The sequence below is a fragment of the Pan paniscus genome, chromosome 11, assembly GCF_029289425.2.
Source record: "Pan paniscus chromosome 11, NHGRI_mPanPan1-v2.0_pri, whole genome shotgun sequence".
NCBI classification, from domain to species: Eukaryota; Metazoa; Chordata; class Mammalia; order Primates; family Hominidae; genus Pan; species Pan paniscus.
The window spans coordinates 73,863,163-74,147,654 of NC_073260.2; the positions used below are offsets into that span (position 1 = coordinate 73,863,163).

Genomic DNA, 284,492 nt, shown 5'->3' on the forward strand with positions numbered 1-284,492 from the left:
CCTTCTTGCAGCCAGGTAAAAATATTTAACCAGGAGGATGAAGAAGGGAATTAAGAATTCCTTTACAGCTCCAAGTGGCAGCAGAAGAGACTCACCAAATGGCAGGACAAGTTCTACCCGAGCTGTGAGCCATACTGAGCTACCACCTGGTATCATCTAGACATCTAGACTGTTAACAACTTCCTCCTCTGTACTTTCCATCCTCACCACATGTTACAAGCCTAAAGTCCTGCAGTCTTCAAACATGCTTGGCTTTAATGCCATTTGGATTTTCCCCCTTTGGAAAGATTAAACATTATTTTAAGGTGGGATGGGTTGGAAGTAGGCGAGTGGAGAGAGAAGAGTCAGGAAAGACTTTCCCAAAATAAACTCTCACGCCCCTCAGTCACCGGAAACTTTTTCTTCTCAAACCACACATCCACATCATTGGCTAGAGAATTCTTGTTCATTACACCTCAAAATTCCCTGCACACATAGTAGACAATCTAAAAACGTGACATACACAGAAACTTGATTTTTTTTGTCTTGTGCTTAAAGCCATTAAGCCCTAAAATGTTTCTAGTCTTGAAGAAAAAAGTCATAAAAATGTTTGCTATTAAAATAATCCCTTGGCACAGATCTTAATTCTACATTGTCCAACTAAAAGAAAATCTTCACCTTTATTGATTTTTTTAATCAAACTACTTTTTTTCAGGATAACAGGGAGGGGGCTCTAAGTTTTCTCTATTTAAATTTACCTTTTGAAAATACCATTCCCCCCTGAAGTTAGGATTTTAAATTCTAAAAGTAATTTTAATCTAAACTTGTGGAGACCTCAATTCTCAGATGGCTTAATGACCATCTGAGAGTATTTTGGGGAAAATACTAATTTATTCCTTAGTAAAATTTAAATCTCTTTTTTACATAGATTCAAGGTAGCAGTTAAATTGCTCTTTCTAATTCACATTCCAGAAAAAAGAATTCCAGATGTTTATAGTTTCATCCAGCTTCCACTTTGTACCTTGCTCACACATTGCCCCCCAACCCTGGCAAGAACAAATGCCTGCCCGATTGCTCTCAATAAACTGCACAGGAAAATACTCTTCAAAAACAGACTTTTCAAAGAAAGAGCCCAGACATTTGATCAATGCAACCAGTAAGTTTTTTTCACATTAGTTTTCCACATAGATTGTATCAGCTATTTTTCTGCTTGTCCCCAAAGATTAGGAATAACAATTTTTCAAAGGCAATGTACATTACACTTGATCACAATGCCTTGCCTTGTAGCAAAAAGAATTTGAGACGTAAATCAGAAAACAGATCTCATGTCTCAGGTCCCAGAATCATGTCTATTTCCTTCATGCATTCAACAAATGTTGAGTGCTTACTCTGTGCTAAGTACTATACCAGATTCTAAGGATGAAAGGATGGTTAACATGGTTCCCATCTTTAAGTTTTTCACAATGTAGCAAAGCAAGCAGACCAGCAAAAAAAAAAAAAAAAAAAAAAAAAAAAATGCCATGACACATTTAGAAAGAGGTATTTGAAGAGAGAATTCTGGGAACTGCAAAGAAGTACCAGTCTGGTCAACATGGCAAAACCCCATGTCTACTAAAAATACAAAAATTAGCCAGGCGTGGTGGTGCACATCTGTAATCCCAGCTGCTCAGGAGGCTGAGCCACGAGAATCACTTGAACCCAGGAGGCAGAGGTTGCAGTGAGCTGAGATCATGCCACTACACTCCAGCCTCGGCGACAGAGCAAGACTTCGAAAAAAAAAGAGAGAGAGAGAAGAAGAAGAGGAAGAGGAAGAAGAAGAAGAAGAAGAAGAAGTGAAGCAGTGAGTAAAACTATAGGGGAGAATGACAAAACAGAGAAAAGGTGCCATTTGAACTGAGCCCTGAAGGATACCAAGATGTTTGTCACAACATATAGTGAAAGAAGCACGTTGAGACAGAGAGAAAGGTCTAGAATGTAGAATAACTGGCAGCTGCATTCTAAATATTGCCCCCAGACATGTTTTGTTAGGCTTATACCTAATTAGAAAATTTTGTATCAAATCAAAATTTCTAGATTATTTTGTAAAAACCAGAAGATACAGCAACATGGTTCCCACATTCCCACATGCAAAAATTGATGAGAGCCCAGTCAAGGCTGTTCCCTTTAGACAGGACACATTTTCTCTGGTTTTGTTCTTGTAAGAATTTGCTACCTGCCTGGCTCCATAGGCAGTTGAGTACATGGTGAGCAATGATGGAGGGAGAATGGAGGAGGAAGGTCAGAAGTAGGCTGGTCACAGAGGCTCAGTATACCTACCTAGGAAGCTTATTTTTAGCCCAGTGTTTCTACCACTATGCCCTCACCAAACTGGTCATCCACAAGCTAGATAAATCATTGATTGTTCTCCCTTATAATTTTTTTTTTAAAACATTGGGACTGGATGCCACTCATCTATATTGGTAAACCAGGAAAAAATATCTGTTACTTAAAATCACAACTACCTGCTCAGAAAGACAATTTCCATTAAACATAAAATGCTCCGTTCTGTTGAGACTGTATGGCTTTGTACTTACAAGTTTTAGAGAATAATTCAGTTTCCAAGGCTCTTCAAGAGAGAAGAAGTGCATAAAGAAACCAGGAAAGGAGACACCAAGAAAAGACTCAATGAGATCATGCAACTTGGGCACTGATGAACCAACAGGTCAATGAGAAACTCTTGGTGGCAGAAAGGCCCAGAGGATTTTAAGAACAGGGATGGCTAATGTATGGTTTTTAAGTTGTTTGCTGCTCATTGAACAATGTCATTCCCATGCACTTTCAATTTTTTTGTAAAAACTCCAAAATGATTTCTGTGATGCTGAGGATTTAAATACCCAGAAATCTTGAGAAGAGGTTTAGCTGTCCATGGGCAAGGAATTGTGTGTTGAAGCTAGAGCTCATAAAATAAGAAAGCCTTGGCTAATATTAAGTTTATGCTAGAATTTAACCACCAATGAAATAAATTTGAAAACCAAAATATTTATTAAATTATTTTATGGCTAATAGTAATATTTGATAATGAGGTATTATTTTCCTGTAAGGAGCATGTGACTCCTAGGAGCTCTGACACCTGAACACATCTGATGACCACAAAGCAGAAGAAGACATTCTGATGTTCTTTATTTGGGAAATGGCTCATGGAACTCAACCTAGGAGAAACCACAGGGAATATTTTCTAAGTCTCCACTTACCTTGTGGAAAGATATTTCCCTTGTAGGCAAAGACCCTGGCAAAGTCTATGCCAGCTTGCCTGATTGCCCTTTGTTAATGAATGCAGTTCTACCTGCTTTGGAATTGAATTGCAAAGTCTCACCAGCTGGTGAAACAGCTTTAGCCTATAATTCACCTTCTGGCTCCTGGTCCTTGTGCCTGATGGATACAAATCCCCAAGCTTCCCATTTCATTCCGAATATAAATCCCTATAGTAAACGTTGGGTCTCACAGTAAATCATCAACTCATAATCCTGCCTTCAGCTGGAATGAAATGTGTTCTTCAAATTTCCCAGCCTGGAGACTCTTGCCAAGTCAACAAAGGCCTGCCAGGTGGTTGGAGCTCAAGCATGCATCTGCTCAGCTTCGTGTTTGACCAAAATGACCACTGGGAAGCATGTATTTCACAGATGTGTTGTCAGCATCAACAGTAAAAACAAGCCCCAAAATCTGCCTTTAAAAAAAGGCTTTCTGTTGTAATTCATCTGTAAGTAAATAATTCCTGCATACCTAACGCATCCCTGGGCACAGGATCACATATTCCTTTTTAAAAGGACATAGATCATTGAAAAAGGAAATATGCTGTTAAGCTGGCCAAGTTAGGTATCAAATTGAATTAACATATACTGATTGAGCACTTACTATAATAACAATGAATAACCACTGCAGAGTTCTTTATATCTTATGACATCTTTCACATATATTTTTATCTGAACACCACAACAGCCCATTATGAGAAAAACAAGTATTACAGGAGATTAGTATTTGTAAACAGTACTTCCAAAATTCAGCTATGAAGTACAATTTCCCACCATAAAAAGAAGTACAAATGAGAAATATAAAGAAGACCTTCAGATCTTTCTATTACTAGAAATTTAAGATTAAGATCATTTATAAAGTTATTAAAATAAATTCTACCATTAAATAAATGATACATCACATTGCATTATTATTGTGGTAATATCACCCTCTTTATTGTCTGCATATGCTGAAAAGAAAGAAAAATGATTCCTAAAAGCTATAAACTAAACTTCCCACATAACAAATTTAGGTTGAAATAAATGTTATGTAAGAATTGATTAAAGAAGAAGAGCCTACAGTTTTATTAATAGCCTCCAAAAAGACATACTTAATAAAAAAAAACTCTGACTAATATATGAATAGAAGGAAACCATGTATACCTGACAAAAAGAATTATATAATTGGAATAAGTATCAGAATAAAAGAAAAAATCATCTTTGTGTTATAAGCAATATTATTGTGTATCTACAAAACACAAAAAGACTATTTTCCAACAATCTATTCAAAGTAAAAAGATAATTTTTTTAGATAGTGGCATTGATGATACATATGCAAAAATCTACATTTTAAAGTACTATATCAGCAAGAAATGAAATGAAGAAAACTCACTGACTACAGTAATAAATACTGTAACATACAAAATCTCATATGATCACACTTACAAACTTATTGTAAGGCAGTAAAAAAAATTAAAATACATGGAGAAGCATACTACATTCCTGGAAAAAAGAGAAACAATAGCATAATGAACAGGAAAACATACAATAAAATGACACAAAATAAATTTATACACACTAATTTGTAACAGATGTGTCAATTTCCCTTTATAGAGTTTTATAGTAATGCAAAGAATGAAAAAAAAATTAAACAGAAAGAATATATAGAATCACAAATCGGGTTGTTTTTTTTTAAATCTAAATATGTAATATTTTAAAAGAGAACCTCAAGGGAGAAGGCAGAGCAAGACAGTCTAAGAGAGCCCTCCAGTGATTGCCTCCCTGCAGGAACACCAAATTGAACAACTCTTCATGCAAAAAGCACTTTCATAGGTCCCAAAAAATAAGGTGAGCAATCACAGTACCTAATTTGAATATAGTATCACGGAAAGAGTCATTGAAGAGGATAGGAAGAACAACCTTGAATTTCCTGCTCCACCCATCTCCCAACCCCAGACAGGGCAGCACAGAGAGAAAATCCATGTGCTTGGGGGAGGGAGAGTGAAGTGAGTGTGGAACTTTACATTGAAACTTAGTGTTTCCCTATCACAGAAGAATACAGCACAGGGAAGAGTTCTGCAGGTGCTCACTGGAGAAGCATTTTAGCCTGGAGGATAATTCCCTGCCCTGGGGAGGAACTCAGTCCTAGCTGGCTTCACCACTAGCTACAGACCAGTATCTCTGGTGAACATAGATGCAGAAATCCTCAACAATATACTATCAAAACAAATTCAACAACATATTGAGAAGATCATTCATCATGATCAAGTAGAATTCACCCCAGGGATGCAAGGATGGTTCAACATAGGCAAATCAAGAATTGTAATACATCATATCAACGGAATGAACAACACAAAAACCATATGATCATTACAAAAGATGCCAAAAAGGCACTCAGTAAAATTCAACTTCACTTCATGATAAAAACCCTTAAAAAACTGGGTATAGAAGGAACATACCTCAACTTGATAAAAGCTATATATGACAAGCCCACATCTGGTATCATACTGAATGGGAAAAACTGAAAGTCTTTCCTCTAAGATTTGGAACAAGACAAGGATGCCCACTTTCACCACTGTTATTGAACACAGTACAGTGTGCAGGCAGAGCAATTAGAACAAGAGAAAGAAATAAAGGACATCCACACTGGAAAAGCGAAAGTCAAATTATCCTTGATTGAAGATTATATGATCTATATTTTGGAAAAAAAACTAAAGACTCCACAAAAACCTATTAAAACTGATAAATTCAGTAAAGTTTCAGGATACAAAATCAACATACAAAAAATCAGTAACATTTCTGTATGCCAACAGTGAACAATCTGAAAAATAAACCAAGAAACTAATTCCACTAACAATAGCTACAAATAAAATAAAATACCTAAGAATTAACCAAAGCTATAAAAGATCTCTACAATGAAAACTATAAAATCCTGAAAGTATCTTTTTCATATCATGACTTCTTTTCCTCTGGGTAGATACCTAATAGGGGATTGCTGAATCAAATGGTAGTTCTACTTTTAGTTCTTTAAGGAATCACCACACTGTTTTCCATAGTGGCTGTACTAGTTTACATTCCCACCAACAGTGTAAAAGTGTTCCCTTTTCACTGCATCCATGCCAACATCTATTATTTTTTGATTTTTTGATTATGGCCATTCTTGCAGAAGTGAGGTGGTAGCACATTGTGGTTTTAATTTGCATTTCCCTGATAATTAGTAATGATGTTGAGCATTTTTCCATATACAGCATTTGACCATCTGTATATCTTGAGATGGAGTCTCTCTCTGTCACCCAGGCTGGAGTGCAGTGGTGTGATCTAGGCTCACGGGCTCAAGCAATTCATGTGCCTCAGCCTCCTGAGTAGGTGGGATTACAGGTGTGCACCACCACACTATGAAAAACAGACGTGAAAAAGATACCTGCACATGCATGTTTATAGCAGCACAATTTGCAGTTACAAAAATATGGAACCAGCTCCAATCCTGTCAATCAACAAGTGGATAAGGAAAATGTGACATATATATATATATGTGGCATATATATACACACAATGGAATACTACTTAGGAATAAAAAGGAACAAAATAATGGCTTTTGCAGCAACCTGGATAGAATTGGAGACTATTATTCTGAGTGAAGTAACTCAGGAATGGAAAACTAAACATCATATGTTATCACTCATATGTGGGAGTTAAGCTATGAGTATGCAAAGCCGTAAGAATGATACATTGGACTTTGGGGACTTGAAGGAAAGGGTGGGGGTGGCAAGGGATAAAAGACTACACATTCAGTACAGTGTACACTGCTCAGGTGATGAATGCACCAAAATCTCAGAAATCACCACTGAAGAACTTATTCATGTAACCAAACACCACCTGTTCCCCAAAACCCTATTGAAATAAAAAAATTTAAAAATTTTTAAAATGTTTATACTATCAAAAGCAATCTGCAGATTAAGTGCAATCCCTATCAATGACATGCTTCACAGAAATAGAAAAGAAAATCCAAAAATTTATATGGAACCACAAAAGACCTAGGATAGCCAAAACAATACTGAGCAAAAAGAACAAAGCTGGAAGCTACCTGACTTCATATTATACTACAAAGCTATAGTAGTCGAAACAGTATGGTATTGGCATAAAAACAGACACATAGATCAACAGAACAGAATAGAGAACACAGAAATAAATCCATGTATTTAAAGCCAAATCATTTTTGACAGAGGTACCAAGAACATACATTAGAGAAAGAACAGTCTCTTCAGTGAATGGTGCTCAGAAAACTGGACATCCAAACACAGAAGAATGAAACTAGATGCCTATCTCTTGTCATATATAAAAATCAAATCAAAATGGATTAAAGACTTAAGTCTAAAACCTGAAACTAAAAACATTTCTTGAGAAGAAAACATTGCAGAAACACTTCAGGACATTGGTCTGAGTAAAGATTTCTTGAGTAAGACTTCAAAAGCACAGGCACCAGAAGCAAAAATGGATGAATGGGATCATGTCAAGCTGAAAAGCTTCTGCACAGCAAGGGAAACAATTGACAAAGTGAAGACACAACCCACAGAATGGAGGAAAACATTGCAAGCTACTTATCTGACAAGGGATTAATAACCAGACTATATAATATATCAGTAGTTCAAACAACTCAATAGCAAAAAAATAATAATCTGATTTTAAAATGGGCAAAAGATTTGAATAGACATTTGTCAAAAGAAGACATACAGGCCAGGCACAGTGGCTCGCACTTTAATCCCAGTACTTTGGGAGGCCAAGATAGGGGGGATCATTTGAGGTCAGGAGTTCAAGACCAGCCCGGCTAAGATGGTGAAGCCCAGGCTCTACTAAACATACAAAAATTAGCTGGGTGTGGTGGCAGGCGCCTGAAATCCCAGCTACTCAGGAGGCTGAGGCACAAGAAACACTTGAACCTGGGAGGCGGAGGTTGCAGTGAGCCAAGATCGCATCACTGCACTCCAGCTGCTTAGGCGACAGAGCAAAACTCTTGTCTCAAATAAAAAAAAAAGACATACAAGCAATTAACACGTATGGAAAAAATGCTCAATATCACTAATAATCAGGGAAATGCAAATTAAAACTACAATTAGATATAATCTTACTCCAGTTAAAATGACTTCTCCTAAAGACAACAATATATCAAATAGATATCTAGGCCAGGCACAGTGGCTCAAGCCTATAATTCCAGCACTTTGGGAGGCCGAGGTGGGCGGATCACTTGAGACCAAAAGTTCGAGGCCAGTCTAGCCAACATGGTTAAACCCCGTCTCCACTAAAAATACAAAAAGTTAGCCTGGGCCGTGGTAGCACGTCCCTGTAGTCTCAGCTGCTCAAAAAGCTGAGGCATGAGAATCACTTGAATCCAGGAGGCGGAGGTTGCAGTGAGCCAAGATTGCACCAGTGCGCTCCAGCCTGGGCAACAGAGTGAGATTCTGTTTCAAAATAAAAAAAATTAAAAAAAAAAGAAATATCTAGACAGCCACATCACCATATTTATAGCAGCACTATTCAAGATAACCAAGATATGGAATCAATCTAAGGGCCCATCAGTTGATAAGTGGATAAAGAAAATGTGGTACATATGCATGATGAAATATTATTTAGTCATAAAAAAGAATGAAATCCTGTCATTTGCAACAACACAGATAGAACTGAAGGATATTATGTTAAATGAAATAAGCCAGGCACAAAAAGACAAATATTGCTTGTTCTCACTAATATACAGGAGCTGGAAAAAAAATGAAGATAGAGAGTAGAATAATGGTTACTAGAAGCTAGGAAGGGTAGTGGGGATGGGGCGATAAGAAGGGATGGTTATTGGGTACAAAAATACAGTTAGGGAGAAGGAATAAGGTCTAGTGTTCAGTAGCACAATACAGCAACTATAGTTAACAATAATTTATGGTATACTTCAAAATAACTAAAGGAGTGAAATGGAATGCTCCTAATTCAAAGAAATAAATATTTGAGGTGCTGGATACCCCAATTACCCTGATTTTATCATTATGCATTGTATGTTTGTGTCAAAATATTACATGCACCCATAAATATGTATAACTATTATGTATCCATAATAATCAAAAATTAAATATTGGAAAAAATATCCCATAGGTTTCCATCAATGGAAAAAACCTCTTCAAATATCTAACTGGTATTTGTGTTGACACTCATAATTGAGAGAAATTAATGGAAAATTGTCTATGACTAGACAAATGCCAGCAAAAAGATTTTTTTAGTACGTACAAATAGTAATCAGACAAAAAAATCAAGAAAATTATAGTTTGGATTATTTAGCATTTCAAAAAGTTAAATTCACCTACAGTCATTTTTTTTTTTTTTTTTCGAGACAAGGTCTCACTCTGTTGCCCAGGCTGGAGTGCAGTGATGCAATCATGGTTCACTGAAGCCTCAACCTCCCATGCTCAGATGACCCTCCCACCTTAGCCTACTGAGTAGCTGGAACTACAGATGCACACCATCATGCCCAGCTCTTTTTTTTTTTTTTTTTTTTGTAGAGACGAGGTTTTGCCATGTTGACTAGACTGGTCTTGAACTCCTGGGCTCAAGTGATCCACCCACCTCAGCCTCCCAAAGTCCTGGGATTACAGGTGTGAGCCACTGTGCCTGATCATCATCTACTTTTGCTGAGTACCTAAATGTAGTTTTGAAATATATAAAGCAAAATCTATTTGAGTTCCAAGGGGAAATTGAAAAACCCACGAAGAACAAAAATCACACAGTTCTCAGATCCTAGATCAAACAGGTTTTTAAAATAAAATTTAGAAAATATTTTAATAACAGTTAACAAGTTTGATCTACTACATAAAAATATTTAACTCTGTACCCAATAAACAAAAAAATTGACATTATTTTCTTTTTTAAGGCCCTGGGAAAAATGCACATTATTTTCAAACACATGGAACATTCATAAAAATTTACTTTGTATTGAGTCACGAAAAGACTCAATAAATTCCAAAAGCATGAAATTACCATAATGGAAAAATCAGAAGTTAAACAAGAAAATAAAGACCCCATCACCACCACCAACAACAACAAAAATCAAAGCACCTAGAAATTTAAGAATACATTTCTAAGTAATTCTTGGATTAAAGGAGAAATCAAATTATAAATGATTTAGAAATGAAAATAATGTGAGCTCTAAATACCAATATTTATGGGATGTAACCAAGTGGAACTTAGTGGAACACATACCTATGTTTATACAGTTTAGAAAGCAATATTTAAACTGAACTCAGCTTTCAGCTCAAGAAGTTAAAATAAACACAAATAAAATTGAAAAAGAAAAATAATATAAAGAGAAGAAATTAATCCAAACTGTGTAGAATTGATCAATAAAACAAAAAGTTGACTCTTTGAAAAAGCTATAAAAGAAACTTCCGACAGATCAGATTATTGGGTGCAGTGGGGGAGAGCTACAAACAGACATCACCAATCAGTATGAGAATTTAATTACATATACATCTGTGCTATTGATTTTATCAGTTTCTTCCTCTTAGGCTTCTAAGCAGCACAGCTTTTAAAATATTTTTTTTTTAAAAACTCCCAACAACTAAGTCTGCTTGAACCCTGTTTGCTGACTCAGAGAGGAGCATCTATGGGATCAAGCACTATCTTTGACAGGTAAGCATGAACTCTTCTTGCTGCTGATCCCGTGTTTCCATCTGCCAGGATCCCTAGGCTTTAATGCCCCCCGTCTACTGAAAGTTGGGGCCCTCTGTTGCTGTCTCTCTCCTTGCCCCCAACCACAAGACTGCAGTCTACCACGTCTCAGGAGTGACCACTGATCTGACTGTCTAGCCATGGATGCACCCCTTGCAACTGCAAAAATGTCAACCCCTGATTAACAAAAGAAACCAACAAACAAAAAAAAAGAGATAAACCTGAGAAGCACTTAGGGAATGCAAAGAAAAGAATGAACGGATAAAAATGATTTGAGAAAATAATAACTGGATACAAAGAACAAGTCAGAGAGATCTAGCCAATTAAGGAAGAAAACAGAAAAAAATTGGAATAGGAGGAATAATTGAGGCTAAATCAAAAAAGATGTTTCAGATTGAGAAGGGTCATTGTGCTTCAGGACATTTACTGAAAAAAAAAAGCATGCCTAATTAAATGCAGTAAATATTTACATGGTAAAATGAGGAATCTTCAGGAATCCACTCTATCAGCAAATCCTGATTGTTCTTTCTTTAAAATATACCAGATCCACTGTAATCCAAGCTACTCGGGAGGCTGAGACCGGAGAATCGCTTGAACCTGGGGGGTGGAGGTTGTAGTGAGCCAAGATTGTGCCACTACACTCCAGCCTGGGTGACAGAAGATATTCCATCTCAAAAAAATTTTTTTAAAGTGTATATATATTCCATAAATATATTCCAGATCCAGTATCCACCCACTTCTCCCATCTTTTGTCCCATGTCAGCTCTGGGACATTATAAATTATAGTTATTACTATAAATAATTGTTACTTTGACTGATTTCTATATTTTTGTTTTCTATTTTATTCTACATAGTTGTCTTTGGGTCCTATTAATCCTAAGTCATAATATGTTAGCTAGAGATTCTCTTATTTTAGCTTATGTCTTTATCCGGTGTTTTTAGATGTCTTTCATAGATATTTGATCTGAATTATAGCTAGATATTCTTTTAAATATTTTATGAGTGGTTACAGCAAACCTTTGTTTTCTTTAAGAATATGCTTAAGCCTATATTCATGTAATCATCAATTTCAAAGTCAAAACAATTATTTTTTATTTTTTATTTTAAGCCATGTGTTTAGTATCTTTGCTTAAAAGATGAGTTACTCTACTTCCTTTGTCTTTATCATCTTTCTCTTGGGTTTTGCAGCATATCATTTGGAACAAAAATTTTTTTAGCATTCAGTTTTGTAAATAATAAGTGAGGTAATAATTTAGAATCACCAATATTAATTTCTGTGATTATGTTTAAAGTCTTATTAGAGGCAGCATAGTGTAAGGGTTAAGAGTGCCAATTTTGAAGCCCAAAATGCTGAGGTTCAAATCCTGGCCCCACCTTTTATTGGATGGATGGGTTTGAGCAAGAAAGTGAACTTCTTTATGCCTCAGCTTCCTCACTGGAAATAGGGAATAATAATAGTAGCTACCTCTCATTGGTTTGCACAAGAATAATTAAATTAATTAATGTATGTACCCAGAAGAGTGCCTAGCACATAGCAAGCACTGTTAATTATTATTATTATTTCCTCCTTTCTTTGCGTTTGATTCATCTTTCAGTGGTCTGACAAATGTCTTTGAAAATAGTCTTTTTTTTCATTATCTAGGAAGACCATGTAGTTACTATTCTTTTGCCATCTTGCTTATTTGGATTTTTTTTGCATTTTCACACAGTAACAAGAAATTGGTGGAGTATAGGATTCTTGGATAATAAATTTTAACTTTTTCCCTGAAAGCTGGTAAATGGCATTTTATTGTCTTCTAACACTTATTGTTGCAAAAGTCAATGAAATTTTTGTCTCTGGATGGGGAAATGTTTTATCTTCTTGGATTAATTAATCAATTCAATAAATATTTATGGTGCTGATTCTTTGTATAAGACAGCCTAAGCCCGTCTATGGAGTAGGTGTATATGTGTGTTATATGTGTAAGTTTCCATGAACGTGTGTGTCTGCAATCTGTAAGTTTCTATGAACGTGTGTGTCTGCAATCTGTATCAGGACTTGGCAGGTGCCTTCCACATCAGTGCTATACGACAACTTGCAAAAGAACCCTGCCTTTTAATGAGTTTACCATTAAAAAAAAAATTGGGACACTGCCTGGTTCCACAGTGTTAAATGAAAATAACATTCAGAATTGAGTTAATCTGATTGCATGGGATCTCTTTTCCCCCTTACTGCAAATCAGAGCAGTTTTCAGCTGACAAGAATGGGTGCCCTACTTGAATGGGCAGCAGGCACTGCTGCTAGTCAGAGCGGCACTTAGCATGGCATTGCCATCATTACATCCCCAGGTTCGCAGCAATGAAACTCCAGGAGTGGCAAAGTCAAATCAGTTCAATTGTCTGATTGTTCATACTCATAAAGTGGGGAAGCTGGCAGGGGTCCGGCATAAAACTTGGAGTTCTGCAGTGCAGCTCCTTTAAGGTAATTCATTGCCCTCTGCAGTAGCTTAAATCAGAGGGGCCAGCATGGTCACAGTAAATGCAGCTCCCCATACTGCTTGAGAGCAATATCGCAGATAGCCGGCTGCTATGCCAGATGTCAAAGGTGCACTAAAAGCACTTGGTTTTGATCTACCCCATTCCCGAGAAGTACAATGGATGGGCCTTTAAGCGCTGCCATAAAAAAAGATTGTGATTAATGAAGCAGCACAACTTAATAAACCAAGTTGACTCCCGCTTCCTTCTCCTAGGCATTTTCACTGTCCACAAAGCAGTTCTTTTACTTAGCAGCAGGGACATGTAAAATGTTAATCATCAATCTGTGGGCCATTAAAGAAGTTGCTTTCCCTTTCTCAAGTTGAAAACCAAGGGGGAAAGATAATAGGTTTGGTTAACAGAGCTGTTCACATAATGGAGATGTGCACAGAAAAGCTTTGATGAAGTCAGCGTGGGAGCCCTTGAGCACTAATCCATTCTGCTCTCGGGACCATGAGTTCAAATCCTAGCTGGGGCTGGGAGGCTCAGGATGGAGGCTGGGGTGAGTGTCTTGATCACAGCTGGACCAGCAGGACGTTACTGTACCTGAGTGAGGCCAAACACAAGATGAGAAGGCACAGAAGCTTCTGTGTCAGCAGACAGGGCAAGAGCTTGCTGGTACTGCCTTAACCTTACATAGCCTTCTTCCTCCCAAAGAATGCCAAAGCATTCCTCCCAGGTAGGCAAGTGACCACGAGCAGAGCCCTGGGCAGTTACATCCTCCATCACCCAGAGAACAGTGCAGAGTTTCTGGCTAATTCACCAAAGCCTATTGAAATATTTTCTCTGGGGACTCAAAAGTACATCAGTCGGAGATACACAATTTTATAATCTACTCATAATTTAGGAATTGCTTTGAGCAAGGTCAGGGATCAGAGACCTGAGGAAATTCCACTTCCCTGCTTAGAACTTTTAATATTTAGTTGTCTTTCCTTACTCCAAAAAGTATATGGGGCAAGGCCATTTTCTGTCTTTTAAAATCATGCACACCTGAAGGCCATTGTTTGTTTGTTTGTTTGTTTGTTTGTTTTTGAGACACAGTTTCCCTCTGTCAACCAGGCTGGAGTGCAGTGGTGCGATTTTGGCTCACTGCAGCCTCCGCCTCCCAAGCTTGACTGATTCTCGTGCCTCAGCCTCCTGAGTAGCTGGGATTACAGGCATGCACCACCACAACCAGCTAATTTTTGTATTTTTAGTAGAGATGGGGTTTCACCATGTTGGCCAGGCTGGTCTCGAACTCCTTGACCTCAAGTGATCTGCCCACCTCGGCCTCTCAAAGTGCTGGGATTACAGCCGTGAGCCACCACATGTGGTCCTGCAGTCCTTTTTACGTGTTTTTTTTTTTCTCAGCATGCTTCTCCTGAATGCCCAGGTTCAGACCCTATGGTCCAATGAAAACCTGTCACTAATCCGGGCGGTTCATTAAGTCCAAGGGAAACCAAGCAAAGTCAAATATGTGACACTCAAAATCTCAGAAAAGACACAGGTCATATAAGAGTTGCCAACAATCTTAAAAAGTAGACTATGGCAGAAGAAATGTTTGGTAGTTTATACTAGGGCCATGATTTTCATTGTTTTATGAGATTTTTTGAAGCAAGAATATGAACTTATGGGAGAGCTTTGTTGAGTCAATAAGAGTGTTTCCTTTCTCCCTCTTACATCTCACTTGAATTCTCTGGATGGCCATAAAGGAAGAGATGTTGGTCAAATGAGCCTGAGCACTATCTTTAAAACCTTGTATTTATTAAGATGACCACATCATTCTCCAACTCTCAGGCTCTAATCTCTCCTCCATGAAGCAAACAAAACAGTTGTTCCGAAACACTTGATGCTCCAGTCAAAGCAAACCACTCCTTTTTCCAGACATACCTTCCGCTCAAAATGTGCTTTTCCTGTCTTCTTCCACAATATCTTCTCCAGGAAGCCTCCACATGCCACTACCCCCAACCCTGGCTGCACATACTACGTGCCTACAGAATGGCTTCTGATGTACCTTGTCTCTCTCTCTGCACTTACCACCTTGTGCCAGAACAATTAATTTGGAGCTGTGTATCTCTCAGTGCACACATAGTTATAGCAACTTGTCTCAGAGTACAGTAAAACCTGTCACTGTTGGCTACTCTAGGCTTCCTTTACGGGACAGGTGTGAGGAGGGGACAATCAGATTGAAAGGGTGGATGAGGGATTTTTTTCTTGCTTGTACATGAAGCACATTGTTTTCACACAGGGTTTACATTATAAATCAATAAGATAGCAGTATTTTCAAAAACGCACTTGACAAAGATTGAGGAAACTTCCGTCAGCCACATAAAAGTTAATAATGAGATTAATGGTGAAATGAAATGAATTTGGAAGAGGTTGATGACATGAGCAATTAATCCTCTTCCCAAAAAACCTTAGAACCATCTCTACTGGTTGTAATCATTCACCAAACTATAAGCCCCCATAGGCAGAGTCCACATCTTATTCACTATTACACTTCTAAGGCCAAGTAGTTTGCACTCAGTGGATGATTCATAAATGTTTGCAGAAGTAATTAATTAGTAAATTGACCTAGAATTAATTATGCTTAAAACATTTGCTAATTTCTCTAACCTGCATGATAAAACTTAACTCCTTATAATTATATAAAAGGCTTTTAACACATTTACCCATTCTTTCCACCTTCATCTTTTGCTATCTTCTCTACCTTATCCCAATGTATGCCCTATGAACTAGCAACACAATTATTCACCATTGCCTAAACATCTACCCCAGATGTTGTTTCCTCTACCAGGTAAACTGCTTGTCATTCTTTGTGAAGCCCTCCCTTCCCACTCGAAAAAGAAAGTCTCTCCTTAGCTAAACTCCAATAGCATTTTGCAAATGCCTCAACTGTAGCTCTTGGTGCAAGAAGATTATTTTATGTCTGTCTTCTCATGAACCTATGAGTGCCCACCTTACTAATCGGGGCAGAGTGCCTTGCAAATACTAGGCATGAAATTGATCTTAGTTAAATCATAAGTCAATGATTGAACAAATAAAAACCAAGCAGCCACCAGGGAGTTATGAAAAGATCACATGCTCTGTCTTAGCTATGTTCTGTCATCTGTGGTTCTTGGGGATTAAAAAAAACGTAGATCATGAATTTTCACAGTAGTACTCTAGAAATGTCTTCAATTTTAAAATTCGATGAATTATAACATTTCGTTACAAGATTTCAATTCCCCAACCATTGTCCTTCAAGAAATGATCTAAGCTTAAAAATCATTTTCAAGCTATAAATACAACCTTTAAAGTTGGAGCACTCTTTAAAGTCCTCTACTGTGTGGAAAAGGTACATGATAATTAACTCTCTTTGGCAGGGTGTGATGGCTTACACCTGTAATCCCAGCACTTTGAGAGGACGAGGTGGGCAGATCACCTGAGGTCAGGAGTTCAAGACCAGCCTGGCCAACATGGTGAAACCCCATCTCTACTAAAAATACAAAAATTAGCTGGGTATGGTGGTGCATACCTGTGATTCCAGCTACTTGGGAGGCTGAGGCAGGAGGATCACTTGAACCCAGGAAACAGAGGTTGAAGTGAGCTGAAATGACACCACTGCACTCCAGCCTGGGCAACAGAGTGAGACTCCATTTCAAAAAAACCCCAAAAAACAAAAAGGCTCTCTTTATAAAATTTAGTCAATTCCCATCTCTTATGTATATCCAAGCTTTCCATTTCCATATTAGGTCTTGACATGGTGAAAATTTACAGTGATCATGGCCATTCAATATAGGAAATGAATTAACATTCTCCATGGGACCCTCATTTGTATGGTATATTAATAGGATCCTCATGTAAATTTCTGCTTTTACCTCACTGCCTATTTGCCTGCTAGCTGGTTGTATGCAATTTAGAAAGGCGGACAAGAAATATTTGATTTCACATGATGTTGCTTAGAGGGATGGGGAGGCAGAGGGAACAGATAGGGGTCAAGCAGCAACAGGAGAGTTACAATGGGAATATTTTATAGCTGTCAAAAACCAACAGTGCTCAATAAAGCCATTCTCATTACAATTAGATTTTACTTCCTGGATGCAACAGATTTGGCCATTATAAATGAATTATGAGAAAATAAAAGGGAATATGTCTGATGAGATTTTGAAGATGCCTGGTGCAAGAAGACATGGAGAGCTAGTCGAAAAGGTACCATGTTCTAAATAAGAAAAACTCTGTATTAGGTACTTCTGTATAAAGAAAAAACCCACTTGGAAAAGCCATACCAAAGAACACTCCAACTTCCAGAGCCACACACAATTAAATGAAGAATTAGACCAAGATAGATAATCCTTAATTTGACAGAGATTTCTAACTGTTCATTAAAATTACTTTTCTCTTTTTCTTGGACATACTGCTAGACCGCATTTTTTGTGGGTGGACATGGCCTTCTGATTGAGTTCTAGCCAGTGGTATGTGAACGAAAGGATGTGTACCACTTCTAGGGCTGGCCCCGAAAATTTCCGTGTGTGTTCCTCCATGTTCTTTTCCTCTTCAGATGACTGGGCTGAGAAACCCCAGGGCTACTTTGAGATCCATCTGTTGAAGATGACAGAACCCTGTCAGCCTGGATCCCAGAAAGACTGTGTGAAGCAGAGAACCCAGTGACTTGCCACTGCCCTGGACTTTTCAGTAGGCAAGAAATAACTATTCACTGTGTTAAGTCTTCACATTTCGGTGCCTATTTATTATTGTTGCCTAGCCCACATCATAGAGAACAATTTCAATACTGACATTCTAATATCTATGTCATGAGCTATTTAGTCTTTGAAAAAAAGAAGCAGCTCCAGCTTTACCAATCTTGGATTTGAGATAGCTTTGGTGATTAAAAAAATAAATAATAATTCATAATTTGGAAATAAAATTATTCATTATGACATTTTAATAATTTCCCATCATGCCTATTTGTGTGCCAGACACTGTACCAAGTACCTTATGTACATCACCCCTAATTCTAGCAATAATCCTGCTTGTTAGACATTAGGTTACAGAGATGAATTTGCTTTATAACACTCAGTCACAAGAAATGGCACACTACCTTATTTTTCTAAATCTAGACATATGTCCCCTCTCTAAATGGTGAGAGAGTTACTGCCAGTCAAATTTGGGTATTCGAAAATATGTGAGGACAAAGGTAATTCACAGGAGGCCTGAAAGATATGGGAGGGCTTCTCACCTTTAAGTCATCAGGCCCACTGTTCAGGGCCCTGTAGTTGATTCCCAGGCAAGTGACTCCAACTGCTCCATGATTGGCATGGACATTATTGCTTCCTATGACTTCTTAGGCTATAGCTATAGTCAGTCCTCCTGATATCTATGAACTAGCCTATACTTCTCACCAAGAACATCACCATCTTCCCTATCCCCATAAATGAATCTCTCTTCTCTTTCCCACAGGAAGGCACCTTCTGCCTCAGCAACTCCAATAACAGCTCCCATCCATTTCCAGAAGTCTTGGAGGGAGGTTGTCATACTGGGACCTTGCCACCTCTGTGGTATGCCATTAACGTCCTAAGGCATGACCATCCACCTACCTTGTTGGGATAGAAAACAGCAAGAAGGAATAAGAGTTCGGTATATTTACAGATTTTCCGGCCATGTTCAGATAACAGATTGAGGTTCAGAGAGGTCAAATGAGTTGCCCAAGACCACAAACTACTCAGCAGCAGAGCTTCATTTCAAACCCAAATCCATCTGGCTCCAAGGCCTAGAGAATTTTCTATAATCCCAGTTTTTCCCAGAAAAACCCAAGGCACCACAGGCCTAAGAGGTTTTTTTTAATGACAATGGAAAATAATTATAAATGATTTAAATGAGATGAAATATTTGAAATCCAAATCTTACAGGGTTTTTTTCACTTGAAAAATCACCCAAATAGCTTACCTTTTATTTACACACACACACACACACACACATACACAGAGAGAGAGACACAGATGCACATACAAATAAGTGAAGACAATTGGTAAAAATCATTAATTTGTAATATCATTTTGCAACTAGAGTTCTGAAATCACGTATCTAATGAATTATCTTCATTAAAACACATAGACAATTAAAATCTCACTTGGCCCATCTTAATGACAGTCTTATAAAGATTTCCAAGTTTAAAATTTAACTGCATACATATCTGAATATTTTTCAGGAAAACAAAAATTTTAACACAAGAGAAAATTATTTGCTTTAACATACAAATGAGGCCATTATTAGACTAAATAAGGGTGACTTAGGAGGCCTGACTTATAGTCTCTCTTCTAACAATAGTTATACAAATTAACTTCGGGTGAAGCACAATTTCTTTGGATTTAATCGTTCTTATTTATCTTTTTAGCTCTCACATTTTCTAATTTTACATTTCTCAGAAAATTGGTATCTCTTAAAATCAGTGATGTTTAGTGATCCACATTTGTAGCCAATGTAGTGTAAAAAGAGGTAACACAAAGAGGGCATCAGAGAAAGAAAAAAGGAATAAAGAAGGAAGGAGGAGAAAGAGACAAAAAAGAGAGAAAGAGCGAGAAAGAGGGAGAAAGGTGAGAGAGGGTAGAAGAAGAGAAAATAAATATTTTCTCATCATGGTCCATGTTTCTCAAGGCTGGTCTAAGAGTTGCTTGAAATTCTGTTGCATCCTTTGGAATCAGTCTGAAGCATTTCAAACTTAGAGTATTCCACTCCCACTGGCAGGCCCGTCCCTCCAGAGAAGATGAGATGAAACAGGATGTCTTAGCCTGACACCATTAAAAATTTGATTTATCTACCTCTCTTTGTTCTGATTCCATGCACTTCAAGCAACCTCTTGATTATAATCCAGCTTCCATGGCCTCCAGGGACACCGTGTGATGGTCAGGCTGATAAAAGTTTTGTAACTTGCATAGGTTCTATTTCTCACTATAAATTGATATGCTGCAGGTCACTAAATGCTTTCAAATGGTAAGTATTGTGTGTTGACCAACAAATTGTCTAAGTAGCAAAAAAAGGAGGGGAGGGGCAGACATGCAAATGGAGGCACAAAAATTCACCGGCTGACAGTGCCAGACTCAAAAGAACCCACCCATTCCCTCATGACATGCCAAGAGGAGCTGGCTTTCCCATGGACTCACGGGGTCCACAGATGGCCATTAACTGTGCAAGAAAGATTTTCCTGACATGACAGGAGCAGAGAAGACATCGGGGAACATTCTATAGACTTCATTTTAGTTTTTCTCTTCTGATGGCCTAAGTTAGGTCCCGATTTTCAAATCTATCTTTCAAACCATCATAGGGATTCATGTTCTAGTACTTTTAAGTGTGCTGGCTAGCATTGCATAGAATTCTACATCATCAGTTTGATCTAGCTTCAAATCCCAGCTCTCTCTTTGGTAGCTGATTTAGTCAAGTTACTTAATTCATAAGCAGTATTTTAAAATATTTATAATGGGAATAATAGACCTAGCCCATTAAGTCATTATTCAGATTAAATGAAATTATGCACAATGCTTAAGACATAATGACTGCTCGATACATATTACCTACAATCATAACAAGTTATCATTATAATGATCATGGCTGAGCAATGCTGAATCAGCATATTGTAAACTCCTTATTTGTTTTAGAGATCCTTAAAGACAGAAATGGATCTTATTTAATAAATTTAATCTTAGTGTCAGTGCATAACATGTGGTAATGCTCTAAAAATATGTCTTAAGTAGGATATACAGTGAACAGCTGCACAAAACTAAGGACCCAACCGCAAGTTTCTTTCCACTCTACCTTCTAAGACATCCCCAGAAGCCCTTTCGTGGTAGGCAAACATCCAATCCCATGAAGCCCAGCCCATATTTGTTTTCATCTGCAAGATACATGTGATCCTCCAGAACACACCACTCCCTACTTTCTCAGTAAAATAATTCACCAATCCTGCCACCAATCCTGAGGTTACATTCTGTAACCTCACCCATAGCAGACACACACATCTAATGATCGTTTCTCCTCCTCCTCTCCATTGTTTTTACCAGCACCTCTGCTCTCCAAGTCCTTATCAACAAAATTTCCAGGGTGACTAGGGAATTCTAAAACATGGCAACATACCAAGGGTTTCTTTTTGTTACCAAAGCATCCTGAAGTCCTGTGACCTGTTGGGGGGTGACCATTAGGATACAGAACAAAAGATTTATTCAAAGCCAAAGTGCAGTCACGTGACATCATTGGTGATTTCCCCAAATCCCTCCAACCAAAGGCAATTGTTATGTCCATATTGGGATAGCCATTAGCAAAAGAGTCTCCACCATAATATTTGGAAGAACTTTGTGATTAATTTAGCAGATGGAATTTTTTAAAGTTACAATAAAAAAATTCACTATAAGATGGAAATCCTAAAGAAAGTCAGTTGCTAAAAGCAGATGCTGGCAAGTTATAGGCCAGAATTTTCTTATTCCTAAACAGCCCAATACTGACAAAATTTAAATCATCATTAATTAAATGGTTTTTTTTTTTTTAAGACAGAGTCTCACTCTGTCGCCCAGGCTGGAGTCCATTGGTCCAATCTTGGCTCACTGCAACCTCTGCCTCCTGGGTTCAAGCAATTCTCCTGCCTCAGCCTCCCAAGTAGCTGGGATTACAGGTGCCCGCCACCACACCCAGCTAATTTTTGTATTTTTGGTGGAGACCGGGTTTCACCACGTTGGCCAGGATGGTCTCAATCTCCTGATCTCGTGATCTGACCGCCTCGGCCTCCCAAAGTGGCGTGTGCCACCACACCCAGCCAAATTTTTTTAAACCTTCAAGTTTTATAAGTATCAAGATTCTAAATCTACTCTCCTTTCATGCCTTAAAATGCCACCAATGATGGTGCCAGCTTGGCGCTTTACTTTTTCTCCTGGAACCCTTTCTTTGGGCAAAGGATGGCAAAATAAATTAGCTGAGTAAACCCAAATCCATCAAAAAGCAAAATAAATAAGACATACTGTGAAATAGTGAGTTTTCTCATCTTGAACTATTTAATTAAGTTTTAAAACAAAAAGGCAGCAATGAGCTCTTTCCCCTTGGAAAGGAAGAAATAGCAGAAATCACTTGTGTTCATGCTGAAACAGGTCCACTGAGCATCCTCTGTAAACATTAAATAACTATCACATAATATCAAAAATGAAAACCCCTTATTATTTATTTATTCAACTGAATTCCATGCTCACAAGAAGCCTTTTATATGAGTCTCAGAGAACTTCATAAATAATCTCTCATTATCACTCACCTTCATTTGAAAAGGTATTTTCATCCCCATTTCAGCATTAGGGGTTAACAGAAAGGTTAAATGAATTATATAAAGTTATATTAAGTGCCTGCGAACAATAGAGACCAAGCTTTATTATCCCTTGAGAACTAAAAGTCTTTCTTAGAAAAATTAAGCAACTTATCTAATTATTTTTAGGAGGGTGTTTCACAAAAATACGGTATTTTATGTCTACATCATGGTCTATAAAGAAAAGTCACAAAATAATAACCATGCTAAATAAAACATCAGTGTAGTTTCCAGAATCCTTTCTGTTCTGTGTACCCACCCATGTGGCTGGAGATTCGAAATGCTATTTAAGTCTCATTTTCCTTCAGAAGCTAACCTCTGTGGAATAAAATGCTGTTAAGGGGGAAAAATCTTTTCTGTCATTTGACTTTAACTTATGATAAATTAGCTTCAACTAGTTTCTTAGAAAATTGCCCAAGAAATGACTACAGAAAATTAAAATACCGAGACTTCAAAGAGGCAAACACACAGCCTTCAAATTCCGACCTTAGAGAATAATCCTCCCTTTCTCATGCTTTAGAGAGATGTGAGTAAAGAAATCGTACTAGGGCATGGTAATGAACCATCTTTCGAATGACTTTTCTATCAATCTTCTTTTCAAAGGGTAATAAAGTGATGATTATTTCTACGCAGTTTCTGGGAAGTTATCATCTCATTTCAATAGTCACCAGTGAAGGACTGCACTCTGGTATTCTCACCAAGGGTGATAAGGGCAAGAAGTGGGTGAGAATTCAATAGACAAGGTATAGGTTGTTAAAAGCTATTTCTTAGAAAATTAAAACAGAGAAAGATCAAAAGAATTGTGTTGGGTCTTAAGGAATTGGTAATTATTTCCTTCTAGATTAAAAGTTCAAATCTGATTTATTACCTAGCGAATGAAATCCACTATTATGTGAAGATTTTTTTCTTTCAACAAATATTGTTGAAAGCATATTATGTGCCTTCCTTTGTGTCAGATGTTGGTGACTAATTGAGAAGGACAACGAGAGACAACAAGGGAATCTGTGTCATGATTTCTAGAACCAGAGCAATAGGTCTCATCTAAAACAACAGTAACAAACAACAACAACTCAAAAAAATTCTTTGAAAGCATTGACTAAATGGTTGCTGGGAATTCTTAGTCACCCGGTGTTTGTTTTGCAAAACTGCAGAAAATAACAACAAGGCAAAAATATCCAAAATTGTATCTGATTCCATTCCCCAGAGCTCTAAGAAGCTTTAAGATAGCATAGGGCAGGAGTCACTCCAGGACCATATGGCCTTGAGCAAAGAAAATCCTATGCACTGGATGCCTTCAGGAGAGGTCTCTCTGGAATGTGGCTGCTTCTCTGGTTGCCAAAGTCAAATTCAGATCCTGTCTGTGATATGGTCTTTGTGCTCAGACAAGGATTATGCGGTCTGCTTTTCCTCAGTAGATCCTAAAACCAGCCCCAGCCATGGCTTCTTATTTGTCCTAATTCTCTTACCCAGTCCAATCCTACTGCCCACTGGCAGATAGGATATGAAACACATTTCTGAATTTGACATTTGGCCAGAAGTTAAATTTCTTTAGCATTAGCTAGAAATCCAAACGTGGAACAAAACAAACAAACAAAAAGAAACATGAGACAAAGCTTTCTGAGGGCAAAAACATGCCATGTGCACCACTACATCCTCATCACTAAGGCAGTTCAGAGAAGGCACTTAATATCTGTTGAATAAAATCAACCGACTGAATGAACACTCCACCCTTTTGTGGTCATGGATCACTCAAAGTCAAGACTGCCACACTGGTATTTGCATGCAAGTATTCCCACAACGACTTTTGCTCAGCAGTTCATCTTTTTAAAATGTTATTCTGTTGATTTTTCTTAAAACAAACAAAAGAAAAGGCACACCACAGAAATTTGAAATCCAAATGTATTTGCTTTCAAGTTCCATTCCAGGTAACAAATATTTGACCAATGAACTGATGCCTTTAGTTTGGCCATTGGGCAAGCAAACTCTGCCTCTTTCCATAGTTGAGTGCAGCACTGAGGTGAGTACCAATTGTTCCTTTACTGATTTGTAGAATAGGATAAAGTTGTTAAGTCCCCAAAAAAGTATTAACATTTTATCCTCATTGCCAATCAACAAATCACCCAAATTTCCCGCTTTCCACGACCCCAAAACCCAAGTAAAAGGGGAATAAATTAGCCCTTGTGGAACTCAAACTTACAAGAATCAGAGGCAATCATTGGCAAACTAAATTCTTGGTTTTCCACCTTCCTATTCAACATTTCCCCTGTATGCCTAAGAATGCAAGAGTGTAGATTTTTAAAGCAAGCTCACTAGCAAGTCAGCTAATGTCAGGATTAAAGATAAAAATAAGTTGGAATTTTTCAAACCCAGGAGGTTTGCTGCCTGTGAACTGGAACACCTTATAATAAGAAAGGAGATGTAATAGGATGGGGAGAGGACTCCCAGCCCCACATCTCTCCTTGTGTGAAAAGCTGGTGCTTGTTCGAGGTAGGGCAACCAGGCCCAGCATACAAGAGGGATGACTGATCCCTCAAATACACTACACAGTGTGGCTGCCAGGAGTGCTTCACCTTAGGCCTCACAAACCAATGACATGTTCTCAGCCATATTTCAAAATATATATACATTCTTTATGCCAGGGGAATAGGGAACTCTGCTCTGGAAGGAAGCAAACACCTGTGAAACATGTTTTCAGTCTGAAACCGTATCTTTCTTCATAGGACCTGACATAAAGTAATTTAACCTGCAATATTATATATACAACTTTGGAAGGAGGAGTGGTGTTTTACAGGTTGAGTTAGTCAACTCCTAACTAATAGTACCCCTGAGCTTTAAGGAAGGGAAACCCTTTCTTAATGATTTCCAGTTCTTCATATTCTTGTTCTCTTGTTTAAAAAAAAAAAAAAAAGGCCAGGCGCAGTGGCTCACGCCTGTAATCCCAGCACTTTGGGAAGCCAAGGCGGGTGGATCATCTGAGGTCAGGAGTTTGAGACCAGCCTGGCCAACATGGTGAAACCCCATCTCTACTAAAAATACAAAATTAGCCAGGCATAGTGGTGCACACCTGTAGTCCCAGCTACCCGGAAGACAGACACAAGAATCGCTCAAGCCCGGGAGGCAGAGGTTGCAGTGAGATCGCATCATTGCACTCCAGCCTGGGTAAAAAGAGTGAAACTCCATCTCAAAAATAAAAAAATTATATATATAAAATATATATATTCCATATGTATTTTATATATATAATATATATATTCCATATATTATATATAAAAATATATATATAATATACATATTCCATATATATTATATATGGAAGGGTATTTGTTTTAGGTTTCCCTTTCTTTTACAGAAACCTGAAATATCCAGGCATCATATGATTCACTGACAATATCTGAAACCCATCGAGATTTCACCAGTATACTTGGTAGTTTGTGCAGGAATGTGCTCCAATCTGTGCAAACCCACCCTTGTTCCATTGTTTTTCCTATCATTGCTATTCAAAGTCCTATGTTGTGGAAAAGACAGAGGAGGAAATCACATAACTTTTTATGAACATATATATAGACATAAATACAATCTGTGGGTGAGGTGACAAATAGTAGTAGGGGGTCCAGTCTGCATACATAGTGAGAAAATAAAATAAATGTATCCCCCCCAACCCCATCCTTTAATGTGCAGGATTCTGCTCCAAAGTTCCAAGTGACCAGCTAAAGCAATGAGGTACACAAGAACAATATTCCCAGCTGACTCATCCAAGCATCTTCGTGTGGAACTTGAAGATGGAGCTGCAAAGTGCCCTGGACAGAGGTCAGTGTCTAGGAGAACCCATTGATCATATACCAATGAGGCCTTTGAACAGAAGGAGATGTGAGGCTCAGAAGGCGTGTCCCAAGGAGACGCTGATGTAATCAACATCACGTTGATCAATCTATGTTATCACAGAGTTCCTGGCAGGCAGGGCAAGCACTGGGATCTTCTTGCTCCTCCCTTTTTATAGTTGCATATCATCTTCTGGGGAATTTCTACCCGTCTCCCTTGCTGGAGGCTCCTCAGCTGATTCTATTTTTATCTCAAGTCCAAAGGTGGAATTTATCCTTTCAGGGGAATAGTCATTTCTTTTTAAATCTGCAAGGAGGACAAGTAAAAAGGTTATAGTGGATCCCCAAGAACCTACTGTTCATGAAGACAAATGGGACTTTAGGCTTTGCCAAGTGTTCAGAGAGATCTCCTCTTCCTCAGACCATAGCTATGTGGAACTCAAACCCTCAACCATGTCTAGATTAAGCCTCCTTTCCCACCCCAATACCCCCTCTCCCTTCCCTATGCTGTTTGGGTGCTGTTTATGGGAGCAGGGAAGAAAGACTTGGTTGCTTGCTTCAATACACAGTGCCCTATAAGGCATAATCTGGCCAGAGTTAAGTAAGACCAAATGGGAAATGGGGCATTTTACTACTGAATGACAGGCAGAGGCAGAGAGGTCAGCCAAGAAGGCTGACTCCTCATCTCAGTGGTCAGTTTTCTGTGACAAAAGCTCCACCTCAGGTTTGGTACAGCCAATAAAAGCTCCATCCAGTTATCAGATCCTATGCTTCCTAAGCCCTCCTTCCATTTGAAAAGAAAAAAGTTAAAAGAAAATATTAATAGGCATAACCTTTGTAAGACACGTATGGAGGAAAATGGAGTTAAAATGTTTGTGACCTTTTTGTGCTGTACTTATTGTATTTGCTAGCCTAGAACATGTATTTCTTATTTTTTTAATGTTAAATGATGATTATGTGGAAATAAAACTAATACATATTATATATTAATAATAAAACAATCAACATTTATTGAACATGTAAATTGATATGGTTTGGCTGTGTCCCCACCCCAAATTTCATCTTGAATTGTAACTCCCACAATTCCCACGTGTCATGGGGGGAATCCAGTGGGAGGTGACTGAATTATGGGGGTGGATCTTTCTTGCACTGTTCTTGTGATAGTGAATGAGTCTCACAAGATCTGATAGTTTTAAAAACGAGAGTTTCCCTACACAAGCTCTCTCTTTGCCTGCTGCCATCCAGGTAAGACGTGACTTGCTCCTCCTTGCCTTCTGCCATGATTGTGAGGCCTCCCCAGCCATGTGGAACTGTAAGCTCATTAAACCTCTTTTTTAAATAAATTGCCCAGTCTCAGGTATTTTCTTTATCAGCAGCATGAAAACAGACTAATACATATACTACCTAATTCAATCTTCACACAGACTTTATGAAACAGGTGCTATTATGCCTGGTTTACAGACAAGGAAACTGAAGCCCAAGGTCATATAGCTGGTAAAAAGCAGAATTAAAATGTTTGAGTTCAGCCTCTCTGGCTACAGAGCCTATGCCCTTTATACTATCCTAAACTGCCTCTCATATAAAAAAATATGAAGGGAAACGTAGTCAAACAAAAATGAAAAATCACCTCTAATCCTATTTTCCAGACAAAACTCTCTTTTTATTTAGATTACCAAATGTCTGAATAAACAAGGATATTTCTTATTTCCACTTAAATGTTGGTCAAAAACTAAGGTTTTGAAAGAAAACATGAATTAGGACTAGATGTGGTGGAATTATTGAATTACTCAAAACCTACCAGTGTATCACACCTGTAATCCCAGCACTTTGGGAGACCAAGGCAGGTGGATAACCTGAGGTCAAGAGTTCGAGACCAGGCTGGCTGATGTGGTGAAACCCCATCTCTACTAAAAATACAAAAATTAGCTGGGCGTGGTGGCGGGCGCCTGTAATCCCAGCTATTAGGGAGGCTGAGGCAGGAGAATCACTTGAACCCGGGAGACAGAGGTTGCAGTGAGCCGAGATTGCCCCACTACACTCCAGCCTGGATGACAAGAGCAAAACTCTGTCTCAAAAAAACAAACAAATAAACAAAAAACACCTACCAGTGTAGTATAAAAAAATTATCTCAACCTTAATCATACAGGACCACTAACTGAGCTCAAGGATTGGAAGTAGTGAGTTCTGTCTCAAGTCTCCCTGTGTCCTGGCTCCTTAGATGTAGTACTTGTGTCTTCGAGAATGCAGGCTGCCCTTCCAGGGTAGGAATGAATCAGACCTGGGAAAAGGACAGTATCGGAGGATGTTGAGTGAATGAGCCGGACTCCAGCCTGCCATCATGGAATGACTCTGATCGTTCTCAGCTCCTGCCTTCCAGAGGGCCCTTATACCTGGAGGTCCTGATGACTCACAGTCCAGTCTCAGCCCCTTCCTGAGCAACTTTTGACCAGAGAAGCCAGTGGGCAGCTTGGCTGTGCACTAATCTCTTTGCTCACATCAGGTATGTGATTTGTGAGAGTGAGTCCTGGCCAGTTGTGAGAGTTATGGCCCTCTGCTCTCTGACTGCTGCATTTTGATCTCCCCACCCCTGGCTGACCACTATATTCCCAGTGGAACTGGAAGCCTGCTCCAACTCTGTCTTTCTATGCCTTCACCACAAGAGCTCCCCCTACCTCTAACTCCAACCTGTAATCCCAGCACTTTGGGGAGGCCGAGGTGGGCGGATCATGAGGTCAGGAGATCAAGACCATCCTGGCCAACATGGTGAAACCCTGTCTCTACAAAAAACACAAAAAATTAGCTGGGCATGGTGGTGAGCACTTGTAATCCCAGCTACTCAGGAGGCTGAGGCAGGAGAATCGCTTGAACCCGGTAGGCGGAGGTTGTAGTGAGCCGAAATTGCGCCACTGTGCTCCAGCCTGGGCGACAGAGTGAGACTCCGTCTCAAAAAAAAAAAAAGAAAAAAAAAGAAATCTCCTTCGTTTGTTATAAATTTACACCTGTCCCATCCCAGGTTACGATGGATGGTGCTCTTTTACTGACTTCAAATTCGGGGTATGATCATTTATTATAAGGCAAGAAGAGCTACTCAGCTTAAGATACATGAAATCCCACTGTAAGGACAAGTCCGGTGTGACCAAAAGTAGTGGGCAAGCTGAGGCACACATGATGCTTCCCTTCTGGGACAAAAGAAAGGAATGAAACAGAGCCAGGACTGCCCATTTGGAGGGCACAGGCCTCCAGCTGCTTGCTTTTATAGTAGGAATTTTTAAGTATGTCATATTATCAAATCAGATTTAAAAAAATATATGTTGCAATGTGTGTTCAAAGTAGCAGATTTTTACAGTGAAAAGCACTACTTTAATTGAGGGTGTCATTTCCCTCCATACCACACCCTCCCAAGTACCCAATGGCAAAATTAGAATAGAATAGAAATGCTGTGGCCAACACCCTGTGGCCATCGGCAGCTGGCAGGACCCAAATGTGGGGGGTGGGGCGGGGGCAAAGACCTGCCACGGTCAGATTTCATCCCATTTAAGTTGGTGGAACTTTTCTTTTGGAGTGACTGTGACAAGTATTAGGCCCCAAGTTGTTTTATCACATTTTGGCAGAACCTAAAGTAAATCCCTGTCCTTTTAATCCCTTTAGAGACTTGAAAATTTTGCAGTCAGAAAGTCAGGCTCTGCGAATGACGGTGAATGAGATAAAAATGTGATTACGATTTTCTACTTTATCCCAGGTTACAAAGGATGTTGTTCTATGAGAGATTTACTTAGAGAAAAATAGAACTGTTAGTGGCATACCCGGGAGTTTGAGCTTCCGGCAGCAGGAGTTACAACGATGTTTTGCAATGAAGTTTCTAATTGCATCTTCCCCCAAATTGGCCGGTCCAAACACCATTCCTCTTGATCTAGAGGAAATATCAGAATATCAATTAGATCACAGCTAAGAAAAAGGAGCTCAACTAGGATTCTCCGAGATACCGAACAGTATCCCATAGTAACCCAGTAAACTTGAAGGAGCCAACAAAAAACAGAGCACTTTGGGGAAACAACAATGTTAGGTTTGCAAATTTAAAATTCAAATGCACTTAAATCTTTGTTCCCAACTCCAAGACCTACTGTGAAACGCATTTCAACGGCATTTCAACGCTAATCTGATAGAAGAGTGAATTTTCTATGTACCATATTAAAACAAAATACAGCGAAATCCTTTTTAATGCATATGGGATGAAAGAGTGACATTCATTACCAAATGTTCTACTAGAATACCCCAAAGGTAAGATATAAAGTAAAATACATTTGCTTTTGGGACACGCCTTCTAAAACGATGCATAGACATTGTTTCAAACCCAAATACTTTTCTGAAAATAACCGTCCTCAAAAACAAATTCCTGACTAAACCCTAGATCCTTACTCATGGCTCTTTCAAAGCCACTTGCTCTCCTGCAAACTGCTAGAGCTGGGCTTTTTGTGGAAAGACAAGACTATGACACAATGTGTTGGTGGAAGTAAAGTACATATGCTCGATGTAGGTGACAGAGTTACAAATAGAATCAGTATATATAAGGCACCTTTTGAATACTCTATAATCATAACAAATCCCTAGCAGATTCTAAGATCAGTGTTCATCCGTTATCATATCAAAGGCGACCATCATTCTTTGGATTTTGACACTGCACACCACAGAGCAGAGCACACCAGAAACATTTCCCAAGAAACTTTATGAAAGCTAATATTTTATTTTAATGACATGCAGAGTGGAAACAGCACATTTTAAAATCTGAACTCAATTACCGCTCTTAAATACCACGTCTTAAGAAAAAAGAAAAGCAAACTATCACAAAAGGAAACAATAAACTTCGCTTCTAAGGAATGCGGTTTTTCAAAAGGGACGTGGTGTAAAAATGGACTTTTTTCCATCCAAGGATTGAAACATTTATCTCAATTTCCACTTCCTTTTGGCAGAATAACAGTAGCTGCTCTGAAGATGTGCCAAGCTCAGAATGAGGGCTGATGTCAGTTTGATCTCAGATTGCCTCTTTGCTCCGAGGCGAGTAGGTGGAGGAAATCTCTTGGGAAGACAAAGTGAACAGACACCCAGGATTAACTTTCCTGGTCACTCAATCGCTCTTACAGAGTACAGCTCTGGGGGTATTTACCCGGCTGCATAAGCTGCCTCTTGTTAACTATTCCTCTCTCTCTGTCCATCTGGTAAGGAACCACTTCAATAAGGTGAAACTGAAGGTGGCAAAAAAAGTCGAAGCACTCAGCATTTAGACCAGGATTCTACGATGCCAATAAAGTGAAACACAGTGTTTATTTTAGTCGTTTAAATTGAAGAATGCCTTTTCATAGTCTCTCCAACATGACCCTGTTAGAATATTTCACTCATTTGCTTTCCATACCTGCCATTTCTTCCTCCCAGTAAAACATAAAAACCCCCAACTTAGAGATGCAACACTGAATCTCAGATAAAACCTGTAAGTTAAATGATTTCCCTCTATGAGCTTTGGGAAAGTTAAGACAAAAGAATCAAAATTAATACCAAATGCATATAGCAGGAGTTCGACCACTCCCAGTGTAGGGAGAATGAAGGAGAGTTGTAAGGAAATTCATTTGCATCTACCCCCTACAGCACGCCTAGAGCCTTGCAGTCTTAGATAACCAGGTTTTAAAAAAAATACAAGTAGCTGTTTTCCAGATTTTTCACAACACAGGAAAAGCAGGTGGTAGCTTGGTTCCACATGCGAGGAAACGCTAATTAGTGCCATCTATACATAGATTTACTAAAGAACATCTCATCATCGTTTCATACTTGTCAAATGCCCAAAACTATCAAAGCAGCAAGCTAAAAAACTGTAATCCCAAATGACCAATAACCAAGGCAGAAGGTTAGGGAAAGTTAAGAGACAATAAGCATTAGAAACAATATGAGAATTTATACCACAAGAATATCTTCTCTTTTGGTAGAGGGTTATCCTTTCATTGACCCCTTCTCCTCATAGGAACGTTACCATCTTCACTGAGCCTAAGTTTTCTCATTTTTGAACTGGGATTGAAAATGCTTCCTTTCATTGTTGTTGCAAAGGCTAAAATAAATAACCCGTGAAAGCACTTGCTTAAATCAGTGCTTCCCAAACTTTAATTTACACCGGATCACCTGAGGATCTTGTGGAAATTCAGATTTTGGTTCAGTATTTCTGGGGAGGGTCCTGAGATTTTGCATGTCTAACCATCTTCCCGGTGATGCTGACCTTGTTGGTCCATGTCCCATGCTTCGTGTAGCAAGTGCTTCAGACACGTAAGGCATTCGAAATGTGAGCCCCATTGAACTAATCAGACGTAATTCCCCATGATCATGGGAAAATAGTGCTTCTTGTTATCTTGACCATGAAGGCCAATTGCATCCAAAATTGGGTAACCCCACAAAACCAGGAAGGCCACAATGAAGCCATCCTATCAGTTTCCAGAGTTCCTATCCTTAAGTCATAAGAAAATAAAGTTGTCCTAAGACAGAGTTTCTCAACCCTGGTTGCCCATAGAATCACATGAGAAACTTTAAAAAAATACAGATATCAGGGCCCTATCTTCAGAGATCCAAATTTGATGCCAATCCTTGGCTTTTGTTTTTAAGTTCCCTAGGTGACTTTAATAGAAATTGAGGCCCACTGGCCTACAGCATGCAATTAAATACCTACCTGTCAAGTGGGATAATATAATCTTAGAATTCTAAATGATAGAATATTCAGGTCATATTAAGTGACATATGCCAAGATCAAAATTTAATAAATGATAGATGGGGTATACATAAACTTGGTTCATTATATATGCAAAAAATTTCCACTGCAAAATTGTAAAGTACTTTTAGTACAAGATTCCTACTACTAACCCTTAGGCACACAGGACTACTGAAGAAATAATATTCTTAGCTAAAAACACTTTAGCAGAGCTAAAGTGAAACATAATAAAGTCTTTATGTATATAAGAGTGGTAACACGGTCTCCACAGTCAAATAAATAACATAGGGATTCGATGTGTATGTTCAATATGAATCACCTTTATTTTCTCTAGTTCACCTAGTCCAATTAAATATCTAATACACTTTTAGATGGGCCTCTTTGCATAGAAGCCTACATGTTTAGATTAAATCACTCAGTAAAATAACACAGCACTAAAGCAGTGAATATTTATGAGTTCTTGGGGAGGGAAAGTAAAAATTTCAGATTTTATTGATTGCCCACTTATGTAGTTATATATATAATATATATAATATATATATAAAACTACCACCCAGGGGTCAAGTATAGACAATTATGACAATTAAGAAGTAAAAATGTATGCTGGCAGTTCTCAAGAGTGGTCTCTGGACCAGCAGCATCATAATTCCCTGGGAACTTGTAAGAAATGCAGATTATTTGGCCCTACCCCAAACCTACTGAAGCAGAAACTCTGGGAGTGGGGCCCAGCAATCTGTGTTTTAACAGGCTCTCCTGGTGATTGTGATGTAAGCTCTTATTTGAGAACCATTGTTGCCAGCCATATTGATCAGTGTTTAACCCTCACTATCACTTCTTTCTACCCCACCTTTAATAGAAGAATACAACCTGAGATCCTTTACTGCCAAATCTTCCCAAAAACCTGCTTCTGGGATAAAATATCCATGGGAATTCAAGGGACAGGTTGATGAGTCATCTCTCTATAGAATTTAAACTTCAGCTCTTATTTAAGTCAGATAATCTGATGCTTCATATTTAAGCTCCATTGTTTTGTCCTCTCATAAGATTTGCTGTTACTAAATAGCACACTTTATGCCCCTAGCTTTCATTTTATAAGCATATGATGGAAGATGCTGCCCATGATAAGATGCAATGACTCCATTGTGAAGACAAAAAAGGAAACTGTGCTTCTCCTATGACACTGCTCTCATATCAAAGCCACAGAGGCTAAACTTACACATTGGGAACTCAGTCAAATTTGCATTAGTCCTTATAATTTCCATGTATGTGTACAAATCTAACTGCAGATTTAATATCATTTTACATATTTCCATATTTTCCCCCCATTTCCTAACCTATGCTTTTTTATAATCTTATTGTTTTTGGTCTATATACATAAGCTACCTAAAAACCTTTCTAGGATCTAGGCAGGGAACATATATGTTTGTAAATTATTTTTAAAACCATTTACTATGTGTTAAATGCAATTTTCTAAATGATAACACATAAATTAACTTACTGTTTGACTTCAGGTTTTATAACAGATGGATCTGTCAAATTTTCTCCAACACCTGAAAAGAAGAAACAAAATTCGTTTAGCAAATGGAGATTTCATTTTCTTAGAAATTCAAGAAAATAATAATTAAATTATAATTTCTTAATTTAAAACTCACAGTCACTCTGTAGTAAATTAAACGTCATGAGCCCATACTTCACCACTAAGCAATACTGGCAAGTAAAAAATCTGGCTGGGCGCGGTGGCTCACGCCTGTAATCCCAGCTCTTTGGGGGGTGGAGGTGGGCAGATGACCTGAGATTAAGAGTTCGAGACCAGCCTGGCCAACACGGTGAAATCCCATCTCTACTAAAAATACAAAAATTAGCCGGGTTTGGTGGTGCATGCCTGTAATCTCAGCTACTCGGGAGGCTGAGGCAGAAGAATCGTTTGAACCTGAGAGGCAGAGGTTGCAGTGAGCCGAGATCACGCCACTGCACTCAAGCCTGGGCAACAGAGCTTAACTCTATCTCAAAGAAAAAAAAAAAAGCACGTAAAAAAAATCTGTACTTGTACCCTCAAATATATGAAGATATATAAAAACTAAATATAAAAAAATTAAATATTTTAATTCTCAAAAAATCATGTAAATTAAATGCACTATAAAAATTGTTCAGAAATGTTTGAAAATTTTAGTTAATGCACTGTTTCCCACAAACCCTCTGTTATAATAAACTTCTAGGCCTCAAATGATTGTTTTAGTGGTGTGTTCACAGTTACTGATAGTGGCATCTGTCATTCATTTACCACTTGTATATAGCAGATATTCTAATTTTATTTTCTGTAATTCTCAGCAATTATAAAAGAAAAGTGTTATCCTCGTAGCCTCGTTTTACATTTTATCCTCATTTACATCAATGAGTACACTGATGTTCAAACCAATTATGTCATCTGTCAGAGTTTGCACAGTCCATACATGGTCAAAACAGGATTAATGCTGAGCCAAAGTTTGTGTTCCTACTAGCTGGACTACAGGCATGTGCCACCACGCCCGGCTAATTTTGCACTTTTAGTAGAGACCAGGTTTCTCCATGTTGGTCAGGCTGGTCTCCATCTCCCGACCTTAGATGATCTGCCCACCTCAGCCTCCCAAAGTGCTGGGATTACAGGCGTGAGCCACCATGCCCGGCCACATACTTATACTTTTATTCTACTTATAAACAGTAGAATAGAAACCACCAAATTCTTGATCTGGGTGATGGTTACACCTGTGTATTCAGTTGTGAAAATTCTTTGAGATGTATGCTTATGGTATGTGAATTTTCTAAACGTATATAAGTCTTCAATAAAATTTACCTTTGAAAAAAAGACGACACTAAAGCCTAAAAAGGTAACATAGGTGCAATGTAAAGCTAAAATTTATCAAAACAGGAATCAGCACCTAAAGTGAATCTCTTATAAAATACAAGTGGTGAGAAGGCTGATTTCCATTGGTGGAAATGTTCCAGGCCAGCCAGTAAGATTTGGGCACAATCCAGCGATTTCTGAGATCATTCTCTAATCAACCATGCTTCTGTTTGCTTGAAAGCAACTAACCTTGTGGGAAGATTATTTTAAAATTATATAAAATTTGTAAATTTTAGTGTATTTCTACTTGTTGAGAAAACTCATGTTTTCTAGCTGGTATGTTTTAAAAAGATTTTTGCTATCGTCTGTAGGTTTTACAATATGCTAAGCCTTTCATAAGAAAATGTAATCCTTATAGACTTTCACCCTATGAAACTGACTTCCTTAGAAAAATAACCTAGAGCTTGAAATTGGGTGACCTGGATACCTCCCTTAATCTCTTTGAACCTCAGTTTTATCATCTGAAATTGTGAATAATAATGGGCCTAATCTTACAGGGTTACTGGGAGGATTAAATTAACTACTGGACACAAACTGCTTAGCAAAGTGTCTGCCCCCTAGGAAGCTGAAAAAATGTTCACTATTACTTGTATTATTTTTCTCCTATCAAGAACTTCTTGTGAAGTGAAATTTTATTTCCTTATCACTAGTAAAATCATGTTTCTGATTGATTATCTCATTTCCCTAAAGTGCTATGTTCCCTAAGGAACAGAACTCCTTATAAGAATGAGGGTAAAGAGTATCCACAAAACTTTATACCCCTAAACCCAATCTGACAATCCAAAGATTAACTAATAAATACATATTTTGGGGCACACAAATGGCAGAAGGACCTTTCAGTGTGTGAAAATAGAGAATAGGCCAGGCATGGTGGCTCACACCTGTAATCCCAGCACTTTGGGAGGCCGAGGCAGGCGGATCTCTTGAGCCCAGGAGTTTGAGACTGGCCTGGCCAACATGGTGAAACCCCATCACTATCACTACAAACAAATACAAAAATTAGCCAGGTGTGGTGGCGTGTGCCTGTGGTCCCAGTTAACTCGGGAAGCTGAGGTAGGAGGATCGTTAGAGCCCAGGAGGTTGAGGCTGCAGTGAGCCATAACTGCCACTGCATTCCAGCCAGCCTTGGCTACACAGTGAGACCTTGTCTCAAAAAAAAAAACAAAAAAGAAAGAATTGGAGAGGAGAGGAGAGCAGAGGAGAGGGAAAAGAAAAGAAAAGGAGAAAAGAGCAGCCCCAAGTACCAATCTGACTTCAAGAGAGTAAATGCTCATGTCAGGTAATATGCAGCAACCCTTTATGAGGAACTCAAGATTCACATTCTGATCCCAACCATCATTGAGTACATCAATGAACTTGTACGTTGGTGGAAAGAAGCTATCAATTTATGTAGCTTGGTGGAAATTTTTTTATGTAGTAGCAGAATTGATGATGATGATGAGGTCGATGCCAATGCTGACATTCTGGAATCTGCTTTGTTGAATAAAAAAATTAATATCTCTAAAAATTAATATTAATATCTCCAAATTAATGTTGAAAAATACAATGAGCTAAAAAATGCTATAAACCACTGTAATTTGAAATATAATTGTTTTTAATTTCTGTTGCTGGGAACTAAAGGTTGGATTTTAATGATGATGATTCAGGCCCTCACATGTAGGATTTTTTAAGTGGAAAGAGAGCAAAAAACTTCAGCATAATTACAAGTGATTGGAAATTGGTCAGGTCTCTCCTTAGAGTACAGTTTCTGACCTGGTGTGGCAGCTTCTGGGGTTAGTTATTGGCACTCCCTTGGAAGAAAGCAAAGAGAAGAAGAAAAGAAACTGAAAGAATAAACTGCTCGAGTATTTCACACTTCTTCTTTCTCTCAAAGCGGTAGGGAACCACAGCACACTGAGCAGGGCCTTCTTCTATAGAAGCTGAAGCTGCAGTCTCTCTGCAGCACCAACAGGACCACACAGCTGAGGGCGGACTCCCTGCAACTGCAGATTAACCTCCATATTAAAGAGTCACACAGAGATTAATGCTTACAGCAACAATTACTAACATTTACTGAAGGCGGTGTATCAGGAACTTGTCTCAATTCTTGCCCTTAACAACTCTATGGCTTAAGTGCCTAATACTATTTTCCCCATTTACAAATGAGGGAAGTGGGACTCAAGGTGGTTGCTCCTCCGTGTTATGCAGCTAATTCACAGTGGAACCAGAAGTCAGACTCCGGCATTGCAACTCCAGAGCTCCTCCTCCTAACTGCTGCTGGTGAGCCTCTGTCTCCACTTCCACCACCCAGACAATGTGCATTATCTCTCCAAAGACTAGAAATACAAATAAATTAAATACAATATAAAACTGAACTAAAACCATTAAGAGATTTTAAAAATACATTCTATTTTCCCTTTCCAACATGGTTTGGATTAAATATAATAATGCACGTAAACCTTTAGCCAAGTGCCTGGCACAAACGTAGTAAATGTTAGCTAGTAGTAGTGGTGTAACTGTTCATAATTACTATTATAGGATTCACATTCTTCCATAAATCCAGGTCTAACCAACTGGCCAAAACTCTCTGATAAGTATCTCAAATTTCATAACATTCATTCTATGATGTCCACTCTTTCCTTCTTTGAAGGTCAATGTTTTGACATCGTTTATTTGGAGCGGCCTATTTCTGCAATTCACATAATTGCCCATTAAAAGAATAAAGTTAATTCTCTTTTTCCCTCAAGACTGTCAACGCAGCATTTGTTCTGTTTAATGTTACTTTGGATTACTAAGAGACATAAAAATCCCTAAACATAAACATCATTAAACAAAAACCTATTCAAGTGGAATACAAAACACACTGAAGAGTCATCATTAATTCCTTAAAGTTTTTCTTTCGTTGTTTTTTTTGTGTGTGTTTCTGTTTTTCCTTTTTAAACAACTCCACCCAAAACTCAAAGCACAAACAGTCAAATACAGATGAAAACAATCAACCTCTCTCCAATTTGAGCTACAAAAATAGATGCCTTGGGCATCAATGCTCTGGGTTTATAGGGATCAGGTACTTGCTGGTCTAAAAGCTGAATCAACTTGGTCATTTTAACTTTGTTTATATTGTTTCCTAAAATATTGGGTTTGAATTGAATTAGAAATATAATTCAACTCTGTGAGCAGCATAAATCTGAAAGGACAGAAGCACCTATATGTCATTTAAAAAATGCACTTATATGTAGTTTAAAAATTTGTGTCACATCCTTGAGCATGTGACACAAGTTTCAATCAAAGTGACTTTGCAGTCTTACCGGACATTGCTCACGATGCCCCAGGACTGTCTGCTTATCTCTACATTCTCCAACCTCCAAGCCTGGCTTTCAGCATAGAATCCCAGAACCAGAGAGCTGGGAAAGTCAGACCGGACAAGAAAAAGGCCCAAGTTGTTTAAACAAACCATAAGATGGTTACACCCTCTACATATGAAACTCTTAAAAGAAATAAAAGAACAGTGAAAAGAAAAGAACAGGAATGTCTTAAGAACAGCTTAAGTCTGCATCCTGGCTCCCCCTTAAGTAGCTGTGCAACTCTGGGCAAGTTATTAAACTTTCTGGGCCTAAATTCCTATAATATTTACCTCAAGGTGCTGCTTCTAGGATTAAATGAGGTAACTTCTATGAACTTCCTGGACTAAATCTCTTATTTAAAACCAAAGCCCTAGTCAGTGAGCCCAAGGACTAAACATTGACCTCAATACATATTTTGTTCTGTCCCTGCAAGGACAGCCTGCTGGAGATACTCTGTTTTGTGCCGCAGGATTATAAGTCACATGTGAGGTGTTGATAGCCAGGAGATGTGCTGACCAAAGGCTTCCATTAAATAAGAGTGTGCTGTGTTGCCTCTCTCAGTCTGTGTATTTTCATGAACTGTTGTAACAAGGGACACAGCAAAGAGAGCAAGCTAAATTATAAATTGCTAAAGCAATGAGCTCAAAATCATGAAAAACACGCAGAATTTAAATGTTCCTATGTGTATAAATGCATGCCTAAATATTAACATAAGGCTAAGTGAAGTCATAAAACTGAAAAATTTGTTACAAAAATCATTCCCCATTTTGCTCAAAAATTTAGATGTCTTTACATTTTAAATAGATAATCATCTGCCTACATTTTTCCCCCTACCTAAGTGGGAAATAACATAGCAGATTCCATGATTATCACTGTACAATGTCTCTGAAATAAATGTGCCCACCTCCCTTCAAAGCTAAATAGAGCAACTCCATATATTACCCATCCTGGTTCTTGCAAGATCTCTTTACACTTTGCCTCATGCTTGTTGTATCAAATCCTACATCATCAATCACCTTGCAAATCTAAAACCAGCAGCTCTCCCCGAGTGTACTCATAGGTCCAGTGAGAGAAAGCCAACATCAGCTCCTCCAGGGTGTTGGTGGGGGTGATTTCATCACCATTGTTGTTGTTGTACTTCCGGAACTCCCCTGTCATATACTTCTCAATGGTCAACCACTGGTTGGCTGAATGGCAGTAGATTAAGAAAACTTCCAGGAACCTGTTAGGGAAAAAGAGGCCATTGATCCCCCACAATACAGCAAAAGTGGGACTTACCTTACTGAGCAGTCATCAGCAGGGAAGATTACCTAACTCTGCTATGATGCAGCCTCAATGCACATGCCCTTGCCCTTTCTATGGAAGGGATAGGATGCAAATATTGGGAATTTTTCTTTCCATGCTTACCCACCTCCCTTTGCTTTGAGGTAACTTTCCAACTCTTTTATGAGTACCAGACCCAACTCTTCTTGCTGTGCTCTATAAAGTTCCTTGTAAATGAAAGAATGAAGCTTTACTCTGTCCAGCACCAAATTATGATCTGTGTCTCAATAAATGAATGCAAGTGTATGAAGACACTCAAGTGAAAGTAACAAGAGTTTATTCTTACAAAATTCCTACTTTCTATAAGATATTGGGGGAAGAGACCATGCTTACAATAAGAATAATTTTTCTACCATAATGCCCCTGGACATTAATAACACCCAAGATCTGTCTGTTTCCCATAACTGAAATCTTAGTTACAGCCTCTGAACCTCTTCTTTCCACTCATGTTTAAGTCCAGTGATTAACACCAAGGTATCTCTGGGGTCTCTAATTCTCCTTTTGCCAGTCTCCGAAATTATGGAAGGAAGAATCCAAAAATAAGATCATGGGGAATTTCCCCATGGATAAGATTTCTCATGAGTAATGGGCTGAGAAGACATGATAGAAATTCCTACTTGAAACAAAGGGCCAAGGTGCCAAGATTTTCTTACCTTGGTGTGTAGGGTATGGTTTGTGGTTTCACTTGGTTGAAGGTATAGATCAATTTTTGAGCAGCTCTTTGTTGTTGAATTTCCTACAAAATAGGGAGCACTGATAAAAATACTGATTTACTGTTGTACAGCTATGATCATGAAATTACTATAGGCTACCCCAATGTGATTTTTAGCCTTATTCAACTCCCACCACTGCCTGCCCCAAAAGCAAAAGTCCTACAAAGCAATACTACCTCTAAAAAATAATAGGCTCCCCTTTGGGTTGAGGATAATGGCCTTAGATAAGGATGTAGCCAGATCTCTTTTCTTTGACTTGTCCCTCTGGGCTATGGGTCTCTGAGTTTCAGACTTACCCTGAGGCAAAGATGAAGCACAGTGCTCTCCTGGAAGATTTTATGCCATGTCCGCACAACCTCAGGAAGAAAGGACTTGACAATGAAAACTTGTCCCGGCTTGAGAATGTCATCCTCAGACCAAGTGCTGACGACTCTCATAGCTTTACGGAGGCCCCCATCCATCTCCTCTCGGGACAATACCTGGATCATTGCCGCTCTCCCACGCTGAGACCAAGAGGACATGCTTTTATCAAGGTTTAAAGGGGAACTCTCCTCCAACCTGTAGACAGTTATTTCTTCTCCTGCTGCAAAGAGAAGTGAAGGCTAGGAATTCAATAAGATTGCCATGTCTGTGACACGGATAGTATCCTAAATATCAATGCAGAATCAGTTCAGTTACCCAAATGACCAGAGGAGAATGGGACTAGCAGGGAACAGAACAGAATAAGGACATGTATCAGGCTGGCCATGTTTCCATGTTATTTATTGTCTAGTAGATGTGGGGAAGGGGAGAAGGGACAAATATCAGAGGATACAAAAGAATTAAGCTGTTCTTACTGTAAACTATAACTGGACAAAAACAAAGTGGTAAGGATATGCTTCTTTTGTTAAAGACAAATACTTCTAAAGAGACGGTTTAACCTGATGGTGTTGCTTATTATCATCCTCCTAAGGAGCCTAATTAGACATTCTTTTCTAATTGTTCTTCTCACGACCTATTAATACAGGTTGCATATCCCTTATCCAAAATGCTTAGGACCAGAAGTGTTTCAAATTTTAGATTTTTTCAGATTTTTGGAATATGTGCATATACATAATGACATATCTTGGGGATGGGACCCAAGCGCAAACACAAAATTCATCTTTTTCATATACACCTTATACATATAGCCTCATAGTAATTGTATACAATATTTTTAATAATCTTGTGCACAAAACAAAGTTTTGACAGTGTCTTGACTCTGACCTGTCACATAAGGTCAGTTGTGGGAGATTTCCACTTGTGGCATCACATTAGCACTCAAAAAGTTTCAGCCTTTGGAGCATTTTGGATTTCAGGTGGATTTCAGCTTGAATTTAATACAAGCTCAACTTGTATTAAAAATATTCTGTATATCTGTTTATGTGTACTCTGTAGATCTGTGCTTTATATCATAAAAAAACTTATTTTTTTCTAGGGGTGATATTACTTCATTGAAAATGCATGGTTTAACTCAGCTGGAGTCAAACAGTACCAATGTCATATCCCAGAGCCTCTCCTTCCTTCCCTTGTGTCTTTGGACAAGTTACTTAAAGCCTCAATTTCCCCATCAGAAAAATGGGGATGAAAATACTGTTCTCATTGGGCTGTTGTAAAGGTTAAACAGGCTAACATGTCTAAAGTGAATTACAACCTCAGATACAAACTCAATCCCACTTAAAGGATTTTAGACACAAAATACTACTTAACTGCTACATAGATTCCACTTTTAGGCTGTTGAAGAGGGAAAAATTCCTGTTGAAGCTAAACGCTACCAAGTCAGTGTTTAATGTTTCTTAACAGAGCAACATAATCTATATACAACTTCTGTCCAGCCCCAGCTGGTGTTTCATTTCCCCCTTACACCTTTGCTTCTATATATATATAGAAGCATATATATATATATATGAACACGGTACTGGTTTACCAAGAAAGGAATCCATTCTCTCCCTCTTGCATCTAATTCCTCACCAATAAACACATCTAGGTAATGCTCAGTAACAACTTTTCAAACCTTTCAAATATTTATTCTTGGTGCCCAGATAAATGCCACTGAAGATCTCTTTGGAGTTCTAAATCCCTAGAGGCTTTAGAGCAGAGCTATTGATTTGCAAAGCCAGCCATGGGGCCAAATGGAAGGGGAAGGCATCTGCATTAACAATCAGAAGCCAGGCCGGTGCGGTGATTCTGTAATCCCAGCACTTTGGGAGTCTGGGGCGGGTAGATCACCTGAGGTTAGGAGTTTGAGACCAGCCTTAGTAACATGGTGAAACCCCATCTCTACTAAAAATACAAAAATTAGCTGGGCGTGGTGGTGCACGCCTCTAATCCCAGCTGCATGAGAGGCTGAGGCAGGAGAATCACTTGAACCCAGGAGGCAGAGGTTAGAGTGAGCCAAGATCCCGCCATTGCACTCCAGCCTGGGCAACAAGAGTGAAACTCCATCTCAAAAAAACATAAAAAGTAAATAAATAAAAACAATCAGAAGCCAACCTGGTCTGCCCCCATGTGAACAGTGTGAGAAGAATCAAGATCAAGGACACTTTGGGGACCCTTGCTATATTGTCAACTTGCTCATGCCTTATCCTGCCAGACAGAGAAATTTTGGTAGCTTTAGCCAGGGTGAGATTGTTTTTCTTTACTACTCCAGACTTTTAAAATGACATTTGCAGTCTGAGGTAAGAGCAATTAGTGTACACAAAACAAAATAAACAAAAAACAATACACAAAGCATTTCTCTTCAGATGCCTGTTGGCTTTCACCATATTGACATTTATCGCTTTCTCCTGTGCTTATTATAAATGGTTGGTTTGTTCTTTTCTTTCCTACTTACTTCCAGCCTTGAGTCAGTGAATGCCAGGTGCAATATTATTGCTTTCTTCCCAACTGCTGCTCATTATAGGTCTTATTCCCATAGTATTAGCTTTTGTCACTGAATGCTGGCCATGACAGTTAACAAGAATTTCCATTTTAGGAAATGAATCTCACTAAACTACAACTATCAACAAAACAAAATTTTCAACTAAAATAATGCAATGTGGTTTCTCCTTTGATTCACTCAGATTTTATGCCTCTGTCCTGGCATAAACTCAAGAAGGTAGAAATGCTACTCACCAAACAGTTGGACTGGTGTAAATGGTATGGTCTGAGAAAGCCTCATTAAATTATTCCTTTCAATGGCTGCAAACAAAAACAGATTTTCTATTTTAAGTATGCATCAGTGGCTGAATTTACAGAAAGCCTCTCCACATCAATATATTCATATAATGCTATTTAATTTCAAAGACCTCTTATTTTTGCCATTATCAAAAATATAATCTATAATACAGTCTTAAAAATAAACTATGCCTTAAACAGGAAAGAAATCCCAATTTTAGAGGCATTTAATATGAGATTATGTCACATGGTCTGAGGTACGACTATCACCTCCACTCTCCTGAATACCAAATCACATACTAATCCATACATATGTGGAACTTTCTTTTAAATGGCATTTTAATCCGTGGACTTTGGTTTTCCTTTCCGAAGCAAATCCAAAGCACAGTGGGCTGTGGGGACACCTACTGTTCACTTTGCACAGTTCATCTTCTTTTTCCAGAGAGAGCTGAAGACCGATTTTAATTAGAAGCGAGTGATCTGCATTTTCCTGTTAAGAGCTATAGCCTAACAGATCAGAGTCAATATGAGTTACAGTATTTCTCACTAGAGACTTTCTTAAGTTGACAGCTGGAGTCAAAATAATAGATTACTGCCGAGCTGAAAGACTCAGTTGTAAGAGCCTGGGTTGAGGAGTCTGGAATCCACTGCAACTCTATTCACTACAAAGGAGAATTCAGGATAAGGCAATCTATTACTAGACCCTGAACAAACAACCTCATATAATTATAACAGTAATTATCGCACCAATAAGCTCTTACTCATGTATTGAGCTTTAGATTTGTAAAAGGCTTGCCCATGTATTATCTCATCCAATGCTGAGAGCAATGACTCCCAAGAAACCATCCAATGGCACAAGTCCAGTTGGTTTTTATATTGCTTTGTATTTCAAAGTGTTTTCCTCTTAATTCTCAACTAGCCCTTTGGCAGACTGTTCCTCAGGAAGGGCAAGTACAATTATTCCCACTTTGAAAGAAAGACAACTGAAGCACTGTGAAGTGATGTTGCTTAAGAGAGTCAAGACCCTTGACATTTTTGTTTAATAACATCTTTGTTGAACTCACTTTGTGGGGTTGGCCTTCATTCAGTGATCATACTCACTGAGGCCCCATTGAGGGTACAAAACCCTCCCTCAAGGAACTACTTTCAGGTCTGCCTTTTCCCCAGTCCAAAACATTGAGATCTCTGGCTTGGGGCTGCTTTGAGCGTGCAAAGAATTTTTAGATCTCAAGGTCATCTTTGTACTTTGCAATCTGGAACTTGAGAATGCAAACATTTTGCAAAAATGCAAATTCTCTTAAATTCTGAAAACTTGTTTTCCCAAGTCAATGGCAAAGTTAGAAATTGGAATGTTCTTCCCATCAAAGTGAACAATAACTTTTCAAGTCGCGAGCCATGTCAGTAACACAGAATTTGTCAATGTTTCTGTTTACAAATGCAGAAGCACAGACATTTAGCTCAGCTGACATGTCTATGTGCATATGCATCCTACCTGAATAATGATGGTGAGGCTCTTGAGGGCTTTTTAAGGAGGCTGAGATCTCTGAAATTAGAGAGGAGATTGGCATTTTAATTACGTGGCTGGAGATAAATACATGTTTATGAATATATTGCCTTCAAAGTTATTATTGAACAGGTTAATCAGAATGGCTTCTCAGTATTTGAAAAAGCTTGCCTAATATTTTTTAACCACAGTATTGCGCATGGTATCCTGACAGCTTCCAATCATCAATGTAATATCTCCAAACATATTTATATAGGGAATTGAAGAAAGGCAGGTAATATTAGCCTCAAAGATGTATTTCCTCTGAATCAATTACACCTCTGGGTTGCAGAAGGCACTCAGCTGCCCATCATACTTCACGACATCCCAGAAGCATGATTCTCTGAGCTCCCTACCAAGATGCAGTACCCGTAAAAAGACAGTATTAATACCAAGTTATTAACAGACTACTTCACTGACCTAAAATAACAACAAAATGCTGAAAATACATTAAAAGCTATATACTGGAAACAAAGAAGAGGGTGGATAATATAGCACCAAGAGATTTGTTTGGTTATACAAGGACTATGTGTTGGGAACACCTCTTCCAAGTTTAACTCATTCTCTTCTGTCTGCTCCAGTCCTAAATTACAAGGCTCTACAGAAATCCCTTGCAACAGTTTTGCTATTTCATAAAATCAAAATTAAAGTGGAGGACTTTGGTCTCATGATGGCAACTGTTTTATACCTCGCAGAGTAAGCAGCATAATGAGCCCAATTTCGCAGATCTCTCTGGGTTTTTGTTGCTGGATAAGGAAAGGAACGAGAATCACTTCCTTTAGGGAGTGTTGGCAAAAAGTAAGATCAGCAGAAAAGACTGTTTCTTTCTGAAGTCATCAATAAAAACAAAAAGTATTCCTCTCCCACTATGGATCATACTAGGCATGAGAGATATGGGTAAGGTGTGGTTCCCACCCTACCGAAAAGCAAATGTATTAGGAGAGAGAGACAGGTAACTATAATCACAATACAGTTAAAGTAATATACATAATAAAGGTATATACAGAGGTTTATGGAACACATTAATTCCACCTGGAAGGTAGGGCCTTCATAAACAGTGTGAAATGCTTAAAGTGTATGGGCATCTGAGTCTGATAAAACTGAGTTTCAGTCCTGGCTTCACTGCTTAAGGAGCTGTGAGACCACATTCGTATTTATTCAATATACATTTATTGAGTACCTACTATGTGCCAGGCACTGGTCTATGCTCAAGAGGAAGAGCAGTAATCAAAACAGATAAAGTCTCTAGTTACATTCTAGTAAAAGGAAATAGAAAATAAATATATAGTGCATATAGTATAGTGTGTGTGTGTGTGTGTGTGTGTGTGTGTGTATGCATCAACTTAAGAGAGTTAGAAAGCATGGGGAAAGGAAAGTTGCTGTTTTATATAGGGTGGTTAGGCAAAGCCTCTCTCATAAGGTGAAATTTGAGCACAGAGTTGAAGGAAGAGAGGGGCGGCAATATGAATAAATGAAGAGTATTCCAGTGATAAGTAACAGCAAGTGCGAATGCCCTGGGGCAGGTCCATGCTTGTCATGTTTAAGGAGAGTGTAGCCACAGTGAAATGCACTGACAGAAATGAGGTTGAGGGGTGGCTGGAAAGCAGAACAGAGTATTGTAGACTCTGTTTGGACTTTGCTTTTGCAAAGTGAGGAGGAATGCCATTTGAGCAAGAGTGACTCAGTTCAACTTTCAGTTTAAAAGGATTATTCTGGCTGTTTCTGGAAAAAAGACTACTAGAGAACAATAGTTTGGAGGCCATACTATAATCCAAGGAAGAGATTACGATTGCTTAAAAATGGTGTTATGGCCAGGTGCGGGGGCCCACGCCGGTAATCCCAGCACTTTGGGAGCCCGAGGCGAGCGGATCACGAGGTCAGAAGATTGAGACCATCCTGGCTAACACGGTGAAACCCCATCTCCACTAAAGATACAAAAAATTAGCCGGGCGTCGTGGGTGCCTGTAGTCCCAGCTACTTGGGAGGCTGAGGCAGGAGAATGGCATGAACCCAGGAGGCAGAGCTTGCAGTGAGCTGAGATCACGCCACTGCACTGCAGCCTGGGCGACAAAGTGAGACTCCATCTCAAAAAAAAAAAAATGGTGTTATGTGGAAATGGCAAAACATTATCAGAGTCTTGTTATATTTTGAAAGATTTACTGATAGATGGGATGTAGGGATGTGAAAAAATGGAAGACAAGTATTGCAAGACTTTGGCCTCAGGAACTGGGAGGATAGAGTTGCCATTTCCTGAGATGAGAGAGGACAGTGCTGGAACATTTTGTTTGAGACACCTTTTAGACCTCCACATGGAGGTGTTACTATGTGGTCAGTCATATTCTGCAAGGCAGAAATAATGAATGAAAGGGATCATGCCTATGGGCCTGGAAATTTGAATTGAGATCCAGCTTTCAAGAGCATTGAGGAAAAACTCAGGGGTTTGCAGTCTACCTTTGGGTAACAGGGAGCCATTGAAAGCTTCTACCTGAGTGATGATTTAGCATTCATAAAGATAATTCTGATAGAAACATAGGAAAGTTTAAAAGGAGACAAACCAATCAGACTGCTAAGACAAACTCAAGGGCAAATGAAAGTATACACTTTTGTTTTGGAAAATAAATAATGGTGGCTTTAAGGCAGGAGCAGTAGGGTAGACCAAACAGATCACTCTGAAGATGAGGGGGTGGGGAGTGGCGGGGGAGGGACGGAGTTAGAAGGCAAGGTTAATAGCTAAGAGTAATGGGGTGGGAAGGAGATTGTAAAAGACTTAAGATTTCCAGCTTGCATGAAGGAACAAGAGGCTCTCAGAAAGACCAAAATAAGTCGACAAAGAAGTAGAACAGCCAAAGAAGAAGAGCCTCAAGGAAACATAGAAAAGAGAGGGTGCCATGAAGGAAAAATGGCCAATATCAAATGCCATGAGTTCAACAAGAACTGAGAAGAGTCATGTGAGTTAGCAGTTGTAGTGGAGTTTCAGAAAAGTGATGGGGCACACACCATGGGCTAAAGATCAAATGTTAATTGCTCTTTCAATGAATTTGGAGGTGAAGGGTTGGAGTGGCAGCTTGAAAGCTAGGTAAATCAAGAAAAAGACTATTTGTTTCCTTTGTATAGAAACAACCTAAATTTGTTGGTAGGCTGAGGAGAAGGAATCAACTGCAAAGGAGGTGGGGGAGTACTGGAAACCCAAGAAAGTGTGATGGAACAAGAACACAGAAGATGAAGGTGCCTTTACATCAAGGAGTCAAGAATATGGAAAGGAGTTTGTAAATTGTAGTCAAGTTTGAGAGTAATTATAGTGGCTTTACCAGGGAGCTGTCTCACATGACCTAATCCTATTTAGCCATTTGGGGCCCCAGATCTTACTAAAACCCTACAGGAAAAGGCACCCATATAACAATCTTATAAATGGCTCTTAATGAGTAATGTGTGAAAAAACAAAAGGACAGTAAGAGTTGGTGAGCAAAATGAGTTCAGTGGTTATACTCTCATTCACACAGAAAATGGAGAAATAACAGTCAGAAACAGTCATTCAAAAAGTTTTAAACCAGACATCAATCCCAATTTGTCTGAAGAAAGATATTCAACTTTCTACTTTTCTACTGAACTTTCTACATTGCATGATGGACAAAAGTCATAAATACAATTTCAAGAATGACAAAAATATCAGCAGGACAGTGAACCTCAGCATTAAAAAGATGAAAAAATAAAAAATAAAATGTTTAAATAGAAAAACTTACTGTCAACTCCAATTGAACTTTTCAGCCTGTTTGAAAAAAAAATGAAGTTGTTTAGATAATGCTGCCTTAAATCTTACAGTTATCAAAAAAAAGGAAACAGCACATGGAACAGTAACAACACAAAGTATATATTTTATATACATGTGAAATACATATACAGTCATGCACTGCCTAATGATGTTTTGGTCAACGACAGACAGCATATATTACAATGGTCCCATAGATTATAACAGAGCTGAAAAATTCCCAACACCTAGTGATGTCTTAGCCATCATAATGTCACAGCGCAATGCATTACTTATGTGTTTGTAATTATGCTGGTGTAAGTAAGCCTACTGTGCTGCCAGTCATATAAAAATATAGTACATACAACTATGTACAGCACATAATACTTGATGATCATGATGGATGACTATGTTACGGGTTTATGTATTTATTATATTATGCTCTTTTTCATTCTTTTAGCATGTACTCCTTATATTTATGTTTTCTTTTTAAGTTAACTGTAAACAGCCTCTGGCAGGTCATTCAGGAGGTATCCAGAAGAAGGCATTGTTATCATAGGAGGTGACAGCTCCATGTGTGTTATTGCCCCTGAAGACCTTCCAGTGGGACAAGATGAGGAGGCAGGAGACAGTGATATTGATGATCCTGATCCTGTGTAGGTCTAGGCTAATGTGTGTATTTGTGTCTTCATATTTTTAAAAAGTTTAAGAAGTGAAAATAAATAAATAATTTAAAAACAGAAAATGGCTTCTAGAATAAGGATATAAAGAAAGAACATATTTTTGTACAACCATACAATGTATTTGTGTTTTAAGTGTTATTGTAAAAGAGTCAAAAAGATTTTTAAATGTTTTACAGTTTATCAAGTAAAAAAGTTACGGTAAAGCTAAGGTTAATTGGTTATTTAAAAAAGAAAAAAATTATAGAAATTTAGTGTAGCCTAAGTGTACACATAAAGTCTCCGGTTGTGTAGAGTAATGTCCTGGGCCTTCACATTCTTTCAGCACTCACTCATTCTGACACCCAGAGCAAGCTTCCAGTCCTGCAAGCTCCATTCATTGTAAGCATCCTATACAGGTGTACCATTTTTTATCTTTTATACTGTATTTTTACTGTACTTTTTTTGTGTTTAGTTACACAAATACCATAGCTTACAGTAGTCAGTACAGTAACATACTGTACAGGTTTGTAGCTTAGGAACAATAAGCTAAACCATATAGCCTAGGTGTGTAGTAGGTTAGACCATCTAGGTGTGTGTAAATGCACTCTACGATATTTGTACAACGATGAAATCACCTAATGACACATTTCTCAGAATGTATCCTGTCGTTAATTGATGCATGACTGTATATATATTTGAAAGAGAAGTATTAGTTACATCTAATCCCTATCGTATCAATAAAGAAGTAACTTTTCAGTGCTGCAAGTGTTTTTATAGAAAAATGAGCACCAGATATGTATGTAAGTCATTTACTGTGTACATCCTAAGCTAATTGAAAAGCAGTTGTTGTTTTTTAATTAGCTTTGTGATCACACAATATATATAAGATGTAACTGTGTTTGTGTTCTTCTGGATCAATTAAACTAAAGGATTCCTGAACTATGCAAAGCAGATGCCTACAAATGAGTCTGTGAATGTCTCTGGACAAGCCTACAAATCAGTTTCATTAGCCCACGTGGCTGCTAAATGTTCACAGGCTGAAATTAGTTCTCTTTAAACTGTTACTTGCCCTGCTCAAATGCACAAGTGGCCATAGGCGAGTCTGAATAAATACATTCAAATAATATCTTCAGCATTTAAGGTCCTTAAGAAAGAAAGTACAATTACGATTATTGTTCAATTTCATGCTGCAATAAACCCCTACTCTGCATGAGCACAAACTACTGAACCTTTGGGAGAAGAAAGTCATGTGTCCTTTAAGTCTGGAGGCAGGCTTGCACAGGGTCCATGATGGGAGCCCTAGAGAAAGACCATCTCTAAACAGAGCTGACTGCAAACTGAAAGTCACCTTCTACCTGCTGGGTATCAACTGGCACTTCCATAGAGTAGATGGTTTTGAATTCTACCTGTATGAATAGTTAATGTGATGATGCAACTAGGAAAGTCCAGAAAATACTAGAAATAAAATAGAATAATCTTTGCTTGGTTGATTTACAACTTTTATTTCTCTAGATATATACTAATAAAATTCCAGGAAGATACTCAAGTGAGTTCTCTATCTTCTTTCTCTCTCCAACCCGTCTTCCTCTCCCTCTCTGTCTCAATCTTTCTCAGAGTTATTGCTTTGATGATTAGCATGCTACTGAGAAACCAAAAACAAAAAAGATATGCCTTATAAACTAAAAGGAAAAAATAACTATTTTTAAAATTAAAGAATAAACGTAATCAGGTGTTCAGTCTAAGTCTGTTTCTTTAAGTAAGACAGACTTATTTCTACTCTTTTATGCAAATTCACAATCTTATCTATCCAAAAAGATATGATAATCATTATTCTATGTGTGTTTTGACACTGAAAAGGCAAATGTTTAATTTGTTGTAGGAGTATGTGTTTCGTTATATTCTTAAAAGGAACTCAGGTGAGATCTTGTTGCCACAAACAGGAAAACTTGGAGAAGAAATCATTTTCATTCTGCTAACAAGAGAAAAGTATTGTCATTTGACACACACTTCTTTTCTCTCCCTTTCTGACTAAATTAAACCTTTGTTCCTAACCAAGTTAAAAAAATAGAAGCCAAAGATTCTTAAACATAAACATTTAGAAATACTCACAGGGAGTTCCTATTGCGATTGGTGCTCCTGGAATTCCACAAAGAGTTTTTGCTGAGATCCTGAGCAGAAGGGAAAGGCCGTTACGTGTGTGCTCAACATAGTCCCACCCCAAGTTTCTAGGAATGATCTGCCAAACACACTCCTTGGAGAATCCTTCTTTTTTCTTCATCTACCTGAATATTCTTCTTTTAAAAACCATACTAAACCCAAGCTAGAAAGATGCATAATGTTAGAGCAATGTCAGAGTTACTCAGTGTGTTGATGGACTTTAACAGAATGAAATTACCTTTAAGGAGATATCAAACAGAAAATGTAATATATGAAATTTTTTACAGACTGAACATAGAAAATCAGGACTAAACATACACAATCAGTTAATCAGGACTGAACATACACAATCAGCTAATGACATGGAGAAAAATGAAAGTACAAGTTGACAGACAACACGGATCATCACATTGTTATGTCTTATGAAAAGATTCTCATCTCAGGTCATGATGATTATTTAAAATAACATTACCTTGGATTTACCTCATTTGATTTCCTACTCAAATTCAATTATTTCCTGAGACTTAGTATACTCCAGGCATTACTCTAGGTAGGCCTTTTCATAGTTGTTATTTTTGCTGTCCATTAGCAATAATCTTATAAGGATGGCATTAGTCCCACTTTAGAGATACAGGTAATGAAGCTCATAGGTTAACTGATGTACATAGCTTTGAAACGTAGAAAGTGGCAGAGCCAGAATTTGAACACAGGTCCCTGCTTCCAATCACCCTCAAGTAGTCTGACACTTTACTTTGAAAATCTTTCACAGATGCTATTCCTACAAGAATATCTGAGGTTGTTAGCCATAAAGGTCATGTCTCAACAGTTCTCAAGTTCAAACAGGTAATATTCAAACAAAGACTTAAAATTAGGTTTCTTGGGTTAAGCTAACTATTCACACTTCCCACGTGGCGGATGGCACAAAACAAGGCCCATATTTTTAGACAGCAAGAAAAACAGACTGCAAAACCAGAGAATCTCAGCATTGAAGAAACACTAAGGGTCTTTACCCTGCAAGGCTTGAATCCCCTCCATCATGCCTGCAAAGAGGTTTGTTCAGCCTATGCTTGACTGATCGCACTAGTGAGGGACTCACTACTTCCAGAAATAAATCATTCCATGCTTGGAAAGCTCCAATTGCTAAAAATTTCTCCTCAGATTGGGCTGAAATCTGTCTCCCAGTAGCTTCTATATGTTGATTCTAGATCTACCTCTTAAAAGTGTATAGAAAATAGCTTATTTTTCTTCCACATGACAACTTTCATATATTTGAAAACAGTTTTGAAAACTCCTGAATTCTTTCTCTCTCATGCTGAACATCCCCAGGATAAATTATTGAGTGGATAGGTAAATTGCATAAAGAAAATGTCAAAGAAAGAATAATGTGGAGGGGATTGAAAAAATAGAACAGAAATTCAACTGAGCATAGCTTCAAAACAAAGATTAAGCAGACTGTCAATAAAAAGTAGAAGCCAATTAAGGGACATAAAGGTAAAATGGGCGTAGTCAAGAGTAGCACTGCATGCTCGAATGCTTTTTTTTTTAACTCCTAAAATATTTTTACCTCTTGAGACTGCTTTAGGTAATCACTGATTTGTATAGCACATTGTCCAATTTCTTTAGTTTTCATTTTCTGATGTATGTAAGGTTCTACACCTTGTAAAGAGGAAGAGAAAGATTAGAAAATACATGAAAATGTGTTACATTCAAATCACAGTTCCCAAATAGAAAAATCTGAACACAGTACATTCATTTAAACTTGGATATAGTTTTCCCTTTCTGTTTTTAGCAAGTTTTACCAAGTTTCCTTTATCCTTTTTTTCTCAAGAGGTTGAAAACTATATATTCTATTTCTATTCTTCTATAGTTACTTTCACATTTATAACAACTTACACTTCTCTATTGAAGTCAAGAATTAAATGATCCATAAACTGTCCTCTTATAAGACAACACCTTTAGCAATTTTTTATATCTACCTTATCCTGCACACTATTGCACATGCTTTATTTAAAATATGTGAAATTTAATTCCATTCCTAGTCTAGTTAGGAATCCTTCCTTAGCAACTGCATCAAACATCATAGTAGGCTACTTAAAAAGAACAACAAAAGAATAATAGAGGCCAGGCGCCGTGGCTCACACCTGTAATCCCAACACTTTGGGAGGCCAAGGCGGGTGGATCACCTGAGGTCAGGAGTTCAAAACCAGCCTGACCAACATGGAGAAACCCTGTCTCTACTAAAAATATAAAAATGAACCAGGTGTGGTGGTGCATACCTGTAATCCCAGCTACTCAGGAGGCTGAGGCAAGAGAATCGCTTGAAACCCGAAGGCGGAGGTTGCAGTGAGCCAAGATTGTGCCACTGCACTCCAGCCTGAGCGACAGAGTGAGACTGTCTCAAAAAAAAAAAAAAAAAAGAAAGGAATGCCATCAAATAAATAGATTTAATTTTTAGCCTTTTATTAAAAAGGATGATGAGGTTCATTACTGTTATTCTTTTTGTAGCTGGTACCTACAGAGTTACTACATATAGTAGATGCATAATAAATATTTAGTGAATACTTGGTTGGATTAATTCTGAGAATAATACTTATTAGGAGTCCTGACTAAAAATAGGAGATAACGGTTGCATTTTTCCTAATGATTTTGTGCTGGAAAAAAAAAGTATACAAGAAGTATAAAAAATACTATTTGAAGGCCAAGTGGAGTAGCCGGCTCATGTCTGTAATCCTAGCACTTTAGGAAGCCAAGACAGGAGCATCACGTGAGGACAGGAGTTTGAGACCAGCCTGGGTAACATAGTGAGACCCCCATCTCTACAAAAAATAAACAAAATTAGCCAAGCATGGTGGCACATGCTATAGTCCCAGCTACTCGGGAGGCTGAGGTGGAAGGATCGCTTGAGCCCAGGAGGTCAAGGCTGCAGTGAGCTGTGATCACGTAACTATACTCCAGCTTGGGTGATGGAGCCAGACCCTGTCTTTAAAATAAAAACAGAGAGAGAGAATGCTACCTGATAGGGCATCTGCCTATTCACAGACTTTTATTTTTTAAATTCTTTTTCAATTAATTATTAACTCAGACACGTTTCAAAAAAACAAGCTTCTCAACTCTGGATGTGGTTCAAGAAAGACAGTGGGCCTCATTACTCACTCAGATTAGCCGGGCACTCGGATCAACCTATTTCCCTAGCTTTACCTCCCCCTCTGATCATCTGACTTAATGAGATTCTTTCCCAGAAACCTCCTGCCACTTGTATCTCTCGATGTTTGAAATTCATTGGAAAGAATTTAAATGATTTAAGAATGATATATAACATCCTAAACATAAATTATACTATTTATAAAAAATATAATACCTAATATATATAATATAAATATATGACATTTATAAATAAAATCAATCTATTTATAATTGGTCCTGGAGTCATGTCTTTAGGTGTGGGATTTAATTTATCCAAATTTATGGTCTCTAGTAAATGGTATGATTAAAGTCAAGGTAAATTAAGCTCTCACGCTATATTTATAAATTGAGGGGGTGCTGACTAATTTAATCTCTAAATGTCTCTTTCAGCTTAGAGACCACTTGATTCTCAGTGATTTAACAGACAACTGAGTATTTTTAAACACAAAATCAGGGTTTCTCCACCTTAGCAATGACATTTTGGGCTGGATAATTGTCATGAGGACCTATCTATCCCGTTCATTGTAAGATGTTTAACAGCATCCCTGGCCTCTACTCACTAGGTGGCAAGAGCATTCCCCCCACTTTAGTTATGACAACAAAAATATCTCCAGATATTCCCAAGTGTCCCATAGGGAAAGTGAAGGGAACGTGTAAAATCACCCCTTGGTTGAGAACCATTTACCATACGAACAAGCTGATTTTTAGAAAAGTCTGACAGCCTAAATTTCAATACAATGTCTACTTGTACCTTAAACTTAGTATTTTAAATATTTTTAAAACCTTATGACTACTTAATCACTTAGTCCTTTCTGTTTAAAAATTGGTAAATGTCTCTTATCTAATGCAAGAAGCCCAAAGTTCCTATCATTGCTATCTTTTCTGTTCACAATCTGCCCTCATCTTACCTGTCCAGACCTATTTCACCGTCCAGGCCTAGCTCATAGTATTCATTCCTAGCTGGTTGATCCATCTTCTCTCCTCTACAAACACCATTATTAAGCTTATTAAGAGATAATTGCCCACAGAATAAACACTAAATGTAGACAGTAGTAAATAACCAAATATAACTTAACCCACTGAATTCTGTGTAGCAGTCCATATCAGTGTCATGTGTACTTTAAGAATTTATAAAATTAGACAATCCCCTATCCATAAATCAGACTAAATGAATGCTGTCTCGATAAAACACTCTGAGTCAGGTTCAACAGCTTTGAATACAAGAGACTATCTAAATCTTAATTTTTCTTTTCTGGAGTCCTTTAGACAAACAAAATTTTGTCCCTTTCATAAAAATGAAAAACAGAAAAATGCTATTTTCCTTACAGAGTGTAGCCATCTTCTCTTTCCCTCATCTCCATGTGAAAGAACAGGAGGAACCGCCAATGGTCTAAAGACTGTACCCTGAGAAAACCCCACCAGGGTTTTTGGGATCCAAAATTGTAGATGTTACATACCTGTGTGACTAAATTTGGACACTGTGAACCAGTTCTTGCTGTACTCCTCTTCAGAGATGCTGTTTTCTCCTGGCTCTGGATTCAACTGGTCACTCTGAGAGCAGGCATTGACTGTTATGATCTGGAGAGAAAGACACTTGTTGGAACACAGTGACATTAATTCAAAAGCACTGTAAGTCACACTAACAGAAGCACCATGGTGAAGGGCAGTGTCTGTTAACACTGGCTGCATATGACAATTGCCTGGGAAGTGCTGACAAATCCCATCACTTAGGCTGGCAGGACACAAGCATCCATGTGATTTCTCTTTGCAGTCATGACTGAGAACCCCTGCTCCACACCTTGGTTCTTAATCTTGAGTGCACATCAGAATCACCAAGGGCTTGGGGGCTGGTTTAAGCCACAGGTCACTGGGTCCCACCTCTGGAATCTCTAATGCAGCAGGTCTGGAAGGAGGAAGAATTTGAATCTCTATTAAGTTCCCAGGTGATGCTCATGCTGCTAATAGGAGATCATATTTTGAGGAAATATTAGAATCCAAAGAATTTGTGTTGGAATTCTAGCCCTGTCATTTAGAAGCCATGTGAATTTGGGAAAATCACTTAATGTCTCTGAGCCCCTTTTCCTTCATTACTAAAATAATAGATAGCCAATAATATGACTGTCCTATATACTTCCGAGCTGCAGAACAAATGCGGTAAATTGGTAACTCAAAAGCAATAAATAAATAAATGCAAGCTTGAATTATTGAACTCAGTTGCAATTTCTAGTTGAACTCTGGACATTTGAACTATTCCAAAAATAAATCTACTTAAGTGCATATTTCTTGGGATTCCAGAAACTCATGGCATTTTTCCTGAAAGAACAGCCTTTCTTATCTCTCCCCTAAAAGGTTCTTTTACATAATTGTCTCAATACTAATTTCTTTGCTTCTGCTTCTCATTCTAAAAAAGGCTGAGGTATTTTTTTAATGCATCCAGATTATTATTTGGAAAAATAAGTGTAAACATTTTTTAAATAAGGCAGAGCATTAAGATCATGAAAGGTGAATTCTTACAGAATTGCTACTTGAGATCTAAAACTTCCAAACGAAATATAAAAAGACTCACTGAATGAAAATAAAAACAACACATCAAAATTTGTAGGAAAGAGCTAAAACAGTGGTTAGAGGGAATTTGATAGCACTAAATGACTACATTAGAAAAGAAGGCCAGGCACAGTGGTTCACACTTGTAATTCCAGCACTTTTGGGAGGCTGAGGCAGGTGAATAGCTTGAGCTTAGGAGTTTAAGAACCAGCCTGGACAACATGAAGAAACCCCGTCTCTACAAAAAAAAAAAAAAAAAAAAAAAAAATTAGCCAGGTGTGGTGGCACACCTGTGGTCCCAGGTACTCAAGGGGCTGAGGTGGGAGGATCACTTGAGACTGGGAGACAGAGGTTGCAATAAGCTGAGATGACAACTGCACTCCAGCCTGGGTGACAGAGTGAAACCCTGTCTCAAAAGAAAAAAAAAAAAATTAAGAAGGAAGTCTGAAATCAATGACCAAAGTTTCTACCTTAACAAACTAGAGGCTGGGCGTGGTGGTTCACACCTGTAATCTCAGTACTTTGGGAGGTGAGGTGGGCAGATCACCTGAGGTCAGGAGTTCAAGACTAGCCTGGCCAAAACTGAAAATACAAAAGTTAGCTGGGTGTGGTAGTGTATGCCTATAGTCCCAGCTACTTGGGAGGCTGAGGCAGGAGAATCACTTGAACCCGGGAGGCGGAGGATGCATGAGCCAACATGGTGCCACTGCACTCCAGCCTACACGACAGAGAAAGACTTTGTCTAAAAAAACAAACTAACTAACAAAAAAAAACCTAGAAAGAGAAGACCAGAGTTAAACCCAAAGTAAATAGAACAAAAGAAATAATAAAGATAGGAGCAAGCATGAATGAAACAGAAATCAGAGGCTGGGCATGGTGGCTCATGCCTGTAATCCCAGCACTTTGGGAGGCTGAGGCAGGCGGATCAATTGAGGCCAGCCTGGCCAACATGTCGAAAACCTGTCTCTACTAAAAATACAAAAATCAGCTGGGCGGGGTGGCACAGGCCTGTAATCCTAGCTACTCAGGAGGCTGAGGCAGGAGAATCACTTGACCCTGGGAAGTAGAGTTTGCAGTGAGCTGAGATTGCACCACTGCACTCCAGCCTGGGCGACAGAGACAGACCCTGTCAAAAAAAAAAAAAAAAAAAAAAGGAGAGGAGGGAAGGGGAAAACCCAAATTTAAAATGTTAGGAACAGGCCAGCCGGGCATGGTGGCTCACCCCTGTAATCCCAGCACTCGGGAAACCGAGGCGAGTGGGTCACCTGAGGTCAGGAGTTCGAGATCAGCCTGGTCAACATGGTCAAACTCCATCTCTATTAAAAATACAAAAGTTAGCCAGGCATGGTGGTGGGCACCTGTAATCCCAGCTACTTGGGAGGCTGAGGTGGGAGAATCGCTTGAACCTGGGAGGCAGAGGTTGCAGTGATCCAAGATCAAGCCACTGCACTCCAGCCTAGGCGACAGAGCAATACTCCATCTCAAAAATAAATAAATGAATAAATAAAATAAAATGTTAGGAACAAAAGAAGTGATGTCACTAACCACAGATCTCAAAGACAATAAATGAATAATAAGAGAAGATTATGAACATTATGCCAATAAATTAAACAACTTAAACAAAATGAATAAATTCTTTGACATACACAAAAAAACCTCATTCAAGAAGAATTACATAACCTAAATAGCTCTATATCTATTACAGAAATTGAATTTGTAGTTAAAAGCTTTCCCACAAAGATGGTTTCATTGGTTAATTCTACCGAATACTTCAGACTGAAATAATATCAATTCCTTACAAATTCACCCAGAAAACTGAAGAGGAGGGAATACTTCCCAACTCACTAAATAAACCAAGCATCATCCTGATACCAAAACCAGACAAAGATATTACAATAAAAGTGAACTAAAGACAACTATCCCTCAATAATTCTGATGCAAAAAAACTAATGAAAAGTTTAGCAAAATGAATACAATATGGAAAAAATACATCATGACCAAGTGGGGTTTATCCCAGTAAGGTAATTTAATATTCTAAGAATTCTAACATTATAAAATTAATGAATGAAATTCACTGTAAAATAACAAAATCAAAAGGAGAAATACTGATCACCTAAGTAGATACAGAAAAAGCATTTGACAAAGGCTAATATCCATGAATGATAAAAATTCTCTGAAAACTAAAAACAGAAGGAAAGTTTTCACCCTGATAAGGGGCATCTATAGAAAAACCTATAGCTAACCTCATTCTTAATGGTAAAGGATTAAATGCTTTTCCCCTAAGAACAGACACAGGAAAAGATATCTGCTTTTATCACTTCTAGTCAATATTATACCAGAGGTTCTGTTGAGTGTAATCAGGCAAGAAAAGGAAATACAACATGTCCAGATTGAAAGGAAGAAGTAAAACTATCTATGTTTGTAGATGACATGGTCATGTATACAGAAAATTCTTAAAAAGCTACACAATATCTACTCAAGTAAAGAAGTTTAGCAAGGTTGCAAAATATAGGACCAGTATTAAAAAATTTCTATATACCATAAACAAATAATCGGATATTAAAATTGTTAACTAATGGCAGTTATAATAAAATTCAAAAATATGAAATAGGGATGCATTTAACAAAATATGTGCAAGATCAGTACTCTAAAAGCTATAAAACATTACTTCAAGAAGTCAAAGAAGACCTAAATGGAGAAATACATCATGTTCGTGAATCAGAAGACTCATTATTGTTAAGATGTCAACTTTTCCCACATCGACATATAGATCTATGGCAATTCTATTCATAATCCCAGTCCACTTCTCTATAAAAATTGACAAGCTGATTCTAAATTTATATGGAAATGCAAAGAACACAAAATAGCCACACTTTTTGAAAAAGAAAGAAAATTGACCTTTAATATATGACTAAAAATTTATTATAAAGTGGTATTCAAGATAACATAATATTGGCATAGAGATAGAAATTGATCCATACATATTGTGACCTATATGGTCAATTAATTTTTGACAAAGATGTCAAGGCAACAACAGAAAAAAGACATCTTCTATTATTGTTAATATGGTCAAGAACAGAATTGAAAAAGATATCTTTTAACCAAAAAATGGTAGAAAATTTTGATATTCATATTCAAGAAAGAAAGAGAAGGGCAGAAGAAACTCAATTCTTAGCTATCTTCATATACAAAAATTACCTCAAAATGGATTATAGACCTACAAGCAAGAACTAAAACTATAAAATTCCTAGAAGAAAACATGAGAATAAGTCTTAGTGATCTTGGCAAAAATATTTTAAATGTGATACAAAAAATCATAGACTATAAAAGAAAAGAATCAAACACTTAATCAAAAAAATTATGGTTTCAAAGGACGTTTATGAAAATTAAAAGGCAAACCACTGAGACAAAATATTTGCAAAAATATCTACTCGAAAAAGGATTTATATCGAACATATATTTTTAAATGCTCACAACTTTATAATAAGACAACAACCCAATTTTTTAAATGGGCAAAGATCTGAACAAACATGTCACCAAAAATACCGTCATGCCCCACATAACAATATTTCAGTCAATGACAGACCACTAATACAACGGTGGTCCCATAAGATTATAATGCAACTGAAAAATGCCTGTCACCTAGTGACATTACAGCTGTGATAACATCGTAGCACATTTTGTTTTTTATAAATTTAGTGTAGCCTAAATGTACAGTGTTTATAAAGTCTACAGTAGTATACAGTAATGTCCTAGGCCTTTGCATTCACTCACCGCTCACTCACTGACACTCCTAGAACAACTTCCAAGTCCTGCAAGTAAGTGCCCTATATAGGTGTACCAATTTTTATCTTTTATACTGTACTTTTACTGACCCTTTCTATGTTTAGATATGCTTAGATACACAAATACCATTGTGTTACAATTACCTAAAGTGTTCAGTACAGTAACATGCTGTACAAGTTTATAGCCTAGGAGCAACAGGCTACATCATACAGACTAGGCATGTGGTAGGTTAGACCATCTAGGTTTGTGTAAGTACATTCCATGATGTTTGTGCCATGATGGAATCACCTAATGACACATTTCTCAGAAAGTATCCCCATCATTAAGCAATGCATGACTGTACAGAGGGCAAATAAACATATGAAAAGATGCCTAGTAGCATTAGTCACTATGGAAATACAAATGAAATTGTACCATGAGATACCACTACACATTCACTAATATGGCTAAAATTTAAAAGATTTGAGTATACTGAATTGGCGAGTGCTATGATTTGAATGTTTGTTCCTTCCAAAACTCATGTTAAAACTTAATTCCCAGTGTAATCATATTAAGAGATGGAGCCTTTAAGAGGTGAGTGGATCATGAGGGCTCTGGCTCATGAATAGATTAATTCGTTCATGAGTTAATGGACTAATGGATTATGGAGGGGATAGGTTATTTATCATGAGAGTGGATCTGTTATGAAAGCCTGTTTGGCTCTCTCAGGAGCCTCCCTTGCCATGTGATGCCCTGTGCCACCTAAGATTTTGCAGAGAGTGTCTACCAGCAAGAAGTCCCTACCAGATATGTTCCCTCCACCCTGGACTTCCCAGCCTCCAGAACTGTAAGAAATAAACTTCTTTTCTTTATTAATCACCCAGTCTTAGATTTCTATTATAGCAACACAAAACAAACTAAGACAGTGAGGATGTAGAACAGCTGAAATGCTCATAAATTACTGGTGGGCATGTAAAATGTTACGATTACCTTGGAAAGCAGTTTGGAAGTTTCTTCAAAAATTAAAAAACACTTACCATATGACTCTGACATTCCGTTCCTAAGTATTTACCAAGGAGAAATTAAAACATATGTCCACAAAAAGACTTGTACACAAATGTTCATAACAGCTTTTTTGGAATAGCCAAAAATTGAAAACAACCCAAATGTCCTTCAACATGTTAGCAGATAAGTAAATTGCAGTATATCCACTCTAATGACTCTTAAATTTATATCTGGGTGTGGTTGTGTATGCCTGTAGTCCCAGCTACTTGGGAGGCTGAGGTGGTAGGACTACATGTGCCCAGAGGTTCAAGGTCAGCCTGGACAACATAGCAAGACCTCATCTCTTAAAAAGAGGAACAAATTATATCTTCAATCCTTTCAACACAATGTTATTTTGTGTAGATGGCACTTTACAGTAAAGATAAATCAAACTAAGATAGGCCACTACCTTGACTGCTCAAAACCTAAAAGACAGAATAACAGTACACTTACTGGCACCTGGAGTCCTTGAGTATTCTTCTTTTTCTTTGACAGTCTCCTGTCTTTGGTTAGCATTTTTGCTTTGACCCATGCTCCCTGCCCTATTTCTGAAGAGCCTGAAAGATCTGCAAGGAAATGGTCTACATGAGAAAGTTGACAACAGTAAGTGGGGAACATTTTGTTTTACAGAAAAAGCTGAGAGAATGGGGAGAATGACAATGTGGTTAAGAGTCACAGATTTAAAAAACAAAACAAAACAAAACCAGTAGCAATGCAAAGGACTTAATGCTGATATTTTAAATGTTTATTCCTTACTTTTAATCTTACAGATCTTCATCAATTTCTCCTCCTTATGGAATCTAAAACTATGACTCCTAGCGAAGGGCCTGTATCTGCGGAGAGGATTGATCCAAAAGGATGTGTTTGGCTGAAGCCATGGTCCCACCTCTGAGCATTCACTACTCTGGGCCGATCTTGTTGAGTTATCAGATAGGGAGCTGTCCTGGGCCTGCTTCTGGTGCTGTTCACTCCGAGAGGAATCACTGTCACAAGTGGAGGGCAAGCAGGTTTGCCACTTTTTCTTGATGCTAAACACACCAGTTTCATCACCTTCTGAAAATGCCCAGTTTACATATCCACCTCCAGTTTGCATGATCTTGGCTTGGGAAAGAGGGGAGCTCATTGTCATGGGTTCAGGTGTGCAACTCAAAGTGGGTAGCACTTGCTCCGCCTTGTCTTGTCCATCCAGTAAGTGAGCAATAGGCTCGTGCTTTTCCTTGGGTTCATCCACTGATGCCCAGTCAGAGACAATTGGGGTCTGCCCAGTCAGATGAACAAGAACCTCAGTCTGGATGTCCTGTTCAGTTGCCAGCACATCTGGCACAGAGGGTCTGGACAGAGGCAAGACAGTTTCTGCTGAAAAAGGAACTCGCTTTAGATTAGAGGGGACCAGAAGAAACTGGCCATACTTTGAGTGTGCTTGCCTGTTAGGAGACACCCCAGAAACCACTATACTACTTTGTGTTTCTTGCCTTTCCTGGTCATTTCTTACATTTGTAGCCTCTCTTTTACTGTTTGTAATCTCAAGAAGCGCCCCCCTCTGCACTCTTGGGGGATGCCGGCCTCCAGCCAGGCTCCTCAGCAAAGAAGAGGGCATGCTATAATACTGGTATTTCTTCTCTCCAGCGATCTCCATGCTGCCTAGAACCTCTGCACAGATGACATTGCTCCAGCTGTGGGGAAGTTTTTTGCAAGTAGAATGCTTTCTCTTGGCCAGGAGAGCCTCATCCTCTTGCAAAGTGTCAACAGCAGAAAGGACTTTTAGGGTATCCACAGTCAGGGCAGAGAGATCCTGCAGGTGTCCCACCTGGCTGTCCAAAGACAGTAAGGAGTCCTTTATAAAAGACACCTTTTCATTCATTTCTTTCAGCTGGAAGTACATCTCTGTAACCCTAGTGGTGAAGGAAGGGAGAAAACCAACAAGCACATTAAGCCAGTGGGAATTTGCTCTCTTCCTACCTTACTTCCATCCTTAAATGGCTCCTGAGCCTCAGCTGCTTCCCTAGGTTAAGTCTGTCTTTTGCCTTCTTCTTTGCCCAATACATAACTCTCAACTCAGGTGATCTCATCCATTCCTATAATGCCCACTACTACCCACAGGAGAGGAAAAACTTACATATCTACATTTCCAGCCCTTATTTCTTTTTAATATTTCAGAACCACATTTCCAGTTCCAGCTAATGATTCCTTCAATTGTGTGATCAATCATCCCATTTTTACTCATTAATATATTTATTCATTTACATGACAAACACTTGAATACTTCCTAACAGCAAGCACCGTACAATTTTAATGCATGTAGGAGATCCTGAGGAAGAAATAAGAATGACAGAAACAGAATCAATAATCAAATATGTAATTAAGAAAAAGAAGAAAAACACAGATCTTTAAAATTTAAAAAAAAAAACTCTAATTCTACTGTTCAAACAGGCTTCCCAAGTTTCAAACAAAATCCATTTTAGAAGATTTATATTCAGAAAAAGCCTAATGCAAATTTTTAAAGTTGTTTTGAATACTTTAACCCAAGATTATGATGTTCAGTCATTGATTCATGTAAAAGCAACACAACACATGTTCACCTTTCAAATGTAAATGTAAGTTGCAAGTAAATTGAATTAAATGTAATAATTAGTCCAAGTGCAACGGCTCAGGCCTGTAATCCCAGCACTGTGGGAGGCAGGTGGATCACTTGAAGTCAAGAGTTTGTGACCAACCTGGCCAACATGGTGAAACCCCATCTCTACTAAAAAATACAAAAATTAGCTGGGCATGGTGGCAGGCACCTGTAATCCCTGCTACTCAGGAGACTGAGGCGGAAGTTGCAGTGAGCCAAGATCACGCCACTGCACTCCAGCCTGGGCGACAGAGTAAGACTCCATCTCAAAAAAAAAAAAAAAAAGTAAAAATTAATTTAATTGAGAGATGGTTACTATTTGTCTGTACATTTCTTTGTAATTATCTCTGTATGTGGATGAGGTTGGTTTTGTATCCCCCTAAAAGGATATGTTGAAGCCTTAACCCCAGAACCATAGAATGTGACCTGATTTGGAAATCAGATATTGATAGAGTAATCAAGTTAAAATGTGATCATCAGGCTGAATCCTAATCCAATATGACTGGTGTCCTTATAATGTGAAATCCTGATACACACACACAGAGGGAAGACGATATGAAGACACACAGGGACAAAATGGCCATTGACTAGAATGATGCATCTACAAGCCAAGGAACATCCACGGTTGCCAGCAAACACCAGAAGCTAGAAGAGGCAAGGAAGGATAGCAACATCGGAGAAAGCACGGCCCTGCCAACACCTTGATTTTGGACTTCTAGCTTCCAGAAGTCTGAGACAATAAAGTTCTGTTAGAAGACACATAGTTTTTGGTATTTTGCTGCAGCAGCCCTGGGAAACTAATGCAGCTATCTAAACTTCATGAGTGATGGAATAAATTACAACATGTATGAGTTGATTACATAAAAAGAAACTTGTATGCAAAAATAGAATACAAAGGTTTAAAACAAAAATAAATTGGAAAACTGTATTCTAATAAATTTGATGAGGCATTGATATCTCTTGATTAAGCAAAAACTTTCACAATTTATTGAGGAAAAAAAATTACAAAGACTCCCAAGGACATGAACAGATGAAAGGATACAATACAAAAGGTAAGGAAACCCAGTAAAATAGTCAACCTCATTAGGTAATCAGAGATGAAAATTAAGATAATAATGAGTTCATCTATATCATAACAGCATTTGTTTTAACCTAGCAAATTAAAAAAAGAAAAAGTGAAACAACTCAGTGGTAGCAAGGATGGAACATAGGGACACAATATTATAAAGGAAACATAATCTTACTATGCTAAAGCAGACAGATATGTTTGTTATATTGTGAGATAGAATATTATGCATCCATTAAAAATCATACATTGTTGATAATTATTTTCTTGGGCTATTTCTAGTGGTAGAGGCAGGGCTGGGGATGTCTATTATGTTCGGCATTATGTTTTCAAATTTGGTATAAAATTTTAAGTTCAGAAACAATAGTTAAAATATATTTACAAAGTATATGTAATTAATTGGAGAAAATATTTTTGATGTGTTAAGAGCAAAAAAAAAAAAAAAACAGGATACAAAATAGTATCATTTTAACTGGAAATATGTGGAAGACTAAATTTTAAAAAGCCAAAATTTTCACAGTGAACTCTGGCATATCACATTGTTTTTTCTTTCTTTTCTTCCCTTGTTTCGTTCTATTATTTGGGGGAGAGGAGGTATAGTTTCAGTTTCTCAATAATGAAAATCTTCAATAAACAAGATTAAAATAAAGAAACATCATGGGAAGGAACCTAACCAATTGTGTCATGGCTGACATGACCATTGCAGAAATGAAACATGATTCCCGCTCTTATCTGGGGGCAGGGAGAAGTCGTGATTATGCCATGAAGAGTTTAACACTCAGCTGTAACAAGCACTTCCCAAAATAGTGTTAGACTTCCCATCTTTAGAACACATCTCAAGTCACAGGGATTGAAAGAAAGATCTTCCACTTCCTCTTTCTGGGACCTTTGTAAATAGAAATTAAAGATAAAAAGAGTGGCACCTTCCATTTTTATTATATTCTATGTGAGTAGAACCCTCTCTTTCTTGCTTCTGCTATAGAATTCAACTTCTATAACTCAATAGAGGCTTAACAAATGCTTCCTGACCTTCTGGAATCTGCAAAATTAGAACTGGCAAGGATGATGTGGGAAACAGCACAAAATATATGTATACTCCCTTCCAAATATGCTTAATTAGAGCCTCTCCAACCAGTGAACTGTTTCATCTAATTCAAAAACAGTACAGTCTGAACACCAGTAATGGAGACTCATTAAGTTCCATTAGCAGCAGTCACATCGAATGGATACAATAGAAACCAGCAACTATTCACAGCCACAGGTAACATGCTACAATAGAAACCTGTTAGACAAACAACCTGGTCACCCTCAAATCAGGTCCCTTGCTTTTATAGACTTATTTTCTAAAACTTGATGTCCCATGAAACATATTTTAATTATATTGCTGGACCACCAACGACATTAATTTAGCCTTTCAGTCATTCTGACACATAAAATTTATAATTTTAGTTTCCTCCATGCAAGGTATGAGGATGGAAGAAAGATGAGAATGGTAATGGTTTTATTATGGGCCTTTAGGCAAGATGCCTTAAAATGAGATAACGGCAAGTATAATTACAATCATCATGAAAATCACCATATTCACTGAGTGCTCACTATGTGCCAAGCATTTTATAAAGGTTCTACCTGTACTGTTTTATTTAATCCATGTAACAACCCTATAAGGTAGGCATTACTATTATCCTTTCATAGAAAAGAGCCTGGGTCAGCCGGGCACAGTGGCTCATTCCTGTAATCCCAGCACTTTGGGAGGCTGAGGCAGGTGGATCATCTAAGGTCAGGAGATCAAGACCAGCAGGGCCGATATGGTGAAACTCCATCTCTACTAAAAAAAAAAATAGCCGGGCGTGGTGGCAGACACCTGTAATCCCAGCTACTGGGGAGGCTGAGGTAGGAGAATCACCTGAACCCAGGGAGCGGAGGTTGCAGTGAGCTGAGATCATGCCATTGCACTCCAGCCTAGGCAACAAGAGCGAAACTCCGTCTCAAAAAAAAAGAGAGGTTAGGTCACATAGCCAGAGTCACATGGCCCATGAAAATGTCAGGCATCAAACCTAGACAGGCCGACTCCATATTCAGTGGCATTGACCACTGCCTTCTGGTACCTCTCAGCAACTCACCTAGGATCTAGGCAATTTCTTTTGGGGGTTCCTAGAGTACCATGAAGTACTAAATGAACAACAATTCTCATGCTGGGAGGTGTCACAGATGTTCCTCAGTAAGGTTTCATGGTCAAATAGTGGTGGGACCTGCTTAAGCTATAACTGTACTGATGAATTACAATGCACATTATGTTAAATATTTTTTAAAACCACAGCATTTCCGAAATATAATGTACCAAACATGCTTAATGTGGAAAAACACCTAAAAGCATCTTACTCCACAGAACAGAGAAAGGGAAAAGCTGACTTACACTACTAGAATCAAAAAAGAAGTTAGAGTCCCAAATAGGGAAAGTAAGATTTAAAACAGCCTTGCTATGTTCTCTTTTTCCACTGTCACAACTCACTTGATTCGAGAAGGATATAGCAATCTCTTCTTCAGAAGTAGGCTAACATGCAAAATCCTCTGAATCTTTTTCCCTTCCCTCTTCAAACTATTGCTCAGTTACCTCAGGAAATATTCTCCCCTCTTTCCCATACCTCATTTATGAGGTCCCCATAAATGACCTCAACAAAGATGACAGTATAAGAACAGTGCCACTGAGATAGCTCCATCAAGAGGGAAAATAGATTCTATTTTGAAGTTTAATTAGAGCTGCAGGCTCAGATGCGGTAACTCACGCCTGTAATCCCAGCACTTTGGGAGACTGAGGCAGAAGGGTTGCTTGAGGCCAGGAGTTCAAGACCAGCCTGGGCAACATTAGCAAGACCCTGCCTCTATAAAAATGAAAAATTAAAAGTTAGCTCAGCATGGTAGCATGTGCCTGTAGTCCTAGCTACTTGTAAGGCTGAGGCAAGAGGATCGCTTGAGCCCAGGATTTCAAGGGTGCATGAGCTCTGATCACTCTATCTAAATAATAATAATAATAAATTAGAGCTTCATAACCAAATTCTAAATCTCTTGGAAGTACCCATAATTTTCAGACGGTACATATCCATTTAATTTCTAACCCTCTACTCAAATCCCAAGAAAAGAATCCAAGAGAAAGACAATGCTTTATGATGGTTAATGTTTTTAGGATTTTATCATTGAATTGTTTATAAATGTCTGCTTCTCAATTTTCACTCTATGTTCCCTTAGTTTATGATACTGCCTTCTTCTAGTTCTCTTTATACTCCTCTGAATGGTTATTTATGGTCTTCTCCATGAGTTTCTCTTTGCCCATTACAGGTGCTGGCACCTCCCAGGATTTAACTCTCAGCTCACTAGGTTCCCTCACTCTTGCTTCCTGGGCATAATCGCTTCCTCTGTCATACTTTTAGTTTCCTACAATAGGCAGATGACTCCTACAGTTGACTGTCCCAATAAGCAGATGAGCTCCTCCACCAGTTCAAATGCTCCCCAGGGGCTTCAGATGCACACATCCAAAGCCTCCTGAACATCTCTGGCTAAATATACTACAAGAATCTCAAGGTCAAGAAATCTAAAACTTATTGCTTTCTCCTCACACCTACTGTGCCTTCTTTATTTCGGTGGTGCCACCTTTCACCTGATTACCCCACTCTTTTCTGAAAGTCATGCTGGACTCTATGCTCTCCCTTAGCTCCACATCTGATCCTTAACATGCCTAATGAATTGTTCTTTCTAAATGTCATATTCACCCCTTCCTTTCAATCCCACCACCACCAACCTTGGCGAGGCTGTGGACACATCAGTGCACTGCACTATTCTCTCAAATGGTCTTCCTGGTTCTTATTCTGACCCCCTCAAATCCACACCATTACTGAAGGTAAATCTGTCCATATCTTTGTCCACCTAAAATCCTTCCTTAGTTTATAGTTTAGAGTAAACGGCTCTCCATAAACTTATCCCAGTTCATAATCTTGGGGAGGCAGGGAGGCTATCCTGTCCACATCTCATCTGTTCATCCCCCTTTCCTTAAGGGTTGGAGGGGAATTTGTATTTAAAAAGAAATTATACTAACAATTTTGAGGGGCCCATTTTTACTTAATAATAGATAACTTTCATTGTACTCTTACTATGAGTCAGCACTCTGCCACACAGTTCATCTATATTATCTCATTTAATCCTCACAGCATCTCTAAGAAGTAGGGCTATTTCTGGGGTTTGTTTGTTTGCTTGAGACGCAGTCTCATTCTCTTGCCCAGGCTGGAGTGCAGTGGTGCGATTTCAGCTCACTGCAACCTCTGCCTCCTGGGTTCATGTGATTCTTCTGCCTCAGCATCCAGTAGCTGGGACTACAGGCATGTGCCACCACTCCCAGCTAATTTTCTTTGTATTTTTAGTAGAGACGGGGTTTTGCCATGTTAGCCAGGCTAGTGTTGAGCTTCTGATGTCAAGTGATCCACTTGCCTCAGCCTCCAAAAGTGTTGGGATTACAGGAGTGAGCCACCTTGCCCGGCCTCCATGTCTATTTTACAAATAAGAAAACAGCCTGGCATGGTGGCTCACGCCTGTAATACCAGCACTGTGGGAGGTCGAGGGGGGCGGATCATGAGGTCAGGAGATCCAGAGCATCCTGGCTAACACGGTGAAACCCCGTCTCTACTAAAAATACAAAAAATTAGCCGGGTGTGGTGGCACACACCTGTAATCCCAGCTACTCGGGAGGCTGAGGCAGGAGAATTGCTTGAACCCGGGAGGCAGAAGTTGCAGTGAGCCGAGATCAAGCCGTGGCACTCCAGCCTGGTGACAGAGTGAGACTCCGTTGAAAGAAAGAAAGGAAGGAAGGAAGGAAGGAAGGAAGGAAGGAAGGAAGGAAGGAAGGAAGGAAGGAAGGGAGGAAGGGAGGAAGGAAGGAAACCAAGGAGGTTCAGTAAATTTGCCTGTGTCCATATAACTAGTAAGTGCCTGAAGCAGGACTTCATCCCAGCTCCGTAAGCTCCTAATACGAGTCTATGCTTCATACAAAACGGAGAACAAAGCTTGCCCGTCGGACTCAATGAGCATAGCTATAAAGGGGCGCAGAACGTGTAGAAGAAGGAAAGAGAAATTCATATAACTATGGACTAAAGATATTATGTAGGTGAAATCAATTTTTGTGGACTCAATCTTTGATATTCAATTTTTTCTCCATATTAAATTTAATCTGAAATTCAATCAGGCACAGAAACACAGATTTATATAAATATGGTACCAATAGAGAAGTCCAGATTTATATAAACATGACTTATGCCTATAGTGAACCATTTAGAAAGTTCTTCATGAGATTCAGTTTAAGTAAAGCCATATTTAAGGATTCACATCTCTCTATCTGATATTTGGACATCAGAAAAAAACATGCATAATTAGATATAATACATCATAGTCAGTTCCATGTATGTTCAAAAATAGAGGAACACATTTAACTTCTGTCAATTTGCTTCCATTTACAAGAACAATTCTACGTTTTAAAAAAATGCATTTCATCACATATAGCCTTCCATATTTTCACACGATGCCATGCACCCACAATTAGTAATAAATCCACAGTAACTCAGATCACATTATAGCTTCCTAATATGTTCAGTCTCTCCAATATGTCTCCTCCTCTTTCCTCAAACCTCTGAATGTCCCCCATACCGCCTGCCTCCCTCAAAATCCCACACACAGGCACACCCAGCCGACGACTCTGCCTCAAGACCTGGGTCCCCACCAACCTTGTCTGCCTTCCCGTCTACTCTGGCCATATCCTGTCCCGTTCCCCTGCTTCGGGGAAAAAGCCAGACCCTCCATTTTCCCAGCTTCTTAGGGACTTCTCTTCAGCAAATGGCCTCCTCCCTCCACTCCTGAGTTTCTCCCTTGCTGGTGGATCATTTTCAGGACCATGCTGTTTTATTTATTGCCACATTAAGCAAAATCCAACAAAAAAACCTTACCGTGTCCCCATACCAAGCTTCCCTGCACCGTAATACTTCTCCCAAAAGCCACCTGTAATTGCAGTCTCTGCTTCTCCTATTCTGTCTTCACCCACTTCAGTGAAGCAGCCGCCAACTCCACTGCACAACAACCGCCGGTCAGACGCCCTGAGAACCCCACTCCCCATCCAACCAGCACCCTCCATCTACCTCCTCCTCCCCTCTGGCTGCTGCCAGACACACCATGTGGCCTCAGGCGGCTGCGCTTGCTGTTCCTTCCGCCAGGGGCGCTATTCCACCAGACGCCCCTGCCTCGCCCACTGCCTCACTTCCTTCAGGCCTCCACTCAATGCCCTCAGAGCGACTTCTAGGACCAGACCATCTAAACAGTCCACTCAACCCCCAGCTCCGCTAGATTTCACGCCACCATCATTTCCTGTTCTCTCCAGCTACTTTATTTTTCTTCATAGCTCTTTTACTGCCTGATAATAAATTACAAATCTATTTTTGTGGTTCCTTACTTAGGTTTTGTTCTCCATCCACTTCATTTCTCTCACCACCTACACACATGCGCACACACACACACGCGCGCGCGCGCATGAATGTAAGTCCCATGAGGACAAGGATTCTTATGTCTTATTAACCACTTATTCCTAGTAACTAAAAGAGTGCCTGGAATATAGTAGATGCTTAATAAATATACTTTGATTACATGAATATTATATGTTATTAAATGTTTCAAATTATAAAGAACTCAAACCTCTGGGATTTGAAAGTAGATCTTTCTACACCTTTAGATATTCTAGCAGAATCACGTTGTGTTAGTGGTTTCAGAATGGAAAAGATTTATATCTTTTACCTTTCTGATGTCACTCGGATTCGTTCCTCACAACTACAATTCACATCTTCCATCTTCTCATGGAAGTATTTTTCCACGCACTGCTCCTCAAAATCATGAAGTTTTTTCAGATCCTCCTTACTGAGGTAGAGTTCTATAGAAATAAGTATGAAACACAGAAAGAATCATTATTCACCTCAGGGCATGAGTGGCTTTTCTTCCACTTGTATTGAAAATGAGAAACTATAGCCTGTTGTGATAAAAGTTTGTCACCTTGTCAAACTATTTCTAATATTAATGCAGAAACAGCACCAGTAAACAACTAGGAGCTGGGCGCAGTGGCTCACGCTTGTAATCCCAACACTTTTGGAGGCTGAGCAGGGGTGGATCGCTTGAGCTCAGGAATTAGAAACCAGCCTGGGCAACACAGGCAGACCCTCTCTCTACAAAAAAATTTCTATATTAGCTAGGCGCCTGTGGTCCCAGCTACGCAGGAAACTGAGGCAGAAGGATGGCTTGAGCCTGGGAGGTCAAGGCTGCAGGAGCTGTGATCACGCCACTACACTCCAGCATGGGCTAAAAAGCGAGACCCTGTCTCAAAAAAGGAAAAGAAAAGAAAGAACTGGAAACACCAGCCTGGGTCTCTCCTACTCATTCTTTGAAAATGACTCATATATAGAATTCTTTCTCTTCAATATTTTCACAGGTTAGAATGCTTTCACATTTAACAAAAATTCACTGCGTTTATATGAAAATGGGGAATCTGTCTTCTTTTCTCTCTGCCAACACTTTCTAAAATTAATTAAATTTTAATTGATTCATATTAGATGTACATATTTTTGAGATACATGTGATAATTTGATACATTCATATAATCACATCAGGGTAATTGGTGGCACGAGCCTGTAGTCACAGCTACTCAGGAGGCTGAGGCAGATCACCTTAAATATTTACCTGTCCTTTAAGATAGACACATTTGAATTATTCTCTTCTAGCTATTTTGAAATGTATAATCAATTAATTTTAACTGTAGTCAACCTACTGATGGCAGGGCATGGTGGCTCACACCTGTAATCCCAGCACTTTGGGAGGCCGAGGCAGGTGGATAACTTGAGATCAGGAGTTCAAGACCAGCCTGGCCAACATGGTGAAACCCCACCTCTAGTAAAAATACAAAAATTGGGGGTTTCCTCTCTCGGCTTTGGAGCCCCCCTCCCTCTATCTCTGTACCGGGGAGCTTCTTCCTTCTTATTTGCCTATTAAACTCTCAGCTCCTTAAAACAAACAAACAAACAAAATTAGCTGGGTGTGGTGGTCCATGCCTGTAATCCCAGCTACTCAGGAGGCTGAGGTGGGAGAAACATTTGAACCCAGGAGGCAGAGGCTACAGTGAGCCGAGATCGCTCCACTGCACTCCAGCCTGGGCAACAGAGCGAGACTCCATCTCAAACAACAACAACAACAACAACAACAACAAAAACCCTACCGATCTATTGAACACTAGGTCTTATTTCTTCTATCAAAGTGTATATTTGTGCTCATTAATCAACCTGTCTTCCAACTCTTTTAGCTATTACAATGACAGTAAATAACCAATAGGTTAAATGCAAGATTAGAAGAAGGCAGTCTATTGAAATTAATCCAGTAAGTATAAGAAAGTTTTACCTTGTTACGCAGAGTTTGTGCATACTAAATCCTTCTACTGAAGAATGAGATGTTATTATTACCATTCAATGGCCAGTCACAGCTGTATACCTTCTCTGACACAATTATAAATAACTCATTAAAAAGACACATCACTAAGTGATATTATAAGGCTAACACAATTCTTCATCAAACTCCAGCATTCACATTTGGTCTATTACCTTGGCTTTCACTGTTGCCTAATAGAATAATATACCATCTTTTAAGCAAGTTTATAATACTTAGAAAATATATAAATGAAGTGATGCTGCTAAAAGGATTAAATTGGAAAGTTCTCTTTCTTGAATGGTTTTGCTTACATTAGGAGAAAAAGAACTAATACGATTCTCCAGAATTTATTTAAAATGCAATTGTTACATTATTTTCTGTTAAAATTAATGACAAAAAATCTGAATTTTAAATTGAAAACATGGCTAAAAGTATTATTCAGCTGTAAAATGTATTCACAACTCAGGTATACAGTGCTTTCTGATTTAAATGGCAGGAAAAAAATTCTCAGACACTGAAAAGATTCGGTATCTCCCATCCCCTACCCAACTCTAATGTCTTCTTTCACTAAAGAATCTCCTATGAGCAAGAAACTTTACAGGTGTCATGATGTGAACCTTATGTGGATCCCTGAGAGCAAACAATCCAGAGTAATTCCAATGACAGGCGCAGCTTGCAGTATGTGGTGCTTTCCTGTAATTGTCCGCAAGGTGGCACTGCTGCCCCTTGTGTAAATGTCTTTATCCTCAATATAAAGGATCAGAAGCAATGTTATGAAAATTCAACAATGTTCCAGAAAGCTCAGGGTGAATTCATTTTAAACTTTACTTGAGTTTTATATGAATCATCCTATAAGCACAGACCAAGGTGAACCCAGGAAACGTTCTTTCATGTGGTACTAGGAAGTCTGGGCAAGTCCTAGTCAATTCCAGGATTTATCAAGCGATTCACATTCTGCTATTAGGTTGCAATGGTTCTGCAGCCAAAGCCTGGGACGTCTCTCTATTAGCAGCCTGAAATTTACAGTATAATTATAAGCCTTCAAGTTAACTTCAGGTATGCTTTGGCTTTCGTACAAAGGCTGAATCTCTTGGTCAGGGAGCAGGGTATGAAAAAGAAAAAAAAATCTTCAAAGTGACTTAGGAGGAGAAAAAATACTTCACAGAGTCACCTACCACCAGCAAAAGCATATCACCCTGTCAACCCCATAATATACTGCAGGGGATGACCTGTCCCCCTAAGGACCTACCTAAACACATAAATAGCCCGCTGTCCCCTTAGCTGAAACTCCTGGAGTCCAGAGTATTTTAGAATTCAGAACTGTTTTTTTCTAGTTTCAGAAAATTAATATAGTGAGTATGTCATAAATGAAGTGAAATCCCTAGTTAAGATTAAAGCAATCCCTAAAATCAAACATATTGCTATTTTCTGCAGCCAACATCAATGAATATTCATACTACAAGAAATAAAGAGAATAAATGGCTTCACATCAATTCTCATCAGCCTTTTTTGGCCAAATGAGTCTTTCCCCAATTTGTGAAGAAAAAAGGCTTTCAGTTTTCAGAGGTATTTTAGATTTAGGAATTGGGAAGAGGATTGTGCATTTATGCCCCCTGCTTCCTGTATTTCTGGGAACTATCTAGAAATGGGCCTGGTACCAATTGTGGAACTGCTTGACAGGAACTACAGAATAAAACCACCAAACGCAATGTTCTCTGACAACAATTAGTACGATAGTCATATCATGCAGTGAAGATCTGGCTAAACAAGATGAATTAGGAAAACCTCAAAATATATAAGCTTATGAAAAAACACAAGTGAGAACCCCTATTTCCGCATCCTGACTCACAGTGTTGCCCAGGCGGAAGTGGCTATTCACAGGCATGATCATGGTGCACCCCAGCTTTAAACTTCTGAGCTCAAGCAATTCTTGTGCCTCAACCTCCTGAGTAGCTAGGACTACAGGCATGCACTACCGCACCCAGTTTCTGAGTTGAGGTTCTTGAAAATAAGAAACATCCATTTCAGAATCATCTCCATGCTCAGTAGATTAGAGAACCAGAGGATCGTGACTCTGGTTAAAGCCCAGCTTTGCTTATCTTTTCTCTTAGACCCCAAGGCCTTCTGTAACTCCATTCTGTCTGAATTCCATCTTCCACAACAAGGAGAACAGTACACGTCACATGACCACACTCTAGGAGTTATTCTGATGAGTTCTCCGGTCAGCAGAGAAAAGACAAGTTTTCCATGTGACATAAAGCCTTTACACAATCAAGCAGAGATTCTCTTCCTACCTATCCCTTTCTAAGTATCCGTTCATCTTGGCAAAAGGCACTGCGACCTTATAATGAGGTCAATATATTTACTTAGACCCAGAGCATCAGCTGATAATCTATTGTCAGGGAACTCCCAGAGCCCCACAGTGCCCTGAACTTAATTTATAATACTCCAGTGCATCTTTGCCTTGAATCCTACTTTTTGCTCTCTTTCTCCTGCCTCACATAGAACAACTTACTTAATCCAACGTCACCCTCTTCTTGGTCGTGAGGAGCTCGATGACAGCACAGGCGGCGGAGGAGAAGGCCCACGTGGCTCAGCAGGATGAGAGGTGGGGGCAGCCAGGGCTTCTCGTGGTAGGTCATGATGTAGCGATAGCGGTTGTATTTCCACAGATTATTTGAAATGGATTCCATATCTAAGTAAACGTTGCTGTAAGATGAAGTAAGAGAGGGACAATGTTTTAATATGAAGTCTTGAAAGGTAACAGAGTCTATATTTTCCAACATTTATGATTGGCTCACCTGACATTACCGGCAGTTACCCAATACAAATACTATCCACGTGTTTACAATTCTTCTTCCACCAAACAAAATATATTAGCTACCTTCTACAGTGAAACATGCTAATCAGAATAACAAGCAGAAGGCAGACATTACAATCAGAGAAAAGAAAATGCCAACATTTTCAGTGTAATGAACAGAAAATCCATTCTGGAACTCAACACTATTCTCAAGTCACCATCTCTTCTCACATAAGAAGCTCTTTTTCAGTCCATAATTCATCGTTTATGGGAAACAGCTTTAATGTTCCTCTGTATCATCTACCTAATGTCAAATGTGAGAACTGCTAGAAAAATCCCAGTTAAAATATGCAAACAGAACAGTGTTAGTGAAGAAATGGAAGAAGAATCAATTCATCTTAAAAAGCAGAGCTTCTATTAAAATCCAGACAAATTATTTACATTAACTTTACAATAAAAGTAACTCCTTATTGGTAGGTCACTTTGTAGTTGTAACATGGAGATAGGATGGTGAATGTTGATATTATAGAACTTGCCATGGGGGTAATGATTGGAGGTACAGTTATTCTGAAACAATATACCATCCTTAACTACTTAACTTTAAGTATATAATATGATATAAGAGGAACAAAATAAGATGTCCATCTTAATATTTTGCATAGACTAACAAAATTTAGTTTCTTTTTAAAACAATTCTTCTTCTTGCAGTGTCAAAATTTTAGTTTATTTAGAGAAAGATAGCAGAGTAGAACTGGAGGAAGGCAGCCAAATTTAGCAAATAAAAACACAGATAACCCTAAACTTGAACAGTGATAAAGAAAAGGAACCAGGATTATCCTGGAGAAAGCCATCTTTGGGTAAGAATAGAAGTTTCTCAGAATCCATAAAGAAGGTGATTGAAACATTGATGACTGGGTTATATCAGGAGTTCTCAAGCATGTTTTCTGAACCAGCAGCAGCAGCATCACCTGAGAACATGTCAGAAATGCACATTTTTGGGGCCTGGTCAATGAGTGGGAAACTCTAGGGTTGCACATGCTATTAATAGCAGTTTCACTCCAACGTGACAACAGCCTTCCACCAGCAGGTGGCGACTTAACAGTGTATTTAAATTTTGGGGGTTGGTTGGTTTGTTTTTGTTTTTTTCAATTATTTTATAAAGAATTGTCTGTAACCGGCTCCTGGACAAGTAGTCAGATCTGGGTTTGGTCACTTTGTATGGTCTTCAGTGTGTTCATCTCTAACGTGAGAAATTTGTCCTGTGAGAGGATTTCTCAACTTCTTTTTTGACACTGGACATTTGTTGTTGTTGTTGGCCAGGAGGCTCACAAAGAGGCCTTTATTTATCTAGTTCAAAGTATACACTACCACAGTCTTGTTTGCTACTCCTTCTACTAAAATAGTTCAAATCAATGTTTCTACCACACTATCAAAAAGTTATATTTCTTTTTGTCTCCCCACATCAGAGTGGTTGAATAGAAGGTAGAAACAGGCCAAGAGTCCATAGGCTCCCAGCTCTAAACAGTGCCAGGGCAGGAAGGGGTGGCTCCAGGTCTCACTGTGGCACCTTCTACAGAAAATAGATGTAGCTGCCAGGCCCGGGGACAGAAACCAGACATCCCAGTATATCTCCAAAAAGCAGCACAAATACTTTCCCCCACAGTATGAAAAATAGACACCTCTAGCACTCTGCAGTCGTGCATTTAGTTTTCTTTAAGAACAAACAAATCAGTAGTTATGTATCCTGTTTCCTCAAGTTTCAAGAAAAAAAATGAAAGGTCACTCTTTTCTCTTTAAACACTGATGTGTAGCTAGCAACTTGGATAAAAAGGTGCCACCCTACAAAATGCGCTCAGCATATTCTGATGCCAGGATGGGCTTGGCCGCCTGGGCTGGGGCTAGAAAGGAGACCTCCAGCTGTCCCAGTGGAAACTGAAGCCGAGTGTCGGTGCTGCATTTGGCTTCAAGATCGAGAATCAGAGCCTTTGAAATGGAAAGGGGGCATCTGAAAGAGCACCCCCACCAGGGGCTTTTCAGAGCTAAGGCTCCAGAAGGAAGGGGTCGCCCTGCTAGTGACAGAGCTGGGAGTCACTCTGAGCTGCAGCCCCCGCAGGATCCCCCTGTGGGAGGCCCCATCTGACCCTCTCCAGCCCATGGCTCTCTGCAACTGCCACCTATACTCAGGTATATGGCTTTGCTGCTGCTGGCTTTTAAAATCAGCTATTATGTTTGAGATGTGACTGTCACCAACAGAATTCTGTCCTAAAAAGCCATCCCAGTGCCATGTTGGCTCAGGGGGCACCAGCTTTGTGCTGCCTCCGTAACAGGCAGGAGAGTTCTCAAAGCAATGTTCCACTGATCCCTGGATGCCACTGCAGCATTAGGGACAGGGTCAGTCCCCTGGAGGGGAAAGGTGGCTTCAAGGCTGTTCTCTGGGCCATTTGCAGGAGATCTGCAGGTACCAGGAGCCCGTACTTATCGCTTCTTTCAGTGGTGGCCAAGCCAACCAGACCCAAACATGATGCACACGGGCTCCCAGACTTGGCTCCCACTCAAAATTGACCCACACCCCTTGGGCTGCTCTACAGTTCTTTGGACTCCAAGACCCAGAAGGGCCTCTGCCCAGCTGCCTGCTTGGGCAAGACTCACTGGGTACCATGAGCAGCAGGTGTTCACCCAACCTCGAGTGTACACCCCTAGTGACTGGGAGTGCACCACCTCACCAGGCAACACTCCTTCCCAAAGAGTCCAAAGAGCCTCCTGGTGACACCCACAGCAGGAGCATCACGCCATCCCATCAACAGCCCCCACTTACCTTCCTGGGGCTAAGATGCGGGGTGTGAGCCTTTCCCCTGAGAGCAAACGGGCAGTGAGACACTGGACATTTTTAATAAACAAAAATCTCAGACTACCAGCCTGGGCAACATGGTGAAACCCTGTCTCTACCAAAAATACAAAATTTAGCTGGACATAGTGGCATGCACCTGTGGTCCCAGCTACTCGGGAGGTTGAGGTGGGAGGATTGCTTGAACCAGGGAGGCGGAGGTTGCAGTGAACTGAGATCACACCACTGCACCACTCCAGCCTGAGTGACAGAGTGAATCCCTATCTCTCCCCATGCCCCCACAAAAAACTCAGACCCTTTTATTATCTGATCTATAAAAATAGCTATTATAACTAAACACCAGCAAATATTCCAAGTTCCTAAAATGGTTGGGCTAAGAGAGATGATGACTATCATATAACAAGCAGGAAGGTATGTCTTCCCATGTTTAGGTAACAACACAGCAGTCACTTGTTTTTTTTAAAGAATTTTGATTTACTTTGCTGACTCTCAACCCCTGTCTTCCCTACTTTTGTTACTTGTTATATTTTCCTCTTCAGTAAGATAAGCAAGGAATCAAATACCTAGCACAGTGCCTGACAGTTAAGAGGCATCTAGAAAATATGAGTTTCTTCCCATTACTTCACTTGGTTTCTTTTGTCTAGGAAACAAATATGTGTCAGGCACTCTTTTCAGTGTTTGAGGTAAATTGCTTGCTTCTGAGCAAGACGAGAAGAGGTGAGGAAGTGGCCCATACTGGTAGCTGCAGGAAGAGCATTCTAGGCAGAGGGAATAGCAAGTGCAAAGGCACCTGTATGGTCTGAAAAACTGAGGGGCCAATGTGGCTGGAGAGGAATGGGTCAGGGGAAGACTAGTGTGATGCATGATTTAAGAAGTGACGGCTGGGCGCAGTGGCTCACACCTGTAATCCCAGCACTTTGGGAGGCCAAGGTGGGAGGATCACAAGGTCAGGAGTTCAAGACCAGCCTGGCCAATATGGTGAAACTCTGTCTCTACTAAAAATACAAAAATTAGCCGGGTGTGGTGGCATGCACCTGTAGTCCCAGCTACTTGGGAGGCTGAGGCAGAAGAATCACTTGAAACCGGAGGCAAAGGTTGCAGTGAGCCGAGATAACACCACTGCAGTCCAGCCTGGACAACAGAGAGAGACTCAAAAAAAAAAAAAAAAGTGACAGGGGCCAGGCATGGTGGCTCACACCTGTAATCCCAGCACTTTGGGAGGCCGAGGTGGGTGCAGGAATTTGAGACCAGCCTGGCCAACAGGGTGAAACCCTGTCTCTACTAGAAATACAAAAATTAGCCAGGTGCGTGGCACACACCTGCAATCCCAGCCACTTGGGAGGCTGAGGTAGGACACCTGCTTGAACCTGGGAGGCAGAGGTTGCAGTGAGCTGAGATCGTGCCATTGCACTCTAGCCTGGGTGACAAAAGTGAAACTCCGTCTCAAAAAAAAAAAAAAACGAAGTGACAGAAAAGCCAACTCACATGGGGCCATATAAGTCATTGTAGTGACTTAAACTTTTACCCAGAAGTAAAATGGGAGGCACTGAAGAGTTTGGAGCAGAAGAGTAATATCCTCTGATGTCTTCTTTTAAAGGGTCATTTGGACTACTGTGTTGAGAAAAGAATATAGGGAGTCAAAGACAGAAGCAGAGAGATAAATTAGAGGCTCTGTGGTAACAGTGGGGTAGTGAGAGGTCATTAAATCAGTTATCTATTTGAAGGTTGAGTTAACAGAAGTTCCTGAGAGTTTAGAGGTAGAGGTTCAAGAGACATTAAGAATGACTCCATGTACAGAATCATGGTGTAGAGCAGAGAAAAAGTAAGAAGGACTACTTAGTTTTTGGTGTAAACAACTGAAAAGCTGGAACATCAACAAAAACTCGTGTTCTTCCTCACAGATTTGGGAAAGACTACATTAAATATTATAAATAAAAGTATGTTGGGAAAGAGGGGAGATGAAGAGTTTGGGTATTTTAAATTTTAGAAATCTATTAAATTTCTAACTGGTGAAGGAAGGGGCCAGTTGGATCTCCATGGCTGGAGTTTAAGAAAGAGAACTGGGCTGGGGATATAAATTGGGTGTGCTCAGGATATACAGGAAACTGAAAGAGATCACAAAAAGCATAAATAAAGGAAGAGGCAGGTCCAGGCTCAGGGACATTCCAATGTTAAAAGGTTGGGGAGAAGATGATCCAGAAAAGAAGACTGAGAAGTAGTGAGAAGTGACAGAGAAGAAAACAGAGGGCCTGGTGCAGTGGCTCACTCCTATAATCCCAGCACTTAGGGAGGCAGAGGCAGGTGGATCACTTGAGGTCAGGAATTTGAGACCAGCCTGGTCAACATGGTGAAACCCCGTCTCTACTAAAAATACAAAAATTAGCCAGGCATGGTGGCAGGTGCCTGTAATCCCATCTACTTGGGAGGCTGAGGCAGGAGAATTGCTTGAACCCAGGAGGCAGAGGTTGCAGTGAGCTGGGGTCACACCAACTGCACTCCAGCCTGGGTAACAGAGCAAGACTCTATCTCAAAAAAAAAAAAAAGAAGAAGAAAAAGAAAGAAAGGAAAAGAAAAGAAAAGGAAACGAAAGGAGAGGAGAGGAGAGGAAAGGAGAGGAAGAAAGAGAGAGAGAGAAAGAGAGAAAACAGAGAAAAGGGGAAGCTGGGAGAAAGTGAAGAAAGCATATCAAGAACTCCTTAACCAACTTGCAATTCCATCACTTGCTATCCTTTCATAATTGGAACTTACTGCCTAATCACAACTCAAGATCTCCTTGCATTTTGATGTTGTTACATTGTACTTTCCCCCCACAGTCAGTTCTCCATATCTGCAGGTTCTACATCTGTGGATTCAAATAACCACAGATTGAAAATATTTGGGGAAAAGAAAAGGATGATTGTGTCTGTGCTGAACATGCAGAGACATTTTATCTTTGTCATTATTCCCTCAACAATACAGTATAGCAACCATTTACATCACATTAATACTATATTAGGTATTATAGAGAATTTAGAGATGCTTTAAAGTATACAGGAGGATGTGCCTAGGTTATATGAAATACTACACCATTTTCTATAAGGGACTGGAGCATCCATAGAGTTTGGTATCTGCAGGGGGTCCTAGAACAAGTCCTCCACAGATAACGATGGATGACTGCATTTATTATTTCACCGTTTCCCATGCTCCACGTCCTTCTTATCAGTAGTTTTATGTGCATATTTCAAAACAATAATAATAAACATAGAACACACAAAAATCAAAGGTTACATTCTCAAAGTACATGTGAATCTACTCAACATATCTGCCCACATTTGTTATTTAAATAATCATATTTAATTGAAATAACCTACTTGAAGAAAGCAATCAACAGGTTCACCATGATGATATATTGCACGAAGAGGTAGACAGCTTGCAAGAATGGAGTAAGAAAAGAACCAGGAGGGCAGGATGGCTGGCTTGAACAAACTACAAATAAAGAATTTTAAAAGAATGAAAGATAAGATGAATCACAGTCCTGCCACTCTAGACACACATTTAGCACATTAACTGCACAGAATACCATAAATTCAAACATTTTTAAGATTTAGATGATTGTTTTTCAGATTTATTTTACTCTTGTTAACTATGAAGGCACAATTTCTGCATGACGGTAAAATCCCATACACACCATCTATTTCTCCAGCATAGACTTCTCCGTATATCATCCAGTATGGCTCAAATACAATATCTCGAGCTAGACTCCAAGATGGTGGCTCCTTTGGCGAAAGGATGGCCTTGCGTGCCACTCCAAAGCTCAGCAGGACTATGGCCATGATGATCACAATATAGAACATGTTTGCTGTCTGCAAAAGAGCATAGTACAACCAGAATTTTACCACAGATTTGAAGTTCAAAAGAAACCAAACACCAGCAGCCATCATAACTATACCTGCAAATAATAAGATTGTCTAGTCATTGACTAAAACACCCTTGTGCAGGAACAGCTAGACTTTCTTTGGCTAAACTCTTGTTTTCTCACACAGTATGCATTTCAAGTCAACTTGGTCTATGGAATAATATAAATGTGCTGAGAGGAGAGAATCTGTGCTTCTTTGTTTAAGCAGTAATGAATTGTGAACACTTTTTGATTAGCTAATATCTAAGTTTGCCCCCAGTTGGACCATAGGTTAGGAAAATAAAAATAAAAATAATAGGGTATTGTTGAATTAGTCCAATGGCTCCTTATTCCCAGAATTGTCTTCAGGAATTGATTAGAGTCTAAGAAACTGATCAAGCCAGTTTAATTCCATCTACTAAATGTACATCAACTCAGTCCATTAGTTTACTGTAACAGACAGAGCACTCACCACAATTCCCATCATTATTTCAAGAGCTACTCTACATCTCTTAGCTTTCCTTCCATTAGGCTGGGGCTGTGAAACCTATTCAAGCCAGTGGGCTGTGGTTTGATGGTGACTTGGGCACTTCTTGTCCAGAGCAGTTAAAAGCCATTAGACTTTCTCCATCCCTCTCACTCCCTACCATAGACCTTAGGAGCTAAATGTTCACATAGCTATGTCACAAGACAAAGGGATCCCAGATTCCTGAGTCACTGCATAGAGGACAGCCCCCATGAGCACTCACCAAACCTTGCATTAGGGAGAAATACCCTTGTGCTAAGTCATTGAAATATATTGGTTATCTCGGCATAGCCTATCTCATAAAGACTAATGTCACCAAGACAAGAGAAAACATTTCTGGTCTAAGAGAAAAATGTCAAATAGGAAAAATCTTTGGAGTCCTGGAGGTTGTCTGTTTTCTGTCCTCTTTGTTTGTTTGTCTCAGCACTACCCTTCAATCTCCAGAACTTGCCCCTTCCCTGCCAGTAAGTATCCTAGAAGGAAAAGCCAAAGATGATCTTGAGACACTGTACTTATTAAAGCGTAGGTCTTAGGTCCTTGTGAACAGCCAGATGGAAAAAGCCGGCCGGGCTCAGTAGCTCACGCCTGTAATCCCAGCACTTTGGGAGGCCGAGGCGAGCGGATCACTTGAGGTCAAGAGTTTGAGACTAGCTTGGCCAACATGGTGAAACCCCGTCTCTACTAAAAAATAAAAAATTAGCCGGGCGTGGTGGCAAGCGCCTGTAGTCCCTATTATAGGCTACTCAGGAAGCTGAGGCAGGAGAATCGCTTGAACACAGGAAGTGGAGGTTGCAGTGAGCAGAGATTGCGCCACTGCACTCCAGCCTGGACAACAGAGCAAGATTCCATCTCAGAAAAAAAAAAGAAAGAAAGAAAAAGAAAAAAAGAAAAAGCTGACACAACTGTACGGCAAGCTCAGGTGACAGACTGGAGCTAGGTGGCCCAATTTTGAATCCTGGCTCCCCATATATTCCTTTGAGGAATTTGCTTAACCTCCATTTCCTTGTATGTAAATGTGTATAATAACACTACCTATCTCCTAAAGTTGTTACTAAGATTAAATGAGTTAATACATACTAATTACCTAGACCAGTGTGTGGCCTATAGTAAGCACGATTTAAGAGTGTGATGGTAGGGGAGAGTCAGTGAGTGATACAAGAATAAACGGATATTTTAGCAGAAAATACCATTGGTGGTAGCCTCACATGAATCTCGTCCTTGGGAATTACTGTGCTCAGAGACAGATTTGACTCAATCCCATACCATCTGGTCCTAATCAAAAGGGTAAGCTGAGTGTCCCAACCAACTAACTATGCAATATACTATCCAAGGTCATTTGCTAATACTAGTTTGTGGTTATATGGAAGGCAGTGGTGACATGATCTTGCTCGCTGTGCTTCTATAAATAATTCCAAGATAGTGAGGCACAATGGCTCATGCCTGTAATCCCAGCATTTTGGGAGGCTGAGGCAGGAGGATCATTTGAGCTCAGGAGTTTGAGACCAGCCTGGGCAACATAGTGGGACCCTGTCTATATAAATAATAAAAAATAATTAGCTTGGCATGATGGTGTGTGCCTGTGGTCCCAGTTACTCAGGTGGTTGAGGATTTCTTGAGCCTGGGAGGGTGAGGGTGCAGTGAGCCGTGATCGCACCACTGCACTCCAGCCTAGGTGACAGAGCGAGACCCTGTCTCACATAATGATGATGATAATAATAATAATTTCGAAAGTTAAACTATCGGATATAAACGATGAAGAACCATTAAAAAGAAGCCAGGCGTGATGGTGCATGCCTATAGTCCCAGCTACTCAGGACACTGAGATGGGAGGATCCCTTGAGCCCAACAGTCAAATCTAGCCTGCACAACATAGCATCTTTACAAAGAACACTAGAACAACAGGGTGACTATAGTTAATAATAATTAATTGTACATTTAAAAATAACTAAAAGAGTATAAGTGAGTTGTTTGTAACACAAAGGATTAATGCTCGAGGTGATGAATACCCCATTTACCCTGATGTGATTATTATGCATTGTATGCCTATATCAAAATATTCCATATACCCCGTAAATACATACACTTACTTATGTACCCACAAGAATTCTTTTAAAAACTTTTTTTTTTTTTTGAGATGGAGTCTCGCTCTGTCGCTCAGGCTGGAGTGCAGTGGCGCAATCTCGGCTCACTGCAAGCTCCACCTCCCGGGTTCGCGCTATTCTCCCACCTCAGCCTCCTGAGTAGCTGGGACTACAGGTGCCCACCACCATGCCCGGCTAATTTTTTGTATTTTTAGTAGAGACGGGGTTTCACCCTGTTAGCCAGGATGGTCTTGATCTCCTGACCTTGTGATCCGCCCGCCTTGGCCTCCCAAAGTGCTGGGATTACAGGTGTGAGCCACCACACCTGGCTAAAAATAATTTTAAAAAAGAATACCAGGATATAAAACTAGACTGTACTCACCATTTTTGCAATCATGGTCACATATGGACCTGCATGTTGATTCACAGCAAAGAAGTCCAGGAGCCGTGAGAACCAGAATATGATGTCTATGCAGTAGATCAGTCTTCCCGCTGTGTGAAAAGGAGGGTCACCCCATCGAAGGACGAAGCCAACTGAAAACAGGCCAATGGCCACAGTTTCTGTTAAGTTCCAGTACTCACTAATCCATACCTTCACCTTTTGAGTAAACTTCCCAGGTTCTGAAATACAGATCTAAAAGAAGGAAGAAGGAAACTTTAAAAAGGAGGTACAACCAAAGAATCCCATCAATATGATCTTCTTAAATACACAAACCATTCACTGAAAGAGTAATCTAAAACCTGCCAAACCTTAAATCACTTGCGGATTTCAGAGACTTAAGTTATCATCAGTAATGAATTATTTAAACAATGCTATACAGATATAATTTAAGTCATTTGATAATGCCAGATTGTCACTTGAAACTCCAACTAGAAGTCAAAAAAATAGAAAGCACTTTTTCTAGCTTTCAATAATCCTGAAATAGCATGAGAAAACACCAAGACATTTTAAAACTCAATACTGCAGGCTGGGCGCGGTGGCTCATGCCTGTAATCCCAGCACTTTGGGAGGCCGAGGCGGGTGGATCACGGAGGTCAGGAGATCAAGATCATCCTGGCTAAAACGGTGAAACCCCATCTCTACTAAAAATACAAAAAATTAGCCGGGCGTGGTTGCGGGTGCCTGTAGTCCCAGCTACTCGGGAGTCTGAGGCAGGAGAATGGCATGAACCCGGGAGGTGGAGCTTGCAGTGAGCTGAAATCGCACCACCGCACTCCAGCCTGGGTGACAGAGCGAGGCTCTGTCTCAAAATAAATAAATAAATAAATAAAACTCAATACTGCTGTGGATCTGTATAGCTACGATTTCATTTCAGGAGGCACAGCAGGGTGCAAAGAACACTGGATGGAGCAAGGAATCCTGTAATCCAGTCCGACTACTGCTATTTAGTGAGTTGTTGACAAACTACTAAGAATATGATATTGGGCCAGGTGCAGTGGCTCACGCCTGTAATCCCAACACTTTGGGAGGCCGAGGCAGGTGGATCACTTGAGGTCAGGAGTTCGAGACCAGCCTGGCCAACATGATGAAACCCCGTCTCTACTAAAAATACAAAAATTAGGCTGGGTGCAGTGGCTCACGCCTGTAATCCCGACACTTTGGGAGGCCGAGGCAGGTGGATCACTTGAGGTCAGGAGTTCAAGACCAGCCTGGCCAACATGGTGAAACCCTGTCTCTGCTAAAAATACAAAAATTAGCTGGGTGTGGTGGCAGGCACCTGTAATCCCAGCTACTCCGGAGGCTAAGGCAGGAGAACTGCTTGAACCTGGGAGGCAGAGGTTGCAGTGAGCCGAGATCTCACCACTGCACTCCAGCCTGGGTGACAGAGCAAGACTCTATCTCAAAAGAAAAAAAAAAAGAAAAAAAAAGAATGTGATATTGGAACTCACTAAGATAAGAAAATACCCCTGAAACACCGTGTCAGACAAACAGAAATGTAAAATAGTACATCGATTTTCCCTGAAGCATTAAAAAAAAGGGTACAATTCAGATAACTATCTGTTTCTCTCCTGATTTTCTATAATCTATAAACTCCACATAGGAATTAGCAGGCAACATAGGTATAATTACAAAGAAGTATATAATGTTGGTTATATTACCTCTAAGACAAAATAAATATAGGTAAATACACAGACACAGAGGCATACATTGACATCTAAAACAGTCTGAGTCACAAATATTTATGATTACAGTTATAACTGATAGGAATGCTAATTTTTGTTTTTGTTTTTGTTTTTGTTTGAGACGGAGTCTCGCTCTGTCACACAGGCTGGAGTGCAGTGGTGCGATCTTGGCTCACTGCAACCTCCACCTCCTGGATTCAAGCAATTCTTCTGCCTTAGCCTCCCAAGTAGCTGGGATTACAGGTGCATGCCACCATGCCCGGCTAATTTTTTGTATTTTTAGTAGAGACGGGGTTTCACCATGTTAGCCAAGATGGTCTCGATCTCCTGACCTCATGATCTGCCTGCCTCGGCCTCCCAAAGTGCTGGGATTACAAACATAAGCCACCACGCCTGGCCCCCTCCTTTTTTTTTTTTTAAAGTAACTCATTACGAACTAGAAATTTTTAAAAGTTTTGGTTTTTTGCTTCTTGGACTATTTGCCTCAGAGAGATTTCCAGCTTCAATTTTCAAAGTGTTTGGTAGGAGCTTTCAAAAACTATAAACATATTCCTTACATATTGCACAACTTCAGCCATTTATGCCACTCATTAGATGAAATTGATAATATGAAAATAATGCTAGGCAACAAAAATCAACCCCACCAAACAAAAACAAACAAACAAAAAAACTTGGGGAAATCAAATAGTTGGAGGGTTTAATACAATTCTATGGCATCATCTATCCTTTAGGATTGGTAAACACACCAAGATATCCACTTCAAAGATAACTGCTTCCAAAGTGCACCAACCAGCAGAAAGCAGCTGACAAGGATAAAGGGCTGGAATCAAGGATTCTCCCCCAAATAACCTTTATGCAGCATGTAAGTCAAGGTCAGTGTGTCCTGTCTTCCCCCACCCTTGACATGTCCATTTTCATCACCAGAGCCAAGGAGTCTTTCAGTGGACACCTACAGAAGCTGAGGACATATGCAGAAGATAAAGGTAGATGTCATAACTCACCTCCCTGACCACCTCAATAGCATTGGTGAAGATGTAAATGCTAACAAGCCACTCCTGCACGCTGGGCTGGGGCTGCATCTCCACCAACACGGTGTAAGTGAACAGCATGAGGAATGCCAAATACGCCATCTGTGAGGGGGACACACATTCCCCAGATGTGAGTGAGAGCAAGCATGGAGCATGCCAAGGAGACGCAGATGGAGCAGAAACCCAGGCATGAACTTCAACATGATAACACGAACACAGAACTAGGACCACCTTCGGGTTATTGATGACCTACTATCAAGGAAAGCACAACAATCCATGGTGTTCTAGTCTAGGATTTAGAGGCAGGAATGAAATCACTGTTCTCAGATGCATGGAAGGACACATTGTGTCTTTCTGCTGGCTCGTGACTGGCATTTCCAGGACCCTGCACATCCAACAAGGGCACTGGCAAGCTAACAGCAAGCCCAGGAGGAATCACAGGTCTTCCCCTCCATCTTAAACACAGAAAGAAAACGTGTGAAGCATGCCAGATCCGCAGTGGCAATAGATGCTTATTTTCAAATACAATGAACTGTGGCATTTACCACTGCTGGGAGTTCTATTTTATGTTGATTAAAATACTCTGTTTAATAGAAAAGTTGTGTCCAACTGTGAGCCCTTTTAATTAAGGACCGTTTGTCAATATTTATATCTTCAGCACTCAGCACTCAGCACTCTGCTTGACACATGATAGACATTCAATAAATGTTTGTCTAATTACTGTGTATATATATGTATGCCTAGATTTCCAAAGTCTTGAAAGAATTAAGACATAGTGATCACACATATAGGTACATAGTGATTAATAGCTTTGTAATCTTACCTAATATTCTTATCTTCTTAAGATATAGTCCCAGAAGCAGAATATCTGTCCATGCACATTGAAAACTGTGACAAATATTACTAAATTTTCTGACAGAAGGGCTTTACCAAATTACACTATTATCAACAATGTATGAGACTGCAGTCCTCTAAATAGCCTCAGAGACAACACCCAGTGCTCACTGATCAATACTTGCATTTAAAAACCTTGTATCGGCTGGATGCGGTGGCTCATGCCTATAATCCCAGCCCTTTGGGAGGCCAAGGCGGGTGGATCACCTGAGGTTAGGAGTTCGAGACCAGCCTGGCCAACATGGTGAAACCCCGTCTCTACTAAAAATACAAAAAATTAGCTGGGCATGGTGGTGTGCACCTGTAATCCCAGTTACTCAGGAGGCTGAGGCAAGAGCATCTCTTGAACCCAGAAGGCCGAGGTTGCAGTGAGCTGAGATCGCACTATTGCACTCCAGCCTGGGTGACAGAGCAAGACTCCATCTCAAAAAAAAAAAGAAAAAAAGAAAATCAGTTGAGAGAAAAATGTGTGTGTGTGTGTGTGTGTGTGTTCATTCCCACAAGTCATATTATTTTAACCTTGATTCCTATTTCTCATACATTTTTATCTACCTAAATGGATAAGTCTGCTTCTAACTTTAGTTCTGCACAGATAACATAGAGAATAGCTTAAACCATTTCTAACTATGTAAGAATGGTATTATTGGCAATAGGTGGTCTTTTAGGCAGTCATAATGGATATTAGTGCCTATGATTTAAGGAAGTGTAGAAGAGAAGCATATAAGAAAGTAAAGGTAAATTTCAATAATTCTATACTTCTCTTGGTCTATATCTCAAAGTCTGAGTTTTTTTGATGACTCCTTAGGGACACACTTTAAGTTAATTTGTTCTTTCAAGCAACTTAAAAGTTTTTTGTCATTGGTTTCAGCATAGTTAGACAATTTACTCCTTAACTTTTACTCTGAGGTTCAGACCTTAGCCCATTTGTCTGTATATATTTTATTATTTGTATTTTGTTATCTCCTTATACTGATTCCTTATACTGGACTCATTTACGTACATTAATGGTCTCCCCTACATAACTGTAAGCTGTTTGAGGTCAGTATTGATGTTTGGCAACGTCTTCTTCTCACCGCCCCTCTGCTGCCTAGTATACTATGTCTTAAAGACAGCAGTTAGGTCTCAGTAAAATCGAATTGAATGACCTGAATCTTAGGTTACCCTCAGCCATAACTTTCTTTCTATATAGTGTACAACTATACGAATCTGGAAGATTTATAAGCAAAAGACTACAAACATATTCGATAAGTAGATATTCAGACTGAGAAAGCAGCACAATTCCTCTACTTGAGAACAGGTTGGATTCCTAAAGGCTATGTTAAGTCCACTTACTCTTTAGTCCAAAGTGGCATCACATAAAGGCTACAGGCAACCAAAGTACTCACACCTAGGTAAAATTAAGCACTAAACACTCTGGACATTGGCAGTATTGCTTCTGACTCTTTTTGTTTCTTTCCAATTATTAAAAACACCATGGTGGGCAGATCTGGCTGGTTTTGTGCTATTGCTTAGCTTTGTTCCTGTTTCTTAAAGCTCCTGAGCTAGAAATTTCCAAGGGAAGAAATGCCTAAATACGCTTTTCCCAATGGTATGACTATGGTTAAAACTCTCCCAGCACTCCTGTCAGAGTCTTTCGTATATGTTGTTGCGCATTACAAAAATAGCAAAACCTCATTGTTTGAAAGCAGATGTGATTTTTGGAAACAGATAAAAATCATACACAGCTACGTACTTATTCAATAAGTATAGGAAATAAGTGTGTGGTTGGCCAGGTAAATATTTGGAAATACAACACATTTAGATAAATATCCTTTTATAGTCACACTTCAAATGTTTTAGATATACAAACTCTTGGCCATGAGCTATTTAAGTATAGATAAGCATTAGAAAAATAAATGCTATGGGAGCACATGTTCTCAGATCTCCTGAGGGCTGTGTTACGGAAAAAAATATTTAAAAAAAAAAGAAAAGAAAATTCTATGAAATAAATGTGAAAAGCACCAAACACATCTAAAGCACAGCTCATGCTTTCTCTGTAGCTCTACTATCCATAATAGATTTAGTATTTGTTCACACAGTTCAGCTTCTAACATTTTTCATTTTCTCTCTATATTTATAAACATATACTACTGAAGGCAAAAAAAAAAACAAACACTTGCATCATTTTCTACCTATATAACACATTCCTACAAACAAAAAGCTGATTCAATTGCTGATTTTATTTTTTTTGAGATGGGGTCTCGCTCTGTTGCCCAGGCTGGAGTGTAGCGGTGCGATCTCGGCTCACTGCAGGCTCCGCCCCCTGGGGTTCTCGCCATTCTCCTGCCTCAGCCTCCTGAGTAGCTGGGACTACAGGCGCCCGCCATCACGCCCAGCTACTTTTTTTGTATTTTTAGTAGAGACGGGGTTTCACCATGTTAGCCAGGATGGTCTCGATCTCCTGACCTTGTGATCCGCCCGCCTCAGCCTCCCAAAGTGCTGGAATTACAGGCGTGAGCCACCACGCCTGGCCTCAATTGCTGATTTTCTAAGAAGAATCCACCCACCTATTGCTTAATTCTACAAACACTGCTATTAATTTGGTTGCTCCACAAATCTTTGAATGCTGTCTCCCTTCAAATGGTGAGGTTTTACCACTTTTGTGGAATGTGCAACAACATATTTGAGGGACTCTGATAGGAGTGCCGAGAGAGTTTTAACCACAGTCACACTGTTAAGAAAAGAGTATTCCAGTGTTTCTTTCCGTGGAAATTTCTAGCTCAGGAGTTTTTAGAGACAGGAGCAAAGCTAAGCAATAGGGCAAAGCCAGCTAGATCTTCCCACAATAACAGTGCTAACTCTTAGCACTCAAAGAGAGAAGAAAATGCTTGTTCTCAAACTCCAAAAGGTAGGTGAGCTCCACCCTAACTTCTCCCTGCCTTCCTCCAGTCCTCTTTGTTACCTACTTTGTCATGCCCTCACTTTTTTTTAACTAGGTTTCTACATTTTTATTGCAAAGTGGCAAATCAGGCATATTATCAACATCATCACTAGCTATCAATCATCATTAATCCGACATATATTGTTGCAATGAGACCAACCGTATAAAACCAAAACTTGACAATTGGAGCACTGTAGAACTCATAGACTTTCCTGGTCCACGGAAGGTGTTGGTGCCCACTTTCCAAACCAAAATGCTGATTTTCATCCAGTTTCTCATCATGGCCCCTTTCCAAATCATACTCTTTCTATAAAATAAACAAATAATCATTTTCTTGTCAGCAGCTTAACTAAAATAGTGACAAGCATGAACATCCAAAAAATATCATAAATAATATATTAGAAATTAGTTGGCTGGGGGCGGTGGCTCACACCTGTAATCCCAGCACTTTGGGAGGCCAAGGTGGGCAGATCATCTGAGGTCAGGAGTTCGAGACTAGCCTGGCCAGCATGGAGAAACCCTGCCTCTACTAAAAATATAAAAATAAGTAGAGTGTGGTGGCACATATCTGCAATCCCAACTACTTGGGAGGCTGAGGCAAAAGAATCGCTTGAACCCGGGAGGCAGAGGTTACAGTGAGCCGATATCATGCCACCGCACTCCAGCCTGGGTGACAGAGTGAGACTCTGTCTCAAAAAATAATAATAATAATAATTGGGCACCCACATGCCAAATTATAATCTTACCTTTGAAGGGAGAGAAAACTGCATGTACTGTATAAATTATTGACCAGTTAAAACACATGAGGTATTTCTGAAATGCAAGCTGACTCTGTAGTAATCAAACCCAAAGTAAGAATAGTTCCAAGGATTTAAAAATTGGTCCCTGTTCCCAATATCCTTTTTTTTGAGATGAAGTCTTGCTCTTGTCGCCCAGGCTGGGGTGCAATGGCGTGGTCTCGGCTCCCTGCAACCAAACTCCGCCTCCCAGGTTCAAGAGATTCTCATACCTCAGCCTCCCAAGTAGCTGGGCTTACAGTCACCCGCCACCACACCTGGCTAATTTTTGTATGTTTTTAAATTTTGGAACCTAAGGATACTCCTAAAATCCCTGTGAAATAAGTAATGAACAATACAATTATTTCCTTAACACAGAAGAAATTGAGCATACATTGATGATGCATGGCCATTCCTTGTCATAGGAAATTCAGGCACTGCATTAGTTTTAGGATTCTGACCTTCGATAGCATCCCCACTGATTTATAGCAGAGGGTCTGTTTGCCTGCAGTTCATGTGCTCTCTGAGCTTCCAGAGTTCCTTGAACACCCTGCAACCATGTGCAAGTATTTGTGTTGTACATGCATTTTTCTGGGGAAAGAATCAGATTTTTCATCAACTACCAAAAAGGTATGTGTCAGTCCAAGGGAATTAACTCATGTAGAGAATTAGCAATGAGTATATGTAAGGCAGAGCAGGAGTTGCCTGAATGTGACTATACAAACACCCACGCAGCATGAGCTTTGAAAAGAGGAAGGAAAGGAAGAGAAAAGAAAAGAGAAAAAGGAAAAGAAAAGACAAGACAAGACAAGAAAAGAAGCATTTATAGCCTGGCTACCTTTAAGCAGCAGCAATGTAAGGGTAGCAAAAGGAAAGCAAAAGTGATATCACTCTACTGTGTAGATTTCTAGGTGGTTTTAGTTTTTTAATAGGAAACACATGTAATTTTTAATTTTTTAAAGTAATATTAAAAGAAAAGAATGTTCTCTGCTGCCTCTCAAACTAGTCCATTCTTGCAACGTAGCCACAAAAGTTATCTCTTTAATGTCAGACCTGCAAGATTAGCAAAATTTTTTAAGCCAAGGAATGAATCAAATTTTGCTTGAGTTGTCCATATAATTGCAGAAAAATGTGACTTTTAAGGCCTCGGGCATCTAGATGGGTTATCGTCCGTGCCTAATTAATTATTCAGTCATTTATTTCACTTTGGGCAGTGAGGTTAGGATTGACTTAGAAATGTAGGAATTGGCCCAGTTCCTAGCAGGTTTGAACCAGCCTAGAATTAAAATGGTATAAAACCAATTAGAAAAGTCATCATTTATGAGCTTTTAATGACATCAACACCACATCAGAAAGACCCCAGAAAGCAATTTAAGTAATGACTTTATTATTAAATAACTTCTCTTATTATTTTTCTAGGAGTGTTTCATTAGCTCTTAATTGCTCTTGACAGTTTGGAGTGGATTATAAAGTGCTGATCGGGCCTGTCTCTGAGTTGAATTCAAAGACACCAATTGCTATGATGAAGACAACCTGAGAACGTAAATTCAGATTTTTTTTTTTACTGAGAAGAAGGTAAAGACAAAAACATATGACTTGAATAACTTTTATTACATATATAGCTCCCTCACCCCCCACACCCCCTGACCACCCCACACTTTTTTTCTAATTGTAATCTGATACACAGATTAAAATTATGACTACAACAATAAGTCTTCCCCCCATATCTGTTTTGCAGTCATCTTTCCCACTTAATTATGCTCTGATAGAATAGATTTTGTTATACAACTTTCTTAGTATTATTTCACTGTGATTTATTGACCTGTGTAAGACCAAGCTCATCTTTCCCCTTCCGAACCCACTCCTTCTCCAGTTATCCTTGTGTCCCTTCAACACGGCCTTGTTTAAAAGACCCTCTTCCTCTCCATGTCCATTGCTACTGACTCTCGTTAAAGGACTTATTGTTTCTCACCTGGATGGCTACCCTGGCCTACCCTGCTTCCAGCCAGTCTTCTTGCTAAACCATCCTATGCCCTGGAGGCAGAATAATTTCTCTAATAGTCAGATCATCTCACTACTCTGGCATACACATTCACTGGCTGTCCGTAACCTACAGAATAAAAATCATACTCCTTCACAGGATATACAAGATTCTACATGATCTAGCCTCAATCTCCTTTCCAGCCATTCCTACAAGTACTCCCAGCTTGTCACATAACCTCATAACCTAGATTCCAGCCGAACCATACCACTTGCGATGCTTTACATATACCTTGCCACTTCCCAACTCCATGACCCTGTTGATAGTCTCCTTCTCACTGATATGCTCTTTTCCCTCACCACATCGTCAAGTCAAGCTCAAACACCAACCCAATCATAAAACTGTCACTAACCCCTAATCCTTACCTACTGACTCCTAATGGGAAGAGTCTTCTTCTGCTGTTGGTTAACCCATTCTGCCATCTTACTGTAATTTAGTCCTAAGAAAACTCAAGTCATCACAGGTCATGTTTTCAAGAGGTTATCAGCTAAAAAGATCTAAATTTCACATGGCAAAGTTATTCTGCCTGTAGAAATTTCAGTAAGGAGTTTTATAAAACCTCAGTGAGTAAATGCAGCATTTGATGCTACACAGCTTCAGCTCCAGAATAATGGCTTTCCTTCTCTAATTACCAGAAGTGCCTTCTTTATATTCATTATTACCCACTATTACCACAAGAAGACAACACAGTGACACTCTAAAGAGCATCTAAGTATCACCTGCCTTCAGTTTCCTGCCACAATACATAATGCAAATTATGTTCCTCAACTAATAAATTGCATTACTTAATCAGTGTTATGAAATCTTATCTACCCCATCAAAAGTGCTGCCTCCACCCCTTACACCATGCCTAGAAAATTCTAAAAACATAGCAGCTTATTAATAATTACTGCTTAAGTTAAATTCAAAGGCAAAAGAAAGATTGTTGTTATGATTGTAAGCCATTTATAGTGAACAGACTTGAAACACTTTTTCAATACCTGTTTTAATTGAACAATGGTGAGATATTGTGGATATTCTGTCTGATTATAAGCCCCACAGTTGAAAAGGCTGCATCTGCCTTAATTAATTCAGTGTCCACAGAACCTCTAGCACATGTAAAGTGGCCACAAATGAGTCATTGAATTAATAAATTGGTATATGGCTATGTCCAAACCACGTCTTTGATTTTGGCTTTGAAGTAGAAATAGAATATTTTGCTTAATTGTGTACAGGGCTTAATTAGGTCTATTGTACATAGTATACCTGACCATAGCATAATATGATTAAGATTAAGAGAACTAAATGCTTGATTGGTCAGAGGCATTTTAAAATAATGTATAACCCCAGGACCATATGTCATCACAGGCCTGAAATACAGGCAACATAACTTTTGTTTAATAGATGGCTATATAAGTAAACTTTAAGGATGTGTATATTTGCGTGCAGTCAATACAATGAAAATTCAGTTCATTATGATTTTGCACTAACCACAGAAGCACTTTCTTTGGAACTGCTGGCGTTCTGGTCACTGTAATACCACATAAATTGGAAGTCCTGGGACTGGGGAACATGTGACATCTCAGCTTTGCTTTTAAATTCCAGTGTCAAAATGGTGGGTGGTAAAATAATGCTTATAATAATCTGTAAAAGAAAAAAAAGCAAAACAAAGTAGTAGGGACTACAAAAGCACATACTAGACAAATAACAAAATTAAGAATTTCAGTGTATATAAAATGCCAGACCCATCCCAGTCAATTTTCATCGCGTTTCTATAAATAATTTTTTGACTCAGCAACTTCAGTTCTAGTGTTTCTCTCAGAAATACTCATGAGTACAAGCATTTGCAGATAAGAATCTTCATTGCAGGACTATTTGGAAAAGCAAAACACTGGTGTCAACCTAAATGTCTATCTAGAGAGGGACAGCTGGTCTAGAATAACCTAATAGTGGAATACTGTGCAACCATTAAAAAGACCAAGGCAATGTTGAATATAATGAAAACGTAGCCACGCTATATTGTTAAGTGAAAAGATTAAATTACAGTTACCTCTTGGTGTCCAAAGGGGATTGGAGCCAGGACACCCCTGACCCCCAACCCCAAGGATACCAAAATCTGAGGCTGTTCAAGTCCCTGACATAAAATGGTGTTGTATTTCCATATAACCTATGCACATCCTACCCTATACTTTAAAGCATCTCTAAATTACTTATAATACCTAATACAATGTAAATGCTATATAAATAGTTGTACTGTATTGATTTTTCATTTGTATAACTTTTATTGTATTGTTATTTATTTGGGGGTGTTTTTCCAAATATTTTTTATCTGAAGTTGATTAAATCTGCAGATGTGGAACCCATGGATATGAAGAGCCAACTGTATAGAAGAACATAGAGTGATCCCATTTTCATTAAAAAATAAAATTAAAAATCTTAGCTATTTATATGCATATAAATATGCATTTAAAAGTTTAAAAATATGTATACTACACTGTAATTATTTATCTCTAGGAGTAGCAGGACAGGGCAGTGACAGGTATTATTTTTCAATGAGCACACTGCTTTAATAATATTTTAAAGCCATTAAGTAGCTATGACCACATAAAACACATTAAAATTAGTTGATATTATAAAATCAAGAATCTAAAAGTATACCGTCACCTTCTGTTAGATCCATCTCCCATCCCACACGTATCTTTTCTCTACTAGTAAAACCCAAGGAGGGTATAGATCCAGACATCCACAAGTTTTTTTCATTATATTGCTATTATTCATTAATTACTAACAGTCTTTTCAAAAAAAAATTTTAAGTTCAACTTGTATGGCCTTCCAAGGTAAAGAGTTTAAAAGATTTACTAAATGCTCTGATATCAACTTGATGAACACTACTTCTTTCAAGCTAAAAGTAGGCCTTAGTATTCTAGTATTCAGTGATGAAAAAGAAGATTTAAATTGACTAGTTGGCATTCATTATTAAGTATGGTAAACCGAAGTCATATCCTTGTCAACCTTCTTTTTTTTTTTCATGATGAAATTATCTTTTGTCATCCTGTTTTAAAGCTTGATCTCCTATGAAGATTCTCTGGACTTTCTCCAGTTCTAATAGGATTTTATTTGTGTGTTTGTTTTTTGTCCAGATGTACAACCCAAAATACATGCAATCTTCTAGGTCTGGAAAAATCGCAGTTACCATGCCCAGTGGTAATACTGTACTAATTAATCTCTAGACAACTTCCTGAAGAGGCCCCACATTCTGTTGCCCTTGTGCATTGCAGAACAGCTGGCTTATGAAATAGTATTTGACAACATCAGTATCCCATCTCTAAGGGATTTGATGGAGCATTACAATGAGTTTTCCCATCCACATCTCTCTACATGGTTTTCCTACAGTATTCTTCTACTTGGAATTAGCCTAGCCAGGACATCTCACAATTATTTGCAAATGTGTTTCTAAAACTCACCAACCAAGCACTGATAAAGTAGCATCTAAACACTGGAGAAGAATGTTTACTGCAGCTTAGAGACTTTAAGTAGCTAACTCAGCCTTTTTTATTATTAACTCACTCTATGTTTTGGGGCAAAACATTTAGTCTTACTTCACAAGTCTCCTTTTTGGTATGAAGTATATGAAGAACAAGAATTCATTAAGTTCTCAGAAATAAGGATTTCTAGTAAACTAGAGTATATACAGGACAGAAACATAGGAAAATTATTTCTCAAACTACCAGCTATCTATATCTTATCTCACTCCCTGAACATTGAACTTATGTAGCTAGAGGTGAACCCATTCACATCTCTGATTCCTCAGTTCCAAGGGTGCAATCAAAGCAAATCATTGGAGAACTTCTGAAAACAATTATTGTTTCTGATATTTTCTTTAAAAGGATTTATGTTGAGATCCTTTTTGGTTGACATTTCTCTTATTTCTATAATTTCATCAGTGGAAAAATAGTCATGTTTGGGACACATCATATTTTTAAGAACTCTAGGAAAAATAAAATTAAAATATAAAATACAGACATGTAGTTCTTAATAGTCACTCTTTGTCTCCTTTTATTTATTTGGTTTCATAAGTATATGTACTCCTTAAGCTTGTCCATAACCTAAAGCCTTTAGACTTAGGTTTGATGTCAAAGATTAAATGTCCTTAGCAGTCAACTAAATTATTCTTGATAATTTAAGATAATAGATGAGGCTGAGAAATTTGAGATGGTTAGTCATATGAACAAATGTATTGGAGGGCAGCCTTATGAAACAGTCACTTATTCTCTCAAAGAAAAAAACACACACACACATACACACACACACACACATTGGGTGAGCAGAACAACAGAAGTTATTAATTCTATTTAGTTTATTATCTGTTAGTATTCTTACACTGAGAAAAAAATTCAGTAAAAAGTCTCATTGACTTTTGTTGTAATTATTGGAGGCAATAGCAACTAGTAATAATGAAATCTTGCATGTTTGTCTATGCTTTTAACGTGTAAGCACCCTCACCTTTGTGGTGGACAGGGCAGGTAAAATTATACCCATTTTTCAAAAGGAAACTGTGGCCATGGGAGATAAAAGTCATCTTCACAGATTCCTCTGGGAAGACCCCAGATCTTCTGTGAGAATCAAATACATTAACTGGGATGTGAGGGCGATCTGGCTGTGACATCTGTCACCCCATTGATCGCCAGGGTTGATTCAGCTGATCTGGCTGGCTAGGCAGGTGTCCCCTTCCTCCCTCACCACTCCATGTGCATCCCTCCCAAAGCTGCGTGCTCTGTCGCTCAGTCGCAGAAGACGACCATCCCCGATAGAGGAAGACCAATCTTCCGTCAAGGGTATACGAGTAGCTGCAGTCCCCTGCTAGAACCTCCAAATGAGCTCTCAAATATATTAACTGGTTTTCCTGAAGACACAATTCTGGAACAAAATGTAACTCGAGTACAGAATTTTATACAAGACTAACATTAAACTCCATAAGACAAGTAAAGTAAATTTACCTTTAACCAAGAGTTTTTCCTCATTTTCAGCCTCCCCATCCACATGTCTGTCAGTAGCATCTGGGTACAAGTATGTGAAACAAAGGGTCGTAATCCTCCCGACACGGCCAGTTTCAGGCAGGTCGAATTGCTCCAGTTCCTGAGTTCATACGTCAACAGCGTCATGGCCATGCGCTCATTCTGCTTGAATGCCTTCTCCAACAAGTCCAGAGCCAGCTGGCCAAACTGTCTGCCATGACGGTGGCCAATTAAGAAAACAAAGGCAGGTGAGAGAGCTGCATTATTAGAAACATTTTAGAACATTTAGAAACATTGTAAAAGATTGGATGTGAGGCTCAGAAAATATCAATTCATAAGGCTTCCTTAAAAAAAAAAAAAAAAAAGCCAACAACACCAAACAGCAACTTAATAATCTTAGTTTCCAGAAACTATTTGAAAGGAATTACAGCTCAGGAAAGGGATTTTTCTCCCTTTCCTGAAGGAACAGAACTAGGAGGTTTACACTGTAGCATACAGAATTTAATTTACACCTGAGCTATTCATAGGGAGTAGCCACTCCACACTATTGGACATAGCTTGGTTTGGGACTTATACATAGGCTTATACATAGCTTGGTTTGTATGGGACTCCCTGATAAAACCTAACAAAGTGTTTTTTGTTTTTTGTTTTTTTGACAAAAAAAACTATTCAGAACCCAACTAGCAAGTAAGGAAAGCTGTGGAGTCACTTGTTTTTTTAAGATTTTATAAAATATCTACATGACTTAAGAAAGCTATAGACCTAGACCTAGAGACACCCCCATGTGATTTTCGAGGAGAATGTTTCCTCTGAAAGGTAGACATTGTCATGCTCTGGAATTTGTCTTTTTGGTAGAGACAGGGTCTTGCTGTGTTGCCCAGGCTGGTCTTGAACTCCTGGCCTCAATCAATCCTCCCGCCTTGGTGTCCCAAAGTGCTGAGATTAAAGGTGTGAGCCACTGCACCCAGCCTGGGAATTTTTTTTTTTTTTTTTTTTTTTATTGACGGAGTCTCACTCTGTCGCCAGGCTGGAGTGCAGTGGCACGATCTCAGTTCACTGCAACCTCTGCCTCCAGCCTGGGAATTTTTACATCAAAATTATAAATTAGTTTCCATTGATTCTAGCTTTCATTCTTTCTTCATTACTATAACACTTTAGTAACTTCAAAACTAAAAGCATTTTTAACTTCTATTTTCCACCATTACTCTCTGGCTCTTTAAGACAATGCATTTATTTGTTTTCCCACCTGAGAGACACTTAATGAAAACAATGTCTTAATTTAATTTAGCATCAAAGACTTCTAGAGTTAGGGGGAGCTTTCAAAATCATTAATTGAACATTTCATAGTTAGGAAACTAAAGCCCCGAAATCTGGTCAACTGACTTGTCTAATTAGTCAACAGCTGGACTAGAACCCAAGTCCCCTGACTTGAAGGTCACCTCTCTTTTCTTTACTTCACAAAGCTCCTTAGAATACCTGAAGACCCTTTTAACAGGAGAGTCCATAAAATGCATGGCGGTAAGTCCATTTGTCCTACAAGTTTAAAGATGAGAGAGATAAAAGTGTCTAACCATTCTAAGAAGTGTTGATGTTTAGTATGAAGTGAAGAGAGAACACTTACTTTGAGTAATTCTTCAACTCTTCTGAGGCATCATCCACCATGTGACTCTCCTTAGCTTCATGGGCCATTGCCCGGTAGAGGATACACGCAATCACGGCTTTAACCGTGGCCTCCTCTCCATGCTGCCAGAAGAACATGGCCATCTTCTGCCTTTTCATCAGCACAGCCCAAACCAGCAGGTCATTGTAAGGGTAAAGAAAGCCAGTAGACTCAGGGTCATCTGATACATTTTGTTCTTTTGACTTCTTCCTTGATTTATGAAGGACTATAGACTTTTCCTGTTGGAAAATAAAATAGAAATGAGTTTTCAAATACTCAGATGTATGATGTTTTACCTAATTCAACACAGCAGGTGTCCTAGAGATTTTTTAATCACTACTAAAAAAGAGATGGAAATAATAATAAGATTTTACAAGCCAGCAAGCAAAATTTAGACCATAAAAGGTAATCTACTTCTTGTTGCATTTAACAGATCCAGAGTCCCTGAACTGATACATCTTAAGGTCATTTAGCATAACTTAAAGCAGTGCCTCTTTAGGATATACCCAGAGTGCTTAATTGAATTTGAAAAATGGGTGGGTAGGGGGAGATATAATAATGCCTGAGAAATGGTTCCATCTTCCTCAAAGTAATAACCACAGAGCAGTACGATGAGTGCTGAAATAGAGACTACATGACAACTTTTAGTTTCTCAAGGAAATGGGTCGAAATAGCGTATTGGATACATGGGAGTGATGTATTTTTAAAAAGCTCTAACCTCACTTAGCAAATAGATTCATTATCTTCCCTTTGGGAAAACATCCCTAGTGTAGCCAACATGTATCCAAATAGATTGATTTGAAGTTTCTTTTCCTTTATTCTGATTATATTTATCAGCAAAGGTAATAGGTGATCATGAAATACCATTCTCCACCTGATAAATCCCCATTCATCATGCCATTCTACCTCCTCACATAATCCTGTATCATCACTTTGTGTGTCTTTATCTCTGGGCTCATCATACTGCACTACGGTTATGACTTTGAGGAAGATGAGACCATTTCTCGGACACAATTATATCCTCCCCTCCCCACCCACCTTCCAAGTTCAACCAAGCACTCAGTATAATGCCTGGCAAATACTAAAGATTCAATAATTGCTCCTTTTAATTTGAGAGGTCTTAGCAAAAAATTATAATCCATTTCCTCTATTTCTATAAATAAAAGGAATTCATGTTCATTGATGATGACCAAGAGTAATTTTATAAAATACCTCTTTCATACCAGGAGCTATGGAAAGCAAACCTCTTTCAGCTAACATAATAACCATTTGCATGGAAATTCTTGAGCAAAAGCATTTATTCTCAGAGTAAAGTGGGACTGGAGGAGTATGAGACTAGGAGGAATAACAATGTTGTACACACAAACACACACACACACACTCATCATCATTGTCATACTGTAATATTAGATTCATAATAATTTCAAGAAAGCCTCAAAAAGGAAAAAAATTAAAAAAAAAAGATGCAAAAAGTCAATGCGACAGAGAAGCGAAGGAAAAGAAGGAAACAGACTTCACATCCAACTGGCCTTAGGGAACAGCACATAAGAGTATGGTGTTGGGTTAATGATCACATTTTTTAAGTACCATCCCATAGATCACCTGACTGAGTCACTGCCTAGACACAGCAGGGATAGCAGCAAGGAAGAGAGGCTAAAGTGCAAGTCCAGAGAATCACTGTGCCTTTGCTTACTGTTGTTACCAGACAGCTGTGTTATGCTTTTGACTTGCACCATCTGTTTATGGCACTTATAAATGGTCCCTCTATTTGCACCTCCCTTTCTTTGATGTAAATGAAGAAACAGTCTCGAGCTGCAAAAAACATTTTCCTTTCAAGTCGAAAAACAAGTAAATGGTACCTTGAATTTGTATGGCTGTGCAGTTCTAATGAACTGGGAGTGCAGCGTACTTTCTGCAGACTCATTTCTATTTCCTGAGGAGTGTCTCTGGTGCTGGGAAAGGTTTTGAACAAAGCTGGTCACTCTCTGGCACATGTTATTATTTTATTTTTAAAATAAAACAAAAGGAGGGGAGATTATAGTGGTAACAATATTTTATTTCTAGACAATAATGAAAACCAAATATAATGTTGTGTCCTACCAAATATCCATGCCTCTGTTTCTCATCCATGATTAGCACCCAACAAGAGCCTCTAATGATCTCATTGTGCATTTTGTTATTTCCTAACATCTTAGAGAACACACTCTTTTGTTCCCTATTATATATCTGCATACCTTCACTACGTGGAAATTCCATTAGAATGAATGGATGTTCTCTCCCTGGAATGAGTTCAAAATAGGCAATAAAGATTTACAGTTCTGATAAGAAAAAATTCCCATTCACAAGCAGTTCCAAGGTTAAGGTTAAGTCAGAAAGTTATGGAATTTCTCAGGTATTATATAATATCTCCACTGGAACTCCAGTGGCCAGGCCCAGTAACAACGCAACTCATTGCCATTAGCAGGAAGTTTTCATCAACGAGATACAAAAACAAAAAGAAGCATTCTTAAAGGGACTAACATAAAATATGATAAAAACCATAAGCTTGCCTGATCTCTATTTCTACAGAGATCCTGAAGAGATTGAAAAAGAAGAGCAGGCTGCTGCTGCAAACACGGTGACCAAGGAGGAATTTCAGGGTGAATGGACTGCTTCAGCTCCTGAGTTCACTGCTACTCAGCCTGAGGTTACAAACTGGTCTGAAGGCATGCAGGTGCCCTCTGTGACTATTCAGCAGTTCCCTACTGAAGACTGGAGCGCTCAGCCTGCCATGGAAGACCGGTCTGCAGCTCCCACTGCTCAGGCCACTGAATGGGTAGAAGCAACCACTGAATGGTCTTAAGCTGCCCTTGCACGGGCTCGTAAGCAACATGGAAATAAGCTTAATGTAAAATAAACATCAGTTTCTAAAAAAAGAAAAGTCCGAAGCACAAAAAATCCCAAAATATGCACATAGCAAATGAATGATTATAAATATTTATGGAAAATAAAGTTTAAAGAGGGAGAACTTTTTAATAGAAAAATAATAAAAATTTTGTTTGAAATGTCATCTTAAACAATTAAAGACTAATTAAAATTAGTTTAATTTTACATTAGCTGTAACAAAGGTTAAATGATCATTGCAACTGAGCACAACTCCTTCAAATGAGCAAAGACTGAATCAAGTAATTTTTCTAACATAATTGGATAAAATCTCCAATCCTAATTTGTGGTTAACTTTAGAGGCAAAACCATAAACAGGATGCTTTTGGCATGAATGTTTCCATTTTTCCTAAGGCCTCTCTTAGTTTTTGATACTTAAGTCATTCTCCTAGGAAGAAATACAGATTCATTTTCACCTTGCTATTGATTTGGAAGATCATCCGCAAACCTATGCTCCCTAATGCAATTTCTTAAAAAGGAATGTCTTCACTTGTTGAGGGAGAATGTTTACCACTAGATAATCTGCCCACACTAAGAGCCCACAGGTTCAGTAAAGAGTGGCTCTGGCCGCTAATCCCAGAAATTACTCCCTCATTACTGAGGAAACTTATAAAGAAAATAGAAACAATTTTCAGACAATGCTACTCCAGAACCAAATGAGGAGGCCATAGAACTGAGATGTTGCTTAAGTAATATGTCTCAGAATGTGACAAATACGTGCTATCTGTGAATGTGAATTTTTCACATTTTCACCTGGACGAAAATTTGAAAGTTGAAGTTTAAGATCATTGGTGTCCTTAAAGCAAACTATACCTGGGTGACTGTGGCAGGGATGCCCAGGAGCCCCAGGCAGGCATTAGGGTGGTATAATGACTTGGGGATGAGGAGGAGGTGAGGAGAGCCCTAGTTGGTTTTTCTTAAGTATCGAAAAGACGACTGGAAAAAAAAAAGTGCCTGCCTATTTTGAGGTTGGAAGTCTTAATACAGAAAACACAAAGAGTCAAATGCAAGCAAGCAGCAGTTAGACCAGTTCAGAAAAGCTGGAACTGCTTAAATTGAAACCCTCACAGCTGAATCAGAAAGCATTGTGAATGTTGATTGGATATTTCATTATATTAAGGAATTATTCATTGATTATATTAAGGAATTATTCATTTTTTATGTATGGTAATGGCATCATAATTACATTTTCCTAAGTACATTTCATTTAGAGATATTCACAAGAATTTATGAATGAAATGATATGATGTAAGATTTGATCTTAAATAATCTGGGGGCAGGAGGTTGGCCATTGTTGCTGTTATTGAAACTGAGTGATAGGTACATGTGGATTCATTATACTATTCTCTATTTTTGTATGTTTAAAATTTTCCATTAAAAAATACAACTGAGAAAAAAAAACCATAGGCTTTTTAAAAATTTATTGTATTTATTTATTTATTTATTTAGAGACTGGATCTCACCGTGTTGCCCAGGCTGGTCTCGAATTCCTGGGCTCAAGCAATCCTCCTGCCTTGGCCTCCCAAAGTCTTGGGATTACAGGCGTGAGCCACCATGCCCAGCCCAAACTACAGGCTTTGAACTGCTTTATTTAAGTTTCTGTTTTGTTGATAAAAATTGAACATAGAAATGATGAGGTGAAGACTTTTTAAAGGCAACACCCAAATTATTATTACTATTGTAATATAGAATTAATAGTGTCATTATAGTAATTATCATAATGACCATTATTACTAACGATGACTCTGCACCCTCTGTGTACCAGGAACATGGATTTTTCATATATTATTTAATCCTTCTGACAAATTTATAAAAGGGTCATTACTATTCCCATTTATAGATGAGGAAACATGCACAGAGAAGTTAAGCTTATTGTTCAAGATTACACAGCTACTAAAGAGCAAAATTGGAGGCAGTCCTAGCCAGATGTCTCTTGACTCCAAAATCATGTGCTTGTAACTACTACAGTCTAGTTTAATATGACACACAATAAACTCTGCACTCCACTGGAAGACAATCCAAGAAATGGGTGACTTCGTACTGGCAGGCCATTTAAAGAAAGGGCACTAAGGGAACTTCCCTAGCAAGCTCCACACTGGGCTGCACCAGCGCCACAGTCAGTCCTCCTACTTGTCACTGGGAACCTCACAGCAATGTCTGTTCTGTTTAAATGAAGTAGCTGATACCTCCTTAAGTGTATCCTTATGCCTTTGAAATCTTAATAAAGAACATTTTTCTGTGTCAGATTTGGCTTTCCTGTTTTGCTTTTTCATTTCTGAAAGCCAAGCTGGGCTTTCACGTCACTTGATTCTTTATAAAGGATCCCAAGTAGCTTGATATTCTAGGCTGTTTATGGAATCTTACCCCAAACTGCCTTTCCAGTCTCCTCCCTTAAAACCATATGACACTGATTCTCCAGCAACAAAGGTCTCCTTGTCACAGCAGAAACATACCTGAATATCCAAAGGCTGTGCCCTTTACTGCTCCTTCTCTTCTCTCAACAAAAATACACAAAACTACATTTTCTAATCCTCCCCTCATCTTCTAATAAGAATGAGTCTCCTCAGGTTGCTAATCCATAATGGCAATTTCAAGAAATAGGCAATGTTTCCTCTGCTAACTACTAACCAACAACTCTGATTTTACATTCCTAGATTCTCAAAACTATCATGGAAAATAAAATATGTATCACTTATGTTTTTAAGGATATTCTACACGCATCTTTCAATATAATCACTACATGCTTATACCAAGTTTGTTATCTCCAGACTATGGACTAGGATGAGTTTACATATCTAATCTGATTAAGCTTTTGATATCAGTATTTTCGGAAGAAAAAAAGAAAAGAAAAAAAAGAACTAGTCATCTCTCCCTCTAACCTGCCTCATCACATTACTTCTATGTCACTATAGCATGTATTATATACTGTTTTGTATTATGGCTAGTTACTCATAAATCTGTTTAAGAGTTTCTAAACTTCTGATCCTTACGCATCCCAAGCCAACACTGCAACACTTAGTACAGTATACTTCACATACAGCAGATAACAAATGTCCATAAATAAAATGACCATTTTAGGAGCTATTTTTGTCTGAACTTCCAAGGCCATTTTTCCAAAACAACAATTCCTAATCATTCTCAATTTTACTTGGGCACTTTTCAATTACTCTACCTTGTATTTTCTGTAGAGGTTGTTGTAGAGGGCTCTGAAATGTTTTCTAGTGTAGTTGCTGCGATATGCTCTACCAATGAGGTATTCTACTACTAATCCAATGTCAATCAAGGTTATTCGGTAGCCTGAAAGAAGGGTATGCTGCAACAAAAACATGCAACGACTTTTAACTTTTAGTTATCTTCTTTCATTTCTCTTGCCATGCCATTAGAACATAATCAAATTAATTGCAAGAAGGTAGACATACCTTTTAAATATCTTTACAAACTGATTAATTTAAGTGACCAGCCATTGATACAATCTGCTAGTTCAGAAGGAAAAATATCTTAGCCTTAATGTTTTCTCATTTCATAGACATTAAATGTGTGCTTCCATCTATGCGTGCTCTCTCTCTCTTACTCTTGCTCTCACTCTCCTTATGCACACAAACATATATACACACACGTTTGAGTAAAATACATTTAAATATTTTTTATTCCATATTGAGTTCCTAATTGGAAGAGAAAAATATTAAACAAGTAGAAAAACAAACAAATAAATATGTATATAGAGAGTTTTTTAACTAGAAATAATATAGCTACTCCAACAGAAGTAAAATCTTAAAGTCTACACTGAATGTGTGTGATCCAAAATTAACATTGGGTTAGCTTTTCAGCTATCTTTGTTGAAATGGATATAACACTTTGCACTGCGTTGACTACATCATATGTAAAACAAGAATATGGGAGGAAGTAGAACAAATGAAAACAAGGAATATAGAATGACAAAGTCAAATTCGATACCAAAACATGAGGCTTATGCAGCCATGTTCTTCCTTGAATTGAACTTAATCCAGTATAGACAGTATAGTGTTTTCTATATTTCAGGGCATATTTGGGGGTCTTTGTGTCTATAATCCACTTTCCCTATGGTCCAAAATCCCACAGGATATATTACAAGGGTATTGAAGTTGTCAGCTTGCATGTCTGTCTTCCTTTACAGACTGTGTGAAAGGGTCTGTCTTTGTCTACCCAGAGTTTAGCATATGCACTTGGCCAAGCTGAGTAACTATCTGAAACTCCATACAGGCATACCTTAGAGATATTGCGGGTTCAGTTCGAGACCACCACAATAAAGAGAATATTGCAGTAAAGCAAAACAAACAAACAAACAAACAAAACCATGAGGCTGTGCCAAGACAAGTGTTATGATTGGTTGGCAGGAGGGCTGAGTGGTAGATTTCCAAGTATGCGGGTCTTAGTCTAAATGAAAATTATTTTGACTACTTAAATTGCACCTTACTACCTCTTCATAACTGTTCACTTTTGAACTGCCCATTTATAGTAAATTTTTAAAGGCACACAGAGTGTTGAACAAGGTCTCTGAAATGAAGATTGTGACTAATATTCACAAAGCTTGGAACAAGAAATAAAGTTATATATGAATGAATGTAAATAATTTAATTTTTCTTTTTCACATGCATAATTTACTTTTTTCAAGGAATGCCAAAAGTAATGCTCTTATTGCTGCTAGTTAGAACATATTTAACCTAGTTCATCACTTTTTTTCAGTTTACTGTGGCACAGTTTAAAAAAATAAAATCATTTTTATATTGCATAAATCAATACAAACTAAATTTACATGAGCACGGACACTTTTGCTTACTGCTAATTTGCCAAGGAATAGGTGGAGCACGATGGCCCATGCCTGTAATCCCAGCACTTTGGGAGACCAAGGCGGGTGGATCACCTGAGGTCAGGAGTTCGAGACCAGCCTGGCCAACATGGTGAAACCCCATGTCTACCAAAAATACAGAAAAGTAGCCGGGTGTGGTGGCAGGCATCTGTAGTCCCAGCTATTCAGGAGGCTGAGGCAGGAGAATCGCTTGAACCAAGAGGCGGAGGTTGCAGTGAGTCAAGATCGCATCATTGCACTCCAGCCTGGGCAAGAGCAAAACTCCATCTCAAAAAAAAAAAAAAAAAAAAACAAGGATATGTCTTCCTTTCACTCTGGCTCTCTCTCCACGTCAACATAAACTGAAAGCTCACATTCCTTCTAACAAGATATCAGACTTTGGAAAAACAACAGAATTTTAAAAATGTGCCTTGGATTTTAACCATAGTGACAAATAAATAAAAAGTACTCCCAATTTTCAGGGGATGTGGATAAAAGTCACTGGTAATGGAAAGAGAAGAAACTGAGGTATAAAAGTTTGTTAAAGTTGGAAGGCTTTGGTAACTAATGGGAAATCAAATACTTTAAGTTTGACCTAACTCACAGTTCAGTGAGAACACCATGAGCAAAACATGACCAAGAGTATAGAACAGGGAGGGGAACCACCTGACTGCCTAGAACAATGCAGACTCACAAAAGCAGCAAGAGAGTGCCGGAACTATCACTGATATCAAAAACAATGGAAATCACATATTAGTCCTCCAATAAGGATAACACAACCACAAAGTTCTTTATTTCCAGCTGGTATCATCATCATAGGCACCACCATGGTATCAGGGTAAGCTGAAGTTCTGATTAGAAGCATTGCATGTCTATGATTCATGGCTTTTTATTAGCAAATAACACCTAACTGATGGATCAAGTCTTTTAAAACATAAAGTAAATTAAGGAAAAAAGTGTACAAATGTGGTTTGTTGATGAACTTGTTCAAATCAAGGTAAAGAAGATAGGTAATTAACAAAACAATCCAAATCTGCATTTTACAAAGCAAAATTCAGTGACTCCTCCAACACAAAGCTAAGGCAATACACAAAGACATGTTCACGCCTTCTTAATTAGGTTACCTGTTTCACATCTTGGACGAGATGATGCAGGAGTGTATTAGTAGGTCCTTGTTTCTGAAATAAAGAACAAAAGGAAGAATTATTCTCTTTAATTACCATGTGCTGGGGGATAAAACCTTTACTTCAGAATGCATAAGTAACTCAGAATACTGAAAATTGTGTTCAATATTTTTAGTAACAACGCTTAAGCCAATTAATTCTAAAGAAGGTGTTTTCCAAGAGAAGATGTATTTATATGAAATATTTTTCAAAGCAAGATGCAAATATGTAGATAATAAAGACTTTATGTGATAAGAGATAGAAATGAATCTTAGGTAATTTATTACTATCCTTTATCATACAATTACAAATCCTATCACACGAGCACATTCCAGCAACAAATATTTATTGAAAACTTACTATATTCAATCAGGGATTCAATGACAAATATAAGCACTATTTTCCTGGAGTGTTTATAATAATAGAAAAGAGTGGCTACTTACACTAAAAAATAACCAACAATATGTGTGGGCTCAAAAAGAGTTACAAATAATTGGTACTCTAGGAACAAATCACTGTGAACTAACTTCAGTAATCAAGAAGACAAGACTTGAATAAATCATTGAAGAAAGAATAAGATTTAAAGGACAAGGAAGGCTATTTCAAGAAGTGTCCATGGCTTGAGCAATTGGTGTTTTCACAGTGTGTAAGTCAGGCTAGTTTCAACAAAGGGTTTACATGGGAAAGGTATAGGAACAGTATTTTAATAGTGGCCTTAGGTTGAGATACTTCCAATAACTCAATAAAAGGTAATTTGTTCTTATTCACAATTTAGTCTTTAACTATGTTTTTACTAGGATAAAATAGAATTGGTAAGAATGTTTCTCCTTTGGTTGAAGAGTCTATCTATAAACTATCTTTGTACAAGAATATTCAAGGAGATAAATAAGTCTTAAGCTGATTAATAAATAATTACCAGGCAAGGTGTCAGACCCCGGCAATGGAAAGTGACTGGCTTGCAGGTAGTAAGAATAATTTACTGACAACAGTATAGGTTTTGAAAAAGGAACGTTTTATTAGAAGGAAAGAATGCTGGAGAAGAGTGCAGAAGGGAGCTTCAGCAAGAGAGAACTGAGCTTACAGCAGTGGATTTTCCTCAGGAGTATTTATGGACCTTAAAGTGGGAGCTTAAGGGTAATTTGAACCATGTTAGCCATGTAGGTCATGATAAATGATTGCATTTGTAGCCATTTTGGTGCCTTCATGTCAGGAAGGGTTGCACAATGAGTTTTAACATGTATGCATTTTGAAGATGTACAGAAATTCTAGTTACTTATAAATGTTGGGGAAAGAAGCCTGGAACTAGATCCAGCTTCAGATAATAGGGAAGTCCAGCTACTTCTAATTTCCTCAGATAAGGAGTTTTGCCTCTGCATGGGCTGCTTGATGATCTTTGCTCTTCTCGAATCTGGAGGGAAATGATTGATGAAATGTTCCATACTCACTGTATTGTAGAGCTCTTCCAGTCGAGGGATGGTAAGAAAGCGATGGAGGTTCACTCCATATTCTATTAAGAGCTTCACAAAATCCACCCGATCCATCACTAAAGCATCTGACATTGCTTGTTCCAGGGCATCAGGCTTCAGAAAGCACAAATAAGAAATGTAAAGACAATTAAGAAAGTAGAAATAACTAAAGAATTACATATTTTTGAACTCAAAATTACACAAACACAATAATTTTAAAATAAAATCCTGCCATCAGTGGGTACAGAAAAAAAAAAAAGGAAAAAATTTAAATACAGTCTTACTAGGCCAGGCTCAGTGGCGCACACCTGTCATCCTAGCACCCTTGGAGGCTGAGGCAGGTGGATTGCTTGAGTTTAGGTGTTCCAAACCAGCCTTGGCAACACAGCAAAACCCTGTCTCTACCAAAAATACAAAAATTAGCCAGGCATAGTGGCATGCACCTGTGGTCCCAGCTAATTGGGAGGCTGAGGTGGGAGGACCAATTGAGCCCAAGGGGTCAAGGCTGCAGTAAGCCATGAATGCATCACTACACTCCAGCCTGGGCAACAGGGCAAGACCCTGTCTTGAATGAATGAATGAATGAATAAATAGTCTTACTAAGAAATGTGCAGGACTTAAGTGAAGACATCTGGAATAAATCAAAGAACATTCCATGTACTTGGATGGGAAAACTGATTATTGTAAAGATCTCAAAGCTTCCCAAATGAATGAATGTACAGGCTTAATGCAATTCTGATAGACATTCAAGGTTTCTTCTTCTTCTTTTGTTTTTGTTACTTGTCATGTGTCCATTTAAACTCTACCTGGTTTCTAGGCACAAATGGCAAGTTGAACATGCTCATCTAATTTTTCTCCCACTCAAAACTTCATTAAAACTACAGTAAAGGGATTTTTGTTACAAAATAAATCTACAAGGACAAGGAGGACAAGAGTGGAGACAAGAATGCAACATTTTGGAAGCTGGAAAGCAGATGGTCAAGTCATAATTGACTGAGCAGTCACCAGAAAACCAAATAGTAGAAGTGGAAAATGTCAAGAGACAAACAGATTTATACTACAGAATTCCAACAGCAACAAAACACATGTATACATGCAGAATCCCTAATGTTGGGGTCTTTCCAGTCATCTTTCCCCTTTGAGTCCCATAACACTAGCAACAAGGTTTACACCTTCCAATCAGGGAACTAGAGGATTCTTTTCTGGTAATGTCACCAATACAAGAGAAAAGACATGAATATGTTGGTATCTGGGGGCCCCTGAACTAATGGCAGTCAGATCACCCTACTGTGAAACTCAAACCTATAGGCAACCTCCAACTACAGGCTCGGAATTTCCAAAGAGTTTTTTATCCCCTACACTTAAACAAAAAGACCAAAACAAACAGATCAAAAAACATCAACTAGCAGGAAGCAGACAATCCAAGAAGAAGAAAACTTCAAAAGAGCTCTCATTCATATCCTCAAAAAGGTAAAAGAAGATATTGTATTCTGGGCCGGGCACAGGGGCTCAAGCCTATAATCCCAGCACTTTGGGAGGCTGAGGCAGGCATATCACCTGCAGTCAGGAGTTCGAAACCAGCCTGGCCAACATGGTGAAACTCCATCTCTACTAAAAATACAAAAATTAGCCAGGTGTGGTGGCAGGAACCTGTAATCCCAGCTACTCGGGAAGCTGAGGCAGGAGAATTGCTTGAATCTGAGAGGTGGACATTGCAATAAGCCAAGATTGCACCACTGCACTCCAGCCTGGGCCACAGAGTGAGACTCCATCTCAAAGAAAAAGAAAATATTGGATTCTGGATGCTAATGAAAAACATAGGGGAGGGTGCAATCAGGGAGCAAGTTTGCTGTCACAAATTAATAGACTGCCAGGCATAGAAAGACAAATTTACATGTGCTCAATAATTCGTAGGAGCTGAAAATGAAAACATTTGAATCCATGGAGATGGAGAGCAGAAGGATGGTTACCAGAAGCTGGGAAGAGTACTGAGGGGGATAAGGGGGATAATTAATAGGTACCAAAAAATAGTTAGAAAGAATGAATAAGATCTAGTATTTGATAGCACAACAGAATGACTATAGTCAATAATAATTTAATTGTACATTTTAAAATAATTAAGGATTATAATTGGATTGTTTGTAACAAAGGATAAATGCTTGAGGGGATGGATACCTCATTTACTTTGATGTGATTATTATACATTGTACGCCTGTATCAAAATATCCCAGACACCCCATAAATATATACACCCACTGTGAGCACACAAAAATTAAAAACTAAAAAAAGAAGAAATTAATAGATTCATAGTATGCTACCAGAAAAGAAAAGCTTCATAGAAGGCTTGAAAATTAAAGTTGAGGCTCAGCCTATAATCCCAGCACTTTGGGAGGCTGAGGCAGGTGGATTGCTTGAGCCTAGGAGTTCGACCAGCTTAGCCAACATGGCAAACCCCTGTCTCTACTAAAAATACAAAAATTAGCCTGGCGTAGTGGCACACACCTGTGGTCCCAGCTACTCAGGAGGCTGAGGTGGGAGGATTGCTTGGTGTGGGAGATGGAGGTTGAAGTGAGCCGAGATCATGCAACTGCACTCCAGTATAGGTGACAGAGTGAGACCCTATCTCAAAAATAAATAAATTAGTTAATTGATTATTAAAATTAAAATAAAAAAATAAAGTCCAGCAAAGCTACCAAAGGAAAGATAGGGAACATGGGAGGAAAGAGATAAGAATATTAGAGGAGCAGTCCATAAGGTCCAATATTCAAATAATAGGAATTACAAAAGAGAACAAAGGTTGGGGGTGTTACGGAAGAGAACAGAATGGAATGCAATGAAAACATATGATTGCCAAGTTGAAATCATGTGCCCAACAAAATGGATACAGAGACTCACAACAACACACAGCATAACACTGGAAAAGAAAGATTTTTTTAACTTCCAGATAGGAAAAAAAAATGGTGACAAAGAATCTGAAAACAAAAAAGAAGTGTTTACTTCTCAATAGAAATTCTGGGTGCTGGAAACTAGGCATTCAAATTTCTGTAGGAAAAAATAGTTTAAATCATGAATTAAAATACACCCAAACATGTAAGTCCTCAAAATATGTATCTCTCATACTCCCTTTCTCAGGAACTTATTGAAACATGTATACCATCAAAATAAATGAGTAAACAAAGAGGAAGACAAGGGACATAGAAGACATGCCCTCTAACATGGGAAAGAGGCAAGGGAATCCCCAAGATGATGAGGGTGCATCCCGGGATAACAGCTGTGCACCAGGAGGAGAAGGAAACTGGTCCACATTGCAGCCGTGAGGCCCACAAGACAGAAGTGTTGAAAAATTTCTGAAACTAAATGAACCAAAATATAGCAATATGACATTATTTAGAAATATGGAGATTTATAAGTGTTAGAAAAATCAAAAACATCTTAAGTACTAGCTCTTGTGATTAGCGGGGCAGAGAACTACCATCTTTTAAAATTGCCTTTTAATATCATTTGATATTTTAAACAATGTGCATGTATTAGCTTGGCCCAAAAATAATATACCTGTAATACAGCCACAACTATAATCTTTTAAAATGAATGTTAATAGTGATTATCATTAGCATTATGGGTAATCTTTCTTCTTTTTTAAGTTTTCACTAATTTCTAATGTGAGCACTTACTACATTTTAAAGCAAAAAGTAAACTTTGAGTTTTAAATAACAAGATAGAAATCTACCCAAAAATAAATTAAAAATTGTATGCCAGGCACAGTGGCTCATGCCTGTAATTCTGGCACTTTGGGAGACCAAGGTAGCAAGATCATTTGAGGCCAGGAGTTCAAGACCAGCCTGGGCAATATAACAAGTCGTTGTCTCAAATAATAAAATAAAATACAATTTCCAAAGAAATTAGTTGGGCATGGTGGCATGCGCCTGTGGTCCCAGCTACTCAGGAGGCTAATGGGGGAGGATTACCTGACCCCAGGAGTTAAAGGTTACAGTGAGCTATGATCATACCATTGCATGACATCCTGGGCAACAGAGTGAGAACTTGTGTCTAAAAATAAAATAACATAAATATATTAAAATAAAAACCTTCCATTCTGTCTTTCACTCAACTTCCCTTTTCAGCTTCAGTTAGATTGCAGAGCCAGGGGGAAAAAAAAAAAAACAGACGGTTTTCAGGAAGGCAAAGTCGATGGGAAAAGTGTCTTAGCTATCCCAGCTACAGAGATGCTACCCCACACTTCTACCAAACCAATCAATATCTCCTCTCATTTTCTCTTTTGCCCCTTCCTAACAGACCATCACACAAAATATTTTTTCCGAATAACTTCATTTTCACTATACCTTCCAGTGTTGTTCATAAATTAGGATATGTTTCTTGGCAATGTCCACCCTGTCCCAAGCCATTGCCAGATTTAATTGCTCTGACGCTGATAAATTTGTGCCTAGGGTAAAAGAAAGGAACAATCATATATTCTTTTCAAGATATCTACGCAAGAAGCACAAAGTACTGTGGAACATGAGAAGCGTAAATGAGGAACAATTGCAACCCCATCCAGATACTCACCCTTCAGCAAAGCTGTTAGGATTGCTAAGTCCAGGTCTTGCTGCTCTTCAGAGTCAGCATCAAATACGGTAATCTACAACAGTGAAAAACAGAGAGCCATACATTTGGGGAACTACCAAATAAATGCTTTCAAAGAGTACCCACAGAATTCAGACTGGAGCTAATGAATTGAGGAAAACATTCTTCTTTAAAACCTTTTTTTACTTATAGGAGAGAAAACTTTTAAATAGGGTAACAAAGAATTATGGGCACTTGGGGGGAAAAAAACTAAAAATTCCACATATCCAGAGGAAACATTTATGAAGGAATGTTATTACATGAATTTACTATGTACATGCTACAACAAAAAGAACCTCAATGTTAATTTCTGATGTAAATAAAATCATGTCTCCTTTCAAAGAGACAACGAATGAAATCCTTCATTCACCTAGCCTTGGAAACTAAGACTTTTGCTTTTTTTTCTCTTTTCTTAATTTTTTGTAGAGACAAGGTCTCACTATATTGCCCAAGCTGGTCTTGAATTTCCTGGGCTCAGGCGATCCTCCGGTCTCAGCCTCCCAAAGTGCTGGGATTACAGGCAAGTCACCACGCCCAGCCAGACTTGCTTTTTTACGAGAAATGAATCCTCAAGGGTTTGTCATAAAATAACTGAGGTAATTACAGTGGACCCAATGAGCAAGTACCCTGGGCAACACAGACGGTCTTTGACTCTTTTAAAGACAAGTAAGTTCGTTACTTATGGTTCCAAAGGGTCACCTATGGGCCCTTGAGGCACTTGCTCACCCGTTCCCACCCTGTGGGGTGTGCTTTCATTTTCAATAAATCTCTGCTTTTGTTGCTTCAAAAAAAGGGGGGGGAGTCACCTGTTATTAATGACCGTATCTCAGTCTTTTTAAATTAAAATACATTTCATATAGTAGAAGGAGCTATTTTAATGAAAAAGCCAAGATTGGCAAGACCTAGTCCCAAGTATGCCACTAACAAGCTAGTCCTAGGTAAATATCTTGAGGCTGCTGCTGAATCTCAGGCTCCTCATCCATAAAATGAGAGGAACCTGTTGAATAATCTCTAAGGTATCATAAAGATAAAAAACTATGCTTCTATAACTTCACACATTGTTTCCTTTCACCTGACACGCCCTCTATGTGCATGAATAAAATCAGTCCTCAATTGTACAACCCAATTCCTATCACCTGCAAGCCCTTTGCTGCCTTCTGTTGACCCTCTTGGTCATTACATTGCTTATTAATTATTCTGCTTGATGGCAAGAAGAGGCAAACATAAGGGCAATCCCTTTACCTGTCCTTTTCTTAACTTACTGATTACTGTGGCAAATAGAAAGTGTAATAGACTAAGAAGATTTCAACTCTTCTGAAACTCACGTTTCAGATCTATCATTTCTTTTTTTTTTTTTTTTTTTTTTTTTTTTTGAGACAGGGTTTTGCTCTTGTTGCCCAGGCTGGAGTGCAATGGTGCGATTTCGGCTCACTGCAACCTCTGCCTCCTGGGTTCAAGCGATTCTCCTGCCTAAGCCTCCCAAGTAGCTGGGATTATAGGCACCCGCCACCATGCCTGGCTAATTTTTGCATTTTTGGTAGAGACAGGGTTTCACCATGTTGGCCAGGCTGGTCTCGAACTCCTGATCTCAGGTGATCCACCCACTTCGGCCTCCCAAAGTGCTGGGATTATAGGCGTGAGCCAACGTGTCTGAGCATATCTGTCATTTCTTAACTGCATGACTGCAGATCCCTTAAATTCTCTAGCCTTCTGCTTCATCATTTCCAAACTGGAAATAATCACTGCCATACTGAACTCACTCACAGGGCTATTTCAAATGAAAAGAATACATTTAGAAGCACGCTGCTAATTAGAAACATGGTTGCTATTATTGTTGTTATTGGGCCAACTAAAACCCCAAAGAGTTTTCCACATAGATTTCGTCATGCTTCCTCTAGCCAGAACATTTCAGTTGGTTTTTTTTTGAGGCCAGGTACTTAAATATTACCAAAATTCTTATACAATTTGGTCCAGCCTTCAGATTCTAGAAAGATCACCTTGAATCATGACATATCTGTATATTTACTGTAATTGTCAGCTTGATATCATCTGAGTCATTGATATGAATTGATAATTCGGCCGGGCACAGTGGCTTATGCCTGCAATCCCAGCACTTTGGGAGGCCGAGACAGGCAGATCGCTTGAGGCCAGGAGTTCGAGACCAGCTTGGCCAACATGGTGAAACCCCATCTCTACCAAAAAATACAAAAATTAGCCAGGCATGGTGGCATGCACCTGTAGTCCAAGCTACTCAGGAGGCTGAAGCATGAGAATCACTTGAGCCTAGGAGGTGGAGGTTGCAGCGAGCCAAGATCTCGCCACTGCACTCCAGCCTAGGTGACAGAGTGAGGCCCTGTCTCAAAAAAAAAAAAAAAAAAGAATTGATAATTCATATCATCCAAGTCATTTTGTTCATAGGCTGGCCATGGTGGCTCATGCCTATAATCCCAGCACTTTAGGAGACCAAGGCAAGAGGATCACTTGAGCCCAGAAATTCAAGGCTGCAGTGAGCTATGACTGCACCACTGCATTCCAGCCTGGGCAAAAGAGCAAGACCTTGTCTTTACCAAATAAATTAATTAAATTAATTAATCTTTTTATCACAGTACCCTAAAATACTAAAAACTTTTCCTGAGTCTACATTATGGTAATAGCCCATAGTTTGTGGGCTCCATTTTTTATCCCAGAGTTTATTCTCACTTTTCCCATTGTCCAGTACATTCCCAATGATTTCCTGCAGGATTTACTCAGGACGCTGTGAGGCAGTCATGTAACTCAGCACCATGAAGCTGTGTTCATTGAAGACATGGAGCTGTTCCTTTACCCTCTGAAAATACTTCCGTGTAATTTTCACTAAATCTGATAACTTTTCTGGAACATTGTTATACTAAGTGCTTTTTCTGTAGTAGAGTCTAGTATTTGAAGCATGGAGAGTGCGGACAGCAGTGACAGTAAGAAGTCAAGTTTACTCAACGAAGAATCAAATTCTGTAGAGCTAGATACACTCAAAATCAAAATGAAAAATCCACATTTTTTATTTTTTATTATTTTAATTTTAAATAATTTTACTTTATTTTAAGTTCTGGGATACATGTGCAGGATGTGCAGGTTTGTTACACAGGTAAATGTGTGCCATGGTGGTTTGCTGCACCTATCAACCCATCACTTAGGTATTAAGATCTCCATGCATTAGCTATTTATCCTGATTTTCTCCCTCCCCCCTCCACCCTGACAGGCCCCTGTATGTTGTTCCCCTTCCTGTGTCCACCATGTTTTTTTTTAATTGTGAAAATAAATATTACAGTGTTTATAAATTAGCAGTTCTTAAGTCAGTCGAATCATCAACTCGTCATACTCACACAATCCCTGTGAACCATACACTCCATTAGAATTTGGAAAAGGTGCTTGGACTGTTTAAGACTAAAGTTGAAAGTGTTCTGAATCATGCAGATGATCTCCTCTTTCACCTGAGGTCGCAGCATCCTGGAAGAGAAATAAATGGTCTTGACACAACCCAGAGAGGGGAATGAGCCGGCAACATCAGTACAAGAAAACACCCCCATCAGCTCCCCAGACTGAAAAGGTGTCTATGGACAGTTCTGCCAGAAGAGCAAATGAGGGGGAGCAAACGGAAGCAGGAGCTCAAGAAGAAAGCTGAATTTGAAAGTGGGAATGGAGCCGGGCATGATGGCTCACACCTGTAATCCCAGCACTTTGGGAGTCCCAGGTGGAGGATCACTTGAGGCCAGGAGTTCGAGGCCAGCCTGGGCAACATAGCAAGACCCTGCCTCTATTTTTACATTTATAAAAGAAGAAAGAAAGTGAGAATGGGTTGATCTGCCACATCCTGAAAAGAATATACTCTGAAGTGGAGTTCTGAAGCTGGTAGATTTCCAGAGGGCTGGGAATCTCCAGAAATTATAGGTATTATATTCTCTAAAGGATCTGAAACCCTAAAAGGTTTAATAACCACACATCCAGGATGATTTTAGAAAAGGGAGAGGAGTGAAAGCAGAGGGAGATGGTAGAGGGCGGAAGTGGAGGCAGGAGAAATGAACAGGGAGAGCAATCATAAGCAAAGGCACTCCAGAGCTGTTACAGCATAAGCAGCAAATAACTGTTTACTAAATAAATTAGTGGGGTCAACATTTTAGTTCTTAGGCACTGTACTTATTTATACAGTAGAAATATCATGCTTTTGAAATTGGAAGAATCACACTGGCTAGAGGGATGGCAAGAGAAAAATTATATTCTTATTTGAGAAGGGGAAAGAATTAAAGCCTGAAATAAGCACGACATATGCTATGAAAATGTCAGGATGTAGACCTTCCCAATTTCTGCTATTTCCATTAAGGGCAAATGAATTTGAAGGTGCTCTGGGCCCAACACTGGCCACCTCCCTTACAAGGTCCTTACGGCTGTAATGGCCAATTGCTCAAGCCACACCTCCCTCACTCCCCCTGCAAACACCTTTTCCCCAAAGTTCAAGCAAGACTCAAGCTTCCCTTTAAAGGCAGGCCATTCTTCAGCTAAGAAAATAGCAACTCTCATCGCTGAAGGGCATTTTGATGTTGAACAACAAACACAGTCACTGAGAAATGAAATCCAGTCTCAACTTCTATAATCCAAGAATATCTGGCTCACATAAATGCACAGCCAAAAGAACTAAAATGGAGGAATAAACAGCCCCTATAGTTTCAGAAAAGAAGAGCCAACAACTCACCCTTCATCTGCCAGGTGTTTGTGTGTGAAGGCCAGGAGGTCAGCCGCCCTACCTGTGCCCTCACACACCACCACTGGGTCCTTGTCCTTGACAGTCTCCCACACTGACAGGATGACGTTGGGACCGCCTTCCACCACCAGCCCCACCACTGGCACGCCTTGTCTTGAGCCTATTCCAGACCACAAACAATACCACACTGTTAGAGAATCCCTAGCTCAGCCAGTCGGCCGTTTTGACTTCCAGACACAAGTCTCTCAATTACCACCTATGTTCATTCCTTGCACTGGCCCCTCTCTCATTTTACCCTGGTTTGCTTAGATCAAGACCAAGCCAGAAACTTGGACTTCAAATAAAATGTGGCATAAATATGGTGACAGCATCTTCAAGCTTTTACCAGGTAAAAAGGCTTTCAATAATTTTTCAAAAAAATAAGTATTGCTTAAGAAATAAGTATTCCATTACGGGAAACTCCCAAAGTATCTAAAAGTAAACAGAACAATGTAATAGATCCCAATGTGTTCATCACTCATCTCCAAAAATGAACAACCTTAACCAGTTCAACAAACATTTTAATTATTACTTATTTATTTATTTTATATAAGACAAGGTCTCACTCTGTCAGCTAGGCTGGAATGCAGTGGTGTGATCACAGCTCACTGCAGCCTCGACTTACCAGGCTCACGCAATCCTCCTGTCTCAGCCTCCTGAGTAGATGGGACCACAGGTATGTACCACCACACCTAGCTTTTTTTTTTTTTCAGTTATTTGTAGAGATGGGGTCTCCCTATGTTGCTCAGGTTGATCTCAAGCTCCTTGTCTCAAGTGATCTTCCTGCCTCAGCCTCCCAAAGTCTTGGAATTACAGGTGTGAGCCACCACACCTAGACTCTATAAACTTTTAATGGTGGTTATTTCTAGGAACAAGGTAGGATGACAACCCTCAAAGACTTTTGCATTGCCATTTATTTCATTTTTTATTGTTTGAATTTTTTATCATGACTATATATTACCTTTTTTTCTTGCAGACTACGTGACCCAAGCCTATATATATATTACTTTCTTAAAGTAAGGGAGAAAGAACAGAAAGGAATAACTGCAGAGTCATTCCTTTAAAAAAGATGTAAGCAAAAAAGCTTACAGAATAATATGCACAGTATTATCCTATGTATATTTTTTAAAAATATACATACATACATATTTTATATGTATATATGCACATACCTGTATGTATAGCATGTTATATAAATGATCAGAAAATTCTGGAAGGATACACATCACACTATGAACAGTGGAAAAGAGAAGGGAAGGTTTAGGAAAATGTTGAAAAGGGACCTTGTCTATTTATTCTGTAGATTTCTTATTTGCTTTATGTTTTCACACCACACATATATTGATATACTACATTTAAATCACTGTATTTTATTTTATTTTCCAAAAGAAGAAAATTTGGCAAGCAATGCCACACTCACCCCTGAGCAAAAGAGGACTTTACTCTGAGCCCCATGTTTTCAGGGGCACACACTGGCCTTCCTCTGGCCACACCCCTGCCCTCATGGTGAGACATCTACAGGGTCAAGGGTCAAGGGAAGCCTGTGCTCCCTCCCCAGCTTACTAGGATGCCCAAAGAACACCACGTTGCTCAGTACTTCCCAAAATCCAAGGTTTCCAAACTCGAGTCTGACCTTCCAGCTATATGTGTCAAGATAAAAGGCTAGGACATATTTTATACAGTTATCTAGATTTAAGGCATTTAAATATCTAGACGTATAGTATGTGGTCTTCCATGTGTATCCTGTGTCAGGCTCTCAAATGTTAGGGATGGGTCAGTTAGCAACCATCCAAAAACTTCACTCCATCGATTTAGTTGCTTTGACATTCTACTCCTTTTCCATACACCTCCACCTCATTATTTTCTCCATATCACTAAAAAGCATATCTATGATGTACCAACTAATAGACATAGGGTTTCTCTAAATAGTCTTATAAAAGCCAAATGAGGCGGCAAAAATAGTATAAGGCACAAAAGTAATAGAAGAAAATTTCGATTAATATTTTATTGATTTTGGAATAAAAACACTTGTAAGTGAATTTTTTGTATCTTGTGCAATAAAACGTTATTCAGCCATTAAAATGTACTAAGTTATACTCATTGACATGGAAATAGGACCGTGTTTAGTGGGGCAGGGGAAAAACTACAAAAGAAGCATTATGAAATCACCCCAGTTTTTGCTTAAAAGATGTTGCTTGTGTGTGTGTGTGTGCGTCTGCATGTGTGTGTAGAAAATTTGTGAAAATATACATATGAAAAGGTTAAGAATGGTTAGTTTTGATAGTGAGATTACAGAAAACTGTCCCTTTCTTCTGTTATATGCTTTCTTTGCATTACCTGAATGTGGAAGTATATAATGCTTTTACCATCCGAAAAAGAAAAAAAAATTAATATGGGCATTTTTGTGGAAGAGGAAGAGAATTCAATTTCTGTTAGGTACACTTTTTTTTTTTTTATGGAGTCTCACTTTGTTGCCCAGGCTGGAGTGCAGTGGCACCATCTTAGCTCATTGCAACCTCTGCCTCCTGGGTTCAAGTGATTCTCCTGCCTCAGCCCCCTGAATAGCTGGGATTACAGGTGCGTGCCATCATGCCCGGCTGCTTTTTTGTATTTTTAGTAGAGACGGGGTTTCACCATGTTGGCCAGGCTGGACTTGAACTCCTGACCTCAGGTGATCCATCCACCTCAGCCTCCCAAAGTGCTGGGACTACAGGGGTGAGCCACCACACCTGGCCCACTTCTCTTGAAATAATAACTTATTCCCACAAAATCAAATATATTTATGGCTTTTTCTGAAAAAAAAATCTTACTGATACACTAATAAAAATTGGTTTAAAAAGAAAAAAATGTAAAATTCTTGCTGAGAAATCTCACTAGAGATCTGCTTCTACTGTAAGGTCCCAGGGTGAGGCAGGAATACAATATTAGACCTCCAAATTAAAAGTTCCTAGAACAGACATTCCAGGAAAGAGCACTCTTCTCCCTTGAGATTTGGATTACGAAAAGATACAGAGGCATCAGAGCCTATGTTTCCTATCTTGAAATCACATCCTTAGAGTCTTACAAAACAGAAGCTGACATTGGCCACATTTCAAATGGCTGAAAGCCAAGGATTCCTACAGCAACTTTATAATGTGAGTCTTTTTTTTTTTTTAAAGTATTCTCTGCCAACAACAAGGGTTTGCCAGAGTCGCCAAGAAGACTGGCTGAAAAGCAATAAAATAAATCAACCACAGGCTGGGCACGGTGGCTCACACCTGTAATTCCAGCACTTTGGGAGGCCAAGGCAGGTGGATTACTTGAGGTCAGGAGTTCGAGACCAGCCTGGCCAACATGGTAAAATCCTGTCACTACCAAAAATAGAAAAAAATTAGCCGGGTGTGGTGGCAGGTGCTTGTAATCCCAGCTACTCAGGAGGCTGGGGCAGGAGAATTGTTTGAACCAGGGAGGCAGAGGTTGCAGTGAACTGATATCACGCCATTGCACTCCAGCCTGGGTGACAAAGTGAGACTCAGTCTCCAGAAAAAACAAAAAAGTCAAATAAATCAACCACTAGTTAAGTATTTTCATGCCATCAAAAATAAATCCCTTTTTGATCAAATCAACAACAAATACAAATATGGTAGCCAACCTCCCTCATAAGTATGTTAGGTATGAAGATCAGCTTGATACATAAGAATTTTGAGTTTCTTGAGGGCATGTCTTCTCTTTCTTCCGTGTGTGTGTGTGTGTGTGTGTGTGTGTGTGTGTGTGTGTGTGTATAGGTGGCTTCTTGTTTTTGCTGTTTTTATATGGGTTCTCCTTAGAATAATAAATGTTACCAGTCCACTGGAATTGACTCCATAGTCAGCAAAAGCCTCCACATAAATCCTAGGTTTCAAGGTCTTTGAAAGTAGAAATGTCATCTGCTACTATAAGCAAGCTCAGGGTTGTTGCATTCTTACTAAAATGGGCAATCAGCAGGGAATAAGAAAGACAAAGACTCTCATACCTCCCGTGGAGCATACATTATAGCGCTGCACAGAACCCCACGCAATATAGGTGGTGGGCAAAGGTCAACAGAGGCAACAGGACATTTCAGGTAATATTTCAGGCCCCTAATGGATCCCTCTCTATACGGATTCTTCTTCAAGGTCCTTCTCTGACCTCTCTTCCTTCCCTCTGCTCTGCTGGTCTCTCTTCTCCCAGCCATTCCTACCCCGCAGAAGACCACGTACCTGATCCTCTCTCCCCTTTTCCTGACCTGCATAAGCCTCAGAATCCTTATTCACACTAAGAGTTAAGTGAACGACCACAATCCCCAGAGTCCCTCCCGTCCTCCTACCCTACAACCATGAGATGATCACTGTACCAAAGGAGGGAAAAAGGAAGGAAAGAAACAGACATTTATTAAAGACACACCGTGCACACAACACAATTCTAGACATCCCTAATATACATCTTCTCAATTAATTGTCACAACAAACGTTAGACGTAGATAGTTCTTTCCATTTTATAATAAGAAAACAGTTGACAGATGTTAATGCCATCTGGCCAAGGTCACAGGCACAAAATGACAGCGCTTCAATCTGTCTGACCTCACTACATTCTGCTGCCTCCAGGGATCAAGGCCAAAAACTAAATGGACTTCCAGTCTTTCATTTTTTCAGCCCAATGCTCAAAGGCTGAAGAGGACTTGAGCCTCCTGAAGGCATTCCCACTCCCTGGCCCTTTGTCCCAAGGAAGTATTTTGTGGAAGATTTAATTTGGCACAAGAGGCAGGGATCGACTTTCTGGTGCCTTGAACCAAAAGTCTACAGTTTTCCAGGCAGCACTCAGCCCTCCTGCTCTCTGTAAAGGATTCACACTTCCCTGCCCAGTGGTGCATGCTGATTCTGGCCCTCCCTTCTCCTTGCCCTCCTCCAGATAAAACTACCAAAATGGCCCTCTTGAAGCACCACTGTGAGCATGACACAAACTTGACACTTTCCAAGGTCCCTATTTCTTTTTCTTTTTCTTTTTTTTTTTTTTTGAGACAGAGTCTTTCTCTGTCACCCGGGCTGAAGTGCAGTGGTGCGATCTCAGCTCACTGTAACCTCTACATCCCAGGTTCAAGTCATTCTCCTGCCTCAGCCTCCTGAGTAGCTGGGATTACAGGCATGCACCACCACACCTGGCTAATTTTTGTATTTTTAGCAGAGACAGGGTTTCACCATGTTGGCCAGGCTGGTCTCGACTCCTGACTTCAGGTGATCCACCCGCCTCGGCCTCCCAAAGTGCTGGGATTACAGGCGTGAGCCACCACACCCAGCCCCAAGGTCCCTATTTCTAAAAATCCTGTCTGGTCTTAACCCCTTCCCTGCCTAGGGCCACCCCACCCACACATGAAATGTCATCTTCCCTGACCATCAAAGCTCACACCCCTAGTCCCCTCAAGCTAGCCTCCTTAATGCTCTTCAGCCACCCCCCTTCCCACATGGGTATCTCCCCTCCTCTCTCCCTCCATCTATCCAACCCAAATGACTCTTTGAGGATCCACTAAAGTCTTCATCCCTCCATCATCCCCCAAACATTTCTTCCTCTCTCTCAACTGTCACCCACAAGTCTGCACGGTCTTATATCCTGCTTTCTTCTGGCTTCGGGTTCACTATGTTAACTTAATCCCTCTGGCTGCTCTAAGGCAGGGGCCAACTTCGGCCTCTACTCTGTGCAGGTGATAAGTGAGCACCTTGACCACGGTGAACCCACAGCCGGAAGAACACAGGATATCAGACGGTGCAGACTTGTGGATGACAGTTGAGAGAGAGGAAGAAATCTTTGGGGGGATCATGGAAGGATGAAGACTTTAGTGGATCCTCGAAGTGTCATTTGGATTGGATACATGGAGGGAGAGAGGAGGGGAGATACCCATGTGGGAAGGGGGGTGGCTGAAGAGTATTAAGGAGGCTAGCTTGAGGGGACTAGGGGTGTGAGCTTTGATGGTCAGGGAAGACCATGAAAGACCTCAGCAGGCCTGCAACCAGACTGGGTGACTGAGCCCCTGTGATACTCACGGCAGTGTATTTTCTGCAGAGAGAGGTACTTCTCCAGGTTCCTTCTGAGCTTCATTTCATTTCCATACTTGCCCACGGTCCCGTCATCAGACAGGATGAAGTGCGAGTGCATGCTGTTGAGTGTTGTGAGCTTGCTGAGGGGGTTATCCAGAGTCTGGTACAGGCACACCACCTGAGAGACAGCAAGGACAAGGGAGGGTCAGAGCTCTAGATCCTTCCCCAGGCTCACCTGCTCCAAAGGCCTATCTTTATGTGCTAACAGAGTTCCTGTCTAGTTTAAAAAGTACTACTTGCGGCCAGGCATGGTGGCTCATGCCTGTAATCCCAGCACTTTGGGAAGCCAAGGTGGGCGGATCACAAGGTCAGGAGATAGAGACCATCCTTACTAACACGGTGAAACCCCATCTCTACTAAAAATACACAAAAAAATTGGCCAGGCATGGTGGCGGGTGCCTGTAGTCCCAGCTACTTGGGAGGCTGAGGCAGGAGAATTGCTTGAACCCGGCAGGCAGAGGTTGCAGTGAGGTGAGATCGCGCCACTGCACTCCAGTGCAACAAAACGAGACTCCATCTCAAAAAGAAAAAAAAAAAGTATTACTTGCAATTTAGAGCAGTGCTTCTCAAACTATCTGTGGTATCAATTTTTAAAATTTCACATGTTTTAATGGACCGATATGTGATCCTACTATGAATAACTAGTAGGCAGCTTGTGGTACATGAGATTCACAACACAAGTTCAACAGTATTGAAACAAACCCTGTTCAGCAAGATTAGCCTGCTTTCCACGTGCTTGAATGACACAGCATGGTCACATTGCTGGCAGTGGTTCTAAATATTTTTTTTTCCTTTCTTTCTTTTTTTTTTTTTTTGAGATGGAGTCTTGCTCTATTGCCCAGGCTGGAGTGCAGTGGCATGATCTCAGCTCACTGCAACCTTAGCCTCCCAAATTCAAGCGATTCTCCTGCTTCAGCCTCCCGAGTAGCTGGGACTACAGGCACACATCTCCATGCTTGGCTAATTTTTGTATTTTTAGTAGAGACGGGGTTTCACGCCCAGCCTTCATTTTCATTTCTGTGCTTACCTTGTTTCAAATCATTAAAAAACAGTTCAAGGACTGGCACCAGTACATAGACCACACCATTATTCAAAAATAGTGTCTTTTTATAGATTTATTCCAGAATAATATTTTGACACTGACTTTTCTCCAGTATTTCAAACAAAATAAAGAGTAACAGCTGGCCAGGAGCGGTTACGCCTGTAATACCAGCACTTTAGGAGGCCGAAGCTAGTGGATCAGTTGAGGTTAGGAGTTCGAAACCAGCCTGGCCAACATGGTAAAACCCTATCTCTACCAAAAATACAAAAATTAGCCAGGCATGGTGGCATGCGCCTGTAGTCCAGCTACTCAGAAGGCTGAAGCACAAGAATCACTTGAACCTGGGAGGTGGAGGTTGCAGTGAGCCAAGATCTCGCCACTGCACTCCAGCCTGGGCGACACAGTGAGACCCCATCTCAAAAATAAATAAATAAATAAAACAGTGGAACAGCCAACCAGCCAAACAGCATTTCATTCATTATAAAACATCAAAATCTTTATTACATTAATGGACATTTTCTTAAGCTGCTCCACTTCGTATTTGCTTTTAGAGGCAAAAGCACAATATTTAGAGTAAGAAAGCCCAAGTTTAAGTCAAGGCTCTTCTACTTACTAACCTTAACTCTGAGTAATTCTTGCTTTCTTTCTCAGGCTTATTTTCCTCAGGTATAAGTAAGGATGATGATACTGATAATTTTTATTCAGAGGGTTGTTGTGAGGCTTCAAAGAAATAATGGATGTAAAAGGCACTATGAACTTTATAAACATTAGGCTTTAAATGTTACCTTTATAATTTCGAAGCATGACACTGAGGCAAGAAACCAAAAGGAAAATAATTGAGAGATTTAATACATATTTTGTATTTATTTTAAAAAGATAAGAAATAATATAAAATAAAAACTATGAGAAATGCAGCATACTTGACAAACAAAATTGTTACTAGGCTGAATTATAGGATCTTTCAAGGCTAGGCACAGAGAGAGGCTCATTCCTATAATCCCAACACTTTGGGAGGCCAAGGCAGGAAGATCACTTGAGGCCAAGGGTTTAAGACCAGTCTGAGCAACACAGCAAGGCCCCATCTCTAAAAGAAAAAAATTTTTAAGAATTAGTTGGGTGTGGCGGTGCATGCATGTAGTACCAACTACTCTGGAGGCTGACATGGGAGGATCACTTGAGCCCAAGAGTTCAAGACTGCAGTGAGCTATGATCATGCCATTGTACTTCAGCCTTGGCAACAGAGCAAATTTTATCTTAAAAAAACAAAACAAAACAAAAAAAACTTGAAGGTTAAGAAGTCTAAAATCCCTGCTTGAAAATGTACAAAAACCAGATGAAGAGATGTTGAACCTCACTAGCAATCAGGGAAATGTAAATAAGAAAAATTAGGTATTATTTTATATCTTAACAGAAGGGTATAGCGTGAAAAAAAAAACAGAATACTCAGAACTCAATGGGCATCCACATACCCCATTGAAAATAATATGAATTGTTTTGTTTTGGGGTTTTTTTGTTTGTTTGTTTGTTTTGTTTTTTTCTTTTAGACAAGGTCTAATTCTGTCACCCAGGCTGGAGTACAGTAGTGCCCATCTGGGATCACTGCAACCTCTGCCTCCTGGGCTCAAGCAATCCTCCCACCTCAGCCTCCTGAGTAGCTAAGATCACAGGCACATGCTGCCATGCTGGCTATTTTTGTTTTTGTTGTTGTTTGGTTTGTTTGTTTGAGACAGGGTCTCACTCTGTTGCCCAGGCTGGAGTGCAGTGGTGCAATCACAGCTCACCACAACCTCAACTTCCCAGGTTCAAGCAATCCTTCCACCTCAGCCCCCCAAGTAGCTGAGACTATAGGCGCGCACCACCATGCCCAGCTAATTTTTGTTTTTTTGTTTTTTTGTTTTTTTTTTGTAGACAAGGGTTTCACCATGTTCCTCAGGCTAGTCTCAAACTCGTGAGCTCAAGCAATCCGCCAGCCTCGGCCTCGGCCTCCCAAAGTACTGGGGTTATAGGCATGAGCCACCATGCCCAGCCAAGAATGTGAATTGTTACCACCCTTCCAGAGGCAATGTGTCACATTTTAAACGGTTATACAGACTGGTCCAAGCATTCCACTTTGAGAATTAATTCTAGGGAAATAAGCAAGCTAGTATCAAAGATTTACATATCTTATCACAATATTATTATTATTATCCTCAAAAGTGAAAAACAGAACATGACCTAAATGGACAATAATAGAGGAATCATTGATTCAATACAGTACAGTATGATACTAGCTGACATGAAAAATCAAAATGTTTCCTTGGCCTCCAGATGTGCTCTGCTAATACTATGTCCCACTGACCAGGCACAGTGGCTCCCGCCTGTAATCCCAGCACTTTGGGAGGCCGAAGTGGGTGGATCACAAGGTCATGAATTCGAGACCAGCCCGGCCAATATGGTGAAACCCCATCTTTACCAACAATAAAAAAATTAGCTGGGTGTGGTAGCGGGTGCCTGTTATCCCAGCTACTTGGGAGGCTGAGGCAGGAGAATCGCTTGAACCCAGGAGGCAGAGGTTGCAGTGAGCTGAGATCGTGCCACCACACTCCAGCCTGGGCAACACAGCAAGACTCCATCTCTGGGAAAAAAATAAAAATAAAAAGCTATGTCCCACTAAAAGCAAACAGCCTTTACTCTGGGAAACAAAAAATATACACAATGAGCCTGGAATATTTTTTCATACTAAAAAGCAAGGAAGTCATGATAGACAATGGAATTGTATGAAAAGAGGAGGAGACATCTTGAAAACACTCCACTGGCCAAAATGGGATAATTTGAACATTATTAAGAATAATAACTGTATTGATTAATGGATTGAAATATGACAAAGATGTTTACATTTATGAGTTAAGAAAACTCATCATTCACCTTTCATTATTTTGAAAACTGGCAAATAAAAAGAAAAGAGTCAAGCATTTATTCAGCCCTTCCTATACAACTGTACCACAAGGTAAACCAAGTGATTGGCGAGAAAACGTTTATCTATATGGAGTATTTAAGTATTAGAGTGTTAAGTACATAGAGCATGTAAACTAATAAACAAAGGACATTATAATTAAATGTCATCATGTTGGAACTCTGTTGAAATAATGAATCTATGCAACGACTGCTAACATTATAAAAAGAGAGACCCCCATATATTACAAGGGAAAGACATACCTCCTCCTATGGCATAAACTTACACAGAAAACCTGAACCTGATCATACCTCTCAATCAAACTACCAATTTACAGAAAAGAAGCAAAGAAACATGCTAAACACCACTACAAAAGATTAAATCTGGAAAATCCAAGCTGGAGGAAACTCTTCAGAACAAATGACCCAGTTTCCTCAATAAATAAATTACACACACATAAAAAAATGAGATGGAGGTAAAATCCATAGATTAAAAGTGACAAAAATAAAAGCAAGTCAAGAGATATAACAACACATCACAATATATGAAACTTTTTTGGATAATGAAATCAAATCACTAAATAATGAAGACTTAAGAAATCCTGTTTTTGAAAAAAACATTATGAGGCAATGAAAAACTTGACTAGACTGGATAGTCAGTGATACTCAGAAATTCCTGGTAATTTTTTAGATATAATAACTTCATTGTGATTATATATTTTCATTGTCCATATATTTTAGAAAGAACTACTAAAATATTTATAGGTGAAATTATTTGATGTCTCAAATTTGCTTCAAAATAACGGAGGGTGTCGGCTGAATGGATAAGGGAAGAGGCGAAACAAAATTGGCTATGAGCTGGTAACTGTTGAAGCTGGAGATAGGTACATAGAAAAGAGTTCATTTTTCTAACTTCTCTACTGCCTAATATGTTGCAAGTTTTCCAAAATCAAAGTTAAAACAGGCTGGGTGCAGTGGCTCACGCCTGTAATCCCAGCACTTTGGGAAGCCGAGGCAGGCAGATCATCTGAGGTCAGGAGTTTGAGACCAGCCTAGCCAACATGGTGAAACCCTGTCTCTACTAAAAATACAAAAATTTGCCGGGCCTGGTGGTGGGTGCCTGTAATCCCAGCTACTTGGGAGGCTAAGGCAAGAGAATTGCTTGAACCCAGGAGGTGGAGATTGCAGTGAGCCGAGACTGCGCCACTACACACCAGCCTGGGCAAGAGAGCGAGACTCCGTCTCAGGAAAAAAAAAAAAATTTAAAACAACCCATAATCATGTCTGTATTAATCGACATGGAGAAATAACTACGGCAAATAGGTAAGCTGAAAAAAAGCACATTTATAGCAATCAGTTCTGTTACTATTTTTAAATACACACTTTTTTTGCTGTACATATACACACATACATAGAAAAAATTCTGAAATGATCCTGACAGAAATATTAACAGTAGTCATCTTTCTTCTTTAGAACATTTTCTTATATCTAATATTTTACCAAAAAATTATATTAGTCTTGCAAAGAGACTGAGACAAGTCCGTTCCCTTTGAAAGAATACATAGGAACAAAGAATCAATACACAAGAAGGAATGAAGCAGAGTAATACAAGATAACAGATGAGAACTAGGAGGGCCAAATTAAGAATGTCCCTTGTTTCACTACGGGCAAACCACTTCAAGAACCTTGGCTACTACCTTAAGTGAGACAGAAGTCCTTGAAGTGTTTTACACAGAGGAATGGCATGATCTGATTTGTATATTTTTAAAGAATCATTCTGGCTACTATGTTGAGACTATGCTGTTAGGAGACAAAGGTAAGAGTAAAGATGGCTATTGCAATCATTCAGGCAACAGATAATGGTGGCTCGGATTCACTCAGTAACAGTAAGGGCAGTGAGAAGAAGAAATCAGATTTTAGATATATTTTTAAAGTGGAACTGATAGATCAAGTTTGAGTGTGAGACAAAGAGATCATTCCAGGATTAGTCCAAGGCTTTTGACTTGAGCAACTGCAAGGGTGGGACTGTCACCTTCTAAGACAGGGTGAGGGAAGCAGCAGAGAGTCAGGAGTTGGTAGTGAATATATTACATCTGTAATGTTCATTCATTAGACATCCAGGTACAGTGTTAAGCTGGCAATTTGCACACGTGTTCATTTGCTTTTGTTATGAAAGGATTGTCTACTTACATCTTTTCCAATAAGGTCTCTCTGGTTCTCAATGACACCCCAAGGAGGGATTCCAACTGTCCAGATTTTTCTCAAGGAATGAGAGGAATGGGATTTCAAGGCATCCCCAACATGCTTGGACACTCCTATGAACAACCAGTTTAGAAGTCAAACTTTAATTCACAAATCGTGCAAAACAAAGAGACTGCCAGAAACAGACAAATAAATAGGCAAGCATATGCAAGGGCTATTCTTAGGGAGAGTTGCTGGCACAGTCAAATTAGTTTCTGATACCTTGGCTTCCTCTATTCTTTCTAGACACATCTTCCTCTTATCATTACCTCTCTCTACCTGAACAATGTTCCTCTGAGCCCTTTGGGCAATTTCTGCCTACAACTTCAGATCCGATCCTACTCTTGCCTAAGCAAAATGCTGTGCACTGTCCTTCCTCAGCAAGCCCAGCCCTAACATTATGAATGCTTATTATTATTATACTTTAAGTTCTAGGGTACATGCGCACAACGAGTGGGTTTGTTACATATGTATACATGTGCCATGTTGGTGTGCTGCACCCATTAACTCCTCCTTTAGGTATTTCTCCTAATGTTAGCCCTCCCCCAGCCCCCCACCCCCTGACAGGCCCTGGTGTGTGATGTTCCCCACCCTATGTCCAAGTGTTCTCATTGTTCAATTCCCACCTATGAGTGAGAACATGTGGTGTCTGGTTTTCTGTCCTTGCGATAGTTTGCTCATCTATGTCCCTACAAGGGACATGAACTCATCCCTTTTATGGCTGCATAGTATTCCATGGTGTATATGTGCCACATTTTCTTAATCCAGTCTATCCCTGATGGACATTTGGGTTGGTTCCAAGTCTTTGCTATTGTGAATAGTGCCGCAATAAACATACGTGTGCATGTGTCTTTATAGTAGCATGATTTATAATCCTTTGGGTATATACCCAGTAATAGGATTGCTGGGTCAAATGGTATTTCCAGTACTAGATCCTTGAGGAATCACCACACTGTCTTCCACAATGGTTGAACTAGTTTACAGTCCCACCAACAGTGTAAAAGTGTTCCTATTTCTCCACGTCCTCTCCAGCACTTGTTTCCTGACTTTTTAATAATCACCATTCTAACTGGTATGAGATGGTATCTCATTGTGGTTTTGATTTGCATTTCTCTGATGGCCAGTGCTGATGAGCATTTTTTCATGTGTCTGTTGGCTGCATAAATGTCTTCTAATGAAAAGTGTCTGTTCATATCCTTTGCCCACTTTTTGATGGGGTTGTTTGATTTCTTCTTGTAAATTTGTTTAAGTTCTTTGTAGAGTTTGGATATTAGCCCTTTGACAGATGGGTAGACTGCAAAAATTTTCTCCTATTATGAATGTTTTTTTTATCCCTAATCTTACCCAATGTCCCAGCACAACATCCTGCAGATATGTCCCTTGCTCATTAAGGCAAACTAATTTAATAGCTTTATATGCACAAATATTTCAAAGCTAATACATTGAGGAGTAATATGTTAATGTTCGCCCTTCTGGAATTAATACTAGTAATTAGTACAGTAGCCAACACTTACTGGCCTACAGTAAGATTTCAGTAAGTGTTGGCTACCTTTGCATGTATTTACACTTTAAGTAGGAATGTTTTTAGTCCACTTTATAGGCAAAAAATTGTGGCACTGGGAGTTTAAATAAATTGTCCAAGGTTTGTAGAGCTTTGGACAATTTATTTAGAGCTTGGATTTTGTAGAGATTGGATTCCAATTTAGGCAATTTGACCTTTTTCAAGAATAGACTTTATTTTTTAGAGTAGTTTTGGGTTCACAGCAAAATTGAATGAAAAGTACAGAAAGTTCCCACGCCATGCCCTGCTCCCACACAAACACAGCCTCCCCGACTATCAGCATCCCCCAGGAGACTGGTACATCTGTTACAATTGATGACCCTACATTATAGGGTCATGACAATAGAATATCACTATTCTCCATAGTCCACAGTTTACATCAGTTTACATTAGGGTTCACTCTTGCTGCTGTACATTCTATGAGTTTTGACAAAGATACAATGATGTATATCCACCATGTTAGTATCACTGCCCTGAAAATATTCTGTGCTCTGCCTACTCATCCCTCTCTCCCCTCAGCTCCTGGCAACTGCTGATCTTTCTACTGTCTCCATAGATTTGCCTTATCCAGAATGTCATATACTGTAGTTGGAATCATACAGTAAGTAGCCTTTGAGATTGGCTTGATCTGACCTTTAAATCACAATACTGCATTGTAAGACTTATTCTTCCTATTCTTCCTATGTGTGGTACTGACCTTATATGTGTCATTAGCACAGAAGGAAAAATAACCTGCATATGGCATGGATCTGAGGCTTAGCAGCTAAATCACTTCCTCGTTCCTGGCATCTTCCCTTCCAACTCATTTTCTGACCCTCTCCCAGAGCCATCTCTAGAACCTGGGATCTGGATCACAGGCACACATCAATATCAAGTGTGGAGCCATCCACCCCAGTAGAGATTCTGATTCCATGGTTTGGCATGGTGTGCCAACACTGTTGTTGTTTTAAGCACCTTACAAGTGATCCTAACACATATCGTTGTTTGAGACTCTCCGTAAAACCCAATTTGACCATGTTATTCCCCTATTCATCCTGCTGTTCAAATTCCTTTCAGGGCTCCTTGCTATGTAGAGAATAAGACTTCAGCATGGCACCCAATCTGGCTCCAGTCTCCTTTGCAGTCCCTGTCCCCTGCCACATGGCACACACTCCAGCCAGGAGCTTTATCACTTCTTTCTACACATGCCTTCACCTCTAGCTGTGTGCCTAACCCTGAGCTGCCACTTCTTACTAATGCCGCTTCCTACCTTTACCACAACACCAATGCCAAGTGCTATATCCTTCCCAAGACTTCCAAGGTGCCCTCAGTTGAAACTAGAATTCATGTCCCTCTTCCTTGTATTCTCAAAACACTTCCTTTGAATCTCAACTATAACCCACTCAGCATCAATTTCTCACTAGTTGCTTTTTGTCTGTCACAGCCCAACCCATCACTAAATTCAGGGTCCGTGTTACTCCTCTTTCATTCCTAACACCTATCCAAATGCTTTTCACATAGTAGATTCTTAAGGCTTGTGGCATTCAATTTAAGTAAATGTCAAAGATTCATGCGAAATTATATTCAACTATGGTTGAGAAGCCTGTCAAGAATAGACGGGAGCTCATAAGCAGAGTTCAAATTTAAATGTGCACGGGAATCATCTGGGGATGTTGTTAAAATGCAGGTTCTGATTCTGCAGGTCTGGGGTGGGGCCTGAAATAGGCACTTTCAGCAAGCTCTCAGCTGATGCTGATGCTGCTGGTCCAGGGACTAATCCTTAAGTAGCCAGGCCATAGAGGAGCTGTGGTTGAATCAGGTTAGCCTGATTGTTTTATGTTGTTGTTGTTTTCTTTTTTTTTTTTTGAGACGGAGTCTCGCTCGTAGCCCAGGCTGGAGTGCAGTGGCACGATCTCGGCTCGCTGCAACCTCCGCCTCCTGGGTTCATGCCATTCTCCTGCCTCAGCCTCCCAAGAAGCTGGGACTACAGGTGCCCGCCACCACACCCAGCTAATTTTTTGTATTTTTAGTAGAGACGGGGTTTCACCGTGTTGGCCAGGTTGGTCTCGATCTCCTGACCTTGTGATCCACCCACCTCGGGCTCCCAAAGTGTTGGGATTACAGGCGTGAGCCACCACGCCCGGCCCTTTTTTTTTTTTTTTTTTAAGACAGGGTCTTGCTTTGCCACCCAGGCTGGGTAGAGTGACATGATCATAGCTCACTGCAGCCTTGACCTCCCAGGCTCAAGTAAACCTCCCACCTCAGCCTCCCCAGTAGCTGGGTCTACAGGTGCACACCACCACATCCAGCTAATTTCTGCAATTTTTTAGAGATAGGGTTTTGCCACATTGCCCAGGGTGGTCTCGAACTCCTGAGCTCAGGCAATTCACCAGCCCTCAGCTTCCCGAAAGCCTGGGATTATAGGCATGAACCACTGCATCTGGCCTGACTGTTGTTTAGTGGAGATCCAAGTATTTCTCATGTCCCATTTCTTTTGTTTATATGAAGTATTTCAATCATCTCCACACTACTCTATTTGTGTTTCTTTAGGTTAACTGGCCATAAACTCAGTGATCTTTTTAAGGCATTAAGTAAAATGAAGCATGACATGCAGTTAGTTATTCAAAGAAAAAGCCTTGCCCAAGCCTGTCTTTTCAATGAATGATGTGAAACTTCCCTACCCACCCACTTCACTGGAAATCAAATAAGAACTATACAATGGACTTAGAACTCTGCCAACTTCAGTTTCTTCCAAGAATGTGAAACAATCTCTATAAAATATGTATGATAAAGTGTGCATTACCTATTTGTGATGGGCCAAATCCCTTGGTTTTATTTTACTTTGTTTTTTCAGTCATTCACTTCCTTCATTCCTTTTCAGTCAAAAGGAACTTTGTTATGTCAGTACAAGGTGCTAAATGCTTAGGCAGATGCTCAGGCCCTTGCCTCTAGTACACAAACAGAAGGAGAGCTAACACACTGACTCATCCTAGCCTGTAAGGCAAAATACCAACATTCTACAAGTGCTACAGGCAGTAAATGCTGTAGAAATTAAAAGACAAAAGTGAGTAGCTCTAGTTGAGATATTCAAGAAGCTGTTTGATGAGTGCGTTGGCATCTCGTGTAGATCTTAAAACATGGGCAAAATTTGATAGGAGACACTGGGCAGGGCATGCCAAATCAAAACAGAGAAAAGTAAAGGGAAGATAGAAAACCACAGGTTAGGCCAGACACGGTGGCTCATGCCTGTAATCCCAGCACTTTGGGAGGCCAAGGTGGGCAGATCGCCTGAGGTCAGGAGTTCGAGGCCAGCCTGGCCAATATGGTGAAACCCGATCTCTACTAAAAATACAAAAATTAGCCAGGTGTGGTGACAGGCACCTGTAATCCCAGCTACTTGGGAGGCTGAGGCAGGAGAATCGCTTGAACCTGGGAGGCGGAGGTCGCAGTGAGCCAAGATTGCACCATTGCACTCCAGCCTGGGTGACAAGAGCGAGACTTCATCTCAAAAAAAAAAAAAGAAAAAGAAAAAGAAAACCACAGGTTAGTAACAAACTGGTAAGAGACAAGAGTTTATGGAATCACTAGTTCTCAATCCTGGCTGACATACTTCAGAAGCTCCGGACTAAAAGCTTCTAATTCATCTGGGGAAGAGCCTGTACATTTGTATTTTAAAAGCTCCCCAGGTTGTCCTTATGTGCAGACAGTTCACAAACACTGAAGCAAAGAAATAAGGTCAGAGCCCACCATATACAATTCTGGAATTTCAGATTTTAAGAAGTGTAGAAGAGTCAGTGATTGAGACGGTGAGTGTTTTGGCAATCATGTAGTTAAAAAAAAAAAGTATCTACTCATGCCCAAAACACGCAATGCAAGTTTTACCCACATCACTGATTTCCCAAATCTGAGAATCTGACAATGATTATATGAGTTTAGTGAAAGTCCAGGCCCACACACACTATGCACTTGCATGGATTCGATGTCCCTTCTAGCCTTGCTGTAGTTGGGAGCTCAGGAAAGACTATTTTCTTTTCCAGAGGTTTATCTGAAGTTACATTAAAATAGTATATTCTGACAATGGTAAAAACACATTCCAGGAAAAACCTATGATTCTTCTGGGTTTATTTTCTAGTCACTAGGATTTTCATCTTTCTTCCTCACAGCACCACATATCCTAGGAATGCTACAGAGCAGAGATTATGTGGCACACTACCTGATTCACAGTTAGAAAGAAAAAAGAAAAAGAGAAGAGAGAGAGGAAGGAAGGAAGGAAGGAAGGAAGGAAGGAGGGAGGGAGGGAGGGAGGGAGGGAGGGAGGGAAAGAAAAGAAAAGAAAGAGAAAGGAAAAAAGAAAAGAGGGAGAGAGGGAGGGAGAGAGGGAGGGTGGAAGAGAGGGTGGGAGAAACGGAGGGAGGGAGCTTTACCTGTATTGATGCCTTCAGTTATTATCCACGCTCCTGTTGTCTCTGCAGCTTTAACCAAACCTTGGCTGAAAATCTCTTTAAATTTAGAGGGCATAGTAAAGTTCTGGATGCCCCCATGGACTGAGATCACAAGCTTGGGCAGTTCCATTTTCCACTCTTTCAACATTAAATGTAACAGATGATCCAGTTTTGTATCATAAGAAGTTCTAATATACTGCAAGAAAAGCACATGTAGGTGAATAGAACATTGTAAAAAAGTTATGCCAGGCACAGAAACAATGAGCACACAGCAGGGCAACTGAAATGGCCAAAATCTAAAAGGAAGTATGTGGGATCTCTTTAAAGTTCATCTTCATGTAATGGAAATATTTACTTTTAAAAGATTCCACACTCCCATTAAGTTCCTTCTGGGAATTACAAGTCACTGTAGGAAAGCTTCCTCTGGTTTTCAAGGCTGGCCCACCAATGCTCTCCAGAGAACCTGGGGTGAGGCAGAAATACTTCAAACAGGCAGGGTGCGGTGGCTCACGCCTGTAATTCCAGCACTTCGGGAGGCCGAGGCGGGAGGAACACCTGAGGTCAGGAGTTCAAGACCAGCCTGGCCAACATGGTGAAACCCCATCTCTACTAAAAATACAAAAAAATTAGCCAGGCATGGTGGCACACGTCTGTAATCCCAGCTACCCAGGTGACTGAGGCAGGAGAATTGCTTGAGCCCAGGAGGCAGAGGTTGCAGTGAGCTGAGATCATTCACTCCACTCACGCCACTGCACTCCAGCCTGGGTGACAGAGCAGGACTCTGTCTCAAAAAAAAAAAAAGAAAAAGAAAGAAAGAAAGAAAAAAAAAAAAGAAAAGAAAAAGAAATATTTCGAACAACTGGCCAAAATCACTATGTCAGCAAACCTTTTCATCAGAAGCTATAACAAATAGGTGAAATGGGATTTTTCATAAATGCTATGGCTTTCTGTTTACTTAATCATTTCACAGATTTGCATAATTTAAATTAAGATTCTAGAGCATGGACATTTAATTTATTGTAAATTTTACCTTCTAATTAAAATTGTAAATTTTACCTTCTAACCATTATCCCTCTGAAAACACTTTTGTTCTGAAACAAATACTTTTCACAAAAACAGTCATCTCTTTAATCGTCAATGTAAGCAAAAGAAAAGATGAGGGAAATCAAAGCCAGCAGGTAGCCCCAGAATCATTTTTTATTTTACCTAATATTGTATTGCACAGCTGGCTGGCTTTTTCCAGCAAATGCAGATCACTCAAAGGATATTGAGATGAATTTGCCTCCCTCAAACTTACGCGAACCAACAGCAAGAATAAGCCGGATTTATAGGAAGAAGTAAGGACAATAAGAAACCATGAATTATGAAACAAAACCACAGGCAAAGATCTCCATACATGCAAATAGGAGTTAACACATGATACTCCAGAACATGACAGTAATTTAAAACAATTTCCAATTCATCTTTGAACTTCTTTTTTTTTTTCTTTTTGAGATGAAGTCTTATGCTGTCGCCCAGGCTGGAGTGCAGTGGTGCAATCTTGGCTCACTGCAACCTCTGCCTCCCAGGTTCAAGTGATTCTCCAGCCTCAGCCTCCCAAGTAGCTGGGATTACAGGCCTGTGCCACCACACCAGCTAAATTTTGTATTTTTTAGTAGAGATGGGGTTTCGCCATGTTGGCCAGGCTGGTCTCAAACTCCTGACCTCAGGTGATCCACCTGCCTTGGCCTCCCAGAGTTCTGGGGTTACAGGTGTGAGCCAACGTGCCCAGCCTGAACTTCTTGATACATAATTCCTTTATTCCAAAATTAAAATATTAAAATTTCTGAACATCAGGAACGGTGCAGCTATTGAAAAATGTGAAGGCACAAATACTTCAAACAGGCAGAAACCTGTTAGTAGAAACCCCGTCTCTACTAAAAATACAAAATTAGCCAGGAGTGGTGGCCCATGCCTGTAGTCCCAGCTACTCAGGAGGTTGAGGCAGGAGAATCACTTGAACCCGGGAGGCAGAGGTTGCAGTGCGCCGAGATTGTGCCATTGCACTCCAGCCTGGGCAACAAGAGCAAAACCCCGTCTCAAAAAAAAAAAAAAAGAAAGAAACCAGCAAAACAATTTGGGTTACTAGCAAACCTTGGCATGATGGGTGTGCTCTCCATCTTGGAAATTAATCGTGCCAAAAGTATCTGTTGGGCTTTTCGTTGTGTGCTTTTCAACAGACCATTGTTCACTTTCTTTACCCTTGGCAGCTGAGATGGTCCAGGAATAATCTATCCCAGCATGGTCTCCAATCAGTCGGCCACAGTAACACCTTAAATTCAAGACCAAAAAAAAACTCAACTTCAAAATAGAAAATAGATGCAATATGTCTACCTTTTTCTAAAGTAATGTATAGATGCCATATACTATTTCTTAAAACTTCACATTAAGGTTTATATTAAATTTCTAACATAGGACTGTCTTCTAAGTTTAGAAACACTATTAGTGGTTCTCTCTCTTGGCTGCACATTAGGATAATTTGGAGAATATTTTTTCTTTAAAGGCAGGAATACCTTGGAGACATTGAAAGTTTGGTTCCAGTCCACTACAATAAAGTGAATACGGCAATAAAGCTAGTCACACAAATAGTTTGGTTTCCTAATGCATATAGTAGTTATGCTGACACTACTAAGTGTATTAAGTGTTCAATAGCATTACATCTAAAAAACAACGTACATAACTTAATTAAAATAATTTATTGCTAAAAAACGCTACCAACCATCTGAGCCTTCAGTGAGTTGTAATCTATGTGCTGGTGAAGGGTCTTCTCTCAATGTTGATGGTTGCTAACTGATCAGAATGGTGGTTGCTGAAGGTTAAGGTGGCTGGGGCTATGTCTTAAAATAAGACAATGATGAAGTTTGCCACATTGATTAACTCTTCGTTTCACAAGAGATTTCTCTGTAGCATGTGATGCTATTTGATAGCATTTTACCCACAGTAGAACTACTTTCAAAACTGGAGTCAATCCTCTCAAACTCTGCCACTGTTTTATCAACTAGGTTTATGTCATATTCTAAATCCTTTGTTGTCATTTCTACAATGGTCTATCTTCACCAGTAGATTCCATTTCAATGAACCATTTTCTTTATTCATCCATAAGAAGCACCTCCTCATCTAATCAAGTTTTTTAATGAGATTCAGTCACACCCTTCAAGCTCCAGTTTTAATCCTAGATGTCTTGCTATTTCCAGCACCTTCTACAGTGACTTCCTCCACTGAAGTCTTGAACCCCTCAAAGTCATCCATGAAAGTTGGGATCAGCGTCTCTAAAACTCTCATTAATGTTGCATTTTGACCTCCTCCCATGAATCACGAATGTTCTTAATGGCATCTAGAATGGTGAATCCTTTCCAGAAAGTTTTCAGTTTACTTTGTCCAGATCCATCAGAGGAATCACTACCTACAGCAGCTAAAGTCATACCAAATGTATTTCTTAAATAATAAGAGTTGAAGGCCAGGTGCGGTGGCTCACGCCTGTAATCCCAGCACTTTGGGAGGCCGAGGTGGGTGGATCATGAGGTCAGGAGATCGAGACCATCCTGGCTAACATGGTGAAACCCCATCTCTACTAAAAAATACAAAAAAAAAAAATTAGCCGGGCATGGTGGCAGGCGCCTGTAATCCCAGCTACTTGGGAGGCTGAGGCGGGAAAATGGCATGAACTCAGGAGGTGGAGCTTGCAGTGAGCCGAGATAGCGCCACTGCACTTCAGCCTGGGCGACAAAGCAAGACTCCGTCTCAAAAAAAAAAAAAAAAAAGAGTTGAAATTTAAAGTTATTTCTTGATCCATGGGCTGGGGCTGCAGAATGGATGTTGTGTTAGCAGGCATGAAAACAACATTCATCTCCTTGTAATATTTCCATAAGAGCTCTTGGGTGACCAGGTGTGTGGTCAATGAGCAGAAATATGTTTAAAGGAATCTTTCTTTTTTAAAGCAGTAGATCTCAACAGTGGGCTTAAAATATTCAGTAAACCATACTAAAGACAAATGTACTGAGATTCAGGCTTTGTTGTTCTATTTATAGAGCACAAGTGGAGTACATTTAGCATAATTATTAAGGGACCTAAAATTTTGGCATGGTAAATGAGGGCTGGCTTTAACACAAAGTCACCAGCACAGATACTGATAGACTTGCTCGATCCAAGGTTCCCACAAACCTCCAACTGTCTCCTAACAAGAGAGTCAGCCTGTCCTTGGAAGTTTTGAAGCCAGACATTGACTTCTCTCTAGCTATGAAAGTCTCAGATGGCATCTTCTTCCAACATAAGGCTGTTGGTCTACATTGAAAATCTTTGTTTAGTGTAGGTACCTCATCAATAATCTTAGCTAGATCTTCTAAATAACTTGCTGCAGCTCCTCTGTTAGCATTTATTGCTTCACCCTGAACTTTTATATTACAGAGACTGCTTCTTTCTTTAAACCTCATGAACCAACATCTGCTAGGTTCAAACTTTTCTTCTGAAGCTTTCTCACCTCTCTCAGACTTCATATAATTGAAAAGAGTTAGGACCTTATTCTGGATTAGTCTTTCATTTAGGGGAATGCTGTGGCTGGTTTGATCTTCTATCCAGACCACTCAAACTTTCTTCATATCAGCAATAAAGCTGTTTCTTTTTTTATCATTTGTGTGTTCACTGGAGTAGCACTTATAATTTCCATCAAGCACCTTTCCTTTGCATTCATAATTTGGCTAACTGTTTGGCACAAGAGGCCTAGCTTTCAACCTATCTCAGCTTTCAACATGCCTTCCTCACTAAGCTTAATTATTTCTAGCTTTTGATTTAAACTGAGATATGCAAGACTCTTTATTTCATTTTGTTTCACTAAGTGGCCATTATAGGATTATTAATTGGCCTAATTTCAACACTGTGGCATCTCAAGGTAGAGGGAGGCACAAGGAGAGGGAGAGAGACAGGATCGGTCAGTGGAATAGTCAGAACATATATAACATTTATCTAATTGGTTTGCCCCATCTTATATGGGTGCAGTTCATGACACTCCAAAACAATTACAATAGTGACATCAAAGATCGCCGATTAAAGATTGTCATAACAGATACAATAATGATAAAATAAAAAAGTTTGAAATATTGCGAGAATTATTAAAATGTGATGCAGAGACAAGAAATGAACATGTGCCACTGGAAAAATGGCACTGACAGACTTGCTTAATGCAAGGTTCCCACAAACCTCCACATTATAAAAAATGCAGTATCAGTAAAGCACAATAAAGTAACACACATGAGGTATGCCTGTACTAAAAATCTCTTGCATACTCATGTTCATAGCAGCATTATTCTGAATATCCACAAAGTGGAAGCAACCCAAATGTGCATCAGTGGAGAAGTGGACAAACAAAATGTGGTATATAAATACCATGGTATATGATTCAGCCTTAAAAAGGAAGAAAATTCTGACATATGCTATAACATGGAAAAACATTGAAGACATTATGCTAATTAAAAGAAGCCAATCACAAAAAGATAAACAGGCCAAGGGTAGTGGCTCACGCCCGTAATTCCAGCACATTGGGAGGGTGAGGTGGGAGAATCGCTTGAGGCCAAGAGTTCATGACCAGCCTGGGCAACATAGCAAAACCCTGTCTCTACAAAAAAATATAAAAATTAGCCCCGTGTGGTGGAGCAAGTCTGTAATCTCAGCTACTAGGGAGGCAGGAAAATCACTTGAGCCTGGGAGGCAGAGGCTGCAGTGAGCCGAAATTACATCACTGCACTCCAGCCTGGGCAACAAAGCAAAACTCTGTCTCAAAACAAAACAAAAAGTAAGAATAATTTATCATTTTATGCATTATCTACAACATGTTGAATAAAATTAACAAAAATACAAATGTAGAGGGAAAGAGTTATAATTTAGATGAGTAATAAGAGCCTCTCTGACATTTTGGGATGGATGATTTAAAAAAAATTTACGTAAAAAATAAACAAAAAGATCCTCCCTAGGAAATCAATTTGACATCAAGAGAGTTCTTATCTCTTCAAAATGAATATCAAGAAGCAGAGAAAATTTGTCATTTATTATAAATAATTGAGTACAGTTCCTACTGTGACTTTCACCTAACCTTGATTAATCAACAGATAAGTTGATCAGGTAAGTTGATTCTGCTTAGCTGCCTAGATATTAAATTTCTGTTTTCTTTAGATTTCTTGTCAATACAAACAAGTCAATTTATGGCCCAGTACATGAACAGACATTTAAGGCGCAAATTGTTTGCTTCTTTTTTTCCCCTATAATTAAAGCTTATTCTCTTCTTAAAGGGAAATTCATATTTCTACATTTATGTACCTCCTTTGCAAGAAGGGCCCTATCATATTATTTTAAAGTTCTTGCTATACCTAATTCTCATTTAAAACAATTATATTGTTTTCTGGTATGAACTTCAGTGACACATTTTATATGAGAATTAGATAGGTATAGCAGGAACTTTAAAAACTGAAAACATTTTTCTTATCGATATTTTAGAATTTTTTTTTTTTTTTTTTTTTTTGAAACAGAGTCTCTCTCTCTGTTGCCCAGGCTGGAATGCAGTGTGACACGATCTCTGCTCACTGCCACCTCCACCTCCTGGATTCAAGCAATTCTCCTGCCTCAGCCTCCCAAGTAGCTGGGATTACAGGGGTGTGTCACCACGCCTGGATAACTTGTTTGTATTTTTAGTAGAGACAGGGTTTCACCATGTTGCCCAGGCTGGCCTTGAACTGCTGACCTCAGGTGATCCACCCACTTCGGCCTTCCAACGTGCTGGGATTACAGTCGTGAGCCACTGCTCCCGGCTATTTTACAATATTTTTCTAAAATGCACACTTTTTAAGAAATTATCTTCATCTATTAAAATCTTCAGACTTGGGTTTGTTTACACGTTCCAAAAAGCCTAGTCATCAGTCCTATGAGTCTACAAACCACACATGGCTCCATGCACTAATCCACCATGACATTATTCCTTTGCTACCTTGAGTACACAGACGAGGTGTTCTGCAAGCCAACAATGGTCTTTTCACAATTAGGTGCTGCTATTCACACACCATCAAGTTTTAACTGAAAATGGCTGACAATGTCAAGTACTAGCAAGGACACATTTCCTTTGTAAAAAAATTTTTTAAAATTATTATAACATTCTCACTTTTTTCACTGTTTAGTTTGAGATAAGGTCTTACTCTGTCACCCAGGCTGGAGTGCAGTGGTGTGACCATGGCTCACTGCAGCCTCAACTTCCCGTGCTCAATCAATTCTCCCACCTCAGCCTCCCATGCAGCTGGAATTACAGGCAACGACTATCACGTCCGGCTAATTTGGGGTTTTGCCATGTTGCCCAAGCTGGTCTTGAACTCCTGGGCTCCAGCAATCCTTCTCCCTCAGTCTCCCAAAGTGCTGGGATTTTTAATCATTATTTTAAGATGTTAATTTGCATTCAATATTGTCAAAGGCAGGCTGCTCTGATGGTAGTAGGTTATCACAACTTACTAACATTAGTGTCACTAAAGTTGGTATACAACCCCCCACTGCTAAATTTGACTGGCTTTAATATATATATAGTCATATATATAGTCATATGTATAGTCATATGCAGTCATATATAGTCATATATAGTCATATATATAGTCATATATATAGTCATATATAGTCAAAGTCATATATATATAGTCATATATAGTCAAAGACAAAGTATACTCTAAACCATTGTCATTCTTGATTTTAAGACCCATAAGTAACTTTGTGTCTCTGATTAAAGTTATGAAGCCTACACTCAGGAATTCTGAAAAATAGATAAATAATGAAGTTATGAAGCCCGTCTCAAGAAAAAATATATATGTAGCAGTAGTTCTCCCTTACCTTCAGGGCATATGTTCCAAGACCTCCAGCGGGTGCCCAAAACCGCAGATAGTACCAAACCTAATTGCTGTCAATCAGAACAGGTTTCTGTTCATGTCTTCCACCCACGAATGCAACGACTGTTTCATTTTAACTAAGCATTTATCAAAATTATGGCCCTGTGGCCATAATTTTGCAACTGAAGGTACAGCAGTAAAACTGGCATGAATTTCTTTTTCTTTCTTCACAATTTCATGGATAGAAGATGGATTTGTACCACAGATCTTAGCAACCTCAGCTAACTTTTATTCTTAGCTTATTAAGCTGAGAACTTTCACCTTTTCACTTAAAGAAAGCACTTTATGGCTCTTTGGCATGTCCAAATTGCCTGCATCACTACTCTTGCACTTTGGAGCCATTATGAAGGGTTACTTGGATTCAAGTACTGCAATACCAAGACAGTCAATCAGATAACCCTGACAGCTACTAAGCCACTAACGGGTGGGGAGCGTCTGTAGCATGGCTAGGCTGGACAAAGGAATGATTCATGTCCTAGGTTGGACAAAGCAAATGGCAAGAGATTTTATCATGCCACTCTGAATGGCACGCAATTTTAAACCCATAAATTGCTTTTTTTCTGGGATTTTCTATTTAATCTTTTTGGCCCATGAGAAACTGAAACAATGGAAGGTAAAATGGCAGAAAAGGGGGGACTACTCCTTCCAAATTTCTAAACCTTCTTTAATTAAAAATTGCATCCTGGTCCACAGTTTTCCTCAACTGCCCTGCCTCCAGCTAGATAGTAATGCCTGCAATGCCCTGCCTGAAAGAGTCAATATTCTTCTTGACAGCTTTTCATTCTAAATTTCTGTGTCTATATTCTGATGCACAATTAATTCCATGGACTACGTAAGGTGCAGTATACATTAGTAAATGTTATATTTAACTTCTATATATCTGCTTATCTGATGACAAATACATACAGTGAGAAGAAAAAAACGTAAAGAAATCTAGACAGGGCCAGAGCTCAATTTCCAAAATGTTCCAAAGAGACAATAGAGACAAATACATTTGAGTACATGGTGGAGAAATGTGGCTAGCTGTTATGGACTGAATTGTTTTCTGACAAAATTCATATGCTGAAGCTCTGACCCCTAATGTGACTGCATTAATTACCTCCTTAAAGTTTAGTTAAATTCAGCAGGGCACAGTGTCTCACGCCTTTCATCCCAGCACTTCGGGAGGCCGAGGTGGGCAGATCACCTGAGGTCAGGAGTTCGAGACCAGCCTGGCCAACATGGTGAAACCTCATCTCTACTAAAAATACAAAAAATTAGCCAGGTGTGGTGGCAGGTGCCTGTAATCCCAGCTACTCGGGAGGCTAACACAGGAGAATCGCTTGAACCCAGGAGGCGGAGGTTGCAGTGAACTGAGATTGCACCATTGCACTCCAGCCTGGGAAATAAGAGTGAAACTTCATCTCAAAAAAAAAAAAAAAAAAAAAGTTAAATTAAGTCATAAGGATGAAGGATTAATTTGATAGAAATGATGTCCTTAGAAGAAGGAGAGATCCCCAGGATGTGTGCACACAGAGAAAAACCATCTGAAGACACAATAAGAAGGTGGCCATCTGCAAGCCAAGGAGAGATCACAAGAGAAACCAACCCTGCAAACAATTTGGTCTTGGATTTCTGACCTCCAGAACTGTGAAAAGTTCATTTCTGTTGTTTAAGCCACCTAGTTTGCGGTATTTTGTTATGGTAGCTCTAGATGACTAAAATCCTGGCTATAGAACAGTGGATTGTACCTGACAAGCAGGGGAACCAAAAACAAGAGCTGAAGTGCAGGCAGCCTAGGCCATAAACAGGAAGCATCTAGGAAGCGATGTGTCCTGGAGCAAAAGCACTGGACCAGGAGATGGCCAACGCCATGCAAATCTCTACTCTCCCAAAGCCTCTATTTCTTCAACTGCAGTAATGTAAGGATTGGTTGGACAAGGTGGTCTCTAATGCCTTCCATTTCCTTTCATTGTGTAACTGAGAACCTGTAGCAATGCTCAGTGTTGCAGGACCCTGCTCTGAAAGAGGTTATCAGTGGGCTAAGGATACTTATTGTGCATCTACTGTATTGAGCAGCATGTCAGGTAGCACATGGTGAGAAGTTACAGGGGAAACAGAAGTGTCTACAACTTACAATCTCTTCAGAGAACTAGAACAGGGCTGGGCGCGGTGGCTCACGCCTGTAATGCCAGCACTTTGGGAGGCCAAGGCGGGCGGATCACTTGAGGTCAGGCATTCAAGACCAGCCTGGCCAACATGGTGAAACCCCATCTCTACTAAAAATACAAAAATCAGCTGAGCGTGGTGGCACGTGCCTGTAATCTCAGTTACTCAGGAGGCTGAAGCACGAGAATCGCTTGAACCCGGGAAGCGGAAGTTATAGTGAGGCGAGATTGAGCCATTGCGCTCCAGCCTGGGCGACAGAGGGAGACTCTGTCTCAAAAAAAAAGATAACCAGAACAAGCGCAGGTGATGAAAACTTCTGTGTATGTAAAAACCAACGTAAGGCCGGGCGCGGTGGCTGACGCCTGTATTCCCACCACTTTGGGAGGCTGAGGTGGGTGGATCACATGAGGTCGGGAGTTCAAGACCAGCCTGGCCAACATGGTGAAACCCTGTCTCCACTAAAAATACAAAAATTATCCAGGTGTGGTGGCAAGTGCCTGTAATCCCAGCTTCTCGGGAGGCTGAGGAAGGAGAATTGCTTGAACCTAGAAGGCAGAGGTTACTGTGAGCCGAGATCACACCATTGCACTTCACCCTGGGTAACAAGAGCAAAACTTCGTCTCAAAAAAAACCAAAAAAACAAACAAAAAAAAGACAAAGTAAGAATATTGGGGTTCCATATGGAAAGGTTCTTAATGTAAAGGGAGGCACAGTAATCCCAAATGTACCAAATATACATAATCAGGATCTACTAGTTAGAATGGTGTCATCTGATCATCTTTTGGAACAAGGGTCACCCTTTAAAATGAAGCAGCATCTATTCAAACACAAGACAAATAATGATTCATCTGCCTGGCTTTTTCTACACAGAACATAAATTGAGGTAACCTCATCTGGAGAGATAACTCATTATGCTTTTATAAGGCAGTTCTTTAGTGCAAACCAACGTTCAGCTTAAGTATATTTCTATTCTGATTATCTATTTGATTTGAGTTGACATTTTATTCTTTTTTTTTCTAGTTCATTAAATTGTAGCAAGGTCCCATAGAAGAAACAGACCTCCAAAATTAAAAAATATATATTCATGTTTGTCCCTTTAATTACAACTTTTGAAGTCTCAAAGAACATATCACTAACAAGTACTAAAAGCTCACTTTATATAAATGTCAATTCCAGCAGGGGGGTTAAAAAAAATGTCAATTCCCTCTCAAATTGTTTTATAAATTCAGTAAAATACCCATCACTCAGAGCATTTCACAGCCATGTTAGAAACAAAGAATAAAATAAATTTAAAAAGAAAAAAAAATCAAAATCTCAAAATATATTTCAGGGAACATGACAATGTGATTCTAAAATTTATATTAAATCGGCCGGGCACGGTGGTTCACGCCTGTAATCCCAGCACTTTGGGAGGCCGAGGAGGGCGGAACATTTAAGGTCGGGAGTTCAAAATCACACTGACCAACATGGTGAAACCCCATCTCTGCTAAAAATACAACAAATTAGCCAGGCGTGGTGGTGGGCGCCTGTAATCCCAGCTACTCGGGAGGCTGAGGCACGAGAATCGCTTGAACCTGGGAGGTGGAGGTTGTGGTGAGCCAAGATTGCGCCACTGCGCTCCAGCTTGGGTGACAGAGCTAGACTCTGTCTCAAAAATATATATATATGTATTATATATATAATACATATATATTATATATATATTACAGTCACTTATTGACAAGGAGATTTAGGATTATTTTTAAGTATTGCAATACAGTCCAGGTGCGGTGGCTCCCAGCACTTTGGGAGGCCGAGGCAGGAGGATCACTCAAGGCCAGGAGTTCTAGAACAGCCTGGGCAACATAGCAAGAACCCATCTCTATAAAAAATAAAAAACAAAAAAAATCAGCCAGACACAGTGGTACATGCCAGGAGGGGGGTAGCTACTCAGGAGGCTGAAGAGTGGGGATCACTTGAATCCAAGAGTTTGAGGTTGCAATGAGCTATGACTGTACCACCGCACTTCAGCCTGGGAGAAGGAGCAAGACCTTGCCTTTAAAAATTAGAATTTTTTTTTTAATGATAGCATTGCAATGTAGCGGAACTACTTTTTAAAACATACTATTTTAAAGAAAATGTTTACTTTTTCTTTTTCTTTTTGAGACAGGATCTTGCTGCGTTGCCCAGGCTGAATGTGAACTCCTTGGCTCAAGCTATCCCCCATCCTCAATCTCCTGAGTAGCTAGGACTACAAGCATGTGCCCACCACACTTGGCTAAAATTTTCTTTCAATTAAAAAAAAAAAAAACTTGTATAAATGCATAAAAGTGTCCCGCTCCCGCTCCCCCTCCTCCCTCTCCCACTCCCTCTCCGTCTCCACGGTCTCCCTCTCCCCCTCTCTCCACGGTCTCCCTCTGATGCCTAGCCAAGGCTGGACTGTGCCGCCGCCATCTCGGCTCACTGCAACCTCCCTGCCTGATTCTCCTGCCTCAGCCTGCCGAGTGCCTGGGATTGCAGGTGCGCGCCGCCACGCCTGACTGGTTTTTGTATTTTTTGGTGGAGACGGGGTTTCGCAGTGTTGGCCGGACTTGTCTCCAGCTCCTGACCGTGAGTGATCTGCCCGCCTCGGCCTCCCGAGGTGCCGGGATTGCAGACGGAGTCTCGCTCACTCAGTGCTCAACGTTGCCCAGGCTGGAGTGCAGTGGCGTGATCTCGGCTCGCTACAACCTCCACCTCCCAGCCGCCTGCCTTGGCCTCCCAAAGTGCCGAGATTGCAGCCTCTGCCCAGCCGCCACCCCATCTGGGAAGTGAGGAGCGTCTCTGCCTGGCCGCCCATCATCTGGGATGTGAGGAGCCCCTCTGCCCGGCGGCCCAGTCTGGGAAGTGAGGAGCGTCTCTGCCTGGCCACCCGTCGTCTGAGATGTGGGGAGCGCCTCTGCCCCGCCACCCCGTCTGGGATGTGAGGAGCGCCTCTGCCTGGCCGCGACCCCGTCTGGGAACTGAGGAGTGTCTCTGCTCGACCGCCACCCCATCTGGGATGTGAGCAGCGTCTCTGCCCGGCCGCCCTGTCGGGGAAGTGAGGAGCCCCTCCGCCCGGCAGCCGCACCGTCCGGGAAGTGAGGAGCATCTCCGCCTGGCAGCCGCCCCGTCCGGGAGGTGGGGGGCGCCTCTGCCCAGCCGCCACCCCGTCTGGGAGGCGTACCCAACAGCTCATTGAGGGCGGGCCATGATGACGATGGCGGTTTTGTCAAATAGAAAAAGGGGGAAATGTGGGGAAAAGGAAGACAAATCAGATTGTTACCGTGTCTGTGCGGAAATAAGTAGACATAGGAGACTCCATTTTGTTCTGTACTAAGAAAAATTCTTCTGCCTTGGGATGCTGTTAATCTATAACCTTACCCCCAACCCCGTGCTCTCTGAAACATGTGCTGTGTCCACTCAGGGTTAAATGGATTAAGGGCGGTGCAAGATGTGCTTTGTTAAACAGATGCTTGAAGGCAGTATGCTCGTTAAGAGTCATCACCACTCCCTAATCTCAAGTACCCAGGGACACAAACACTGCGGAAGGCCGCAGGGTCCTCTGCCTAGGAAAACCAGAGACCCTTGTTCACATGTTTATCTGCTGAGATTCCCTCCACTATTGTCCTATGACCCTGCCAAATCCCCCTCTCCGAGAAACACCCAAGAATGATCAATAAATACTAAAAAAAATAAAATAAATAAAATAAAATAAATGCATAAAAGTGTTTTGAAAAGTAAAAACAATTTTTAAAAGATAAATAAAGTATAGGAAACTTACCCTATCAGATATCAAGACATATATTACAAAACTATAATAATGAAACAGAGTGGCATTTGACAAGCATAGAAGTAGATCAAAATACTGAAAAGAAAGCTCAGAAACAAAGCCATAGATGGATGGAAATGTGGTATATAACAGCATCAGAAATGAGTGAGACTAGGAGAGACTGCTCTGTAACTCGTATTAGGACATTTGGCTCTCCCTATCAAAAAAATAAAACTAGTCTCATCTATGTGCAAAAATGACTAGTTTTTAACCATTTTTAATTTCTGAGAGGTATAAAAGTAGATGCTTTTCCAATATGTTCACGTTAGTTGTCTCTGAAGGTTGTGGGGTTGAGATTTTGGAGGACATTGAGAAGGAGAGTTTCTAAAGAATATAGTAGAAACTAGGTAGAATATATGAGGTCTTTTCATTATATTCTTATTTTGCTTTGCATTTTATTAGGTTTATGCAAAATTAATTGTGGTCTTCACCATTACTTTCAGTAGCAAACACCGCAATTACGTTTGCACCAAGCTAAGAGCAAAATTTTAAATAATTACTAAAAGGAAAGAAAAAAATTGAGGAAAAAGTGAGAGGTCAGCCAAGTAGAAATTCTTCCTCCAGCAACCTCCTCCTTCTTCTCGTTCCATATCTGTGGATGCTGGTTTCCTCTCCCCATGATTTGCTAAACTGAGGGTTCCAATTTTTTATTTTATTTTATTTTTTATTTGAGACAGGGTCTCACTCTGCCACCCAGGTGGGAGTGCAGTGGCGTAATCACAGCTCACTGAAGCCTTGACCTCCCAAGTTCAAGCAATCCTCTCACCTCAGCTTTCCGAGTAGCTGAGTATACAGGCACACACCAACAAGTCCCGCTACAATTTTTGGGGTTTTGTTTTTGCTTTTGTACGTCGAGACAGGGTTTTACCATGTTGTCCAAACTGGTCTCAAATCAGAGCTCAAGCAGTCCATCCGCCTTGGCCTCCCAGAATCCTGGGATAACAGGTGTGAGTGACCGTGCCTAGTCCCAAATGTTTTTTTCCAAGAATAAATTTAACTTTGGTTCAATCCATTATATAAACTTCAGGCTATGATCAGAATTAAGAAAATTTCATTTCCTTCTACTTACAAAAGAGAAAGGTAAAAACGGTCACATAGTTTAAAATGCAAATCACTGTTAAAATTTGTATTGCACTAAACAGCTTTTTGCCCATAAGCTTAGTATGCATACAAGGCACCTGCAAGTCATACATCAATTACAGTCCCGTATGCACATGCAGCGTCTTCATTATCCAAATGTGATCATAAAACTAAAATGTAATGCTTTACAAGTGTTTCCCTTGGTAGAAATTCTTGTCGAAGGCCCTTAGCCAATTTACATGTCTCAGTAATTCAAGTAGTCTATTACGTTCGAATACTCACTCTCCATCAAAAACATCTTTTTAAAACTTCCCTTGGAAAGGTAAATGGCATGCACCATTTACTGAGTACATTCAAGATATGAGGAAACTGTCCCAGTGAATTTTAAATAGGGTGCCTAAAAGCTAAAAGGAATCTTGCTTATCTAAGTCTTACCTGATTAAATTCTGGCAGACTTGGCATACTGGAGTACATCTAAATTAAAGAAATAAAACCTCTGTTAGTTTGTTGGTGTATCTGAAAATACATTTAATGCTTGTACAGTAAATATCTATTATTTTCCGTGATCTAGAAATCAAGGTTTGCTGAAATTCATATATCATGTTCCAAATATTCCATTATGGCATTTACCACATATAATTACTGCAGCAACTGTGATCTAATTAATACAACATTCAGTTTAGAACCAAAATACCTCAATTTAAATCTCATTGATTTAACAATTACTCTAAGCCCCAGTTTTTATATCTGAAAATAATATCTGCTTCATAAGGTTATTAAAATAATTATCAGAGATAATAATATGTAATGTGTCTTATGGTACCTGGTAAAGACAGTGTGTACAATAATGGTAGCTACTATTATTATTAAACTATGAAGATAACACAGATTTCTTGAGAATCAAGAAAATAGATATATGTAAACCACTTTAAAACCATAAAGCACTATCAAATAAGGGACATTTGGTATAATTACAAATTATCCTTTATTAATCTTTCTTTTTTATTATTCAGAAGAACCTTATAGATTTAGGGGTTAGCACTGTTGTCATCAATTATATTTTTGGGCCAGGCACAGTGGCTTATGCCTGTAATCCCAGCACTTTGTGAGGCTGAGGTGAGAGGATTGCTTGAGTTCAGGAGTCCAAGACTAGCCTGGGCAACATAATGAGACCTTGACTCTTATAAAAATTCAAAAAATTAGCCCTGTGTGCTGATATGTGCCTGTGGTCCCAGCTACTTGGGAGGCTAAGATGGGAGGGTTGTTTGAGTCCAGGAGGTCGAGGCTTCAGTAAGCCAAGATCATGCCACTGTACTGCAACGTGGGGGACACAGCAAGATCCTGTCTCAAAATATGTGTGTGTATGTGTGTCTGTGTGTGTGTGTGTGTGTGTGAAGAAGTATTAACAGGGAAGTCTGGTTAAAATAATGGAAGAAAAGGTAATGTTCCTAAAATAAGGGCCGCTCTAAGTTATTCAGAAACTAATATTCAGGACTTTTATTTCTTCCTGTCCCAGCCTTTTGGGAATGCCTTTTCTCAGAAGCTTTCCTTCAACAGTAAATTGAAAATGAGAAGGAAAAAGATGTTATAATCAAGTGTATCAGATTTGTTTCTTATTGGGAGCTACAAAAATAATAAAACAAACTTTTATCGATATTTTAAAAAGTGAATTATCACCCACTTCCTGTGCACCAATAATGAAGAAAACTGCAAAAAAGCCTCAATTCTGAGAATTTTACTAGGATCTAAAAAAAAGGCTGGCTAGAAGAAATAGCCATAATCATACATTAACTTTTATCTACAATCCCACAATATAGAGACAGTTTTTTCACTTGCTAAAAGTACATCATGCCTTGGAACATTCATGGAATTACAATCGTTGATACTCTTCTTGAGTCTATGGGCTAGTAAAAGACTCAGTAATTTCATCACTTTTTTTTGAGATTCAAGATTATTGTAAAAATGATTTTTTTATTCACAGACACAAAATGAGCCACCTGAATCAACTTGCATTCCATTGCAGTCACCACCACATGATGTCATAAAAAATGAAGGGGAAAAACAAGGTTATCTTGGCATACTATAAACCTTTCTTAAGCAGGTAAAAAGAGAATTTCCAATCACAAGACTTACAAATCATAGGTAATTCAATAAGGGTGGGACTAGTAAATATTTAACAAAGGCAAGGAACACTATTTCAGTCATCTCCAAAGAACTAGAATTTCAAAAACCTTACCATGCTACCCTTCATAACACATAGTTATGAGTTCTAAACCTTAAAGGCATATAAGGACAAATGCCCAAAAAAATCTAAAAATAGGTTGGTTCCTTTACTTAAAATATTACTCTTCTATTTTCCTTTTAATTTATTTTTCCAAGGGCAATGTCAATCTTAATTTCACAGACCTGATTACCCAGAGGAATTTTCCGTAGCCCTTTCTTCCCCTATCTTTCACTAGTTGCTTTTTTGACCTTTGTTTTACAAGTAGAGCTTTCAAAGCATTGTCAAGAACTCAGTAGTCAAACTCAAATTATTCCATTCTGCTACCGATTATCTGCTCAATCCAAAAGCCTATGGGCGCTCACTTCGGCAGCACACATACTAAAATTGGAATGATACAGAGAAGATTAGCATGGCCCCTGCTCAAGGATGACATGCAAATTCATAAAGCATTCCATAAAAATAAAGTCTATGGAAGGAAAACGGAACTGAAATTACCTGTTCATCTAATCTGGGCACAGTGTACTGAAATATACCAGTCACTATTTTCCACAGATACTTTAGTTGGGGATGAGAAACATTCACAATATTTTGAATATTCAGTATTCAGAAAATGTAATTTATTGATTCCAACCCAGTGAAATGGATGTAACACTAGATATTTCTGTAACGTCTATCCCCCCATCAAGAGGAACAGAAGAATCAAGTAGAATGAAATCCACGACAATATTAACAGTGACGGCATTAACAATAACTTCTTTATACTTCATTAAATTCCTTAAACAGATGTTTATCGCTCGGTGGCTCACGCCTGTAATCCCAGCACTTTGGGAGGCCGAGGTGGGTGGATCACGAGGTCAGGAGATTGAGACCATCCTGGCTAACACGGTGAAACCCTGTCTCTACTAAAAATACTAAAATTAGAAGGACGTGGTGGCAGGTGCCTGTAATCCCAGCTACTCGGGAGGCTGAGGCAGGAGAATCGCTTGAACCCAGGAGGTGGAGGTTGCAGTGAGCTGAGATTGCGCCATTGCACTCCAGCCTGGAGGACAAGAGCGAGACTTCGTCTCAAAAAAACAAAAAAAACAAAAACAAAAACACAGATATTTATCAAGAGCCTACTATGTGGCAGGCACTGTCACAGACACTGGAGTAAGAGTAAGGTAAAAATTGACAAGGTCCCTGTTCTTCCCAGATTTTCTACAATAATCATGCATTATTTTTATAAAGTGAAAGAAATAAACATTGAAAATTCTAACTTTATAGATATGATCAAAACTTCTAAACAAGTCATATTTCTAAGTTTCTATAAATAGTCCATCAGGTAGTGTTGCTTTTAAAAGAAGAATGTAATTGCAAATTTTACCTGTGAGGATTTTTTGAGCTGGGTATGATTGTGCTACATTCTCTCTTGTCAAATACTCCTTTAATCCAGGATTTCTGGGACTAAAAAGAAAGTGTCATTATTTTATACTCTAATTATGTGACAAAACGATGTAACCATAGTAGTTCCCGCAGGTAGGAAATACTCAAGTATCATGAATGCTAATTAAAATGCCAAGACCAACCCCACACAGGCTAAGCATTTACCAGTTTCTATTACAGATAACATAGGCACAAATAAGCCAAATGTGAACATTAAACAACACGCAAAGTGAATATGCCCATAATCTCACTTTGAGTAACAAAAGCCCTACATGAACAAACCCCTAGCAAGGAAGTAAAGATGTAACTGATATATCCTCTTAAATCTGCCAAAAGTCACTTTTATATCTTGTACCATAATCCTATGGAATAAATACCAAGCTACCAAAACTTCAAAATTTTTACCCATCAAGTCCCATTTTGACAAGATTTCACAGGAAGCTGGAAAGAGTGTCAGAGAAGAGATGTGACTCAGCAAGATTCGATACACATTCTGCAAGCATAGTTTTACCACTGGGTGTGTTGTTTCAGGTTGCACAGCCTAGAACTGTCCCTAAATCCAAGTGAGATGTTGATACTCACTCTTCCTCCTAATAAACTCTCTCCCATTCTACAGAATCCATATCATAGCCAAGCTCCTCCATAAGCTATATTACAAGTCCAGTGGCAGAGGACACTGGATGGACTATACATCCCAGCTACTTGTGAGTAGTTCTAATATAAAAATATTTTGGCTGTAAATGGTATAAGAATACGTGTCCTAGCCGGGCGCGGTGGCTCATGCCTGTAATCCCAACACTTTGGGAGGCCAAGGCGGGTGGACCACTTGAAGTCAGGAGTTCGAGACCAGCCTGGCCAACATAGTGAAACCCCGTCTCTACTAAAAATACAAAAAATTAGCTGGGCATGGTGGCAGGCAACTATAATCCCAGCTACTCAGGAGGCTGAGGCATGAGAATCGCTTGAACCTGGCAGGCAGAGATTGCAGTGAGCCGAGATTGCACCACTGCACTCTGGCCTGGGTGGCTGAGCGAGACTCTGTCTCAAAAAAAAAAAAAAAAAAAGAATATGTGTCCATATTACTTTATACACACATAGATATTAGAACAGAGATGAAAGGAAGGCTTTCTAAAAGGGAGCTTTTTCAAACTCCACGTCAGTGCAGTCCCCACCTCACTCTTATATCTACTCCCATTCTACTGTGGAAGGAAATGCACTGGGCCAGAAAATATGCTACAAATCCAGCTGTGGTACCTCATTATCACACTATCCTCAAAAAAAGCTCAGTGGATCTTGTCCAACATGCACCAATCCTAAACGTAAGTGTTCATCACTGAACAGAACTGTAGATAATGGAAGTCCAGACTTTTTTAAGTAAAATAGAAAGGAGAAAAACAGAGATTAGTTGATGGGTTCCTGTGTATTTAAATCTTATCTATAAACAAGGAAAACTTCCCAGATCAAGGCCAGAGTCATCTTAAATCATTTTACTCTCTTATTCTTTTTGCATGTTCAGCAGCATTTTCTATGTATTAAAAGACATTCACTAAATTGGCAAAACACTAAAAAACTTGGGAAAACCCAGAGTCATACAATTTAATTATTTATTTATTTATTTATTTATTTTTTAATTTTTTTTGAGACGGAGTCTTGCTCTGTTGCCCAGGCATTCCAGCCTGGCTCACTGCAATCTGGCGCAATCTCAGCTCACTGAAACCACTGCCTCTAGGTTTCAAGCGATTCTCCTGCCTCAGCCTTCTGAGTAGGTGGGATGATAGGCGTGCACCAGCATGCCTGGCTAATTTTTGTATTTTTAGTAGCAACAGGGTTTCACCACGTTGGTCAGACTGGTCTCAAACTCCTGAACTCAAGTTGTCTGCTTGCCTTGGCCTCCCAAAGTGCTGGGATAACAGGCATGAGCCACCACATCCAACCCAGAATCATAGAATTTAAAAGGAACTAAATGAACAGGGAATTCAAAATCTATATTTCAATAAGAAATGACACAATCTGGCTGAGCGCAGTGGCCCACACCTGTAATCCCAGCACTTTGTGAGGCCGAGGCAGGTGGATCACTTGAGCCCAGGACTTCCAGACCAGCCTGGGCAACATGGTGAAACCCTGTCTCTACAAAATACAGGAATAAAAACAGCCGTGCATGGTGGCATGTGCCTATAATTCCCAGCAACCCAGAAGGCTGAGGTGGGAGGATTGCTTAAGCCCAGGGAAGTCGAGGCTGCAGTGAGCCATGATTGTGCCACTGCACTCTAGCCTGGGCGACAGAGTGAGACCTTGTCACAAAAAAAAGAAAGAAAGAAAGAAATGACACTGTCTTTTTGAATCAGTCAGCCCTGTCCCCTATTCAAAAACGTTAACAATTTCATTTATTCATTCTCCAAACACTTATTAAATACCTAATTTTTGCAAAGCACTGACAAACATGTTACAAAAAGTCAGTATGTCCTCAAAGAATTCTTCATTCTGAATTTCAAAATACCTGAATCTATGAATTCATTCAACAAATATTTTGAATAGGCCCCCACGCTGCATGCTGGGACTTCTATTGCAAACGAGACAAAGTTCCTGCTCTCAAGGAAGTTAGAATAAAAAGGAGGAAACAGATAAGAAACTGATATCATTAAACTTTATGTGCACCAATTAACTATTTTTTTAATTTTTTGTATTTTTCATGCCTCTGAGACAAGTTCAAGGCCAATTAACTATTAAAAACAGATGCTAAAAGGGTATCTAATGTAGAAGCCTGTATAGACAAAATAGGCAAGCTGTGCTCAACCATTCACTTCTTTCAAAATGCTGAATGGCAGCTTTGTAGTAGGACTACCTGAACAAATTATTCGATTTCTTCATGCCTGTTTGTCTATCAAAATGGGGATAATAATAGTACCTCATAGAACTATTGAAAGGATTAGATAAAGGTTTAGAATTCTTCCTGGGACTTATTAAGTCTGAATAAAGCTCAGGTATTATTACTAGCAATATTAAAAGTAAAAACTGGCTTTGGGTTAATGGTCTGGGAACTTAACTTTGATGTTTTTTTTTTTTTTTCATAGAATAATGCCTCCTGACCTCCAAATTTCCCTCACAGTTCCTCTCATACTATGATTTAATGACCTTTACAGGCTCACATCTTCCCTGGACTCCAACTCCTATAGGCCCCATGCCAGTCATTTCTATTGCCCCAGGGCCTAACCCAATGATTGTTGAATGAGCAACAAACATGCTGAAAATAGAACTTCAGGAACCCATGTATACCATTTTCCCTCCAAAGGTGTAAACAGGAAGCCCGTGTCATAACAAGAATGTGGAAACTTTCCTCCTTCAACTCCGGTTATCTTATCTCAAAACTACCAGAAAAAAAAAAAAAAAAAAAGCAGCCTTTAGCTTGAAAATGTTTCAAATAATTCTCAATTTAGAACTTTACTTCCCACCCTGCCAACCTCGTAATAGTTCCTTTGCAATATACTCTCCAGCACACTTCCGAGAGGCCTCCATGTTCAGTTCAACAGAGAACCAAATGTTTGTTGGTTCTGATAGGACAAACACCAAGTGTGCTAGCTTCTGCCACTAGAGCAGCAAATTTGTTGTGGTCGTGGTAGTTGAGAGTAAGGATTTTGACATTTCTGCAGCTATCATGGCAGTCTTCATCGACTGGATGTTTTTTGCTTTTTAATTGTTGTGATTTAGGGGAGGGAAAGGCAAAGGAGAAAGAAGGGAAATGGTGTGTTGGTCTCAATTTGTGTCATCCTAAAACATAATCAGATTTTATATCTAATCTTTGGCCTGAGGTCAGGCTGGGGAATTGCAAAGAAATGTTCACAGACTAACATAGTGAGATATCTTGGGGAGGGATCCAAGTCTGAATGTGAAATTCATTTATGTTTCATATACATCTTATATGCACAGACAAAAGGTAATTTTACACAATATTTTTTAAAAATTTATACATAAAATTGTCCGGGTGTGGTGGCTCACGCCTATAATCCCAGCACTTTGGGAGGCCAAGGCGAGCAAGTCACTTGAGGTCAGGAGTTCGAGACCAGCCCGGACAACATGGCAAAACCCCATCTCTACTAAAGATACAAAAATTAGCTGACGTGGTGGCGGGCGCCTATAGTCCCAGTTACTCAGGAGGCTGAGGCATGAGAATCACTTGAACCCAGGAGGCAGAGGTTGCAGTGAGCCGAGATCATGCCACTGCACTCCAGCCTGGGTGACAGAACAGGACTCTGTCTCTAAATAAATAAATAAATAGTTTTATGTGTGAAACAAAGTTTTTTTGTTTTGTTTTGTTTTTTGTTTGGTTTTGTTTTGTTTTTTTGAGACGGAGTTTCTCTCGTTACCCAGACTGGAGTGCAATGGCACGATCTCGGCTCACTGCAACCTCTGCCTCCCAGGTTCAAGTGATTCTCCTGCCTCAGTCTCCCAAGTAGCTGGGATTACAGGTTCCTGCCATCACATCGAGCTAATTTTTGTATTTTTAGTAGAGATGGGGTTTCACCATGTTGGCCAGGCTGGTCTCAAACTCCTGACCTCAAGTGATCCACCCGCCTCGGCCTCCCAAAGTGCTAGGATTACAGGTGTGAGCCACTGTGCATGACTGAAACAAAGTTTTAACTGCATTTCAACTGCCACCTGCCACATGAAGTCAGATGTGAAATTTCCCACTCATGGCACTCAAAAAGTTTCAGATTTTAGAGCATTTCACATTTCAGATTTTCAGATTGGGGATGTTCAAACTGTATTTCCGCTTTATGGCTTTTTAGGGTTCCCAGATAAATTATCTTGGGGTACTCTCTGAGAAGGCATAATTTCACAGATGTTCCTTAATCTTCAAAAAAGTGACTTTTTTTTTTGAGACGGAGTCTCGCTCTGTCTCCCAGGCTGGAGTGCAATGGCGCGATCTCGGCTCACTGCGAGCTCCGCCTCCCGGGTTTTACGCCATTCTCCTGCCTCAGCCTCCCGAGTAGCTGGGACTACAGGCATGCACCACCTACGCCCGGCTAATTTTTTTTTGTATTTTTGGTAGAGATGGGGTTTCACTGTGTTAGCCAGGGTGGTCTCGAACTCCTGACCTTGTGATCCGCCCACCTCGGCCTCCCAAAGTGCTGGGATTACAGGCATGAGCCACCGCGCCCGGCAACCTTTTTTTTTTTTAAAAAACATCCACAAGTTTGCATGATTGGAGGTAAAGGGAGACAAAGATAACAGGTCATTTGTTTTCTTTCTACAACTTTTTTGCACCTTAAAAAAAATCTATCATCTAACAACTACTTCTTCAGTGGAACTGATAACTGACTCCCATTTTGATTTCCTGCATTCTCTCTTACACACATCACAGCACTAACAATGTTTGCTTGCATTCACTGGACCATCTCTCTCTCTCTCTTAACCTTATTGTAATCCACTTCAAAAGAGGGCATTATTTTATTTATCTTGGAATTCACAACACTAGAATGGGTCAAATAGACAATATTTTCAGACTCCAGATCAACATTTGTTATTTTTTCTTCAGAGTGCCTCCCTTGAAGCAAGAATCCCTTCAAAGTGCCAGGTAGATGGACATCAGGATGTACCATCAATCAATCTGTCGGCTCAGGGAATCCATCAGTGCAAAGCCAGCCCATCCACTTTCAAGTGTCAGCTCAGGGCCTTCTATCAGGTTCTGTCCAAATTCTGCAAGGATACCTACCTGACACTTGATCCAAGAGGGGCAGTCTCAGAAAAACAGCATCCAAGCTAAAAATATCTAAAAACCAAGTTCCTGTTCCACCAACACTACCAGAAAGTGTGTTGACTGATTTTCCACTAAATACTCTGTCCAGGAGGCAGAGAACACAAAGTAATCTTACACCTTCATCTCACTTTGGTGGTAAAAGGTGAGCACTATTTAGCTGGTAGTAATTTATTTTTGGTAACATCTCTAAAAATTGAATGTCAACTAAATAATTCACAATTCCCTAAAAAGCCATTTCTCCTGAGTAGTTGAGAAATTTTACTAACATTTTCACATAGTGCTTTGCTAAGCAAAGGCATTTAGAACCTTGGAATGAGGCCTGGTGCAGTGGCTCATGCCTGAATCCCTGTACTTTGGGAGGCCGAGGTGGGTGGATCACCTGAGGTCAGGAGTTCGAGACCAGCCTGGCCAACATGATGAAACCCTGTCTCTACTAAAAATACAAAAAATTAGCCACGCGCAGTGGTGGGCGCCTGTAATCCCAGCTACTCAGGAGGCTGAGGCAAGAGAATCGCTTGAACCCAGGAGGTGGAAGTTGCAGTGGGCTGAGATCGTGCCACTGCACTCCAGCCTGGGCAACGAGAGAGAAATTCCCTCTCAAAAAAAAAAAAAATGGAACGTCAGAATGAATTTCTAGATTATATAAACTCAAGAGTAAAGGAGTAAAACATTTATAAATCTTCCTGGAGCCAAATAGGGGATTAGAGGAACTCAACAGTAACCTTCCAAGTAAAGTGCATCAGAAAGGTGAAAAGTGAAGTGATATCATACCCCTTCCTTCCTCTTTCCAAATTGGTTGAAGCCCTCATTATTTCAGCCCCAAAACCCAATTTCAAAATAGCAGCAAAAGACATCCTTTTCCTCAGTTGTCACTCACGCTTCAGGGTTTAACCAGTCTCCTGGGGAATAAAACATGCAAATGAAACATTTGTAATTTCAGATCTTGTTAAATCATTCTGATAAAAAGGGAAGAGGAAATGGAAGCCTCCTTTATGAGTGTACTTTACAACTGTCCCTCGATAGTAAAATACAGAGATTTAACCAAATGCTGGGCCTATTTGTAGTACAACCACTCTAATCTGGTTAGATTTTCCACCTACATGCACTCAATTCTCTCCAATTTCCAAGCTCCAAAATGCTCACAAATTTGTTATCTATGTACACAGATGGTCTTCATTTATGCTCCAAATATCTTGTTAAATTATCCAAAACTTTACTAGTACTACATGCAAATGAACTACATGACCTAAAATAAAGTCTTTTTTGGAGTGGCTCATGAAACTATGCTTTTATTTTTGTTTTAATACAGAGTCTTGCTATGTTGCCCAGGCTGAAGTGCAGTGGCTATTCACAGGCGTAATCACAGCACACTGTGGCCTTGAACTCCTAGGATCAAGTGATACTCCTGCCTCAGCCCCCTGAGAATCTGGGACTACAGATATGTACCACCATGACTGGGGAAAATATACTGTTAAATAATTGACTTTTAGGAAACTTACCAACCTCTCAGACAATAAAGCCTTTATTAGAAGTTACATGTTTGGCCAGGCATGGTGGCTCATGCCTAGAATCCCAGCACTTTGGGAGGCCATGGCTAGAGAATCATTGAGCCCAGGAGATCAAGGCCAGCCTGGGCAACATATCGAGACCCCGTGTCTACATCCAATAATATAAAAAATAGAAACATTTTTAAAAAGAAGTTACAGGTTAAATTTTATTTATGACATTCATAGTAAGGTTTATATAGACAATGGAGATTATTTGTCTTATTTTTTTCAGTATAGCACAGCACAAAGAAGACACAACTGGATTTTGCTCCTTAAAATTTGGTGGACACTCATACCGCATGTGTAACTTAGACAAATTCAAAAGCTTTGCTAAAAGAATGAGAGAAGGCTAAAAGGTGAAAAATAAGACAGAGAGAAAAACAGTTTTAATAGTGTGGGCACTTTCACTGTCATTCCACTATCAGTAGGTTTGATTTTTTTGGGGGGGTTTTTTGTTTTTTTGTTTTTGAGACAGAGTTTCACTCTTGTTGCCCAGGCTAGAGTGCAATGGCGTGATCTCGGCTCACTGCAACCTCAACCTCCCAGATTCAAGCGATTCTCCTGCCTCAGCCTCTTGAGTAGCTGGGATTACAGGCATGCCCCACCACACCCGGCTAATTTTGTATTTTCAGTAGAGACAGGGTTTTACCATGTTGGCCAGGCTGGTCTTGAACTCCTGACCTCAGGTGATACACCCACCTCAGTCTCCCAAAGTGCAGGGATTACAGGCGTGAGCCACCGCATCCAGCCTCAGGAGTATCTTATTTCCAAAAGCAGCAGTTCTGAAACTTCTTGAGCTTAGGATCCTTTCATAATCATAAAAACTACCAAGTACTCCAAAAAGTATTTTGTTTATTTAAATTATGTCTACCAATATTTACCACATATGAAATTAAAACTGAGACATTTAAAAATATTTACTCATTAGTTCATTTTAACCTGTTACATGCTAACACAAAAATTTTCCAAAAAAGTTCATAAACAGAGCACTGTCTTATGTTTTTGCAAATCTCTTTCATGTCTGGCTAAAGATGGCTAGATTCTCATGTTTGCTTCTGCACTCAATCCTTTGCAATAAGTGGTTTTGCTTGAAGTATACAAAGAAAATCTGCCTCACAGAGACATGTAGTTGAAAAGGGAGAGTATTTTAATGGCCTTTTTAGATCATTGTGTATTCATCATGTACCTTTGGGAAAACTCCACTGTACACTCATGAGAGAATATGTCAAAAGGGCAAATAGCATCTTAGTACCATTATGAAAATAATTTTGACTCTGAGGACCCTCTGAAAAGGTCTTAGAGACCTCTAGGAGTCCTTGGACCACATACAGAGAACTACTGCACACAAGTGACTGTGTGTAGACACTAGAGTAGAGTCTGTGAGAGCAAGAATATACCATTCCCCAGATGGTCTCAGTTCCCACATGCATATCTTAGTCTGCATACCTCATCTTAATGAGTAGATTCTAGATCCCCTGTTTAATCTGGTACTCAACTGAAGAAAGTTCCAACACAAGATAAAATCTTCATGTACTGTATTTTATGCTCAATGAAAGGGACTTTTCAAGGGTAGTTTGGAATGCATTCAATTTCTAAACTTACAGCCAACTTTAATGCCTACCACACCCACCCTCCGGAAGATGTCGTTAAATTCAGTGACCTTGGGAAGCTTGCGAAGTGTGGAACCAGCCTTTTACAATCCATAGGCAGGATACATCCTATCAGTTTATCCACCTCTTTTAAAACATTGAAACCTCGAAAGGAAGAAACAAATGAAAAGAAAAATTGATACCTCTAAGAATAATAGGTTTATTCATTCATTTAAAAATAAAATACTTTGATGGCCAGATGCAGTGGCTCACGCCTGTAATCCCAACACTTTGGGAGGCCGATGCACAGGGTCACGTGAGGTCAGGAGTTCCAGACCAGCCTGGCCAACATGGCGAAACCCCAACTCTATTAAAAACAAAAAAAAATTAGCTGGGCATGGTGGCACAGGCCTGTAATCCCAGCTACTCAGGAGGCTGAGGCAGGAGAATCACTTGAATCCGGGAGACAGAGGTTGCAGTAGGCTGAGATTGCGCCCCTGTACTCCAGCCTGACAGAGCGAGACTCCACAAAAAAAAAAAAAACTTTGACACCTCATGTTATTCTAATTAAAATAAATAAAACAAAAAAGTGTCCCGCCGGGTGTGGTGGCTCACGCCTGTAATCCCAACACTTAGGGAGGCCGAGGCAGGTGGATCACCTGAGGTCAGGAGTTTGAGACCAGCCTGGTCAACATGATGAAACCCCATCTCTACTGAAAATACAAAAATTAGCTGGGCATGGTGGTGCATGCCTGTAATCCCAGCTACTCGGGAGGCTGAGGCAGAAGAATCATTTGAACCCAGGAGGTGGAGGTTGCAGTGAGCTGAGATCATGCCACTGCACTCCAGCCTGGTTGACAGAGCGAGACTCCATCTCAAAAAATAAAATAAAATAAAATAAAATAAAAAGTGTCCCAAATGCCACCAGCAAATGAGAAGCACTTATGTTAACAAATGGATACTAAGTAAGGAAGTGGGTCATAAATGTCACAATCGTAGGCAACAGGACACGAGTGAAGGAGAAATTCCTTCTGCCTGTAGATACCTGAGATGTTTTCATGGAAGACATGGAATTTATGAAAGTTCTTGAAAGACAACAAAGGTTTTAAAAGGTGGCGAGTGTGTCCATGGTGGTTAGAAACGTGGAGATTTCAGCCTAGAGGAAAATTTAGAAGAGGTTCACTTTAAGGTGATGACAAAAGCCATGAGGTCACTGAAGGACAGATAATAGAGACGATCAAAGGGTCAAGAACTTTCAGAAACATCTAAACAAGGATGCAGAAGAAAGAGTTTGGGGGATAGAGAATAGAGACTTACTAGCCAGGATGGTGGTCTGATACCTGAATTAGGGAAGGGAGAAAGTTTCTCAGTTTAGTAAAATGTTTGCATCATTACCAAAGTAGAAAATTTCAGAGACAAACTGATAAGACATACTTAATACTAAAAAGAAGATAAGAAGAATGGCAATTTTGTCCACGATGAACAAATCAATTTCAAGAGATTCAGGAAAAAGGTTGTAAAACAGAGGAGATAGGTAGTTAGTGTAAGATTCTCTTCAGAGAGGCAATACTAAAAACAACAGTCAGGGCCGGCCTGTAATCCCAGCACTTTGGGAGGCCAAGGCAGGCAGATCACAAGGTCAGGAGATCGAGACCATCCTGACTAACATGGTGAAACCCCGTCACTACTAAAAATACAAAAAATTAGCCAGGCGTGGTGGCACGCACCTGTAGTCCCAGCTACTCGGGAGGCTGAGGCAGGAGAATCACTTGAACCCAGGAGGCAGAGGTTGCAGTGAACCGAGATAACGCCACTGCACTCCAGCCTGGGCAACAGAGCGAGACTCCATCTCAAAAAAAAAAAAAAACTGTCATAAATGGACGATATAAAGCAAAAGCCAACACTAAAGTAGTCTGTCGTATCTGCCAAAGGCTGGGAGGGCTAAATGTCTTAGGTGCTTTAGCTAAAGCAATATTCACAATTCTGTGGCTCATCACAGTACTATTTATTCCCTCTTCACCGAGAAGGAGCAGGTTCTAATGCTAGTGCCAGAGATCTTTTACATGACGTTTTATAGGCACAATTTATTTTATGTTGAGAAAACAGGACTTTGTAGACTAAGGGAGAAGTCAACAAAAAGAGAGAGAATGAAGATGCAATGAGCGAATGGAAATGACTGTAGAGATCTCGGAGAGCGGTGGGGAGGGAAGGAAGGAAGGAAATGGTATGGACAGCTGAAGAGGAAGGCTCTGCCTTGAAGTAATCTTATATCTCTGATAGATATCAGAAAGAATGACAAATTTTCCTTCTTGGTAATTTTGCCCAAGACCTTATTATCCATGTTCTATAGAAACTGATAGCCCGTTTAGCTCTGGAGGTTGCCAACTTCAGCATTTATTTTTGCCCCTCTTACCCAGAGAGAAAGGATGGTAGGAAACACCCATGTGCATTCACAGACCCCCTTTTTATTACCCACACTTCTCAGTATAGCAGCACAGTATAGGACATTTCCCAAAGTAGGTTCTACGGATCACAAAGCATATGAAATCCTCTCTCACCAAAGTATCTGCTAAATTTAAAATAGTTGAAAAAAATAATGAATTCAATTAAATACCTAGGATACACCTATAGTATCTCATTGGATGCCCCATGGGGAATATAATATTCCTAAAACACAACATTGCAGGAATTTCCCTAATAAGCTAATAACCTAAAAACATGTACCTTTGAATACGTGGGTCTGCAGACATCTACACTAAGGGAATAGGAGTTTGGGATAAAGGATAAGAGTAAATGTAACTGGGGATCATGGGCATTCAATAAATCATGTCAAGCTATAATGAAAGGAAAAAAGAAAGGGAGGAAAAACAAGATAACACTGTTTTCTTCTGTAGCCTGTAGGTAATCTCTACCAGCAAACTAGAGAAATCTTGTTCTCCCTGGGTGAGTGACCCCAGGAATTGTTAATTTCCAGCTGTCCAGCTATAAAGTTTCATGAACATTCCTTTAGCTGCACTTAGAAATAGGCACTCCACGGGCGGGGCGCAGTGGCTCACGCCTGTAATTCCTGCACTTTGGGAGGCCGAGGTGGGTGGATCACCTGAGGTCAGGAGTTCAAGACAAGCCTGGCCAACATGGTGAAACCCCATCTCTACTAAAAATACAAAAATTAGCTGGGTGTGGTGGTGTGTGCCTGTAATCCCAGCTACTCAGGAGGCTGAGGCAGGAGACTTGCTTGAATTCGGGAGGCTTGAATTTGGGAGGTTGCAGTGAGCCAAGATCGTGCCACGGCACTCCAGCCTAGGTGACAGAGAGATACTCCATCTCAAAAAAAAAAAAAAGAAAAAGAAAAAGAAAAGAAAAGAAATAGGCATTCCACTTCTATTTTTAAAAAATAATAATAATTACAATAGCTTCAAGTAAACCCTCTATAACTGTGTGCCTAAATTGCCACATAGCAAAAAACAATCAAAACAGATAGTTACAATGTTATAACTGTGACAAAGCTGCACTTAGTTCTTATCTAGGTCCTCACTGTATCATCCATGGGATATGCTAAACCAGCTCCTGGCAATTTTTTTCTAATAGATAATATTGCAAATGGTATAAAATCCGGGAAGTACATCAGGTGATACAGGGAAAAGTTAAATTTCCCTCCCACCCCTGTTCCCCAGCCATCCAGTTTCCCTCTCAAAAGTTAACCTCTATTACAGTTTGTTGTGCATTCCTCTAAAGATAGTCAATGTGTTTACAGGTATATCCCCCAAAAAATTCTTACATAGATATAGGGAAATTATACATGCTGTTCTGCACCTTGTTTTTATTCTGATTAATAATGATATGTAATAACCTTATATATAGAATTGCTTCATTTTATGAGGCTGACCAGTATTCCCTAATATGGAAGTCCCATAATTGACTTAGCTAAGCACCTGGTCATGTATATATATGTTATTTTTCATCTTACACAACATACATACAGCATAGCTTTCATGTTCATGTAGATCTTCAGAATATACACCTGCAAGTAAAATTTCTAAGTCAACTCAGATTTCCACATTCCCCTCCATAGAGAGGTACCAATTTATAAGCACAATAGATGACTTACGAGCAACTTTTTTTTTGAGAGGGGGTCTCACTATATTGCCCAGGTTGGCCTTGAACTCTTGGGCTCAAGCAGCCCTCCCACCCTCACCTCCCGAGTATCTGGGATTACAAGCATGTGCGACCATACCCAACTCAGTAGTAACTTTTTTTTTTTTTTTTGAGACAGAGTTTTGCTCTTTTGCCCAGACTGGAGTGAAGTGGCACAATCTCGGCTCACTGCAACCTCTGCCTCCTGGGTTCCAGCAATTCTCCTGCCTCAGCCTCCTGAGTAGCTGGGATTACTGGTGTGCGCCACCATGCCCAGCTAATTTTTGTATTTTTAGTAGAGACAGAGTTTCACTATGTTGGCCAGGCTGGTCTCAAACTCCTGACCTCAAGTGATCCACCTGCCCTGGCCTCCTAAAGTGCTAGGATTACAGGTGTCAGCCACCATGCCTGGCTGCAACTTTTTAAAAATAGTGACAGAGTCTTGTTATGTTGGCCAGGGTAGCCTTGAACTCCTGGCCTCAAGCAATCATCCTGCCTTGTCCTCCCAAAGTGCTGGAATTACAGGCATGAGCCACCACACTCAGCCAACAGTAGCAGTTTTTAAGCATTAAGGAATACACTGAGATGGGATCTTGCTTTGTTGGCCAGGCTGTTCTCAAACCCCTGGCCTCAAGCAATCCTCCCACTGCAGCCTCCCAAGTAGCTGGGGTTGCAGGCATGAGCTGCCATGCCTGTGAGCTCTTTTTGAGACAGGGTTTCTCATTCCTGTGCCCAAGCTGGAGTGCAGTGGCACAATCTTGGCTTACTGCAACCTCCGCCTCGCAATGCTCAAGCAATTCTCCTGCCTTATCCTCCCAAGTAGCTGGGACCACAGGTGCACACCACTGCGCCCAGCAAATTTTGTGTGTGTGTGTGTGTGTGCATGCATGCGCGCACGTGTGTACATGTTTTGTAGAGACAGAGTTTCCCTGTGTTGGCCAGGCTGATTTCAAACTCCTGACCTCAAGTGATCCGCCAGCCTCAGCCTCTCAAAGTGCTGGAATTACAGGCGTGAGCCACTGCGCGGAACCTGATTCTATCTCTTAAACATCTCTTGTATCTGCCTACCTCTCTGCATCTATATTGCCACTGCCCTAGTTAAAGTCACCATAAACTTTTGCCTACATTGCCTCCCAGGCCTTTCTACCTCTAATTTTCTCTTCAATCCATTCTCTATAATAAAGCTTATAATCTTTTAAAATAAATAAAGTGAACAAGTCATTATCACATAAAACCTTCCAAGGGCTCGTCATTATCCTCAAGATAAAGTTGTAAAGTCCTTCACACGCTTTACAGAGCATTGCCTGCCACATCTTGGGTGCTCCAGCTCCTACCTGATCTCTTGCCCCTCCCTGCCTCCATCTCTACATTCTAAATATACTGAGCAATTTTGAATTGTCTGAATTCACCTACAGGTATTCTCTACACACTGTTCTCTCCACCTAGAATACTCTCCACTCCCTTCCTTTCTCCGCCAACTTAGACATCATGCCTCCTAGAAAACTTCTGGAAACTCTCAAGTCTGAATGAGGACCTCCTTCCCCATGCTCTCTCAGCCTGAGCCTTCTGTGCTTATCCCCTGCACTGTACTATCATGACCTAGTTAGACCCACTGTACTCTATGTCTCCAAAGACAGGGAACTGTCTGAAGTACAGCCTGAAGAAGATACTGTATTTCATGGAAGAAAAACAAAATGTGCTTTCCTGGGCAGCACATATACTAAAATTGGAAAGGAAAATGTTTTGTGGCTGTATAAGCACATACGAGAATTATGATTGTCCAGAAGGGAAACACTGTCTGTTTCCCAAAATATATTTGATCAAGAATTTTCTCTGAGGATATTACAGACTTGTTTCCACAGGATGCAATTTCAGGAGACTCTTTTCTAAGAGATTTCCAACAATTATCAATTAAGAATATCCCCTCCCCTAAATCATTTACCTTAAGATTCTTATTTTAATCTTTGAGGGACTCATCTTAAATTATAAAGATTTTTTATCTTAACATTTAGAATTTTTAACTTTTTAACAGAAAAAAATCTTTTAATTTAAAAGATCTTAAAAATCTTTGAGACTTTTATTGTAACTTAAAGATTTAGGGTAGGGTACAGACAAGTTTTTTATTTAGAAAAAAAAAAAAAAAACCTCACATTCAAAATAACTGATTCCCCTAAAATTTTTAGGAGGAAAAAGATGTTTTAATAGAATTAGGGCAGTCCAGGTTGGGCATGGTGGCTCACAACTGTAATGCTAGCACGTTGGGAGGCTGAGGCAGGCAGATCACCTGAGGTCAGGGGTTCAAGACCAGCCTGGACAACATGGAGAAACCCTGCCTCTACTAAAAATACAAAAATTAGCCGGGCATGGTGGTACATGCCTGTAATTCCAGCTACTCAGAAGGCTGAGTGAGAAGAATCACTTGAACCTAGGAGGCAGAGATTGCCATTAGCCGAGATTGTGCCACTGCACTCCAGCCTGGGTGACAGAGTGAGAATCTGTCTTAAAAAAACAAAACAAAACAAGAATTAGAGTTGTCCAGGAAATTGAGACTCAGAAGTCTGTCAGTGGGATACCAAGAATCTTATGAGTTAACAGAGGTTGGCAGATAGGACACTATCATTTGCTAGGCTGAAATTTCCCAACTTCTCTTTCTTGCTGGAACACATGATATTAAAAGTTCCAGCGTTGTTGTTTAGAGACTGCCTGTACTTTCAGTGCAATTCAGGAAGGAAAGGAGAGCACAGTTACCCATATAATGCCTTTCTTTAAGTCACTGAGGACCGCAACTCCAGAACAGGTTTCCATTTTCACTGGGTTTTGATGCTGAAGATGTTTCTTCAGTATTTAATTTCTTCTGATATTGTAAAGTGAGAAGAAATATATTTTATCCATAGAAAGAGACTTTGAAATGACCCAAAAAGGCAATCATAAAAGAGGGATTAAACAAAAGCAAAGCAGTTTTTCTTTTTCTTTTTTTTTTAAGAATGTGTCACTCAAATGCTCATAACATTTTGTAATTGTATTTTTTTTTTTTTGAGACAATGTCTCACTGTGTCACCCAGGCCAGAGTGTAGTGGTGCAATCTTAGCTCACTGCAACCTCCACCTCCCGAGTTCAAGTGATTCTCCTGCCTCAGCCTCCAGAGTAGCTGGGATTACAGGCATGCACCACCATGTCCAGCTAATTTTTTTTTTTTTTTTGCTACTTTTAGTAGAGACAAGTTTTGCCATATTGGCCAGGCTGGTCTCAAACTCCTGACCTCAGGTGATCTGCCCACCTCAGCCTCCCAAAATGCTGGGATTACAGGCATAAGCCACCATGCCTGGCCTGTAATTGTATTATAAGAAGGAATATTTTATCTTAGCCTCTTCCAGTTGCAAACCCAGGCCACCAAATAAGTAAATAATTTTTAAAACCACCATCATCATCTGCAGGTCAGACAACAAAACTGATAAAACACTGGAATTCAGAGATGTTGGCCTGCACCTTACAGCAACTCTTCCATTCCATTAAACTTGAAGGAGGGCTGGGTGTGGTGACTCACGCCTATAATCCCAGCAGTTTGGGAGACCGAGGTGGGTGGATCACCTCAGGTCAGGAGTTCGAGACCAGCCTGGCCAACAAGGTAAAACCCTGTCTCTACTAAAAATACAAAAATTAGCCAGACGTGGTGGTGCACGCCTATAGTTACAACTACTCAGGAGGCTGAGGCAGGAGAATTGCTCAAACCTGGGAAGTGGAGGTTGCAGTGAGCCAAGATCGTGCCACTGCACTCCAGCCTGGGCGACAGAGCTTGACTCCACCTCAAAAAATTAAAAATAATAATAATAATAATAAAGATGCAGTCTATAAAGCCTTATGTCAATTCATTATTCCCTCCTAGTTTGCCTTTCTTAAGGCTGTCCTAAAAATGATAGTTAATTTTAGAAAGATTTTAAAATTTGAGGACTTTGGACCCCATTCTCTCCCCTTGCTTGACCTTGGGGTGAAAGAGCAAAAACTGCCTATTTGGAAGGTTGTTTCTCTGGGCCAGATAAGGACAAAGGCTAAAATATGTTTTCTTTTGTTTTAAAATCCCTCTAAAGCAGACACTAACAGTGGTGACAAAGGTTAGAAAGGATTAACTTAAACAGGCCAAGGATCTGTAAAGTACCCTGTAAACTTAAGCTTATCTAAGAAGATAATTCTCTTTCCTGAGAAGATTACAAGATTCAATTTGCAGAAACTTCTTGGCCCTTTTAAAGATCAATAGAAGATATCTACATCCCCCAAGAAAAGAAAGATGTTTTCATATTCAAAGGTCAACCTGGTCTGTCATATAATATTAACTGCAGGGTAACAATTTATTTATTTACTTATTTTTGGAGATGGATTTTCGCTCTTGTCGCCCAGGCTGGAATGCAATGGCATGATCACAGCTCACTGCAACCTCCACCTCTCAGGTTCAAGCAATTCTCTTGCCTCAGCTTCCCAAGTAGTTGGAATTACAGGCATGCGCCACCATGCCTGGTCAAATTTCATATTTTTAGTAGAGACGGGGTTTCATCATGCTGGTCAGGCTGGTCTCAAACTCCTGACCTCACGTGATCCACCCACCTCAGCCTCCCAAGTGCTGGGATTACAGGTGTGAGCCACCGCACCCAGCCAGGGTAACAATTTATTCAGCACTTTCTGTGTGCCCACCTGGACAATGCAAAACATTTTGTTTATTAACTCACTTAAATTGCTCAAGAGTACCTGGGTGCAGTTATTAAACTCATTTTATGAAAGAGGATACTGAATCTTAGAGAGGCTGAGTCATTTCCCTAAGGAACACAACAGCTCATAAAAGTGACACTAGGATTCATATACAGGCAGTCTGACTTGAGTTCATTCCCTTAGCAACTTCACTTTACTATCGCTTACCCACAACACTTGTGCTTATACCAATCCCTGAAGCACTATAGTGTTTTAGGGCTGGCCAGTCACTTTCCTGAATATCTGATCATCACACAAATCTGGTACATAATAATTATGGGTGAGACTAAGCATATAAAACACCCTGAAAAACATCTGCCACATAGCATGTGAGAAGCCTCAGGCCCTTACAGATACTGGGAGGGTCATGAACCCTTAGAAACTGTATACTAACTTTTGTGTGGATGTGCACATTTTCCGGAAGAAAATCTGAAGCACTGGATCAAAAATAAGTGCCACACAAAGGATCTAAATAGTTCTCCAAAGAACAAATGTCGAATAAACCCATGAAAAGATGCTCAAAATCATTAGTCATAAGGGAAATGCAAAACCATGCAGTCTTCATACCCGCTAGGATGGCTACAATCAAAAAGTCAGACAATAAAAAAATAGGGAGAAACTGGAATTATCATGGATTGCTGGTGATTATGTAAAATGATACAGTTGCTTTGAAACAAATTCTGGCAGTTCCTCAAAAGGACAAACACAAGAGTTATCATATGACCCAGAAATTCCACTCCTAGGTATCGCCCCAAAAGAAATGAAAACATATGTCTATACAAAAACTTGTATACAAATGTTCATACCAGCATTATTCATAATTGTCAAAAAGTAGAAACAATACAAATATCCATCAACTGATTAATGGACAAATAATATACAATGCAGCCACAGGAAAAAAGCACCTGGACTCCAGTGGGCCCTGAGACTAACAGGGAGCTCCCTGGAGACCATGTGATGGCATTGCTCCAGGGAGGGAGCTCACACTGAGTTCCACGCACACTATGAATTCTAAGCAGCTACAGCAAGGTCCATTTTTAGAGCCCAGCCCCCACCAGACTGCATCCTATCCTGGGACCCAACAGCCCCACATCTCCATATCCCTGGAGTCCCATTGATATCCCCTGCCCACAGCCCACCTCCACTGTTTGCTGCTGCCTACAGGGCCAAACCATGAGCCATTGGCAGTGACCCCACCGTGCTCCATATTGGGGTCACCACACATTTAAAAATGCCCTGAGGAAAGGCAGCCTCATTTAAAGCCACCAGCTAGAGCCAAGCTAGCTTTCCCCTGCTGCCTGTTTACAGCTTCTGCCACTGAAACAACTCTGCCCTCCCCAGCAGCAGGGCCACAATGCAGCCGCTGCCACTCCAACTCAGGCATTCCACCAGGGGCCTGGGGATCACCTCACCCCTCCTACCACAGCCAGTGGCTACATGCACCATGAGAGGCCTGAGGAGAAGCCCACCCTGTCCAACTCCATCCCACCCAGTGCTGGAGCACACCATCCAGGGGCCTAGGGATCACCTGCCCCACCCACCACAGTTGGCACCTGAGCACTCCTCCCAGAAACCTGAGAATGGGCTCACCCAACCTGCCACCAACACCACAGCTGGCACCCACACGCACACCACCTGCAGGCCTGGGGACTGACCCACCTAGTCCATCACAGCCAATTTCAACACCAGCATGGATCACTTGGGAACCAGAGGATTGTCTCACCACTGCTACTGTCATCATTCACACCACACCCACTGTCCAGGGGCTCAAGGACACACCTGCCTGCCCTTCCCACCATTGCCACTGACAGCACCCAAGAAAGTCACCTGCAGGCCCAAGAATCAGCTCACCTGGCCCTACTAACACCAGTGTCAGCATATGCCACCCAAGGGCCCAAAGACTGGCACATTCAGCTCACTGCTATCACCACTAGGGCCCAAGGACTGGCCCATCTTATGTCCCCATCCCCAGCAAAACCTCACCAAAGCCTCCACTAACAATCACACCTGAAGCCACTGAGCAAATCTCAGACACTACTGACACTGTTTATAGCTGAAGAAATCATAACGAGACTATACTACTGCACACACCCAGAATCAAAGCCAAAGTGCCCTACCTAAACACCGCCACATAAACGTCTTCAGAATACAATCCCGCCCGTGCAAGCAAATTCAAAAGATTGGAAGAAGCAATGGTTATGCCACATGCACAGATATCAATGTAAGGACACGAGAAACATGAAAAAGCAAGGAAATATGATACCTCCAAAGGAACATAATAATTCTCCAGCAATAGATTTCAATGAAGAAATTCATAAAACCCAGGAAAAAGAAATCAAACTAATGACATTAAAGAAGCTCAGCCAGGTGTGGTGGCTCATTCCTGTAATCTTAGTTACTTGAGAAGCTGATGCAGGAGGACCACTCAACCTCAGGAGTTCAGGAGTTCAATCTGCCATTGAGCTATGATTGTACCACTGGAATCCAGCCTTGGCAACAGAGTGAAACCTCATCTCAAAAAAAATTTTTTTAATTTTAAAAAAGTTTTATTTAAAAAGCTCAGTGAGATACAAGAGAACTTGAAAATACAATACAAAGAAATCAGAAAATTCAGGATACAAATGAAAAATTGACAAAAGACATAAATATCATTAAAAAAGAACCAAAAGAAATTCTAGAATTAAAGAATTCTCTGAATGAAATACAAAATATATTAGAAAGCTTCAACAATAGACTCAATCAAGCAGAAAGAATTTGAGAACTTGAAAACAAGTGTGATGAAATAACCCAGTCAATGTGGTGTAATGATTTAAATACATATATTTGTATATGATTTATATATATATGATTTATATACATATATACATATATATATAACAAGGAACCATTTTATATATATAAAGGAACCATGGATATATATAGGGTTTTACCCATGGTTCCTTGTTAATAACTCCCATATCCTTTCTTTGAGTCTTTTGTTATAATGTCAGGTGTGTTAGGCCTCAGGGGAAGTTCTGAGGAAACAGAATTTGTCTCCTGCCTTTCTTATACCTGGCCCAATGCAGGATTCTAATCTTTCTGCTCCTTTCTGATTGTGGGCCTTAAGTCCCTTCCCAGAGAGGGTCCCACCCTATACCCTGGGAGAAGAAATTCTGACATCATGAAGCTTCCATAAAAATCCAAGAGGACCAGGTTTGGTGAGTTCCTGGATAGCTGAACACATAGAGGTTCCTGAAGGGTGATATGCCCAGGGAGGCATGGAAGCTGTGCAACCCTTCCCCCATACCTAGCCCTGTGCATCTCTTCATCTATATCCTTTGTAGTATCCTTCATAATTAACCAGCAAATGTGTTTCCCTAAGTTCTGTGAGCCGCCCCAGCAAAATTAATGAAATCCAAAGAGGAGGTCATGGGAACCCCAACTTGAAGCCAGTCAGTTAGAAGTTCCATCTGAAGGAGGCAGGTGTAGTCTTGGGGAATGAGTCCCCAACTTGTGTGATCTGGCACTATCTTCAGGTAGATAGTGTCAGAACTGAATTGGAAGACACCTACCTGGCATCCGCTGCTTGATGTGATGGGAAAACTCCCACACACATATTTGTCACAGGAGTCCTCTGTGCTGATTGTTGTGGTGTAAAAGTAGAGGAGAAATGAGGATTTTTCCTGACACAGACAAAAATAAAGAAAAAATAATTTAAAGAATAAAGTCTACGTGACATATGAGGCACCATAAAGAAGCCAAATATTCAAAATTTTGGTGCTCTGGAAGGTGAAGAGAAAACAAAAGGAACAGAAAAGCTATTTAATGAAATAATAACTGAAAACCTCCCAGGTCTAGCAAGAGATGTAGACATCCGGAAACAGGAAGCTCAGAGATTGCCAGAAAGATACAATTCAAAAAGATCTTTTCCAGAGCACATTATAGTCAAACTGAAAGAATTCTAAATTCTAAAAACAGCAAAAGAAAAATGTCCAGTGATTTATACAGGAACCTCCATCAGACTAACAGCAAATTTCTCAACAGAAACTTTACAAGCCAGGAGAGAATGCAATGATATATTCAAAATACCGAAAAAAAAAAGCACTGCCATCCAAGGATACTATTCCTAGCAATGTTATCCTTCATAAATAAATGAGAAGTGAAGTCTTTCCCAGAGAAGCAAAAGCTGAAGAAATTCATCACCACTAAACCAGTCCTATAAGAAATGTTTCAGCAAGTCCTGCACATAGAAGCAAAAAGACAGTATCTACCATCATGAAAATACACAAAAGTATAAAACCCACTAATAGGACAAACACAAAAATAAGGAAGTAAAAGTGCTTAAATATTACCACTACAGAATACCACCAAACCACAATGATAAACAATAAGAGAGAAAGAAAAGAACCAAGGATATACAAAACAACCAGACATCAATTAATAAAATGGCAAGAATAAGTGCTCCCAGATCAATAATAACCGTGAAACTAAGTGGATTAAATTTTCTACTTAAAACATATAGATTGGCTGAATGGATTGGAAAAAAACAATGACCCTGGCCGGGCGTGGTAGCTTGCACCTGTAATCCTAGCACTTTGGGAGGCCCAAATGGGAGGATCACTTGAGGCCAGGAGTTCAAGACCAGCCTGGTCAACGCAGCGAGATCCCATCTCTATAAAAAAATTTTTTTAATTAAAAAAAAAGACCCAACTATATGCTACCTGTAAGAAACTCATCTCACCTATAAAGACAGATATAGACTGAAAGTAAAGGAATGGAAAAAGATATTCCATGCAAACAGAAACCAAACGCAAGCATAAATAACTATACTTATATCAGATGAAACAAACTTTAAGTAAAAAAAAAGTTAAAAGAGACAAAAAATGTAATTATATAATTATAATTATATAAGGCAATCAATTCAGCAAGAAAGTATAACAATTCTAAACATATATGCACCTAACAAAGCATGCACCCCAATATATAAAGCAAATATTATTCGATCAAACAGGACAAATAGACTCCAATACAGTAACGGTTGGGGACTTCAACACCCCACTCTCAGCATTACACAGATTATCTAAACAGAAAATTAAAATAATATTTAAATTGTACTTTAGACCAAATGGACCTAATAAATATTGACAGAACATCTCATCCAACAGTTCCAGAATACACATTTTTATCAGCATGTGGAACATTCTCCAGAATAGACTATATGGTAAAACACAAAACACATCTCAACTAATTTTTAAAAATCAAAATCATATCATGTATCTTCTCAGACCACAAGATAAAGTAAAACTAGAAATCAATAATAAGAGGAACTTTGGAAACTGTACAAAAGTATTCTTATAGCTATAGTAACCAAAACAGCATGCTATTGGTATGAAAAGACACATAGACCATTGAACAAAATAGAGAACACAGAAGTAATTCCACATTTTTACAGCTAACTGAATTTTGACAAAGGTATCAAGAACATACATTGGTTACAGGACATCATCTTCAATAAATCATGCTGGGAAAACTGGATATTTATATGCAGCAGAATGAAACTGAACTCCTATCTCTCACCATATACAAAAATCAACTCAAGATGCATTAAAGACATAAATGCAAGACTTCAACTATAAAGATAAAGATACTAGAAGAAAATATAACGGAAACACTTCAGGACATTGATCTAAGCAAAGATTTTGCAGCTAAGACCTCATAAGCACAGACAACAAAAACAAAAGTACACAACTGATTCAGTGCTTCTTGGTTGGTTAAAAAGAAAAAAGAGAAACAAAAATACACAAATGAGACCATGTTAAACTAAAAAGTTTCTGCACAGTGAAGGAAACAATCAATAAAATGAAGAGACAATCTGTTGAGTTGGAGAAAATATCTGCAAACTATTTATTTGACAGGGGACTAATCTCCAGAATATTAAAAGAACTCAAACAACTCAACAGTAAACACAAAACAAATAAGCCCACTGAAGAGTGGGCAAAGGACATGAATCAACGTTTCTCAAACGAATACATACAAACAGCCAACATGCATATGAAAATATGCTCAACATCACTAATCAGCAGTAAAATGCAAATCAAAACCACAATGAGATATCATCTCGCTCCAGTTAAAATGGTTATCATAAAGAAGACAAAAATTAACAAATACTGGCAAGTATGCAGAGAAAGGAGACCCTCGTACACTGTTGATAGGAATGTAATTTAGTACAGCCATTATGGAAAACAGTAATGGAGGTTCCTCCAAAAACTAAAAATGGAATTACCATTCAATCCTGCAATCCCACTACTGAGTATTCATCCAGCTGAAAGCAGATTCAACCACCTATTCAAAGTATAAGACAAAGCCCACTACAAAGGAGTCTGTGTGAGAATCTCTTTTTCCATTTTTGTTTTAATTGTGGTAAAATATATAATGTAAAATTTACCATCCTAACCATTTTTAAGTGTGTAGCTCAGTTTTGCTAAGTATATTCACATTGTTGTGCGGCCGATCTCCAGAACTTTTTCATCTTGAAAAACTGAAACTCTATACCCATTAAACAACTAAACATTTCCCCTCCCCTAGCCCTGCCAACCATAATTCCACTTTTTGTTTGTATGAATTTGATTTCTATAGATGCCTCATAAGTGGAATCATACAGTATTTATCTTTTTGTGACTGGTTTATTTTACTTAGCATTATGTCCTCAAGGTTCATCCATGTTGTAGCATGTGTCAGAATTTCCCTCCATTTTAAGGCTGAATAATATTCCCTTGTGTATATATGCCATATTTTGTTTATCCATCCAGAAAATCTATTTCTATGTCAGTGGTACTGTTCTGTTGGTCTGGTGGCACAACAGGTATTTAGCTCAATTTTTAATGATTGTGATTTTATACCAAGAGAAAAAGAGATGTGATTGTATATTTGCACTCTAGGAAAGGAAAACCAAATTAAAGCTGAAACTGAGCTCAGTTTCATCGAGAAGCATCTCACTATCCCTTTCTATCTCAAAAATAAAAGTTTTATTCACTGTATATTCCCAGATTCTGGAACACAGTTTGGCACATAACACTCGGTCAGTATTTGTGACTGATTGTGAAGAGAAAATGCTATACCTATGATCTTGATCACTCCAGTTCATCTGAACATACTATTCAAGAAGGCACTAATGTGTATTGACATGGAAAAATCTACGGGAACAACTGTTAAGTGAAACAAGTTACAGTTCAATATATACAATATGATTCAATTTATTTAAAAACACATGCAAAGCCAGGCACGGTGTCATGTGCCTGTAATCCCAGATACTTGAGAGGTTGAGGTAAGAGGATCCTTTGAGCTCAGGAGTTCAAGACTAGCGTGGGCAACATAGTAAGATTCCATCTCAATAAAATAAAATTAAATTAAAATAAATAGATCGGGTGCAGTGGCTCATGCCTGTAATCCCAGCACTTTGGAAGGCCGAGGTGGGTGGATCACCTGAGGTCGGGAGTTCGAGACCATCCTGACCAACATGGAGAAACCCTGTCTCTACTAAAAGTACAAAATTAGCTGGGCATGGTGGCACATGCCTGTAATCCCAGCTACTTGGGAGGCTGAGGCAGGAGAATCGCTTGAACCTGGGACGCAGAGGTTGTGGTGAGCCAAGATTGTGCCATTGCACTCCAGCCTGGGCAACAAGAGCAAAACTCCATCTCAAAAAATAAAGTAAATAAATAAATAAATGCACAAATCAAAATAATAAATACATATGTATGGCCAGGCACAGTGGCTCACGCCTATAATCCCAGCACTCTGGGAGGCTGAGGCGGGCAGATCACGAGGTCAAGAAATCAAGACCATCCTGCATAACACGGTGAAACCCCGTCTCTACTAAAAATACAAAAAATGAGCCGGGCGTGGTGGCGGGTGCCTGTAGTCCCAGCTACTCGGGAGGCTGAGGCAGGAGAATGGTGTGAACCCGGCAGGCGGAGCTTGCAGTGAGCTGAGATCGTGCCACTGCACTCCAGCCTGGGAGACAGAGCGAGACTCCGTCTCAAAAATAAATAAATAAATAAATAAATAAATACATACATACATACATACATATATAAAAGCACATCTAAATAATATGCTCCAAATCAACAGTTTGATTACCTCTGGGTCAGAGGGGGAGTAGTTGAGGGGTAGAAAGGGAACTTTCTATTTGGATTTCTATTTGTAGTATTTGAATTATTTACAACAAGAAATTATTTTTATATTGTTAGTGACAAAGTTTTTAAGGGAAAAACATCTGGAGAATTATTTTCTGTGATACACAATCAAGGAAAAAAACATATTCAATTCTGTTTACCTTACATGTACCTTTTCTTAGAAAGCTACTGGAGAATGTGCTCCATCAAAATGATAGAAGAAATCAAAAAAGACTAAGGTGTGGGATATAGGAAACAGGAGCCAGCATAACAGAGATGCAAAGTGAATCAGTCCCCAAATGATGGTGAAGAGAGAGCCCAAGGTAATAGCTGTGCATCAAACATCAAGAGCAACCAGTCTGGACTGGCAAAGCAGGTAAGAAAGCTGTGATAGAAATAAAATTGATTCAAATAGCTGTTGCATTGGACATCCTGAGGGAAGATTTAGACAACTAGCAAAGAACTTGTGGTTAAATTGGTGAAAACTTTGCAAACACAGAGAGACAACTCTGGAAAAAAACAAGGAAGAAAGCTTTTAATAGCATGTAGGGAGGCATAATAATGTTGACCTAACTAAATATTGACCTAACCAAAAATTATGAGATAACTATATTCAGAGGATCTATGGAAGGAATAGGTAGGATGCATGTAAGTGGTAGTGGCAGGAAAACAGAAAAGAGTTAAATCCACACATTTCTTGCAGGAAAGTCAATGCATGATGACTAAACCTCAAAAACCAAGAAGGAGCAATTATAAGGAATATCTACAGATACAGACAAATAGTAACTAGTTAAAAGAGATGAACATGATTACTTCTCTTAAAAAGCAGGAAGTGATGGAGGGTTCTACTGTTAATAATTCCATAGATATTAACCCTATGGAATTAATTGATTCTGAACAATGAGAACGTAAAACTTCAATAAAACTAAGAAGTAAAGAAAAAAGGCACTAGTGAGACTCACATCATAATATCTTACCTAACAGTGATGGATTTTACAGAAAATAGTTGCCATGTAGACTTCTGATGTGTCACAAAGGAATAACTGAGTTATAGGTAGGATGGTCACTTTCAGTTCCAGCATGGTATTGATTCTACCAGAAGTATAATGAAAATCACTCAGATTATTTGGGCTGTTTATACTGAAAACTCATGATTTAAAACACAGTGAGGCCAGGCACAGTGGCTCAGGCCTGTAATCTTGGCACTTTGGGAGGCCAAAGAAGATTGCTTGAGCCCAGGAGTTCAAGACCAGTCTGGGCAACACAGCGAGACTCTGTCTCAAAAAAATAAAATAAAATAAAAAGTGAGAAATTTGAAAAAGAAGGAAAAAGAGAGAAGCCATATTTCAGGCACAGTATTTACCAAATGCTTGATAGTTTTGGCATAGATGTCCTATCCAAAAAATTAACTATGATAGATAATTGTAAATAGGCAAGATAAGACCAAAATTTGTGACAAATTGCAACATATTGCACGATTCTTTCCCTTCACCTCTGGTATAATGATCTCAAATGCTATTCATGCCCTTGTCTATCAAGACAAGTTTAACACTACCAAAGGGTACTAGTCTCCAGTTTTGGCCCAAAAAACAAAACTCATGCTAACTCCTACCCTAGATGGTTACCACTCCTGGTGGGAAACATAAGAACCAACCAGATTCTTAAAGTCAAGCCCAGATTCCAGTCTGGCCAAAATAGCTAACGCTTTATCAGTCCTGTAAGAACCCAAAGCAGATGACAGTGAAACATCAAAATCGGTATACAGGGGGAAAGAAATTGAATAACTCGTTTCCCACTTTAACAATTAAAGGTGATCATTTCTCCCTAGAACAAATAATCACAAATGATGTGTATGACTAGAACATCTATGTTCTCAGTGTCTTTTTTCTCTTTTTTTTTTTTCTTTTTTATGTTCTCCGTGTCTTAAAGCACTGACCTGAGTTCAAATCTCAAATCTGCTTTTCTCCTTTGGTTTCATTTTCCTCACCTGTAAACCGGTGGGGATGGGAGAGACAGGATACTTGGACTTTATAGGATTACTGCCAGGATGAAATAGTTAAGAATCCCAAACTCTTACAACCTGCTAAATACGTCAGGCATTATTCTAAGTGCAAATGGCATGTAGCATTTCATTTCATCTTGAAACTACAAATCGTATTATCCCATTTTCCAGATGAGAAAGCCGAAGAACAGATGTTAACTCGCCCAAAATCACAGGTAGTGATGCAGCTGGGATGCTAATTCAGGCTACCTGGCTCCAGAACATATGTTCTTATCAGAGCAGGCTGAAATGAGCTAACGTTTGCTAAGCTGCCTGGACTATTCCTGAAATACAATGTGCTCAATGATACTTATTTTTCATACACAATGTGAGAAAGTCCAGACAAAATAGGCGAGACCAAGAAATTACCAGGATCTCCACTACTCTCCCAAGCGTCTCCAGTGCTCTCCCAACAGCCAGGAGCACCCTCCCTCTCCAAGCCCCCAGAACTTCCTGTTGCGCCATATGCCAGCGGTGGAGAGGAGCCAGCGGGGACTCCTGAGGTTGCAAGTCCGGGCGGCGCCGCGTTGGGGAAGGAAGCGGACTGCGGCGGGGCGGGCGTTTACCGTAACCGGCGCTGTCATCGCTCCGGGACTCCGGCACGGGGAACACTGGGCGCACGGGGACGCGCAGGGGCGCGGAGGGACGGCCGTCTGGGCACTTCTCCAGCCGCCTCGGAAAGCCGCGACCCCCGGCTAGTCAGCGTCTGGGTCTGAGATCTGTGCCCGTGGCAGCTCAAAATGCGCCTTCTCTCCTCCGGATTCTCAGCTCAAGCCACCTCCGAACTCCTCTCCCTCCGGCCCGGAGCGGAACCACAGAGCTGCCTCCTCTCCCGGGGTGTTTCCCACTGCCCCGAGCTGAACCCCCGACCCCCGCTAGGTTTCCGCTCTGACACCACCTCCGCTATGGCCGCATCCCAGCTCTTGAAACGGGGGCTGCGGGACCTGCCCTGTAGTAGCGTACACTACCTTAGATAGGATAATCATCTTTGGGTGGAGACCAGAGAACTTGAAAGCCGGTGTTTCATAAATCCTAGCTATTCTAGATCCTCGTTAGATGTAGTGTCCCTGGCCCCACCCACTTCTATCTAAGGCCGGGGGCGCAGATCTAGCGAATCGCCTAAGGTCCTTGTTCCCCGCCAGTCAAGCAGCCTGAGCTTACCTGCAAGCGCTCCAAGACAGGTTGTTCTTTCATCTTTGATTTGCAGGCCCTGCTCCCAAAGCCCTGTCTGAGCTTTTAACTGTGGAGGCAGAAACTCTGGGCTCCACCTCCACACGCTGCCTTTTACAGCCCAGTGGATCTGTCACAATACCTTTCGGCTTCAGTTACCTAACTGCCTAGAAAAGAAGGTGACTCCCACGTTCCTTCGATAAAAGAAGAATAACGAGGATCAAATGGGATGGCCACTGTCATCACAGACATCCTTTGTAGTAATGTATTGTTACTGTTGAGTCAGTGTGGGGCGTGAGGAGATCAGAGATTTAAGCTAACGCACTGCTTTTACTACCTGTGACTTATTGGGCATGTCAAGCCTCAGTTTATATATCTATGCAATGGGAATAATAGGGACAAAAATCCAGTTCCCTCACAAGGTTACAATGAACAAAGGAAATCACTTAATGTGCTTCATGTGTAACATACAATACAAATGTTTTGTTATTTCTGGTTTTTTTTTCATTTTTTTGTTTGTTTTGTTTTGTTTTGGTGGATTCCTCTGGATAGGCATCTTTTTTTTTTCTTTCTTTCTTTCTTCTTTTTTTAGAGATGGAGTCTTGCTCTGTTGCCCAGGCTGGAGTGCAGTGGCAGGATCATGACTCACTGCATCCTTGACCTCCCAGGCTCAAGTGATCCTTCCACTTCAGGCTCCAGAGAGTAGTTGGGACTACAGGCACACACCACAGTGCCTGGCTAATTTTATTTATTTATTTATTTATTTATTTATTTATTTTAGAAATGGGGTCTCACTATGTTGCCCAGGCTGGTCTCAAACTCTGGACTCAAGCGATCTTCATGCCTCAGCCTTCCAGAGTGCTAGGATTACAGGCGTGAGCCCCCATGCCCGGCCTAGGCAGTCTTGATTAAGGTTGTGGTCAGTGATTTGGGGTGGATCCCAGGGTGTTGGCAGAGGTGGCACAAAGCACACAGGCAAAATGATGCTCACATTATTACAAGTGTAATTAACAATGCTAGTCATTCATCCCTGACAACCGACTTAAAATTAGGGACACCTACTCATTTAGTTTATTATGAATTTTTGCCTGGTGAATTCACATTTGCAGACAGTTTACAGGTTTTTTCCCCTCATTTCTCAATGTGGTTTTAATGAGCATTTCTTTGTTTATTGGAAAATTGTAATCTCTCATATGTGTATTGGCATTTTGTTGTTTTTCTTTTTGTTGTTGTTGCTGTTGTTGTTGAGCCAGGGTCTCGCTCTGTCACCCAGGCTGGAGTGCAGTGGCACTATGTCGGCTCACTGCAACCTCCACCTCCTGGGCTCAAGCAATCCTCCAGCCTCAGCCCCCGCAAGTAGCTAGGACTACATGTGCAAGCCACTACACCTGGCTAATTTTTGTAATTTTTGTAGATACGGAGTTTCACCATGTTGCCCAGGCTGGTCTCGATCTTCTGAACTCAAGCAATCCACCCACTTCAGCCTCCCTAAGTGCTAGGCATTTGTTGTTCTTCTATAAACACATTTAATCTCCTTTCCTCTCCTTAACCCATCTTCTTTAAAGCGTTAATCTGTAAACAGTTAACAGGTTCTGAAAGCTCTTCTAAGGCAAGTAAATCCTTCTCGATCTCTGTCTTCCATACAATTTCTTTGTTAGGTCTCTTACAGTGAGTGGGTCAGAGAGTTCTCAGAAATCTTCAGACCCACCAAGAAGAGTAGCCATTTGGAACCCAAGATTTGTAAGAAGTCTACCATCTTCTAGTTTACCATCTTTGGTAAACCTACATGTTAGGATGATCATATATTCTTTTCAGATCAAGCTTCAAGGCATTTAGAGCCTGAAATACAAGGGCAATGTGAAGTGCTTAAAGCATTGAATGCACTAGTTTACAAGCTGCCTTTGGTTCCCAAGCTGTATCAGAAACATCTGAGGCATTTGTCAAAAGTGCAGATTCCCAGGCACCAACCACCCTACCCAGATCTCTTGTATCAGGATTTATAGGGTGGGGCCCAGGAATCTGTATCTTTCACAAGCACTTTAATCAGTTGTCAAACTTGTATATAAAACTTCTTGTCCGGGCATGGTGGCTCATGCCTGTAATCCCAGCATTTAGGGAGGCCGAGGCAGGAGAATCACTTGAACTCATGATTTCGAGACCAGCCTGGTCAACATGGCAAAACCCCATCTGTACAAAAAAAATACAAAAATTAGCCAGGCGTGGTGGCTTACACTTGTGGTGCCAGCTACTTGGATGGCTGAGGTGAGAGGATTGCTTGAGCCCAGGAGGTCGGGGCTGCAGTGAGCTATAATGGCACCACTGCACTCCAGATTGGGCAACAGAGTAAGAACATATCTCAAAAAATAAATAAATAAAAAGAAAACTATTCTGGGCACAAACATACCTATGCCCAGGGTAGCTGTGAAAATTAAATTTTAAAATATTCATTAGTAGTCTAGTGTGGTTTGATTCAGGCCAACAAATATTTCCTGAACATAGACTGTTTGTCAGGCATCATGCTGGGCACCAGGAAAACAAAGATGAATAAGACATTGTCCAGTCTACAAGTAGCTCAAGTTTATAAGAGGAAGATGAACAATCAAAAATGAAACTGGGAAGAGGTGGAGCAAGAAGGTGGAATAGAAGGCCCCGATCATCCCCTTTGTAGGAAAACCAAATTCAACAACTATGTACGCACAAAAAAAGCACCTTTCTAAGAACCAAAAATCAGGTGAGCACTCACAGTAACTGGTTTTAATTTCATATTACTGGAAGAGGCACTGAAGAGGTAGGAAAGAGAGTCTTTTTTATTTTTAACTTTTATTTCAGGTTCAGGGGTACAGTGCAGGTTTGTTTTATAGGTAAACTCATGTCATAACAATAGCCAATAGTTATTTTTTCTGATCCTCTCCCTCATCCCACCCTCCACTCTCAAGGAGGCCCTAGGGTCTGTTCTTCCCTCTTTGTGTCCATGTGTTCTCATCATTTAGCTCACAGTGAGCTTGTAAGTGAGAACATGCCATATCTGGTTTTCTGTTCCTGCATTTGCTAAGGATAATGGCCTCCAGCTCCATCCATTTCTTGCAAAATATATGATCTTGTTCTTTTTTATGGCTGTATGGTATTCCCTGGTGTATATGTACCACACTTTTTAAATCCAATCTGCCATTGATGAGATTTAGGTTGATTCTATGTCTTTGCTATTGTGAATAATGCTGGAGTGAACATACGTGTGCTTGTGTCTTTATGGCACAACAATTTATGTTTCTTTGGATATATACCCAGTAATGGGATTGCTGGGTTTAGTGATTGTTCTGTTTTTAGCTCTTTGAGGAACCACCACACTGCTTTCCACAATGGCTGAACTAATTTACACTCCTACCAACAGTCTATAAGAGGAAAGACAGTATTGAATTGTGGATGCTACCCCTTCCCCACCCATCCACAGCAGCCACTTGGCATGGAGAAATCTGTGTGATTGGGAGAGGGAGAAAGCAGCGGTTGTGAGGCTTTGCATTGAACTCAGTGCTGCCTTGTCACAGCAGAAAGCAAAACCAGGCTGAACTCAGCCAACGCCTGCCCACTGAGAGAACATTTAGACCAGCTCTAGATAGAGAGGAATCATCCATCTCAGCAGTCAGAACTCAAGTTCCAGCAAGCCTCGCCACACCACAGACTGGAGTGCTCTGAGGCTCTAAATATTCTTGAAAGGCAGTTTAGGCCACGGGAACTGTAAATCCTAGTGCTGAGCTAGGCTCAGACCAAGTGGACTTGGGGGGCATGTTACCTACTGAGACACAAGCTAGGACAGCTAAGGGGGTGCTTGCGCCACCCCTCCCCCATCCCCAGGCAACACAGCTCCTGCCAAAAGAGACCTCCTTCTTCCACTTGAGGAGAGGAGAAGGAAGAGTAAAGAGGGCTTTGTCTTGCACCTTGGATACCAGCTCAACCACAGTAAGACAGGGCACTGGTCAGAGTCATGAGGCCCCCATTCCGGGCCCTAGGTCCCAGATGACATTTCCAGACACACCCTGGGCCAGAAAGGAACCTACTCCCTTGAAGGGAGGGACCCAATCCTGGCAGGAACCATCACCTGCTGGCTAAAGAGTGTTTGGGTCCTGAGTAGCCAGCAATGATACCTAGGCAGTATGCCATGGACCTTGGGTGAGACTCTGAGAGGTGCTGGCTTCAGGTGAGATCCAGCACATTCCCAGCTCTGGTGGCTACAGTGAGAGACTCCATCTACTTGAGAAAAGCAGAGGGAAAAGTAAAGGGGACTTTGTCTTGCACCTTAGGCACCAGCTAGCCACAGTAGGGTAGAGCACCAGGCAGGCTCTTGGGGTCCCTAATTCCAGACCTTGGCTCTTGGACAGCATTTCTGGACCTGCCCTGGACCAGAGGAGAGCCCACTGCCCTGAAGTATGAGTCCCAGGCCTGGCAGCATTCACCACAAGCTGACTTCAGAGACCTTGGGCCTTAAGTGAACATCAGCAGTAACCTGGCAATACTCCTCATGGGCTTGCGGTGGTGGTGGCCATGGGATGAAGCTCCTCTGCCTGTGGCAAGGTGAAGGAAGAATGAGAAGGACTGTGTCTCATGGTTTGAGGCCCAGCTTAGCCACAGTAGAATAGAACACCAGGTAAACTTCTAAGGTTTTCGACTCTAGTCTCTAGCTGCCAGTCAGCATCTCTGGACCCACCCAAGGCCTGGGGGAATTCACCACCCTGAAAGGAAGGACACAACCCTGGCTGGCTTCATCACCTGCTGATTGCACAGCCCTAGGATCATGAGTAAACATAAGCAGTAGCCAGGTAGTGGTTACAGTGGGACTCGGGCAAGACCCAGTGCTGTGCTGGCTTCTGGTCTGACCCAGAGCAGTCCCAGTGGTGGTGGCCACAAGGGTGCTTACATCACTCCATACCCAGCTCCAGGTAGCTCAGCACAGAGATAGAGAGACTCCATTTCTTTGGGAGAAAGTAAGAGAAGCTAACAGGAGTCTCTACCTGGTAATCCAGAGAATTCTTCCAGATCTTATCCAAGACCACCAAGGCAGTACTGTTAGGAGTCTGCAAGAACCACAGCATTAGTGGGCCTTGAGTGCCCCCTAATGCAAATACAGCTTAGATTATAACACCCAAATCCTTTTGAATTCCTGGAAAGCCTTCCCAAGGACAAATACAAACAAGCCCAGACTGTGAAGACTACAATAAATACTTAACTCTTCAATGCCCAGACACTGACGAATATCATCCACAGGCATCAAGACCATCCAGGAAAACATGACCTCACCAAATTAACTAAGGCACCAACAACCAATCCTGGGAAAACAGAGATATGTGAGTTTTCAGACAGAGAATTCAAAATAGCTATTCTGGGAAACTCAAAGAAATTCAAGATAACACACAGAAGTAATTTAGAATTCTGTCAGATAAATTTAACAAAGAGATTGAAATAATTTTTAAAAAATCACTGACTGCAGTAGCTCATGCCTGTAATTCTAGCACTTTGAGAGGCCAAGATGGACATATTGCTTGAGCTCAGGAGTTCGAGACTAGCCTGGGCAACATAACAAAACCCTGTCTCTACAATAAATGCAAGAAATTAGCCAGGCATAGTGTGCATGCCTGTAGTCCCAGCTACCCAGGAGGCTGAGGTGGGAGATTGCCTGAGCCTGGGAAGTCAAGGCTGCAGTGAGCTGTGATCATACCACTGCACTCCAGCCTGAATGACAACATGACACCTTGTCTCAAAAAAAAGCAGAAATTGTGAAGTTGAAAATGCAATTGACATACTGAAGAATGCACGAAAATCACTTAATAGCAGAACTGATTAAGCAGAAAAATTAGTGAGCTTGAAGACAGACTACTTGAAAATACAGTCAGAGAAGACAAAAGAAATAAGAATAAAAAACAATGAAGCATGCCTACAAGATCTAGAAAATAGCCTCAAAAGGGTAAATCTAAGAGTTATTTGACGTGAAGAGAAGGTAGAGAAAGAGATGTGGGTAAAAAGTTTATTAAAAGGAATAATATTAGAGAACTTCCCAAACCTAGAGAAAGATATCAGTATCCAAGTACAAGAAGGTTATAGAGCACCAAGCAGATTTAACCCAAACAAGACTACCACAAGGCATTTAATAAGCAAGCTCCCAAAAGTGAAAGATAAAGAAAGGATCCTAAAAGCAGCCAGAGAAAAGAAACAAATAACATACTATGGAGCTCCAATACATCGGGCAGTAGACTTTTCAGTGGAAACCTTAGAGATTGGGAAAGAGAGTCATGACATATTGAAAGTGCTGAAGGAAAAAACTTTTACTCTATGATAGTATATCTAGCAAAAAGGAGAAATGAAGACATTCCCAAACAATAGCAGAGGAATTTCATCAACATCAGGTTTGTCCTACAAGAAATGGTAAAAGGAGTACTTCAATCAGAAAGAAAAGGACATTAACGTGCAATAAGACATCATCTGAAGGTACAAAACTCATTGGCAATAGAAAGTATACAGAAAAACACAGAATATTGTATTACTGTAATTGTGGTGTACAAACTACCCTTTCTTAAGTAGAAACACTGAAAGTGAACCCATTCAAAATATTAACTACAACAACTTTTCAAGACATAGTCAGTACAATAACATATAAACAGAAACAACAAAAAGTGTAAAAGCAGGCCAGGCATGGTGGCGCACGCCTGTAATCCCAGCGCTTTGGGAGGCCAAGGTGGGTGGATCTCCTGAGGTCAGAAGTACGAGACCAGCCTGGCCAACATAGCGAAACCCAATCTCCAATCTCTACAAAAATACAAAAATTAGCCAGACATGGTGGCACATGCCTGTAATCCCAGCTACTTGGAAGGCTGAGCCATGAGAATTGCTTGAATCTGGGAGATGGAGGTTGCAGTAAGCCACGATTGCACCATTGCACTCCAGCCTTGGCAACAGAGTGAGACTATGCCTCAAAAAAAAAAAAAAAAAGTGTACATATATATATGTGTGTGTATATGGTACACAAAAAACAAAAAGCAAGAAATTAAATTATACCACCAGAGAAAATCACCTTCACTAAAAGGAGGACAGGAAGGAAAGAAAAGAAGACCAGAAAATAAATAACAAAATGGAAGGAGTAAGTCCTTACATATCAACAATAACATTGGCTGTAAATGAACTAAACTCCCCCATTAAAAGACTTAGAGTGGTTGAATGGATAAAACAAAAAGACTCAAGGATTTGTTGCCTCCAAGAAGCAAACTTCACCCATAAAGACACACATAGACTGAAAATATCCCACGCCAATGGATACAAAAAAAGAGCAAGAGTAGCTATACTTATATTAGAACAAATATACTTCATGAAAGAAACTACAAGAAGATACAAAGAAAGTCATTATATAATAATAAAAGAGTCAACTCAGCAAGAGGATATAACAGTTGTAAATATATATGCACTCAACACTGGAGCATCCAGATACATAAAGCAAATATTATTAGAGCTAATGAAAGACTTAGACTCCAATACAATAATAGCTGGAGACTTTAACACCCCACTTTCAGCACTGGAAAGATATTCCAGACAGAAATTCATCAAGGAAACATCAGACTTAATCCACAGTATAGACCAAATGGACCTAGTAGATATTTACAGAACATTTCATCCAACAGCTACACAATACACATTCTTTTCTTCAGCATATGGATTATTCTCAGGGATAGATTATATGTTCGGTCACAAAGCAAGTCTTCAAACATTCAAAAAACTGAAATAAGCATCTTCTCTGGCCACAGTGGAATAAAACTAGAAATCAATAAACGAGGAATTTTGGAAACTATACAAACACATGGAGATTAAACAATATGCTCCTGAATGACTAGTGAGTCAATGAAAACATTAAGAAAAACAATTGAAAAATTTCTTGAAACAAATGATCATGGAAACATAACATACCAAAACCTATGGGATACAGCAAAAGAGGTACTAAGAGGGAAGTTTATAGCTATAAGCTTCTGTATCAGAAAAGAGAAACACTTCACATAAACAGCCTGATGATGCATCTAAAGAACTAGAAAAGTAAGAGCAAACCAAACCCGAAATTAGTAGAAGAAAAGAAATAATAAAGATCACAGCAGAGATAAATGAGTTAGATTGAAATTTACTGACATGGAAAGGGGAAAATAGCAACTAGTAAAAGTAAATACAATCCCATTTTTAAAAATTTACATATGTAGGATGGAATATTCACAGGAAGGTTGTAGAAGAAAATATGCAGAATTGAACTGTTAACAAGGGAAGACATACTTATAATAAATACATTATTTGTTGCTTATCTGCAATTCAAATTTAACGGAGCATCTTGTCTTTTTTTTTTTTAATCCAGCCCCAAATTTCACATCCCGGTCACACAAGATTGTTATGCAAGCCTAGATTGGTAGCTTCAGACAGCTGTGGGTGCTTTGCTTTGACACCAAACCTAAGCTTCTTTATTTTATTTATTTATTTATTTATTTTTTGAAATGGAGTCTCGCTCTGTCAGCCAGGCTGGAGTGCAGTGGCGTGATCTCGGCTCACTGCAAACTTCGCCTCCCAGGTTCAAGCAATTCTCCTGCCTCAGCCTCCCAAACTGCTGGGATTACAGGCGTGAGCCACTGTGCCCAGCCCATATTCAGCTTTGAATGATTCCTAAAGGGCAGAAAGGAGGGTCATTAAAATTAGATAACTGCCACCAACAAAGCGCTAGACAAGCTGATAGATAACCATCTTCTTCAGCTCTTTTAAATCAAAATTGACAATGTAGATTGTTTAATGGCCACAAACTTTTCCCATGCCAGTTGGCACACCAATTTGCAACAGCCCTCCCAGTTTCTATTCACTCACTTGAGCCTCAGCTGGATTTGTGGCCAATAAAAGTGGCAAAAGTGACATGGTTTAAGTTTCTGAGCCTAAACCTCAGGCAGCCCCTGCAGCTTCAGCCTTCCTTCCATTTCCCATTTTTGCCTTACCCAGCATTTACAAGGTCCAGCATGCAAGAAATGTTTACTTAGCCCAATTAAATTGAAGTAGTAGCCTTATTATCTTTACATTTTTCTCCCCAAATTCTAAAAACCTTGATATCTTTATCTTTAACGAACTATCATACCTGTTCAAAATTATAATCTCTTACTTTAAAAGTTACCAAAAATGGGTCGGGCATGGTGGCTTATGCCTGTAATCCCAGCAGTTTGGGAGGCCAAGGCGGGCAGATCATGAGGTCAGGAGTTCAAGACCAGCCTGGCCAATATGGTGAAACCCCATCTCTACTAAAAAAAAAAAATAATAATACAAAAATTAGCCAGGTGTGGTGGTGCTCGCCTGTAGTCCCAGCTACTCAGGAGGCTGAGGCAGAAGAATCACTTGAACCTGGGAGGCAGAGGTTGCAGTGAGCTGAGATCATGCCACTGCACTCCAGCCTGGGTGACAGAGCAAGACTCCATCTCAAAAAAAAATTAAAATTAAAAAAAAAAGTTACCAAAAATGGAGGCAAAGTGCTAAGCATTTATATTTAATAGAGCTCAGGAATTTATTTATTTATTTATTTTGAAACAAGGTCTCGCTCTGTCACCAAGGCTGGAGTGCAGAGGTGTGAACACGGGTCATGGCAGCTTCAGCTTCCTGGGCTCATATGATCCCCCCACCTCAGGCTCCCAAGTAGCTGGTACTACAGGCACTCACCACCATGGCTGGCTAATTTTTCTTTAATTTTTTGTAGAGATGAGGGGTGTCTCCATGTTGCCCAGTCTGGTCTAGAACTCCTATGCTCAAATGATCCTCTCACCTCAGCCTCCCAAAGTGCTGGGATACAGGCATGAGCCACCATGCCCTGCCAGAAATTCTTATTTAAAAAAAAAAAAAAGCATGAAGAATAAGCAATCTGAAGCATTGTAGTTTTCTATGGCATTAGTACACTTAGGCCAGCATGATTGTATCTACAGGGAGAAAAAGGACATATTGCACATGGATTCGTATCAAATTTCTCTAAAGTATTTTACAAAGTTGTATAGCATGGGAAAATCAAAAACCACAAAAGGAGAAAATGATTACTGCAAATAATGCAACTCATGATCAAGATAAGCAGAGATTAGAAGACAAACACTCTTATTTGGGCTGTAAACGCTATCTAAATGACACAGAGTAAGTATTTGTAAGTATTTATAGTCTTAAAGTCCCACCTAGAACAACACAGGACCCAGGAAACCAAGTCACTGCTGTGTCAAGCTCAGGACAGAAATGGAAATGGTTCTGTGACTATGATCATAGGACCAAGTTCACAATCAGTACCACTAGGAAAGCAAATGTATTTCAGGAAGACATTATTCAGAGATATCCGGATACTTCCCTTCTTTTTCCCCTTGTTGAGAATGAGCATTTAATATCAGGTCTGGTTCAAGAAGGAGGAGAACTGGATATTTGTCATCATTCCCTTAACAGAGGGCAAAGTTTTCAGTATAACTTCTTCTGGAATAGTAATATAATCCAAGAGTTTAAAGGATTTGTGGTCCATAAGGAATTGGGTTCTTTTTTTGACTCTGGCAAGACACTGTCTGAGGGTGTCAGTGGTGACTTTGCGGGAAACAAGCAAAGGGCAGAATTGGTTCTGTCGCTACATAGATACTCCTTCTCTGTGAAGTTCTGAATGTGTGCGTGTGTGTCTGCTGCACTCAGAAGGTTCTCCTATGATGCTGCTGGACCTAGCAACAACCTCACCTCTACTGTGAAGGAGCACATTGCTCCATATTCCACCTCCCCGCCTTCAACTAGTACTAGAAACTGCTTCCAAAAAGTTGCAAAGTTGCATGTGTCTCCGTCATTCCAGAAGCATTCTTATTTTTCTTTTTTTGTTTTTTATTTCTTTGTTTGTTTGTTTTGAGACACAGTCTCACTCTGTCACCCAGGCTGGAGTGCAGTGGCGTCATCTCAGCTCACTGCAACCTCCACCTCCTAGGAGGTTCAAGCAATTCTCCTGCCTCAGCCTCCCAGGTACCTGGGATTACAGGGGGCTGCCACTACGCCGGGCTAATTTTTCTATGTTTAGTAGAGAAGGGGTTTCACCATGTCGGCCAGGCTGGTCTCGAACTCCTGACTTCAGGTGATCCGCCTGCCTCAGTCTCCCAAAGTGCTGGCATTACAAGCGTGAGCCACCACTCCCAGCCAGCATTCTTATTTTCCTGATTATAAAAGCAAAATGGACCAGCAAAAAGCAAAAAGTAACAAGAGTGAAACTCCATCTCAAAAAAAAAAAAAAAAAGCAAAATGCCCCCACGTGGTAGATCATGCCTGTAATGCCAACAGTTTACGAGGCTAAGGCAGGAGGATTGCTTGAGGCCAGGAGTTCAAGACCAGGGCAACAGTTCAGCCTGGGCAACATAGCAAGACTCCCATCTCTGCAAAAAAAAAAAAAAAAAAAAAAAATAGCTGGAATGGTGGTACGCACCTCTAGTCCTAGCTACTCAGGAGGATGAGGCAGGAGGATTTCAGGAGCCCAAGAGTTTGAGGCTGCAGTGAGCTATAATCATGGCACTGCACACCAGCCTGGACAACAAAGCAAGACTCTGTCTCTAAAAGAATAAATAAATAAGTACACCTTGGTTGTAGAGAACTGGGGAAATTCAAAAGGGTACACGGGAAAGGGAGAAAGAGTGGCCTCCCACCACAGAGGGAGAGAGAGAGAAAGTGAATCACTGGTAATTCTACCTCTTCCAGATAACAACTGTCATTATTCTAGTGTATTTCCTTCTAGAAGCTCTCTTTTCAGTATTTCTTTGCCCACTTCTCATCGGTTCCCTGTCTTGCACTTTTAATGTCATGTTTTTAATAGAATTGATAGTTAAATATGTAAATGCTTTAATTGGGAGAAATTTTATTTTGTGATGTTAAATGAAATGTATAGGAGGCCATTGGTTTGGACTGAGCTCCTGCACTAGACCTAATAGACCAAACCAAAATCGAGTCACTCATGCTAAAGTTCCATACCACCAAGCTGAAACTAAGTTGTTTATCCTTCCTTCCAAGAAATTAGGACAGTGAAAGATAATAGCCAAATCCCCAAACAAGCCAATTTTAGTGGGCATGATAAGGATGTTTCTTCTGCTTTAACTTTACAAGGAAAGTCACTTTATTTTTTGGGTTTTTTGTTTGTTTGTTTTTGAAACAGAGTCTCTGTCACTCAGGCTGGAGTGCAGTGGCATGGTCTTGGTTCACTACAGCCTCTGCCTCCTGGGTTCAAGCAATTCTCCTGCCTCAGCCTCCCGAGTAGCTGGGATTAAAGGCACGGGAGGTCTCGCCACGGCTGGTGTATTTATATATATATTGCATATGTCAATAAATGTTGTTGTTGTTTTTTCCATAGGCTTTTCGGGGAACAGGTGGTATTTGGTTACACGAGTAAGTTCTTTCTTTTTTTTTTTTTTTGAGACAGAGAGTTTCACTCTTGTTGCCCACGCTGGAGTGCAATGGCGCAATCTCGGCTCACCACAACTTCCACCTCCCAGGTTCAAGCGATTCTCCTCCCTCAGCCTCCCGAGGAGCTGGGATTACAGGCATGTGCCACCATGCCCAGCTAATTTTGTATTTTTAGTGGAGACGGAGTTTCTCCATATTGGTCAGGCTGGTCTCAAACTCCCAACATCAGGTGATCTGCCTGCCTCGGCCTCCCAAAGTGCTGGGATTACAGATGTGAGCCATCGCGCCCAGCTGAGTAAGTTCTTTAGTGGTGATTTGTGAGGTTTTGGTGCACCCATCACACAAGCAGTATACACTGAACCCGACTGGTAGTCTTTTATCCCTCACCCCCAGTCAATATATGTTCTACATACATTGTGACTTAAACCCACAGACATATATAATACTGTCTTGTTTTCTAACTGTGTGATATGGGTACATATGTTGAATCTCCTAAGACTGTAAGCACTAAATCTTTGTACTTCCTTCCTTTGTATCCCAGGGCACTGAGCATTGCTAACTCCTGGTAGGTACTCAGAAAATACTATTCAGGTACCTGAAAAAGTAAGAAATATTAAAGGAAATAAAGACATAGTTAAAACACTTGGCCAAGTTGGTTTTTTAAAAAAACTCAATATAATCTGGTGCCTAGAAAATATTTACTGGCCCAAGATTACAGTTTAAAGGCTGTAGAAGCCTGTACATCTGTTTCCTTTAATCCTAATTATTATCAGAAACAGGCCATTATCAACAAAGAAGCACAAAGGTTAGTCACCAGTGTGTTGTTTTAACACTTGCCATAAAATATCTCTGAGAGTTCATCCAGGGAAATGCTGAAAAAGCAGTTTACTAACTCTACCATCCACCCTTCCCCCAGGTAATCTTGTCTGAATCAAAGTGTGAGCAGGTTTGTTTAAGCTGAGAACTTGGGGAGGAAAAAGAACAGGTAAATTTTAAATTTTATGAGAAATGTGTACCTTCAAAATGAATGTGCATGCTATGTCTATATTGAGACATCTTCTGATTTAATGGAATATATTCTTAGGAAAAAGTACCCACTTATTTAAACTGTTAGATGTAAGTTAAAATATATTGGTTTTAACCTAGAAATTGAGACTGAATTCTTATCCCATTTGGCCCTATTTGGTACAGAATGATCTACAAAATAAAATATTCAGTAAAATAAGCAAAGAACAGAATATATGCATGGTATTGTAATTCTACCATTCATGCTTTTGAAATGAGAGAGGGAATTTTATACACACACACCTTGAATATTTTACTACATTCATGTATTATCTTCGGATATGTTGTTTTTTATTTTTTATTGTAAAACTAAAACACAGATCCAGAAAAATCCCATAATTCTAATTAACGTCTTAGTGAATTATTGCCAGGTAAACACTCTTGTAACTATCTACCAGGCCGAGAAATAAAACTGCCAGCCACCCAGAAGCCTCTCTCCATGTGCCACATCTCAATCACTGTCTTGTCCATCCCTCAAAAAGTAACCATGATCTTGACTTTTATAGAAATAATTTCCTTCCACTATTCAGACTTTTATACCTTCCTTGCATTTCTTTATGATTGTATCAACCAAGTGTACACTCCTCGCTTCTGGAATTAGTCTTGACTATTTTTTTTTTTTAAATTGGGGCCAGGCGCAGTGGTTCACGCCTGTAATCCCAGCACTTTGGGAAGCCGAGGCAGGTGGATCACGAGTTCAGGAGTTCAAGACCAGCCTGGCCAAGATGGTGAAACCCTGTCTTAGCTAAGAACTGCAAAAATTAGCCAGGCGCAGTGGCAAGCGCCTGTAATCCGGGCTACCCAGGAGGCTGAGGCAGGAGAATTGCTTGAACCCCGGCAGCAGAGGTTGCAGTGAGCCGAGATAGCGCCACTGCACTCCAGCCTGGGCAATAGAGTGAGACTCCATCTAAAAAGAAAAAAAAAAGAAAAGAAAAAAATTGGTCTTTTCTGTTTCTTTTAATGTCCGGGTTCCCTCCATCCTTACACTTTTTCTATTGAATAACCCAAGCCATTTGGCCTGTAGAGATTCTCTCCAGTATGGATTTTGCTGATTGCACACTTGGGGAATAGTGCAATACGTTCCTCCTACCTCTCTTCCTGCAAGTTGACAACTGAATCCAGAGGCTTCATCAGACAAGTTCAGTCTGTTTGGCAGGATCTAGTGGGTGATCTGTTCTTTCATCAGATGGCACTTAATGTCTGGTTTCTGTTCCTTATCATTATCAACAACATTTGATGCTTAGTACCTAGATTCATTAATTTATAGGTGGCTTGTAATAGGAAATTCTAATACTGTTATTTAATTTTCATTAGCTGAAATAATTTTTTTTTTTTTTTTTGAGACGGAGTCTTGCTCTGTCACCCAGGCCGGAGTGCAGTGGCGCGATCTCAGCTCACTGCAAGCTCCGCCTCCCGGGTTCACACCATTCTCCTGCCTCAGGCTCCCGAGTAACTGGGACTACAGGCGCCTGCCACCACGCCCAGCTAATTTTTTTGTATTTTTAGTAGAGACAGGGGTTTCACCGTGTTAGCCAGGATGGTCTCGATCTCCTGACCTCGTGATCCACCCAACTCAGCCTCCCAAAGTGCTGGGATTACAGGCGTGAGCCACCGTACCTGGCCAAACATTATTAGCCTCCCCGTTGGGGAATCGAACCCCGGTCTCCCGTGTGACAGGCAGGGATACTCACCACCATACTAACGAGGACAGCCTTTTTTTTTTTTTTTTTTTTTTTTGAGATGGAATCTCACTCTGTCACCCAGGCTGGAGTGCAGTGGTGCAATCTCAGCTCACTGCAACCTCAGCCTCCCGGGTTCAAGCGATTCTCCTGCCTCAGCCTCCCAGGTAGCTGGGACTGCAGGTGCATGCCACCATGCCCAGCTAATTTTTTGTTTTGTTTTGTTTTTGTATTTTTTTTAAGTAGAGATGGGGTTTCACCGTGTTAGCCAGGATGATCTCAATCTCCCTACCTTGTGATCTGCCCACCTCGGCCTCCCAAAGTGCTGAGATTACAGGCGTGAGCCACCATGCCTGGCCCAGCTGAGATAATTTTATAAAGAGAAACGTTTACTCATCTATTATTTGGTTTTTGCTGTTGTTGTTTTGTTTTTTGTTTTTTTGAGATGAAGTCTCACTCTGTTGCCCAGGCTGGAGTGCAATGGCACAATTTTGGCTCACTGCAACCTCCGCCTCCCAGGTTCAAGCGATTCTCCTGCCTCAGCCTCCTGGGTAGCTGGGACTACAGGTGCATGCCACCATGCCCAGCTTATTTTTTGTATTTTTAGTAGAGACAGGGTTTCAGCGTGTTAGCCAGGATGGTCTCAATCTCCTGACCTCGTGATCTACCCACCTCGGCCTCCCAAAGTGCTGAGATTACAGGCGTGAGCCACCATGCCTGGCCCAGCTGAGATAATTTTATAAAGAGAAACGTTTACTCATCTATTATTTGGTTTTTGCTGTTGTTGTTTTGTTTTTTGTTTTTTTGAGATGAAGTCTCACTCTGTTGCCCAGGCTGGAGTGCAATGGCACAATTTTGGCTCACTGCAACCTCCGCCTCCCAGGTTCAAGCGATTCTCCTGCCTCAGCCTCCTGGGTAGCTGGGACTACAGGTGCATGCCACCATGCCCAGCTTATTTTTTGTATTTTTAGTAGAGACAGGGTTTCAGCGTGTTAGCCAGGATGGTCTCAATCTCCTGACCTCGTGATCTACCCACCTCGGCCTCCCAAAGTGCTGAGATTACAGGTGTGAGCCACCGTGCCCAGCCTAGCTGAAATAATTTTACAAAGAGAAACTTTTACTCATCTATTCTTTGGTTTTTGCTGTTGTTGGTTTTTTTTGTTTTTGTTTTTTTGAGACGAAGTCTCACTCCGTTGCCCAGGCCGGAGTGCAATGGCACAATCTCGGCTCACTGCAACCTCTGCCTCCCGGGTTCAAGCGATTCTCTTGCCTCAGCCTCCCGAGGAGCTGGGATCACAGGTGCGCACCATCATGCCTGGCTAATTTTTTGTATCTTTACTACAGATGGGATTTCACCATGTTGGTCAGGCTGGTCTTGAACTCCTGACCTCATGATCTGCCCGCCCAAAGTGCTGAGATTACAGGCGTAAGCTGCGCCCAGCCTATTTCCCCAGGTTTTTTGTTTGTTTGTTTGTTTGTTTGAGACGGAGTCTTGCTCTGTCTCCCAGGCTGGAGTGCGGTGGCACGATCTCAGCTCACTGCAAGCTCTGCCTCCCGGGTTCACGCCATTCTCCTGCCTCAGCCTCCCGAGTAGCTGGGATTACAGGCGCCCACCATCACGCCTGGCTAATATTTTTGTATTTTTAGTAGAGACGGGGTTTCACCGTGTTAGCTAGGATGGTCTCATTCTCCTGACCTCGTGATCCGCCCGCCTGGGCCTCCCAAAGTGCTGGGATTACAGGCGTGAGCCACCGCACTATTTCCCCAGTTTTTAAGATAACATATGGTTCTCTGTCATCGTTAGAAGAACAACTTTGTTTGTTTGTTTTTAGAGATGGAGTCTGCTATATTGCCCAGGCGGGAGGGCAATGGCTATTTACAGGCACCATCATAGCACACTACAGCCCCAAACCCCTGGGCTCAAAGAATCCTCCTTCCTCAACCTCCTGAATAGCTGGGACTATAGGCGCTGGCCACCGTGCCCAGCTGTTTGTTTTAAATATTATTGTGAACTCATAGATTAAAGCATATCTGAAGGGTTTCGGACTGTGAGAGTCAGTTTCCAAGACGGTCCCCAGTGACCCCTGTCTTATAATATTCACAGTTATAGAGTTCCCTCCCACATTGTACAAGCATTGGTCTGTATAACCAGTAAAATATAGCAGAAATGATGGTGTGTCACTTCTGAGATTAGGTGCACACTCGCTGGACAACTCCCACTTTCTCTGTATACCCACTCTGCGGGGAACCATGTTATAAACAGCCATGTGAAGAAGCACACATCATAAGGAACCAAAGTCTCCTGCCAAAAGCTACATAAGTGAGTTTGAAAGCAGATCTTTCAGACCCAGATTCAGATTAATGTATCCCCAGCTGGCAGCCTAACTACAGTGTCATTAGAGACCTTGAGACAGAACCACCAGTTAAGCTGCTCCTAGGTTCCTGATTCTCAGAAACTGTGTAATACAATAAACGTGTTGTTGGCTTTAAGCAAAGCCCTGTGGTAATTTGTTATACAGCAATAAATAACTAATTGACAGTCTGTTGCAATTCTCATTGTTATTGAAATGTGATTTGTCCCATCTCTGGTCAGTGGGAGCCTTTTCAAATTGTCTTCTGAGGCTGGGCGAGGTGGCTGGCCCTGGAGGCCCAGTGGTACTGAGGTCTCAGGAATACAACCTGATGGTGCCTCTTGCCATCCCGAATGGCAGAGCAACTCCCCTCAAGGGAGCATGGAGAGAGTCACTGTGGCAAGGACTTCTCAGAGGTCAAAGAATATGGCGCCATGACATTGTCACAGTCAAGAGCTCAGTTCTCAGCAATAAAGGACAAGCAAGGTCAACAGGTCACCAGCCTTAGGGTCTTACCAGAAGACCTGGCCTGGTTCTGGATGCCAGTGACAAAGAGGGCTGCCCCAGGACCCAGAGAGCTGGAGAAGTGCGTGGGGCTGAGCACAAGGGTCTGAGCTGGGGTTGGATGCAGGCTGGGAGTGAACAGATTCCGAAATGGGGGCAAGATGGTGCCCCATGGAGAATCTGGGGAGGTGGCCCTGCCTGGACTTCCCTCCAGTTTCCTTGCAATCTATTCAAATTCTGGTAGTCTCTGTGTCACCAGGTTAGGGGAGGAGCGGTGTAAGGGAGACAAAGGGACCTGGAGACAGGAGGGCCCCACTAGGCCAACATGGATAAGAAGAGCAGGAGGCAGCCGCTGGGTGGCAGGATACCCTGGAAGGCGGCCGGGTCAGCACTGGTAAGTGCAGGCTGTGAGGAAAGCACACCTGTTGGGTGTCTGAGCCACGGCTCAGGTAAGCTCCCATGGTCAGGTCTGGGGTCTCCTGCTGCCCAGCCCTGGCCCACCCTTACCTTGCAAAGCCAGAGCCTCCAGGCTCTCAGATTCCACTCCAGGGTGCAGGAGGAGCTGGCCACCTGTTGGCCCCTTTGAGTCTCTCCTGTTCTCAGTCCACCTGACACCCCATTGCTTCCTTCTGCTGTGTCCCAAATAGATGATAATAACATTCAGCCTGTGATCGTTGGTGATTGTAGTTTATAGGCACTTTTTGGTTGGTTGCAGGGGTTGGGGAGCAGAGAAGTAAAATATGTGTGTAGACTAGCACTTCCATTCAGCAGAGGAACATGGTACCTCTTACTCATAGTAAACAAACATATGCTCTGTGATCCAGCAATGCCATTCCTGGATCTAGAGTCCAAATAAATTCTCACACTAGATCTATGAAGAGACAGTATGAGGAAGTTCATCATAGTTTGTAGTACAGGGAATTGGAGGTAATATTAATTTCTATCACTGGAGGTGTAAATAGGTACAATGAATGAATTCACACCGTGGAGTGTATACATTATGTAGCAATTCAAAATAATAGATCTATACCACAGCAATATATATAGATCCTAAAATCCTTAATGTTTAGTGAAAAAAGTAAAAAGCAGATTAAGATCCATAACATATGAATATATTTATACAAATTGTACAATACCTGCTAAAAAAACAAAGCTACAGATTTTACAAAACCACATACACGAAGAGGATGCACATTAACCACATTAGAATGGTTGCTGTGGGAATAAGAAGGAATGACAATAGAGAATAAAGATAAAGAGGATTATATAAACAAATGAACAAAAAGATACACAAATAAAAACAAGAAGATAAATTGCAAAGATCAAGAAGATAAATTGCAAAGATCAATGAACATGAAGTGCCCTAAACTCAGAAGTAGTTAACTCACTTGTCCACATCTGAGTTCCTACTTTAAATATTTTTCCTTAAAACTTAACTTTTTGGAATATCTCTAACTGCAAAGTGAAAATTATCTTCCCTGTCCTATTAGCATCTTCTCTATTTATTTTCCATTTTCTGACTTCCTTTTTCAGCAGTGTTTTCAATCTTATAACATTTTATTCATCTGACTCATTCATTCATTTATTCAATAAGTGCTTAAGTGTTTACTCAAATATTAAGTGTACATAAAGTATTATTCTGGGGACTAAGAGGATATGAAGGAAATGTCTTATGATCCCTATTTCTGGGAACCTACAATGTAACGGTGGATGCAAAGCATTAACCCAGGAAACATTTCAAAATCGTCCGAGGCAGCATTGATTCCATGTCTAAAAAAAGTGGATGGGCCAGGCTCAGTGGCTCACAACTGTAATCCCAGCACTTTGGGAGGCCGAGGCGGGTGGATCACCTGAGGTTAGGAGTTCGAGACCAGACTGGCCAACATGGTGAAACCTCGTCTCTACTAAAAATAGAAACATTAGGCAGGCATGGTGGCCGGTGCCTGTAATCCCAGCTACTCAAGAGGCTGAGACAAGAGAATCACTTGAACCTGGGAGGTGAGGTTACAGTGAGCCGAGATTGCGCCACTGCACTCCAGCCTGGGCAACAGAGTGAGACTCTGCCTCAAAAAAAAAAAAAAAAAAAAAGAGAGACAAAGAAAGAAAAAAGAAAGAAAAGGGAGGGAACATGTTGCAAAAAGTAGAGACAGGGTTTCACCATGTTGGCCAGGCTGGTCTCGAACTCCTCACCTCAGATGATCCATCTGCCTTGCAAAGTGCTGGGATTACAGGCGTGAGCCACCGCGCCCAGGATTACAGGCGTGAGCCACCTCTCCTGAGGTCAGGAGTTTGAGACCAGCCTGGCCAACATGGTGAAACTCCATCTCTACTAAAAATACCAAAAAAATTAGCCGGGGGTGGTGGTGCGCACCTGTAGTTCCAGCTATTTGGGAGGCCGAAGCAGGAGAATCACTTGAACCCACGAGGTGGAGGTTGCAGTGAGCCAAGATTGTGCCACTGCATTCCAGCCTGAGCAACAGAGTGAGACTCCATCTCAAATAAATAAATAAATAAACAAATCAAGATCTGAATTTGAGAACTGACTTTAGGATTCATGCAACCTTTAGCACATTCCTAACCTTCTTGAATGTCAGTATCCATCCCTGCCAAGCAGGAACAACAATTCCCATTTCACCAAACAACACCTTCACCTCATGTGGGGCTCATGTGTTGCAGAATATTTTGTCATAAAATGTTCTATTTTTACCTTTCACTTCTGAGCCTCACATTAAAAGATGGATTATCACTTACACACTTTCTTAAAATTCCAGAGGTTTATAAGTAACATTAGCAGGATCTCTGTGTTCCCTCAGCCTTGTTTGTCTTCCCAACTATGCTCATTTCTAAAAACTTCAATGCTCTTTTGAATTGCGAGTAAGTACTCTTCTGCAGACCAAGGGTATGAAGAAAAGGGGAAGGACAAATTAATGGGTATACATAACTTGGAGGCACTAAAAAGTCATCAAAGGATTATCATTTTTTCTTTAAATGGTTGTTATGAATAGCAATTATTATACTACACCATCAGTTCTTCATAAATGCATCTCAAAGAAAAAAAAACTCACCCAGGACAGAGGAATGGCAGATTTATTATATTTAGATAAATTTCTGTCTAGCATCCTGTGAACAGGAGCTTGAGATGATATTGTAAATACATGGCTTCTCTTAGGACATACCGTGGCGTTCCACGCCACCAATAGGGTGAAGTGGATTGTGCATTTCCTGCCAAGCAGCCAATGAGAGTCAAAACTAGGTCTAAAATACTGTGCTGTAAAAAGAACTTAAGAGCTAGTTGTCAGTTGTGTTTATTATGCTATAAACTTTTAAACATCACTTTCCTGATCGCCCTTAGATTGCTAGTTTAGAAGTAGATTGATGATTCAGAGTTCTTATCATCCTTCCTGAGATATTCACCATGAATTGCCAAGTTAATTTTAAGAAATCAATGTGTGGCAGGTGCGGTGGCTCATGCCTGTATTCCCAGCACTTTGGGGCACTTTGGGAGGCCAATGCAGGCAAATCACTTGAGGCCAGAAGTTCAAGACTATCCTGGCCAACATGGTGAAACCCCGTCTCAACTAAAAATACAAAAATTAGCTGGGCATGGTGGTATGTGCCTTTAATCCCAACTACTCAGGAGGCTGAGACATGAGAATCGCTTGAACCTGGAAGGCGGAGGTTGCAGTGAGCTGAGATCACGCCACTGCACTCCAGCCTGTGCAATAGAGCAAGATTCTGTCTCCCCCCAAAAAAAAAGAAGAAAAAGAAAAAAATCAATGGATCTTTCCTTCCCTACCTCACCTCCCCTCATCAAAGAAAACAAATTTTAACTATTTTAGTGTTGTAAAACTATTCTAAGTAAATCAGCTAGTTCCTCTCTCTACACCCACATACTGCTTTTGTCTGTAAAATACAACAAGTGTTCTGGGTCAGTTTCCAATGTTCTATGCAGTGCCTAAAATGGTGGGCACTAGAAGGAGAAACTGAGTGATATGACTGACTAGAAGCCCCTAGCATTCATCCCTTCCACAAAGAGAGACAAAACAACAAATAAACAACTACATTTTAAGAAAAATAATCAAAGGAGCGTGCTGGAATATGTCAAAACAGCAAGAGAAACCTTGGAGAGCATAGAAGCTCATGATATCCACATAGAGAATGGAAGGATGCACTGGACCCCACCACCCCATTCTCCAGCCAGGATCAGCCAGGAATCAGGAGGAACTTCTCCCTAAAGCAAAAAGGGAGGCAAGAGGATCCCAGTAGCTCTCACCAATATCTTGGATACCTACAGTTTTCCTTGTTGGGATCCCCAACAAGGGGATGTGCCTCAAAGACATAGATCCTGGTGCTGTTTACCTACATCCAACCCTGCACAGAACACAAACCTACCAAGACCCAGGTGACACAATAGGTTCATGAGACCCTGAGTCTAGGACCCCACAGCCACCCTAAGCACCTTGCACCTAGAACAGAGCACCACAGCAGCTGCTTGTAAACAATGGCAGACCTAATACCAAGAGGGATCGCCTTAGCTAAATCTCCCTATTGTGGGGAAAATGAGAATAGGAGAATCCCAAAAGTCCTTGCCACCAAGGACATTAACTACCTATAGTGATGATAATGATTACCCTACAAAAACTTCTGCAGCCTAGTCTTCAGAGGCACCCACAGTTGTTAGTGACATTGAATGCAGCTGAAAATCTGCATGGAGACTATACCACTGCACCTACCCATAAACAGAGTCACCACACCCTTCCCAACTGACACACTGAGACCCAATTGCAGGTGAAACTCCTACCCTACAAAAGCCACTCTGGAAAGTTGGGAAGAAGTAATTCTTCCACCAGATGCACAGCCATCGATTCAGGAACACAAGAAACATAAAAAAGCAAGGAAATGTGACACTACCAAGGGAACATAATAACTCTCTAGTTACAGATCCCAATGAAATGGAAATCAATAAATTGCTACAAAAGGAACTCAAAGTCATGGTCTTGAGGAAAATCAATGTAATACAAGGAAATACAGATAGACAATTCAATGAAATCTGGAAAACAATTCATGGGTATGAATGAGAAATTCAGCAAAGAGATAGATATCATTAAAAAAAAAAACCTCAGAAATCCTGCAACTGAAGAATTCAATGAATGAAATAAAAATACAATACAGAGCTCCAATAGCAGACCTAATCAAGGAGAAGAAAGAATCTCTGAATTTGAAGATGGGTTGTTTAAAATTACTGGGTGCAGTGGTTCACACCTGTAATACCAGCACTTTGGGAGACTGAGGTGAGAGGATTGCTTGAGCCCAGGAGTTCAAGATCAGCCTGGGCAATATAATGAGACCTCATCTCTAAAAAATAAATAAATAAAATAAAATTACCCAGTTAGAGAATCAAAAAAGAAATAAGAGAAAAAGAGAGTGAAGAAAGGCTACTTATAGGACTTATAGGACACTATTATTAAGTGAACAAATATTCAAATTTTGTGTATTCCAGAGGGAGAAAATATGGGAAAAGCCATAGAAAACCAATTTAAATAATTAATAGTTGAACACTTCCCAAGTCTAGGGAACAATATGGATGTCTACATCCAGAAATCTAAAAAGTCTCAAATAAATTCAACTCAAAGGGCAAAGGGTCCCCCAACTTCAGACATATTAATAGTCAGTGGTTAAAAGTCAAAGACAAGGAGGTAATTCTAAAAACAGCAATAGGAAAGTGTTAAATCACATATGAGAGAATTCCCATTCAACTAACAGCAGAATTCTCAGCAGAAACCTTCAGGCCAGGCAAAAAAGAGAGATATTCAAAGTATTGAAAGAAAAAATTTGCTAGTCATGAATACTATACCCAGCAAAGCTACTCTTCAGAAATTGGGGAGAAATACTCTTTCCCACATAAGCAAGAACTGAGAGAATTCATCACCACTAGATTGGACTTACGACAAATGTTCAAGGGAGGCCTGCATCTAGAAGTAAAAAGATAATAACCATCATAAAAATGTGAAAAAGTATAAAACTCACTGGTAGAGTCGATACACAAAGGAGAAAGAGAAAAGAATCAAACCTTATCACTGTAGAAAACTACCAAACTGAAATTATAAAAATTAAGAGAGGAAGAAAGAAACAAAGAATATACAAAACAACTAGAAAACAATTAACAAAATGAAATAAGTATTTACCTCTCAATAATAACCTTGGGCCAGGTGCAGTGGCTCACGCCTGTAATCCCAGCACTTTGGGAAGCCAAGGTGGGTGAATTGCTTGAGCCTAAGAGTTTGAAACCAGCCTGGAAACATGGCAAAACCCCATTTCTACTAAAAATACAAAAATTAGCCAGATGTGGTAGTGTGTGCCTGTAGTCCCAGCTACACAGGAGGCTGAAATGCGAGGATCGATTGAGCCTGAGATGCAGAGGTTGCAGTAAGCCAAGACTGCACCACTGCACTTCAGCCTGAGTGGCAGACTGAGATCCCATCTCAAAATAATAATAATAATAAACAACTTTGAATGGAAGTGGATTAGATTCTCCATTTAAAAGATATAGCCTAATCAAGGTACAGTGTTGCATGCCTGTAGTCCCAGCTACTTGGGAGACTGAGGCAGGAGGATTTCTTGAGCCCAGGAGTTTGAGGCCAGCTTGGGCAACATAGCAAGATCCTGTCTCCAAATTAATCAATCAATTAATTAATTTAATAAAAAGATATAGACTGGCTGAATAGATTTTTTTTTAAATGACCCAACTACTTGCTGTCTACAAGAAACTAATTTTTCACTTTTAAAGACATATAGACTGAAAGTGGAGGGATGGGAAAAAGAAATTCCACACAAACAGAAACCAAAAGCAAGCAGGAATAACTATATTTATATCAGATAAAACAGACTTTAAGTCAAAAATTGTAAAAAGAGACAAATAAGGCCATTATAATGATAAAGGCATAAATTCAGCAATAGGATATAACAATTGTAAACATATATGACCCAACGTTGGAGCACCCACATATAGAAAAGCCAATATTATTATATTGAAAGGGAGGTATAGACTCCAATACACCAATAGTTGGACACTTTAACACCCTACTCTCAACATTTAACAGATTATCTAGACAGAAAAATCAGCAAAAACCATTGGATTTAAACTGCACTTTAGAACAAATTGACCTAACAAACATTTATAGAACATTTCATCTGACAGCTGCAGAATACATATTCTTTTCAGTAGCACATGAGACATTCTCTGGGATAGATCATGTTAGGCCACAAAATAAGACTCATCAAATTTAATATAATTAATATCACATCAAGTATTTTTTCTGACTAGAAAGGAATTCTTATTCTTACTGGAATAATACTAGAAATAAACAACAAGAAAAAGTTTTGAAATGGTACAAACACATAAAAGTTAAACATCATGTTTTTGAACAACCAATGAATCAACGAAAACATTAAGAAGGAAATTTTGGCCAGGTGTGGTGGCTCACACTTGTAATCCCAGCACTTTGGGAGGCCAAGGCAAGAAAATTGCTTGAGCTCAGACGTTCGAGAATAGCCTGGGAAACATAATGAGACCTCATCTGTACTAAAATTCAAAAAAATTTAGCCAAGTGTGGTGGTGCAAGCCTGTGGTCCCAGCTACTTGAAGGGCTGAAGTGGGAGGATCACTTGAGCCTAGGAGGTTGAGGCCACAGTGAACCCTGATCATGCCACAGCACTCCAGCATGGGCGACAGGGTGCACCTCTGACTCAAAAATAAAAATAAGAAGGAGATTTAAAAATTTCTTAAACGAAAATAGAAACACAGCCTACCAAAAGTTATGGGATACAGCAAAAGCAGTATTAGAGAGAAGTTTACAGCAATAAATACCTACATGAAAAATATTCAAGTCTGGGCGTGGTGGCTTACGCCCGTAATCCCAGCACTTTGGGAGACAAAGGTGGGCGGATCTCCTGAGGTCAGGAGTTCCCAGCCTGACCAACACGAAGAAACCCTGTCTCTACTAAAAATACAAAAATTAGTCGGGGGTGGTAGCACATGCCTGTAATCCCAGCTACTCGGGAGGCTGAGGCAGGAGAATCGCTTGAACCCTGGAGGCGGAGGTTGCAGTGAGCTGAGATCACACCACTGTACTCCAGCGTGGGCAACAAGAGTGAAACTCCATCTCAAAAAAAAAAAAGATTTCAAATAAGCAACATAAAAATGCATCTCAAGGAACTAGGAAAGCAAGAACAAATCAAACCCAAAATCAGTAAAAGGAAAGAAATAATAAAGATAAGAGCAGAAAAAAAACAATGAAATGAAAAGTTAGTTTTTTGAAAAGATAATCAAAACAAACCATTAGCTGGACTAACCAAGAAAAAAATCCGAGTAAATAAAATCAGATATGAAAAAGTAGACACTGCAACTGATACCACAGACATACAAAGATTCATTAGAGACTATTACGAACAACTATATGCCAACAAATTGGAAAACTTAGTGGTAATAGATAAATTCCCAGACATATACAACCTACCAAGATTGAGCCAAGAAAAAGTAGAAAACCAGAACAGACAAATAATGAGTAAAAAAATTGAATCAGTAATGAAAAGTCTCCCATAATTTTTTTTTAAAACCCAGGACCTGATGGTTTAACTGCCAAACATTTTAAAAATAACTATTAATACCAATTAGTCTCAAACTCTCCCAGGAAATTGAAGAAGAGAGGATTCTTTTTTCTGAGAGACAGAGAGTCTTGCTCTCTCGCCCAGGCTGGAGTGCAATGGCGCGATCTCGGCTCACTGCAAGCTCCGCCTCCCGGGTTCACGCCATTCTCCTGCCTCAGCCTCCTGGGTAGCTAGGACTACAGGCGCCAGCCACCACGCCCGGCTAATTTTTTAATATTTTTAGTAGAGATGGGGTTTCACCGTGTTAGCCAGGATGGTCTCGATCTCTTGGCCTCGTGATCCGCCCGCCTCGGCCTCCCAGAGTGCTGGGATTACAGGCATGAGCCACCACACCCGGCGGGAATTCTTCTATACTCATTCTACAAGGCCAGCATAACCCTGATACCAAAACCAGATAAGGACATAACAAAAAGAGAAATCTATAGGTCAATATTCCTGGTGAACATAGATTGAAAAAAAAATCCACAAAAACATACTAGCAAATCAAATCCTGCAGCACATTAAAAAGATCACTCACCACGGTCAAGTGGGATTTATCTCAGAGATGCAAGAATGGTATAACATACACAAATCAAAAAATGTGATACATCACAACAACAGAACGAAGGACAAAAACCACATGATCATGTCAACAAACACAGAAAAAGCATTTGATACAATTCAACATACCTTCATGATAAAATGTCTTCACCAACTAGGTATAGAAGGAACATACCTCAACACAATAAAAGCCATGTAGGACAAACCCTCAGCTAGCTAGCATTATACTAAATGTGGGAAAGCTAAAAGCTTTTCCTCTAAGAACTGGAACAAGAGAAGGATGCCCACTTCCACCACTTTTATTCAACATAGTACTGGAAGTTCTAGCCAGAGCAATTAGGCAAGAGAAAGAAAAAAAGGGGCTCCAAATTGGATAGGAAGAAGTCATATTTGCATATGTCCCTATTTGCATATGGCATGCTCTTATATGTAGAAAACTCTAAAAGCACCATCAAAAAACTCTTAGAACTGATAAAGAAATTTAGTAAAGTTTCAGGGTACAAAATAAACATGCAAAAATTAGTAGCATCTGGCTGGGCACAGTGGCTTACTTATGTAACCCCAGTACTTCGGGAGGCCAAAGGAGGAGGATCACTTGAGGCCAGAAGTTTGAGACCAGGCTGGGCAACATAATGAGATCACATCTCTACAAACAAATTGAAAAATCAGTAGCATATTTATACATCAACAATGAACTACTGGAAAAATAAATCAAGAAAGCAATCCCATTTGTGATAGCTTAAAAAAAAAACCTTGGAATAAATTTAACCAAGGAGGTGAAAAATCTCTATGAGGAAAACTATAAGACACTGATGAAAGAAATTGAAGGGTTCACAAAAAAATGAAGATGTTCCATGTTCATAGCTTGAAATAATTAATGTTATGAAAGTGACCATACTACCAAAAGCAATCTATGGATTCAATGTAATTCCTATCAAAATATCAGTGATATTCTTCACAAGAATATAAAAAAAGATCCTGAAATTCAAATGGAATTATAGAAGACCCCTGAACAGCCAAAGAAATACTGAGCAAAAGAACAAATCTGGGAGCATCACACTACTTGACTTCAAAATACATGAGAAAGGCATAGTAGCCAAAACAGCATCTTACTGGCATAAAAACAGACACATAGACCAGTGGAACAAGATAAAAGACACATAAATAAATTCACATATTTACAGCCAACTGATTTTCGACAAAGGTGCCAAGAACATTCAGTGGTAAGGGATAGTTTCTTCAATAAATGGTGCCAGGAAAACTGGATGGCCATATGCAGAAAAATGAAACTAGATTCCTATCTCTCACCATATACAAAAATGAAATAAAAATGGATTAAACACTTATATGTAAGACCTGAAACTGTGAAACTACTAGAAGAAAACATCAAGGAAATGCTTCAAGACTTTGATCTGGGCAAAGATTTTTGGGTAATAGCTGAAAAGCATGGCAACAAAAGCAAAAATAGACAAATGGGATTACATCAGGCTAAAAAGCTTATGCACCACAAAGGAGAGTGAAGAGACAACCTACAGAATGGGAGAAAATGTATGTAAACTATCTATCCAACAGGGGATTAATAACCAGAAAATATAAAGAACTCAACTCATTAGGAAAACAATTCAATTTAAAAACAGGCAAAAGGTCAGTCTCACTGGCTCACACCTGTGATCCCAAGAATTTGGGAGGCCAAAGAGGGAAGACTGCTTGAGCCCAGGGGTTTGAGACCAGCCTAGGGCAACATAATGAGGCTTTGTCTCTACTAAAAATTAAAATTAAAAAATTAGTCAGGCATGGTGGCAAGTGCCTGTAGTCCCAACTACTCAGGAGGCTGAGGTGGCAGGATCACTTGAGCCAATGAGTTCGAGGTTGCAGTGAGCCATGATCACACCACTGCACTCCAACCTAGGCAACAGAGCGAGACCCTGTCTTTTAAATAAATTTTTAAAATTAAAAAAAATTAATGGGCAAATGATCTCAACAGACATTTCTCAAAAGACATACAAATGGCCAATAGGCCTATGAAAAAATGCTCAACATCAATAATCATCAGGGAAATGCAAATCAAAACCACAATGAGATATTATCTCACTCCAGTTAAAATAGCTATCATCAAAAAGACAAAAAGTATGCATTTCACTGCAATATCTAAATAAATAAACTAAAACCAAACAAAAATGACAAAAAATAAATACTGCAGAGAAAGGGGAACCCCCATTCACTGCTGATGGGAAGATAAATTAGTATAGCCACTATGGAAAATAGTATGGAGGTTCCCCAAAAAACTAAAAATAGGGCCGGGGGCGATGGCTTATGCCTGTAATCCCAGCACTCTGGGAGGCAGAGGCAGGCAGATCATCTGAGGTCGGGAGTTCGACACCAGCCTGGCCAACATGGTGAAACCTTGTCTCTACTAAATATAGAAAAAAAAAAAAAAAAGTTAGCTGGGTGTGGTGGTGCATGCCTGTGATCCCAGCTACTCAGGAGGCTGAGGCAGGGGAATCACTTGAACCTGGGAGGCGGGAGGTTGCAGTGAGCCAAGATCGCACCACTGGACTCCAGCCTGGGCGATAGAGCAAGACTCAGTCTCGGAAAAAAAACAAAAAAAAACAAAAAAAACCTGGCAATAAATCTATTACATGATCTAGCAATCCACTACTGGGTTATATCCAAAAGAACGGAAATCAGTATATTGAAGAGATATCTGCACAACCATGTTTATTGCAGCACCATTCACAATAGCCAAATCAAACTAAGTGTCCATCGACAGATTAATTCAGTCATGAATTAATTCGCAAAAATGAAATCCTGTCATTTGCCACAACGTGGATGGAATCAGAGGTCATTATATAGTGAAATAAGCTAGGCAAATATCACATGTTCTCACTCACATCAATTTCATTAAAAAGCTGATCTCATGGAGATAGAGAGTAGAATGGTGGTTATCAGAGGCTTGGAAAGGTAGGTGGGGAGAGGGTGAAGAGAGGCTGGTTGGCTGGAAGCAGTGGCTCACGCCTGTAATCCCAGCACTTTTTGAGACCAAGGTGGGTGGATCACTTGAGCTCAGGAGTTTGAGACCAGCCTAGACAACATGGCAAAACCCTATGTCTACAAAAAAATACAAAAATTAGCTTGGCATGGTGGTGTGTACCTGTAATCCCGGCTACTTGGCAGGCTGAGGTAAGATAATCACTTGAGCCCAGGAGGTGGAGGTTCCAGTGAGCCAAGATGGCGCCACTGCACTCCACCCTGGGCGACAGAGAGAGACCCTGTCTCAAACAAAAAAGAAACAAAAAAAAAAAAAAAAAGAGAGAGAGAGGGGGAAGTTGTTTAATGGGTACAAAAATACGGTTAAATAGAAGAAATACATTCTGGCATTTGTTAACACAGTAAGATGACGAAAGTAATTTCTTGTGTATATTAATAGAACAAGAAAAAATATTTGAAATGTTCCTAATACAAAAAAAGTAATAGATGTTTGAGGTGATGTATATCCTAATTACTCTGGTTTGAGCAATACACATCAGATGCATGTATCAAAATATCATATGGACCCCAAAATATGTACAATTATTATGTATCAATAAAAATGGGGGTACTTTATACATGTAACTATGTTCTCATTTCTTTTTGTTGGGCTACGTCAATTAGCTAAAAAGTTTGAGAAAAGTCACACACACACACACACACACACACACAGGAGCTTTAAGTCAACCTCATTGTTCAACGTTATAAGTGTCTGGCACATTGTAGGCACTGAATAATCAGTTTCCATTACAGTTGTCCCTCCAAATCTACAAGGGATAAGTTACAGGAACTCCCACGGATACCAAAATCCTTTTATGCTAAGGTCCCCTATATAAAATGGCATTGTGTTTGCATAAAATCCATGCACATTTGCCCATATACTTTAAATTATCTCTAGATTACTTATAATACTTAATACAATGTAAGTGCTATGTAGTAGTTGTTATACTGTGTTATCTGTACTATTTTTTGTCTTATTTTTTCTTTTTTTAACATTTTCAATCTGTGATTGGTTGAATCTATGAACAAGGATCCTGTGGATACGGAGGGCCAATTTAATTATTCAGTTATCTAAAGGTTGGTGTCTACATAAGCACATGAAAAAAAGCAAAAAAATAAAATTTTCTGGAAAGGGAGTTTTCAATCTAGATTTTAAGGGGACCAAGGGTTCTGTGAACACCCTGAAATTGTATGTAAAATATGTGCTTGTGGCCAAGCGCGGTGGCTCTCACCTGTAATCCCAACACTTTCGGAGGCCGAGGTGGGCAGATCACTTGAGGCCAGGAGTTCCAGATCAGCCTGGCCAACATGGTGAAACCCTGTCTCTACTAAAAATATAAAAATTAGCTGGATGTGGTGGTGCAAGCCTGTAGTCCCAGCTACTTGGGAGGCTGAGGCAGAAGAATGTCTGGAACCCGGGAGATGGAGGTTACAGTGAGCTGAGATTGAGCCACTGCACTCCAGCCTGGGTGACAGAGCGAGACTCCGTCTCAAGAAAAAAAAAATTTTAAAAATTTTAAAAAATTATGTAGTTCCTGGGGATAAGCTTGGGAAGTACACTCTAGACTTGGATTGCAACTTTCAGGGAAAGATTATATATTATCTCCATAATATGGCAAAGATCAATATTAACTATTTTGAGTGCAATATTACTCTTCTGCTTTTTGTTTTGTTTTGTTTTGTTTTGAGATGGAGTTTCACTCTTGCTGCCTAGGCCGGAGTGCAATGGCGCGATCTCGGCTCACTGCAACCTCTGCCTCCAGGATTCAAGCGATTCTCCTGCCTCAGCCTCCGGAATAGCTGGGATTACAGGCTTGTGCCACCAAGCCCGGCTAATTTTGTATTTTAGTAGAGACAGAGTTTCACCACGTTGGTCAGGCTGGTCTTGAACTCCTGACCTCAGGTGATCTGGCCGCCTCGGCCTCCCAAAGTGCTGGGGATTACAGGCGTGAGCCACCGCACATGGCCTGTTTTTTTTTTTTTTTCCAATTACAAACATTATAAGGTGACTAGTGTTATAGCATAATAAACACACATGAACAGATGATCGTGGTGCATGTTTAACTGAATCAGAGTCAATTAATGATAGCCACACTCACAGTGTTACAAGGTAATTAGACAGAGAGGATAATAAAATGTAAATGCCTGAAACCTCTGTTACTTTTACATGGTCGAATCAGATATCGCTCTTCATACTTTAATTTTTGTAATAGCTGCAGGTAACCCTAATGCCAACAGTCCTACCTAAGATGATGTTGTCCTCACCCAGACAGGGAAATTGGTGTCAGGTTGCAGAGAAGTCCCAAAGAAAAGAACTCTATATACCTGGTATTTAAGGAGAGGAAGGAATTCCTTCTGGGTCCAAAAGATTATCCAGGGAGGGCAGAACATCAGGACAGGGAATGGAGGCATGGAGCTGGCAGACAAAACTTAAGCAGGGAATGTCTTGTACTAGAACAAACACTGCTCCATGTACCCCCACAGTGGCTGGGTAACCACAGATCCTTGTGGAACGGGGTGTCTGGAAGAGGATAGGGAGTGTTTCTTCTCTCATGTCCTCCCTCCCTTCCTAGAGAGACTCCATCAGGTTTATCAGCTTCCACCTACCTGCACACACCCAAAATTCCTCCAACAGAAAAGAAAGCAGGTGTGGTCCTCCCCAGCACATGCTGCAAAGGGGAGAATCTGTATGAAGAGCCTAATCACCATCATTTATTGAGCAGCTATTAAACATGGGGCACTTGCTTTACCTTCGTTTTCTTATTTAATCCTCACAACAACACTATAAGGTAGGCACTATGATTATTCCCATTTAATAGGCTGTATCTTCTCAGGCTCAAAAGTAGTGCAGTTTGAAGAGAACTACACTAGAGCTCTGTAATTTTTATGAGTCAATCTTAATGACTCATCTATAAGTTCTTATTTATCCTCCTTTGGTGTAAATCTTTATTTCTTCACTTCTGAACTACTAGACTGTGCCTACCTGGTCTTCTATCCTCCATCATGTACATCCAATTCATCCTCATCCTCCACACAGAGCCACTGAAGCATAAGGTGAGCCAGCCTAGAGGCCTCACCACTGCTGCAAGGGGTTGGAGTAGACAAAAACAAACACTTCTGTAGCTTAATACAAAAAACTGGGATTGAGAACACTCTAATACTCATGCTTCATTCATATTTTCAGTCAAATTTTCAGGTTTTTAAAAGGGAAAATGTGTTTTGGCATATTTAATCTTTAGAACACATTGAATGTTGTCAACTACTTACTTAGAATAACTTAAATCTACTATGATTGTGATTATGGCTGACTGTAACACATGAGTGATTTTTCCTGCCAGGAAGACTGCTCTAGAAGCCTTCTTATGACTTGGCATCACTGAGTGACATTTGGTCCAATGAGGCCATAAACACTGTCATGTGATGGCCATTTTCTGAGGGATAGTTTGTTTCATAGCACTATCAGTACTCCACAGTAATGGAGTCATAGGCGGAGTAACACTTGATAAACAGCAAAGATGAGCTTTAAAAAAATTCTCTTACACTTAATGACCAGCAATTAAAATAATAAAACAAGATCCATAGCAACATTGTGCACAGGTCAGAGAAAATGTGACAAATAAAATTCTCATAATATTTTGTGAAAAAAACAAATAGGACTATATCTGGTCTCAAGTTTGACTTTTCTCTAGAATTTTCAAATCTTAGAACCATGCATATATCAATATAATATGTTGATGGGTTAAACACAAAAACGAATATGAATCGGTGGTTGAGACATACCTAAGAGTGAGGATTCTGTTTCCTGATCACCTATCTCTATGAACCTCTGGCTTTCATTCTAGAAAAAAAAAAAAAAAAAAAAAAAAAAATCATTCCTTTTTTTCTTGGAGAAATAAGCCAATAAAAACAAATAAAGAAAAAAGAAAAAATCATTATTGAAATACAGAAAAGTCATTCTTAAAATCAATAACTTAATTTGACTTTTGCTAGGACAAATCTTTCCAGTCTTCCTTGATTTCTCTTGACCTCTATGACATGTGTCCAAGTAGAAATTCTCCCCCTGCACCCCCGCACCTTGGTTTTAGAGATGCTGCCCTCTCTTCTTTCCTCTCTGACCACTCTTCTGCCTCCTACCATTTCTGTAACTTAAATGAGGTATTGGTCCTAGGTATGTGATAATAGTTTTCTTTCTCTCTTCTCCTTTAATAGCTCAAAAACTCCCCTTGCTTCAGTGGACATGTCCAGGCTAATAACTCTAAAATAAATATATTATTTCAGCCCCAAGACTTCTCCAGCCTGAGAGTCCTATGTGCTAAACATTTGCAACAACCACTGAGTCCAGTTCAATAATTCTAAGCTTGCCTATGATTATTCTCACCAAATTATCTTCCCATTCTCGTGTCCCTATTTCTAGAAATGATCCAATTACCCACCATCTTACCAAAACTTGAAACTTCAATATCATATTTTATTCAACTCTCTGTGTCATGGCCCCTTCCCAATCACTAGCATATCTTTTTTTTTTTTTAGACGGAGTCTCACGCTGTCGCCCAGGCTGGAGTGCAATGGCACGATCTCAGCTCACTGTAACCTCCACCTCCCAGGTTCAAGCGATTCCCCTGCCTCAGCCTCCCGAGTAGGTGGAATTACAGGCGCCCACCACCACACCTGGCTAATTTTTATGTTTTTAGTAGAGATGGGTTTTCGCCATGTTGGTCAGGCTGGTCTCGAACTCCTGACCTCAGGTGATCCGCCCGCCTTGACCTCCCAAAGTGCTGGGATTACAGGTGAGAGCCATCACACCCTTCCTAGTATATCTACTAATAATCATTGCCAAACTTCAATGGATTTTTTTCCTGCATTAGAAAGCCTTTTCTTGCCAGGCATGGTGATTCACACCTGTAATCCCAGCACTTTGGGAGGGAGAAGCAGGAGGATCTCTTGAGCCCAGGAGTTCAAGATACAGCCTGGGCAATATAGTGAGACCTTGTCTCCACAAAAACCTTAAAAAATTAGCAGAGCATGGTGTTATGTGCCCGTGGTCCCAGCTAGTGGGGAGGCTGAGACACGAGGAACACTTAAGCCTGGGAGGCGGAGGTTACAGTGAGCCAAGATTGCACCACTGCACTCCAGCCCGAGTGACAAGAGACCCTGCCAAAGTAGAAGGAGAAGGAGAAACAAAAAGAAAAGAAAAAAAAAAAGGCTTTTCTTGCATTCCTTCATTTTCATTTTTTTTTTCATTCCTATTCTAGTTATCCTACTTCTGCCATTCAGCCCAAAATTTCTGGGTTACCATTATTTTCTCGTAGATGGCATCCTTTGCTTTTCTCTATTTTTTTTGTTTGTTTGTTGTTACCAAATGCAATTTCCTTAGAGCACCACTTTGATAGTATCCTTCCTCTGATCCATAAGCTTCAACGACAGTATTATCATAAAGGTTTAGACTGGGGCTTCTCACATTTTAACATGGATACAAGTCAGCTGGGGCTCTTCCTAAAATGCAGATTGGGATTCCACTGGCCTGTGGTGAGTCCTGAGGGTCTGCATTCCCAGCTCCATGGGGGTGGGGGGTGGGGGTGATGTTGCTACTGCTGGTTATGGGCCACGTGTTGAAGATTTATGACCTTGGTCATGTTCAAGTCTCGTTTTCCTCATCTATCAAATGGGGAGAACAATAGCTGATAACAGGCCTCTTGCCCTCACCTTTGCTGTCATTCAATCTATTCTCAATATAGCAGATAGAATGATTTTGTTAATGTGTAAGTCTGGTCATGTCCCTCCTCTGATCAAAGACTCCCAGTGCCTTCATTCTCACTCAAGTAAAGCGAAGTACTTTGGCCTGCAAGGCCTATACGATCTGATCTATCCTTTACCTCCCTGACTGCAACTCCTAACATCCTCCTTCTTGCTTATTCCACTCCACCCTCACTGCCTTCTTTGCTGTTTTTAAAACAACAACAAGCTTCTTCCTTTAGGGTTTCCTCTTGCCTTTTATTATGTCTAAAATGCTCTTCCTCCAGATAGTTGCATGGTATGCTCCCTCACTTTCTTTAAACTTGGACTTGAAGGTCATTTTCTCAGTCATATCTTCCTTAGCCATGCTATCTAAAACTGCAAACATCCCTCCTTCACCACCAGGTCCTCACATCCTCTTCCTTGCTTTATTTTTCTCGGTAACATTTATCCATATCCAATATAGCAAATATTTTGCTTAGAGAATGTAAGCTCCAGGAGGGCACAGATTCTTGTTTCATTTAGTTATTCATACATTTCCATTTGTTTTATTTAGCTGATCCCTCAAGAACTAGAAAAGTGCCTGGTACATAAATAAATGTTTGTTAACTGAGAAATAAATGAAGAATAATACCTACCTCAAATGATTATTATGAGGATAATAAGATAGCACACATAAAGCATTTAACACAGTACTTTAAATAAAGCACCAAAATTATTTGATTCTAATTTAGTTATTTTTCAATAATAAGATGGATGAATACATTGTGGTAAATTCATACTGTAGAATTCTATGAAGCCGTGGAAATAAATATTTATGTGAATTAATATGGATACATCTCAGTAACATAATGTTGGGTAAAAGAAGCAATGCAAAATAAAATTATATATATATATTTGTGTGTGTGTATGAGTATATGTATATATTTAACACACAAAAACTAATCTAGACCAATGGACATCAGAATATTAATTACCTTTGTAGGTGGGAGGAGAGTGAGAGAATGCACGAAGCCGGCATCTGGGGTGCTCAAATGTTCAATTACTTAATCTGGGTGGTGCTTACACAACATTTTCACTGCTTAAGAATTCATTGAATTATATACCCATGATTTGTATGCTTTTTGTGTATACATTATATTTCAATTAAAATGTTTTCTTTAAAAATGAGAAAATGGTCTTTATGCTAGGAAGCACTAAGCATAATTGAGGAGAGAGAAATTAATTGAAAGTTTATGTAATAAATGTCAAAACTACCAGTCTTCCTTTTTTTTTTTTTTTTTTTAAATGGAGTCTCACCCTGTTACCCAGGCTGGGGTGCAGCGGTGCAATCTTGGCTCACTGCAACCTCCGCCTCCTGGGTTCAAGAGATCCTCCTGCTTCAGCCTCCCGAGTAGCTGGGACACAGGCTCATGCCATTACGCCCAGCTAATTTTTTGTATTTTTAGTGGAGACGAGGTTTCACCATGTTAGTCAGGATGGTCTTGATTTCCTGACCTCGTGATCTGCCCGCCTCAGCCTCCCAAAGTGCAGGGATTACAGGCGTGAGCCACCGCGCCCGGCCCAGGCTTCCTTTTACTTGAATCCCAGAACTTAGTCAGCCAGGGCTTTCCCCTCCAGACAGGTTAGGTGATTCTTCTCTGGAGACTTTGACAAACTAGGAAAAAAGACTTGATATTACAGTCAGGCGCTGTGGCTCACACCTGTAATCCCAGCGCTTTGGGAGACCGAGGTGGGCGGATCACCTGAGGTCAGGAGTTTGAGACCAACTCAGCCAACATGGTGAAACCCCATCTCTACTAAAAATACAAACATTAGTCAGGCATGGTGGCAGGCACCTATAATCCCAGCTACTCGGGAGGCTGAGACAGGAGAATTGCTTGAACCCAGGAGGCAGAGGTTGCAGTGAGCTGAGATCGCGCCATTGCACTCCAGCCTGGGCAACAAGAGCAAGACTCTGTCTCAAAAAAAAAAAAAATAAAAAGACTTGATATTAGGAGAGGAGTTCTCCAACATAAGGCTTAGCAGATCACTCTGTAATGAAGGCTCCAGCTGACAAGCCTCACACATGCACACAGCATTAATTAGCTTTTGTTTTTTGTTTTCTGTTTTTGCTTTTTTGACACAGACTCACTCTGTTGCCCAGGCTGGAGTGCTTGAGTGGGGTGATCTCAGCTTAATGCAACCTCTGTCTCCCAGGTCCAGGTGAGTCTTGTGCCTCAGCCTCCGGAGTAGCTAGGACTATAGGAATGCACCACCACACCAGGCTAATTTTTTTTTTTTTTTTTTTTGTATTTTTAGTAGAGACGGGGTTTTGCAATGTTGGCCAGGCTGGTCTCGAACTCCTGGCCTCAAGTGATCCACCCACCTTGGCCTTCCAAATAATTTGCTTTTTAATGTGCAAATCTTAAATATGCTCAGATAGCCAAAGGCTACTGGATATTTTAGAAAAAATTTAATATGAAGTAAAGAAAACAAAGCAGGGAGGAAAAAATTGTCAAAAAATACATCATTCCTGTGAGACTACATCAAACAAAAAGCTTCTGCAGAGCAAAGGAAACAATCAACAAAATGAAAAGGTAACCTATTGATCAGGAGAAAATATGTGTGAACCATATATCTGATGAGTTAATATCCAAAATATATAAGGAACCCACACAACTCAATAGCAAAATAATAATAATCATAACCTAATTTAAAAATGGGCAAAGACCTGAATAGACATTTCTCCAATGAAGACGTAAAAATGTCCAACAGGTAGGAAAATGCAAATCAAAACCACAATGAGATATCACTTCACACCTGTTAAGATGGTCATTACCAAAAAGGCAAAAGATAACAAGTGTTGGTGAGGATGAGGAAGTAAGGGACCGCTTCCACACTGTTGATAAGAATGTAAACTGTAAAAATGTAAATTTTTACATTTTACATAAAAATGTAAAAATGTAAATTTTTAAGTAGTTTTGTAGAGACTCGATCTCACTATGTTGCCCAGGCTTGTTTCAAACTCCCGTCCTCAAGGGATCTTCTCACTTCTGCATCCCAAAGTGTTAGGATTGGAGGCATGAGCCAAGTGCTCAGCCTGTGTGGAATCTTAAAAGAGTTGAATACATAGAAACACAGAGTAGAACGGTGGTTCCCAGGGGCAGAGGAGGTAGACTGGAAATAGGGTGATGTCGATTGTTTTGAAAACACTCCCGAACCGGTTTTCCCTCTGCTCTCCCCCGACAACGATCAACACAGACGAGTTCTGTGACCCCAAAACATGCGGAGATTTCTCCCCACCTGCAAGCAAGCAAGCAAGCAAGGAAGCAAGCAAGCAAGCAAGCAATCATTTCAGCAGCAGACACCAGCTGGGTGTCCCCCAGTTGAGTTCTGACACGGTCTTCCTGGAGATAGCGTCAGATCCCACAGGTTGAGGGCTCTCCCCGCAAGACTGTCCGTCCCCTCCTTCCCTCCAGTTACAAGTCCGGGCCTTCGGAACTTCTGACTGACTAGCTTCAAGTTGGAGTTCCTATGAGTCCCTCTTTGGGTTAATTTGCTAGAGCGACTCACAGAACTCAGGGAAACACTTACCTTCACCAGTTTATTACAAAGTAGATTTTAAAAGATACAAATAAACAGCCAGATAACGACATACACAGGGCCAGCTCTGAAAGGGTCCTGAGTGCAAGAGCTTCTGTCCCTGTGGAGTTGGGGTGTGCCACCCTCCCAGCACACGAATGAGTTCTTCTTCACCTTCCTGTTGGCCTCCAAGTGTTCAGTTCCTCGGAAGCTCTCTGAACTCCCTCGTTTGGGCCTATTACGGAGACTTCATTGGTTGTTCATGGTTGAAGCACGAACAATCGTGGCGAAATGTGATTGGATAGCCGGGCGCGGTGGCTCAGGCCTGTAATCCCAGCACTTTGTGAGGCCGAGGCGGGTGGATTGCTTGAGGTGAGTAGTTTGAAACTGGCCTAACATGGTGAAACCCTGTCTCAACTAAAAATATAAAAATTAGCTGGGCATAGTGGCTGGCGCCTGTAATCCCAGCTACTCGGGAGGCTGAGGCAGGAGAATCGCTTGAACCCGGGAAGCAGAGGTTGTAGTGAGCTGAGACCACGCCACTGCACTCCAGCCCAGCAACAAAGCAAGATTTCGTCTAAAAAAAAAAAAATTAAAAAATAAAAATAATTGATTGCACAAAAAGGGTGTGATCTAAACCCAGCAAGGTCTGTCTGTTCGGTTCAGATTCTTCTTGCTCTCCGTGCAGCATTCCTTCCTCCAGAGTATGCAGCAAGACCGTATCTGGAATGAGGGTCTTACGACCCACAATCAGATTCGAGTGCTGCCTTGGGACTCTAATGAAAAGAGGGCAGGAGAAGGTCAGAGGGAGTGATTCTGTCACTTGAGGCCTACTTCTGAGTCTTAACAAAAGACTGTAACAAGGGCTATGGGAGTTATGAGCCAGAAACTGTGGATGAAAACATATATACATATTAGGCTGGTGCAAAAGTAATTGCAGTGTTTAAGTTCTGTGAGCTGCACAGTGGCTTGCACCTGTATTCCCAGTGCTTTGGGAGGCCAAGGTGAAAGGCTTACTTGAGGCCAGGAATTCGAGACTAGCCTGGGCAACATAGCGAGACTCCTGTCTCCACAGATAATGAAAAAATTAGCCAGACATGGTGGTTTGCACCTGTAGTCCTAGCTACTCAGCAGGCTGAGGCAGGAGGACTGCTTGAGTCCAGGAGTTCAAGGTTGCCGTGAGCTATGATTGTGCCATTGCACTTTAGCCTGGGTGATGGCATGACCCTGTCTTAAAAAAAAATTAATTAATTTAATTAATTAATCTTCCAGAAAAATCTTCCAGAAAGTAGGGCAAAAGACAATAATTTGAAAAATAAATGGAAAAGCTATGAAAACTTGTAGACCAGTCCAAGAGTCCTAAGATAGAGAGAAGGGAAAAAACAGAGTCAAGGATATTATCAGTAAATTGATTCAAGAAAATTTCCCAGCATATAAGTCTAAATTCTAAATTGAGCATCCATCACAATGGATGAAAAGGAATTCAAATTCAAACAGTGGGAAAAAAATAAAAGCCCCTATAAGCTTTTGTGATAAAAATGTCATACAAAACTGAAGAATCAGAAAAGTATTGGATAACTCAATGGCAACATTGGAAACTAGGAGACAATGGTCCAGTGGCATCAAAAGTTTGAGGAAAAATTATTTCCAATGTAGAGTAACACATTCAGCTAGACAATAAAATGCAAAAGTGAATAAAAATATTTTCAGGTGTTCAGAACCTGAGATTTTCCTAACATGCTCACCTCTTAAGAGCTACTAGAGGACTGGCTCCACAAAAACAATGGAATAAACTGAAAATGGAAAGTATGGTGTTCAGGGAACAGGGGAGCCAATATGAGAAAAAGTAAAAAGAATCCACAGGGTGAGAGGGAAAGGAGGCCCCAAAACAAGGGCTGTGCAGTAGGTGCAATGAGCAACTAGACAGAATTGAGCAGGCATGGAGAATGTGGGGAGATTTTCTTCAATAAGTTGCAAATGATAAAATACCTAGAACATGTTGAAAATAATTTACTAATCGGGATGGGGGGAGATTGGGCTTGAAATACTAGAAAATACATAGACAACTAAGCAAGTTAAAAAAAAAAAACTAATTCCAGGAAAGGAATAATCATGGTGATATGGATTGGCTGTGTCCCCACCCAAATCTCATCTTGAATTGTAGTTCCCATAATCCCCACATATCGTGGGAGGGACACAGTGGGAGATAATTGAATTACGGGGGCGGTTACCTCCATGGTGTTCTTGTGAGAGTGAGTGGGTTCTCACAAGATCTGATGGTTTTATAAGGGTTTTCCCCTCTTTTGCTTGGCACTTCTTGCTGCCACCATGTGAAGAAGGACATGTTTGCTTCCCTTCCACCATGATAGTGAGTTTCCTGAGACCTCCCCAGCTCTGTGGAACTGTGAGTCAATTAAACCTCTTTCTTTTATAAATTACCCAGCCTCAGGTATGTCTGTAACAGCATGATAACAGACTAATACACATAGTATATTACAATTTCCTATTCTGTGCAGATAAGGAATCTTAGTATACTACATATTCTCCTGTGAGTAGCATTTTCATAATACTGAAAATCCTGAATACGGAACTAGCCAAGGCTACAATATATCTATATGGAGAAATGTATGTGTGCGTATGTGTGGTGGGGGTGGCAAAAGGAGCTAAATTATCAGCTTCCATGGTGAGTTATCAAAACAAAATACCTAAAGCTAACCAAGAAATAACAATAAAAACATGTTATTGAGGGATATAGAGCCATAAAATAAAATAATCAGCTGAAGGAATTGAACCTTGAACAAGCCAAGCAACACATATAAAAATGAACTTTAAAAAATAACAGTGGGCCGGGTGCAGTGGCTCACGCCTGTAATCCCAGCACTTTGGGAGGCTGAGGCAAGTGGATCACGAGGTCAAGAGATTGAGACCATCCTGGCCAAAATGGTGAAACCCCGTCTCTACTGAAAACACAAAAATTAGCCGGGCGTGGTGGCAAGTGCCTGTAGTCCCAGCTACTCGGGAAGCTGAGGCAGGAGAATCACTTGAACCCGGGAGGCAGAGATTGCAGTGAGCCAAGATTGCACCACTGCACTCCAGCCTGGTGACAGAGTGAGACTCCGTCTCAAAAAAAAAAACAAACAAAAAAAACTACACAGCAATGAAATCAGCCAGCCAGGAGATGAATTTTTTAAAATTGTGGGCCGGGTGTGGTGGCTCACGCCTGTAATCCCAGCACTTTGGGAGGCCAAGGTGGGTGGATCATCTGAGATCAGGAGTTTGAGACCAGTCTGACCAACATGGAGAAATCCCATCTTTACTAAAAATACAAAATTAGTCAGGCATGGTGGTGCATGCCTGTAATCCCAGCTACTCGGGAGGCTGAGGCAGGAGAATGATTTGAACCCAGGAGGAGGAGGTTGCAGTGAGCCAAGATCACACCACTGCACTCCAGCCTGGGCGACAGAGTAAGACTCTGTCTCAAAAAAAAAAAAAAAAAAAAAAAAGGTGTTTAAAAAAGAAACATCCTTGGAACACTAGAGGGCATTGGAAAATAAGAAATAAATACAAATTTAAAAGAGAAACATCTTGAGGTTTAGCAGTTTCTTCTATTTTATTTCAATTTCTTACCTTCTATTAAATTCAAGTAAAATTGCATGTAATACCTTTTATTTTAAGTGGCTTATTGCATGATAAGCCAATAAGCATTTTACAAAATTCTTTCTATGTACCTTTCCTCTATGCATCTATATATTTCAATTCACCAATCCCTCTGTCCATCAAGAAGTTCTAGATGTGATGCTCATCTAGTGTTACTAAACATTACTTCTAAATTACAGTGATATCATAAAATTCTTTTTTGTATTTATCTGTGTTGCTTAAATTTTTACAAGTATGTTTCTTTTCAGTAAAGTCAAAGCCATTTTATTTTAAAATATTAAGAGATTTCAAGCTCACAAAAGGTCACAAGAGTATGTTAAAACGATACAAGAGTGTTCTAAACAACGTCATACTGAACAGGCAAAAACTGGAAGCATTCCACCTGAGAACTGGAACAAGGCAAGGATGCCCACTCTCATCACTCCTATTTCAAGTAGTACTAGAAGTGCTAGCCAGAGCAATAAGGCAAGAGAAAGATAAAAGGCATTCAAATAGGAAAAGAAGTCAAACCATCTCTCTTTATGGAAAATGTGATCCTATAACTAGAAAATCCTGAAGATTCTGCCAAAAGGCTCCTGGAACTGAAAAAAACTTCAGTAAAGTTTCAGGATACAAAATCAATGTACAAAATAAATAGCATTTCTATATACCAGTTACATTCAAGCTGAGAGCAAGAGGAAGAATGCAATCCCATTTAAAATAGCCACAGGCACAAAATAAAATACCTAGGGACACATCTAACCAAGGAGGTGAAAGATCTCTCCAAGGAGAACTAGAAAACACTGCTGAAAGATGTAAAACGTGGCATAAACAAATGGAAAAACACTTCATTTCTAATGAATTGGAAGAATTAGTATCATTAAAATAGCTGTATTGCCCAGAGCAATCTACAAATTCAACACTATTCCTATCAAACTACCAACGTCTTTTTGCAGAACTAGAAAAAACTATTCTCAAATTCACAAGGAACCAAAAAAGTCCCCAAATAACCATAGCAATCCTAAGCAAAAAGAACAAAGCTGGAGGCATCACATTACCCATCTTCAAAGTACACTATAAGGATTAGGTAAACAAAACAGCGTGGTACTGGTACAAAAACAGACACATAGACCAATTGAACAGCATAGAAAACCTAGAAATAAAGCCACAACATTGGATCTTCGATAAAGCTGACCAAAATAAGCAACGGGGAAAGGACTTCCTATTTAATAAATGGTGCTGGGATAGTGGGCTAGCTACATGCAGAATGAAACTGGACCCCTACCTTTTACCATATACAAAAATTAACTCAAGATAGATTAAGATTTAAATGTAAGACCTCAAACTATAAGAATCCTAGAAAAAAACATAGGAAACACCATTCTAGACATCAGCCTTGGGAAAGAATTTATGGTGACTAAGTCTTCAAAAGCAATTGCAACAAAAACAAAAATTGACAGGTGGAACCTAATTAAACTAAAGAGCTTCTGCAGAGCAAAAGAAGCTATCAACAGAGTAAACAGACAACCTACTGAATGGGACAAAATATTCACAAACTATGCATCCAACAGAGGTGTAATATCCAGAATCTATAAGGAACTTAATTGAACAAACAAAAAACAAATAAACCCATTTAAAAATGTGCAAAAGACATGAACAGACATTTCTCAAAAGAAGACACACAAGTGGCCAACAAACATGAAAAAATGCTCCACATCACTAATCATCAGAGAAATTCAAATCAAAACCACAATGAGATACCATCTCATGCCAGTCAGTATGGCTATTATTAAAAAGTCAAGGTCAAGTTCAGTGGCTCACACCTGTAGTCCCAGCACTTTGGGAGGCCAAGGCAGGTGGATCACGAGGTCAAGAGATCGAGACCATCCTGGCCAACATGGTGAAACCCTGTCTCTACTAAAAATACAAAAATTAGCTGGGTGTGGTGGCACGCAGCTGTAGTCCCAGCTACTTGGGAGGCTGAGGCAGGAGAATCACTTGAAGCTGGGAGGCACAGGTTGCAGTGAGCCGAGAGCACACCACTGTACTCCAGCCTGGCGACACAGAGACTCTGTCTCAAAAAAAAAAAAAAAAAAAAAGTCAAAAAACGACCTGGCGCAGTGGCTCACGCCTGTAATCCTAGCACTTCAGGAGGCCAAGGTGGGTGGATTGCCTGAGCTCAGGAGTTTGAGACTAGCCTGGGCAACATGGCGAAACCCTGTCTCTACTAAAAATACAAAAAATTAGGCAGGCATAGTGGCACATGCCTGTAGTCCCAGCTACTCGGGAGGCTGAGGCACAAGAACTGCTTGAACCTGGGAGGTTACAGTGAGCTGAGATCGTGCCACTGCACTCCAGCCTGGGCGACAGACAGAGCGAGACTCTGTCTACACACACACACACACACACACACACACACACACACACACACACACACAAAGTCAAAAAACAACAGATGCTTGGCAAGGCTGCAAAGAAAAAGGAACACATATACATTGCTGGTGGGAATGTAAATTAGTTCAGCCAGTGTAGAAAGCAATTTGGAGATTTCTCAAAGAACTCGAAACTGCCAATCAGCCGAGCAATCTCATTAGGGTATATATCCAAAAGAAAACAAATCTGTCTACCAAACAGACACATACACTTGCATGTTCTTTGCAGGACTATTCACAATAGCAAAGACACAGAATCAACCTAGGTGCCCATCAATAGTGACTTGGATAAAGAAAATGTGGTACATATACACCATGGAATACCATGCAGCCATAAAAAAGAATTAAATCATATCCTTTTCAGCAAGATGGATGCAGCTGGAGGCCATTATTCTAAGGGAATTAATGCAGGAACAGAAAACCAAATACCATGTTTTCACTTATAAGTGGGAGCTAAACACTGGGTACTTAGGGATATAAAGATGGCACAGTGGAAACTGAGGACTTCTTGGGGGAGGGGAGGCAAGGGGCAAGGGGCAAGAGTTGAATAACTGTTGGGTTATATGTTCAGTACCTGGGTGATGGACTCATTTGCACCCCAGATCTCAGCATCATGCAATATACCCAGGTAACCTGCACATGTAGCCCCTGAATCTAAAAAAAAAATTAAAGAAAAAAAAAGGAGTGCTCTAAAAATCATGTGAATTTGGAAAAAAATAAATACAGGTTTAGCCATTTTCAAATATTAGTTTGATTTAACAAAAAAAATGATGAATTCAAATATATGTGTATAACTGTAGGCAAGAAGCAATAAGCCAAAATAATAACTGTGGTTGTCTCTGGGAAATGAGATTTTGATTTTTTCTATATCGTTTTGTGCCTTTGTAAATTTCCACAATGGGCACATATCATTTAAATAATCATAAAAACAGTATTCATTATATAAAAAATTAATAAATAGATTAGTTAAGTACAGATAGAGAGTTATGTACTAGGTTAACAACTTTGCCTGCTAGACTTTACAAATGCTTAACAATGAAACACAGTAATCAAAGAATACCCAGAAAGCTTAGGGTGGGAATGCTTTTAGACACTGTTGAATACACCCACACTTTTGCACCTGCAGTTTTACAGGCTCAAATGAGAAAACCTATCATGTTAATAAAAATAAAAATATTGGAGGGAGCGCCCTTCCAGGAGAGGGGGTGGCTGCCGTAGTGACAGCCTGGTGCTGCGGCTCTTTCCCTGCAGTCCTGCTGAGGAAGTGTGCATCCCTGGCGCTTCCTTCTCTTCAGGCGGAGAGCTTGGGATGTGGTAATGCCAGCCATACTTCTCAGAGCCGTGGCCAGATCTCACCGTATATTATCAAAAGCACATCAGTGCAGAAGAATTGGTCATCTAATGTTAAAACCACTTAAGGAATTTGAAAATACCACATGCAGCACACTGACAATACGTCAAAACTTGGATTTGTTCCTTCCTGATAAAACAGCTGGTGGTTTGAATAAATCTCAGATCCTCGAAATGAACCAAAAAAAAAAAAAAGATCAAATACTAGCATGCTCTCTCCATTAAATGCTGCTTGTTGCCAAGATGAAAAAGCACACCTTCCAATCAGGAAATCCTTTGGTACTCACAGGAGAGTGACCCACAAACCAAATCTATTGGGTTCTAAATGGTTTATTAAAATATTAAAGAGGCATTTCTTATCTGTATCAACGGAAACATTTGTTCCAAAACAAGACTTTCCACAGATCAAGAGACCACTAAAAGCATCCAGGACCAGGCAGCCATCCAGGACCAACCTTCCCGTTCTGTCTGTGAACGAGGTAAAGTGGGGGTGGCCGCGGCTCTTGTGCTTAGTGATCATTGCCCACGCTAAACCAGTGTGCGTTTGCACCCCAGCCTTACCACCAACATAAGAGAAATGGCAGTCAACTCAGACTTCTTCATCAAGATCTTTGAAGCATAATAAATATTCAAAGGGATTCAAAATCTTAATTTTTAAGAATTAATGATACATATAAAAACAAAATACAGGCAATAAAACATGAAAATATAGTTTATAAAAGATTTAGTTATTGGTCTAAGGAAACTGAAAAAGAGGACTAGTATTAAGTCCAGTCTAAGAGTGGAACTGTAAAACAACAACACAAAACCCATTAGAAAAAAAAAAACTAGAAATTCTTCATCAAATTTAAAAAAAAATTGTAACTCTGCAGACAGATAAGCCTTTATTAGCCTGTGGCAACTGTGCGTGGGGCGGTGAAATGACACACTAGGATAGACTCCAAAAGCAGCAGGGGAAGAGGGCCTTGCTTTTTTATCCTCTTAAGGTTTAAGGGGGTATTTTTAATTCATCTGCAAGGGGTTTATGGGAATTTTTCTGCTACAATTTGCATTTCTCCTTTAATAACAATTTAAGGGTCAAAATCAAGCCCCTGGTAACCTTTGTATCTTGCATAATACCTAGAACTGTGCCTTGTACTTAAATGTTTATTAAATTGGAAAAGATCGGAAAGAGGCAAGAGGATCTTTAATGTCGATAGTCATCAACATTAAAGATATTTTAAACTTGATGAAGACTTCTGAATCTATCAGAAAACAGGTTAGAATGTCTGTCTTCAAGTCTTGATGCTGAAACGTAACCCCTGAGCCTGTTTAATTTTGGCTGTGTTTTTATTATGGTGTAGCTGACACCCCTTAGAAAGGTATACATACCTTTACTCATCCTCAGATCCTGAAGCTAGGAATTAACAAATGGTTTTTGTGTTGGATTCTGGAATGGTTTCAATTCTTGTATGGTTTCTGTGAACCCAGGATGTGAAGGATGGAAGCGTTGTGCAAGTATTGTTCCCCCTTTCCTTTTGCTGGAGCTTTGGGGTAACCTGGGAAATTCAGTATTTAAGTGTCCAAGATGACATTAAGTGTAAAAACCTGAATTCATGGCAGATCCAAAAAAGAGAAAGCTCAACTCATTTTGTTCTTTTGTTACATCTAGCAGCACAGTGCATCAGGTTTCTTAGGAAGATGCTGATACAGCCAGAGAATTCCCTAGGCTCTGTTTCTTTGGGCCATCCCTTAGACTTGGAAGCAATTTTCCTAAATACCATTTCTTATTTTTCCTTAGGATTTTTTTTTTCTACTTCCTTCCAGGAAAGGATTTGAAGTAATTTTCAACATTCAACATAGTTTCAAATGAGATAATAAATACTGTCACATATTAGTCAAAGCAAATAGTTGACACGAACAGAGAAATAAATGTTATAAAATACCTGAAATGAATAATCTAGTTGAATGTTTTGTTTTGAGAGGCCCAGTAATTAAAAGAGGAAATCGTCCTGGGATTTATTGTTTGCTGTTTATTGTTGTGGGGGAGGGCAGAGTAAAAACATAAAAATATCTTAAGAGAAATAATTTTTTCCGGCGCTGAAATTAAGGAGTCAGTTATTTCATGGGTCCTGTTATAGAAGATATTATATAACACGATAGACAATGACTTCAGTCGGAGTTTGGCAAAAAGAAGCCTATGCTGTCTTTCGGAAAGCACAGGAAAATAATAGAAAATCATATGTTTCTGGCTGGGTGGTGGCTCACGCCTGTAATCCCAACACTTTGGGAGGCCGAGGCAGATTACTTGAGGTCAGGAGTTCAAGACCAGCCTGGCCAACATGTTGAAACCCCATCTCTACAAAAATACAAAAATTAGCCAGGCGTGGTGGTGGTGGTGTGTGTCTGTAATCCCAGCTGTTTGGGAGGCTGAGGCAGGAGAATCTCTTGAACCCAGGAGGCAGAGGTTGCAGTGAGCCAAGATCAGGCCACTGCACTCCAGCCTGGGTGACAGAGCGAGACTCTGTCAAAGAAGAAGGAGAAGGAGGAGAAGGAGAGGGACATATGTTTCTAAAGTGACCTGAGATAACTTGAAGATTTTACTTTTCATAGAGAAAGCAGTCTTGGCATGACTAGGTAATATGTCCCCAGGACCAAGACTGACTTTCATCTGCCCCAAATTGAGGGCCACTCCATTTTCATACGGCCACCATAGTGCTGGTAAATCCTTTATACAACTCTTGACTGAGACAAGGAAAAGACTCTGCTTTGTGTCAGAAAGCATGTGGACTTTGTTTTGTTCCCATAGTTGCACCAAACTCATTTTGTTTAGCCCTGCAGAACAGCATGCATCTGGAGTTGGCTGAATGAGGTTTCAGTGATGCTCTCTGTCAAAATTAAATCTTTACCTGGCCTCATTTTCAGAGATCATAAACTGAGATATTCAACCCACATCCCATTGGCTTACAATTCCTAAAAGCAATAGTGGGTGCAGTGGCTCATGCCTATAATTTCAGTGCTTTGGGAGGCTGATGCAGGAGCACCGCTTGAGGCCAGGAGTTGAAGACCAGCCTGGCAACATAGCAAGACTCCTGTTTCTAAAAGACTTTTTTTAAAAAAATTAGCTGGGTGTGGTGGTGTGCACCTATAGTCCTAGCTACTCAAGAGGCTGAGGTGGGAGGATCGCTTGAACTCAGGGGTTCCAAGCTGCAGTGAGCCATGACTGTACCTAACTCCATCCAGCCTGGGCAACAGAGTGAGACTCTATCACTAAACAAACAAACAAAAAAACAATAATAGCAGTACTTCTTGTTAATGTCTAGTCTTTGAAGAGAACAGCAGAGGATGGGAAAGGCAGGTCTGAGTGGCGTGGAGCCTGACACCAGGGAGAGAGTTTCCAGGCTAATAGCACAGGGTGTTACAAAATCACTAGTGAATTGTTAACCATTTTTTTGAAAAATGAAATAGAATAGAAAATAACAGAATACACCGCTCATGATAAAGGTAAATATTGGTTTGTGAAGCTTTTGTGGCAATTATTGGTGTGTAAGCATATATGTGTATATGTACTGTATATAATTATTTCTTATCACAGGTTGTAGTAAAAAAAACTTACAAGGTAAAGCATAATACTGGTAACGTAAAAATATAAAAAATAAAAATATTGTCTTCAATTTTTAATAAGCATTACAGAATTTTGTATTAATGCTCTCTGTAATTCTGATAGTCACCATCTTTCATTTAAAGAGCAAGCCAATGTATTTTAATCAGTTGATTAAAAATATGAACTACTAGATGGAATAAGCTATGAATTCAATTGTTAAAATAAACATAGGACTGTTCAGGTTATCATTTGTTTCTTTAATATGTCTTGGCAGTTTCCACCTTTAAAAAAATTTGTCCACTTGATCTAAGTACTCAAATACTATTTTTAAAATTCTAAATGTTAAAAGCAATACTATTTTTAAAATTCTAAGTGTTCAAAAGACTCATTAAGCCTTAGAAATATTCTAATAAAATGTCCAGGAATAAGAAAATCTTGGACTAAAAACCAAAATGAGCAGGCAAACAAAAAACAGAATTAGCTTATTATAAGGACAAAATAATAATGTTTATATGTATTACACTTATTCTAGTAGTCCAGAGAGGGATACATATATTTTTATATACTGTCCTTTTCATATATTGTTAGATTTGTCAATATTTTGTAGAGGATCTGTGTGTTTATGTTCATGAGGGGTATTGTATTGATCTGTAGTCTTCTTCTTCTTCTCCTTCTCCTTTTTTTGAGACAGAGGCTCGCTCTGTCACCCAAGCTGGAGTGCAATGGCGCCCAAGCTGGAGTGCAATTGACTCAACCTCCGCCTCCGAGGTTCAAGCGATTCTCCTGCCTCAGCCTACTGAGTAGCTGGGATTACAGGCACACGCCACCACGCCCAGCTAATTTTTGTATTTTTAGTTAGAGACGGGGTTTCACCATTTTGGTTAGGCTGGTCTCAAACTTCTGATCTCATGATCCGCCCGCCTCGGCCTCCCAAAGTGCTGGGATTACAGGAGTGAGCCACCGCGCCCGGCCGCTTTCTTCTTCTTGTAATATGTTTGTCTGGATTTGGTATCAAAGTAATGCTGGTTTCCCCAAGTGAACTAGAAAGTAATTCCTACTATTTTTCTGAGAAATAGTACATTTCCTCCTCAAATGTTTGGTGGAATTTTCCAGTGAAATTATATGAGTCTGGAGTTTTATTGTTAGAAGATTTTAAGCTATGAATTCAATTTTTAAAATAAACATAGGACTGTTCAAGTTATCTATTTGTTTCTTTAATAAGTCTTGGCAGTTTACACCTTTAAAGAAGTTTGTCCACTCAAATTTATAGGAATAAAGTTGTTTGTAATATCTGGGACACCAATGACATGAATATTGTACATTTTGATATTGTCTTAAAGGTTGATGAGGGTCTGTTCATTTTTAAATCTTTTTTCTTCCTGTTTTTCAAATGGTTTTCAAAAATTTCTATTGGCCTATTTTCAAGTTCACCAATTTTTCCTGTCTTCCTAATTCTGCTGCTTAGCACATGTACTGCATGTACTGAATCTTTTACCTATTGTAATTTTTTCTTCTCAAATTTCCATTTGATTTTTTCTTATAGTTGATTTTTCTGAAAAATCATATCTTTTCATTAAGTTTATTTTCTTTATGGATTATAAATCGCTTTAAAATCTTTGATAATTCTAACATTTGTGTCATCTTGAGTTTGGCATCTATTGATTGCCTTTTCCCTTGAAAACTAGTCACATTCTCCTAATTCTTTGTGTGTCAAGTATTTTGGATTGTGTCCTGGACATTTTGAATATTATGTTGTGAGAATCTGGGTCTTTTTAAAATCCTCTGGAGAATATCGATTTTTAAATGAGTAATCAACCCAGTTAGGTTCAGGCTTTAAGTTCTGTCTGTTCTTCTGTGAACACGGTTCTAACGTCACTTAAGTTTTCAAAGCCTTGGCTATGCTGCCTTGGGACTGTCCCACACATGTATCACCCTCTGGCATTAGTATGGAGCTTGGGCAGAAGTTTATATTGCAGTTTAGTTCTCAAAGGCTTCGCTAGGTGGCTTTCAATCTGTCTCCTGTATCTGTACCTCAGGGATGAGGCTGGACCATTGCCAGTTTATACACAGAATCATGGGACCCGTAATCCAGTCCTCTCTGCTCCAGAATTCCTCCTGCTCTCTCTTGCTCAAAGTAGTTCCCCCTTTCTTGGTCTCCTGGCCAAAAAAGATAGGTTTTTATCAATTTCTGCTGTTCATACTGCCCACTGCAGTTCTGCTAGATGCTCACTCTTGCTTCAGAGCTGGGAGAGACAGGAAAAAAATGAAACCAGAAAACTGAACTCTACATGAGTTTCTTTGCCCAGTTCGACTTCCATTCCCAATCCAATAATGCTTTCATTTACTTTTCAGAGACTACAGGTGTACTCTAGCCAGAGCTTTTACTTGTTTTTGTTGTTGTTGTTGTTGTTTGTTTGTTTGTTTTTATTGAGACAGAGTCTTGCTCTGTTGCCCTGGCTAGAGTGCAGTGGTGCAGTCTTGGCTCACTGCAACCACTGCCTCCTGGGTTCAAGTGATTCTCGTGCCTCAGCCTCCCAAGTAGCTGGGATTACAAGCTGCGCTACCACACCCGGCTAATTTTTGTAAGTTTAGTAGAGACAGAGTTTCACCATGTTAGCCAGGCTGGTGTTGAACTCCTGACCTCAAGTGATCCACCTACCCTGGCCTCCCAAAGTGCTGGGATTACAGGTTTGAGCCACTGTGCCCGGCCACTTTTACTTGTAAGTGGAGAGACACATGGGGTATAGTAACTTACTTGATCAACACTGAAAGTCCTTTTTTCACACTTATTTTTAAGCATTTTTCTATACCATTAAAATTTTTAAGAATACCATCTTATCATTTCATTATATTCCACTATATGTATTTTAATTATGCATCGATTCTCTTAAACCGTTTTTGTTGTTGTTGTTTTTTGTTTGTTTTTGTTTTTTTGAGACCCAGTCTCACACTGTCACCCAGGCTGGAGTGCTATGGCACAATCACAACTCACTGCATCCCTGACCTTCTAGGCCCAAGTGATCCTCCCACCTCAGCCTCCCCAGTAGCTGGGACCACAGGCATGTGCCACCATGCCCCAGCTAATTTATTATTATTATTATTTTGTAGAGACGGGGTTTCCCTATGTTGCTCAGGCTGGTTTCAAACTCCTGGGTTCAAGCAGTTGTCCCACCTCAGCCTCCCAAAGTGCTGGGATTACAGGAGGGAGCCACCATGCACAGCCCAAAAGCTATTTTTGTTTACTTCTAATATATTACTATTATATATAACACTGTGACATAAATTTGCATCTTGTTTTCTGATTATTTAACATATATTTTTGGATACAGAATTACTAGTTCAAAGATCACAAAGATGGGCTGGGTTCAGTGGTTTATGCCTGTAATCTCAGTGTTTGGGGAGGCTGAGGCAGGAGGATTACTTGAGGTCAGGAGTTTGAGACCAACCTGGGCCTGTCTACAGAAAAAAAAAAAAACATAGCCGGGCACGGTGGTGCATACCTGTGGTCCTGTGGCTACTCAGGAGGCTGAGGCAGGAGGATGGCTTGAGCCCAGGAGTTCCAGCTGCAGTGAGTTATGATGGGACCACTGCACTCGAGCTTAGGTGGCAGAGTGAAACTGTTTTTGTTTTTGATTTCCCTTGAGTTGGCCAGACTCTGTCTCTTAAGGAAAAAAAGTCACAAAGCTGAAATTAAAGCACCAGCTAGTTTGTGTTCTTTTCTGCAGCCTCTTGAGAAGAATACACTTTCAAGTTCATTTATTTTATTGGCTGAATCTAGATCTTTGAAATTGTAGGGCTGAAGTCCCTGTTTCTTTGCTGACTGGCCGCTAGGAATCTCTCAGCTCCTAGAAACCACTCTCAGGTTTTTGTCCCCTGGCTCCTTCCATCTTCAAGGCCAGCAGGGGAATTACTTTCACATCAAATCCCTTGCACATTGTGCCTCTCCCTGTCTTCCTGTCTCTGACCACTCCATCCTTATTGAAAGGGCTCATGTGATTAGATTAGATCCACCTGGATAATCTCCCTATCTGAAGGTCAACTGGTTTGGGACAGTAGTTAGTCCATTCTTGCACTGCTATAACGAAATACCTGAGACTGGGTAATTTATAAGGAAAAGAGGTTTAATTGGCTCACAGTTCCACAGGGTATACAGGAAGCATAGCAGCTTCTGCTACTGGGGAGGCCTCAGGAAACTTATAGTCACGGTGGAAGGCAAAGGGGGAGTGAGTCATTTCACATGACAGGAGCAGAAGGAAGTGGGGTGGGAGATGTCACACACTTTTAAACAACCAGATCTCATGAGAACTCACTATCATGACAGCTCCAAGGGGGATGGTGTTAAACCATGAAACCACCCCCATGATTTAATTACCTCCCACCAGGCCCCACCTCCAGCATTGGAGATTATATTTCAACATGAGATTTGGGTGGGGACACAGATCCAAACAGTATCAGGGACTTTAATTACATCTGCAAAATTCTTCACAGTAATGCCTCAACTAGCATTTGATTAAATAAGTGGATGTTACACCAGGGAAAGGGAATCATCCCTTAGGGACGATCTTAGGATTCTGCCACTACAGGGTCACATCAGAAAGACACAAGATACAACAATCAATACATATAAATTGCTAGAGTATTATTGTTTAGGTCTGTGGACTCAAGAGACTCCAATAGCTAAACTTCTTTAAAAGTGACCTTAATCAGAATGTTTGCCTCGGTTCACGTCAGGTTTTGCCAGACATCACTAATAGTTATCTGTCAATCATACATCTATCAGAGATATAGCAAATACATACATTCCAAGTACTACAGAGAAGGAAGAAGGGCCTGAAATGTTATTTAGTGTCCACTGAGTTCCCAACAGCCATCAGGTCATTCCATCCCCATTCTGCTTCTAAGATGGGTATCAGTGTCCTCATTTTCTGAGAATTCCGAGGCTCAAATTGTTTAGTGAATGACAGTGTTGCACAGCCAATACTGATTTCCAGCCATGAAACATGTAAAGTCCACTGTCAACGTTAACCAGTATTCACACAATAAATAATAAAATATATTGAAAAGTGGGGCAAGGAGGAACAAGAGGCAACTTGAAGGGCCTCCAACAGCTAAATCTGGGATCTGTGCCACAAAATGATAGCAATGGATAACTCAGAATAAATTATTGCCCATTAGTCTATATTGGTATCAATAAATACCTGAATAAAGAAATGGGTGAAAGGAAAGCTCTTCCTTTATAGCAGGGGTCCCGAACCCCTGGGCCACAGGCCACTACTAGTCCATGGCCTGTTAGAACCCGGGTTGCACAGCAGGAGGTGAGTGGTGGGCAAGTGATCAAAGCTTCATCTGTATTTATAGCCGCTCTCCATCGCTTGCATTACTGCCTGAGCTCTGCTTCCTGTCAGATTAGCAGCAGCCTTACGTTCTCATAGGATTGCTAACCCTACTGTGAACTGTGCATGCAAGGGATCTAGGTTGCAGGCTCCTTATGAGTATCTAATGCCTGATTATCTGTCACTGTCTCCCATCACCCCTAGATGGGACCATCTAGTTGCAGGAAAACAAGCTCAGGGCTCCCACTGATTCTACGTTATAGTGAGTTGTATAATTTTTTCATTATATATTACAATGTAATAATAATAAAGTGCAAAATAAATATAATGCACTTGAATCATCCCAAAACCATCCCCCACCCCCAGGTCTGTGGAAAAATTGTCTTCCATGAAACTGGTCTCTGGTGCCAGAGAGGTTGTAGACCACTGCTTTACAGAATTCCAATTAATGTAGAAGTCATAATAAAAATAAAAAATTTTTCCTGATTTCCTCCCTCCTCCCACCCTCCACCTTCCGATACACCTCTGTGCATCATTCCCCTCTGTGTCCATGTATTCTCATCATTTAGCTCCCACTTATAAGTAAGAACACGTGGTGTTTGGTTTTCTGTTCCTGCGTTAGTTTGCTAAGGATAGTAGCCTCCAGCTCCTGGATACTAGGCTTAATACCTGGGTGAAATGAAGTAATTCTGTACAACAAACCCCTATGACCCGTGTTTACCTATGTAACAAACCTGCATATCCTGCACATGTACCCCTGCAATTAAAAGTTAAAAAAAAATTTTTTTTTACCAGCATGCAAGAAGAATAGAGTATCTTTCTTTTCTCTTTTTTTTTTGAGATGGACTGTTGCTCTGTCGCCCATGTTGAGGTGCAGTGGCACAATCTCAGCTCACTGCAACCTCTACCTCCCGGGTTCAAGCAATTCTCCTGCCTCAGCCTCCCAAGTGGCTGAGACAACAGGCACACACCACCACATCTGGCTAATTTTTGAGTTTTTAGTAGAAACGGGGTTTCACCATATTAGTCAGGCTGGTCTCAAACTCCTGACCTCAGGCGATCCACCCGCCTCAGCCTCCCAAAGTGCTGGGATTACAGGCATGAGCCACCACACCCGGCCAGAATAGAGTATCTTTCTATACTCCTATAGACAAAGATATTACAAAATTATCATCCTATGAAAAGATAATTAGAGAGTAATCAGCCAAAATAGGTAAGGAGAGAAAGCATTATAGAGATCTGTCAGGTAGTTATATAATTTTTAAGTAAGCTATTTTTCTAAATTAAAAAAAAATAGAAAATTACCATTTGACATATACCAGAGCAGTAAGGCAGTAAGGCAAGACTCATCAATCCTAAAATTTGTGGGCAGAGTATAAGAAATGGAGTATTTACTGTCTCAAAATATTTTCCCAGAAGGTAATAATTAATTACAAAAGGGAAAACAGTAACTTTACAAAAGAGAAACCTGGCAGACACCATCTTAACCAAGTAATCAATGTTATGATTACTGATCAGACAAGCTGAGATTCTTGTGCCTGTTGACATGATGCACTGATACATCAACATCACTTCCATGGAGTTCTTACCAAAAGGCATATTTTTAAGAAACATCAGACAAACCAAAATCGAGGGCTATCCTATGAAATACCTGAGCAGTGCTCTTCAAAAGGTACCTAGGTCATGAAAAGCAAAGAAATTCTGTTTTTAGATTAAAGACGACCAAGGAGATATTATAACTAAATATAACATGTGAACCTGAATTTGACGCTGGGCTAGAAAAAGAATAGGACAATGGTGAAAGTCGAATAGTCTATAAATTTTATAATTGTTTTAGGTTTTTGACATATATCCTCTAAGAGTTGTCTGAAGTCATTCTTTCCATGTCCTCAAAATCACACAAGAGAATTTTATCAATGTTAATTTCCTGATTTTCATAAGTGTACTGTGGTAATTTAAGATGTTACATTAGGGAATTGGGGTGAAGGGTTATAACACATTTAAAAACCCACATTTTACCTCAATTTATCCACAATGAAATTTTGCTGTTACCTCAAGTTTACTTAGTAAACAACTTTTTTAAAGGACGGAATTATTTTAACTCTTTCTGTTTTCTATATATAGACTGCCCCTGACTTGATGGTTTGACAGGATTTTTCAGCTTTACCACAGTATGAAAGTGATATAAATTTAGTACATTTAACTAACTATGGGGTTATGTCCTGATAAACCCATCATAAGTTGAAAATATCATAAGCTGAAAGTTTCAATTCCAATTTCTACCCTGAAACTTCTAGAGGCAGTTAAAACTTTAACTATACGCAGCATGTTTATTCTAATGATTTTTTTAACCTACCTTAAGGTTATTATGAGAACTAAACAAGATGATGCAAGTAAAGTACTTATAACATTGCTTGACAATAAACAGTCTCTCTGAGGTAGATACTATTTATTATTTCTCATTTTACAGGTGAGAAATTTGAGGCTTGGAGATGAAAAATAACTGGCTTAAAGATACATAGGTAGGAAGTGGCAGTACAAGACTTTGAACCATGTCTGACCACAATGCTATACAGTTTGTCTTCTGTTCTAAAGCATTCTTATTAATGTCAACCCATTCTTAAATCCTTCATTACACACAAAAAATCAAGTTTTTCTCTTTCCCTCTCAATGGCATTTACCATTTGTCTTGAATTTTGGATCTAATGTCATCAACAACAAAAAATGCAAGCAAGAACCAGTTATTCAATTACAAAACCAACATTCTGGATGCAGTACAAAAGTTAGTTAACTTAATCACTGATACTCACATCACAAATTGCTTACTTTATTTCTTTAACAATGAAATAGTAATAACACAATAATTCAGTTGTAACAAAGCCACCAACAGAGCAAAACAAAAACAAAGCTAATTAAGAAGCATTGCTTCAGCTCAAATTAGTTATCTCCTTTAAACAGGAAAAACGACCATTAGTCTACTGGTTCTCAACCCTGTCTGCACATGAGAGGAATGGAGGGAAACAGGACGGGTGTTTAAAAAAATAGTTATATCCAAGACCCACCTCAGAACTATTAAATGAGAATCTCTCAAGAGTGAGGCCCAGGCAAAGATTTTTAAAGTGCTGTCAGTGTTGAAAACTACAGGTCTAAAGTAATAAGGAATAAAACCATGCCTCGAAGCAATTCAAAACCAAGAAGCTGATCATACAATAAATTTTTTCCTCTAATCCTGGGAAAACAGGGGGAAGCAGGCACCGATTCAGTTTTCATTTTTCTTTATCCATCTTCAGTTGCCCATAGTAGAGCTTAACCAACATCAAATATTGGAAGCTTTGCAAACACGCTACCCAAATTGAAATTATCACTACTTTACATTTAGAAAGCTCTTTTAAAACAATAGCTTTTACAACAATCCCGCCCATCTTAAGTTTGCATAGATGTTCAAGTCAGCTATTTGTTCAACTAACAGAGTCAATAGAATGTATTAGAAAGTACTTTATTAACAAGTTATTATAAAACAATATTCATTTTATATACCACAAATAAACTTTTTGGTGCAGATAGGAGGAATATTTGAGTTTTTCCCACCTATTTCTAAAACTGCTAGAATTTCTTTTTATAAGATCAGTACCTTCAATTCTAGAATTTAAACAAAACTTTTTGCTCTAAGAATGCATACATAAAATACTTCCCCTACAACTGTACTCTATCCTTGACAAATCCTTATTAAGAGGTTCAGTAGTAACTGTAGGTATTTAATGTCAGAACAATCTTTCTGCATTTCTCAGGTTTGGAAATATAACTTCAAGTATGGAAAATAACTTTTCCCTTAAGAATACGAGAATTCACTTAGAGACATCTCCTCAAATCAGCCAATCCCACTGCTTCGGCTCCTTACATCAGGACTCCATGTCAACCTCAGCCCCTTCATTCCTGCCCTGAAGTGTTGCTTCTGTCAGGGTGTCTTCACTTAAATCTTCAATGTCTGCCAGATCAATAGGAGGCAAAGGATTCCTCCAGTACTGGAAGGTATTATACTGCCAAAATTCTTCATTGTGCTTTAGAGAAAAAAGAGAGATCAAAGAGCATCAATAGCTTAGAAAAAATTAAGTTTTTTTCAGAAAACAAATTTGTTTTAAAGGCAAACTCATATAAGATTTTGTAGTCTTCTATTTTGTATTTTTAACAAATATACATTTTAAATTTTGTCTCATCTAAGTACTTCATGTACTCGAGGAAATCTGTGCATTTTAATATTTACAATTTGTGAAAGTATTTGTTAAATTTAAAGGAATTTCCTCCAAGAGCATCTCTTTCCACAGTTTATCTCCCATTTTTCACCTAAAGAAAATTATCTAAAAAGTCTTAAAATTTTTTATCTTTCAATAAGGAAAATAAGAATTTATTTTAAAAATACAAACACAGACACACTCCTTATAACTTACTTTTGGTCTTGTTCTTAAGGTCTGGTATTTTAGGAGATTTACTTTACATAGGCCAAAATATTTTGAAATCTTCCAAAAAGTATTAGGTTATAAACATGATGAATAGCAAGAAAATGTTAAACTGATCATTTTATTAAAGATAAAAAAAAAATCAATGCTCAGTAGCCACATGACCTAGTGGCTACTGTGGTGGACAGCACAGGTCTGTAAGAAAGTCTCATTAGGAAGTTCACTGTCTTCTATGCTGAGCCTTAAAGAATTAAGTTTTGGGGGAATTTCTTAATATTGGGATAAACACACAATAAGTCAAAAGATATTAAGAAAAATTTCACTTTAATGTTTTGGAAAATCTACTGTACAAATTATCTACTTATAAACATGGACCAAAAAAAGGTCTTTTAATTATGTTAGTAAAACATAGTGACTAAGGGCACATAAACTTTGCCACCAGACAGACCTGGGTTTGCAAGATAACTCCACCGCCCACTAACTCTGATCTTGACCTTATTGATAAAATGGAGGACTGTTGTAAAAATTCAGGCTTGGCATAGTAATTGCTCAATATTGCTAGGTATTATATCCCAATGAGCCTATGAATCATTAATCACTGTCTCCTTAGAGCATTTCTGCTTACTTTCTGTTAAGAATATCTAACAGTTGGCTGGGCATGATTACACCTGTAATCCCAGCACTTTGGGAGGCAGAAGGATCGCTTGAGCCCCAGAGTTTGGGACCAGCCCTGGCAACAAAGCAAGACTCCATCTCAATTTATGAAAAACAAACAAATAAACAAAAAACTAACAGTTAACACTGACAGAGCAGTGAATCTACATAGTGACACTAACATGAAAAAAATACATGAATATTTAATGAATACCTGATTTTATTTCTGTAGTCAAAAAACATCTGAAACAGGAAATACCCTGAAGTTCCGGGACAGAAATGACGTAACATTATCCTGCCTAGATTGTATTCTCAATGTAGAAAAAAGGTATTTGAGGTAGTATTTCCTAAATGAAGTCCCAAGGGTGAGGGCTGGGACTTAAGCCCTATTCTGAGCACAAAAGAAACCAGGCATTTACTGTATTGAACTGTTTACTTCTTTTTGTTATATTCAATTTTCCCTTGGTAATCAGGTATAAAATCCTTAAAACAAAAAGCCTGTGTCTTTGGAGGCAGGAAGGAAAAACAGAAGCTGGAGAGAGCATGATTGTAAAAGAGAAGCGCCTCCAGAACAAATCTAACAAAAAGAAGGAATAGGAGTGTTACTGGGCTTTCCTTAAAAGAGGGCCTGACAGTGGCTCACGCCTGTAATCCCAGCTATTTGGTAGGCAGAGGCGGGAGGATCACTTGAGCCCAGCCTGGGTAACATGGCAAAACCCCATCTCCACAAAAAAAAAAAAAAAAAAAAAAAAAATTAGTCCAGCGTGGTGGTGTGCACCTGCAGTCCCAACTATTCAGGAAGCTAAGGTTGCAGTGAGCTGGGATGGTGCCACTGCACTCCAGCCTGGGCATGGGAGCGAGACCCCAAGACCCTTTTTTAAAAAACAACAAAGAGAACAAGGGTAGTCTTGGTGAAGAAAGAACCCCTGGAGCCAACCTTTTTCCCTGTCATGTGCTTGCAGCGACTATAGGAAGTAGAGAGCTGCCAGATCTAGTTACTGCTGTGGGGGAAAAGAGTGGAGTCTACGACTCTAAGCAAGCATCACCGTCTCAGGCTACTAGAGAACTCTTACGCTTTGCCTACTGCCATTTCCATATTTCCCTCTTATCACTGTGTGGCATACTATAGACAGTGTATTCTGGTAGGAGACAAGCCTATGCATGAGTGGAGTACTAAAATGGTCTGAAGAGCTTTCAAAAAGTTTTCAAACTACACAGTCCCTAATCTCCATATCCATTATGGATGGATGGTTTAGAAGACTATCCATCTGTTTTCAGTTGATTTTGAATATCTGAGAGCAATCTGAAGAAAAAGTTTAAATAAGGCTCATGTTTCAACCATAGGCAAAAAAAAAAAAAAGTCTTTCCCAACTATAAAACTCTCGTTATTTTATTGGATTTTTCACATGAACAAGTCATGCCTAAGAAATTTCATTTATTTTTTTGGAAAGGTATTTGAAAACCCTGACATAAGATACTTGAGAAAATAGAAAAACGTTGGGAGGATGCTATCAGACAGCTGAAGAGAATTTGGTGAATTCTGAGAAACCTGTACTTGGTTCTTCATCTCCCAAGTCCCCTGTCATTCAGGATTGTGAAAAAGTAGTATGAATTCCTAAGTCTAGACCAAAGCTGTCCAATAAATATATAATGCTCCAAAAACATAATTTAAAATTTTCTAGTAGCTGTATTTAAAAAGTAAAAGAAACTTCTGGTATTAATTTTAATATATTTTCTTCAATATAGCCAAGTTATTTCATGTGTAATCAATATAAAATTGAGCTATTTTATCTTCATTTCTTATTAAATCCACGAAATTTCGTGTATATGTTAAACTTAGAGCACATTTCCATTTGGACTAGTCACGTTTCAAGTGTTCTTACCGGCTAGCGGCCGGGCAGCAGAGATCTAGGCAAACCGAGGCATGCCTACCTAGATCTTCTCGGGATTCTTACATGCAGAGATGAGGCAGGCTCATGTCTTGAATAGAAACCCGCCAATGATTCTCATATACGCCTTAAGGCCCAAATTAATTTTCTTTTTTCTTTCTTTTCTTTTTTTTTTGAGACAGCGTCTCACTCTGTTGCCCAGGCTGGAGTGCAGTGGCCCAATCTCAGCTCACTGCAACCTCCATCTCCCAGGTTAAAGTGATTCTTGTGCCTCAGCCTCCCGAGTAGCTGTGATTACGGGCATACACCACCACACCCAGCTAGTTTTTGTGTTTTAATAGAGACAGAGTTTCACCCTATTGGCCAGGCTGGTCTCGAACTCCCGACCTCAGGTGATCCACCCGCCGTGGCCTCCCAAAGTCCTGGGATTCCAGGCGTGAGACACCACGCCCCGCCCCCAAATTAATTTTCAATGATACTTTTGCCTAGGATCAGATTTAACACTATGAGTTAAAACAAAGCTTTGACCAAGGTACGGTGGTCCATCCTTTTCTCCAGAAGCTGTACCAGCCTGTAGGATGTTCAATTAATCAATGGCTACCACACTGGTCTCCCTCTAGAAAAAGAACTCTATCCCGAATTCTAGACTAATCATCGTTAAACCCAGGAAGGCCCTCTACACCTTTATCTGTCGTTTGTCTTTGGACTGAACCTATGCCCTGACGGTCTGCGTTCTCGCCATGCTCACAGCCCGCCACGACCCACGGTCCCGTTTCCCTTTTACGGAGCGCGGCGCTGACGCCGCAAGGCCACTTCTATCGCTCCCCACCACGGTCTGTTTCCCCCTCGCCCAGCCCAGTGCTTTCTGCCCATCGGACTCTCGGGGTGTGCTTCTGGCGGTCGGCGTCCTCTCCCGGAGCGGTGACCCCTTCTTTCACCCCCCTCAGGCGTCTTAACCTACACAAGTCATGAGTGGGAACCGGGGCGTTTTGTGTGTGGGGGGAAAAGGCAAGCCCCTTCGCCCCTCAGCCCACCCGCCCCCAGCCCCTACCTGGCGCGATGCGACCCCCCAGTCTCCCCGCGGGGGTCCTGGGCGCCCCGCCCCGTCGTCGCCACCGCCCCCCGGGGGCCGGGCGCCCGGGAGCTCCTCCCCCGGCCCCGGCAGTACGGGCGGCGGCGGCAGCGGCGGATCGCCCGTCTCCAGACCGTGGTCCTCACGCTCCTGGCCGCTCGGGGCGCTGTTGTCCCCGCTGTCACGGCGCTTGCTGGGCGAAGCCGAGGGCTCTGCCATGGTCCCTGCGTCGATTTTGCGCTTTCGGTGCTGCTCTGGGACGCCGAGGAGCTGCCCAGCATGCGCGACCCCGGGCGGCCGGATCCAGAGAGGCGGTGGCGGCGGCTGCTCAGCGAAGTCGCAAAGCAGGAGCCGCTTCCAAGGCACGTGGAACGTCACCGGCTCGGCCGCACGCCGCTTGGCCATGGGCCCAGAGGCTCGGGCGGAGCCCGCCAGGCGCGGGAGACCGAGTGCCGATAGCTGCGGGGGGCGAAGAGCGAGGACTGAGCGCGTGAGAGAGGGACAGGCCGAAGTCGGGCGAGGAGGCGACAGGACGCTGGAGGGGGTAGGGCGGGGCGGCTCGCGCAGGAGCTAGGGCTGGGGCTCCGGCTCGGAGGCAGCTCCCGCGCTCAGCCCTCGCCGCCGCCGAGATGCGGCCCGGACGTTGAGAAGCAACCGCGAAGCGGCGGAGATTCGAACCTGCGCACAACGTGCGCGCGCGCACTCTGTCTGGCCAGGCGGAGCCGCTGGTTGGTGGAGGCTCGCGGGGCGCGCTCCCGAGCGCCCTCGCGACCGGAAGTGCGCGCTCGGGGGTAGGCGGGAAGGCGGCGGCGGGATTAATTAAAGACCCGATCAAGCGGCCCGCAGAGGGGCGTGACCTTGTTTCCTCAGGAGAGTGGCGGTGGTCTTACTACTATGTTCGTTATAGCGCGGTACGTTCTAGACCCTTCTATAGGAAATTTAAAACCTTTAAAATGTGTATTTCCTTCCTCCAGTCAGTGACCACGGGGGCGTCTCCATGAGATTAAGACAAAGATTATAATAGAGTTCCAGACTATCCTGGGCAACATAGCAAGACCTCGTCTCTACAAAAAATACAAAAATAGGCCAGGCTTGTTGGCCTGCCCCTGTGGTCCCAGCTACTCGGGAGGCTGAGGAGGAAGATTCACTTGAGCCCGGGAGGTGGAGGCTGTAGTGAGCCAGAGATCGCACCACTACACTGCAGCCTGGGCAACAGAGCGAGACTCCGTCTCAAAAAAAAAAAAAAAAAAAAAAAAAAAAAAAAAAAAAAGGAAAAGGATAATACAAGGTTTAAATAAAACTAGTGTTTAAGAAGCTTCACAGTAGGTTGTTATTCAAAACAAAAGACTGAAGGGGAGTCTGGGCTGAGGGAAGTAGCTAAAGCTAACAGAAAACACAAATCGAAGTGTATGTTTTGCATGTTTTGCGCAGCTGCTGTGGAAGGTGAAGCAGGCCTTACATTCCTGGAAGATCTCTTGATTAAAAACTTAGGGAGGAAGTTACAGACAAAATGTGCAGCTCATCCAGAATAGCTGAGTAGTTGGCAAGAACCAAGCCTGAAGCGCAGCTGTCCTTTCTAACTGAAACCTAAAATTGTTGGGCTCTTAAATTAATGTTGGAAGGCTGAGTTCCCTGCTTACTATGGGCGGTGGTCAGATCAAGATTCTATGGCCATTACAGCAAAATAGTGTTGTCAGGTGAAGTGAGGTGGAGACAATTGCAGTATATTTACTATTTTATTATTTTTATTTTTTATTTTGTTTGAGACAGGGTCTCTCTCGGCCACCTAGGCGGGAGTGCAGTGGTGCCATCACGGCTCACTGCAGCTGGGCCCCACTGAGCTCAAGCGATCTCCTGTCTGGACCTCCCAAAGTGCTTGGTTTATAGGTGTGAGCCACCGCATCTGGTCGTATTTACTACTTTAATAGTTTGATAAAGACAGTAACCAAGTAAGCAGAAATGGAAGGAAGAAAATAAGACTATTACCAGTGCTTTGAAGGGAAAAACTATCATCCTCTGTAGAAAAAGTGTGCAAGAAAGATAATTCTATTTTAGTGCTAGGTACTATCTCTACTAATTACCCTGTACCCCTGCATCTCAAGATGGTTGTGAGAGGACAAGTTAATTATTAGTTATTAACAAGCACAGAAATGTACCAAGTTAGGGTAGTAAGCAATAGCTTTTCTGTTTGGTTTTTACTTTTCTTGTTTGAAATTGGTAACCGGCCGGGTGCGGTGGCTCACGTCTTTAATCCCAGCACTTTTGGGAAGATGAGGTGCACAGATCACCTGAGCCCAGGAGTTCCATACCAGCCTGGCCAACATGGTGAAACCCCATCTCTACAGAAAATACAAAAATTAGCCAGAGGTGGTGCCTTGCACCTGTAGTCCCAGGGAGGCTGAGGTGGGAGGATCGCTTGAACCCTGGAGGCAGAGGCCAAGACTGCACCACTGTACTTCCAGCCTGGGTGACAGTGTGAGACCCTGTCTCCAAAAAAAATAAATAAATTGAAAACCCGTCTGTCTCAAACAGAGGAAGAGTTTTGCCATTTTTAAATCAGCAGGAAAGATCTTAATCGTAGTCATCAAGTGCTGTTTGAAAGGTTTTGAGTACCCCCAAAATAATAAGTTTAGCTAATGGTTGGTTCTTTTGTGTTCCTCTTTACAAACGCTCATTTTTTCAAAATTGTGAAACTTATCATATATGCAAAAGGTTGTATAAAATACACATGTAGTTAAAAGAATGATAGACATACAGCATTCTGTTTCAGAAATAGAATACTACCTATACTAGAACATGACAAGCTCCCTATGCGCCCCTTCCCCACTGGCACATACCCTTCCCTTTCCCTCACTCCCGGTAATTACTGTTTTACATGTTGAGTTAATCATTCCTTTGCTTTTTAACTCTTCCATTTGTATGTCTGTATGTATATTGCTAAATAACTTTTTTTTTTTTTTTTTTTGAGACGGGGCTTGCTCTGTTGCCCCGGCTGGAGAGCAGTGATATGATTACAGCTCACTGCAGCCCTGACCTCTCAGGGGCAAGCAGTCCTCCCACCTCAGCCTCCTGAGTAGCTGAGACTACAGGTGTACATCACCACACCCAGCTAATTTTTAAAATTTTTTTGTAGAGCCAGGGTTTTGCCACGTTGCCCAGACTTGTCTCAAAGTCCTGAACTCAAACAGTCTGCCTGCCCTGGCCTCCCAAAGTGTTGGGATTATAGGCATGAGCCACCACAACCAGCTTAATATATTTTCTGAGACCAGATCTTGCTCTGTTGCCCAGGCTGGAATGTAGTGGCATGATCACTGCTCACTGCAGCTTCAACTTCCTGGCCTCAAGCAATCCTCCTGCCTCAGCCTCCCAAGTAGCTGGGCCCATGGCTTGTGCCACCACACCCAGCTAATTTTTTATTTTTAGTAGCGACAAGGTCTCACTATGTTGCCCAGGCTTGTTTTGCCGGGCTTTTTTTTTGTTTTTGTTTTTGTTTTTAAAACAGCTTTACCTAGATCTAAATGACATACAATAATGTGCATATAAAGCGTACAATTTGACATTCATACACCTGTGAAACCATAACCACAATCAAGATGATCAAAGTTTTGAGAGCAATCTTTGACATCTTGTTCTTTAGGAGTGTGTCAACTATACTTGGCCCTTTGTTCTTCCATAATAGCATCCTCTGTAACATTTAGTTACCCTTTTGGAATTTTGGTTATAATTGCATTGAGATTATAGATCAATTTGGGAAGAATTATTATCTTTACAATACCAAGCTCATTTCCTCTTCAAGAATATAACTATTTAAGTTTTAAAAAATCTTTCAATAAAGTTTTATATTTCTCAACATAAAGAGCTTATATCTTTGTTAAGTTTATCCCTAGGCACTTTATAATTTTTGTAGACAATATTCTTTTTCTTTTTAAATAACATTTTCTGAGTTTTTGTTGCTGCTCTGGGTTCTTTTTTTTTTAAGGCCCCAGAAGTAGAATTTGAAATTAGTTTACCCTAAGTTGTAAGTAGTACCAGATCCACTTGTTCAAGGAAATTGTCCATTTCATTCATCACATTTGTTGGAATATTTTCTTAGTTTCTCTTTTTCCCATTTCATTGGCTTCTACTAAATTTGGATTTACTTTGCTCTTCTTTCTCTAGCTTCTTCTAATAGAACCTAGGTCACTGATTGTAGTCTTTGTTAGTTTCTTTTTGGAGACAGAGTCACTCTGGCTGGAGTGAAGTGGCACGATCTTGGCTCACTGCAGCCTCTGCCTCCCAGGTTCAAGCGATTCTCCTGCCTCAGCCTCCCGAGTAGCTGGGACTACAGGTGCATGCCACCGCACCTGGCTAATTTTTGCATTTTTAGTAGAGATGGGGTTTCACCATGCTAGCCAGCTTGGTCTCAAACTCCTGACTTCAGGTGATCCACCCACCTCGGCCTCCCAAAGTGCTGGGATTACAGGCGTGAGCCACCGCGCCCAGCTGTCTTTGTTAGTTTCTAAAATAAACACTTAAAGCTGTAACTTTCCCTGTAGCACTGCTTTGGCTACATCCTACAAATTTTGGTATGTTGTGTTTTTATTATCTTTCAGTTTGAAATACTTTCAAAATTTCCTTTCTTGTTACTCTACCTCCTTCCTATCGTTATGAATTTCATTTTAAGTTAACCTATTGGTATTTACTTAGCTATACCTCTTTGAATTAATAATGTGGTTGCCATAAGGACTGTTCATATACATCTTTATTTTTTCACAGTCTAGTTCGAGCTAACATTGTACCACTTTATGTAAAACATAAATACCTTGCACCCCTCCCCCTGCCCTATCCAAATGCATTTTTTATTGATGTAATAGGATCTTCTACCTATTCTACATATCCCATAATTTTGTGGATAATAACTCAGAAGTCATTAGTTACAACAAAGAAGGGAAACTTTTTTTCTTCTTACTGAAAAAGGAATACACACAAACTTATTCTGCTTATCTTTAAACTTGTGTGTTTCAGACTAACTGAAGCCTCACAGCAGTGTAGGGTGGGGAAGTAGTTTAAAATTTTTTAATTGCCAGAACTTTTACATATCTCATTTGATCCCAAAAACTTTGGGGCAGATTATTGCCAGTTTAACAGATAAACCTCTCCTCTGAGCATCAGATCCATGTGACTTCTCATGAGTCTACCTTAACCACCTTATTTAAAATTGCAACTCACTCTACATTTCTCCTGACTCTTGATTCCCCTCTTTTCCCATAGCATGATTACTTTCTAATCTATTATATATTTCACTTACTTATTACTCTTATTGTCTCCCTTTCTAGAAAGTAAGCTTGTTGAAGGTAGGGTTCCAGTTTGTTTTTTGGGTTTTGTCCCCAGTCATATACTCAAAGTGACTAGCATGGTAGGTGCTCAGTAAATATTCGTTGCCTGAATGAGTGTCCATTATTTCCATCTGGGTGTTCTGTAGGCATCTCGTATTCCATCCTCCAGTGTCATCAGTCATCTATACAGGTACCCATACCAGAAATATAACTGTATTCTTTCATAATCACATTCACTCAATTTATTCTTTGAATACATATTTTAAGCATCTGCTACAGACCAGGCACTGGGTTACAACAGTAAAACAAAAATCCCTACCCCATGACTGTCCAAGGAATCTTGGGGGAGACAGACAATAAATAAGCACATCTATCAGGTGGTGCTGAGGAAAAATAAAAATAAGGCAGGATAAAAGGTCAAGATGGGCATCTCTGACAAGACTTCTGGGCCAAGACCTGAGGAAAGTGAGGGGGGGAAAATCATGTGATCCTAGTCAGATGTAATAGCAAGTATGAATGTCCAAAAGTGTAAAATAGCAAAAGCATGAGCAAAGGATGGCAAAAAAACAAAAACAAAACAAAAACCCAGTGCTGCCTTTTCCTCAGTGTTTTGTTTTGGGTAGTGTCTGTTTCTTCAAGTTCACTAGTTCGTTCTCTTGTACCTTATCTGCTGTTAACCCCACACACTATTTTTTCATCCTACACGATGTACTTTTCATCTCTAGTTCCATTTGGGTCTTTTTTTCTATCTTCCAAATCTAGGTAACTTTTTGAACATATGGAATACAGTTATTCTGTTTTAATGCTCTCTGCTAATTCTGACATCTGTGTCAGGTCTGGTTTGGGTTCACCTGATCTTTTTCCTCTCTATGGGTCGTGTTATCCAGCATACCTGGTATTGTGTTTGTCAGCATACCTGGTAGTTTCTGATCAGACACCAGATATTTTTTTACTTTGTTGGGTGCTAACTATTTTTGTATTTCAATAAGTATTCTTGAGATTTATTCTAGGATGCTGTTAAGTACATAGACATAGTTTGACCCATTTGGATCTTGCTTACAAGATTTGTCAAGTGGGACCTGAGCTTTTTTAATCTAGGGCTAATGACTCCACATTACCAAGGCAAGACTTCTCTGTACCACACCTAGTGCCCTACACATTTTGAGGTTTTATAGTCTGGGTGTGAGAACAAACACTCTGGTCCTGTGTGGGCCCTGGCTACTGTTCTGATACTTCAGGTGCTTTTTTTCTCTGGCCATGGTTTGTTTTCTCACACATGCACTGATCAGTAGTACTCTGAAGATTACTCAAGGGGCACTGTCCTCATATCTCCAGTGTTCTATGTGCAGCTACCAATGTTTGTATCATATTGGTTATTAAAATTTTAATAAGTGATTGTGTGGATAAGGATATGCAGAAACAGATGCTCTCTTTGTTTTAAAGTGTAAGTTAGTATAACCTTTTAAGAGAGCAATCTGGGCAGGGTGTGGTGGCTCATGCCTGTAATCCCAGCACTTTGGGAGGCCAAGCCGGGTGGATCACTTGAGGTCAGGAGTTTGAGACCAGTCTGACCAATGTGGTGAAACCCCATCTCTACTAAAAAATACAAAATTAGCCAGGCGTGGGGGCATGCGGCTGTAATCCCAGCTACTTGGGAGACTGAGGCAGGAGAATTGCTTGAACCCGGGAGGCGGAGGTTGCAGTAAGCCAAGATCGCACCATTGCCACTACAGCCTGGGCAGCAACAAGAGCGAAATTCCGTCTCAAAAAAAAAAAAAAAAAAAAGAGCAATCTGACAATATCTGTGAAAATTAAAAAATACACACACACATTCTGAAACTGTAACTCTAGGAACTTATACTCCAGATATACTACTGACAATAGACATAAACAACTATGTACAGGATTATTACATTGTGGCATAATGCTACATAGCAAAAGATTGAAAACAACCGAATGTTACTTATTAGTAAAGTATGGCCTATATTATGTATTATATTAATAATATTAGTATAATACATATAATATGGATTTTATGTATAATGGAATGCTTTTTTTTTTTTTTTTTGAGTCAGAGTCTTGCTCTGTCACCCAGGCTGGAGTGCAGTGGCGCGCGATCTCGGTTCACTGCAACCTCTGCCTCCTGGGTTCAAGCAATTCTCCTGCCTCAGCTTCCCAAATAGCTGGGATTACAGGCATGCACCTCCACGCCTAATTTTTGTATTTTTAGTAGAGATGGGTTTCACCATGTTGGCCAGGCTGGTCTCGAACTCCTGACCTCAGGTGATCTGACTGCCTCGGCCTCCTAAATTGTTGGGATTACAGGCGTGAGCCACCATGCCCAGCCTGTGCTTTTTAACTGAAGTAAATTTGTATTTATGGGTATAGAATAATTGTCAAAATGTAACAAAAAAGGTGCACAGTAGACTCTATTGGTCACAAATATATAGGCATTTCTCAGAGATACTGCATGTTCAGTTCCAGACCAACACAATAAAGCAATTATCATAATAAAGTGAGTCTCACAAATTTTTTGGTTTCCCAGTGCAAATAAAAGTTATGCTGGCCGGGTACAGTAGCTTATGCCTGTAATCCCAGCATAAGGGAGGCTGAGGTGGGTGGATCAGTTGAGCTCAGGAGTTTGAGACCAGCCTGGGCAACACGGTGAAATCCTGTCTCTACTAAAATACAAAAAAAAAAAAAAAAAAAAAAAAAAAAAGCCGGGCATGGCAGTGTGCGCCTGTAATCCCAACTACTCAGGAGGCTGAGACAGGAGAATTCCTTGAACCCAGGAGGCGGAGGTTGCAGTGAGCCGAGATTGTGCCATTGCACTCCAGCCTAGGTGACAGAGCAAGACTCCATCTCAAACAAAACAAAACAAAAAAACACAAAAATTAGCTGGGCTTGGTGGTGCACACCTGTAATTTCAGCTACTCAGGAGGCTGAGGCAGGAGGATCGCTTTAACCCAGGAGGTAGAGACTGCAGTGAGCCGAGATGGTGCCACTGCACTCCAGCCTGGGCGCTAGAGCAAAATCCTGTCTCAAAAAATAAAAAGTGATGCTTACACTATACTATAGTCTATTAAGCGTATAATAGCATATCAAAAAAAGTATATACTGTAACTTACAAGTAACTTATTGCTACAAGATGCTAACAGTTATCTGAACCTGCAGTGAGCCATAATCTTTTTGCTCATGGAAGATGTTGCCTCAATGTTGATAGCTGTTGACTCATCAGGGTGGTGGCTGCTGAAGGTTGGAGTGGTTGTGCAATTTCTTAAGACAACAATGAAGTTTGCTGCATCAATTGATTCATCCTTTCACAGAAGTATCTGATGCTGTTTGATAGCATTCTACCCATAGAAGAACTTTTTCAAAACAGTAGTCAGTCTTCAAACCGTACCACTGCTTTATTGACTACATTTATTCTAAATTATTTGTTGTTATGTCAATAGTGTTCACAGCATCTTTATCAGGAATAGATTCCATCAAGAATTTCTTTGCTTAACTATAAGAAGCAACTCTTCACCTTTCAAGTTTTACCATAAGATTGTAGCAGTCCAGTCATATCTTCACTCATAAGCTTTTTTCATGTCATTCCATTGGGTGCTCAAGAAGGGTGGGGGCATACATAGCAGGAGTCTGCTGCGATCCCCCCTGTAAAGCAAAGATATATAGTATAGCTGCCCCTGAGGTGGGGATAGGCACAAAAACCCACCTGTTTCCCTGGTTCATTTTCTGCCGAAAACGGAAGCCTTAAGCCACTGATGGAGGGTTAACAGACATTTTCTCAGGGCAGAAAATGCTTTTGTGGGAGGAACAGAGGCAAAACGTCTCTGCCTCAGAAGGAAGGACAAAGGCAAAGATCTTTCATTTAAGGAGAAAAAGTAGAAGCACAAATCTTAGTTTAGAGGAGAGAGACAGAAAATAGTTTGGGGCCTAGCATCCTCCACTGATACTACTGGGAGAGGAGTAGGAAATTCCTGCTGAAGACCAGTCATAAATACAGGGATAGGAATGCTAAGAAGGACACAATTCTGAGGCCAGGTGTGCAAAGCCTGCCTAAGACTGAGGCTCAGCTAAGACAACAAAGATTCCTTATTGTCTCTACCATGAGCCTAGCACAGACTAACAAGAAAATGCAGTCTACCTCTGAGGGAGGGGCAAGAGCATGGAGAGAGAATGTCTTGGGAGCAAAGGCATACAGAGACAGCTGGAAGGTGGAGAGGGAGCTGAAACATTGAGGAAAATACCCTCTGGCATCCTGTCCTTTAAGCGCACAGGAAAAGCTCACTGCTAGACGAATTTGAAATCTGTGATGTGCTGCAGATAACAGTAAGAAAACATAAACTCAGTTTCTTACAATACTGACTCAACCTCCCATACCAGCCTAACAGGCATGTATTTATAGCCAGACATAAATACTGTTTACCTCAGTTTCTGTTTTTTTCTACACACGATAAATGAAATTCAATATTATAAGACTCAAGGGAAAAAAAGTAAAGAAAAAAAAAACACCTTGTCAAGAGATAAAGCAATTAATAGAACAAGACTTGGAGGTGACTCAGATAAAATTTGAATTATCAGTTAAGGACTAACATTAATATACTATATTGAAGGATATAGTGAAATAGGTGGACAACACATTGACGCAGGGTGTTTTAGCAGAGATGAAAACTATAAAAAATAAATGGAAATGCTAGAAATAAAAAGCATGATATCAGAGATGAAAATCCCTTCAACAGGTTCATTAGTAGAATGGAGATAGCTGAGGAAAGATTCAGTGTATTGGAAGATACATTTAAAAAGTCATTCTGAAACACTGAGAAAAAAATTACAACAAAAAAAAGCCCAGTGTGGTGGCTCACACCTGTAATCCCAGCACTTTGCGGGAGCAAGACGGGCAGATCACTTGAGGTCAGGAGTTGGAGACCAGCCTGGCCAACATGGCAAAACCCCATCTCTACTAAAAATACAAAAATGAGCCGGGCATGGTGGCAGGTGCTGGGAATCCCAGCTACTTGGGAGGCTGAGGCAGGAGAATTGCTTGAACCCAGGAGGCGGAGGTTGCAGTGAGCTGAGATCCCGCCATTGCGCTCCAGCCTGGGTGACAAGAGTGAAACTCCGCTTCCAAAACAAACAAAAACAAACAATAAAAACAGTGCCCAGGAGCTATGGAATAATAACAAGCAGTCTAACATACATGTAATAAAAGTCTCAGAAGGAGAAGAGAAAACAGGAAAGAATATTTTAGGAGATAATGGCAAGGAATTTTTCAGAAATAATAACAAAACATCAAACCACAGATCTAACCAGTTTAGAGAACCCCAAACAGGATAAATACCAAAACCAATTAAAGCAGCCAGAGGAAAAAAGAAACAGAAGGACAAAGTTAAGAATTATAGTGGAGTACTCATCAAAACAACAGTGACATTTAAATAAATAAATCAACCCCCAATTTTGTATTCTGTGAATAAATCTTTGAAAAATAAAAGAGAAATAAAGACTTTTTAGACAAAAGCTGAAAGAATTCACTGTCAGCAGACTATGATATAAAGTAAGTTCTCTAGGCAGAAGTGTGATGGCAGATAGAAACTTGGATGCGTACAAAGAAATGACTAGTGCTTTATAACAAGTTATCCCCAAACTTAAGTGAGTTAAAACAACATTTTCTCAAGTCTGTGGGTTAGAAATTCACCATCAGTTTGGCTGGGTGTTACAGTGTCGCTCATGTGGTTACAATTATGTGGTTGGCTGGGTGTGTGATTATAGGAAGGCTTGCCTGGGGTGGAGGATCCACTTCCAAGCTCATTCAATTCATATGACTCTTTGGAGGAGGCCTAACTTCTTCACCAAGTGGGATTCTCCATAGGGGTATTTCAGTATCTTCATGACATGTCATCTGACTTCCCCCAGTGCCAGAGATCTGAGAGAAAATGGAAGGTGCAATGTCCTTTATGACCTAGCCTTGGAATCACACATTTCTACGACATTCTATTCATTTAGTAAATTAGTACAGCCCACAATCAAGGGAACGGGAATTAGGCTATTCCCAAGGTAGGAGTATCGAAGAATTTGTGGACATATTTTTAAAGCAACCCACACCAGAAACTATTCAAAACTCATGATAAATATAAAAGATATTTTTTTGTTAAAGAATTTAGTCTAAAGCAAAAATATTACCACTGTATTCTGGGGTTTATTACACACATAAAATTAAGATGTATGACAATAGCATAAATGATGCAAGAGAAATTGGAAGTATATTGTTGTAAGGTTCTTCTAACTATACATGAAGTGGTATACCATTTGAGGTTTGTATAAGTTGAACATGCGTATTTTAAAACCTGGAGAAGCCACTGAAACCTTTTTTTAAATAAAGAGCTGTAACTAATAAGCCAATAATGGAGATAAAATCAAGAAAATACTCAATCCAAAAGAAAGTGAGAAAAAAGAAAATGGGACAAGTAGAAAATAGCAAAATGGCGAGATTACATTCAACCACATCCATTATTACTGTAAACTAATTTCCAATTAAAAGACAGCAGATTGAATTAAAAAACAAGACCCATCGGTCTTCAAGATGGCTGATTAGAAGCATCTGGTACTCACCTTCTCCATAAAGAACCAAAATAGTGAATAGATAATCACAGTTCGAATAGATTATCTAGGAGAGAACACTAAAATTCAACAGAGAAGTGAACAGGAAACACCTAAAACAAGGAAGGAGAGGGAAGTGAGGCAGCCTGCTCAGCTGGGATTGGCTGGGAGCCTGTAGAGACTTCCCAATGAAGGGAAAGGGTACGGGATAGACCCCCCAGCAGTCCACATTTTTATTGCAGACTCCTACAATCCTAACCACAGGAGAGCCCCCTCAATCCTTGTGGGCCCTGAGACTAACATAGGGAGCTGCTGGAAGACCATCTGATGGTATTGCTCCAGAAAGGGAGCTAAGGCTGAGTCTTGCATACCCTGAGTTCTAAGCAGCTACAGCAAGGTCCCATTTTGAGAGCCAGCACCTCCATGTGCCACCAGGCAGCCTGGGGACAGGTTTGCCTAGACTGGCTCTGTACCCCCTAGTCCCCGAGCACACTGTCAGGGACCCTGGGGATTGCCCAGCTCAGCCCACCGCCATTGACGCCTGAGCACTCCTCCCAGGATCCTGAGGTCATCAGGCCCACCCAACCTGCCACTACCATCACAGATGTCACCCACCTGTATATGCCACCCTGTGAGCCTAGGGACTGGCCCTCCCAGCCTGTCACAGCCACTGCCAATGCTAGCATGGACCACTCGGGAACCAGAGAACTGTCCCACCAGTGCTACTGCCTTGGCTTATGCCATGCTGACTATCCAGGGGCCTGACAAACTGCCTACCTGCTCAGCCCACCATTGTCACTACCCAGCACCCAAGCAAGCCAACTGGAGGGCCAAGAATCTGCCCATCTGAACCTGCTAATATACCAGTGACAGCATACCCCACCCGGGGGCCCAAGGACAGGCATGCTCAGCCCACTCCTGCCATCACCGAGAACTGAGGACTGGCCCACCTATGTCCCTGTCCGCAGCAAAACTTCACCACAGCCTCCACTAAATGGACCCTAAGCCACTGAGAAAATCACAGACACCATTGACACTATTTATACCTAAAGAAAACATACAGAGACTACACTACTGCACACACTGAGAATCAAAGCCACAGTGCCCTACCCAACCAACACCACATATACATCTTCAGGAAAAAGTCCTCCACTATGAAAGCAAATCCAAAAAAATTCGAAGAAGTTACTGTTAGAACAGATGTGCCGAGAAAAATGTAAGGACACAACAAACATGAAAAAGCAGGGAAATATAACACCTTCAAGGGCACACAATAATTCTCCAGCAACAGATTCCAATGAAAAAGAAATTTATGAAGTACCAGAAAAAGAATTCAAAATAATGATATTAAAGAAGCTCAGTGAGATAGAAGAGCACACAACAAATACAAAAAATAATGAGAAATTTACCAAAGACGCAACGATCATGAAAAAAAAAAAAAAAAACACCAAATTTTGGAACTGATGAATTCACTGAATGAAATACAATATACATTTAAAAGCTTCAAAAATAGATCAAGCAGAACAAAGAATTGCAGAACTTGCAGACAGGTCTTTTGAAATAACCCAGTCAGACAAAAATAAAGAAAAAAGAATGAACAAAGCCTACATGACATATGGGACACCATAAAATGACCAATATTCAAATTTTTGGTGTTCCAGAATGCAAAGAGAAAAGGGATAGAAAATCCATTTAATGAAACAGTAGCTGAAAACTTCCCTGGTCTAGTAAGAGATTTAAAGATCCAATACAGGAAGTTTAGAGATCCCCAAACAGATGCAATTCAAAGAGGTCTTCACGACACATGGTCGTCAAATTTCAAAGACAGAGAATTCCAAAAACAGCAAGAGAATAGTGTCTAGTCACTTATAAGGGATCCCCCAACTGACTAAGCAGAATTCTCAATGGAAACCCTACAGGCCAGGAAAGAATGGGATGGTATAGACAATGAGCTGAGAGAAAAAACTGCCAGCCAAGGACGCTACACCCAGCAAAGTTATCCATCATAAATGAATGAGAAGTAGTCTTTCCCAGACAAGCAACAGTTGAGGGAATTCATCACACTAGGTGAGCCCTACAAGAAATGTTTAAGAGAGTCCTGGAAGGAAAACAATGATACACACCACCACAAAAACACAAAATTACAAACCCCACTGGTAGAGCAAAGACACAAATGAGAAAGGACTCAAACATTACCACTACAGAAAACCACCAAATCACAATAATAAATAAGAGAGAAAGGGAGGAACAAGGGATATATAAAACAAGTAGCTATCAAGTAATAAAATGACAGGAATTAGCTCTTACGTATCAATAATAACCTTGAATGTAAACAGATTAAACTTTCCACTTGAAAGTTACAGGCTGGCCAAATGGATTTAAAAAAAAACATGGCCCACCCATAAGCTGCCTAAAAGAAACTCGTCTCACTTGTAAGAACATATACAGACAAATGAAAGACATGGAAAAAGAGATTCCAATCAAATGGTAATCAAAAAAAAGCAGGGGTAGCTATACTAATGTTAGATAAAACAGACTTTAAGTCAAAAACTGTTAAAAGAGACAAAGAAGGTCACTATATAATGATAAGTGGATTAATAGAGCAAGAAGATATAACAATTATAAATAAATATGTACCCAACATTAGAGCACCCAGATATATAAAGCAAATATTAGATCTAAAGGGAGAGATGGACTGTAACATAGAGTTTGGGACTTCAACATACCACTTTCAGAATTAGACCAACTAGATGGAAAATTAACAAACATTTACACTGCACTTTAGACCTAATGGACCTAAACAGAACATTTCATCCTACAGCTATAGAATACACTTTCTCCTAATCAGCACATGAAGCATTTTCCAGCACAGACCATATGTTAAGCCACAAAACAAGTCTCAACAAATTTTTAAAATAGAAATCATATCAATTATCTTCGCGGACCACAATGGGATAAAACAATAAATAAGTAGCATGGGCTGGGCGTGGTGGCTCATGCCTGTAATCTCAGCACTTTGGGAGGCTGAAGCAGGCGGATCACCTGAGGTCAGGAGTTCGAGACCAGCCTGGTCGGCATGGTGAAACCCCGTCTCTACTAAAAATACAAAAAATTGGCCGGGCATGGTGGCGTGCACCTGTAATCCCAGCCACTCGGGAGGCTGAGGCAGGAGAATTGCTTGAACCCAGGAGGCAGAGGTTGCAGTGAGCTGAGATGGTGCCACTGCACTCCAGCATAGGCGACAGAGTGAGACTCTGTCTCAGAAAAAAAAAAGAAAAAAAAAAAAAAAAAGAAGTAGCATGAGGAACTTCGGAAACTGTACAAATACACAGATATTAAATAATATGTTCCTGAATGACCACTGGGCAAGGAAGGAGTTAATGAGGAAATTAAAAAGAAAACTTTTTTTGCAACAGGATCTCGCTCTGTTGCCTAGGCTGCAGAGCAGTAGTACGAACATAGCTCACCGCAGCCTCAACCTCCCAGGATCAAGTGGTTCTCCAGCATCAACCTCCTTAGTAGCTGGGACCACAGCTGTGTGTCACTATGCCCAGCTAATTTTTAATTTTTTGTAGAGATGGGGTGTTGCCATGTTGCTCAGCCTGGTCTCGGCTCCTGGGCTCAAGTGATCCTCTTGCCTCAGCTTCCCAAAGTGCTAGGACTATAGGCGTGAGCCACCACACATGGCCAAAAAGTCTCTCGAAACAAATAAAAATTAAAACACAACATATTGGCTGGACACAGTGGCTCATGCCTGTAATCCCAGTTCTTTGGGAGGCTGAGGCAGAGGATCACTTGAGGTCAGTAGTTTAAGATCAGCCTATGCAACATAGCAAGACTACATCTCTACAAACAACATTTTTTAAATTAGCTGGGCATGGTGGTGTGCACCTGTAGTCCTAGCTACTTGGGAGGCTGAGGCGGGAGTTCAAGGTTAAAGTGAGCTACAATCACACGACTGCACTCCAGCCAGAGTGATAGAGCAAGTCCCTGTCTCTAAAACAGCAACATACAAAAACCTATGAGATACAGCAAAAACAATGCTAAGAAGGGAGTTTATAGCAGTAAACACTTACATCAAAAAAGTAGAAAGATTTCGAACAATCTATTGATGCACTTCAAGGAACCAGGAAGGCAACAAACCAAACCCCAAATTAGTAGAAGTTAAGAAATAATAAAGGTCAGAGGAGAACTAAACAAGCAGATAAAAGAGTAAGGCACAGTGGTGCAAGCCTGTATACCAGCTAATCTGGAGGCTGAGGAGGGAGGATTGTTTTCACTCAGGAGTTTGAGACCAGCCTGGGTAACATAGCAAGACCCCATCTTAAAAAACAAAACAAAACAAACAAACCTGGCCAGAGTAATCAGACAAGAGAAAGAAGTAAAGGGCATTGAAATTGGAAAAGAGAAAGTCAAACCGTCGACGTTCACTGATGATATGATTGTATACCTAGAAAACCCTAAAGACTCACCCAAAAAGCTCCTAGATCTGATAAACAAACTCAGTAAAGTCTCAGGATACAAAATCAATGTACACCAATCCGTAGCACTGCTATATGCCAACAACGATCGAGCTGAGAATCAAATCAAGAACTCAATCCCTTTTACAATAGCTGCAAAAAATAAAATAAAATACCTAGGAATATACTTAACCAAGGAGGTGAAAGATCTTTATAAGGAAGACTACAAAACACTGCTGAAAGAAATAATAGATGACACAAATGGAAACACATTCCATGATCATGGATGGGTAGAATCAATATTGTGAAAATGACTACACTGCCTAAAGCATTCTACAGATTCAATGCAATTCCCATAAAAATATCATCATCATTCTTCACAGAATGAGAAAAAATTCCTAAAATTTATATGGAATCCAAAATGAGCCTGTGCAGCCAAAGCAATACTAAGCAAAAAGAACAAATCTGAAGGCATCACATTACCCAACTTTGACTGTACTATAAGGCTATAGCTACCAAAATAGCATGAGACCAGTATAAAAACAGGCATGTAGACCAATGCAACAGAATAGAGAGCACAGAAATAAAACGAAATACTTACACCTACCTGATCGTTGACGAAGCATACAAAAACATAAATTGCGGAAGGGATACCCTATTCAATAACTGGTACTGGAAAAATTGGCAAGCCACATGTAGAAGAATGAAACTGGATCCTCATCTCTCACCTTATACAAAAATCAACTTAAGATGGATCAAAGACTTAAATCTAAGACCTGAAACCATAAAAATTCTAGAACATCAGAAAAACTGTTCTGGACATTAGCTTAGGCCAACACTCATGACTAAGGCCCCAAAAGCAAATGCAACAAAAATAAAAATAAATAAATGGGACCTAATTAAACTAAAAAGCTTCTGCACAGCAAAAGAAATAGCAGAGATAACACACAGTGGGAGAAAATATTTGCAAACTATACATCTGAAAAAGGACTAATATCCAGAATCTACATTTGGATATTTGAACAAATTTGAACAAATCAGCAACAACAAAAAAAAAAAAACAACAAATAATCCCATCAAAAAGTGGGCAAAGGACACAAATAGACAATTTTCAACAGAAGATACACGGCCAACAAACATATGAAAAATGCTCAACATCATTAATTATCAGAGGAATGCAAATTAAAACCACAATGATACCACCTTACTCCTGCAAAAATAGTCGTAATTAAAAAGTCAAAAAACAATAGATATTGGTGTGGATTTGGTGAAAAGGGCATATTTTTACACTACTGGTGGGAATGTAAACTAGTACAACTACTATGGAAAACAGTATGGAGATTCCTAAAGGTAGAATTACCATCTGATCCAGCAATCCCACTACTTGGTATCTACCCAAAGGAAAAGAAGTTATTATATGAAAAAGACACGTGCACATACATGCATGTTTATAGTAGCACAGTTCACAATTGCAAAGATAATGGAACCAACCTAAGTAACCCACCAACCAACAAGTGGATAAAGAAAATGTGGTATATATACACCATGGAATACTACTCAGCCACAGAAAGGAAAAAAATAATGTCTTTTGCAGCAAGTTGAATGGAGCCGGAGGCCATTATTCTAAGTGAGGTAATCAGGAATGGAAAACCAAATATGGCATGTTATCACTTATAAGTGGGAACTAAGCTATGAGGATGCAAAGCAGAAGAATGATATAATGCACTTTGGTGATTTGGAGGGGGTGGTGAGGGATAAAAGACTACATATTGGGATAAAAGCAGTGTACATTGCTTGGGTGATGGGTGTGCCAAAATCTCAGAAATCACCACTGAAGAACTTATCCATGTAACCATGGATACTTTTGGTTACTTTTCCATGTAACCAAAAACCACCTGTACCCCAAAAACTATTGAAATAAAGAAAAGTTGGCTTTTAAAAGAGGATAAACAAAATGGATACTGTTAGCTAGACTAACCAAGAAAAAAAGAGACAACCTAAATAGAATAAGAAATGAAAAAGGAGACATTACAACTGATACCACAGAAATATAAAAGACTATCAGATATTATTAACAAGTAAACACTAATAAACTGAAAAACCTAGTGGAAATGAATAAATTCCTGAAAATATACAACCTACCAAGATTGAATAAAAAACACATAGAAAACCTGAACAGACCAGTAACAAGTAATTAAGCTGAAACAGTAATTTTAAAAATCTTCCAACAAAGAAATGTGCAAGACTGGATGGCTTAATTGCCAAATTCTACCAAACTTTCTAAGAACTAACACCAATTCTCCTCAAACTATTCCAAAAAATTAAAGAAGGAATTCTCCATAACTCATTTTATAAGGCCAGCATTACCTTGATACTAAAACCAGACAGAGACTCAACAAAAAAGTACAGGCCAACATCTCTGAAGAACATGCACACAAAACTCAATAAGGCTGGGCGGGTGGCTCACACCTGTAATCCCAGCACTTTGGGAGGCCGAGGCGAGTGGATCATGAGGTTAGGAGATCAGGACCATCTTGGCCAATATGATGAAACCACGTCTCTACTAAAAATACAAAAATTAGCACCTGTAGTCCCAGCTACTCAGGAGGCTGAGGCAGGAGAATCACTTGAAGCCGGGAGGTGGAGGTTGCAGTGAGCCAAGATTGCACCACTGCACTCCATCCTGGGTGAAAGAGAGAGACTCCATCTCAAAACAAACAAACAAACAAACAAACTCCTCAACAAATACTAGGAAACCCAATCCAACAGCATATCAATCCAACAGCATACCAACCATGATCAACTAAGATTTATCCCAGGGATTCAAGGATGATTCAACATATGCAAATCAATAAACGTGCTACATCACATCAACAGAATGAAGGACAAATACTGTATGACCATCTCAATAGATGCAGAAAAAGGATTTAATAAAATTCAACATCGCTTCATGATAAAAATTCTCAACTAGACATAGAAGAAATGTGTGTCAACATAGTAAAGGTCATATATAACACACAGTTAACATCATACAGAATGAGGAACAGCTGAACGCTTTTCCACTAAGAATTGGAACAAGACAGGGATGACTACTTTCAGCACTCCTAGTCAACACAGTACTGGAAATCCCAGCCACAGCAATCAAGCGAATGAAAGAAATAAAACACATCCAGCCTTATTGGCAATTTATATGCCTTACTGGATCCATTAAACTTTTTAAAAACTTTAAATAAATAAATAAAAGCAATCCACATTGAAAAAGGGGAGGTCAAATTGTACCTCTTTGCAGATGATATAATCTTGTATCTAGAAGAACCTAAAGACTCCACCAAAAAAATTATTAGATCCGATGAATAAATTTGGTAAAGTTGTAAGATACAAAATCAGCATACAAAAATCAGTAGTGTTTTGGTTTTTTAAACTAGAGATGGGGTCTCGCTATGTTGCCTAGGCTGGTCTTGGACTCCTGGGCTCAAGTGATCCCCCCATCTTGGCCTCCCAAAGTGCTGGGATTACAGGCATGAGCCACAGTGCCCAGCCTCAAAAATCGGTAGTGTTTCTACACACCAATAATACACTAGCTGAGAAAGAAATCAAGAAGGCAATCCCACTTAAAATAGTTACAAAAAAATTTAAATACCTAGGAATAAATTTAACCAAGGAAGTGAAAGACCTCTACAAGGAAAACTGCCAAACATTGATAAAAGAAACTGAAAAGGACACAAACAAATGGAAAGACATCCCAAGCATGTGGATCAGAAGAATTAATATTATTAAAATGACTATACTGCCCAAAGCATTCTACAGACTGAATACAACCTGTATCAAAATACCAATGCAATTTTTCACATAAATAGGAAAAAACACTCCTAAAATTCATATGGAACCAAAAAAAGCCCAAATAGCCAAAGGAATCCAGAGCAAAAAGAAAAGAGCTTGAGGCATCATACTACTTGACTTCAAAATATATTACAAGCCTATAGTAACCAAGACAGCATGGCATTAGTTTAAAAACAGAAACACAGACCAGTGGAGCAAAACAAAGAACACAGAAAGAAATCCATGTATTTACAGCTGACTGATTTTTGACAAAGGTGTGAAGAACATACATTGGGTGAAGAACACCCTCTTCAATAAACTGTGCTAGGAAAACTGGATATACATTTGCAGAAGAATGAAAGAAGACCCCCTACCTCTCACCACAACCAAAAACCAGTTCAAGATGGAGTAAATACTTAACGTAAGTCCTGAAACTATAGAACTACTAGAAGAAAACATATGAGAAACACCAGGACATTGATCTAGGCAAAGATTTTATGGCTAGGACCTCAAAAGCACAGGCAACAAAAATAAAATTAGATGAGTGGGACCATACTAAATTAAAAAGCTTCTGCACAGCAAAGGAAACAATAAACAGACTGAAGAGATAGCCTGTTGAATGGGAGAAAATATCTGCAAACTATTTCTCTGATAAAGGACTAATAACCAGAATATATAGGAAGTCCAAGAACAGTAAAACAACAACAAATAATCTCATTAAAAAGTGGGCAAAGAACATGAATAGACATTTTTTTTTTACATTTCTGATTTTATTTAAAATACAAACATAGTAGATAGGACACATACTACATAATGATAATTGTTTAATAACATAGAAGGTAAATTAATATAGCCAAGGCACTGAGTTGGGAAGAAAGTGTGTGCAGTTACTGGCCTCTTTATTTTCTATGTGACTCCCTTTCCTTTTTCTGTGTCTTCACATGTATGTAAATATTTCTTTTTTTATTATTATTGTACTTTAAGTTCTAGGGTAAATGTGCACAACGTGCAGGTTTGATACATAGGTATACATGTGCCATGTTGGTTTGCTGCACGGATCAACTCATCATTTACATTAGATATTTCTCCTAATGCTATGCCTCCCCCAGCCCCCCAACCCCCGACAGGCCCTAGTGTGTTATGTTCCCCACCCTGTGTCCAAGTGATCTCATTGTTCAATTCCCACCTATGAGTAAGAACATGTGGTGTTTGGTTTTCTGTCCTTGTGATAGTTTGCTGAGAATGATGGTTTCCAGCTTCATCTATGTCCCTACAAAGGACATGAACTCATCCTTTTTTATGGCGGCATAGTATTCCATGGTGGATATGTGCCACATTTTCTTAATCCAGTCTATCATTGATGGACATTTGGGTTGGTTCCAAGTCTTTGCTATTGTGAATAGTGCTACAATAAACATACATGTGCATGTGCCTTTATAGTAGTATGATTTATAATGCTTTAGGTATATACCCAGTAATGGGATTGCTGGGTCAAATGGTAATTCTAGTTCTAGATCCTTGAGGAATCGCCACACTATCTTCCACAATGGTTGAACTAATTTACACTCCCACCAACAGTGTAAAAGCTTTCCTATTTCTCCACATCCTCTCCAGCATCTATCATTTCCTGACTTTTTAATGACTGCCATTCTAACTGGCGTGAGATGGCATCTCATTGTGGTTTTGATTTGCATTTCTCTGATGACCAGTGATGATGAGCATTTTTTCATGTGTCTGTTGGCTGCATAGATGTCTTCTTTTGAGAAGTGTCTGTTCATATCCTTTGCCCACTTTTTGATGGGGCTGTTTTTTTCTTGTAGATGTGTTTGAGTTCATTGTAGATTCTGCATATTATCCCTTTGTCAGATGGGTAGATTGCAAAAATTTTCTCCCATTCTGTAGGTTGCCTGTTCACTCTGATGGTAGTTTCTTTTGCCGTGCAGAAGCTCTTTAGTTTAATTAGATCCCATTTGTCTATTTTGGCTTTTGTTGCTATTGCTTTTGGTGTTTTAGTCATGAAGTCCTTGCCCATGCCTATGTCCTGAATGGTATTGCCTAGGTTTTCTTCTAGGGTTTTTATAGTTTTAGGTCTAACATTTAAATGTTTAATCCATCTTGAATTAATTTTTGTATAAGGTGTAAGGAAGGGAGCCAGTTTCAGGTTTCTACATATGGCTAGCCAGTTTTCCCAGCACCATTTATTAAATAGGGAATCCTTCCCCCATTTCTTGTTCAGGTTTATCAAAGATCAGATGATTGTAGATTTGTGGCACTATTTCTGAGGCCTCTGTTCTTTTCCATTGTCTATATATCTGTTTTGGTACCAGTACCATGCTGTTTTGGTTACTGTCGCCTTGCAGTATAGTTTGAAGTCAGGTAGTGTGATGCCTTCAGCTTTGCTCTTTTTGCTTAGGATTGTCTTGGCAATGCAGGCTCTTTTTTGGTTCCATGTGAACTTTAGTTTTTTCCAATTCTGTGAAGAAAGTCATTGGTAGCTTGATGGGGATGGAACTGAATCTGCAAATTATCTTGGGCAGTATGGGCATTCACGATATTGATTCTTCCTATCCATGAGCATAGAATATTCTTCCATTTGTTTGTGTCCTCTTTTATTTCGTTGAGCAGTGGTCTGTAGTTCTCCTTGAAGAGGTCCTTCATGTTCCTTGTAAGTTGGATTCCTAGGTATTTTATTCTCTTTGTAGCAATTGTGAATAGGAGTTCACTCATGATTTGGCTGTTAATGGTGTATAGGAATGCTTGTGATTTTTGCACATTCATTTTGTATCCTGAGACGTTGCTGAAGTTGCTTATCAGCTTAAGGAGATTTTGGGCTGAGACAACGGGGTTTTCTAAATATACAAACATGTCATCTGCAAACAGGGACAATTTGACTTCCTCATTTCCTAATTAAACACCCTTTATTTCTTTCTCTTGCCTGACTGCCCTGGCCAGTACTTCCAACACTATGTTGAATAGCAGTAGTGAGAGAGGGCATCCTTGTCTTGTGCCAGTTTTCAAAGGGAATGCTTCCAGTTTTTGCCCATTCAGTATGATATTGGCTGTGGGTTTGTCATAAATAGCCCTTATTATGTTGAGATATGTTCCATCAATACCTATTGAGTTTTTAGCATGAAGGGCTGAATTTTGCCAAAGGCCTTTTCTGCATCTATTGAGATAATCATGTGGTTTTTGTCACTGGTTCTGTTATGTGATGGATTACGTTTATTGATTTGTGTATGTTGAACCAGACTTGCATACCAGGGATGAAGCCGACTTGATGGTGGTGGATAAGCTTTTTGATGTGCTGCTAGATTCAGTTTGCCAGTATTTTAGTGAGGATTTTTGCATGGATGTTCATCAGGGATATTGGTCTAAAATTCCCTTTTTTTGTTGTTGTCTCTGCCAGGCCTTGGTATCAGGATGAAGTTTGCCTCATGAGTTAGGGAGGATTCCCTCTTTTTCTATTGATTGGAATAGTTTCAGAAGGAATGGTACCAGCTCCTCTTTGTGCCACTGGTAGAATTTGGCTGTGAATCCGTCTGTTCCTGGACTTTTTTTGGTTGGTAGGCTATTAATTATTGCCTCAATTTCAGAGCCTGTTATTGGTCTATTCAGAGATTCAACTTCTTCCTGGTTTAGTTTTGGGAGGGTGTATGTGTCCAGAAATTTATCCATTTCTTCTAGATTTTCTAGTTTATTTGCATAGAGGTGTTTATAGTATTCTCTGATGGTAGTTTGTATTTCTGTGGGATTGGTGGTGATATCCCCTTTATCATTTTTTATTGTGTCTATCTGATTCTTCTCTTTTCGCCTTTATTAGTCTTGCTAGCGGTCTATCAATTTTGTTGATCTTTTCAAAAAACTAGCTCTGAGACTCACTGATATTTTTGAAGGGTTTTTTATGTCTCTTTCAGTTCTGCTTAGTTATTTCTTGCCTTCTGCTAGCTTTTGATTGTGTTTGCTCTTGCTTCTCTAGTTCTTTTAATTGTGATGTTAGGGTGTCAATTTCAGATCTTTCCTGCTTTCTCTTGTGGGCATTTAGTGCTATAAATTTGCCTCTACACACTGCTTTAAATGTGTCCCAGAGATTCTGATATGTTCTTTGTTCTCATTGGTTTCAAAGAACATCTTTATTTCTGCCTTCATTTTGTTATTTACCCAGTACTCATTCAGGAGCAAGTTGTTCAGTTTCCATGTAGTTGTGCGGTTTTGAGTGAGTTTCTTAATCCTGAGTTCTAATTTGATTGCACTGTGGTCTGAGAGACAGTTTGTTGTGATTTCTGTTCTTTTACATTTGCTGAGGAGTGCTTTACTTCCAATTATGTGGTCAATTTTAGAATAAGTGCGATGTGGTGCTGAGAAGAATGTATATTCTGTTCATTTGGGGTGGAGAGTTCTGTAGATGTCTATGAATAGACATTTCTTAAAAGAAGACATACAAACGATCAACAGGAAATGTTCAACATCAGTAATCATCAGAGAAAAATCAAAATCATAATGAGGGGCTGGGCACGGTGGCTCAAGCCTGTAATCCCAGCACTTTGGGAGACCAATGCGGGCGGATCACAAGGTCAGGAGTTTGAGACCAGCCTGACCAACATGGTGAACCCCCATCTCTACTAAAATTACACAAATAATTAGCTGGGTGTGGTGGCGTGGTGCCTGTAATCCCAGCTACGCAGGAGGCTGAGGCAGGAAAATCGCTCGAACCCCAGGAGGTGGAGGTTGCAGTGGGCTGAGGTCACACCACTGCACTCCGGCCTGGGCAACAAAGTGAGACTCTGTCTCAAAAAATATATATATTTTTTATATAATATGCAATATATTTTATATAAGCTATGTAATATAATCTATATTATATATAATCTATAATAGTTATAATCTATATTATAATCTACAAATTATAATCTATATTATATAATCTATATTATATATAATATATATAATTATATATAATATAGATTATAATATATAATATACTATCTAGATTACATTATTTATAATAGATTATATAATATATATATAGTGTGTGTGGTGTGTGGGAGTGGGGAGCAGACTTGTCTTGCTGTCTTTGTCAGAAATTCTAAGGGCTGTGTCTTTGTGGATTACCTTCTTTTGTTCTTCCTGCCAGAGATCATGTAAGGAGGATGTTGGGGGTAGGATTAGCTTGAATTTTTTTTTTTTTCATTACACTCTTCTCCTGTCTGCTCCCTGCTTAGCCCTCCGTTTTCTCATTCCTCTGGAGTTATCTTGGAGCAGCCCCTGTTGTTAGTTGGCTGGTCTTCAAAACTCTCATGTGTAGGGTTGACAATGTTGGGGGTAGGGGATCCAGCTTATTCTTTTATTTTCAAGTCCATTCTTGGGGCTGGTGGGGAGGCAGAATGCCCCTCCCTAAGCCCTTAGTGTGTGCTGAGCTTGCTTTTTGATGTTGGCAGTGGAGGGGGAACCTCCCCTCCAGTCTCCAGGGTGGTGACTGAGTTTCCTATATCAAACCCTTCAATGGGCACAAAATGGGAGTGCTTGATTTCAGGTTTTATTTTTTTCATGAATGTGCAAATCTGTGTTTCTCCCTGCCCTCCCAGACTGTGTGGTCAGTTGAAAGTGTCTGGTTTGTGTTCGTCTCTCCCTCATTTCCGGAGCAAGGCCTGAGACCCTGCCACATCTCCTATGCTCTGCATCCATGCCTCCTTTGGACATTAAAGGTTGACTGATGCAATAATAATAAATCATAATGAGGTCTCACTTTACATTAGAATACGTATTATTAAAAAGCAAAAAAAAAATTACAGATGCTGGTGAGGATGTACAGAAAAGGGAACTCAAACTGTTGGTGGAAATGTAAATTAGTTCAGCCACTATGGAAAACAATAGAGAAAAAAACTAAAAATAGAACTACAATACCACCTAGCAATTCTTCTACTGGGCATTTATCCAAAGGAAATCAGTATACCAGAAGGATACATGCACTCCCATGTTTTTGACAGCTCTACTGACAGCAAAGATAAGGAATCAACCTAAGTGTCCATCAACAGACAAAGGAAATGTGGTCTACATACACAATGGAGTACTATTCAGTCATAAAAGAGAGTGAAATCATGTCATTTACGGCAACATTGATGGATCTGGAGGACATTAAGTTAAATAAGCCAGGCAGAGAAAGACAAATACTGCATGTTCTCACTCATATGTGGGAGCTAAGAAAGTTGATCTCATGGAGGTAGTGAGTAGAATGATAGCCATCAGAGGATGGGAAGGGCATATGGGTGGGAGTGGCTATGAAGAGAGGTTGGTTAATGGGTACAAACATACAGTTAGATAAAGTTCTAATGTTTGTTACAAAGTTGGGTGACTATAGTTAATAGTTAACAACAATGTATATTTCAAAATAACTAGAAAAGAGGACTTGGAATGTTCCTAATATATAGAAATAAATATTCAAGGTGATGGATACCCCAAATACCCTAAATTGATTATCACACATTCTATACATGTAATATCACATGTGCCCTATATAAATATGTACAAATACTATGCATTAATTAAAATTTAAAAAGCAAGACCAAGGTATGTGCTGTTAATAAGAAACCCATTTTAAATATTAAGGTAGTTAAAAGTGAAAAAATAAGGGAAAAAAACAACAGTGCATGCAAATACTGGTAAACTCCAAACAAGGTCTGTCAGTAGTTTAGTAATAGTATTGTACCAATGTCAACTTCAAGGTTTTAATAATATGGTTACTTAAAATGCTATCTTTGGGGGAAGCTGGGTGAGAGTACACAGAACTCTCTGTATTATTTGTGTAATTTCTCATGTCTTTACTAGCATCTAGGAAACTGTAACAGACTAACTTATTAGATTGTAAATAGGGTAAACTCAAATAGCAGACTTAGCAATTTTGTTGAGAAAGGAAGGATGCTGATAGACATGGATTTCTGGATTAGGAAGGACAAGGCTCTGCAGGCCGATTCAAGAAAATAAGACTCCCAAGATCCAGTAATGAATACCATTGCCCAATTGGCAGGAGACCCTACTTCTTCCCGTTTATATGCTGAGCTGCTAGAAGCAGGACTGAAAGAAGTCACCCAAATAATAACTTCATTGTTGCTCACTCTCTTCCAGGCAGAAAGAAGAAATGTTATGACAACAGAGCAGCAAGTCCCATGGTCCTAGCTAAAAGGCGGTATGGCTGTGACTGCTGAGATGGAGAGTCCTCAAAGGTAAATTAATGTGTCAGCAATGAAGGCTTTGCTATTTAATATAGAGCTTTGAGTGACCTGAAGACAGAAGTTAATTTGGTTGAATTGAGCATGGGTGGCCACTTAAAAGTGAGTGAAGGAAACACCTTGCCTAATAGTATAAAGGCAAACACCTGGTTCCTGTCAACAGTCCAACCTGGCTTATAATGAGGACAGGGCTCTGGGTGCCAGGGCAGCCAAGGCTGAAAGACTGCAGGGCAGAACACAGTGGGGTGAGCATGGACAGAAAGGAAGTTAGGATCATAATCCTGAAAAACAATTCTGAATGCCATAATCTCAAATATTGAAATACTGAAAGATCAAAGTCCCTGAAGTCTAAAAATACAGAAAATTGCAATCCCAAAATTTCAAAATCTTGAAAATATAATGTAGGGAAAAATATCTTAAAAGTTATTTAAAAAGCATTTATTTACATTTTAAAAAGGGGATTTATTTGAGAAACATAAAAACACTAGAGAACACTGTGTAGACCACTTCACACAATGAAATAGGCAATAACATATTTTTTGCAAGCATAAACACTCAGGCATACTAATGACAATTGCGTGGATGTAACAATTACGAGCAGATAAACTGTATTCATAAAGAAATGGGTGAAAAAGCTAAATATATAAAAGCATACACCCAGCTTTATAACTGCAGTCATCTGAAATACAGTGATAGACAACCTAAGTCTCCTGACGAGATCAATCAAAAACTTCAATGGGGGGGCGGGCGTGGTGGCTCATGCCTGTAATCCCAGCACTTTGGGAGGCCGAGGCGGGCAGATCACTTCAGATCAGGAGTTCGAGACCAGCCTGACCAACATGGTGAAACCCTGTCTCTACCAAATATACAAAAATTAGTCGGGTGTGGTGGCAGGCATCTATGATCCCAGCTACTCAGGAGGCTGAGGCAGGAGAATTGCTTGAATCCAGTAGGTGATTACAGTGAGTCCAGATCACGCCACTGCACTCAAGCTGGGGCAACAGAGCAAGACTCCATCTCAAAAGGAAACAACAACAAAAAAACAAAAAACAAAAAACAAAACTTGGCTGGGCATGGTGGCTCACGTCTGCAATTCCAGCACTTTGGGAGGCCAACATGGGCGGATCACCTGGAGTCAGGAGTTCAAGACCAGCCTGGCCAATATGGTGAAACCCTGTCTCTACAAAAATACAAAAATTAGCCAGGCGCGGTGGTGGGCACCTGTAGTCCCAGCTACTTGAGAGGCTGATGCAGGAGAATCGCTTGAACCCAGGGGGCGGAGGTTGCAGTGAGCTGAGATGGTGCCACTGCACTCCAGCCTGGGCGACAGAGCAAGACTCTGTCTTGAAAAAACAAACAAAAAAACCAAAAACCTTCAGTGGGTCACCACCACATACACATTAGCCCAAAGAGCCAAGATTTTCAGAAATTTTATCTTTGACAAATGCAGATGTACAAAGAGGACATCTCTTCCTTTACTGAGGAAGTTTCTACATTTTTACATACATGCATAATGCTTACACATGGTTAATGCTGTGATAATGTAGTTTGTGGTGTCAAATTTCTGATGTCCAAGGCAGCAGCAGAAAATTTGTCCCAGCTCTGAGAGGGACTAATTTGCCTTCTCTGTTCTCTATAGGCCCCTGGCTGATTGGATGGCTCCTGCCAACACTGAGGACAGATCTTTCCCACTTAGTCCACTGAGACTCACATACACGTCTCCCCTAGAAGGACTCTCACAGATACACTGAAAATAATGCCTTACTAGGTTTCTAGGTATTCCTTAATCCAGACAAGGTGACACCTAAAACTATGTCCATAAGTCCACTTCTTGTCAATTTGGCACCTATATGAATCCCCTTAAACTGTAATTTCCTAGTAGAGACAATAACAAGGTAATAGTTCTGCCTGTCATGATGCAAGTACACTGCATACAACTGAAAACACATTAATCCCTTCCCCAGAATTTGTCTCATGGGATTTCAAAGATTTTAATCCATTGAAATTTTAGATGTTAGGGACTTTAGACCTTAAGGATTTTGGTATTTCAGGATTTCAACATTCAGAATTATGTATTTTGAGATTATGATCAGCACTAAAGTAAGGGGTCTTGGAAGCTGGACACTCATTGGATGCTGGAGATAGATGGGGGAAGAAGTAGCAGCAGTGCTCAGGTACTGAACCTGGAGACAGTGGTCAATGGAAAAAAAATGCTGAGAATCAAATTTCTTTCCCACCACCATTGAGAAACATAAAAACACCAGAGAACACTTTGCAGGCCACTCCACACATTGAAATAGGCAATAACATTTTTTTGCAAGCATAAACACTCAGGCATACTAATGACAATTGTGTGGATATAACAATTATGAGCAGATGAACTGTATGCCCCACCACCATTGCTCCTACTGTCATTGTAGACTAGCTTCCTCTGCCACCTGGAACTCCCAACTGGGGGATAACCTGATCTTTTGGAATCTGTGCTGTAGCACCTGATGCACATATTAAACTTCTTGGTCTGTGTTCCTACAGGAAAAAAGGCACTTTAATTCAACTGACAGGGTTTGGACAGGGCTTGGAGTGGGGAAGGAAAACTGAAATTGTTAGGGGCCAGGGAGAGCTGAGCAGGCAGGTTGAACAGTCAAAGCTTTAATCACTTACTGAAATAGCAAGAGGTTAAACTAGAGAAAGTGCCAACTCTCTTCTGTCCTATCCCAGCCCCCAAGTTTTTGATGAGGAGCTGGACCCCTCAAAAATAATGTCACCATGGTTCTTTGGACATATTCAATATATGTATAATAGAATTTGTGGATTTTATGCCTGCACTTCTTGGTCTATATCTCATTCCATCTCACTTTCAAGGAATACGGCACAGACTGACCTCCCTCCCCAGGTGGTCCAGTATAAGTAATATAGGCCTCCAAGAGGAGAAGTTTCAAAGACTTAATGGCTGCCTGAGTAGTCAGAGAGGCAACAGCTCAATACTAACAATCGCAACAGCTGCCTGACCCAGCCACCACGTACATCTTTATATGTTAACAAAAGAAGGCAGCTATTAATCTGCTAAGCTTTTGTTGAAACTTAATGTGACTTAACATGGGTCTTCTGACTCTTTGGCTTGACATCCCCATTTTGGGATGGGTCAACTTCGACTTGATGACTAAAAAGGTGAAAAGTATCTAACAAGCCT

The 284,492-nt window shown here is 40.0% G+C and overlaps 2 protein-coding genes, 1 non-coding gene and 1 pseudogene across 3 annotated transcripts; 2 read left to right on the top strand and 2 right to left on the bottom strand.

Annotated features, from left to right (window-relative positions):
- Positions 1–24,624: 24,624 nt before the first annotated feature.
- TRPM6 (transient receptor potential cation channel subfamily M member 6) lies at positions 24,625–191,519 on the bottom strand. Its single transcript, XM_024930189.3, has 39 exons — positions 189,320–191,519; positions 160,739–160,818; positions 157,587–157,625; positions 144,282–144,459; positions 142,131–142,344; positions 136,116–136,240; positions 129,899–130,070; positions 123,819–123,987; positions 122,455–122,578; positions 119,039–119,111; positions 118,816–118,916; positions 114,455–114,589; positions 112,971–113,024; positions 110,194–110,334; positions 105,959–106,051; positions 104,061–104,338; positions 102,422–102,650; positions 98,916–99,068; positions 94,789–94,935; positions 90,788–90,916; positions 88,045–88,296; positions 84,849–85,023; positions 84,532–84,646; positions 78,052–78,245; positions 73,866–73,998; positions 64,123–65,258; positions 63,820–63,932; positions 57,471–57,591; positions 54,395–54,486; positions 52,783–52,841; positions 50,007–50,032; positions 46,216–46,266; positions 44,682–44,747; positions 41,846–42,132; positions 41,490–41,572; positions 40,530–40,735; positions 34,811–34,862; positions 30,377–30,483; positions 24,625–26,880 (listed from the first exon to the last, which is right to left on the bottom strand). The coding sequence occupies exons 1-39, from the start codon at positions 189,335–189,337 to the stop codon at positions 26,747–26,749; spliced, it is 6,054 nt and encodes a 2,017-aa protein (XP_024785957.2). The 5' UTR covers positions 189,338–191,519; the 3' UTR covers positions 24,625–26,746.
- Positions 159,730–159,836, top strand: LOC112440954 (U6 spliceosomal RNA). Its single transcript, XR_003028931.1, has one exon. It is a non-coding gene; the product is annotated as a U6 spliceosomal RNA (small nuclear RNA).
- A 44,393-nt stretch (positions 191,520–235,912) lies between the features above and the next one.
- LOC117974429 (required for meiotic nuclear division protein 1 homolog) lies at positions 235,913–238,781 on the top strand (annotated as a pseudogene).
- Positions 238,782–248,250: 9,469 nt separating this feature from the next.
- On the bottom strand, positions 248,251–257,696 carry C11H9orf40 (chromosome 11 C9orf40 homolog). The gene is made up of 2 exons (XM_034967558.3): positions 253,865–257,696; positions 248,251–249,874 (listed from the first exon to the last, which is right to left on the bottom strand). The coding sequence occupies exons 1-2, from the start codon at positions 254,288–254,290 to the stop codon at positions 249,716–249,718; spliced, it is 585 nt and encodes a 194-aa protein (XP_034823449.1). The 5' UTR covers positions 254,291–257,696; the 3' UTR covers positions 248,251–249,715.
- Between the last annotated feature and the right edge of the window lie 26,796 nt (positions 257,697–284,492).

What these genes read in the sequence shown, in the direction of transcription:
- TRPM6 (XM_024930189.3), bottom strand. An exon ending in AGAGGGTGACGTTGGATTAA is followed by an intron (nt 73,999 to 78,051) that starts GTAAGTTGTTCT and finishes TTATTTCTATAG; the next exon opens with AACTCTACCTCAGTAAGGAG. An exon ending in AAGTTCAATTGGAGTTGACA is followed by an intron (nt 46,267 to 50,006) that starts GTAAGTTTTTCT and finishes CTCTAATTTCAG; the next exon opens with AGATCTCAGCCTCCTTAAAA.
- C11H9orf40 (XM_034967558.3), bottom strand. Translation starts at nt 254,290, where the DNA reads ATGGCCAAGCGGCGTGCGGCCGAGCCGGTGACGTTCCACGTGCCTTGG. An exon ending in GGGGGGTCGCATCGCGCCAG is followed by an intron (nt 249,875 to 253,864) that starts GTAGGGGCTGGG and finishes TTTTCTCTAAAG; the next exon opens with CACAATGAAGAATTTTGGCA.